This window comes from Syngnathus typhle, linkage group LG7 (assembly GCF_033458585.1).
Source record: "Syngnathus typhle isolate RoL2023-S1 ecotype Sweden linkage group LG7, RoL_Styp_1.0, whole genome shotgun sequence".
Classification (NCBI taxonomy): Eukaryota; Metazoa; Chordata; class Actinopteri; order Syngnathiformes; family Syngnathidae; genus Syngnathus; species Syngnathus typhle.
The window spans coordinates 17423591-17637652 of NC_083744.1; the positions used below are offsets into that span (position 1 = coordinate 17423591).

General features: G+C 43.8%; 17 protein-coding genes and 2 long non-coding RNA genes across 29 annotated transcripts; 9 read left to right on the forward strand and 10 right to left on the reverse strand.

The window, feature by feature from the left end:
- Positions 1–36712: 36712 nt before the first annotated feature.
- Positions 36713–38045, reverse strand: foxb1a (forkhead box B1a). The gene has a single exon (XM_061283879.1). The coding sequence runs from the start codon at positions 37733–37735 to the stop codon at positions 36791–36793; it is 945 nt and encodes a 314-aa protein (XP_061139863.1). The 5' UTR covers positions 37736–38045; the 3' UTR covers positions 36713–36790.
- A 22172-nt stretch (positions 38046–60217) lies between these two features.
- Positions 60218–66519, forward strand: bnip2 (BCL2 interacting protein 2). Of its 3 annotated transcripts, none has more exons than XM_061282777.1 (11): positions 60218–60570; positions 61644–61739; positions 61807–61877; positions 62262–62426; positions 63245–63427; positions 63514–63616; positions 63691–63822; positions 63893–63979; positions 64051–64149; positions 64741–64776; positions 65498–66519. In XM_061282777.1, exons 1-11 carry the CDS (start codon positions 60218–60220, stop codon positions 65553–65555), a joined length of 1383 nt encoding a protein of 460 aa, XP_061138761.1. In that variant the 3' UTR covers positions 65556–66519. The 3 variants fall into 3 exon arrangements, with proteins under 3 accessions (XP_061138761.1, XP_061138760.1, XP_061138762.1); XM_061282776.1 differs by having other exon boundaries at positions 61807–61876; positions 62252–62426; XM_061282778.1 differs by lacking the exon at positions 64741–64776 and having other exon boundaries at positions 61807–61876; positions 62252–62426.
- A 520-nt stretch (positions 66520–67039) lies between these two features.
- Positions 67040–68336, reverse strand: gcnt3 (glucosaminyl (N-acetyl) transferase 3, mucin type). The gene has a single exon (XM_061282779.1). It carries the CDS (start codon positions 68334–68336, stop codon positions 67065–67067), a length of 1272 nt encoding a protein of 423 aa, XP_061138763.1. The 3' UTR covers positions 67040–67064.
- A 1174-nt stretch (positions 68337–69510) lies between these two features.
- On the reverse strand, positions 69511–79834 carry LOC133156796 (proprotein convertase subtilisin/kexin type 5). 2 transcript variants are annotated; one of them, XM_061282774.1, is made up of 16 exons: positions 79591–79834; positions 78571–78777; positions 78329–78397; positions 78033–78075; positions 76310–76455; positions 75823–76017; positions 74886–74972; positions 74619–74817; positions 74318–74541; positions 73760–74002; positions 73445–73690; positions 72466–72661; positions 72188–72393; positions 72025–72125; positions 71228–71399; positions 69511–71157 (listed from the first exon to the last, which is right to left on the reverse strand). In XM_061282774.1, exons 1-16 carry the CDS (start codon positions 79766–79768, stop codon positions 70775–70777), a joined length of 2895 nt encoding a protein of 964 aa, XP_061138758.1. In that variant the 5' UTR covers positions 79769–79834; the 3' UTR covers positions 69511–70774. The 2 variants fall into 2 exon arrangements, with proteins under 2 accessions (XP_061138758.1, XP_061138759.1); XM_061282775.1 differs by having other exon boundaries at positions 72466–72657; positions 73441–73690.
- A 1196-nt stretch (positions 79835–81030) lies between these two features.
- On the forward strand, positions 81031–103129 carry otud7a (OTU deubiquitinase 7A). 2 transcript variants are annotated; one of them, XM_061283759.1, is made up of 13 exons: positions 81031–81194; positions 85468–85577; positions 87336–87493; positions 90172–90357; positions 90430–90648; positions 90726–90827; positions 91300–91427; positions 91721–91833; positions 92924–93051; positions 93124–93273; positions 98789–98903; positions 99910–99994; positions 100161–103129. In XM_061283759.1, the coding sequence occupies exons 3-13, from the start codon at positions 87409–87411 to the stop codon at positions 101709–101711; spliced, it is 2862 nt and encodes a 953-aa protein (XP_061139743.1). In that variant the 5' UTR covers positions 81031–81194; positions 85468–85577; positions 87336–87408; the 3' UTR covers positions 101712–103129. The 2 variants fall into 2 exon arrangements, with proteins under 2 accessions (XP_061139743.1, XP_061139744.1); XM_061283760.1 differs by lacking the exon at positions 81031–81194 and adding an exon at positions 85263–85413.
- A 3125-nt stretch (positions 103130–106254) lies between these two features.
- klf13 (Kruppel like factor 13) lies at positions 106255–123212 on the reverse strand. The gene is made up of 2 exons (XM_061283660.1): positions 122400–123212; positions 106255–112197 (listed from the first exon to the last, which is right to left on the reverse strand). Exons 1-2 carry the CDS (start codon positions 122818–122820, stop codon positions 111851–111853), a joined length of 768 nt encoding a protein of 255 aa, XP_061139644.1. The 5' UTR covers positions 122821–123212; the 3' UTR covers positions 106255–111850.
- On the forward strand, positions 112328–120256 carry LOC133157267 (uncharacterized). The gene is made up of 3 exons (XR_009714978.1): positions 112328–112401; positions 112523–113094; positions 118957–120256. It is a non-coding gene; the product is annotated as an uncharacterized LOC133157267 (long non-coding RNA).
- Positions 120267–126473, forward strand: LOC133157268 (uncharacterized). Its single transcript, XR_009714979.1, has 3 exons — positions 120267–121103; positions 121194–121272; positions 124004–126473. It is a non-coding gene; the product is annotated as an uncharacterized LOC133157268 (long non-coding RNA).
- Positions 126474–130666: 4193 nt separating this feature from the next.
- On the forward strand, positions 130667–150722 carry LOC133157261 (transient receptor potential cation channel subfamily M member 1). The gene is made up of 28 exons (XM_061283658.1): positions 130667–131885; positions 133006–133136; positions 137420–137496; positions 137687–137882; positions 137951–138164; positions 138477–138601; positions 138670–138841; positions 139103–139277; positions 139578–139701; positions 140730–140802; positions 140893–140993; positions 141093–141266; positions 141341–141475; positions 141560–141610; positions 141721–141861; positions 141939–141968; positions 142039–142331; positions 143204–143432; positions 143500–143631; positions 143828–143956; positions 144090–144218; positions 144301–144552; positions 144621–144795; positions 145557–145577; positions 145658–145802; positions 146037–146242; positions 146330–146462; positions 146588–150722. The coding sequence occupies exons 2-28, from the start codon at positions 133065–133067 to the stop codon at positions 147894–147896; spliced, it is 5013 nt and encodes a 1670-aa protein (XP_061139642.1). The 5' UTR covers positions 130667–131885; positions 133006–133064; the 3' UTR covers positions 147897–150722.
- LOC133157265 (ras-related protein Rab-8B-like) lies at positions 148882–151039 on the reverse strand. The gene is made up of 8 exons (XM_061283661.1): positions 150797–151039; positions 150398–150458; positions 150267–150327; positions 150112–150189; positions 149891–149980; positions 149720–149785; positions 149561–149611; positions 148882–149498 (listed from the first exon to the last, which is right to left on the reverse strand). Exons 1-8 carry the CDS (start codon positions 150918–150920, stop codon positions 149406–149408), a joined length of 624 nt encoding a protein of 207 aa, XP_061139645.1. The 5' UTR covers positions 150921–151039; the 3' UTR covers positions 148882–149405.
- Positions 151040–151353: 314 nt separating this feature from the next.
- On the forward strand, positions 151354–152677 carry rps27l (ribosomal protein S27 like). The gene is made up of 4 exons (XM_061283663.1): positions 151354–151452; positions 152123–152231; positions 152304–152414; positions 152493–152677. The coding sequence occupies exons 1-4, from the start codon at positions 151447–151449 to the stop codon at positions 152519–152521; spliced, it is 255 nt and encodes an 84-aa protein (XP_061139647.1). The 5' UTR covers positions 151354–151446; the 3' UTR covers positions 152522–152677.
- Positions 152673–156258, reverse strand: dnaja (DnaJ heat shock protein family (Hsp40) member A). The gene is made up of 8 exons (XM_061283659.1): positions 156113–156258; positions 155601–155741; positions 154767–154941; positions 154602–154706; positions 154303–154530; positions 153988–154218; positions 153824–153924; positions 152673–153643 (listed from the first exon to the last, which is right to left on the reverse strand). The coding sequence occupies exons 2-8, from the start codon at positions 155730–155732 to the stop codon at positions 153428–153430; spliced, it is 1188 nt and encodes a 395-aa protein (XP_061139643.1). The 5' UTR covers positions 155733–155741; positions 156113–156258; the 3' UTR covers positions 152673–153427.
- Positions 156259–156678: 420 nt separating this feature from the next.
- Positions 156679–169766, forward strand: cib2 (calcium and integrin binding family member 2). 3 transcript variants are annotated; one of them, XM_061282389.1, is made up of 10 exons: positions 156679–156880; positions 162798–163616; positions 164411–164463; positions 164528–164609; positions 165284–165511; positions 166442–166476; positions 167259–167370; positions 168132–168279; positions 168366–168561; positions 169066–169766. In XM_061282389.1, exons 5-10 carry the CDS (start codon positions 165461–165463, stop codon positions 169085–169087), a joined length of 564 nt encoding a protein of 187 aa, XP_061138373.1. In that variant the 5' UTR covers positions 156679–156880; positions 162798–163616; positions 164411–164463; positions 164528–164609; positions 165284–165460; the 3' UTR covers positions 169088–169766. The 3 variants fall into 3 exon arrangements, with proteins under 3 accessions (XP_061138373.1, XP_061138371.1, XP_061138374.1); XM_061282387.1 differs by having other exon boundaries at positions 162798–162909; XM_061282390.1 differs by lacking the exon at positions 156679–156880 and having other exon boundaries at positions 162787–162909.
- Positions 157538–160294, reverse strand: idh3a (isocitrate dehydrogenase (NAD(+)) 3 catalytic subunit alpha). Of its 2 annotated transcripts, XM_061282383.1 has the most exons (12): positions 160097–160294; positions 159705–159770; positions 159380–159433; positions 159216–159299; positions 159018–159132; positions 158714–158901; positions 158484–158617; positions 158305–158407; positions 158167–158231; positions 157997–158081; positions 157767–157919; positions 157538–157694 (listed from the first exon to the last, which is right to left on the reverse strand). In XM_061282383.1, exons 1-12 carry the CDS (start codon positions 160121–160123, stop codon positions 157614–157616), a joined length of 1155 nt encoding a protein of 384 aa, XP_061138367.1. In that variant the 5' UTR covers positions 160124–160294; the 3' UTR covers positions 157538–157613. The 2 variants fall into 2 exon arrangements, with proteins under 2 accessions (XP_061138367.1, XP_061138368.1); XM_061282384.1 differs by lacking the exon at positions 159705–159770 and having other exon boundaries at positions 160097–160279.
- Positions 160838–164044, reverse strand: lrrc61 (leucine rich repeat containing 61). Its single transcript, XM_061282386.1, has 9 exons — positions 163689–164044; positions 162779–162874; positions 162560–162706; positions 162297–162357; positions 161964–162049; positions 161825–161890; positions 161674–161742; positions 161406–161531; positions 160838–161330 (listed from the first exon to the last, which is right to left on the reverse strand). Exons 1-9 carry the CDS (start codon positions 163720–163722, stop codon positions 161224–161226), a joined length of 792 nt encoding a protein of 263 aa, XP_061138370.1. The 5' UTR covers positions 163723–164044; the 3' UTR covers positions 160838–161223.
- A 506-nt stretch (positions 169767–170272) lies between the features above and the next one.
- On the reverse strand, positions 170273–172787 carry LOC133156572 (hematopoietic SH2 domain-containing protein-like). The gene is made up of 7 exons (XM_061282385.1): positions 172578–172787; positions 172440–172495; positions 172165–172307; positions 171847–171936; positions 171563–171728; positions 171397–171492; positions 170273–171243 (listed from the first exon to the last, which is right to left on the reverse strand). The coding sequence occupies exons 1-7, from the start codon at positions 172618–172620 to the stop codon at positions 170716–170718; spliced, it is 1122 nt and encodes a 373-aa protein (XP_061138369.1). The 5' UTR covers positions 172621–172787; the 3' UTR covers positions 170273–170715.
- Positions 172788–173383: 596 nt separating this feature from the next.
- On the forward strand, positions 173384–181765 carry tbc1d2b (TBC1 domain family, member 2B). Of its 3 annotated transcripts, XM_061282381.1 has the most exons (13): positions 173386–173797; positions 174707–174857; positions 175661–175832; positions 176924–177078; positions 177166–177395; positions 177463–177885; positions 178394–178504; positions 178603–178799; positions 178944–179441; positions 179718–179835; positions 179951–180136; positions 180215–180336; positions 180498–181765. In XM_061282381.1, the coding sequence occupies exons 1-13, from the start codon at positions 173462–173464 to the stop codon at positions 180691–180693; spliced, it is 2895 nt and encodes a 964-aa protein (XP_061138365.1). In that variant the 5' UTR covers positions 173386–173461; the 3' UTR covers positions 180694–181765. The 3 variants fall into 3 exon arrangements, with proteins under 3 accessions (XP_061138364.1, XP_061138365.1, XP_061138366.1); XM_061282380.1 differs by having other exon boundaries at positions 173384–173797; positions 176924–177395; XM_061282382.1 differs by lacking the exon at positions 173386–173797 and adding an exon at positions 173838–174128 and having other exon boundaries at positions 176924–177395.
- A 48-nt stretch (positions 181766–181813) lies between these two features.
- Positions 181814–192028, forward strand: dapk2b (death-associated protein kinase 2b). 2 transcript variants are annotated; one of them, XM_061283680.1, is made up of 12 exons: positions 181814–181969; positions 182295–182427; positions 185949–186170; positions 187017–187155; positions 187893–188022; positions 188099–188147; positions 188218–188244; positions 188318–188470; positions 188660–188705; positions 190802–190891; positions 190973–191053; positions 191125–192028. In XM_061283680.1, exons 2-12 carry the CDS (start codon positions 182351–182353, stop codon positions 191206–191208), a joined length of 1098 nt encoding a protein of 365 aa, XP_061139664.1. In that variant the 5' UTR covers positions 181814–181969; positions 182295–182350; the 3' UTR covers positions 191209–192028. The 2 variants fall into 2 exon arrangements, with proteins under 2 accessions (XP_061139664.1, XP_061139663.1); XM_061283679.1 differs by lacking the exons at positions 190802–190891; positions 190973–191053; positions 191125–192028 and adding an exon at positions 189124–190661.
- Positions 192029–197223: 5195 nt separating this feature from the next.
- Positions 197224–205298, reverse strand: LOC133157036 (circadian-associated transcriptional repressor). Its single transcript, XM_061283263.1, has 6 exons — positions 205139–205298; positions 203113–203461; positions 202350–202425; positions 201850–201928; positions 199462–199588; positions 197224–198708 (listed from the first exon to the last, which is right to left on the reverse strand). Exons 2-6 carry the CDS (start codon positions 203419–203421, stop codon positions 198319–198321), a joined length of 981 nt encoding a protein of 326 aa, XP_061139247.1. The 5' UTR covers positions 203422–203461; positions 205139–205298; the 3' UTR covers positions 197224–198318.
- Between the last annotated feature and the right edge of the window lie 8764 nt (positions 205299–214062).

Genomic DNA, 214062 nt, shown 5'->3' on the forward strand with positions numbered 1-214062 from the left:
TTCCACAACTTCCCACTTACCAAAAATTCCAAATTTGAAATTCAACCGAATTCTCCAAAATTTCGTTTTTCTACTCTAATTTCTACATTTTTCAACCGATTCAACCCATTCCAACTTTCAGCTGTTCATCTTTTGCCTACCTATTCCACAACTTCCCACTTACCAAATATTTCCAACTTTCAGTTTTGAAATTCACCACAAATTCTCCAAATATTCTACATTTCTCAAGTAATTCAACACGTTTCAACATCGTTCGGCAGCATTCCCCGAAAAAGTTATTCATACATTTCGCCTTCACACGCAATTTCTCCAGAAATTGCAAAATTCTAGTTGTGTGAAGGCGAAGGCCTTCACACATATGTTATTCTACACCATTCTCTATTATTATTATTATTCTCTTTTATTCTCCACACTTTTTTGACACGTTTCATCTTCCACATAATTCATCCGATTCACTCCATTCCACTTTTCACGTATTCCAAATATTCACGCGACGAGCGCTTGTATTTTTCTCGTTCCGAAAATTTTCCGATTCCGCAAAATTCCCAAAATTCCGACGAATTTTTCCCCATTCATTCTTAATGGCACATTCGACATTTCACATTTACGTCGTTCCAATTTGAAATTCACATCATTCAGCACATTCTAATCACATTCGGAAGGATTCTCGACATTCCCAAAATTCCCAAATTCGAAAATTTCACGTTTTCACGTTAAAAATTCCGACAAATTTTCACAAAATTTCGTTTTTCACCTCTAACTTCTACATTTTTCAACCGATTCAACTCGTTCCAACTTTCAACTGTTCATCTTTTGCCTACCTATTCCACAACGTCCCACTTACCAAAAACTTCACATCTTTTATTTTGAAATTCAACCAAAATTCTCTAAAATTTCGTTTTTCTACTCTAATTTCTACATTTTTCAACCGATTCAACCCATTCCAACTTTCAACTGTTCATTATTTTTCTACTGATTCCACAACTTCCCACTTACCAAAAGCTTCAAATCTTTTATTTTGAAATTCACACCCAATTCCTTTTCCCTTCTCATTTCTACATTTTTCAACCGATTCAACCCATTCCAACTTTCAACTGTTCATCATTTTTCTACCTATTCCACAACTTCCCACTTACCAAAAACTTCACATCTTTTATTTTGAAATTCACACCCAATTCCTTTTTCCCTTCTCATTTCTACATTTTTCAACCGATTCAACCCATTCCAACTTTCAACTGTTCATCATTTTTCTACCTATTCCACAACTTCCCACTTACCAAAAACTTCACATCTTTTATTTTGAAATTCACACCCAATTCCCTTTTCCCTTCTCATTTCTACATTTTTCAACCGATTCAACCCATTCCAACTTTCAACTGTTCATCATTTTTCGACCTATTCCACAACTTCCCAAAACCTTCACATCTTTTATTTTGAAATTCACACCCAATTCCTTTTTCCCTTCTCATTTCTACATTTTTCAACCGATTCAACCCATTCCAACTTTCAACTGTTCATCATTTTTCGACCTATTCCACAACTTCCCACTTACCAAAAACTTCACATCTTTTATTTTGAAATTCGCCACAAATTCTCCAAATATTCTACATTTCTCAAGTAATTCAACACGTTTCAACATCGTTCGGCAGCATTCCCCGAAGAAGTTATTCATACATTTCGCCTTCACACGCAATTTCTCCAGAAATTGCAAAATTCTAGTTATTATATTTTATTCTCCTCACTTTTTTGTCCCGTTTCATCGTCCACATAATTCATCCGATTCACTCCATTCCACTTTTCACGTATTCCAAATATTCAGGAAAGGGTGGCTTCCATTTTTCTCATTCCGAATATTTTCCGATTCCGCAAAATTCCCCAAATTCCGACAAATTTTTCCCCATTCATTCTTAATGGCACATTCGACATTTCACATTTACGTCGTTCCAATTTGAAATTCACATCATTCAGCACATTCTAATCACATTCGGAAGGATTCTCGACATTCCCAAAATTCCCAAATTCGAAAATTTCACGTTTTCACGTTAAAAATTCCGACAAATTTTCACAAAATTTCGTTTTTCACCTCTAACTTCTACATTTTTCAACCGATTCAACTCGTTCCAACTTTCAACTGTTCATCTTTTGCCTACCTATTCCACAACGTCCCACTTACCAAAAACTTCACATCTTTTATTTTGAAATTCAACCAAAATTCTCTAAAATTTCGTTTTTCTACTCTAATTTCTACATTTTTCAACCCATTCAACCCATTCCAACTTTCAACTGTTCATTATTTTTCTACCGATTCCACAACTTCCCACTTACCAAAAGCTTCACATCTTTTATTTTGAAATTCACACCCAATTCCTTTTCCCTTCTCATTTCTACATTTTTCAACCGATTCAATCCATTCCAACTTTCAACTGTTCATCATTTTTCTACCTATTCCACAACTTCCCACTTACCAAAAACTTCACATCTTTTATTTTGAAATTCACACCCAATTTCCTTTTCCCTTCTCATTTCTACATTTTTCAACCGATTCAACCCATTCCAACTTTCAACTGTTCATCATTTTTCTACCTATTCCACAACTTCCCACTTACCAAAAACTTCACATCTTTTATTTTGAAATTCAACCAAAATTCTCTCAAATTCCGGTTTTGTACTCTAATTTCTACATTTTTCAACCGATTCAACCCATTCCAACTTTCAACTGTTCATCATTTTTCTACCTATTCCACAACTTCCCAAAAACTTCACATCTTTTATTTTGAAATTCACACCCAATTCCTTTTTCCCTTCTCATTTCTACATTTTTCAACCGATTCAACCCTTTCCAACTTTCAACTGTTCATCATTGTGTGAAGGCGAAGGCCTTCACACATATGTTATTCTACACCATTCTCTATTATTGTGTGAAGGCGAAGGCCTTCACACATATGTTATTCTACACCATTCTCTATTATTATTATTATTCTCTTTTATTCTCCACACTTTTTTGACACGTTTCATCTTCCACATAATTCATCCGATTCACTCCATTCCACTTTTCACGTATTCCAAATATTCACGCGACGAGCGCTTGTATTTTTCTCGTTCCGAAAATTTTCCGATTCCGCAAAATTCCCAAAATTCCGACGAATTTTTCCCCATTCATTCTTAATGGCACATTCGACATTTCACATTTACGTCGTTCCAATTTGAAATTCACATCATTCAGCACATTCTAATCACATTCGGAAGGATTCTCGACATTCCCAAAATTCCCAAATTCGAAAATTTCACGTTTTCACGTTAAAAATTCCGACAAATTTTCACAAAATTTCGTTTTTCACCTCTAACTTCTACATTTTTCAACCGATTCAACTCGTTCCAACTTTCAACTGTTCATCTTTTGCCTACCTATTCCACAACGTCCCACTTACCAAAAACTTCACATCTTTTATTTTGAAATTCAACCAAAATTCTCTAAAATTTCGTTTTTCTACTCTAATTTCTACATTTTTCAACCGATTCAACCCATTCCAACTTTCAACTGTTCATTATTTTTCTACTGATTCCACAACTTCCCACTTACCAAAAGCTTCAAATCTTTTATTTTGAAATTCACACCCAATTCCTTTTCCCTTCTCATTTCTACATTTTTCAACCGATTCAACCCATTCCAACTTTCAACTGTTCATCATTTTTCTACCTATTCCACAACTTCCCACTTACCAAAAACTTCACATCTTTTATTTTGAAATTCACACCCAATTCCTTTTTCCCTTCTCATTTCTACATTTTTCAACCGATTCAACCCATTCCAACTTTCAACTGTTCATCATTTTTCTACCTATTCCACAACTTCCCACTTACCAAAAACTTCACATCTTTTATTTTGAAATTCACACCCAATTCCCTTTTCCCTTCTCATTTCTACATTTTTCAACCGATTCAACCCATTCCAACTTTCAACTGTTCATCATTTTTCGACCTATTCCACAACTTCCCAAAACCTTCACATCTTTTATTTTGAAATTCACACCCAATTCCTTTTTCCCTTCTCATTTCTACATTTTTCAACCGATTCAACCCATTCCAACTTTCAACTGTTCATCATTTTTCGACCTATTCCACAACTTCCCACTTACCAAAAACTTCACATCTTTTATTTTGAAATTCGCCACAAATTCTCCAAATATTCTACATTTCTCAAGTAATTCAACACGTTTCAACATCGTTCGGCAGCATTCCCCGAAGAAGTTATTCATACATTTCGCCTTCACACGCAATTTCTCCAGAAATTGCAAAATTCTAGTTATTATATTTTATTCTCCTCACTTTTTTGTCCCGTTTCATCGTCCACATAATTCATCCGATTCACTCCATTCCACTTTTCACGTATTCCAAATATTCAGGAAAGGGTGGCTTCCATTTTTCTCATTCCGAATATTTTCCGATTCCGCAAAATTCCCCAAATTCCGACAAATTTTTCCCCATTCATTCTTAATGGCACATTCGACATTTCACATTTACGTCGTTCCAATTTGAAATTCACATCATTCAGCACATTCTAATCACATTCGGAAGGATTCTCGACATTCCCAAAATTCCCAAATTCGAAAATTTCACGTTTTCACGTTAAAAATTCCGACAAATTTTCACAAAATTTCGTTTTTCACCTCTAACTTCTACATTTTTCAACCGATTCAACTCGTTCCAACTTTCAACTGTTCATCTTTTGCCTACCTATTCCACAACGTCCCACTTACCAAAAACTTCACATCTTTTATTTTGAAATTCAACCAAAATTCTCTAAAATTTCGTTTTTCTACTCTAATTTCTACATTTTTCAACCCATTCAACCCATTCCAACTTTCAACTGTTCATTATTTTTCTACCGATTCCACAACTTCCCACTTACCAAAAGCTTCACATCTTTTATTTTGAAATTCACACCCAATTCCTTTTCCCTTCTCATTTCTACATTTTTCAACCGATTCAATCCATTCCAACTTTCAACTGTTCATCATTTTTCTACCTATTCCACAACTTCCCACTTACCAAAAACTTCACATCTTTTATTTTGAAATTCACACCCAATTTCCTTTTCCCTTCTCATTTCTACATTTTTCAACCGATTCAACCCATTCCAACTTTCAACTGTTCATCATTTTTCTACCTATTCCACAACTTCCCACTTACCAAAAACTTCACATCTTTTATTTTGAAATTCAACCAAAATTCTCTCAAATTCCGGTTTTGTACTCTAATTTCTACATTTTTCAACCGATTCAACCCATTCCAACTTTCAACTGTTCATCATTTTTCTACCTATTCCACAACTTCCCAAAAACTTCACATCTTTTATTTTGAAATTCACACCCAATTCCTTTTTCCCTTCTCATTTCTACATTTTTCAACCGATTCAACCCTTTCCAACTTTCAACTGTTCATCATTGTGTGAAGGCGAAGGCCTTCACACATATGTTATTCTACACCATTCTCTATTATTGTGTGAAGGCGAAGGCCTTCACACATATGTTATTCTACACCATTCTCTATTATTATTATTATTCTCTTTTATTCTCCACACTTTTTTGACACGTTTCATCTTCCACATAATTCATCCGATTCACTCCATTCCACTTTTCACGTATTCCAAATATTCACGCGACGAGCGCTTGTATTTTTCTCGTTCCGAAAATTTTCCGATTCCGCAAAATTCCCAAAATTCCGACAAATTTTTCCCCATTCATTCTTAATGGCACATTCGACATTTCACATTTACGTCGTTCCAATTTGAAATTCACATCATTCAGCACATTCTAATCACATTCGGAAGGATTCTCGACATTCCCAAAATTCCCAAATTCGAAAATTTCACGTTTTCACGTTAAAAATTCCGACAAATTTTCAAAAAATTTCGTTTTTCACCTCTAACTTCTACATTTTTCAACCGATTCAACTCGTTCCAACTTTCAACTGTTCATCTTTTGCCTACCTATTCCACAACGTCCCACTTACCAAAAACTTCACATCTTTTATTTTGAAATTCAACCAAAATTCTCTAAAATTTCGTTTTTCTACTCTAATTTCTACATTTTTCAACCGATTCAACCCATTCCAACTTTCAACTGTTCATTATTTTTCTACTGATTCCACAACTTCCCACTTACCAAAAGCTTCACATCTTTTATTTTGAAATTCACACCCAATTCCTTTTCCCTTCTCATTTCTACATTTTTCAACCGATTCAACCCATTCCAACTTTCAACTGTTCATCATTTTTCTACCTATTCCACAACTTCCCACTTACCAAAAACTTCACATCTTTTATTTTGAAATTCACACCCAATTTCCTTTTCCCTTCTCATTTCTACATTTTTCAACCGATTCAACCCATTCCAACTTTCAACTGTTCACTATTTTTCTACCGATTCCACAACTTCCCACTTACCAAAAGCTTCACGTCTTTTATTTTGAAATTCACACCCAATTCCTTTTCCCTTCTCATTTCTACATTTTTCAACCGATTCAACCCATTCCAACTTTCAACTGTTCATCATTTTTCTAACTATTCCACAACTTCCCACTTACCAAAAACTTCACATCTTTTATTTTGAAATTCACACCCAATTTCCTTTCCCCTTCTCATTTCTACATTTTTCAACCGATTCAACCCATTCCAACTTTCAACTGTTCATTATTTTTCTACCGATTCCACAACTTCCCACTTACCAAAAGCTTCACGTCTTTTATTTTGAAATTCACACCCAATTCCTTTTCCCTTCTCATTTCTACATTTTTCAACCGATTCAACCCATTCCAACTTTCAACTGTTCATCATTTTTCTACCTATTCCACAACTTCCCACTTACCAAAAACTTCACATCTTTTATTTTGAAATTCACACCCAATTTCCTTTTCCCTTCTCATTTCTACATTTTTCAACCGATTCAACCCATTCCAACTTTCAACTGTTCATCATTTTTCTACCTATTCCACAACTTCCCACTTACCAAAAACTTCACATCTTTTATTTTGAAATTCAAACAAAATTCTCTCAAATTCCGTTTTTGTACTCTAATTTCTACATTTTTCAACCGATTCAACCCATTCCAACTTTCAACTGTTCATCATTTTTCTACCTATTCCACAACTTCCCAAATACTTCACATCTTTTATTTTGAAATTCACACCCAATTCCTTTTTCCCTTCTCATTTCTACATTTTTCAACCGATTCAACCCATTCCAACTTTCAACTGTTCATCATTTTTCTACCTATTCCACAACTTCCCACTTACCAAAAACTTCACATCTTTTATTTTGAAATTCACACCCAATTCCCTTTTCCCTTCTCATTTCTACATTTTTCAACCGATTCAACCCATTCCAACTTTCAACTGTTCATCATTTTTCTACCTATTCCACAACTTCCCACTTACCAAAAACTTCACATCTTTTATTTTGAAATTCACACTCAATTCCCTTTTCCCTTCTCCTTTCTACATTTTTCAACCGATTCAACCCATTCCAACTTTCAACTGTTCATCATTTTTCTACCGATTCCACAACTTCCCACTTACCAAAAACTTCACATCTTTTATTTTGAAATTCACACCCAATTCCCTTTTCCCTTCTCATTTCTACATTTTTCAACCGATTCAACCCATTCCAACTTTCAACTGTTCATCATTTTTCTACCTATTCCACAACTTCCCACTTACCAAAAACTTCACATCTTTTATTTTGAAATTCACACCCAATTCCCTTTTCCCTTCTCATTTCTACATTTTTCAACCGATTCAACCCATTCCAACTTTCAACTGTTCATCATTTTTCGACCTATTCCACAACTTCCCAAAACCTTCACATCTTTTATTTTGAAATTCACACCCAATTCCTTTTTCCCTTCTCATTTCTACATTTTTCAACCGATTCAACCCATTCCAACTTTCAACTGTTCATCATTTTTCTACCTATTCCACAACTTCCCACTTACCAAAAACTTCACATCTTTTATTTTGAAATTCACCACAAATTCTCCAAATATTCTACATTTCTCAAGTAATTCAACACGTTTCAACATCGTTCGGCAGCATTCCCCGAAGAAGTTATTCATACATTTCGCCTTCACACGCAATTTCTCCAGAAATTGCAAAATTCTAGTTTTGTAATAATACTGATGAGAACATTAGCCCTTTGTGATGCTTTATGTTTATAGGCAGTAGAGAAATAAAATATAGCATAAAGTAAGCTAAAACTGTATTTTCCAGGGAGGGGAGAGAGGGGGAATTTATGCGGCAATATGCTTGACAGATTAATCACTCCATCATAAAGAGGAAAGTACCGCCATATTTCCTCCTTTTTTATATGGATGTACAACATGCTGTTCTGCTCAAGGCCGGCCCGTGGGGACCGGCGGCGGACCCGAGGGGAAGTCGCTTCTCAATTGAAACCGGCCAATTTACTGTCCCAAACACTGACACTTCATCATTCGGACGACTTTAACCCCATGAATGTCAAACAGCCAGCGTGCTGGGAAGGCGGCGGCGGCGGCACGCATTTCCATAACAACCGCAGCTTGGCTAAAAGAGAAAAAAGAAAAAAAAGGGAAGAATCATAAGCACATTTCTAAGTGATCATCAAATGTGTCGTTTTATAAAAGCTATTTCTATTGCCGTCCTCATCTGAACAAATGGAAGGTCCTGGACTGAATTGGGTTCAACCAGAGGTTCCACTGTACAAATGAATTTTATGAAATAAAAACGATGCCATCTGCTGGGTGCCACCTTCACTTTGATGCCATTCAATGGCCATTTAGCAATTCGCCAGCTGGCTGCATCCTCCCAAATTCTTGTCCCAGTTAAGAGCGAACATGTGGAAGGAAGCCTCCCCTCCGTCACCTCGGAGACAGAACCCAGCCGGGCGGCGCTCGCGGCATCCAGCGCCATTAAAGTTTCACAGTACAGCTGGAAGAGCTGCTGCCGGCCCGGCCCGCCAGACGTAGGGAAGGTTTGACTTTGTGCTTGTGATTAATTCATCCCACAGTTTACAGGAGGGACACTTTTAAAAAAAAAAAAAAAAGAAGAGATTTGGCGCCCCTCTTACGCTGACACCAACAGAATCAGTGGGACACACACACACACACACACCCACACCAAAGGGTGTTTAATTATATAGTAGGAGACCACTAAGGTCTTCTTTTAATTGTGTGCATCTGTTTGTGTGTGTTAGCCTGCAGCTCTGCGTAGGTCTTAGGCCTCGTCTAAATGAGAAGTCCTACAGGCGAAGCTGGAAGACGTGTCTCCCTCAACGCGAGCGCAGAGAGCCGGTTTGATTAATATTTTCTTAATTATCATTATTTAATCCGGCCCGCATCGACGCGCGGCCTTTTGTCTCAGAGCCGAGAAAGATGCCGGCTCGTTAGCGAGATGCTGCGTATGGTAAATAAGAAGCTTGTGGCCTGAGGGGGGTCGGCAGCGCATTGAAGGACAACTCCCCTCCTGAAGGATGCTGCAGACCACAGAATCGCGGATGCTGCGCCTCTGGCACCGTCAAGGCCCGCTTCCTTTTATGAGGCTCAAGCAGCAGACGAGACAGCTGTGATCCGACCGACCGGCCGGCCGGGCGATCAGTCAGTCAGCCAGCCTCCCTCCTTCCTTTGTAGGGGAGCGCCACGCTTGCAATACACAGCACCCCGCCCGGCCGTCAGTCTGTCGGCAGGCAGATTGCAAAGTTTGACATCAAGCGACAAAGTTGGTGAAGTTCAACTCCAAAAAAAGACTTTTCAGAATGATGGAAGGTGCATTGATCAGTCGATTGCGTTGAGGCTTTGTGGCCCTCAGCCAGACGCACGGATGCTAATTTTCTATGAAGTGCTTGTAATGGCGTGTGTGTGTGTGTGTGAGCGATGCAGTGACGAAGCTAATATGCAAAGAAGTACAAGACGAGGGGCAGGAAGCCCTCTTCATCAGCGTGGCATCTTCCCATTTATTTACATCCCGCCTAATAAGATACGCGCTGTGCTGCTAGGTAAGACAGAAAGATGTTAGGTAATTAAACTGCTTTGCTTTCCCGTTCATCCATTATCCAAACTCACGCCTGCATACATAATGTAATAATATCAAATAAGGCACAAATGGATGAGGTGGCCATTCCGGCGTGTTTTAGCGCCGGCGCCGAGTCGTAAATCTACAAGGGGGGGGGGGGGTTTGCGCCGGAGACAAAACGCACACAAAGTGTTGTGATGAATATAGGAAGGAGCAAAATGTGTGTATCGACAGATGATGTATACCACTCTTTACATAATGCGTCCGTCCGTCCGTCCGTGCGAGAGCGCCGGTGAGTGTTCATCACAAGGCGCTCAGAAGACGCCACAGGCTCCCGATTTCTAATCCGTGTTGTCACGTTGCTTAATCCTGCCGAGTGAAGGCCAGCCTCGGCCCCGGTGTCCTTGTCACATTGGCCGCTGGACCCCACGCACACTTAGACACATAGCACACACGCGTTCCGTGCCTCGCCTTCATGCAAGAGATTGAAATCGGGCGGGCAGACACTCGAGCATGAACCAAATGTCAGCGGCGAGCCACGAGGAGGAGGAGAGGAGCCCGTGATAATTATCACGCAGGTTCACGTACACGGCGAGCATCAAGTCGTTTCCCGGTCCCGCCCCCCCGGGATACGCTGAGACCAGACCATTTCAACAAGTAGGAACTGCATGATGGATTTGGATGGTGTTCGCATCTTCTCACCATTGAAGGATACCTTCTCAGGTACAACACTGTCCACACCACGAAGAAAACATACAAGAAGCACCCGCCTGATCCTGTGGGCTTGCCGGACGTATTGCCATTCGACTACTTTCCTCGCGCAACATGTTTCCCATGTGACACGCAACCTTTTGAGATTTCCTCTCCTGTCTGTTTGCTTCGTGTTAATTAACCCCGAGGCCCCATCCAAGCATCAATTGCGGACAGTGGCCCAGAAGCCAAGCGACCGCGGAGAAGACGGCATATGGCGGTGTCCTTGTTATTCCCTTTTATGTATTTTGAAAATCACGTCATTCGATGTGGACCAAGCCACAATCTATAAAAAAATGAGGGGTTTTCAGAATGTAACCTTTAACCTTCTGTCATATCCTTGAGCTAAATATACAGCCCAGAAAGCACATTGCTTCTTTTTTTTTTCCAGTTTTTGTTGTGGAGAGGCTACAAGGTTGAAAGCCACGAGTCAAAAAGAGCGGAAATCATCATGATGAAAGAATCGCTGCAGCACCACCAGAGGCTTTATTCTCCGTGTTCTCGGGGCAATCTATCTGACGTTCGTCTAAAGCACATAAAGACAAAGACGGGAAGTGTGATTAGCCACGGCGTAGCTAGCTAGCGCTCCCTCCAGGATATACGTCTTGAGGTGGGTGAGGCTTGATCAAAGCTGCGCCCAAAGACACGACGAGACTGAAGCAGCACTTTCTCACTGGCTATTTCTGCCTGAAGACATGAGAGTCTTCCGATGGGGAAATTGTGTTCCAGACATATTTCCCTCTTCTCGACGCATGCGCCAGAAACTTACGACACCAAAGGTTCAGTCCAACAATTGGGTGGGAGACTGCACAAAAACTTTTCGGTTTCAAAGCTGTGCTGGTTTCAAAAGGCGAAATTGATGACGAAAAAATATAAAAATATTTTTTTACAAGAATATAAAATAAAAAATAATATATATATTTTTTTTATAAATTAAAAATTGTTTGTAACAAATATCAGGGGGGAAATACAGTATGTTCAGTCTAAAAATGTATTGTTATTTCTTGTTTTATTATTTTAATACAATTTACTATTATTATTATTTGAGCATTAGATCTAAAGATGTCAGGGCATGTTACTAGCGTAAAATTCAGGACAGGGGGGGTGTTGCTTTTTCAAGTAACCCTCTTTGAACTGTTGCCATTAGACAGACGTTCCAAAAGCCCTCAGCTCAGCTCAGCACACACGAGCAGACTGAAGAACAGCTTTTGACCCAAAGCTGTGGCTGCTCTGGCCCGCGCCAAAAGAACGCAAGATTGAATAAATATGATGCAACACATACACAATCTGCCATAAGATCGAAGCAAATACGTTGTAATCTGCTGATTTGCAAATCAGACCACTTTACATTTGGGACAACTTACTCTCCTTTTATGTAGTGACGTTGTTTTTGATTTGCATCATGGCATTTATTTATGACTATTATTTATTTATGACTACTATGAACTCAATCTTTTTTTTTCTTTTCAGAATGGCACACAAATGTATTCCAAATGATTGCAGTTACATCTTTTGTCTGTGAAGGTCGGTGATTGCTCTCTCAACCTTTCAACATGTGACAAGCGTCTCTCGTAGCTACATTCGCTCGGCATTATGGGCTGCATTTGCAAGAACGACACCCGGCCTGGTAATTGCGGCGGCTGGTCATTAAAGACCACCATTTTGATTGTTGGAATGACAGCTCATTTGGATTTCATCGCTTTGCGGGAACTTTCTCAACTGAGCTCGACTCATGTTGCGTACCGTTAGCTTACCACCATAACATGTTGGCTGTGGCTAGCAAGTAGGAAGTCATCAGTGTGCTTTTTTTTCTAACAGCACACACTTCTGTGCTGGCCTCTAAACTAACTGTACTGACAATTTATTTCAAAGAGGGGAGGAGGGAAAAAAAAAAAAAAAAAAATCCTCTCCTCCGCGACGAAGAACTTTACTCAAGGATAGGAAGCACATCATTATAACGGGGAAGAAATATTCAAAAGCGGGATATGAAAGAGTGAGGAGTTACTTGCCTTTGGCTACTCCGACTCGCTTCAAAAGCATCTGAAGCCGCCCCCCCCCCCCCCCCCTCAAGACCCTTACTCTCTCTTGTTGTTTCACTTTATTTGCCGGCTCACATTCAGGGGAGTCTTCCATTAAATAATCAATCACACAGAATGTGTGCGCGGAGGTTATGGCAGCATAAACACAAACGCCTTGCACCTTCTTCTCCCGCCCTCTTGTGTCTATTTGACACCTCACCCTTCCATCAGACTTGTCCTCCTCATGTGACTGTGACCTAATTACACACAACTATGAAGGCCGGGGGGGAGCGTAAGTGCAGGTATGAAGGTAATTACCTGGTTTTGCCTCGCTCTCCCTTGCTCCTCTTTTGTCTCTCATCATGGGTGACACGGGGCAGCGGGCTGTCAGATTAGAGGAGGACATGAACACATTACTCCCTTCTCCCTCATGGATAATGGAACAAGGTTTGCATTTGAATGATAAACAAAATGACTTGAAGACAGTGGGGAGATCACACACACACAGACACACACACTTCATGCAAAGCTGTATTATGCAAAACGAGGGCCGAGGATTTTGGGGCGTCCCGTGCACACGTCTGCGTATCTCCGAGGCATGTTGGGACAATTACGAGACGACGCGAGGAACTCTACCTTGCTAATGCGATGCAGCACGATGCGCGTTTCTCTTTTATCACAGCCGTGCGACTTTCATCTGCAAAGTTCTACACCCAGTCGTGTGTTCTTCACATCAGCATCGACTCGCAAACGGAGGCCCCTTTAATCACGCCCTGGAAAACAACAAAGCATCGTGAGGTTTATGTCCGGAGGCTTTCACAAGTCTTGACCTTGTCACAACAGTCAAATCAAATCATGGAACACAAACTATTGAAGCGTGTAAAAGGTGAAAAAAGTCAATATATTTGGAAGACTATTTCGGCAGCGCATAGCTGCAGTGCTGTTTATTTTCATTTAGCAAGACTTTCAATTGAAAACAAACTCAAGTTATTTTAGTTGACTTTGCTGCCAATAAACAGCTGGGGGGGAATGTTGTTCCGCACTGACGCTCCAAACTGAAAGAGGCACTTCAAGTCTCCCCAAAAAACTACAACGGCGCGGCTCACGCAACACCGCCACGCTTGAAGAGTGACTCTTCAGAAGTGCGTGCGTGCGTCTAAAAAGGGAGCATTGAACATATATTGGTTAACATCCTTTGAGTGCAACTACAATTAACGTGTGAAGTGACGCTCCAATCGCACTTTGTGCCATCCACCTGCCAATCACCGTGTTTGCAGAGCTGGATCACAGCGTTGTGCGCGTGCGCGTGTAGCGCACGAGCGTTGCGTTAACTGGTCGTTTGAATACGTCGAACAACCAACCCGTGCTGTGCGTAACTCCCAAATAGTAAGAAAAGAAAAAGAAAAGGCAACGAATAAGGTATGGAGAGGGTTGAAAGTCACACCTGGGCTGTTTACTTGCAAAGTGCGGGTGGATGCTCACTTCATCGTGTCTTCAAAATAAGCACGCATTTGTTTGGAAACAAGTGGAGCTGAACGAATCACTACGGCGAGTGAGGAGGGACAAATCTCAATAACCTACTTCATAAAAGCATTTGTGGCGATTCCACTGCAAATTTAAAAAAAAAACAAATACCTCGCCTTACGAGCATAATTTGCTTGCTGATATACTAACTAACTAATTATCAACTTAAATTTACTCATTGAAATTAATTTATATGCTATCGTAATCTATCGCCTGCCCCCTATACTTGCTTAGTAGTACTGTATTGTATAAACAAAAATACAACGTATGGAAGGAGAATTTAAATAAATTGTTTTTAAAAATGTAGCGTCCTTACTGTATGTACTGTAGTATTTGTGCATTGTGTGGTATCAGTCAGTCCAAAAAAAATAACCCTCCAGAAATGACAAGGCATTTTTAAATAAATTGGGCCCCACCAATTCTACCTGTCAGCAAGTGACCATGAACAAGAAACAGAGCAATTGTGTTTACCTACATTGCTGAATCTGCTAAATATTGAATTTTAGCTGAGAAGCTTTGAAAATAAATCAAGCATGTTTGCGCGCCTTAATACGGTGCCGCTTCAAGATAAATTGGAGGCAAATAGAGCACATGAGACGTTCTTCTGGTAAGCGGCCTTTCAATAAGGTAAATGTGGTCCCACTTCCTCCTCATTTGACAAACTGAGCCGTTTTCAAGATGCCCATTCCGAAATAAATGTCTTTGTGCACACATAGCGGCATTAGCTTCCTCATTTTGACTCTCCCGGCTGTAAAATTCCGCCCGAGCGCTCTGTTTAATTGACTTTCAATTTCCTCCACAGCTAAACCTCGCGTCTTGTTCTACAGGGATGGTGAACGGTTCACGTCGGCGCGGTTCTGCGGCGATTCGATCATCCAGAGAGCTGCCAATCTAGACATTTCGGAAAGTCGCCCGGAAGGCGCGCAAAATCCCTCGTCAGGACCCCGGCGTCATCTTTTTATCAATGTTGACCAGATAGACTCGTCATGTCGCCGCATCAGGGGAGCTTTTCCGGTCCCTTTTCTGTCACGTCTCGGGTCAGGGGATCCACCTTGAGAATTGTGACAAAGGAAATACTCGGAAGGTATGTAACAAGGAATGAGCGGAACCTGCGGATGAGTTGGAACTTCTCGAGAGATCCAAAGCTCCGGCTGACGGGGCGTGGCACCGAGGCCAAGCTCAAAGCGGACAAATTGATGTCGCTGAACAGTTTGTCAAAGTGACTCACTGGCGCGCAATTGGTGTTGACATGGTTTCAATTATTTCCAGGCAGCATTAAGGAGGCGCGGCTTAAAAAGATAAAACACGGGCTTTTATCTATAGGCCACTTTGCTAATGAGATGGATTAAAAGACGCTCTGCGAAGGGAATTCATTTGCACGTGAATGGCAGTTTGGAGGCAAAACGTGCGCGGCAGATGACTCAAACCCCCCGAGGGCGCTCCACGGTTAGTTTGGCACAATTTAGAAATTACACAAGTCGTTTACTAAATAACAGACTGAACTGCATTCTTTGGCGCTGGAGTCAAGTGACAGGACTTTCAAACGGGTTGAAAATAGGTTAGTCTCTCCAACGAGGCCTCCCGGTAGGAAAGGCTCACTGCAGTACGGTCATTTATAATTCATGATGTGGCTCGTCCCCTAAGTTAATTTTGCCCGGGGCTCTGTTTATTTCTGCTTTGTACTTTGTTTAAAGTGAGTTGTTGACAACTCTCGCACATGTCAAACTATCACCGCTAATAATTGCTTAAGGAGATGGAACTTTTGCAAATGTTGGTTCCACCAGAGGTACATTCGGCTCGCCCCGCGCACAACTTCTTCAGATGAATTTTTGATTCATCGCCGACTCGCTCTCGACAAAAAAAGTCCTCTGTAATTCAAAGCCGTCGCTGTAAGAGAAATGTTGAAAAAGAATAATGTAGCGCGCTCTCCATAACATCCTAGTTTTCATGTGGAAGAGGAAACGTCTCCCTCCCTCCCTCCCGCTGCCGCCTCCCTACCCCGTTTCTTTTTTCTTTCCCTCCGACTTTCTTCTTCTTTTTGCCTCGCATATTGACCAAAGATCGACTGCGCTGCTGGATGATGACAGTCCCACTTGCCGGATTGACAGTATACATTGTCGGAGAGCCGACGGCCTCGGGCGCTACCACTACGGGTCAACCGCCTTCCTTTCTCCGAGCCCAAAGTGACATTCTCTCAATACGAGCAGTCACTTGATTAGTGCCAATTATCCAGGCTGTCACTTTCCCTGGTGAGCGCCGCCCAGGATGCACCCCCCCGCGCTTCCCGTCTACGGCGGCGGCGGACGCGCGCTAAAAGTCTGCGCTCGTCGCTGTAGGCTGTGGGAATCATTTTGAATGCAGAGACGAGGAAGGAGGGATGGGAGGGGAGGGGTGGCGGGGAATGAAAGACACGCGGGAAGCAAGTTGGGAGTTTGACAGTGTGATAGCATTGACTTCCGAGACGGTTACAAGGGGAGTGTCGGTTCCCCCGCAAAGACGTGCGTCTCCCCGGGGCTGCGGCGGCTTCCATAAGTCAATCAGTCAGCAGCTTGATAGTCAGCTGTGCACCGTCGACACGACCCAACTGGGTTACCGACATTCACTACGTTGGTTTTAGGCAAAAAAAAACAACAACTCTGCGACAGTAACAGCGAGAATATAATTAACGTGGCGGAAAATAAATATGGGCCTCTTTCGCAATCCGAAAGGACGCCCGTAAATCTTTGACGCCCGTGAATCAAACATGTGCTAGCAGCTGGTGGAGAGCCTAAATAAACACAGCAAACAAAGGCAGGGCCTCCTTAACGTGTGTCGGGGCTTAAGACATGGAAAAGATGGTCATTAGAAGATTAAAAACTCACAATGATTTGACAGTCTAACCGACAAACCTTCTTTTCAACCCGATTCGATGTTGAATCGATTATTCTATCGATTAATCATAAAATCATTCTATTTGCATGAAAGTGCATTAAGAAAAACACATTTTTCTCTCATTGCTGTTTACTAACCCATTATTTGAGTGTATTTTGTTTTATTTAGTCATTAAAAAAAACAACTACACAATTGTTAAGCAATATCATATGTAAGAGAGAGTGATGGTCATTTTTTTTTTTCAAAGTAAATGCAGACATTTGCAAATATCTTATTTAGATTAAAAACCAAAGATAAATTATTCTCTGATTAATATTGTGCTTGTGGAATAAAAACTAGAACTCGGTGCCTGTCATGTTTGGCGCTTCAGCTGCGATCCGGAAGTGGCGTCAAAGCACGCTACTGAACAATAATGCCAGCTGACGAAGAAGATACGAGTTTTGACATTTTGAGAACACAAATTCAATTATCGCCGATTTTGTACACGTTAGCAGAGCCCGAAAGCGTCGTCGTCACCTGTTTGCAGGTGCAGCCACAGATTTTCTCCAGCTACTGCAACATTTTTCCCTCCCCCCCCCCATGTTGGCTCCCAAAACACAAGCTCCGTGTTATTGAGGCACTCTTTAAACAGTGCTGCGGTGTATTTGCTGATCTATTTCTCGCAGCTTTCATGTCGTTACTGTGCCTCTTGTAAGTTTGCTGCATTGTGCGGCGGCTTGCCGAGCTCCTTACAACGGCAGAGGTTATCCTCAGTGTGGATGACTGCAGGGGAGTAAACACTATTGGAGCGCGAGTGAATATTTTGTGTGAGAGGACATTAATTATTCATGGCCGCCTCATTGTGTATGATGATGTGTCAGGATGTTTGCCAATAAACAACAATATTCCTTGTAGGATTGACGCGCGACGAAAAGTTGCCGAGCGACTTCGTCGCGCTGTGGAGAAAAGTCTGACGGATGCAGTTGGAGTGGGTACTTATTTATGGAAATATCAATATTGTATTAGAATGCTGTGTCCTCTCCACTCAGTAAAAACAACACAGGCACTGCTGCTATTTGAATTTTACACTGCGAGACATTCAAACGCAGTCAACCACTGCAGTGTCATCAAAGTCCATTTCGGAAGTTTGAAAAGTCCACTGCGGATATTTGCCGGAAAAGAACCACACGCTCCCAGATGGAGACTCTAGCCAAGCGACGTATGGCCCAAGTGCACGCTGATAAGCTCCGCGTGTCCACGGGGGGATTTTGTTTCCCTTTCATGGCGCCCCCGCCACCCGTCTCCCTGCGCCGCCCCGGGGAATACAGCAGCAGCGCGGGCAGGAGTGCAGCAGGCCGCACGCCGGGCGTTATAATTGCTATCTCCTCCTCGTGCAACACAGTGAACCAACCACGGAGCGCGGTGATTAAATGCGAAGAAAAAAAAAAAAAACTCGATCACAGTTTTTACCTCGCAGGCAAAACAGCAGGGTCCTTTGGGATGGGGTCATCACGGCTCCCTCTGTGATCTGTGGGTGGGGGTGGGCACGCTGTTCACTGTTAGGTGCAGACAATCCAAATCAGTCAAATATTCGCGTACAATGGTAAAATATTGAGCACGTATTTGAGTACTTGAGCGGCAACGGTTAAGTCTCGGCATGAATTTGCAAACTCGTACGTCGGGTTGGAATTTGCCGCTAGCAAATGTATGCGTTAGGAATGGAGAAACGTTATATAAAGGCTATCACACTTTAATTGTCCTACAACCCAATCCTCCATAGTTGAATAATTTTTGAATAACCATCCAAGTATGAATAACCATCCAAGTAACCAACAAAAGAATAGTCGAGTAGCTAACAAGGCTAATCGCAGTGACCTTTCAACAACCGCCATTTTTTCTACCGGATGGCTAGAAATAAGCAAGCAAGATAAAAAATCTTCCAAATGAGAAAACGAACCCAAAACAGAAGAATCGACGATTAATTGAGTTTGTTAACTGTCGATTTGGAGACTACCGTAATTTTCGGACTATAAGTCTCGTTTTTTTTATAGTTTGGGTGGGGGGGCGACTTATACTCAGGAGCGACTTATATACATATATATGTTTTTTTTTTCACTTTTTGGGGCATTTTATGGCTGGTGCGACTTATAGTCCGAAAATTACGGTAGTCGGGTAATCGGATCACCCCGTAGGACAGCTACTACGGATAGTAGCTGCCATTGCTGGTAAAAAAAAACAACAATAGTGAGCGAGAAGCAAGTTGAACGAAGCAGACACAAAGCAGTGGTCCCCGCGCTCATCTCGTCGCCAAATAGCAAATCGGAAAAATACCAAATTGCCCGCAGAAAGCGATGAAAACACCCTTTGCGGCTGAGGCAATTAGTGAAGAAGAGCTGAGGAAGAACAATAAAGTGCTTCATTTCACGCTGCGACACAATTACTTTGGATTTAATCACAGTCCTATTAGACCGTTCCTTCCTGATTAAGCACAGCCGCTTCGAACGCTCACTCCATCAGCGGCAAACCTGATTCCAACTTGTCCGTGACCGTCGAGGTGCAGATAATTCACCTGCCGCCATAAAGGCAATCGGACCAAGGTTTTACACCGAGTTATTGTCCTTGGACACACGGAGCCCGGACGCCGTCGCGTCGGGTTAATGGCTTTGTTAATTTCCAGACATTAACAACCGCTCGCCTGTCCCCAATGAACATGTCACACAAGGCCGGGCGGGCCCTGGCATTGTTAAACGGGCCGCTAAGTAGATTGATTCCTCGCACGCTAAGCGCCGGGCGGCGACGTCGGCGAGCGGGTTAATTAAACATTTACACACAAACAGCCCAACAATCTATTGTGCGCGGCTAATTTATGACATCAATATGCACTTTCATCAGGATTTTTCACAGGCATATGTCGGCCCGCTCCGTGCTAATTGGCACCATGCCGCTTTAACGGCGCCGCTGTTCTTTTTTTTCCCCTCCTTTTTTTGGAGCTGGCTGCGTTCAAGCATAATAGGGACATAGCGGTCCCACCAGAGTGCACATGCAGACTTAAGCACCTGCACCCACACCTCCACCTCCGCTCACTTTCATCTCAGGCGCAGGAACGCTTTGGCGCCTTCCCCCGCACGGCACGGCACATCAATGCGATTTGTACACAACGGTCCACGCTTGAGATTCCCTCGTAAGGTTTGGTGTACGAGCGCCAAATTCTTTCGCAAAACTCCCGGGGTCACCGGAGCGGGAAAAGTTCTCGTTGTTATCGCTTACTTTGTGAGAATTTCGACATTTGCCAGCGCAGAAAAACAAAATGGAATCGAGGCCAGAGGCGCCGACGTTCTCCATCTTTCATGTATCCTCGGCTGACGGGACGGCGACGAGGGAGCGATCAATCACCTCTCTCCGATTTAATTTGTTAACAGTGGGAAAACGGCACCTTGTCTCGTCGCCGGTCGTCACGGCGATGGAGCGTGAGGCTGATGAATCCCAATCATGGCTCCAGATGCCGGGCCTCATTAACTACGGATGTGTTTGCTCACAGCTTGGCCTTAATACCTCCAGTAGGCTCCAGCAATGCATGTTGTTTTCCTCGCCTTCCTTTCAAGTTGGCTCCCAATCCGCAAACACACACACACACACACTGGCAAGTCTTTCATACGCTCGCCAAGCGTGCGCAGGCCCTGGGTAAGATTCCTTCGGGCTGGATGTGTATCCACAACAGCGTCTCTTCCCTCCGACATATGTGTGCGTGGGTAAACAACCCAGTTGAGCCTAAAACAATGCGAGTCCCAGATGACTGCAATTATTTATGAAATCAAACACAATTCAGCTCGTCGCCAAGTGGGACGGCTCTCTGACATCACTCGACAAATCACCGCTCTTTATTGCAAACACGCCACTTATCACGATAAATAGCTGCGCCGTTAAGTCCGAAAAATACGTTTCAACATTGTAAAGTGGATCATGTGTAAAACGATGGCGAGCCGATTGCTCCTCGGGCGCTAAGGCTCACCCCCCCCCCCCCCCCCCGGGGTGGTGACTAAATTATTCAAGCTGAGCTGGTAGCGCTTGTGACCGTAGCGAGACAATGTCAGGACATCAGGCGTGCTCTCGGGGTATTGGCCCGCGAGCGAGCAGCTGCTGTACGTGCCACGCACATTTTGAAGGGAGGTGGGAAACGTCCAAAGCATGCAACATGGTGGTCCTCCACGACTGGATTGGCCCGAAAGTGTTGCTTTAGTCAAAATGTATTGGGCAGGACAAGCAGATGCTATTCTTTTATTGGCCTGCGGGGGCATAATAGATCACCAAGCCAAATTGGATAAATAAATGTGACGTTTGGTATATTTTTTATATATATATATTTCTTAATATTAATTTTTTTTTTTATTTGGCAGATGGGCATTTTTCAATGTCACTTTTAGAATATTTTTCAAATGAAAAAGTGCATCGACCAAGTAACGCTTTCTAATTTGACTCAACTGCTTTGAGAATAATAATAAATATAAAAAGGAAATACCGTTTTTTTCCACGTATAATGCGCAAAATTTAACTAATTTATTGTCCTAAAATCTGGGGTGCGCATTATACATGGGTACAAAAAAATAAATAAATCCGGATATGATACCGAGGCCGCCATTACAGATGCGCTTTCTTCTCTGCTGTTCACTTCAAACACAATGCTCTCGTATCAGACGCTTGCTCGATCACCTGCTCGTATGCTCTCACAATGTACCCTACACAAATCCGAAACATTTCTTCGCTATTGAGTTTGCTAGCGCATGCGCAGTGATACTGACCGGCAGAATAACATCCGGTTGTTCCCAAAGATGATCTTTTTTCTGAAATCATTTTACGTTCACCGACTTAAGTAGGAGTCAAAATTTGGGTGCGTATTATACATAGGTACAGGCTTTTTTCCAGCATCATCATGCCATTTTTAGGGTGCGTATTATACATGGGGGCGCATTATACATGGAAAAAAACGGTAAGTGAATAATGAACAACCAATTCCAAAATTGGCAAAGCCATTATTACAGCTTGTTGTGGATGAATACACACATAAGTTGTACATTACGAGCCCCGTTGGTGTGAGTTGAATTCAAATGTATTTCAAATGTGAAATTCTGCAAAAACACACCACGTCGCATTTCCGGCGCAGGGATTCTGAGCTCATAAATCACCAGCCGATGATAAATATGTGAGGGCGACTAAATTAAATGGTACTTAGCCTTGTGAGGTACGACGTAATCGATCTGGAGGTCTACAGAAACAAAGAGGTGGCCGTCCTTTCTTCTCCAGCCAGCGGTTGTAAGCCCCCCGATGATGAGCCTTGGCACAAAGGAAAGCAAAGATCATAACAAGAGCTAGTGGAAATGGATCTCATTAGCCGCCTCTTCCCATCGCTTCCCGCAGCCCTCGGTGGGAATTTGGAGAGGCAGGGCTGCCTGCGCGCTCCCTCAGCTCTTGTCAAAAATCTTCTTAATTATGATTAATTACACAGCCGTAAAGATTTCCTCTACAAATAAGAAGAGCCTCTTACTAAACACTACATTATTCATTCATTATAGGGCCGTTTGCTGCAAACTGTAATTCCTGCTGAGAAGGCGAAGCTCGTGACAAGAAGCCATGCTTTTTTTTTTTTTTTTCCGCTTGAAAGGGAGAGAAAAAACACATTTGGGAGCAAAGCGGAGACTCCTCTGCATAGCGGAGCCTTTCCCTCAGAGGCCTCGATTGTTATGGATGCTGTTTATGGCGCTGCTATGACAAGTGTGAAGGGCACGGCGTGGTGAAAGATGCACGGCTGCCTGGTCCGCTCTGCTCGCTGGCTGTCTGAATAGGATATAGGATTGTAAATGACCCCGCATCATGGCACGGGCTCACGATAGCAATTTTTCCTTTTTATCCCCGTGATGACTTTTTTGACACAAAGTGACAAATACCGCTCCAGAGCCTAAATGTCTGTAAATTCATTGGATTTGTGTGTGCGTGAGTGCATGCGTTGTAGCGGGGGAAGAGGAGGAGGAGGAGGAATTGGGGGGTGCTCTCAAACGCTTCTGATACAGGAGCAGATCAAATTATTTCGTCTGTCTCACATTGGAAGTTGCTCCCAAGTTTGCGGAAAGTCGTCGGAGGGAAAACAGCGAGTCAAACGGCGCCAGTGAGTGACAAGAGGCAGACTAATGATAAGCTTTATAAGTTTTGATCGTTTTTTACGGCCTTCTCGCGAGCGCCGCCGCCGCCGCCGCCGAGCTGCAAAGAGAACAATGTGCCTTTGAGACGCGCACCCACCCGGCTTGCTAGGCAGGCAGCCGCGCGCGTCCTTCCGCCTTCCTCCCGCACATGCTTTACTGCCGACGATAAAGCATTTTAGTGCAAAATAAATTGGGATCGTATTGAAACGCTGGCACTATATATGTCACGGAAGACATACAGTTATTTTTTAGCAAAGCTGGGGGCATAGTTTATCATCATGCGGCTGCCTAGGTGGGTCCGTTCCACATCATTGGCTCCTCTTGCTTAGTTAGATTGTGAAGGTCAGAGTTCTCAAGCCGTTTATGGCTGTTTAACTTTGGAGAATTATCACATGGCCGTGGCTTGGCTTGATATACTGCACTGCTCCAACCCACCTCAGCATTGTTCAGTCCAAAGCCATTATTTGGACCCAGAGGACGCAAAGGGGATGGCCTCACAATGTGATATTTGCACGCATGGCCCGATTGCAAAATAAAATCCACGCTTTTTTTTTGTTGTTGAGAAAATCGACACCACGAGAGGGCAAATTTAAATGTTTTATATTTTGCACTTAATTATTAAAAGTGATGGAATTGGCCAGAGGTATACACACATGCACAAAGAGAGACGTCAGTATATGGGAGGGAGTGCCTGAAGCAATATTGGAGGGGGGCAGGGGGGGGTTCTTTGCTCAAGGGCACCGCAGTCGTACTTGGGAAGCAAACTGGCAACTCTCCAGCAACCAGTCCCAATTTCCATATTTTGGTCTGAAGCAAGATCCCCCCCCCCCCCCTTCCCCGAGGCCCAGCTACTGCCATCGGTTATTCTGAAATATTGAACTGTATGCAAAACGGAAAACAACGTTAACATGGTGTCACTTATGCTCGCCTTTGTGAAGATCCTTGACAGCCATTTAGCGCTTGCAGTCGGTTCAGTCTTTAATGCCGCTACCGTTTGTAAAATTAGCAACGAGGTACAAAGTGTTATCTGGACCCAAGGTTCTCTACTCTGGACACTTCCCAAAATAAAACCGCAAATGTAAACTTTAAGGGTGAGAACATGTTCTCCCATTTTGCTGTAAAACTATTTGGTGTTAATTACATCACTGCGTTTGAAAACTTTCCAAACATAATTAGCCCTCCCGAAGTTAATGGAATTGTGTATGGTAGCGCACGACGGTGGAAATTAGCATAAGAAAGGATTTGAAAGTTCTCCACTTGAAACCTTGAGGGGGAGAAGGCTTCTCCCTGAAACGGCAAGGTGACATTTTATTTCAAACTGTTGGCTGTTAATTGATGCTCTGCTGATTAAAGCGGATTTTATGGAGACGACCAGGGGGGCTGCGTTTGCAGGCATGGATTGCAGCAGAGTTACGAGGCCCCACGTCTTCACTCGGGTTGCATCAGAGAGCCGCGTTCTTGCGGAAAAGAAAAAAGGCGCAAAGTTGGCGAGGACAAAAAGCTGCCGCTCGGAATAATCATTTGAATGGCAGTTGAAGAACTAATATTTGAACTGCGGCGCTAACTAAATGAGCGGGCGTGCTGTACCACTACACTGGCGACATGGAAATGATGACGTTAAATCCTTTGTGAACAATCCATATCATTAATCACCAGCGTGTATTTGTTTGAGCAAAGCAGACTCATAATTCAAACGCGCCTGGTGATTTATTGATGGGAGTGTGCAATTGATAAAATGCCAGGAAGGAGCAATCTTTTAAAGCACCTCATACGAAAAAAAAAAAAAAAACTTTGTCAGAATAACCAACACAATCTGCATAATTTACATTACGTACTTAGAAGTGTACATCTCAGCCTTAAAGAAGTTTGTTTTCTCCTGTTTGTGCCTATTAGCAACAAATTAATGAATCCGCCATGCAAATCCTCATTAAGCCACCAGCTATATATTAATACACTGTTCTTTTTGTTTCCCAGAATACAAAAAGGAAGTACAACGGATGTTTCCACAATATAATTGTGTCGCTACCCCCGCACATATTTTTATTTCTTTCTTTTTCCCACCACCCCCCCGATGCAGTTTGTCTAATTTATTGATCTGCCACTAGGGGGCGAGGAGTTCCTCCCAGGGCTTCTTAGCACGGCAGCAATAATACGGAGCCATAAAGTACTGATGAGGTGGCTCAGTGAATATTTATGAAGGGTCCTGCATTGGATTGGATCTCAGTGGGCTTTATAGCCCGTGTATAACGACACATCCCAGAGCACCAATCATATCATTACCAACTTGAGTGTTCAATTCAACTCCATTTCCCTGCGCCTTTCTGATCCTCCATCCATCAATGGTGTGAAAAAGCCCAGCTCCTCCATTTAATATTGTTTGTTTTGTTGTTTGTCAACACAACAGAAGGAGATGTGCTTTTTCTAAAGCTCAGTGTTAAAGAGGCACCCCCGAGAAGAATCCACACAGCGTTGCCGTGGAAACAATTGATGTGCAAATGCTTTCATTTAAATATTTTTTAAGAGGATCAGCGCAGATTACGCCAAAGTTTGACAGAGATAATTCGACGGCTTGTGTAGCAGCTTTGTTCGGGGAGACCATCATTCAAGGCACGTCAGACCACCTTCACAAGCCACATAGACTTTTTAATGAAGTTTACTTTGAGGAAACGGGCCAAAGCTCGTACTCGGTTGCCGTACGAAGGAAATTGACGACGAGAGCCCGTTTAATATTTGAAGTCCCGCGAGGCTTGTGCTTTGCCGCTTCCTGGTGAAAAGGGAAAAAGTTTGAGTTAACACGCTCGCTAATTCCATTTAACTACTCGCCGAAAAGAAAAGGAGGGGAAAAAGAAAAAAAAAAAAAGTGCCAACCAGCCATTATGGTGGCATCCATCCAGCGGATATATTTGCTCTTTTTCCTGCATTATAGATAAATGCACCATGGAGACCCCCCAGTATTTGGGACAAGGGAGAGGAGCTTAAATATTTATGCCTAAGCCTCTGGAGCCCCACTATTAGCAGTAAAATGTTTTACTTTCTGGGCCTGTCACTCTGCTCGGGCTGCCATTAAGAACGACGCTGACAGGGACCTCCGGGTCAAACAACAAAAGAGCCCCATGTGAGACCCAAATTACTTCTGTGTCATTGGTGGACAATATTTTCTCTCCGCAGCATTCCTTTGTCTGTTAACGCCGTGACCCCGTCCGCTGCGGATGGAAAGATTTGTTTGTCTACAACGCCGGGCTATGGAGATGAGGAGAAGTTCACGGACAATGTTCCCGTTGGACCCCCCCCGCTGGCGGCGAAGCTCCCCTCCCTCCGTTTTGTTGGGCTTTGTGGAAAAAGTTGATCAAAACAGCTTGTAAATGGAGACGGCCGGTTGGAAATGAACATGTTGGGGTGGAGCAGTGAAGCGGGAAATCCAAATATACAAGACCTCAAAGAGAGAAAAGAGGTGGATGGAGGGAGGAGTGTTATTTCCCAAAACTGCAGCTCAACTTTTTGCTTTCATAGTCATCAAGACAACTTTTTTTTCGTCATCGTCTCTCAGTTATGAATGCATAAAAAATGTATCATATACTGATAACATTTTCGCGACCGCTCTAAATATTGCAAATAAAATACTGTAATTTGCATGCCAGGCCACTAGTTGGCAATGTGACTTCAATATTTCACTTTAAAAATATTCCTTTAACTTCATATTCCATTCGCAAAATAAAAGATATAATAAAAATAAAATCAAAGATAAATAAAAAAAATGATAAAAATAAAAGCAAAGATAAATAAACAAATATATAACAAAAATAAATGATATAAATAAAAAGATACAATTAAAAAAAGTTAGAAATACATAATGGATACTAGCAGTTCCAAGACATGCAAAACGTTCAATAGAATTTTGAAAATAGAATACACACGTTAAAATCAATTCAAATAACTTTGTCATCAACAATGAAACTCTACTGGACACGCAAACATACACTTTACTTGGCACACACACTAATCACACAAGTTCACATGACCTACTCGTGCGTGGCGTCACCCAAAAATCCAACAGTAGAAGCCTCACATTCAGAGCGCTAAAGAGTTACATTGCAAACACCAAGACTGGCAAAGAAATAGGCAGGCAGGGGGAGCTTCAAATCCCCTCTCACCCCTAAGTGGGTGGTCCTCTCTTTTTTTTACTGTGAGTAACCGTGCAGTCGCCAGGCATTTGCACGGAGGTTTTGGAGGAGGACCGGCTCTCCAGACGCAACATTCAGCATCCCCGGCCGGAGCCATACATCCACACAGAATGAGATTCATGCTACACTGACTTTATTTAAGCCAGCAGTCCCGGCAGCGGCGGCGCTAAATGACAGCCGGTCCTGGGCTCCCTTTTCTCTGGATTAAAGGATGATTCAAGAGAGCTCGACAGAAAAGGCCCAAGAAAGAATTCATTCAGGGAGAAAGAAGTTGATCTGAAAAAGTAACTGAGACTCGCCAAAGTGTTTTGAACACACTGTGAACATGTGCATTGACAGAGAAAGACACCGTCGCCCCCCCCTGCAAAGTTTTTTACTCAGCCTTTCCCAATTTTAGAGCCTTCACATATTAAATATTGGTCGTAACTATTTCCTCCTATCAACGTAACTATTGCGCAATTGTTGTGCTCGTTCAACGACAACAAAAAAAAAGACGCGCGCAAATAATTGTACATTTACGTCTTTGAAATGACAACAATGACAAGCATGCACGTCGTTTGAAAAGCGAGGCGCCATTAGTGTCATAGCCGCTATTTGAGTAAGCGCCGGGGCCAGGGAATGCAAATTCCGCCTCCGAGCCAAGCGCGGGAACTGTTGAAGTTGCCCCCGCATGTCATACATTTCAATGATTTCAAAGAGAGCCCCAATTAAAAGCTACAAACACGTCTTTGGAATGCGAAGTAACGCAATTAAAAGTTCTCGGCCAGTGTATTAGAGGAATAAGTTGTGAATTAGCACCGGCAATACACAAGGTTGCGTTCACCGGCCAAAGCCTTTCACTCCGTTTAAGAAGCCGAGGGCTTTTTGAAGTCGCCCGCTCTTCTTTCTTTCTCCTAGAAAAGAAGATTGAGTCGGCCTAATCTGCTCCTTGTACATTTGAATGTCCTCTGCAAAGAGCTCATCCCGGTGGTGGCTTGATAAAGGCCCAGGTGCAAAGACAGTGGCCATGCCTAACTTTGTCTCTGTGGGGGCTGTAAATCATGGGGGGGGGGGGTTGAAGCCCAGCCTTTGAAGAGTCAAGCCTGCTTTCCCTGCTGATTTGTGGCCCGCGAGGGCAAGCCCCTTCCAGCGAGCGCGAGAGGGCGTAGCGGGAGGCGGCCTCATAACTCGCTCATATGCCGCATTGAGGACCCTCCATCACGCCGCACGCACAACACGCAAAGAGGAGCGCGACTCCTGACTGTCAGGGGTCAAGTGGGAGAAAAACTTGTTGACATGCCTTCCATTTGGTCACAGTGGAAATGTCAATAAAGTTGTTTAACCGGCTCCCGTGGGGAAAATAGATTCGGCCGGCAAATACGTTGCTTTGGTTTGGTGAACTGTGTTTTTATTTGATCATTTTGTATTTTTTTTTTTTATGAACCTTATAAACACATTTGAGTTGATATATTTAAGGATGCATGGTTTGATTTGGTGAAGTGTGTTTTTATTTGATCATTTTGTATATTTTTTTATGAACCTTATAAACACATTTGATTTGATATATTTAAGGATAGATGGTTGCGGTTTAGATTTCTATGCAATAAATAATGAGACTACTGTTACTTGCCAGTTCCACAATTATTTGAAGAGCCATCATCGCTCAATTTAATCAGCATAATCGCTCATCGGTATTAATCTACTATTTGTTTTGGTTAGTTCGGATTCATTTTACAAAAGCAGATTTTTTTACGCCGGGTTTTATATTGCAATAATCGATCAATGAATCGACAACCTTTTGGATCATTGAGTAATCGTTTCGACGCTAATTGAAAATTCCTAAATCCTCGGAAAATCTGCCTTGCGACAGCAAATATTCTCAGATTTCTGTAAAAACTATTAATTTAATCATGAATACATTACTGAAATGATGTTTAGCTACAATCGTATTTCTACTTAATATCAATTACGGCTATATTTCAAAACCCTCAATTTACTCGCCTGGAGAATCTCATTCCTCCTGTCATGAAATAAATCTTAAAAAGCATTCCATTTAAATAACATCGCGTGACAACAAGCCCGGGTCCAAAGTCTCACACTCTTCCTTTTCGATTGTCTACTCCGGCGCAATCCAATGACGTCGAAGAAAAGGAAATTAGCCGAGCGTTGCGCGCTCTCTTTGACAAACAGAGTCATTAAAGGTTGGCCGACCAAAGCTCAGAGCGTCACGCAAGCCTGCATTGCCTTGTTTGTTATTTAGATCCTTATTTACACTTGTTTGTCAGCGACAGGCTGGAAGCACAGCAGTGGCTTCCTCCACGGGCCCGATAACAATAAGCGGCCAACGAGGCATTTGCCCTGGGCCCTGCCCCGTCCCTCCGTCCCTCCGTCCGTCCGTCCGTCCGTCTTCAGGAGAGCGAGGAGAGGGGGTTAACCGCAACGTGAATCACACTCGCCACCGCCGAAGGCGATTTGATTTCAGGGCCCCAATTTGCACACTTTCAAGTTATTATTGTCAAACAGCCTCAAAGGCAAACGTCGTTTTCTACTTTGCAGAGATGGTTGGGTTGCAGATGATTCCTAAAGTTCTGCTTTTGGCTCTTACATTGCGTTTCATCATCCTGTGCGAACAAAATGAAAAAGTAGAAAGGAGTGACTGATTTTTTTTTAACACCTCATCAAAAAAATATATATATATTCAAAAAAAATTTTTTTTAAGGAGCAACTTTTGTGAACCAATACCTCAAACTATTGGATGATTATTTTTGTTGCTGTTTTTCAAGACGCAAAGACAGTACCTTGAAAGTATAAAGTACTACATCCCCCCATCGTAATCGAGATTAGCAACAAGTGCACCGTAGCATCGAGGTGCTGCACAAAAATAACAGTTGTGTTATCTGAAGCCTGTGTGGGTGTATGCACCCATTGTAGCCATTTTTTTTTTTGTCTGGTGACTTCCTGAGAAGACAAGCAGCATGTACGGAGGTATCAGCAGCTGCATACGACGTGTCTCTGATCCGGGCAGCTATTGACTTCCTGAGATTTGAATTAATTACTTGCTTCACAAGAGAAACTGGATTGCCCAGGGAACCCCCTAAGAAGTCCACTCATTCTAAGAAAACTGCCCCATGGACTTGCAGATGGTTTCACTGAGATGTGCTTTCCCATAGAGAACAATTACACCGGGGGATTGTGGCACCGGCATCAACCTGCTGCACGCGGTCTCCATTCTGAATTTCTCAAAACAGCCATAGGGGAGGTTTGTGACTTAACATAAATTAGACCACCAGGGAACGGGACAATGTGAAGTGGCTGGGGGAAAGGCGAAATTGCACATAAACGTGCCGTGCTCACTGCAACTACTGTGCAGGAAATAGAGACTTATGTTGGTTCATTGGAACTAGCAGCTAAATGCTAACTGGCTGGGAAATTTAATACCATACAGTTGAAGAGCCTTTGTTTGAATAAATCAAGAGATGGCAACTTTTGAAAGAAATTTTTGAGCAGATGATTGGCAGTATAATGAGTCTGATGGATTGATTCAGGTAAAGTTGAGAAGGCTGAATCGGCTTTGCTACAAGCTGAGAGAATCGTAAATTACTCAGAAGTATCACTTTACCGCAGTACTCCCTTATTATGTTGACACTGCTCAGACAAGGACGTTTCGGACGCACAACATGCAAAGATGGTTCTTCAATAAATGTCTCGACCTCAGCAGTGTCTTTTTCTGAATTGTTTTTCTTTTTTAATTAGCATTTTGGATGTTTGTTTACTTTTTTCCCCAGAAACTAAAAAGGCAAATAATCGGGTAAAGTTTTGCATTGTTACAATCGATCGGACGGACAGCGTGTCGGCGAGGAGGACCAAAGCCACAATGCCGGTCATTAATGAAGTGTCGAAACAATTACAGCGGAGACTGAAAAGGGATTAAAGTTGCCGTAGCGTTTGTATTGCGCTTGCTTTCAATTGGCCGGGGTCTTGTGTTGGGGTCTTGTTAGTGCCAGCGGCGCCGGTTCTTCCAAGTAAAGAGCACACTTGAGCTGTGATGAAGGATTCCGGAACGCAGAGTTTACCGGTGGCTGCTAATTAACCCCGCATTGTGCTGGCTAACAAAGACACAAAGGAACAAAGAGGAATTTCAATGCGAGAGATCATCCCAATCACAATGAGCGCAGCGCTTGGATCATGCACTTAATCGGGATTTTCACACCAGCCATGACGACGTGAGATTGGATCAAAGACAGATGAAGTCCAATTAACAAAACAATGTCGCCTTGTTGTGCAATAACAAACAGCCATCTGGGACGCTTCTCAATCAAGTGTTTGGAGTGAAGAGGCGAGAGAAACTTTGACAAGATGTCGGCGGACAGTAGGGGGAAAAAAGGATCTCCAAAGAGGAAACGGACTCTGATCTGGGCTGCCGCTTCTTCTGTCCCACCGGCTGAATGGCAATTACCGTCGACTTCCTATCCAGCGCAGCACCCGCCCGCCCAAGTTACCCCGAGGGGTGAAACGGGAGCTGTCAAAACTCACACCTCATTGCTCCAACTACTGCCCCACGGGGGCTATCGCTGCGCAACTCCCGCTAATCAGCTCCTACGCAGTAACTGGCCCCGAGTGGATGAAGCCCCGCCCCCCTCCGACCTTTCACCTCTGCACACCTTTGAAGTCCAGCGCAAGTGTTAGTTTACGGCCCTAGGATAAGATCCTAAGAAGCGGTGAAGAATTAGCTTCTTGTCGCACGTTTGAAAGGGGAAACAACGACGTGATGGAATCCACAGAATCTGCTACAGTTGTAACACGTCGTAGCTAAAGCAGTTGAGAAGGAAAAACACTGTCGTGGCAAATCTCTTAAGTACCTTCATTAACGCCGCTTGTTTGTCCCAACTGGCTTCTCGCACTCGAGTTCTGCACCAACAAGCATTTGGTCAGCGCCGACAGCAAGTACGCCCTTCGCGACCTCGAATGACATCTGCGAAGCTAGCTTGAATGGCGTTCGCGGCGCTAACGAACGAAACGGCGGAAGGCTTGCGAAAGACACGTCTGATGTTGTAGCTGGAGGTTGTCGAGGCTGGAGGCTGAAGTTTGACGACGCCGTTCTATTAGTTTTGTCTCACCTTGTCTCGACCCGCAGGCGAGGCGGTAACAGGAGGCGTGACAAAAATCCACGCATGGAATCAAAACGGGAGGACGGGCGGGGGAGCGCGGATGGCCTTGTGAACTCGTCGTATTTCACCGGAGTTTGCTTGTATTGTTAAAAGTTGACCCCCGGTTAAGGGTTTTCTAAACTTTTTAACCTGCAGTCTACACCTCCGTTCATCAGTAGAGTAAAATTTAGGATTTTTTTCTCGTCCTCAATTTGTGTCAGAAAAAAACTTTTCTTTACCTTAAGTATCGGTGGCTGGTATCGGCAGCCTCTACATACACAATACCTCAAAACTATTGCCGGTATTGTCTATTTGTACTCGTCCATTGCTATTAAAATGAGGAATAATTAAAAATATAAAAATTAATTTTAAAAAAAAGATGTTAGAATATATGGAATTTATTCATATAGCGAAATTTTAGATCCTCTTAACCCAGGCCAAAATGAATCTTTTTAGTTCTCTAAAACTGTGAAATCTAACATGTTCTGAAGATGGAGGAAGTGTGCAAGACACCAAACCCAGTTAAAAATGAGAATATCCACCAAGTCCGAATCTCTCATGACGAACACTGAGGAATAATTAAAAATATAAAAATAAATTTAAAAAAATGTTAAAATATATGGAGTTTATATATTTATATAGCGAAATTTTAGATCCTCTTAACCCAGGCCAAAACGACTCTTTTTAGTTCTCTAAAACTGTGAAATCATCGATTAACATGTTCTGAAGATGGAGGAAGTGTGCAAGACACCAAACCCAGTTAGAAATGACAATATCCACCAAGTCCGAATCTCTCATGACGTCGTCCGCTGTCTGCTGCTGCAGTGGACTTTTGCCACCCGCTGCCATAATTTGTTTCACAGTCACCAGCCAGCAGCATGAATCACATGTTGACACTCTAATTTCATGCACACACGGGTGTTTGGCTGAGCCAGCCTCGGAAAGGAACCCTGCCCTGCCCTGCCCTGCCTCTCCAGCTTCACCTGCCCTTCGCTCTCCCTCACTGCCATGTCACGTATTTCGTAAAAAAAAAAAACATGTAGTCAGTCGCATACAGAGGCAAAGTGGCTGCTCCATTCTATCTATCTATCTATCATAAACCACTAAACCTGTTTACACGGCTTCAAGGGAAAATATTTGGTTAAGTAAAAAAAAAAAAGCTTGCAAGAAATTAAAACAGCCAGCAGGCATGTTTAAAAATGTCAAAGTCCTGCCCAAACTTGACACATTAGTGTTTAGTGTCCATCTGTGATGACTTTTGCCCCCCCCCCCCCGCCCCCCACTGACAGCCCGCTAACCCGCTGCTGTCGGTGGATGTCCTCATTCTGTCAGCGTCAAGCGTGAACTATTTTTCAACTCTGGTGACCAGCAGGTAAATATAAACATGTATGTTGAAGGGAGAGGGAGGACTGGCAAATCCCCCTTTTGAAACAATTGTGACATTTTTCCTTTTGGCGTGAGCATAAATCCACAAGATAAACCCATAAACAAATAAGTTGTTTGCGAGAGCCAGACAACGGGCAGGTTTTACCAAACACTCACATCCTCTTGACAAATAGCCAAACAATAAACACATAGTAAATAACAACAGCCCCGTCTGTATCGGTTCCCCCGTACTTGAGGTTAAGTTGAGTTTATTGCAGAGGCCACCGCCCGTGTGCATTAAGCAAATCATAAATTATACATGCTAATTACCTTGGGCCTCCACTTTAATGAATTATTTTAATTAAACGACAACGCCGGGGTTTTTGCATGCGGTCTATATTTCATCCCACGCTGGAGATGACCTTCGTCGTTGTCTAAGTGGAACATAGTGGAGCAACAAGGACAATGCCAACAACACTGGTGGGGGATTATCAAATTAAAAGTTGCGGCAAGAGTTGATTTTTGCTTTTGCACACGGTAAAGGATGTGAGAAAGGGAGAAATGGGTCAAAGCCATTTTGGTCTGGATGTGCCTATTTAATTCATTTTGATCAAAGTAATTCTAATGAAATTGAACTGCATTTTTTTCCTCCTTCTCACCTGGTTCTTCACAATTTACATTACTGAAATAAAATGTTCTCCATATTTTTATTCTCCAAGATTTTTTTTTTTAATGTCAAAACTTTGAACATGTAGCCACTATTTTATTTCTTCCTAATAAATATAAAATGGAAACACAAACTTGCTGTTTTAATTAAATCGTTTTCTTTTTGCTAAATATATAATGAAAATAAAAACTGTTTTAATTCAAAATATACACAAATCCTTCGAGTACAAAAAAGTTATATTTCTAAAAAAAAAAATGTACGTTAGATAATGTTATTGCATTCACTAATTGTTATGAGATATTTATTATTATTATTATTCGTATTATTATTATTTCAAAAATAAAAGCTTGTAAGGTATTGTCCCAGTTCCAGCATTAGCAATCAATCAGGACCTAATGTTGCCCACACAACACAAAAGTGAGAAGAAAAAAAACTGACACTGTTGTACAAACAGTCCATGGGGGAGGGGGTAGATTTAAATTCCAAAAGGGTCTCGCAAGCTCGTTTCCTAGTTCCCCAGTCAGCAATGTGTTTGTGAAAAAAATCTGTCTTTTTGTCTTGCTGCAAAAGGCTAAATCTACATTGGTGGCCCAGTTGAAGTTTGCTATTCTTTGCACTTTCAATCCGACTGAATGAAGCAGAATGAAGTGGCCCGATCGCCTTTATTTGATCTAGTCCATTGCACAAAGTGACGGAATGTATTTGTTTAATGCACCACGATGGACTGACGATCCCCGAGTTCATTTAAAATAACGCAGAAAAAAAATCGAATTTAATAAATAAAAGGAGATCGTGTTGCGTTCAATTTAAAAATAAAATGCGCACAAGTGTAATTGAAGAAAAAAAATGTGCGTGCATCATTTCCGCGAAATGTCACATTAGCGGGTGTTAAACGTGCTGCAAATGCGGAGCGCAGATTGCGCGTTTAAATGTTTGTTGTTAGCGTTTTTATTTTTTTAGCGCCGCGCAGCTTGATGAATGAGCACACTTGTCTGCGCTGTGGCCATGCCATGGCCGCACCGTGCATTCTAATGGAGAGCACAAATCATGCCTGTCTGCGGCTTCGAGGGGGAAAAAAAAAAATAAAAAAGTCTCCCACTCCCAAATCATACAGGTTGCGATCTCAATAATAGCAATTATTACTCTGTAAAAATAATTATTATTAATATTAAGCAGGAAAATTGTTCGTTTCAACCCGTGACTATCAATTGAATACAACGACAGTAATAATAATAATAATAACAAACATTTTGATTGTTTACGTCACTTTTAATGAGAAAATATTTGGATGACCTTTTTTTTTTCCAATTCGTTGCAGAATGTTTGCACACTTCAAAAGCACGCATGCTGGCAAAACATAAAGAAGGGAAATAATAATAACAAGAACGTTAACACTTTTTTTTTTTTGTTTGGAATGCATGCTTCACTTTTAAAAGAAAACGTACAAATTTACAGCAACTGATCCACGTGGTCACCACAGCCTTTTTTAAATTAAATGCTTCACAGAACACTTTTTTTTTTCTTCTGGAAAATAGATTTCTAAAACGTAGAACTAAAAAGTGCATTTTACAACATATCCGTTTCAGTTATTTGCAATATTCACATCTTGCATTTTTGAGCACGTCACGTAGACTTTTCGATATTGGAATGGTTTTCTCTTTTTTTTTTTTTTAAAACAGGGAAATCGAACCTATTTGGTGTACCCTGGCCCATCACTATTTTTTATTTATTTATTTTTTAGAGGAAAGCGCCAGTGTCATCTCAGCCGCACAGAAAAGTGTGCAAAAGTTTTGCGAGTATAAAACGGAAACGTCCTCATGAGGGGCCTTACAAAAACTCCGGCGTCAACGCGTTAATGAGAACTTTTCAAATAATTTATACTTTCTTGAAGAGCAATAAGAGATTCTGTGCTGATTTTTTTCTGTTTTTCAGGACACGGTTTAAAGCGACACATTCAACATATACTACACGAGTGGATCCATAAACAACTCGCCTTGAGTCCGACGTATAGACATATAAACTTTGGGTTCGCTACCAGCAGTTCGTTTTGTCTGACGGGTGGCGAGGGTCCATTTGGTCAGTGCACGGCCACCGACTGGAGCGTGGCCGGGCTGGTGAGCGTCTCGCTGGGGGTGGCGGGGCTGCTTTGGCTGGTGGCAGTCTGTGGGGAGGTCGGGCTCAGGGACTGCGGCGAGTTGGACAGGAAAGCGGGCAGGTGGTGCGGGAGCGCCGAGAAGCCGGCCATGGAGGTGGGCGTGGGCTTGATGGGCACCGGGATGGCCGGTAGAGTCTGCGCCCCGTGACACAGCGACTTGATGGGCACACCGTAGGCGCTGTAGTCGCTCGGCGCCATGGAGATGGGCGCCGCCGTGTCCATCACGCCGCTGTTGTACATGTGCGGCCAGGCCGTGGTGAGCTGGTTGTGCAGCGGGTAGCCGGCCGACATGGACTGCATGGTGGAGAAGGCCAAGCTCCCGGGGACCTTATACTCTCTGGCGATGATGTTCTCGATTGCGAACGGGTGCTTGAAGGTGGAGGTCTGGGACACGCCCAGGTTGTAGGTGGACATCTGGGGCAGGTGCGTGCCGGTGGCCGCCTGCAGCGCGCTCAGCCGCAGCTTGGCCTGCTGCTGGAGGTAGTGGGCGGCGTCGGACTGCTTGCTGGGGGCCAGGTGGTCGGAAGCGCCCAGCACCTTGAAGCGTTTGCGACGTCTCAAGAAACTGCCGTTTTCGAACATGTCCCCGCAGCTGGGGTGCAGCGCCCAGAAGCTGCCTTTGCCCGGCTGGTCGGGGCGCCGGGGGATTTTGATGAAGCAGTCGTTGAAGGACAAGTTGTGCCTCAGCGAGTTCTGCCACCGCTGCGTATTTTCTCGGTAGTAAGGGAAGCGATCCATGATGAACTTGTAGATTTCACTCAACGGGAGCATCTTCTCCGGGCAGCTCTGGATGGCCATGGCCGTCAGTGAGATGTACGAATACGGCGGCTTCTGGTCGCTGTACGTGTTTCTCCCCGGACGAGGCATCCTTCGACGTAGTTTTCAACCCCCGCCCCCGAAAAAAAACACGCGCGCAAAAAAAAAAAAAAAACAAGTAGTCACCCTTAATTCCTTGGTGCGAGTTTCTTCATGCAGGACTTGTTTTCCCAGCCTGTGCGCCGACACATCGAAGGCTTTGCTTGGACGTCTTTTCTCGGCTATAGTCCCGCTAGAGGAGCTCACAAGACTTCATCGGGGCGTCCCGGACTAAGTGGATGATGCCTCCATGGCCCTCCTCGAACCATCTGATAGTTTTATGTAGTGACATGAGCAGAAAAGACCCCCGCCGAGGCGCTTCCATTAATGTGCCACCTCTTTGCTATCACATGACAATTGCCATGGGAGGAGGAGGAGGTGGTGGAGAGGGGGCAGGAGGCGGAGGCAGGGAGGGAGGGAGGGAGGAAGGCATAATCTGGTTTCATTTACACCTATTTACATGGATACCTTGGGCCAATGGAAATCATTTCCATTTGAAGACAGAAAAAAGGGTGAAAAGGCTCGGCAGCCGGAATTGAACTGCGATGGCACTCGGTGTGTGGAGGTATGCGCGTTTACGCTTGATACAAATATTTCACATAAAATTGCAATTGTATTTTTACGAGCGGAAATGAGCGCGTCTTGTTTATTAAAAATGCGTATTCATGGTTATTTTAATTGTGCGATATGAAATAAATACATGTAAAAAATAAATAAAAAATCCCAACATTAAAATAACGGTTTTATTTTCTTAACGGATTAACACATTGCTCCATATGCGCAGTAAACATGTTGTAGGAAGTGGACGGTATGAAAACATTCCAACACAATGCAAACAATGCTGTTCAAACTCCAACTTCATGAGGCAATCAGCCCCTTTGTGTTTATGGAAAGCAGACTGAGGAGTACTTCAGGAATGCAAATAAACCCTTGAAGATGGTGTGGTGGAAAACTGTATAAAATATCCATAAGTCAATTATATGAATGTGAAACCCAAATGGGAAGCCTATTTTGAACGACTGCTATTCAAGCTTTTTTTTCTTTTTTCTTCCCTGGCCATGCAGGGCCACCTTTCCGCTTGGAGGGTTCGCAATGGCGAAGACCACACACACGCACACGCAGATTTGCTCATAATTTATGCTAATTCCAAAAGCTCACCCTCCCTCCCCACCGCCGCCACCCCAATAAATCCACAATGCGCCCCATCACCAGTCTGACGGATTACAGAAAAGAATCGCATTGCGGGGGACATTTTGGGCAAAAAAGAAAAAGACAAGAAAAAAAAAAGAGAAGCAGAAGCTGCCCATGGAGCATCTTCTCAGCTCAAAGATCATTTTGGGGGTGAAATATAATAAAATAAAATGTTTTGATAATTTTGCAAGACGGTGCAGATAGGCCTACTTAAAAAAAATATTTCTAACAACGCGTGTTTTTTTTTTTCTTTCAGGGGGAGACCCTTCCCCTGCAGAGTGGCTTTTAACACCTGTCAGTTCCTATTAATGTTCAGCCCAAAAGGTTTTGTGCAAAAGGAAGTGCGGATAATGACAACACATCGCCATGGATAAACAACTTTTGACACCCATTCATTCGTGCATTAACCAAAACTATAAAAGGAAGGCTTTTATTGTGTTTAATTCGCGCGCGTAAAAGTCAATCACATCATCTGGAATTTACGCTCATTTTCTTCTACAAATGTTGTAAATGCCACGTGTGCTTTAACGCGCCGCGCCGTTCTTCTTCTGACATCATTCATCTTCGCCTATTTTATTTGTTATGTGCAGTTAAAAAAAAAAAAAAAAGCGCCATGAGGATTTATTTTTTTATTATTATTTTGTTCATGTCACGCACGACATGTGCGCTTCCATGTTGATGAGGTATCAGTCCAGTGCGCACAGTGAAAATACCACCATGACTCGGAGTGTGAATGGGCTCTCTTAGCTGCACCCAAACTCGCGAGTTCAAGCAGCAGTAGATCAAGTCTGCACTATGTTTGGTCATTTGTAGAAAAAGCCGAACAAAGGTTGGGATAAGCCAAATTGCATTGCACTTGTGAACCGTGCCTCAGTCTGAAGTATCCTTTAGAAGCAATAGGGAAGGGGGGGGGGGGGGGGGTACACCCAAGAACAATTTTGTGCGAGGTTTAAAAAAAAAAAAAAAAAAAAAAAAAAAGGGAGGCAAAACAAAGGGCACTCTCTGCAACATCTTAAAGTAGAGTAGTGAGGCGTGACATTCCCAGGGTGACCAGACACAATAGCCGAGGTCACGGGGATGAAAAAGAGAATCAAACAGCCACTTTCACACGTCTGCCCTCCTCCGCTGCGCTCCCCCCCAGCCCGAACACAATAGGAAACAAATGTTGTTAAAAGAGGATCGATGCCATTCATCCTAAAGCAGCGAATGATAGCCAAACAATATTGTCACACACGGAGGCCGCTTGAGATATGCTGCCACCCAGAGCCACGCAGGGGTGGGAGGGAAAAGGGCATTTTTCAACGTTTCATACCTCAGTAAACATTCATAAATGCAATAGTTTCCGGGAGTGCCCATTTGGAGGTGATGCGTTAATTTTTTGAGGACATTTTTACCCAATGTATTGTTTTTCTTAATGCAAAATCACGTGTTAAACGTGCAGCATCCTCATCCATTTATTTTAATCGTGTTTGTATATATTGTTAAACCGTGCTCGATATAAATGTTTGATTGTTGCAAAACCACAATTTACAAAAAAAAAAAAAAAAAGCTAGATTAAAAAGACATTTTTTGTTCGCAGGACAGAGGATTTCAAAAGATTGATCACGGCTTGTGCATTAGTGTGAGAACGAGCAAGCGAAAACAATTTCCAAGTCAACCAATAGGTCCGCGCCTCTAATTAAGTCCGCGGTGATTTCAGCCCGCCCCCCCTGGAGATGTTTTACGGTGCAATTAAGGACGCTCTGATGGCAAGGTATGAATATTCAGCAGAATGACAATTAATTAGCAGGCGGAGGGTCCTCGTAAGGAGCTCCTCAATGCCAAAATTAGCTCATGTGACGGGACACCCGCGCGCGCGCGCGCTTCAAGGCCATCCTCCTTACCGGCTAAATATATGCGGCAGCGGCGGGCGGGCGTGGAGCGCTGCATGCGTGGAAGTCACATCTGGACAAATGCGACGTTTTGTGCACGTTTTCCTTTTTTTTTTTTTTTTCATTTGTGATCAAACAGGGCATATATAGCGTAAAGTGTTCCGTGCCACTCCATTAGTTGTTTTGTGCGCGTCAGAGGGAGTACCTGGAAAAAGACCTCGGGGCTTTCGGAGCATATGCTCGGATTATGCTTAATGGTCTAATTACATAAATTAGGCATTCATTATACGCTACATCATCTGTAACAGATATCTCAATTGCGCGGAGGCGGGAACGTCTAATTCAATTTGTACTAGAGCGTTTTCGTCCGATTCAATGTTTGGAAAGAAAGAGGCAGTTATTTATCGTGTGTCTTTGGGGGGATTTTTTTTTTTTATTATATTGTAATATTTTTAAAATGGTTAACAAAAGAACATACAAGGAAAGACATGCATTTGAAGTAGCAGTTTCACTTTATGGCCATGAGATGGTGACAACCGCGAGTGTTTAACGTATTTATTGATGTATGCATCTCGCCGCCATTTATTCTGACAGTCAGATTATTTATACCTTTGTGGATGTCATTTGGAATAATTGCGTTACTTTATAGCTAGATGATGATCAAAATATATTTTCCGCCAATGCAAATTGTATAAATAAAGTCGGATTGTATTGTGCAAACATATTGCCATTGTGAACATGATCAGCTATCTAAAGGTGTGTGTGTATGTGTGTGTGTGTGTGTTGAACCTCTCCTAGATCATTGACTCCATATGGTGAGAAACAGCAGGACTGATGAGCGCACTACCTGAGGTCCATGTTTGTGCTGCCGACTGGAACCAAAACAGAGACCCCCCGCGCGCCCCTCAACCCAGCGCGCCATTCATTACAGACAAGACAGCAGCGCTCGCTCGCTCGCCCCGCTCATTTCATCATTTCGCTTTTTTTTTCCCCCTAGCTTATTCTGACACGCGCTTGCCTAACAACAAATCATCCTATTAAACTACACATGATAGTTCTCCGCTGACAGATAAGAGAAGAGAGGCGAAAGCGAGGAGATGTAAAGGGGGGGGGGAGGAAGAACGGAATAACAAGATGACACAGTCCATTTCAATGCGGCGAAGGAAACGCAGGAGGCCCTCATTAATATAGCCAACGCGTTTCATAACGCTCGGCGATAATTATCAGGCTTCCCGTCGCTGGAAATGAGCGAATAATGCAACGAGGAGCCACGTTTCGATCATAATATATTAACAATAATCTCAACAGGAGAGTGAACTTTCACCGTGAAGCAGCCGGGCTATTATGCACAGGGAGGGAAAAAAAAAAGATATGAATTAAGCTCAGTCACAAAGCGTTAGATTTGGCAGAAGATAAAAATTAGATGGAGGGCTTTGAGCTGCACAGAGGAAGGGGATCACGGGATGAAATAATATTAATGGAAGGATAAAGACGACGGGAAAGCGGAACTACTGTGGGGAAACATCAAACGTGACATAAGACGTGAGGCGCACTAAATGGATTGATATGGTGGGTCACTTACAGTTTGACCTGTGGGGGTCAAAGTTGTGGGTTTAACCTCCAACCCCTCTTCTCTGTTGCACTCACTTTTCTATTATCTCTTCATCACTGTTATTAATGCTGGCAGAAAGCAGGTTACCACTTGACCTGTTTACCCGGAATTAAGCCAAAGCTTTTTTTTAAAACATTTTTTATTGACACTGGCGTTCATTAGGCCGCTTCTGCGACGCCACAAACAAGTCACTCCTTTGGGGGTTAAACACATCAGGCAATTTTTTTTCTTTCTTTTTTTTTTTTATTGTGTTGCGGCTCGTGTTCATCCAGACCTTGGCAGTGATCGGAACACACTTAACCAACTGGGACCAAATGAGGGGCAATTTCCTTTCCGTCTTTCATCTTATACATGTGGGAAATAGATCGTCTCCAAGGACGGCTAACCAAGCCAAAGACCAGAACAACACAATACATAATAATAATAACAATATGAAAGGTGTTTGCGACGCTAGTAAACAAAAACACACGTCTGATGATGGAGACACCCACGGGGAAGGTTAACGCTCTATATTTTTTATTTCAAGTCTCCAAATTGTTTTGAAAAAGTTTGCAATTTATGTGCGGACATCCAGTTGGCTAAGTGAAAGCTGCTAGCAAGATTTGAGCGTAGTCTCACTTTGTTGAAGTGTGCTTTTTCGATTGTAGTAACGCTACACTGGTAATTACAATAAAATACTTGGAGTACAAAACGCCACAAAAAGTCTCATGAGAAACAAATTGATCATGTTTGAAGTTCCTTTTCAAGGATAGCATCAGTTCATCAACGAGCGCCAACAGTGACTAATAACCTCTCTCTTATTGATACGTTTTAATTTGGGCTGTGAAATATGCTGCTGTAAGACTCAAACAAGAACCATGTATCAAAAAAAAAAAAAAAGGCTTTGGCGACAAACGCAATAAGCATCGTCGCGCCAATACGCTGTAAACTCCTCCGGCATGCTTGACCAGCTCTGCTGAGAGCGCTAATATGCATGACACATTTCCAGGCACTAATTCATTTGTTTAGTAATAGAGGGGGGGAGCTAACCTGAGCCGCCGTGAGGAAAACATAAAGGTCCTGTTAATCCACAACTAATCAAAAAGTGTGCAGGAAACAAGGATTTTGTTATATTAATTAAATCCGGGCTTGAATATTCGTACGGCGAGAGGAAAAGCCGGACACGTCGGGCGCATTACTATTCGGCAATGTCGGAGTGGAGATGCAACCCCGTTCTTCAAGCAGCCGAGGAGAGCGTGGCGAATGGCGAGAAAAGAATACGTATTTATGTTTCTGAAATCTTGTTGATAAAGGCCACTTGAAGCGGGCATTGGCTGTCGGGGATTTTGTCATCCAAGGCTAGTGGCAACACGGCAAATGAACTGTGATGTTGATTAGTAGAGGCCCTTAAGAGGCCACACTTGAAAATAATGCTGTTGACTCGGACCTGTTCGGGAACAAGTACTTCAGCGCTACCGGAGCATTTGAATTAGAGCCAGGGAACAATACACGTGGGTCGCGCGGCACGCACACAAAAGAATGTAATTACATTTCTGTCAAACAGATTTGATCTGCGGGGTTCGGGTTATTATAATGGAATGATGGGGACGAATCCGATGAAATGTCAAGTAGCGCCCCCCCCCGTATCGAGAAGCGGCGCTATCGGTCGCAGAGACGGAGATATTAACATTCTGATCATTTTGGGAAATGTTTGGTTCGCCTCGCTAAACCATTACTATTATAGTCCCAAATAATTAACTTTGGGTAAAACAGTCTGTTGGCGTGACAACAAGCAGGATGACTTACTTTGTGGAAGTGTCACAGTGAAGATGGAAAAAAAAAATAATAATAAAAAAATTTGGGTGAGTTCCAAAAGTAATACCTTTGCAATGAAACTCACATCAGAATCAATTAGTTGTTTTATTGATCGTTAATAAAGATTTACACTGGCTGCTGATTAATCTAGTTACTTCGTAACTACCACAACCAGAAGACTCACATTAAAGGGGAAATCAAGTCAATATTTTTCTCGACAATAATCGGTATAATGCGACGCCGTTAGTCTAAATATAACATTCTAATTAATATTGTGCTTGCGGAATACGAATTAAGCAGCAAAATCTACCCGCCGTAACGTAATGACGTCGCGGTTACTCAAGGCTCAGTTAACGACCAATCACGGCTCAGCATGTGAACATCACATGACCAAATTACAGCTACTGGTACTGGAGAGTTGTTAAAGGTTCATGCAAAATCATAATTCCAATCATTTCACAAACACAAGACAAAACCAAATTCTCATCCATCCGTCTCCACTTTGAGATCATTATCTTGCTGTACAAACGTCGTCCTCTCAAGGACACGTTTTGATGAGAAGATCTCAGTCCAGATTATTCGAAACAGTCGTAGAAAAAAGGACTTTCGAGTGCCTGTCATCGTTGAACAGCTGTAACCCGATTTCTTTCTTTCAGGGATGAAAGCACGGGTCCGCAGCGCCTCAGACTCAAATCACACGTCAAGACTTCAGGCCTCAAGGCTTAAGAGGCCACTTGGATTCTTAACATTCACTATTCCAGAACACTTTTCTTTCCCAACCCTCCAAGCCGTTTATGAAGAGTGAGGACAAATGGATTCATTTTCTTGTCTTTATAAATCAAACTTGCCAAACGTCGTCATTTTCTCTAGATCTTGTTGATTTGATACTCGCATACTGATCCGTACAGTCAAAAAAATATACCGTAATTTTCGGACTATAAGTCGCACCGGAGTATAAATCGCACCAGCCATAAAATACCCAAACTATGAAAAAAAAAAAACGCGATTTATAGTCCGAAAAATCGTTTTTTCTCCCCGTATAGGTCCAAAATGTTTCAATATTGCTCTCATCTCAGCATTGTTATTCAATCATTACCCTGTTTATGTCCTCATCCCAGTGACAGACTTTAACGGGCGCTAAACCAACTCAGGTAATATGGTCTAATAAATGGACACCAATAAAAAGCATTTAATCGTGAGTGTCAACGTGATTAATTGCGCACTAAAATCCACGAGACCTCCCAGTCATCGGGGGCAGTGAAAAGGCATTTTGCATCTCAGCATAACCGCTACGGAGACGAGCCGTTATCCGCGGAATGGGATGAAGAGCAAATTAATAATTAGCCATGTAATTTCTCCTCAGGAATTACTGCGCCGCAAACTGGCTGGCGAATTTAATTATTAGCACCCTTTTTGTTTCCATGTCCCTCTCATTACTGTCAGGATTGATGTAACGTAAACTTCATTAAAAATTAAAGCGGGAGTCTTAATTATGAGGCTACACTGACTGAAGTTAGAATTAGCCAACTCAGTGATGTGCAAATGAGAGCATTATTTAAGAAACACGCTGGAAGTAGTTATGCTAATTCCAAGAGTTCACAGTAGCAGACCTTTTCACTTGCACTTGCATATTCATTAAACACACTATGCAAATTTAATGTAGCAGTCGTCGTAATGCCTTGTTAATTTATTCAGATTTATCGAGTACGACTTGTAAAAAAGTACAAATTTAATTACGCTATCTCCTTGGAAGTTAAGGGATATGGCCAAGGTTCCAAACTGTGTAAATCAGGAGTCTGGAGATAACGCCAATGAAAGGACACTGCTGTTAATAGCCAAGCAAGCGAGACATGATGATTTACCAAAAAAAAAAAAAAAAAAGCACATAAAGCTGTAACATGGACATTGCCGCCATAATATAATGCAACAGGCACTTCCTGTTCATTAAATAAAGGTGGGATTAATTAATTAATTTATTTATTTATTTGGCCCAGTGCAGCCAAATAATTTTGCTAGTTTGAAGTGGTGTGGTCAGTTTTCAGTGACTGCACACAACATTACAAGACTGAATGGGAGGAAAAAAAAAAACACCATCGCAAGAAGCCTAATCATTGTGGCGCTGAAAACAACTCGTCTTGCAGGTTGTTGTCAGAGGGCCACGCAGCTTTGACCGGAGCGTCACACACACACACACACACACACACACACCACTCCGGGAGATAATTACATTGACTGGTTGTCTGTTAGTCTTGTCTGTTCATCCTCCCTTGGGATGTGTGCTTGGCGCCGTGTGTGTGACCGACCGACCGACCGCACGCCATAATGGTCTGCGGGACAGCACTGAAATCACCCTTAACTGCTTCTCTTAATAAAAATTAAAAGGGCTAACACAGCAACCGAATAAATACAAAATGCTTTTTTAAATACGCTCTGCGCCGTGGAGCTGTTCAGGGTTATATTTATTTTCCCAGACACCCCCGCACGTTTTATTGCACACTCCATATGTGGAAAATGCACTCGGAAGCAGCAAAATGGAAGTGCCTGGAAAGATTGCAGATGTACCATAAACACCTCTGAGTTGATTACATAAATATTGCATTACTCAATTATTTATGTGTTATTAATTAAAAAACATTTACTTAAAAAGGAAAATATTTGCAAGTACCCTACCGGGCCCTTCTGCTTAATACATTGAAGCATGCCTCATTTGCATAAACATATATTATCATGTTCACGCTTTAATTTGCATACTCGGGAGTCGTAAATAGAATGCGTGCACGCGTACAAGTATGTAACGTTTCAAGATGGTCGTCGCATTCAGCTAATTTCCTCCTGAAAAAAAAAGAAGAATTCAACACGCTGTGAAAAATTAATGACCGAATAAGAAATGTGTTAATTGCACACAGGTTTAATAATACGAAGGACATTTCGCTGAGAGTGAATGTCACGACAATGGCCGTACGCGCGTGTTAAATTGGCAGCATCCATCAGAGGCAGGTGTCATTACAGAGAAGCTTGTGGGTTTTCTCGTACAAGCAAGCTATTAGAAGAACCCCTGCTGTTTTCCCATATTATTCTGACAAATGTCAAAATTAAAACGCGGCCCCTATTCAACCCTATTGAACCTCCGACTAGCAGATGACTTAATATCCATCCGTTATCATCTTCAGAGGAATCATTTCCATTTTTCCTCACTAAGAGTGACAGATGTGAAGCCTCCCATTGACCATAATTAATCTGTGTTTAGAATGAACCGGCCGCACAGTCGAGGAGGCGTATCGCCCAGGGTCTGAGGGGCCCGGAAGAGAGTCAGTCGGCGCCGTCTGGCCCCGGCGCTTCTCGCTGTAATTATCCCATTGCCGTGAATAAATGGGACAAGGGGGATCAGAGGGATGCTTTGATAGAGATGAGATTAGTTTAATCAAGTTCACTGCTTGGGCTAGGCCACCGAATCTCATCATCCCTCCCTCTCAAATCACCAGACCCTCACCCCACCCCACCCGACCGACCGACGCTCCCTTTACACGCCGCCGCATTAGCTGGAAGAATTTATGACATCGTTAGTTTTAAGCGCCGCCTCGGTTAGGACAATGCACGCTTCAAAGAAGAGACGTAGTTGGTGGAGTCCATACAACATAAGGCGAAATACGGGCGGAAATTTCTGGGAAAGTTAGCGAGTCTGGACTGCAAAGAGTAAAAGTGTTGCCAGAGTTTGGGATATAGCCTGAGATCAAATTAGAACTTTGGTCAAATCACACTTCAATTCATTTTAATTGGCATTTATTTATGCATTTATTTATTGATTTCTCTTTAATTGCTTCTTATTGGCGTTTGGTCATGTCAAATTTGCAAGCTGAGCCGTGATTGGCCGGAGTAACGGTGATGTCATTTTCAGTTGACAGCAAGTTGCAAAATGGCCGCTTTCTGAGATGGATAAAAACAGTATGCTGCTTAATTCATATTCCACAAATGCAATTTGAATCCAACTAGCGTGTTTAGCTTAGCGGGGGCACAGAGTACATATTATTGGAAAGGAAATTGTTGACTTAACTTGAGCTTTAACTTTAGCCAATTGTGTCATGGCACTACTCGACAGCTCTGCGGGCAGACAATACCGCTATTGCAGCATAATTTGCAAGTCATTTATCAAAAAAAAAAGAAAGACATTGGATTAATTAAGCCTGGGGACTAAATTAGCCTCCCTCCTCGCTCATCAAGGTGTACCCTTGGTTTCGGTTTGGAGGAGGGGGTTGGGGGCTTCATGCTGGTGATGAGGCAGTAGGGAGTTGCTAATGCTAGCATGTACATACTCGGAAGATTTCTTTTTTTTTTTTCCGCCCAACTGAGGTTCGCGCGATTCTTGAAAGCTTTTTGATTGACCAATCGAAATAAAAACTGCCAATAATATAAATTTGAGTCGTTTCTCATCACTGATTCCTTAATTATTATTTTTTTAATTAGATATTTTCATCATGATCTGACACACACATATGCTCTTACCGTGTCCTGGGTTCATTAGTCGGGAGAATCTTATCCCTGACTGGAGAGGGTCACGCGTTTGATGAATGGAGCGAGTTGCATGTAGCTCCAGGCGAGGATTCCACACCTCAAGAGGTACAGACGACCCAACTCTGTTTAGTGCAAAGAACCTGAAGGAAGACGGGGAGGGGGGAAAGAGGGACAGCGAGAAAGCGAGGGATGAATTTGGATTACCCAGGAGTTCTGCCTCCCGCGAGTCCCGCATCGGAGAGACATTAGGAATCTAATGTGCTATTATTCTCCATCACCCCCCCTAAGCTTAAAACATCTGTCCTTGGGGTGTCTCTGATAATAGACATGGGCTTTCGGACCCTTGGCTGAGACAAGATAGCGGCTTCTACGAGGGCCCTTGACGTCCCGCCGACTTAATCCGCCGGTACTTCCACAAAATTGACATTGCCTAGAGAGTAAAGCAATCAGCCGACGCGGCGCGGCGCAGCATTCTTATTTCTCCCGCGAAAGGGAAGAGCTGACCTTTAGGAGGTCTGGCAAAGAATTTAATTTCTTTCAACAACTTTCATAAGGAATTTGCTTGCCATTTGAGTTGCTCAAAGTGTTGCAGATGAATCAGGTCAAAATGAGGTTTCATGTCATTTCTTACATGAGCCACGATGTCGAAAAGATTCTTTCATTTGAGAAAATTGGGATTTTGAAAGGCATCACACTGAAAAACATTTGCTTTTCTAGGAGATTCATTTTATTCGAGAAAAAAGTTATGTTCGATAAAGACAAAGCACAAGAATATTTGGCGTATGGTTTTGGTCTTTTCCTAGGATTTGTTGACAACAACAAACACGGCCAATCTAGTTAACCTTTTGGCTTTCAGGACCAAGGGCTGGTAAATTCCACAGTGATGACACTTTGATCCCACCATAAACGAAACGTCTGTTTTCACTGATCTCCGTCTGATCCAGTGCATTGCTTTGTCATTTCGCCCAGCAGATCAAATATGAGGTGACATTTTGGAAAAAAACAACCAGTGGGAACATTTTCAGAGTCCGTTTGGCTTTTTTTTTTTTTTTAAATGATGTAAATTATTAAAACTGGATTATTTTTGTTTTTTTTTATTTCTTTCACACATTGGGATAATTGTTCTCGCATGACCGTGAATAGAATATTCATGATATTCATATTTAACATGAAAGATCAGTTAATGGAGGCCTAGTATTTGATGTTGTATTTCTACTAAGTGAATTAAATCTAGTCAAAGAGCACCGATATTTGTCTTAAAGGCTTTCGTGCCCCCGAGGTCTCATTATTAATGTGTCCCCTTAAATGAAAAGAATATATCTTGATTCATTAATTATTGATGAGTGCAGTGGAGGAGGGGGGCGGGGCTTACTCCAGGCACTGATTAATTGAAGTGAAATAATAATTCAACGTTGCAAAAGACAGGATAACGACAAGTCCGCCGTGCCAGTGTTCCCAATAGATTCGTCACGGAGAGCGGATGAGACCGCCCGGACAGTTCTGACTGACGGGAGCAGATGGCCAAACTTGTGCCTTTCCACTCGCTCGTGAGCAATTAAAAGTTTGAGGCTGTTTTTCCTCTCCCTTCCCCCGACTGTACAGATTGCAAACATGACAAAGGGTCAAATATCTGCAAGGGGAAAAGGAGTGGAACAACTGTTCCAGCGAGACGCTTTGGTGCGCAAACAGGCGAGCGAGCGAGTAGTCACCTGCGAAGAGGACGACGGCAAAGTGAATAATTAGTGCAATAATTACCCGGCTGAAAAAGAATCTGCAAGATGGCCTCCCTTGCATTGCCGTCAAGAATAACAGGTGTTGCAAGTGCCCGGGAGGGACAGAGATTAAAGATAGTTTTCCTTCAGGCGAAACTCTTCTGTATTTTATCCTGTCACCCAAAGCGTGGGTCGCGTGGGGGGGCCCCCCGTTTTCCTCCGGCTTGGCAGTTTCGGGAGCGCTGGGCTTTTTTGACAAGATGAACGAATGTTGTTTAATCTGGGCCGTCCTTGAGCTACCCGGACACGGCGTGCCCACATAACCGCCAGCTACAGTAATGCTCATTACCGGCGGCCGCCTGCTTTTCTTTGTGCAGACAAAATATGGACACAGCGAAAAGCAAACTTATTTTGAGGTCGGCCCTTTGCTGTCATACTGTTTACAAATTCCAAATTTTAAATAAGCATGGAGGATATTTCCTGTGATTTTTTTTTTTTTTTTGTCAACATTAAAATTTTGGTCATCGTTAAAAAAGATAAAAAAAACGACACAATGGTTTACTTTTTAGGAATAACAGCAATAATGGACTTCTTTTTGTTAGCCTAGCCTAGCGGCTGTATATACGTATGTTCTGTTTTGACAAAAGCAACGAGGCAAATAAGCCTAGGGCTGTTTGTTCTCGTAAGAATTACTTAAGACTTGTCAAGATGCCACAACTCGTGCTTGGGTTCCCGGGCTCTTCCTCTGTTTGTTTTTTTCTCTCCAGACTTCCTGTGTGTGTTTTTTTTTTTTTTTAAATGGCTACAGCAGGTGGAACGGCTCTTGGACTCCAAGAGTTAAAATATTTGTTCTCCAGCCTAAGTGGTGTGTCTTTCTAAATGATTATTGTGTTTGAGTGCAACTGAGCGCTGCGGCCAGACATTGTCGTAATACAAAAAGATTGCCTTCCACGCAAAGCTATTTATTCCCATTTCCATTTGGGTAAAACGAGAATATGTCTATGCAAAATCAAGATGAATGTGCAGTTGGAACAGACAGATACTCGCCGCATGACATCCTGCACTTTATCTTTTGGGGTGCCCTGTTGTCTTATAATGTTGCATCGTTAGTTTCCCTGACAATGATTTAGCTTTAAGGCGACTACCCCATTGACCTGTGCTGTGTTTAAATGTAACCTTCTTTTTAGTCCGAGCCATCGTTTGTCACTGGTGAGCGGTCAAATACACACAAATTGAACACAAGCCTGCCATCCTCAATGACAGCATGACATAGGGTCGGGGAACGGGGGAAAATCACTTGCATGTCTTACATTTACATGGTCTGGGGAAGGTTAGCAAGTCGTTCCTGAAAGGTAACCGCCTCTAATTTCTTTGGGGATGGTGGGACCTTGGATCGGCTGCCAAGCCCGTGTTCCAGGTCAGGAGCCCCTGAATGTTAACTAAGACCCGCAGGAGCAGGTCAGCAGGCAGGCCAAGGGACCGAAGGAAAGGCTTTGCCCGGCCGGCTCGTATGGTGGCGGCCGGCAATCGGTGCGGAAAGTCGCCATCCATCTTTGGCACAATGCTAATGAGCCATGTTGTGGAAGGGGTCTGTGGTTAAGAGAGCTATCCAGGTGGTGCCTCCCTGTGGCTGAGCACAGCAGCACCCTGCTTCTCGATTTCTTTTAAAGGTGACTAATGTTTTGAATACGTGTCACACCTTTGGCCATTTTCTTTAACGTGTTTTATGACGCATTAAATACGTGCGGTACGGTATTCGATTAATCGCGAAATATTTTTGATCGTCGAATGGTTTGGATATCTTTTTTTTTTATTCAAAATTGTCCAATACTCAAAATATCAAATGGTCAATAGTATATTGTGCAATGTCGGCAGTGCTCCATGAAAGCAGAGAGGTTATCTTAATTTATTTTATTATTTTTTTAATTATTAATGAGCAACATTTTTGACTATTTCCGGACCATACCAGTACCTGAATCTTAAAGTATATTTGGAAGTTTGTTTTAAAATAACTTTATGGATACTAAAATCTTTTTCTAAAAATCGGATTCATCGGACAAAATAATCGACAGATTAATTGCTAATAATCCTACGTTATAACCCTTCTATATTACATGGTTCCACAAATTTACTTCTAATCATAATTTTGGCTGCCAGAATAAAAAAAAAAAAAAAAAAAAACAGCTCAAAATTGAAACCTGTCTTCAAAAGTTTGCATTTTCACTCTCCAAATGCCCATAGTCATTTGAATACACGACCAAAACCTCACGTTTTGGACCATAGAAAGCCCTCAAATATATTAAGATAAAAACTATACCTGCACATCCATTATTGAGAAATAAAAAGAAAATGAAATAAATCCTCAAATGAATCGGCACCACATACAGTTTTGCAATATAGTAAATACAATATTTACAGTACAGAGCGTTTCTCTTCTGCTTTCACAACATGTTCAAACCATTTATTCAGTATTTTACATCAGGTCATTTTTCAGGAACATAGCCCATAAAAGGTCCAAATTTAAAAGACAGCGCACCATCATATTCTTGATCAATGTGTCTGATGTTATCTTCTCTAATTGGCTTTCCAATGAAATGGCCAATTAAAAAGGGCTCCGTTGCTTTGTTAATAAAGCAGTGACTCGAGGGAACATTTGGCTGCCGGTTAATTATGCAGCATTCGCCGAGTCGCTTTTGGCCGCCGCGCGGCGTACGGCGAGACGACACGGCTGTTATTGTGCTCTGCTTCCCTTTCCGTATTTGGAGAACAGAAAAGAGCGAGCGTGTGTTTTTGTTGCTGTCGCCACATGCAAAGTCTCAGTTGGTTGTTTGAGCAGGTAATACAAGCTCACTGCTGATATGAAAGGTATTTTTTATTTTATTTTTATTTTTTTTAAACGCGTGTGTCAACAGGAGTACATTTGTAGCGTTGATTTTTTTTGGAGGGGGGAACTTGAGTTCATCTTGAATAACATCTCAATACTATTAGTGGTGCCGGTAAAATTCATTAAAAACATTTTTTTTTTAATAGCATGTCTCTATGAGAACACAGAGACTTTCCAAAAACGATTCTTCCACTCGTCGACACTGCTCTTTACATTAACGCCGAACGAGATCAGTCTCCCCCTTTGCCATAATAAAAAATATTGGCTTTTAACAGCGACATTAAAGCATACGGGAGCTCAAGGCCATGTCGACATTGTGTAAAAGCCAAAAGACATCGGTCGGGTGTGCGGATTCCCACGGCAAAAACAACGACGGCTTTGCGTGAGAGTATGAGCAAATACTTATCGTTTGTGTGACATAAAAGGAAGCTCGGTGGAATGATAAAATATTGAAACGTCTGCGGAACATAAATGCGAATTCTCCCTACGTCTGTCTCCTGCTAATTGAGTTGCTACCAAGAATGTTAGCACTCTGGAGAATAATTTGTCAGTGCAAAACATGGAATGGACCAATTTATTGGTTGCTGCAGGCTGTGCAGTTCCAACAGTCTTTGATCAACCTTTTTAGGTCAGTAACTCTCGAAATACAGAGGAAAGAATTACATGGCGGGGAAAAAATGATTTCATCTTCTTTAAAAAAAGGACGAGGAAGTATTTTTGTAGTTACGCTCTAGCGATGATGCCGGATTAATTCTTTTTGAAGGCTTGGAGCCAGAGTAGGGAAATAACAGCTTTGGTATTTATTGTTTTGCGCGGATGGGAAACTTAAACATTTAACATGAAAAAAAATGACAGAAAGAGTAATTGTAAGTTTTGCTTTTGTCTCATCACTCTGGAGACGCTCGGCTCGCGCTGACAGTTCCACTGTCAATTAAAAGAAGCCTTTCAGATGCTTACGTTGGCAGAGGCATTGATCAATCTTTGATTTTCAACCCTGATGACTTGACAGACGTACAAAACATTGTTGTTTGATGGCAAACGTCAAGATGGAGTTTTTTGTCTCAACACCGCACACAGTCCTGACAAATCGTCTCGTCCTTAAGGTGAACTTGTTGTTGAAGCCAACCGAACGCTGAATGGTGTTTGTCTCGCTTCGAATCAAGATGCCTTTTGTCATTTAATGATAACGAACTATGATTTTAAATCAGAATGAAGAGTTTGCTTGAGCTCTGAGACACAGCTCGTACAAAAGTCACTAGTCATCGGCCATTACAAACCTGACCCACTTGCAAAAATCGCTCTTATACGGTAGCCGGCCTACCTATCGAGGCGCTACAAACATGGTGTCGTGTTAAAACGGTTACGAGCGGATGACAACGGCCCCGCGTCTGAACTATCCCGCCCGGTGCCTTCGTCTTGTTAAGCAGATTTAAACAAGCCGATGCTGACGACCGCGGCGCCTCCCATTCATTTCACCGACAAACGGCTGCGGACGGCAATTATGCAGGCAGTAAAAGGAAATACTCAGGGATACATTTTAAAAAATGCTGAAGAGGTTCAATTAACGGAGACAAGGTAGCGGAGTGAGCTAAGGCTTAGCGTATGCTTTCAAATGTGCTGCCTCGACACAAGCCGCCCACATTTGCTTTGCCCGACTGTGCCGACGTTAATCTAAGCGAATGCTTGTTTTATCGGGTTTTTGAGATTCGGCGTCTCTTAAGAAATGCGTAAACCCAAATAAAAACATGTTTAATTAAAAAAAGAATTAACCACAGAGCTTTTTTTTTTCTCTTTAAAACACATCTAGCGAAAAACCCCTGGTGGCGTATCAAACCGAGAAACTACGAGCAAACGGATGTAATAAACTAAAGCGTATTTGCTCGGAATATGTCAACAGCACGTAACAACGACGTGCCGCGATTGGATTTATGCTCAAAACATTTCATCGAGGCCCTCAAGATGAGATACGAGCTTGCGCGGCGGCACGTCACGTCGCCGTGGCTGGCGTCTCGGAGGACCTTTAATTTCAGACGGGAAAGTGTGTTCCTTCGCTACGAGGTTAAAGTGTGGCTGACAAGTGAGGAAAATCACGGCTGAATGCATTAATTAGCTCGACCTAAAAGCATATTTATCAAAGGCTAAGCCACATGGGGATGATCCCGGGAAGGATCTGGTTACAGACGGGACAGGTTAATAGAATAAAAGGCCTTGAATGGAATGTGTGCTTCCACATAAAATATCAACCTGATCTCACGTGTAAACGAATCATTAGGACAAAACGATTGGATGTGATGGCAAGCTGCTGACGCCGATGACCTTCGTTTGCTTCTTACGTTGGCTCGGATTAAAATGTCAACGCCCAGGACTTAACTTGAAATGAAACAATATTTGCTCGGAGTGAAAAGCGGACAGAAAGGACCCCGAAATCTGAGGGCTTTGTGATTTGGGAAAATAATCGGATTTCACTCAATATTGCCATTGCAGTTTAGCATGTTTTGATAAATTTTTTATCGAATTATAATTTACAGTAAAGAATCACAATTGATCCTTATTTTCTACTTCTGTTTCTTGCCTGGTAACAGAAAAAAATAATTAATTAAGAAAAATCTTGGAATTAATGGAGAACCAGCAACTACACGATATATTTTACTTGAAAGAATGCTCTAATAGCTTTGTTTGATTGTCAAATACAATTATTCTGCAAATGACTCCAACAATCATCAAACAAAAAATAAAACACCCTCATCTGTTTTTGTCCATTTTGTGCCAGTAACTCACATGAGCAGAGGTCACGACCTTTGCAATTGAAAAATCAGCCTTCCACCCCGATAATTGTTCAGCTCCATCTCCAAATACTCTGACTGAACGGCCTAACTGGTGTCAATCACGATTGAATATGGAAGAGGGCGGCGTGGTCTATCGTCCCAGCCGGCGATGAAGGATGGCCCTTCAGTCGGCGAGCGAAACGGACGGACGCTGATTGAAGGAGCTTCTCTTTACGCCGGAGCCATGGGATTGTTAACGGGATGTGATAGCTGGCGTCGACCGAGCTGAGCGGGGAAATAAAGCTGTTGGGAAAGGGGTGCTCTGCCATCACTCACACGGGTAACGACGTCTGTCTGCCTCTGAAGTAAGTAATGGTCCGCCCACAGGTTAGCGAGCGGGACACAAAGTTGAACTTGGATCAGCGAGCGAGGGTCACGGCTATCTTTTAAATGCATTTCATAACGATTCAAATATATTGCAAATTATGAAGGTTCGTGAAGTTTCTTTGAGGGTTCAAATTTAAAGTTCTGCAGTTCTTTCGGCTCCAGTAATGACGTAGCCGGGAAGCCGCGAAGCGAAAACTCTTAAAATATCCCTTGGGTCCTAATAAAATGGATTTATTAGCGCACACGTGTAAAGCTGCAAAATAAAGGATTTTCTTGTAAGAACAAGAGAGGTAAGAGCGTGTTGAGAGGACACATTCAAATATCAAGCTCCACTCAATTCTCTTTAGCGGGATAATTAATCAGTTGAGTGTGCGCATGGAGTCTCAGAGGCATATTTGAGATAATTGTTCTCATTGACTTGATGAATTATTTGTTTGCTGATTAATTCTGTTCACATTTGGAAAACAAATGATTGCGCGCCCCTACAAAGCACATTTATTTGTTTCTTGATTTCTTGTGACGGGAGGTGAAAGTCACAAATTGCTGCTATACATTCGAATGCGGCGGGGAAAAAAAAAAAAAAAGGCTCATGAGGAATAAACGCCGGACGTGTTCGGAAAATGCCTTCTTTTTTCCCCCGCTAGCATGAGGTCAATGAAACACGAGCGCCTACGCTAATGTTCGCATAATGCTAAGGTCAGCCCTCGGTTACAGACGCTCCGCCCTGGTGTGACTGGCGTTGGGAAAAGCGTCCTCCTCAAGGCGACTGCAGTTTCTATCGATGCTGTTTTAAATGTTTGCCTCATTTGTTTCCTTTAAATATTTCATTTACCTTAAAATATTCATTTAACTTTGCCTTTCAATTTTTTACCACTCCCCCACCCAGCTATCTCCTCGTCTTCTTTTTAGGCCTCTACAATCATAAATAATTATTCATCTACCCCGAAAGATCACATAAAAGATGCACATGAATCTTTTTTTGTCTTTTCTCATTAGTGATAGACTTGGAGTTGCCTAAATACTTCCCGCTACCGTATTTATGGAAATGGGTTGGAGAATCTTCCTAATGACTACTTTGGTTTCGCCGTCCACCTCGGATTTTGCCGTTCCTTCCTCTTTTCAACATGAAAAGATGGGGGAGGTAAGCAGTGAAGGATTTGCATACAGCTCTGGAGTTCTCACATTATTTTTTATTTTTTTTTAAACTGGGGACTAGTCCCATCCTGCACCTGACTGTTTCACTTTATTATTCAAACCGACTGGAACACTTAAGCGAAGTCACATGTGCAGCTCTTGCAATTAAGTGCATTTTTAATGAATAAGGATAGGAGCAATATTAAAAGTGGATGATTCTATGGGGCAATCATTTATTGTTATTATCATTATTTTGCTAGACATAATATAATTCCTCAAATAGTGGCCTCCCTTTAATGGGCAACATGCCCAAATGAATATCTTGCTCGATCATTCACACGAATAAATAAATAAATGCTGCACCACAAATAGACATTTCCTTTTGTCACCTTAAAGAAAAAAAAAAAAACAGGTGGTGCACTTTGGTGGCTGAAATTACCTTTTGTCTGACATGACGTCTTGAAAGCAGAAATTGGTGCAGTGGGCAGTCAAGAGGATGCTGGCGCAAAGAGATTGCTTTCCCAAAAGATGCCTGGTCGACTCTGTAGATGAGTCAATAAGGAGTTACATTACATTGAAAATACAGAAACATTATTATTTTTATTATTACTATTATTGATGATGATGATGAATAAAATTACATATTCTTTAGCATATTTTCCTATAGGCAAATTCCATTTTTAGTTCTATGAGCATTATCAAATTTTTCACATTGGTACCCTCATGTGGCAGCATCGCATTTGTACAACCTTTAAGGTATATTATAAATTATTATAGTCTTATTTGTCAGTTGTTTTTCAAATATTGTACTATTTATTATTGTCATAAAGATTCATTTGTCTAAAAAAAGTGGCCTGGTACTCTTTGTAGTTGAATAAACATGAAAGAAGAGGGCAAGCATCATGTTGGCGGATTATGAAAAAAAATAAGATCATGGCATGCTAAAAAAAAAAAAAAAAAAAGAAAATCTTATCCAAGATTGTATGAGCAAATGATATGTTGAGTGCTCCATGTGTCATGGCTACAGCCTGACAAAAAGATTTATCCGAGATAAAATGGAAACATTTGTCTTCATTTGCAAGGTAATTGTGCCACGACTCATTAGCAAGCAGCACCACAGCGGATGAGAAGCATAAACTTGAAATTTGACTGGATTATCCTTTTGTGATGAGGCCTAATGATCCAACAGGGTAAATAGCAATGTGCTAATTGGAAATTACACCGGATGATCCCATGCACACACTGAAACCAGGAATTCACCTGAAATGCGCATTGCGTGAAACACATCCATCCAATAATATTTCAAAGGCATAAATTGAAATCATGTCATTTACAAAGTAGTCCCCAGAAAAGGTTAGATTCTATTTAAAAATGTTTCCGTCAAATGAAAATCCAAAGGTAAGACGTCTGCGTTTAAGTGTGTATCTGCCGCCACCTAGAGGACAAAGTTAGCCATTGACTCAGAACAAAACTGAACCACACCTGGGGACATGAACTGATAACTAATCACGATTGCAAATTGAAATAAGGGAACTCAACATCTGTTATTTAAATATATGAATCACTGAAAGCTCAAACGTAATGCCAGTAAGTGATTAGATATTTCATTCAAAACCGCCAGGGGAAACTAATCACAGTTTATTTACAGTACATTACCTATTCATATCGGCAGTATCTAGTGGTAGTATAATTTATTTTTCCGTTAAGAATTTCTTCAAGGTTTCACTTAATCATGTAATAATTTAGCAGTAACACAATATCGCGATATTTTGTTGACAGTCGCGAGTTTTTACCAACCTTCAAAAGCAATGGACAGCGGCTTCAGCTTGCGGTCATCCCCGCCATTAAAGTTGGTTACGGCTAGCTCCCCCTGTTAGTAATGTTAGCAAACAGCGAGTAAAGTTTGTTGGCACGCTACTAGTAAATTTGCAAACCAACTTCCAGTTAAGTCTTGTTGATAAATGACGGGTGTGGCCGCAAAATGCAGGTGTGCCATTTGAAGGGGGTGGTGAACACCTAGCGCTACAAATCAACCTTCACTGGTCGTTGTTATAGTTTGGGTAGAAATGTCGATACCAATTTGCTAATAATTTAGGGTTGGTTAAACCAAACGTAACAGTTGTAAATTGTGACGTGGCATTTCGATAGACGCGACCAATACCCACCAGCCACGGAGAAGCTGCCATTTATTTTTCGCGGTCACATTACGTCATCTGCGTCGACAGTACGTCATTACTTACGTTACGTACGCTGGGTGGCTTGGAGGGGAAGGAAGGAAGGAAGGAAGGGAGCAAGGAAGGAAACTGGCTGTGCGGGCTGACTCACGGCACACTGTAGCCCGAGAAAAGCTAGAACTCCTTCCATGAAATCTTTCAGTGGATCATCGAGAAGTTCGGGGAACCATTTCTGCACTCGATACGACGTTCGCCATTGTTGATTTAAGAAGCTATGTAGTGAGTTTGTATCTTGTTGTCATCGACAACGAAGCGAGCTACTCCGGTTGCTAAAGCTATCACGCTAACATTTCAACTTCCGAAGAAGTTGTGTCACATTCGGGGGTCTGCTTGAGAGTTATTACGCAACAAACCGGTGTTTCTTCTCGCACCGTAGCACCGGGTGTTGGTAGGCGGACGTCATGGCTTCAGATGAGATAGAAAGCGAGGCGACTTTGAAGGGTGTGAGTGACACAAACTTGAACAATAGTCGCCCAGATTTTGCCACAGCCAGGCAGACTCAAAAGAGTCTTGGGAACAGACCCACGTCCAGTCCTTCGTCTTCTGGGGTGTCGGGAGAAGTAGACGAGGAGGAGCTGGACGAGCTCCAGCACAGCACGGCGTCCACAGTGGAAAATGGCGAGGAGGCACTTGAAGAGAGTTCAACCAAAACAAGCAGCGGTTCGCAGGAAAGGACGATCCCAGATAATGAACACAACCTTGGTGTTCCGGTGAACCTTCCTCGGCCGTGCTCTGCAGATGGACCCAGTGGAAGGTATTTTGTGACGTGTACAGGCTGCTAACACGCGCAATCGGCTACAAAAGCTGTATAAATAGTTTTACCAGTGCACTTGGGCATTAATGGTGTGATCGTAAGACTTATTTTTGCAATGGAGTGTTGTTGTTTTTTTCCATGTTAGGTTCCGGAATCTAAATGTAGTTTGACAAGCCGTAAATTGCGCATACCTTGGCTCCAGTAATTGTGCTGCGATTCCTTTTTAAATGGCAGCCATACAGACAAAGACTTTGACAACTTTGATTTAAACTGCTCGGTAACATTGCCATCAGCATTGAAGTTGACTCATTTCAACAACACCCATTTCAAAGTGAGTGATATGTGCTCAACTAAAACATCAGCAATGTTTCATCATCTCAACCCGCCCGTCCTCTCATGGACCAGTACACATTCTTGTGTAGCACTCCAAGCTAAACATAAATACCCTCAGTATTGTCAATTACCGAATGCCCGGCATGCTAATGCGTCTGGCTTCGCAAGTGGCAGTCATGGATGCGATTATTGCATCAAAGGCAGCACTGTGTGGCAAACGTACAGAGGATCAGCATTAGCGAGAGGGATTGTGGTTTCCCGCAACTGAGCCTTAAACACCAGCGTGAAAGCTTTTCAATGATCTGACTAGGTGGCAAGGAGTAAACCGTAACAGTTGGAGAGACTTCATGATGGTGCAAAGATTAGGGAACGATAGCGTGTCATGGACCCGGCAGTATTATGATGGCTCACTTTCGGATCTGAAATGAATCGGAAATCATCTCTAAGCTGTCTGCAACAAGATCTCATCAAGGCTCGCTCCTCGTGAGTCTCTGCCATATTTCGCAATATCGTAATTATGGGATGCAACTCACAATTACGGTTAATCGAGCAGTTCTCGATTTGATATCTGGTTGTGTCAGTGTGCGAGGTGTTGATTACACTATCAACAATTTCTGCTTTTTCTGTACACACAGTTTGAAGCAAACTAAAATGGCTTCTCTGTCTTTGCTCGTATTGAACATATTTGCGTTTTAACGGTGACATTTGTTGTTGTTTGTTTTCTTCCCCCCCACCCCCAGCCTGGAGCGCCAGGAATCGGTTGCCACGACAGAGGCTCGATTAAGGATGGAGGGAGTCGAGCTTAAGGAAGAGTGGCAGGACGAGGACTTTCCACGGTAGTATGACGAGCGCCCACACGCAGCCGGAAAAAAAATACTTAAGCGATTACGTTCTGCCCGTTAGGCCTCTACCTGAGGAGGAGGAGGAGCTTGAAGAGGAGTTGTTTGCAGGAGCGTCTGAAGAGGGCGATCCAGGTAAACAAAAGCTTTTGTTGCTGCACCACATAATGAAAGAACAGGAAGCTGCAGCGTTTATTGAGAGGCAATACAAGGGATTATAAGAAATGTTTCGTGATGATCAATTTTTTTAATGCAATGTTGTCTAGATTAGAATTCCATTTTTCTGGCTCCCAATTGATTATTAAAGCGCTACTTAATTGTTGCGCCACGCCGTGTTCTGAGTTGTGGGTGTGGACGATGACACAAAGCAAAATGAACTCATCAAAATGTCAATTGTGTTCATTAAACTCGGTGAACTTTGGCTGGGCCAAAGAAATGTTTTATTTCCTGTTCTCAAGAAATCCTCACAGACTTGATCACGCTCATCATTCTCCACGTTTCTCACCACCGGCTTTCTAGTGAACCACGGGAAGAAGAAAAAGAAGCTGACGGCTCCCGATATCAGCCTCACACTCGACCGCAGCGACGGTTCCATTCTTTCCGATGAGTTGGATGAAAGTACGGAGCTGGACTTGGACGGCATGGACACGCCTTCCGACAACAGTAATGAGTTTGAATGGGAAGGTAAACGGACCTTTGACGTCACTATTTCCAACGCGCTGCTCGGTCAACTTTGCCGTATTTTCTCGTCATTGGTCCCCCACCTTTGGTTCAGTCGGGAACTACAGTGGAGTTAAAATATGCTGTGTTGTTTTTGTCTTTCCACACTGCTGCCTTCCGCTTTTTCACGTGGAAGGATTGTTTCCATTGCCGGCCTTGAAACAGGCCACAGGCCAGCGACAGGTTTCTCGCTCGTGGTAAGGTTCCTCGGAGAGTCCCCGGACCCCACCAATTTATGGTCAATCAAACCTTGCTGTTCAGATTATGTTGTGTCATCACTTTTCTCTCCCAAAAAAAAAGAAATCACAAGCACTTCCGTTGAATTTTTTTGGTGCATGACTTTGCCTTTCTTCCAATTGCATTTGAAGAAGTCCATGTAATGCATGTATACATTTCATCCTAAATATTGTCAATTGTTTTTAATAGTAATTCAGACGTGCAAGGTATACAACAGCCTGACTTTTCGGAAAGTCATTCTGGAGGTTTGAAAGCGTACTGCGCAGCCGGCGGAATATCTGCGATATCCGTAAATCGTTTCACCGTGATTCTCCACGTAATTGATTCTTTGCTTTCCCCACCACTTTCATTTGTCACTGTGACTTGCAAGGATCATCCACTCGTTAATGTCCAAAAAAAATAAAACGGGAGAGATTTGTTTTGCAATTCAGATGCACCTCGGCGATCCCGATTGATTAGTCTATCGATCAAATGATGATTCATTCCAACCTCGAGGGAATACGAAACGCGCGCTAACCACCCGATGCCACCTACTTTCCTCTCAGACGATCTCCCCAAGCCCAAAACTACCGAGCTACTAGAAAAGGGCGTGGAGTCGGTCCATCAGTTCTCGGCCTCGGAGGAGAGGGACGAGGGCCGGCGCTGGAGGGTGTTTCGCATCGGAGACCAGGACCACCGAGTGGACATGACGGCCATTGATCCTTACAAGCGCGTTATTAGCCACGGAGGTCAGTCGCTTGAGCCGTGCCCCAAGTCGATTCCAGCTCAAACCCAAATTGAGATTCCTGAGAATCGACATGTTTTTCCTCTTCAGGTTACTACGGCGACGGCTTGAATGCCATCATTGTGTTCGCCGTGTGCTTCATGCCCGAGAGCAGTCAGCCAAATTACAGATACATCATGGACAATTTGTTCAAGTGAGTATTTTGTTTGCAAACATTTTCCGAGCGTCGTCGCTCACGCTACGAAAACGCTACGAAAACGCTCGCAGGTACGTCATCGGCACGCTGGAGCTCCTGGTGGCCGAGAACTATATGATTGTGTATCTCAACGGCGCCACGTCGCGGAAAAAAATGCCAACCGTCGGCTGGCTCCGGAAATGTTATCAGCAGATCGATAGAAGGTAAGCGGCACTTTAATTTAAAAAAAAAAAAAAAAACATTTTCAGTATGGCTTCCGTTCCTGTGTTGCAGGTTAAGGAAGAATTTAAAATCGTTGATCATCGTCCATCCCTCTTGGTTCATTCGCACCCTGCTGGCACTCACGAAACCTTTCATTAGGTAACGGCCAATGTTGACAAAAGCGCACCTCTTTTGGAAAATGCTTCAACTTCATTTTCTTATTTTGACAGCTCCAAATTTAGTCAAAAACTCCAGTTTGTCTACAGCCTGACGGAGCTCGCAGCGCTAGTCCCGATGGAGTACGTGTCCATTCCAGAGTGTATCAAGCTGTAAGTACTCGCACGTATTCTTCCTTTTCCTCCTGCGTGTTTGAAACAAGCCATGCGCTGTGTCTTCCTGTCTCAAGCAAGAGATTCTTTGACCCACCGTGAAAATCGAATACTTTTCCAGACGCAATATCGGCGGAAAAAGTCCACATTTATACAACGACATTAGTGAGTGGGAATCAGTTGTGGTCGAGAGGTTGCCTTTCCGGAAAATGGTTTTAGCCAAAGTCGATCAGGTGATTGTGAATACACAAGAACCACTTTTTTTATATTTGGGTCTTTTAAGGACACTATAAGTGGACCCAAAATCTCCACATTGAAAAGACGCAATTTGTTTGAATAAAGCATCAAATTTTTATTTTGGTTTCCTCAGTAATGATGATCAAACACAAATCACAAAATGTAAAGGCGTTTTCAAATATCGGGACGCAGTATTGACAAATGCTGCCAAAACTGCAGTCTTGTTTTATGCCTTACGATCGTTGCAACAATTTCGATCATATACATTTGCTAATTTCAATGTATGGTTGTTGTCTTTTTTTTTTCCCCCCCCCTCTCTCCTCCTAAATCGTCATTTCCATTCCCCTTCCAAAGGTTTGACGAAGAAAAAAATAAGAAAAGCTGTAAAAGGTATCACGTGTTTTTCAACTCGGATTTGGTTGCCTTTCACAAAAACTAACAACTATAAGTTGCACCCCCAGCACCCCCCCCCACACCCCCATAATGAATAGAATAATTTCGATTTGTATCTCAAACCAATAACATGTCGTTCATCACTTTGAAAATGTGTTTTATTCCAAACATCTCTGTGGCACTACCAAGAAGTTTGTTTTCATTGAAAAATTTACAATGGGACTTTTTTTTTTTTTTTTTTTTAAATATTTGGTGGGTTCGACCTTGTTGGCTTAATGGAAGCGGGTGTAGTCACCAAGAAGTAGTTGGACACGGTCACCGTGGTTACACGATAACTGGGCGTTCTCATGGTGCACTGAGTGGAGGCCTCACAACTTGTTTGCATGACTCACCGCAAAACCTAACGGTCACAAGCCTCGTTCTTGCTTACATCCGCACGTTGATTTCCTCTGCACAGTTTTGCCGTGAAGGCTCCTCATTTTTTTTTTTTTTTTTTGATTTTGGTTGGAAGGGATGTTTGAGGACAACTCATTTTGAAACCCAACTTGACCGAAAATGTTGCACACTCCTGATGAACATGAAGGGGAAAAAAAAGAACGAGTGAAAACACGCAATTTGACAGTCAACAAACAAAAAAGGACAAAAAGCTTGCACAGAACAGGAAAGACCGAACAATGCATTATTTTGATTTTTCTGCCTGTCTGTTCTATATGCGCAGGATCGACCAGGAAGCGCAGGGCAAAGTGGAGATGGCCGCCGCCGCCCTTCCCCAGTGATCCCGCCAAAATGCCAAGGACGATGAAGAATGTTGGAATCGCTGCCACTCTTTGTTTGCGCGTGTTTGTGTTTTGGGGGTGATGTGACTGGAAAAGTTTTGCATCGGGAAAAGTGCCTTGTTGAAGCGACGCTGCCTCTTAACATTGTGGAACATTTTACGAGTTGCGTGACTTTAAGCAGCTTGCCCTTTCGTGCTGTCCAAGAGGTTGATAGGACTTGTTTTGTTTTAATTTACCGCCGCCGTACCGTGTGCAAACGGTTTTCTCTACTTACTGTTGTATCTACTCGCTATTTAAGGCACTCTGTTACATTTGAATCAACGATCGCTGCATGTACTGCTTTATTACGTTGAAATATATATTTATATTCAAAAAGAGGTGACAAAATGAGAGAAAGTAATATATTTTTATTGTTGCTCTGATTTTAAAAGTGCATTTTAGGTCTCTGACCCCACCCAACTCCTTTACAGGCTTTTTGCACATTTTGATTCAACTGGGAAAAGCCCACCCTCACTTTGCCGGCCAACAAATATGCAACTTCTGTGGACACCATTTTCTCTATGCCATTAGTCAAAAGTTTTATTTTTCTATTTACATAAATTGCCAAACGTTGCCGTTGACGTAGGAACATAGCACGTAGGTAATTTTCAATTTGACCACTAGGCGGCACTGTAATCCATAAATGACTGTACAGCGTTGACAGCAAAAAAAAGAAAATCAAGGCTTTACATAGAAAATGGGTCACATGACTGCCTGTGTTTTCAGAATGGTCCATGTAATATTTTCTGAGAAAACCTGGGGATAATGTTCGTGGGTGTATCGGACAATGTAACGGTTTATTCCATGGACGTTAATTAAATTTGAAAAAAAACAACAAAAAAGCCACTGATTGTGTAATCTGACTAATGAGATGCACTGTACACATATTACTAAACCCATTAAACTAAATGGTCAGAGACAAAAACTAGAGCCTCCACGTGGTTATTATTTAGATATGATTTGATTAATTCACCTACTGATGAAGCAGCAAATTAGATTGATGTTGGATTTAACCCTCCCCTTAGTCTTAATTTTATGTAACATATTAAAAAAGCCCAAGAGCAAATAATAACACCAAATTTCGTGGCGCATTGATGATACTTCTATGTGATAACGGGAAAAAATCTCATTAATTTCAAACTAACACATTTAACATATACAACACAATATACATTTATAGTAATAATGAACGTACGTTAAAAAATAATCCTGTAGCCATTGCTCTCTGTAGGTGTAAAAAAAAAAAAGAAAATCTGAATTTGCGAGAATTTTACATTCACTAATCATCAGCAAAAATAGAAAACTAGACTGATTTTGAAATAGTTTTGACTCACTTTCAGATTAACACAGTCTATCGACCAACAGTCCAATTACACACCAAATAAATACGGTACAAAATTAATCCGCGAAACTGCGAAACTGAAATGAACAATGATAGTGGTTAACTCAATGTCAAATGATGCCAAATACTTACTGAACTCCATAACCTAAAGCTTTAAAATACAAAATAGACTCCAAGCATCTAATAGCAATGTCGTCCACCATTGGATCAAACTTATTAGCGAGGAGGTGATGTTGTCTTAAGATCCACGCCAGGTCTCCGCTTCCATACACGCAAACCGCTCTTCTATTCTCCCCTTTGCATGGCTCATAAGGAGCCCCTTTCCTCACGTCCCCTGCCAAATAACTCCATTTGACCATGCGGGCTATGGCATGCATGTCCGACGTGTCGTATTTGGCGTTTGCGGGTATCGATCCGGGCACGGAGGGCATTCGCTGCAAGGTGGCCCACAAATGCTCGTCGGGGCTGTACGTGTCCTTCTCCCACTCCAGTAACGCGTGAACTTCCAGGTCCTGCATCACGTGTTCCACAAAGGCCCTACTGACCACAAAGTACGCATTCCCAGTGAACATTGGACTCTGAATGGGAGGTGGGCTTTTCTTCACGTCGGTTCTGACGATGGAGTCGGTGATGTTAAAGTGATACTGCCAACGTTGCTTCTTGTAGTCATTCGTGGCTTCTGTTTCCATGCTGTTCCTCCCGTTGAGGAGCTTCAAAGCTCGCACCATCTCTCGGTTGGTCTTAATTGGAAAGTCCGTCCCGCATGTGTTGAGCAGGTACCTCCACCGAACCCGGGATCCCAATAAACCTTCCATGCAGTTCAAATCGGCCTGTACTCGCGACCATGAGGCGTAAACCACATTTTCTAATTTCTTAGCTACGAATACGTTCTCAAAGCAGGAGACGATGGCTTCCACGGCTTTATGGAAGTCCGCAGTGGATTTCCGGTCCACGTGGACGCAGTAGATGTTCTGAGGCATGTAAATGGCACGCAGGAGCCGCTCGAACATTTCAATCTGTTCGTGGATCACCATTGAGTACGCGATGGGGAAATCCTTCTCTTCTTCACTCAGAGGAACCATAAAGAAGCCTCTCCGTGTTATATAAGCTTGACAATCTTGGGTCGCGTTCAGGTAGAAGTCCTCAGATAGCAGAACTTGCCTCCTCCTGGACGATAAAAGGACTTGTAAGTCGTTTTCGCGACCCGCCACGTCTCCCGTGATGATCGCAGAGCAGGCAGGCAGGTCAGTCTTGATTTGCTGCGGTATGGTCGGATCAAGGTCCGTTTTCCATCGGACGAGCAAAACAAACACACCCAAAAGGATGAAGGAAAAGATCCTCGGAAGCCATGGGCCTTTTAAGAACTTGGCCAAAATCCTTTTCTTGTTGGAAATCTTCATTGCCGCTTGCCTTTGCAATCGAAAAACCTTTAGGAGAGGTCACCATGTGTTTATCACCTGATAAGAAATTTCTACGACCGATCTCACAGTTTACACAAGGAAAGTAACCACCTTGAAATTGTTAATGTGTAACAACTATCTTTCCAAACTCATTAGACCTGCGATGATTTTGACCCGTACATCCCACCAGCGAGTATTCACTGGAGCTGTCACGATTCGTCCCCGGTTCCTTTGTGATATTCAAAGTCAAAGTCAAAGTCAGCTTTATTGTCAATCTCTAAAGCTGTTGTGATGTATGTTACCGTGGTTTCTGTTCACGACAGTTCACTGACAGCAAAACATCGAGAAAAAAAAAGGCACTTTGTATTCCCTTAGGTGTCAACGTTTTACTGACGTGTCAACGTTTTACTCCCGTGTCAATGTTTTACTCCCATATGCCTTCATCCATGACAGTATCAAAATGCAGGCACTTTGTACGAGAAAGTCCAAATCCCCCGCTCTGAAACATCTTTAATCAATTGGAAACGATTGTATTGGTTTCTTGCTTTGCTTGTGAATTGTTGTTAGGTAGCGATGTGCGGAAAAACGATCATGTACTCATTCAAACGTTGAGCCGCTCTGTCTTGACGGATATCATTAAAAATAAATATGCTTCTGTTGGATTTTGTCAACAATTTAGGGAGAGCGCTATCTGCGCCTCATGGCAAAAGCCATTGCCAATCACCTGTTATCCAATTTACCGTATTTCCCGGACTATAAGGCGCACCTAAAAACCTAGGATTTTCTCAAAAGCCGACAGTGCGCCTCATAGTCCGGTGCGCCTTATATATGGACCAAATTCCTAAATTGAAACTGGCCCGAAGCATTGTGTCATGAAATCAATCATAAGTGGCCCGCTGAAGACTATGAATCATGAATCAAAAAGACTATGGATCATTATTTTGTGATTATAAAGTCATTTGTTACGTCTGAAGTTGAAATAAAAAAGATCAAATGGAGAATGATTTGATTTGGATTTGATTGGATTGATTTGGCCATTCATTGAAGGTGCGCCTTATAGTCCGGTGCGCCTTATAGTCCGGAAAATACGGTACTCACTGCGTGCTCGTTTGATTTCTTCAGATTTAGGAAAATGCTAAGACACTGAAGCAGAAATGAGACTTACACAGGTTGGTTGAGTTCAATTACAATTCTTGTTAAGAAAGCTCTGCTTTCAGGAAAGTACAATACAGCGCTGGGCCTTTCAAGAGCAGAAAGTCTCCATTCCGAAAAGGCAACATTCAAGGTTCTTTGGTCAGCTTATATTCAGTTGCACATGCCGGTTTGCTGGGTGAGGAGTCTTTGGGGTGGGGCAAGATCGCCGTGGTTATGGGCGATTCGGTGAGTGTGTGGGGGCTGCCGTCTTCCATCCCGTCTTTCGGCCTTGGCGATGATCTTTGGCCCAGTCCTTGGGTGACTCCCTCTGGCACCTGCTGGTTTTTATCTCCAAGTGACCTTCCTGTAAACATTCTCCCCCATTCTTGCACCTACACTGTCGCACCTCATTTCTTTCATCATTCTTTCAGTTTTGCCATTTTGTACGGAATGATGTGAGCTTTTGGCTGTGACATCATTCATCTATTAATGTTCCCTAACTATGCAAAGTTTGTTCTTTTGATACTCCATGTCTTTGCTTACGTCATTTTATTCTTAGTTGAATCATGCTTCCAACCATATCTTTTCTTTGTTAGGCAAAATATTTCCCTCTGTCCAGAACGTTCAGTAGTCATCGAAAACTGGCATTAGTCAAAACATAAGATACAATCAAGTACTGAACATTTTTAGACGACTTGGGCAGTGTCCGTGATTTAGAGAATCATCAGGCATGCATTAAAGGGTCATTAAGCTATTCAGGCAATATATCCCAAAACATTTGTTATTTCAAAGTGCTCAGAAATATATATCAGATCATAAAGTTATAAAAACCTTTGTCATTACCACCTATCAAAAATGTCTAGTTATGTCTTCTTTATTGATTTGGTGTGTAGGTATAATTATATGCTTAAAATGTTTCTTTTATTGATTTAATATGTGAATATACTTTTCTGTTTATGTGCTTTATTCAATGACGTTTGAGCATATCTGTTTTTGTCGCTCGGCAGGACTTTTTGTATTTCGACCCCATTCCTTCACGTCTCTTCGATATCAGCAAATCGTTTTTCTAATATAAAATGAAAGTTGTGAAACTGCACTAGACCACCTAATATTAACAAGATAACTTAAAGCGCAACAAATACAAAATGTCACAATTACTTTCCCACTGCTTGAGCGTCATTCAAACAACACAAAGTGACATCGCCAACTAGTGGCCAGGCATACACATTACAGTGTTTTGATGTCATTTTTTTGCAGGTCTACGTATGCGACCATTGTCCTAAATGGTTTTTGGTGGGTCTTTACTAGGACTGGTTGAGACAAGTACTCTCATCTACATTCTGATCGGCGTTGGCATCATGCTCGTGGATAAAACTGTAACGACGGTACACGGAGCCGCCTCGACTGGTGTACACCACGTCCACCTCGTCGCCGCTGTCCGGTTCGGGGACGCCGTGAGGCATGTTGGGGCCGCCGCTCAGTCTCTCGTAACTCCGCTTCCAGCAAAGCCTCCTCCCGGTTCGGGCCTTCAACAAGGCGAAGGCGAGCAGAGCCAAAACCAGCGCCGCCAGCAGGGCGACAGGCGCGGCGGCGGCGGTCGACGCGTGATTGAGGACGCTCGAAGACATGTTGTTGTCTGTTACCGGCTCGTCCATTGACTTGGGTTCGGGGGCCTCCACGCACAGACCTACCAAGAAGTAAGCGACCCGATCAAAACGCACACTCGAGAGCGATATCACAAAGTGTGTGTGGTGAACCTGAGCGGCTGTCGCAGACGCAGCAATCCGTGCGGTTCCCCCCCGCCTGGCAGCAGCGGGCACAGCGGCTCTCCACGGCGTGAAGGCCGGAATCTCGGTGACAGGTCAGGCAGTGGTCAGGTCTGGGCCCGCTGCAATGCTTGCACGAGCGGTCACATCCCGCGCAGGTGGCCTACGGCGGCGGCCATTGCAGAAAAGGTGCTTTTTAATTCCAAACGTGCTTTCTAATTAGCATATGCAGCGATCCCTCGTTTATCGAGGATAATTGGTTCCAAAAAACACCCGCGATTAGCGAAATCCGCAAAGTACGGTCACCAACAAGAAGTACTGGGCAGGCTAACGAGTTAGCGGAAAGATGCTAATTCGCGATCGTGCTAACACGCGAAAACAGTAATGTAAACGAACATTTGGAGCAATACTGTATTGTCCGAAAGGTTAGACGCGTGTTTCCTCAATTTAGAAGTTTTATTTTGACTTTTAAATGTTTTTGAATTTTGAAAAAAAAATCCGCGATGTAGCGAAGCCGCGATAAACGAAACGCAAAGTAGCGAGGGATCACTGTATTCGTTTCAAGGCGGACATTTTTCTGTCAACCAATTTGTTTGCTGATTTTTTTTTCCCCAGTCCTACGAAATAATTTTTGGGATAGATGAAAGGTGTTTCTATTCATTTCAATAGGGAAAGTTCATTTGAGTTTGGAGTCGCAAGCAGGAACAAATTAGCCGCTAATCAAACACAGATGAGGAACGACGACAATATCGTGCCATAAAACCGTCAACATTGTGTTTGCTGCAAACCTTTTCAGTGAAGTATTTCCCCTCCTCGCAGCGTGGATAGCAGACTTTGTCCTTTAGCGTGCTGCCATTGTCGCACGTCACACAGCTCTGAGGTGAGGCGTCTGACAAAAACAAACATCGTTTGCTAACAAAATGGCGGCCTTTGTTGTCGCTTGACGGTCACCTGCGCAGGTGTGGCAACTGATGTGGCACTGCAGGCACACGTCGTCCAGTCGGTAGAAACGCTGAGGGCAGCGCTCCACGCACAGCTTGGTGCCTCGCACCTCCAGGAGGGGAGGCAGGCAGGCCCGGCAGGATTCGGGCCCGGGACCTGAGCACATCTCACACGAGTGGTGGCATTTCTCACAACGGGAGCCCGCTTGGTAGTACCTGCGGGAAGAGGAACAAGAGATGATATCTCGATACAAAGTCAGCATTAGGAGATGCCGTCGGGCCCGGTACCCTGTGGGACAATGGCGGACACAGAGATGAAGGAGGCGCAGGGATCTCGGGGAACACGTGAGGCAGTCTCTGGGCGAGGACCCCGTGCAGGTGGCGCACACGTGATCGCACGGCAAACACAAGCCCAGCTGGGTTCCGTCCGCCTCCTGCGCGCTGGTGTACGTACCGACAGGACATTCGCTCACGCAGGTCCTGTCTGTAAAACAACCCGCAGACACGCCTGGCTTTATTCTCCTCTCAAGGACAATCAATGACATTGTCCCTTTCTATTTTTTATTGTGGCCATGAAACAATCACATTATTGCACCGCTTGATATACTTTGCACATTTATTTATTTAGAATATATTTTACGACGCAAAATTGACTTTTTATTGAGTCGGATTGGCCCACCTATAGTATAAAATAAAAAAGGAGAAAATAAAAAATTAGACTACCGTATTTTCCGGACTATAAGGCGCACCGGACTATAAGGCGCACCTTCAATTAATGGCCTATTTTAAGACTTTGTCCTTATATAAGGCGCATCATGTCAGATTTTTAATCCAAATCAAATCATTCTCCATTTTATCATTACTATTTCAACTTCAGGCGCAACAAATTAACTTATAATCACAAAATAAGGATCCATAGTCGTTTTGATTCATGATTCATAGTCTTCAGCGGGCCACTTATGATTGATTTCATGACACAATGCTTCGGGCCAGTTTAGATTTAGGAATTTAGTCCATATATAAGGCGCACCGGACTATAAGGCGCACTGTCGGCTTTTGAGAAAATTTTAGGTTTTTAGGTGCGCCTTACAGTCCGGAAAATACGGTATTTTTTTTTTTTTTTTTAAATAAACTAAATAAATCTCTTGTTATCCGCCCATTTCTCAAAATGCGTCTTCAATATGTATGTATGTCCAATATGTCAGTAAAAGATGAGGTGCTTTAAAGCACTTCTGATGAGAAGAGATGAACACCGATGGAAACTCACTGTGCAGGTATCGGGGGACAGCGCACGTCAGGCATTCATCTCTGCCGAGCCCCTCGCAGGAGTAGCAGTGGCGGTGGCAGCCCATACAGGTGAACTGGTCGTCGTGCAGGAAGGTCCTCGGCGGGCAGTCGCTATCACCGGTCACGCCGCACAGCAAAGTGTTGGGATCCAGGACCAGGCCTCGTTCACATTGGGTGCACTGGTCGGGGTCTGGACCGGAGCAGCTCACACACGTCTGGTGGCACTCTGCGCATCCGACAAACACGCTCAGGAAACTATGCGAGCATAGTTTTGGATTAGTGGTGTCGATTTCACCTTGGCACTCCGTGGCTGCAGCTTCATAGTAGGTGCCGGTCGGGCACTCTTTTGAGCATGCGCCCTTATAAAGTTTGGGACTGAACGTGGAGCAGGTCTCGCAGTCATCCGCCAAAGGCCCAGAACAGCTGGCACAGGTCGGGTGGCACAGACCGCAACGCCCCTCCTCCATGTCCTCGTAGTAGCCCGTGGGACAATTGGCCTTACAGGCGCCGTTCAGCATCAGATACAAGAAGCTGCACTCTGGAGGGAGATGGAAAAGCAACGGTAGCCTTTTCTGAAATATTTCAACTACCGTAATTTTCGGACTATAAGTCGCACCAGCCATAAAATGCCCAAAAAAGTGAAAAAAAAACCATATATATGTATATAAGTCGCTCCTGAGTATAAGTCGCCCCCCCACCCAAGCTATGAAAAAAACCCGCGACTTATAGTCCGAAAATTACGGTAAACTATTTATCATCTAAATGATTGAATATATGATATTTTGCATATATTTGAAAAAAATATAACATATTTAAAATAAGATATAAAAACAATTCAAAAATGTCTACTCACTGAAGCAGGTCCTGTCATCCGAGCAAATATCGCAATGAGGGGGGCAGCGCCTGCAGGTGGCGTCATCTGCAGGGTAAGCGCCCAGTGAACAGTTGAGGCCGCACACGCCGCCCTCCAAGTAGTGGCCGTCTGCACACGACAGACACTTTGTACTGGCCCCTTCACATGTCAGGCAGGAATGGTCGCAGGCGCTGCACCATCCCTCTGCTGTCTCCCAGTAACCTCTGCAAACAAAGTCAAGCCATCCCACACTCCATTGCATTTCTCACCATTCACACACAACGACGACAGTGCAGCTTACTCCGGGCAATTTGACCAGCACCTCCCCTGGTGGAGAAAAAGCTTCAAGCCACCTTTGGAACAGTCCACGCAGTTATCGCTCGAGCCCACGCAGGCCTCGCAGTTTGGCGAGCAGTTTTCGCACAGCTGAGTGGCCGAGTTAGCGTAGGAGCCGGGGGGACAGTGCGTCACGCAAGAACTTTCCTGGTCCAGGAAATAGTCTGTGACATCACAAGGCAGTGAGTTGTTTCACGTGGGAATTTGACTGGGCGGCTGGAGGTATTTGTACCTTTAAAACACGAAGAGCAATCCAGCGCCCGTGGGCCGAAGCAGGTCTTGCAGGAGACATCACATGTGTGACATTTACTGGACTCGGCTAGAATGAAAACACACACACACACGAATCACATGAAAGCAGGCTGTGATATTATTGCAGCACTAAAGAATTACCGTATTTTCCGGACTATAAGGCGCACCGGACTATAAGGCGCACCTTCAATGGATGGCCCATTTTAAAACTTAATCCTTATATAAGGCGCACCGGACTATAAGGCGCACCATTAATGCATCATGTCAGATTTTTAATCCAAATCAAATCATTCTCCATTTTAGCTTTTTTATTTCAACTTCAGATGCAACAAATGACTTTATAATCACATAATAATGATCCATAGTCTTTTTGATTCATGATTCATAGTCAGCAGGCCACTTATGCTTGATTTTATGACACAATGCTTCGGGCCAGTTTGAATTTAGGAATTTAGTCCATATATAAGGCGCACTGGACTATAAGGCGCACTGTCGGCTTTTGAAAAGATTTTAGGTTTGGAGGTGCGCCTTATAGTCCGGAAAATACGGTAAATGCTTGCCTGAGTCCATTTTGAAACAAACAAATCCAATTTTGCTCACTCAAGATGATTCATGAACACGTCAACAATTTCAAAGAAGTATCCATTTAACAATATTGTTCAGCATGCAGTTGTTTAGAATGGAGATGTTTTTTGCTTTGTAGCCAAATGATATAACTGGTGGCAAAGATCGCCATGCTTTCTGAAAATGCTTGACTAAATCGCCTCTTGACTGAGCGCTAGCGATTTGCGGAGGTGTGCCGTGACCCCAAAGGAGAGGATTCAAAGGTGTGTCAGCTCTAAGCATCCACTCTGCTCAAGTATGGGGGAATGAAGCTGTCAAAATTAGCCACATTCAAGATTGCAAATTAGCCTCACCGTCAAAGTAGTGCCCCAGTGGACAGTTTGCCAAAGGACACTGCCCGTGAAGAGGAGCGTTACCCGAGAGACAGAGGTCACAGTCCGTTGACCGAGGCCCATGGCATGATTGGCAGGAGCTGTGGCAAGGCTCACAGCGCCACCCGGTGGTGTCGCGGAAGGTTTGTTGGGGGCACTGTTTCACACATTCGCCTCCTGTCATTGGCAGAGAAGTAAAAAGTCTTGACAAGTGATCCATCTCAAGATCATCTGAAGACTATATGTGAAAAATAGTGGGTAGAAAAAGTCTACACACCCCTGTTAAAAGGCCCGTTTTTCAAATCTTTGATTTGTTTGATTTGCACATTTGCACACAAGCGCATGATTTGCAATTCAAATGAAGACAAACGACATACCGACAAACGACTCCCGCAAATTGGGTGTAAAAACACTCGGAGTGCAACTGCTGACCCGGGAGCATAATAAAGAAATGATCAAAGCGCGGTACCATTTAGGAAGTAATCTGGCTGGCAAGCGAGGCAGCGTGCATCACTTGTGCAGTCTGTGCACGGCACGGGGCAGGGCAGACACGCACCCCTGCCCGGCTCCTCATACGTGCTCTGGGGGCAGTGCTTCCGACAGCGGTGCCTGAAACTGTCAAAGGAAAAAGTTAATAAACAACCCGAGCGGAATGCCAATCCCAATATTTACCCTTATTAAATCATACAGCACAACCCAGCTTGGCTAATAATTATTGACAAAACTCAACTTGGCTTTTTTTTATGCCAATATGTTGAGCTATTGTGACATTTGAAATGGGCCTTTCAAAGTGTCACAATAGAAGAAGATGAATGTTGATACAGTCGGGTCCCGCCCCTTGAAATGACACGAGGAATGATAAAGCATCCACCGCACCCGCCGCCGTTCTACGGCTTCATACAAAAACACAATGCCGACCGATTTTCCTCATACATATTCTCCTTCCTCTTAATACAGAAAGTTAATTAGCATTTATTTGCAGCTCAGAGCCACGGGGAATCATTAACCTGTCTTGCGTATCCCCTGAGGGCCGTTGTGACTTATTAAACAGGAGCCAAATGTCCTGCAAAAGTAAAGACGTGCAGCAAAGATGTCACACGGCAAATCCACGGGGTGGCTTTTGCCACCTTCCCTAATGAGAGTCCAACCCAGGCTGTAATCTCCGTGGTGTTGCCGTGGCGGCGCTGGGATGCATTGGCTTTTTGAGAAGGAGCAGCTGGAGGCGCCACATCGTATCAATCAAGTCACGCACAATAGCATCTGCCGCAGATCTCCGCAAACGCACCACTTGAGAAACTGCGGGATGTTTGAGGATCCCTCTGTGCAAATATTAGAATCTCCATTCCGCCAGGGCACATCGAGATTACCCGAGCAACAACACCCCCTCCCCTTTTTTCTTTTATTGATGTCTAAGTGAAGTAAAACATGGTGCAGATGCACCATCATGTTAACCTTCAGGATATGAAGCAAACCTGCTGAGTGTTGTCAAAGTCAATTCTTATTTCCTTCGAGAGGAAGCTAAATGTCAATAAATACCAAACATCCATCAAGGTTTTTTGTTTTGTTTTTCAAAGTGAGGCTACTCCTGCAGACAGACTCATTATTTTCCCATTAGTGCCACAAAAGGAGAAATATATGGTTATGGACTCAACTCAACTTTTTTTTTTTTTATTGAGTACTTTAAAAAACAAAACCTCAGTTGACATTCACAAGCTGTGTAAAAGTTAGCATTTAAAAGTTTTTTTTTTTTAAAATATTCCCCTTTAAGAGCAAATGGGCAACTTGAGTGCCTGGTCAACTATCAAGTTGGAAATCCAACAATCTTTTCGCACTCTTTGCATACGCCTACACTTATTTGTTTGAAGTACAACCCACCTCCGAGCGCCACTCCGGCTCAGGTAACAGAATCTCGATGTAACCTGACTCATACAATGCCAGAAAAAGGCTCAGAAGCAAACAATAAGAGGTCTGTTTGAGTTCTCCAAACTGTGATCCATGCCAAGGGTCGGTTTACCGCTCCGAGTGAAACTCCGTCGACACCAAAGTCACATTCTTATTCAAGCATCTTGTTTGACTGTAACACTTTTTGAATCAAACGTCAAATAATCTGATGTTTACGTCTCGTCAAGGTGAGCGCGGGAAGTAAATGTCACTCATTGCCAGATAAAATGAATGGAAGATTAAAAACTTACAGGAAGTAACCTTGAGAGCAACTGCTGCAAACCTCAGGGTCTTCTGTTAAAAAAAAAAACAACACATCAAAATAAATAAAAAAAAAAGATTACCAATGACAAATGAAACTACCGTAATTTTCGGACTATAAATCGCACCGGAGTATAAATCGCACCAGGCATAAAATGCCCAAAAAAGTGAAAAAAACAACAACATATATATGTATATAAGTCGCTCCTGAGTATAAGTCGCCCCCCCACCCAAACTATGAAAAAAAACGCGACTTATAGTCCGAAAATTACGGTAATACAACTACCTGTTGAGCATGTTTTGCAGCCCATCTCACAGTCAATGCAATCTCCTGTATCGGGATCTTGTACTTGTCCTGGAAGACAGAGCCACATCAATCTGACATTTGGTGACATTTTCTGCAATTACATTTTATCTCTATCTGGATTCTGTCCTTTGTATCACATTTAAGCAACAGTGCGTCTGATACCGAGTTCTTGCCGTTGTTCTCGGATTTATCAACAGCAAAAGATCTGGTGTCCTGTTTACCTAGATCACACGCGAGTGCCGTTTGGCACAGCCCGTTGTGGAGTTTGTAGCGTTCGCGACATTTGGCGCAAACGTTGCCATCTGTGCACAGTTCACAATTGGCTATGCAGGGCAGGCAAGCATAGCGACCCCTGTCAGGATACAGTCCGCGCGGGCAGTGCGTCCGACAACGACCTTGGTGGAGGAAACGTTCCTGCCCATTTTCATCTGAAGGAAGAAAACAAAAACAAAGAAAGCTTCTAATGCATTTGCTTTTTCAGGAAGGAGCTATTTCTGACTCGCATCCATTTGACATACTGCTTATTAGGGTTAGGGTTAGCGAAAAGGTATCTGATTTTGGTAACATTGTGGGCCTGGTTGTGACCCTTGAGGCATCCCTTGATTATTATCTGTAAAAGTGGAGTGGCCACAAGCTGCACTTGCTTTTTTGAAACTCCTCCACCGCCCAACATGCATGCACACACACACGTGACAGCTCCAAAACAATGACTTTTCATGCTATTTGAAATACAACATCAAAGCTGCTGTGTAATACTGCAAGACAGTGCACTGATTTACAGACAGCGGTTGCAAAACACACAAACGTGTGCCCATGCCACAAGTGTGTGTCCATGTATGCGTGTGGTAGGGAGGGTAAACCCGGTGAACCGTGCAAGTAATTTGAGCCAAAGGGGATATTTTCTCCTTTCCCTCGGATTAACAAAGAGCCCATTCTAACACGATCGGATTACACCAAAGACGTAGGAGAAAAATGATCACACCGACATTTTTTTTAACTATGTCAACAGTCCCTCTGTGAGTGGAGTTGCTAGAAAAAACACCCGTGGTTGTTTTAATAAGGTTAAATGTTAAACTACAAATCACTTTAGTATGCATTCATTTAATACAAATACTATCCATTAAATGCAAACTACAAAAACACTTTGATTCTCTATTGAATCGATAGAAAATATTAAATTTAATCACGCAGTCAAAAGTGTATGATTTTCAATGTTCCAAGCATGATATCCGTTCACTCACCCACTCCACAGGTTGTGCACTCAAAAAGCTCATGACCTAAACACTCGGAGCAGGTGGGATGGCAGAGGACACACTGAGTCTTCAGCACAAACTGTCCTCTCGGGCAGGATGCCGGAGCTCTGCAGCCGACGAGAGCGACCAAGACGAGCGGGATCGCACCCAACGCGAGGGACCTCATGGCTGGGGCTGCGGCGACTGCAAAGTGAAGAGGAGGCAGCTGCGCCGCGACTGACTCGCACCGACGCAGTGTCCGTCCGTGCATGCAAGCGAGTCAAGCACCCGGACTCAGCACCAGCCCACTCATGTCCTAACTTGCTCGACCAGTTCACTGGAAAGTGGACAAATTGTCAGTGTGCAGGAGAAGATTGCATAGCCAGAATGAGATGGATAGATAGATAGATAGATAGATAGATAGATAGATAGATAGATAGATAGATAGATAGATAGATAGATAGATAGATAGATAGATAGATAGATAGATAGATAGATAGATAGATAGATAGATAGATAGATAGATAGATAGATAGATAGATAGATAGATAGATAGATAGATAGATAGATAGATAGATAGATAGATAGATAGATAGATAGATAGATAGATAGATAGATAGATAGATAGATAGATAGATAGATAGATAGATAGATAGATAGATAGATAGATAGATAGATAGATAGATAGATAGATAGATAGATAGATAGATAGAATTTCCAAAGTATGCATTCAATCTACTATGCGCGTGTTGTAATAATCTGACCTAGATTTATTCCAAAGTAAAATCTAGGTCGCACTCGGTTTGTTGAGATTTACGGATGTAAATTAGAGGGATTCTGTGCTTTACCCTGCTGTGGCTATTTATTTATTTATTTATTTATTTATTTATTTACGAAACCCGATAGCAACTCGAGTAAAACAATTGTTAAAGGGAGGTAGTTTATACCTTAACTAAAACAAACTGGAGTGATTTTGCCTAAAAAAAGATGGTACAAGAACAAAGAAATTGGTTTATCACGTTCTCCGTGGTGTGGAGAAGGATTACTTGCCTACGGCGTTTAGGTTTAATAACTAAAAACACTTTAAATATATGTAAATGTATCACAAGCTCGGTAATTTAGTTGGGAATGGTCCAAAGAAGATTTATTTATTTATTTATTTATTTATTTATTTATTTATTTATTTATTTATTTATTTATTTATTTATTTATTTATTTATTTATTTATTTATTTATTTATTTATTTATTTATTTATTTATTTATTTATTTATTTATTTATTTATCTATTTATTTATTTATTTATTTATGACTCAGGCGCTGCAGCGGCCTCTTGTGGCGTTTCAGGGCCTCACTCGCAGGAGCGCGCGCGTGCCCGCCTGCCCGATGCGTGCGTGCTCCCGACACCTTCAGCCTACGTCACGCGTCGGTCGGAGGGGGCGTGTCTTATCTTCACTGCAGCGGAGGAAAATGACATGGGGATGAGCGAGCGGGCGCGAGAGAGAAAGACACCAAGAGGCGGGAGGGAGACGGACGGCCAGCCAGGAATGAACGGTTCGCCAAGAGGTCTGGACGGAAAACATTACGATGGGGACCATTGATTGACGGCAGAACGGTAAGAAACACTCGAGTTTTCGGGGTGTGTGGGGGGGGGGGGGTCTCTCAGCGCGACAGGCCCCGCTGGTTGAGTGTCGAACACAATAGGTTAGCACTGCGGACAGGTGCACCTGTCTTCATGATGCGCGTCGAACTTTAGCAACGCTTTAGCTTTTATTTGGACGCTAACAATCCGAGGCCAGACATCACGACGTCGTGATACAACCGGCGGCGAAGAGTTAAACACTGTCAACATGGATGTGAGGCTATGTGCTTAGTCGCGAATAGCTTTGACGTACACGTGACAGCCAGCCGGTAATTTGGGATGGTGGCTGGCCCGTTTTATAACCAGTTGACAATTAGCTCACTCAACCTGTCTACGGAATATGAATGGCACTTTTCTTTTTTTCTGGGACAGACTGTTCAATATCAAATCTGTATCATATATGCTTTACGAGTGCAACATAGTGGCTTTAATGTGCTTCGGGTGTGATCTACTTCGTTAAGATCCTGGTTTATGGCGTCTCCCGTCAATGAATACCTTCAGGTATGACGAAGCCACTATTTTGTTTGTGTGTATGCGAGCCTGTGTGTGTTCCATTTTTTTTGTCCATCGCTCGAGTGGGCCAAACAGTCCAATGAACAACCTCTTATTTCTATTGTTTACAACCTATCAATCCCCCTCTAACATGTTTTCTTGAAGAGAAGCTCAAAGCCAAGGCCAGCTTGTGGGTGCCGGGCTAAGCCGTACCACGCCATCTCCTACAGGAGAAGAGAGGTCACTTGGCACCCGATCAGTTACGACTGTGAATTGTGTTCCTGTCAGTGACATTTAGCTACACAAAATCAGAACAGAGATGACGCTCGGTATTGAAGTCCGCCGGGCTTTCATGTCGCTCACGGCGGCGTTCGGACAATGCCCGGTGACATTCCTTTACAAACATCCTTGCCAAGTGAATATCATTACCTTAGAAAATAATTCCCCCATTATAATTTATTAAAAAAAAAAGAAGAAGAACAAGGAAGCTTTGGTTCCCATAATAAAAAAAACACCTGACCACTGTGGTTTTCTGCCAGGACCAAAATCTGCAAAGTTTAGTTCTTCAGAAATAAGTCAAGAGCCTCATGTAATCACGGTCCAATCACCGTCCCTTCTTTAAAGTGGACTTTGTTCTTTCGACATCCCTACAGGTGGTGAGGCCATGCATGTCAAGTGTCTTCTTTCACACAGGGAGGTCATCTAGAGGCCGCTGAGTGGCTCTCTTCACAATGTTAGGCAGCCTGTTTATAAGATGGAAGTACAAACATTTGTGTGTGTGTGTGTGTGTGCGCTCCCAGGCTTCCCCAACACTATCACCACACAGTGGGATATTTTTAACCAACAAGATCTGTAGAAGCCAAAACTGTAAGTAAATAATGCACCTTTTTAAGTGTGGCCGACTGACAAAACAGTTTTCATGAGGGCAGTCGGTGAATGGGGTCAGCAAGCAGCTTCGTGTTTTTAAGGTCCAATCCAAGATGATACAGAAGATGATTTTCTTTCCTATTCATTCATGCCAAGTTCTGTTTGCATTCCAAACGTATGAAATGATCTAAAAATCCAGGGAGCACTTTAAAAAGTCCAACTTGTCTGATGATAATGTGGATTTAAATGGATATCTTGCTGTTTTAACAAGATAAGACTGCTTCACCAGTGCTTCCTGTGTGGCTTTGACATTTTGATGAATTCATAACGTGATATTTATCATGGAGTAGTGTCCTGGCAGACTCCTGAGCCTCATTAAAGGCGCATCTCCGCGCTATATAGACGTCGACCTGTGCTATTATTATGTATGGCTGTTAATGCTTTATGGTGTTTTAATGAACATAACACGTGCGATGATGATGATCGACGGGGATTTTTACGTCTGCCAAAGCAAACAGAGCATGGTCGCACCGGAGACCTTTCGGTGGCTCAATTCAGATTCATGAAAAGCCACAGAAGGTCATTTTGCTTCACTCTCAAAAGGAGGTCAGACCTCCTTTTCCTCGGCAAAAAAAAAAACTTCCTGGAAACTCTCCGTTTTGTCACTCACTTTCTTTCGACTGAAGCAGGCTCAAATCAATTGTTCAGCTGTTGCTCATTCTCGATCTTAAAACAAAGGCGCTGCTCTCTGCGGCTGTCTTCATCGGATGCTTATCGGACAAATGAATGACGTATTGATGAGTCAAGGCCCCGACGATGCACTTTTTCAATCCGCCGTTAATACTGCGCCAACTTGTCTCCGTCAAGAGCCGAAGCAAAGAAGGAAATGACTTTTAGTCCGAACCGCCTTTTCATATTGTCGCTACGTTGACGTCCAAGAACAATCACGATCATGTATTATTTCCCACATTTCCTTTCAGAGCACCTTCTTTAAGAAACAAAGGACGAGCTGGCCCCAGTTGTGCAGAAGTGACATTGGGTTGGAAAGGGCCCAGTCCTGAAAGCAGCTTTGGGTCTCCGTGATAGCAGAGCTGGAGGGGCTGACATTTAAAAGGGGGGGGTTATGATCTCCTTCTGTGGCGCTCCGCAACCGCAGTTTTTGTTTTTGCTCCGATGTTACGCACGCGGCCGAGCCCAGCGTTTGAGTTCCATCGGAACATACCTCAAATACTCGTGTTCCGACAACAAGTCCGCGTGCGCTCGCTCTTGCTGCGCTGGCAGTGTGCAGCGTGGCAATGAGATGGAAAGTGACATTATTGCCTCCTGCAGCATTTCTCACCCAGCATGTGTAGCACGGGGAGTCTAGACTTTGTAAAGCAGGGGGCATCCGTGTCACATCTGTGTAATGATATTTGCAAATGCATCAAAATGACCACGGCTTCCTGGCTGCTGCGTTTGCAGAGGAACACCCCTCCTGGCCCGGAGCCGATAAGCAGCTAAGCTAGCCGTCTGCACGCTCATTTCCCCCTCGCAGCAACATTTTTTGCATTTCAAGAAGATCATGGGGATGAATAAAGCGTTTTATCGAATCCAGCGAACGCAGTATTATTCAAAAAACGTTGCCGATTTGAAGATGTAGTCTAACTAGAAGGTGTTACCGCCAGCCTACATGTACGGCACATGTATGTTCCTATCGTGGAAGCGAAGGCCCAGTTTACCTCCCACCTGCCGCATCTCTGCGTCGCACGTGGGTGACTATTCCCTCACATATTGGACACGTATAAGCGGGACGTGTGCAAAAACAGCATCTCCATGTAACATGTCAGTTGCTGAGTTTGCTGTTTTTTTTATTTGTACCTGCTACGTGCAAGTTGCAACGTTAACGTTAGCAATGAAGATATGATGTCATGCTGTTACCCAAGTGTGGGGCTCCTCAGCTCCAAGCGCTAGTTGGCTGCTAGGTCCGATATTTGCCACGCTGTTTCGAAATAAAGCACTTGTATTGCGAAAACGCTGGCGTGGAAGTAGAATATAGATTGCAATCATTTGGTTGGAGCACTTTATGTTGGTATAAAATCTTCATGTTGGGATGACGACTTCGTTTTTATTTAATTGAGGATTCCTATAACGTGTAAAAAAAAAAAAGTGGAATGTTTTTGAAATGCCATCCAACTCGCTGTGCCACGGATTGATTTTGAAAATATAACAAGCATGGTGTAACGTGACTCATTTCTCACAACATTAAGTCATTTATTGAGTTGAAGGCCGAAACTTCCAACTCCAGAACAAACTCGCGCCTCTTTCGGAATCCAAATATAAAAACATGTGTAACCTTAGCGTTCACAATGAATGATGCACGATGGCTATTTTTGGATTCGATATGAGAACTATGACACCAACTCTTCCGACACTTGCCAAAAATCTTGAGGTTGAAGTGAGGTGTTGCTGCCCAAGTTTAAAATCTCCCAGCAACGTTCCGAAAAAGCCAGCTGCTTTAGTATTTGCCTTGAAATAAAAAAAAAAGACATTTTTGGAACAGTTGACTTACATTAGCACCCATCCAGTCTTTGCTTTTTTGCAACATCAGCACGTTGCCACATTGTTGTCTATAAGCAAAGATGCTAAGGCTCGGTTTGCACTTATTTCACACATGCGTCTGCATTTTATCCATTTTGCCATTTTGACGCTGTCACTGTCTGTGAGCGGAATGGCTCTTTTCGGAATGTCAACTCCCCGTTCAATATTACTCAAATGACGCTAAGTAGAAGAAATCTCATGATCTGACTCACATCCAAGTAATGCGTTTGGTGTCTTCAAACTGGACTCAATCACGGTACGTTCTTCAGTTTCAGCGGATGACTTTTTCTAATACCGCGTGTGTTTTCAGGGTTTTCCGCATCCCCGCTGTCTTCCTCTCCTCCACTTGTGAAGCCATGGACTAGAGCTCCGTCTGGTCATGTGATGGCGTCGCAAACAACCCCGGCATCAATACAGAAAGTAAGTTGGGGAATGGAAAAGGAACGCAAGCAGCACAGACAGACAAATATTGTTGAGCGTTGATAGATTTCATAACAAAGCAAAAAATGAATGTATTGATCCCATCTGCCTTGTTCCCATCAAGTAGAAAAATCACGTGAAGCTCTTCTGTCAGGTGAACTTTGACACGCTTGATGCCACATTAGTCGGTAAGATGGAGAAGTAGTTACTCTTCATGTATTATTGACAGGCCACTGCATTAGGTACATCTGCCCAACCTATTTATTATTTATCAGAAGCGTTATAATTCCCTTTCCAGTTCCCGTAGCACTTTTACATGCCGCGTTTCTTCCGAGTTGAATTTGTCGACATTTCAGGTCCTACTTGTGAATTTAACACGGAGGACGTATTGCGATTCGTCTGCGGTTCATTTTGTAATGTTTGACGAGCAAAAAAGTTTCAAAATGACTGGGCTCCCACTCACTTATTTTCATGTCAGATAGAAACCACGGCTGTTTGTGAGTCACTGTTACCACCCACGTGTGGAGCATGAATGTACTTAAAGGAAAAGATGAGGTCACGTGGAGTAACTTACTCATTCGGTGGCGCTCAACACTCCTCCTAAATAGCGACATTGTTATCCATGTCAGACTGTTAAGAGTTCCTTGCCACAAGATCAAATAGGATTTAAAATTCTGCATTTACAATTTTTTTCATCCATTTGTATTTCCACAGGTGAAACAAAGCATTCTGATTATTGCTGCGTTTGTCTAATTTGAATTTAGCAGAAAAATCCATCCATTTTTATTCGTCGCAGCGGCGGCCATTTTGATACTTGATTTCCACTGAAAATGACATCAGGGCTTCGGTGATGATCAATCGCCGCTCAGCTCGCTCACGTCGCGTGACCGAACCCTGAAAAGGGGCAAATACCAGGCTGACGATAACTAGGTCAGCCAAACCGTTGTGCATCATATTTGCCAGTTGTTAAAAATGCATTGTGATGAAAAGCACAACACAAGTCGAGCAGCTCTTGAGAGCCGAGAAAACGTTCTACGGCCAAAATGCTTCTGTTCCGGTGGCTTATAAATGTCACGTTGCGCTGTTCCATGCAGGCAGCCCGCGAGTGAGAACCGAACAGTTGTCGATGCCGGCGGGGGGGGTGGCATCTCCAGTTGGCTTCAGCTCTTCTCGGGTCAGAGCAACAGACCTTAGCAGCCTCTGTTCTCCACACAGAGGTCGGCTATTGATGCTCTCAACCTGTGGGTGTTTGTTTCTTTGCTGCCGTTGCTCGGGGCTGCCCACTGACCCAACCAACCCGAGGAATGAAAGTTATGCATGAACTCATCCATTCCGCGGAAAGAGGGAGCGAACGCATCTCACGAGTGTTGTTTGTGACCCAGACTATCGAGCGCGAGGAATTAGCGGCTGTGTTTCTTGGACGTAAATGCTGTGCTAGTAAACAGTAGCACCGATGTGGCTTGAGATACTCAATTACAGCCACGGAGGCAGGAAGAGAGTTAGCATTGTTGCGCTTACAGGCAGCCCGCCAAAAAGGCTTCGGAAACTGGCAGGTGTGTCCGGAATACGACCTCTGGCTGCGGCGGCTCTGTTGATATTACATCTGGCGCGGCGGCTCGCTCTTTTGTTATGACTGCGTGGACGACGGCGATGAGGAGGAGCTCCGCTTCAACTCTGTTGACCTCGGCTCAAGTCCCGTTTTCAACCGGACTGCTTGTTTTTCTTGAGCTTTTGTCGTTTTTCTGTGTCTTTTGTCAGATGAGAACGTGAAGGAAGGCTGGCGTCCACCAAGGCCTCCGCTGCACCGTGGGCAGCGCACACACATGATCACATGACTCTGGACATGGACGCGGTCCTGTCAGACTTTGTTCGGTCCACGGGGGCAGAACCGGGTCTGGCAAGAGACCTGCTGGAAGGTAAGCGGCGGGCGACTGTTGCTCCGAAAAAGGGATGGGTGGCGTGTTTGATCATCGGCTCCTCGATGCGGGGCTGGGTTCCGCGATTAGGAGTCGGGGGAGCAGAAAGGAAACAAAAGGGAGGGCAGGCCCTCACGAGCGGGAGCCGGCTGGCTGATTTAGAAGTGGCCGTGACGCTTTTACGAGAGCGTTCCCAAGAGACAGCTTTGTGTCCATTCACTGGCTCTCATTGAGGAACGCCGTGCTACTGGCATGTAAGCTTAACTCACTTAGCGACATTGAACAAAACAAAAGCAAACACCCCCGGTGCAAAAGTTCACAAGCCAGCAGAATGACGGTCCGTGGTTAGAATGATTGGAGCCGGTGGCCTGTTGTAAACAGAAATGAAAGATGTTCAAGATCAGACATAATTACCGTAAATTCCGGACTATAAGCCGCGACCTTTTTCCAAAATTTTGAACCCTGCGGCTTATAGTCAGGTGCGGCTTATATAAGGATTTTTTTTTCGTGATGACTTGATCACTTTTATACACTGCGGTATCTTGAAGAAAAAAACAACAAGAAAAATACTATTTTGAAACACTACTATGGCTGCTGCTTATTCTGGCTGTGTTGCTTGTGACTATTATGAGCTTTAGTAGGAATGCCCGCTAGGTGACTTGCGTCAAAGGGCTCTAAACCCTTCGTCGCAGGCAATGTTTAGAAAGACATGTTAAAGTATGTTATTAAAACTTTAAAAAGGCTTTCTGTGAACGGTCTTTCTTTGTAAAAAAAATGCATGTGCACGTGCGGCTTATAGTCCGGTGCGGCTTATATAAGAAAAAAACTAAAATATCCCCCAATTTTAGCTGGTGCGGTTTATAGTCCGGTGCGGCTTATAGTCCGGAATTTACGGTAGTGTTTTATGGAAATGTAGCTATGTTGCCGTTTTAGTGCTCTTTTGTTTTCCACCTTTCGCAGAGCAACATCAAAACATGAAATGATTGGAAATATTTTCTTTTCCCAGACACCAGCGACGGTGTAATGGGTAGATTACATAACCGGTGATTAGTCGGCCAGTAAAATAGTCATTTGTGGCATCCCTAGATGCACAACACAGTCATATTAGTTCTGCCCAATCTGTCTCATTTTCTCAACATTTATTTTTTTTTACTCCAGTTTGAATCCAACCTGACCACCAAATATAATCCATCACCATTTTTAAAACACGCTCGCGCTTAAATATGCTCTTAGTGCTGGATTGTAAGTAAATCCTTCAAAGCTGGCATTCCTCAATGCATGATGGTAACCCATGTTCATCATTTTAGCTCGGCTTCTTTTTTTTTTTTTTTTGCTGACGACGGACATTTTAAATGAAGGAGAGAACATTGAGAGCTCGTATGAAAGCATTTAGCGACCATGCATTAGCCGCCATACTGCCGGGGCCTTTCGTTGCCAGCGTGGGTTTTGATCACCTCTGAGAGACGCTCGCTAAATCCGCTTTGCATTGATCTGACTTGCTAGAGCGGTGCCAGGTTTCATGTTCAGTTAGTGGAGAAGCATCATGTCTGGACATCGGGAGGAAATGGCACAGCTTCCTCTTGAAGGAGTCCATTAACTGGCCCACAAACACGCTCCCGTTACAAAACCAGCCGGGAGACTGAATATCTTCAGTATTATCCCAGCCGATCATTTTCTCATTATCGGAAACATCCCTATATTTGATTCTACCTTACTAGTTTCCTTTTCGGCGGTGTTTCCAAAACTAAACGCGTTCAGCTGCACTTTAGATGAATGTGCCGGAGCAGACTGGGCGTTAAGAGCTCTCGCTGCCTACTTCCTGTGAGAAAGGACTCCACCAGAGTGATAAGCCAGAGGCCAGCCAAACAAAGCCAAGGACCTGACAGCGAAACAATGAGTTTACACATTGCTCTTTAATCTGAGGCCAAGCTACAGTCCACTCATAATTGCCTTCCATTGTCATCCGAAGAAATATTGATTTTTGACTTTAATACGCGTTCAATAAAGCGTTTTGCACGCATACGCACACTTCCTTCGCAGGGAGACTTTACAAGAGTGTGTCTGCTCATGTTCCTCCTACGCATCAGGATATTGCTGTCACGCTGCTAACGGATCTGTCTCACCATCATCACCGGTCTGACACTACCCAACCTCGACCTTTGACCTATTACGTTGGTTTTGCTTTATGTGGGCTACTTTTGACGTCAGCTTTGTCATTAAAATAAAATGAAATCCAGTGTCAGGGTTTTCCAGATTATCTTGATCGTATGATTATGTTGGAATGTAACCTGTAATAAATAACCCAGCTAGATTAGTTTTATGCTTATGTTGGAATTTAACCTGTAATAATTAACCTAGCTTGTCCCATCCTCGTAAAACACCCCCTCCGATGCTTTGATTAGAGGTCAAGGGCTTTCCCTCCATCCAGTCCACTCTCACCCCCACCTTGATAAAAATGCTCTTGCAAGAGGCCAGAGTCAGACCTCATCCGATCATCGCTGTATGCACAGCGACGAATGACTCTCCACCTGCAGGTGTTTAAAAGGGCATACTGTCTCCCGTGTGGTTCTTGCAAAATAAGTTAGAGTGAGCACCACTCTAACATCCAGAAAAAGGCCAGCTCATCACTTTGTCTGTTTGTATGTTTGTTCTTCATCTGGATGTCCTGCGCCTGACAGGTAAAAACTGGGACCTCAGCGCTGCTCTGAATGATTACGAGGAGCTCAGGCAGGTCCACACTGCCAACCTGCCGCAGGTCTTCAACGAGGGCCGCTACTACAAACAGCCAGAGGCGCGTGACACACCGACCCATGTCAGCAAGATCGACAGGTCGTGTGCGCAGAAGCAGGAGGACAATGGACAAGGTAAGATCATCCTTGTGAAAATCAAATATGAAATATATCGTCCATTCACATCTGTCCCCCCCCCAACGCTAGAAAAGCGTCTGTCCCGTGGAATCTCACACGCCAGCTCGGCCATTGTCTCCCTGGCGCGGCTACAAGTGGCCAACGAGTGTACCAACGAGCAGTTCCCTCTTGAGATGCCCATCTACACATTCCAGCTGCCAGACCTCAGCGTTTACAGCGAGGACTTCAGGACTTTCATAGAGAGAGACCTGATAGAGCAGTCCACCATGATGGCTCTGGAGCAAGCTGGTCAGTGTGTGTGTGTACGCTTTATTTGGGTAAAAGTATCATTTTTACTTTTTCAAATCATCTTGTTTTTTGCACAGGTCGTCTGAACTGGTGGTCCACCATGTGCACCAGCTGTAAGAAGCTTCTTCCTCTGGCCACCACTGGAGATGGGAACTGCCTCCTCCATGCTGCTTCTTTAGGTAAGCGTCACACATTCAACTTTGTCTCGGATGTTTCAGGAGCGCATTTTCGAACTGCAAGCGAGGAGTGGCACATCGCATTTGTCTGCAATTTCAGGGTTGTCCCCGTTAAAGTGTTTTTTCTAGTTTGCTAGTGTCAGACCACATTTTGGAAGACATGACAGGAAACACAGTTGGGTAAAATAGATCAGAGCCCGTGTCATTGGAGTGGATTCACTCATTTGAAAATTTTATATGTCGGGTAGGAGCTAAATTTAACCCGGGACGATTTGAAACAATACCGTTTGTTTGTATATTTACACTTTAAACTCTTCATATTGGCAATTAAAAAGCGGGATATCACGTAAATATGAACGCTTACTCCTAAAACTGCACCGTTGTGCAAGTTAATGGATATCGATCCATGATGTTCCCAGACACACAGTTGTGCCGTCACATTGTCCACATGAATAAATAATGATGTCTCCTCCAGGGATGTGGGGTTTCCACGATAGAGACCTGATGCTAAGGAAGTCCCTGTACAGCATGATGAAGAGCGGAGCAGAGAGAGACGCCCTGAAAAGGAGGTGGAGGTGGCAGCAAACCCAACAGAACAAGGAGGTTAGTACATGGTAGTCTCTCCATCCATCCATCCACAACACTTGAGACACTTGAATTAGGTTCATATGAGCAAGAAAATTCATTCCATACCTTAATTAACTCATTTTTGCCAGAGCCCACATTTTGCCTTTCATGAGCTTCAGCGGCCGGGGTCGCACACTGTCCGTTTCTTTTTTTTTTTTTTTTTTTGTCAGGCACTTGGGTAGCAACAGGTTCAGCAAACAGAGACACAGAATGATAAAAGGCTCCGTGTGGGCAGGCTTGAGCTGATCAGAGTTGCGTTGCTTGTGCAGTCCGGCCTGGTGTACACTGAGGAGGAGTGGGAGCGGGAGTGGAACGAGCTGCTCAAGTTGGCCTCCAGTGAGCCTCGAACTCACCTCAGCAAAAACGGCAACACGAGCGGAGGGTAAGCCGTGTGCTCCAAATGCAACTTGCCTAACGTACGTTTGAAGAGTGTGTTTGGATTAGAACATGGTGAGCTGTCCCAAAAATATAATAGGAGACTACGATTTTTTGGGTGGTGGCCCCTCATGAGTAAGTTGACGCGGTTGTCATCATTTTTTACTGCAGATTGCTTTTTTAGACTTAGACTTTAGACTTAGACAGACTTTATTGTCATTTTGTAAACACTTGGTGCACACAAAACGAAATTTCCTTGCATACGGCTCTCCACAATGAAATGAAATTTTGCAATAGTTATTAAAATTTGGGTTTTTGTGTTTCTATAAATATTCAATCTAGTACAGCTGGAGCATGCTTAGAAAGCTTTCACATTGTGTTTCGTGGCAGAAAAGGAACAACCACTTTGAGTCCTTCCTTGAAGTCAATCAAAGCTCACGTCAGACTACGCCATCTAGTGGCGTCTTTTTGCCCCTTTCCAGCCTGGTCCCTCCAACTCAGCTGAGGCTTCCCTGTTGCATAAACGCCTGCTTATCAAAGCAGATCGGAAACAAACCATGTTCCTCCTACGCATGGAGAAACCTACTTTTCCTCATTTCTGTTCTTACAAGGACGTTTGAGTTCAAATGTTTTTTTAGCTGTTTTTCCATCACCGACAACCTCTCCTTTTCAACTCCCTCATTGACTTCATTAGCTGTGGTGTTTTTTTTTAACCTGTCATCCAGCTCGGCTGTACCAGCGTAATCACGTTTGGAACGCTTGCTGGTCCCGGTGTGAGATGAGCCCCTGAATGGGTTGAGTGGGATTCCCATATTAAGAGGCTCTTCATTAGAGTTAATTGGGCTGCGTAGGCTGTTAGTGTGCCCAACAACTTAATTGTTGCACATTTTCTTGTTCCCTGGTGGTTGCAAGGCTGAGCGCTTGCTTTTCCTCTCTTTCATTGCAACACGTGCAGAGCATAAACAGATGAGCCCATTGTTAACAGGTGGCAGACGAAATAGACGGAAGGGATGAAATCATGTCAATCTAATCTCACCGCTATTTCAGTACCAACTCAGCAAACGCTCAATAATTTGCAAGGGTGTTTGCAACCGCAGGGTGGATAACGCTGAAGATCCGGTTTATGAGAGTCTGGAGGAGTTCCATGTGTTTGTGCTGGCCCACGTGCTGCGCAGGCCCATTGTCGTGGTGGCCGACACGATGCTAAGAGACTCGGGAGGAGAAGGTGAGGCCAAATTTGGTCTCCGTCATCTCAACAAATGTCCCGTCGACGCTTAACTTTCCTTCTGACTTGCAGCGTTTGCGCCAATCCCCTTCGGAGGTCTCTACTTACCGCTGGAGGTTCCTCCGAGCCGATGTCATTGCTCCCCGCTTGTGTTGGCTTACGATCAGGCGCACTTTTCCGCCCTGGTGTCCATGGAGCAGAGAGACCAGCAGCGAGAGCAAGGTAAACGTTGTCGCATGTTCTTTGGAAAAACGGCAGCAGCACCTTCTGTGAAATGAAGCAGGTTTTCGGACTTTTTGCGGTCTGCCTGTCCTGCTGGAGGAGAATAATTTATGAATTAGCAGAAGAGCTATGTGTGGTCCATTATTAAAAGATGCCAGTTGGCAGCTGGAACCTAGCGATGGACAGAAGAATCCCGTAATGTATGTACCACAAATACTAAGTAAGGAAAGCCTTAATAAATCAATGTGGCCATTTTTTGGGATTTCTTAGAACTTTGTTAATCACGTATAGTACATTGCCAGACAATTTGATCATTTGAATGATAAATGTACTTTTTGCTCAAACAGTATCAGACCAATTTACACACAGAAGCAAGTTTGATACTAAGTAGCAGCTCAATTTTTTATTTTTTTTAAATTGTTAACTCAATTGGGCGTCTCTGGGGGCGATTACCGCATCTTGAAGATCGATTGTACTCGACTCTGCGAGTAGGTAGTTTAACTTCAAATGGCATTCGAGTGCGCTTTTCCTTTTTGCGTGTTCTAATTTTATACAATGCACCAATTTCTTATTGTGTTAATAATATAATGTTTTTCGTCATCGTAAATCAAAAAAAATCATATACCGTAATTTTCGGACTATAAGTCACGTTTTTTTTCATAGTTTGGGTAGGGGGGCGACTTATACTCAGGAGCGACTTATATACATATATATGTTGGGGTTTTTTTCACTTTTTTGGGCATTTTATGGCTGGTGCGACTTACACTCCGGTGCGATTTATACTCCGAAAATTACGGTAATTCAAAACAAATGTACCTTCCTTTTTTTTGGGGGGGACTGACTGACTTTTTTTATATACTTTAGCCGGTCCTGCGACTTATTCAACAACTTGTATATTAAAAATAGAGTTCTGACTGGCGCCTAAAATTCCCACCCCCTCGTTACAACCCTTGACACATCGGAAAATGTGGCTATCTAACACATGATAATCATGCGCTAAAAGTTAGCATTGTCATTTGGGTGCTATCTTGAGTTTCCCCGTTTCCCATTCAGCTGTCAGCGCTCCCACTCAGCACTGAGAATGCATCGTTTATTCTTGAGGTCACAATAACCCTCGCATTGACAAATAGAGTGGATCTCCTTGACAACCAGCCTTGGTAGTCACGGCACTCGTGTGTGTGTGTGTGTGTGTGTGTGTGTCTGACTCAGTGGGTGGAACTCGCTTGTCATTTCAGTGGGCAGCCGGCCAGATCCTTCCCTCTGTCTCTCGTAAGCAACTAACAACTTCTCCATCTCGCTGCTGAGTAAGATCCTATTCTCAGCAAAGGAACAGCAAACTAGTGATTAAGTCAGAAAATGACCGCTAGCAGGCAGACATGATTACAAAGCTGCTAGCGTAGCCCTTCACTGCCAGCAGCACTTCAAAATGCAGCCAAATCCTCACACCCGTACTTTTTCTTCCCCCCTCGAGATGGGGAATTCTCTGTTCTGACCGCTAGATGGCGCACAGGTCCACAGAAGCCTCTGTAACGCAACACTTCCGCCCGCACTATTTCTCTTTAGTACACAGAGTTCTGAACAGGGAACATTTCATCTGCAGTGTCTTCCCAGGATGTTATGAAAACACTTTTGACTGGGTTCGTGCGAGGAATGGCAATGCCGCCCACTGTTTTGCGAGACGGAAGACGTGCGTTGGTTTATATGCCTGATGTAAATAGAGGTAGTCAAACGTTGCTAGATTGGCTCGTTTCTGGCCGGATGCCGGATGCCGGCCATACGTGAAGTCATCCGAGGAAAAGGTCCAAATGAAAAGCCCCCCACTGCCAATTAGGGCAGAGCAAACTCTTAACCACATCACCACATATGGGCAGGGTCCTCAAGCCCGCCGGGGCGGGGGGGCAACAAACCCAGACTCTCTCCCGACAGGCAGACCTCTGTGTGGATGTTTCAGGTGGAGACTCGCTCTTAGTTTCCTATAGCGCATCGGAGGGGCTATTGGTGGTCGCGTGTGTGTTCAGGTGCTCCGGGGCTGTCTTGAAAATACTGGCTCTTTCTTCAGCCGTCTGGATGAAGGATTAAAGCGGGGTAGCTCCCGGTAACTTGATTCTAAAATGCGCAGACACTTCCTGCTTCTGGTCCCGTTGAGGTTGCCTGCACCCCTACCAAAACGTAAAGCTTGTTTCAAGGTTGTTGGTTTTTTTTAAACGCTTTATTACAGTCAAGTTTTGTTCCGAATGAGGTTATCGCAATCCGTTCCGTCCCCTTCAGCGCCACTTGCTGCGACTTTTCATCAGCCCACTCCTGTGGTCAAAGTGGCCCACTGGAAAAGTCTATTTCCAGCCCTGCTTCGAAAGCCATTACTGGTTTTCTTTGGCAGCCTCGCAGCAGCCCCCTCCAGCTCTTATTTGTATGAAGTAAAAGGCCGTCTTTTACACAAAAAGACCACCTACATAACAAGCAGCCACCCCTGGCTAGCTTTCACCACCTTCTATCTAGTAAACATCCATAAGTGTTCTACTCGCCAGGCCGTCCGCTTAATCGAATCAACATGGCAATCTGAAGTCGACGTTATTTGTTGCGGTTTCATCTGCTGCTACGAATGGAATTAAAGCGCTCGGCTGTTAAAAATCCACAGCGAGAAAGCTGAGGTTGTCTTAAAATGGACAACTGCTGTTTACTCTGCGGATGGACTGGGACTTTTAAATTTGCAGCTGTGCAGTGACCAAAGTCAGGAATCGCACTTCTCCAGACAGAACAAATTGTTCTTGAACAGAGGAAACATTGGCTCGGTGTTGCAAAACTGCAATGAGTGACTTTGTCCTCTGCGGGGACTAAGAGAGGCCAGACCATCCACTCACTGCTTGAGCTGCTGAGTTTGCATTAGCTGCAAAATAAAAAAATAAAAGAAAACACAGTTCTGCCTTCCCAACAGCTGTGTGCCTGCAGAAAACACCCATATTTCCTCTTACCGGATATTTGAAGCAAAGTGAGCAAGGTGAACAAGGTTATGTCTTGTACACGGACGGCCCAGATCCAGCGAGGCCTATGATGTCATCCCAGCAAAGAGTCACTCAAGGACTGCAAAACAGGAGTGCCGGCAGGGATAGTAAATACATTACAGCACCGAGCTTCGTTGGCAATCTCGGAATCTGGACGTCGTCCAAGTGGCAGCAATACCTCGCGCAGCATTTTTGGAAAGGCGAGGACAGCTGTGCTTGTGCTGCGGGAGCCGGGACACCACCTGACGAGAGAGCGCCTCTGCCTGATGCATGACCTCTTGTTGGATTTCTCAGTGCACGCTGTGTATTTCTATGAACAAGTGCCTCTCATCACACTGTGCTAGAGCGTGCATTAGTCATGCCTTGTTGAGCTCACAGGCGTGACTCGTATTGTGCAAAGGCGACCTTTGACATCTGCACTTTCTATTATTATTGATATTGCAGTCAATTTATAGCCCATTGCGTGTTATTTGTCCTCGACCGACCCGCGGTTGGTGAAAATCCGTGACACAGAGCGATTGTGTTGAAAGACACAACTGTTGTTACTTTGCTGTTGGCCTCTGTGCGCTAGCATGAATTTGAAAACTTGGACGATGGAGCGCAGAGACGGTTAGCTTAGCGCTAGCTAGCTGGTACAATAGAACATGGATGGATTCAAAACTTGAGAAAAAAAAAACACCCGAGGTTTTGGCCATTGCATAGCAAGAGTTTTATTTTCAAATTATTTCTGGCAGAGCTAATTAAGGGCGCTAAACAAACGACTTAAATACGTTGACACTTTAGTCAGCGTTTCGCTAAAGGGACGCACGTGTTAGCATTGCGGCCGCTGATGTCGCATCATATTTAGTGATTGTGTCAAATGTGCCAAATGGAGAGGAGAGTGCATTTTTTTTTATTTGAGGAGCTTGCCACTATGCTGTCAACTCGCCAACTTTCAGTAGCCCAAGCAGGAGTTTCACTCGCGTCCACACCCACGTTTTGCACGTGCAGTAGTGAGACGCAGGAAGCGAGGGTGGGTGTCTGTTTTCTGTTCTGTGTCTCGTGATTAGTGCCGAGGTCCTCTTCCTGTCTATGAGCATTTGATGGTATCAGCGAAGGATGAATGAAATCATCTGGTCACACGCCGCTGTGTCTGAAAGCATTCAATTATGAAACCAAATCAACCCCCATCAGTTTTCAAACCACTCACTGCGGCGTCTTTTTCCACCCACTGGTCCAATTTCATCTGAGGTGACCAATATTCAGACACTTTATTACAGGGGTCCCCAAACTTTTTCCTGTGAGGGCCACATAACTTTTCCCTTCTCTGATGGGGGGCCGGTGTCAGTTTGTAACAGAAAAAGTGTGACGATCGTAGGGGAGCTTAAAAAATTGATTGTTTTCCAGAAAGCCACACAACCAAATAACGGTTATTTAATAACCCTTTCCAGGTTCTTTACAGAGAAAGTCAGGAAACAAATAATAACACTATTAATGAAATAAATAATAACTAAATAACCCTCTCTGAGTTCTTCACAGAAAAAACAGGAAATAAATAATAACTAAGTAACTTTCTCTGGGTTCTTCATAGAAAAAAAAGCCATGGAACATTAAATTTCTGTTGTGCCATGCACAATCTTAACAGATAAAAGTTCAGCTCAGTTGTCCGAGCAGAATCTCTCTGACACATATGAGCAGTCTCTTAAAGTTCTTGTGTTCCTTCCTTATAATCCTTTTGTAGGTTCCAGTAGGCTTGTAGACACCGCTGTCTTTTTTGTTAAAGTTTGCTAGTGCGTCATAGTCTGGAGTAAAATTTGTTGTGGCAATTCTTAGGCGAGATCCGAGGTGTTGGTCCGTTTACCTCGATCTGTGACGGGTTGATGTTGACGTTCATGTGGCTGAACGTCACGTCGCGTACGTCGAGCCAAATTGGCCACTCTCTTTTGAACGCTCGGCACTGTGTCCACCTTGCTTTTCCTTGGGCGACTCATTTTAATGGAAGGATTCCAGGGGAAGGTTTGTGGGTGGCTTTAGTGCAAAACTGCATCTGAAAGCTCAGCGCGCGAATTACAAGAATGCTGTCGTCACAGCCCACGCTCTAAATTCGGGACTGATACAAATAGAGCGCGAGTGCGCCATGTCCGTACACGCACTTGTGAGTGTGCACCGAGCTTTCTGACACGGCTTCCGGTAGTAAATGAGCAGGCGAGCGCTTCCCCATCTACTGGGGAAACGCAGTCATTGCAGGCAAAATGACCCAAAAAAAAAGTTTAATAATACAATTTGTTCAGGGTTGGCGGGCCGGATTAAACGGTCCCGACGGCCGTATCCGGCCCGCGGGCCGTAGTTTGGTGACCACTGCTTTATTAGGTACACCTGCCAGATCCAACTCAAGAGCTGTATCAAACTTTGTTGTTGTTTTTTTTTGACAGGAAATAATCCAAGTTTGACCCTGGCAATATTTTGTGTGTTGAATCCTGTTTTATAGACGATTCTCAAATGTACGTGAAAAGTCAACTATTTGCAATCTCTTTCAGCTGTAATCCCCCTGACGGACTCGGAGCACAAGCTGCTGGCGCTGCACTTTGCCATGGACCCTGGCCGGGACTGGGACTGGGGCAGGGACGACAATGATAACACCAAGCTGGCCAAGTGAGTCTCATTGTGGGCGTGAAGTGCTTTCAAAGGATTTCCCGTGCTAAGTTTGAGTTTGTCTGCGAGGGGGTTTGGATTTCATTTGGGGCTCCGACTCGGGTCACTTCAAAGCGCGAGCGCACAGAGAACAAATTGTGAGCGCCGTCAGTCATCCTGAGGCTTTCCCAGGCTGAAACGGCAACGCCCGCTCTGATTTAGTGAAGGAGTTTATGTAAGGTTTTCTGTTTCACATTCCAGCCAGTCCAGGGGTTAGGTTTATCCTCCAAAATGCTGCAATATGGGAGGGAACCATGCCGATAGAAAAATGTACACATGCAGGCTAGCCTCTAATCTGTTTGGCCGCCGAAACAATTTTCCCATAACTGTGAAGCGTAGTCATCCGAAGCCGAGACTTAACATTTTTTGCTCTGTCTTAACTTTAATTATAAAGGCCAAATAAGCGACGGAGATTCACGTCCCAGATGGACGTCAAACCTTAATCTTCTCAAGTGTCACCCAAGTGCAAAAAGAATGAACCACTGAAGCACGTAGCAAGAGTCTGCCAACCTTGAATGCGAGTCCCTCACTTCTACTTGAGTTTATTCTTCTCATTTATTCTTCTCATTTTGCCTCCGTCTTCCATTCGCATCCACTTTTGAGGAAAGCCCTTTCATTGAAAGTGTTAATATATTTTTTTTCCCCCATTCAACACTTGAACTGAGCACGATGAGTACTCACCTCAACGCTGCGCTTTCTTTCACACACCGAGCGGCGTCGGATGCTTTGATGCCATCAACGGTGTGAGAAATCAAATACGTAATAAAACAGCAATTACTTTCAACACAACAGCGCGTGAGAAGTGTGCGTCAAACACATTTATATCTCCGGTATTCCCTAAGCATTGGCGCTATCGCAGCTTTGCTACTACCTCTGCATTATCATTGATGTATTCTAATAATATTTAATACTATGCAAAAGTGTCACATGACTACTAATGCCTGACCTCACACATCTTTTGCTGCAGTCACATCTTGTCACTGGAGGCCAAACTGAGCCTGTTGCACAACTACATGAATGTAACCTGGATCCGAATTCCATCCGAAACAAGGGTATGTTCTTTTTGAACCGCTGAGTCTTCTCCAATCCAGGTTGGAGTCAACGTCCCGCTAGGAATGACCGCTCTAGAAAAACGGAATGTTCTGTTGATGTTGCAAAGTTCTGAGAATTATGAAATGTGAACATTTCAGCAGTGTTCTTTTTCCTTCATCTCTGTAGGCTCCCCTGGCTCAGCCCGAGTCTCCCACCGCTTCCGCGGGTGAGGACGTGCAGTCCCTGGCTGAGTCCATCGAATCCGACCGCGAGTCTGTTGGCAGCAACTCCAACGTCAACGTGGGTAAGGGCGGCAAGGACAAGGACAAAGAGAAGCTGCATCGCAAAGACAAAGACAAGAACCGGGCCGATTCTGTAGCCAACAAGCTGGGGAGCTTCAGCAAAACACTGGGCATCAAGCTGAAGAAAAACATGGGGGGTCTTGGGGGTCTGGTGCACGGCAAAATGAACAAATCCAACTCTGCCTCGGGACGAAGCGGGGAGAACGGAGTGGAAAAAACAAAAAAGTCCAAGACAACCAAAGGGAATAAAGATGAGTCGGGCCACTCGGCCAGCTCCACTTCCTCTGAGAAGGCCACGAGCCCCTCCCCTACAGATAGAGACAAGCCCTCAAGCTCCTCCCCCACCGACAGAACGGACAGCACAGGGAGGGTCTCGGGCGACAAGAGCCTGGACAATTGGAAATACAGCACGGACGTCAAGCTGAGCCTCAACATCCTGCGGGCCGCCATGCAGGGCGAGCGCAAGTTCATCTTCGCCGGCCTCCTCCTCACCAGCCACCGGCACCAGTTCCACGAGGAGATGATCAGCTACTACCTGACCAGCGCCCAGGAGCGTTTCAGCCAGGAGCAGGAGCAGAAGAGGAAGGAGGCCGAGAAGAAGCCCGCGGCTGGCGGCGACGCGGTCGCCAAGAAGCCGGAGAGCGAGAGCGTCTTCCAGAGGGAGAGGTCGGACAGCTCGCCCCCAGAGAGCTGCTCCCCTGTCCTGCCGCAACGCGCCTACACCCCGCAGCCCCCCGTGGCGCTCAAGGCGCAAGGCAGGAACAGTCCCATCCCCGCCGCCCCTCACGTCACCTTCCCGGTCCCTCCACTCACCCCGCCCACCGCCGCCTCCCACCGCCTCGCCCACTCCGCCGCGCCTTACTCCTCCCCCAGTTTTGGTGCTAAGAGATTCGGGCCCGTCCCCGTGTCGGCCCACTACAGCCATACCCCTCCCATCCAGAGGCACAGCGTGATCCACCTCCAAGATGTCAACTCGCGGTCCCCCGTCTTACGAGAAGCCTACAAGCCGGCGCCGGTGAGCGCCCTGAAGACGTGCGCCACCTACCCGCAGCAGAACCGCACGCTGTCGTCGCAGAGCTACAGCCCGGCTCGCCTGTCGGGCGTGCGGACCGCCAACACCCTGGAAACGCTGGCGTACAACATGCCCGCCGAACACAAGTCCCACACCTACACCAACGGATTCAACGCGGGCGACATTCAAGACTGCCTGGAGTTCGCCGACGGCGACGACAACTCGTCCCACGCCTGGCTCAACCAAGACAAAACCAAAGGGCGCGCTTCGGGAAGCCCTATGTACTGCTTTCAGCAACGGCGCTGCAAGAGGGACAACTGCTCCTTCTACGGCAGGCCCGAAACGGACCACTACTGCTCCTACTGCTACAGGGAGGAGCTCAAGCGCAGGGAGAGGGAGAGCAAAGCGCAGAGGCCCGCATAGCCATGGAGAACGACGCTACCTGCACTTTGCATCCACCACAACACCATGGAGAATGCGACCCCCCCACACACACCCCGCCCCGCCCCCGTTCCCTTGTTAGTCAAGATGAGGGAAGCGGAAATCCATACGGTGAGCACCTTTGGCCAGATGTTATTCATTTTGTTTTTTTAAATTTCATCTTTTACTTGTTTTAGAGTAAAAGTCACCCCTCGCGCTCTTTGCAGCGTCGCAAAGACGAAGCTTCTTAATTTCTCATCGTCGAAAAGATTTCGATCTCACGTTGGCCGGAGCGTTTCGAGCGAAGCGGTTCGAACGCAATACCTCGGCCGGGTAGCTCGTATTCTTCGAGTTGTTTTGCAATCAAAAGAAAGTGAAGGGGAGATTGGTATCAGCCTCGGAAGCAATAAATCGGTGATCTCCTGCTCCACTCTCCCCTAATTTTGTCTATGCACCAATAATATATAGATACTGTAGGGTAACTGTGTCTTGTAAATTGTCCGATTTGTCACGCCGAGCTCCCGGGAGCAAATTTCAACCACAGGAATTCAAACGTGCACGCGATATGGCTTAACGTTGGATCGACCTCATCGAGTAAGTGTACCTTTTGTCCTGCAAAAGATTCACGACGCGATGGGTCAAAAGTGGCTTTTTTTTTCTTTTTGAAAAGGAATTTCCTGTGCCAAACACTGAACAATGGAGCGCTCCTCAAAATATGCAGTGTTCACAGTGTGTCCCTCTGAGCTGCCTGTCTAATACTGCTAATTGGTAAGTGTCTTAGATGAGAAGAATCGTGGGTAGTACGAACAAGAGCCGATGCGTATTTGTCCAAAGTGTGATTACGTGTCCGCCCCTGTAGGCCCGCCCACCCGTCTGTCTCTCTCTCACGCGCGATGCAGTCGTGCTTTGTATCACTCCGTGGTGACAACGTGCGTCTTTCACGTTTTCGAGAAGCACCTGCTGCTATAAGAGCACCTCAAGCCTTTGTGATCATCAGTGCTTTAACCAATCGGTGGGTTTGGGGGAGGAGGGGCAAAAAAAAAAAAAAAAACAGGTACAACCCAGGCCTCCAAGTGCTTTCTGCTCATTGAACATGACGACTGTAACGAAGCCGTGTTTGTGTTGCCGTTTGTTTCTGGTGATGCTGTTTGCCCATCACGTTACCTACCATGCTGTCCTTAACAAAATTGTGTGTCCTGGCCAAGGATGTCAACTGCGGTTCGCTTCTGTCTCTACTGTCGCTCCTCTTCGTTTCTACGTGACCCCCTCCCCCCTACCCCTCCCTTCATGGACTCCCACCATGTTAAGACTGTAAGATATGATTTTGTATTCCTTTAAGACTTTTACACTACTTTAAATTATTGATTTGCACATTAGGTACAGATGTATATATAAACAAAATAATAGTTTATTGTTACAAACATTGCGTCTGTGTCTTTATTTTCCTAAGTTAGTGTGTTTGTTTGCGGTCATAGGACCAAGACCCCTTAATTCAATATTCAAGTACCGCAAATTGTCTTCAGAACTGTGCATGATGTGCTTAATTTTTTTGGATCCAGTACAGTACATTTATTAGCTACAGTTCAGTTGTATTTAATTTGTGCATACAGTCAGGTGTTTTCAATGAATCATTTTAAATTGTTTTTAAACATTTATTCAGATACACAATTCATATTCCATTTTTATATGTACCGTATTTTCCGGACTATAAGGCGCACCTAAAAACCTAAAATTTTCTCAAAAGCTGACAGTGCGCCTTATACTCCAGTGCGCCTTATATATGGACCAAATTCTTACATTTAAACTGGCCCGAAGTATTGTGTGAAGAAATCAACCATAAGTGGCCCGCTGAAGACTATGAATCATGACTCAAAAAGACTATGGATCATTATTTTGTGATTATAAAGTAATTTGTTGCGTCTGAAGTTGAAATAAAAAAGATAAAATGGAGAATGATTTGGATTAAAAATCTGACATGATGCATTAATGGTGCGCCTTATAGTCCGGTGCGCCTTATATAAGGACAAAGTTTTAAAGTGGGCCATTCATTGAAGGTGCGCCTTATAGTCCGGTGCGCCTTATAGTCCGGAAAATACGGTAATGTACTTTGAAACTTTATTTGAGTCGTTTTTAGGAAGTACCAGGAGCCTCTAGGTGACGTACTTGAATACTCAGACTATGCGACTGTATCAGAGATGGTTGTACTTGGAGAGAGTTTTGTTTTTCAGATATGACCAACATGTTGCCTAGTTCCATCAAAAGAGAAAAAGTACCACAAAGCAAATGAAGAGACTCGTCTCCTGACCCGTCACCTTTCATGATGTTTTGATTATTATACAAAGTATTTTTAAAAAAAATAGTTGACTGCATTTGACCTTTTTCCACACTTGTATGACAGTGCAATCAATGTATGAAGTGGAGTCTCCATCAACAAGCCAACCTCCAAAGGGTGAGTAGTTTTGGATTGGTTCAGATCCACACTTCATAGACGAGTCATGGAATGTAACTTTCGTGTCATGTCACATGCACACACTCGGTGCTGCTTGTGTAACTTACATCATCTCTATCAAACTAGTAGGTCGTCCCACGCCGCCCTCTCCCCCTCCTCTTTTCGCCGCCTGTACAGCACGGCCCCCTTTCAAACAGGATGCACTATATGGGCCCCCGCCCACTCCCCTTGGCCGGCAACGACCTCACACAGTCAAACATGGCTGCCTCTCTCTCATCGCCCTCTGTGACCTTCTTGAGAGCTAAGCCTTCCACTGAGCTGGTGCCAGCCACCAAAATCTAAGCTCGACCCACCGTGCCCTGTGCTGGGTGGCCTCCGCTTTACCATGCCGGGAGACACACACGCATAAAAGTCATATCCACTGTATGTAACAACTATCTCCATTCACACACATTTCACCTTGACTGCACTTGCTGACAATGCAAGCAGCAATAGGTGTGTGTGAGTGAAGAAATCCATCAGTGTAAGCCCCTCCCCTCCCCCCACATCCACATCCTGTCTCCAATCACACACACACTACAGAAAGTGTGTCATCACCAGGGAGGGCCCACACGTGACTGGAAAAGACCCTCTGAGAATGGGACACACACACACACACACATATATATATATAAGCACTTCTCGCTCTCTTCTCCCTCGCACGCTTTTTAATATGGTGTGTTTTTTTTTATCTATCATGGTTTGCACGCTTGACTGGCCCGCTGCGGGATAACTGCAGATTCATGACAAGAAATGTTCACTCGACTCAGCATTACGTACAATCTGATGAGATCTGATGCAAAGAACGCCGCAATCATACTCTGTTTTGATTGGTTGACACTGTCGGGAAGCATTCCCCTATTTGTTTCTTATTGCGGCTGGAAGAAAGTATCAATGAAATGAAATTAGAATCTTCATTGTCCGTCCATGTGAAAGTCAGTAGAAATGGTGGGTTGTCCGGCCGTGCCAAGTCTGGCAGCTTGTGTGCCTCCAACCTGCCTGGAGACAAGCAGGGTGAAGACCAGAATCATTGAGCAGAATTCTAAAATGTTTGCACTTCCTTCCTGTCTTGTGCTGCATTGCTGAGTTGACAAGAAAGAGGGTGTCGTGTCTTTCCAAGATGTTTTTTTTATTTTATATATAAATATATGTGTGTGTAGCCTCTTTGTTGCTATGCCAGTCTAATCTGCCCTGGATCATCAGAACAGGGCCAAACTTCTTAATGCTAATTCCATCTAGAAAAAAAATCATGCTCCATAATCTCTTTGGTTGGGCAGACCATAGAAACTTTGCATAGATGCACACTGCTCGGAAAGCTGACAATATGTAACCAACACAAAAAGGAAGGAAGAGTCCACAGCAATGTGGCGCCCCGCCCATTGTTGATACCCCGTCGTTACAGTAAATATTAGCGGGGGTGAAATACGGGAACAAGGTGTACTTCCTGTTGCAACAATAATACAGGCCTGTGTGAGAAACAAGCTTGTCAAAGCCCATTAGGTCCCCGCCCTGCTTTGCTGTCATTCTCAAAGGGTGCTTGAATCAATGAAATCCAATCCTCAATGAGACACGGGAGGCCACGTCTAATAGTGCGACGGCCAAAGTGGTCGAGAGTGACAAAAGGAACACGGACGTAAAACCAGCCGGACGCAAAATAAATTCAAAGTGATATGAACACGCATATTTAATTTAACGTCCTTGTTATGAAATAGGCAGCGGCATTTGAGCAAAGAGGAAGCTGCCTGGTAGCTGACCTGTGTAGAATATTTTACAATAGAGGAAGTACACAATGTGTACCGCTCCTTTAGTCCAATAACAGTTTATGTGATAAATGTTAGGGTCCCTTTTAAGGTTAAGTCAAAATAGGAAAAGGTGAGTCATTAAAAAACTATTTGACTTTAAAGTAAGTGGTTCAGCGAGGGTTAGCATCAGGCAGGGGCGGAGCTACACTCTGGTGTTTATACAATCTTGTCTGTTGTGACTTCCTTACAATCCGTCGACCGTTCAATTCATGGTTCAGCCTGACTTGTGGCAAAAAAAAAAAAAAGTCAAAACAAGTTAGAGCTGCATATTTTATGAATTTATTTCCAAATGTAAACTTCACTATTCCATGCATACGAGTTATGACAACATACATGATTCAACAATCTTGTTATTTTTCATTTTTGCATAGGACATTGTCACAATATATCGTCTAACATGTAAAAAATAATGCCATAGAAAGGTACAGCAGAGCAGCTAAGACCAGCACATTACATTACATGTGGTTGGAATCCCAGGTACTGTACAACTGTAATACTTGTTGAGTGTAGTGATTTTGGTTTGCTGAAAGGGGGGGGGGGGACACAACACACAAAAATAAAGACACCTGAAAGTTAACTGTGAGGTCATAGAAGAATGTACTGGCCGTAGCTGAGTCGAGAGTTATTTACACGTTACATTAGAGCCGTGCCGGCCCAGAGAGGGGATGGGAGGGGCGCGGCATCTCGGAGTCACGACAACAGGCAACTGATGGTGATGAACAGAGGAGAAACGCACATGAGGTATCAAGAGAGCGACATTGCACTGACGACAAACAGGGGAGAGGCGAAAAAAAGCGCACACCACCTGCACTAAACTCCTTCGAAGAGGCCATCGAGAAAACCACCCGTTGCAGCGCACGTAACTCTTTGATGCTCATTTCAAGGGATGAGAATCAAAGAAGGTCCATTAGCAAGCCCGGCCTCGGCCGAACTCAATTCCTGCCACATTCATATTTCCCTTCATAGCCTTTGGTTAACAACTTCACACCCAAGAATCACACTGTCCCTCAAACAAAGCCCTCACTAACTAGTCTTAAAGGTATCCCACCCCAAAAAAAAAAATTAGCGGGAAGACATGTTTGACTCTTGAATGTTCGTTTTAATTGGCTCCACGCAAGGCCCCGAAGGGGAAGTACGAGGAGCTAGGACACCTGGGAAACAATGAGGATCGTACCTTGAGCACGAATGTGGAAAAACCTCTCAGTCATTTGTCTCCCTCGCTAGAAAACCAAACAAACACTCTCAATCCTTTGGAATGGTCGGGCTTCGTCTATTAGCATTAAAATATGGACACCCGCGTCGTCGCTAATTTTTCCCCTAAAAAAAACGTAATTCAAGAATTTAGGGTTGGGTTATTAATTTTTTTTGCTATTCACTTAAATAGCACAGGTCCACCGTACGTCATTTAATTGTGTTACATACAGAAACCAAAAGATCACATTAAATAAGAATTTAAAAAAAAAAAAGCAAGCTACACAACCAAATGGTTTGAAAGCAGAAAATATTCCACCTAGTATATCAAATATGCACAAATCCTGTACATGACGTAAAAGCAGTTTAAAAAAAAAAAAAACTGTACAATGTGTGACACTAGCTATTTACCCTTGGATGTTTTGGCACACAGTTGCATCCATCAACCCTGTACTTTGACATCAGTCCAGAATATTACAACACGTTGTCGCTTTAAATATGCTTAGTTCATCAGTCAATCCAATCGAATGCATTTTTTTTTTTTTACAATAGGCAGTCAACTATTAAGCAGTACAATGTGATTAGGAACCTCATAGGTTAAAGTCCTTTTTTTTTAAGATCGTTTTTCAATGCTGACATCATCCCGCATGTTTAAACCAGCACATACAATGCGTGTGTGGCTCATTTTGCAATTTTGAATCAAAAGCATGAGAAGGACCCTGACATGTTGTGATTTTTTTTTTTTTTTTTTACATATATAAAACAAACACAACCGGTTGTTTATTTACAGAATAAGAAGCCTGAAGCAGAAAATAAACAATCCATTGTTTATTTGTGCTATTTGTCGAGCAGAAGCTACACCGGGTGTTTGGAAAGAAACAACAAAAAAAGCAAAATATTTTTTCAAAGAGGTATGATCCTGAAAACTATACACACCACCAAAAGAAAGCAATCATACAAATTAAGAGTAAATACGGATTGGTGCTACACACATGGGCAAAAAAATAAAATAAAAAAAATCAAAAGCTGTTTGGAGATGGTTTTCTAGCTTTTATCTTTAACATGATTTTCCCATAATAGACCGACTGAGGGCAACACACCTGTAATGTTAGAGGACAACTTGGTTAAAAATGTCAACAAGGTATTGTATTTATTCATAATTATTTTTATTATTTTTAAGATTTACCTTTTTTTTTTTAAAAAAAAATAAAACCTGTGCAACCACAATTCCAAAGCAATGTCTTAGTCTCATTGCTTCATTTTTATTTTCTATTTATTATTTTTTGTCATCAGGTCATTTCGTTTCTATGACCACTGTGGATTATTATTTTATTTTTTCTGTTGAAGACAATTTAGTCCACGTGTGTAACGCTCAGGGTCACATCACAAGGAAAACAACTCTGAAGAAGAAAATGAGTCATTCCATGTGAAATGAATATACATAGAGGTCAGGAAGTTTCATCTACTAACTGTCGCCCACCAGTTGAACATTCCCTGTTCGTGGGAACGTGGAGGAATCATGGAGGACAAGCCCACATGGAAACAAATGCTCGTCACCCTGACATCAACAGCACTCTGGTGAGTGGATGGCTGTTTTATTTTATTTTTTTAGCATAACATACACATCCGCTATCAATGACCTGAAAACGATGGAAACACAAACAAAAACACCCCCACCCTGAAAAGAATATACAAAATGGTGTTCAATGGCCTTTCTCTGTTGAATGATTCAAGTAGTTTTTGGTACAGTGAGAACATGGATGGATGGAAGGATGGATGGGGACATTTCCTCTTTCACATGTCATCATGTATTAAGTCCAGTTTCTTTTCTCTCTCTCTCTCTCTCTCTTAGGGGCGTTTCATTTCAGCCTCAGGGAGCCCAAATTGTGACTCGGGCAGGATGTTGTGCAGAGGCAGGTGGGCCTTGAGAAGGAGGGAGGGAGCGAGGGAGGGAGGCGTTTGCTGGACACTGACCAGCAGTGAGAACAAACCATGCCACCCATGCTGTATACGTCCCATGGAACCTGAGGTCATTGTGCGGTTTATGGATTAAGAAAAGCATGCAAACCTGCACATAAAAACTGCTCAGCAGCCGTTAAGAAAATTGAAAACATTATTATCCTCAGTGGTTTCTCTTACTAAAAGTGACGGGAATGGATCGAAGGAGATTTGTCTCCAGGGGGATGTGGCAAAAGATGCTGCTTTGAAAAGAAAGATGGCCGCCAGGGCGGGGGCGAGTCGGGGGAGACAAGGCCCGCCATTCATGAACGTACACCTGCCGGAGTTGTTAACATGCGCGTGGCACCGAGGGGGGGGGATGAAGCGCCGTTCGCCATGGCAACGGTCTGGATGGATGCGATGGGATCAAAGCAACGGCGCATTTGCAAGGAGGATGCAGGCGGACGCGATGGAAGTCGTTTTTTTAGCTCGACTTACATGCGCAACCGAGCACACGGGTCACGGCGCGACACCAAGATGATATTTTCATTTTTGCTTGGAGAGGTTAGAAAGCAGCTGTTTAACAGTATGAGCTTTGTCAAAAAGGGGACTCCAAGGAATACAGGAAAAGGTCCAGTTTCACTTCATTGGTCGGAAAATGATTATTTATTGGCTCCGAATAATTATTCATCAATCTTTGCACCATAAAAATATTCAAATGTTAAAGTCACTCATAAAATTGATCCGGCATGAACTTAATGTCCAACGTTTCCGTACTTTTTGCTGCACTCTAAGCAGTTCAAAAGTTTCGAGAAGTTGAATTAAGTTAACCATCGTGAAATTTCACACAGAAGCCAAATATTTCCGTCGCTAATTTTGAGTCTGCCTGGTGGTACCGTTGACCCCACCCCGCCCCTCCCCCAAGTTGGTACATTTGCATAAGCAGGAAACGAGGGCGTCTCCTCCTCTGCTCAAGTCGTGATAAACCTCTTCTCGTTTTATCAGGAGGCGCCTTCTCCCATCTGAACATTGCAGACAGCTCCACCCTCGAGTTCCTTTCAAGCTTGACAGCTTGACGGCACAGGTAGAGCCAGACGGGTGACATGACGTCGCTTGTGGGATATTTTGCAGGCCTCAAATCATCCCCGTGAACGACTTGGTCTTTGCTACCCGCCCTTCCCCCAATGTGCTACACATGATCGTCCCTTTGTGTCCATTTGTATTTAAACAGCTGCTTTGAAACGTATCTTTATAACCCAATTCTGGCAATAAATGTCCAGCGAGAGAATGGATGCCGCAGGAACAGGGTCGGTGTGTTTAAAAGTCGACATTTTTCCACGCCGCTGTTGTTCCTAAACGCCTCTGACATTCCCCATTCCCAAAAAGGTGCTATCAGATCGTCCGAAATTTGCCACCCGACGTCTCGTATTTAATTATCCGACTGCGGGACGTGTCAAAACGCACACGGGCAATATCTCCCTTCCTTCGCTCGGTTCCGTGTTAAAAGGCAAAGACGGATAAATGCCGGGGGGGCTTGTGTTACAGCTCTGATGTGTCGTTTTGTCTTAAAAGAGGCTTATGATGATGTTAGAAGGAAGTCAAGCTGGCTGACTGGCTGACGTAAAAGAGTGCAATGGCGTGTTGAGCGTAAGGCTGAAATATATACATGGGTCCATGTTTGTACGTCTACATATCTACAGATATAGTACATGTATAATTCTCCATATATAAATGCGTCTGTGTGTGGACTGACTGTTTCCCGACATTTGTTCAAGCTAACAAGGCCATCCCTGAGCAGGGCAAAAAAAAAAAATCCAACCACTGGTTGAACTTCCGAGTAAAGTGATGAGTAGATTGTGCATTTTGTGTGAAGTATCAAGAGTATTCAGAGAAACTGTCTTCTATCCTGAGGTGTGTGTGTTGTTGTTTTTAGCATCCGTGCACACACACACACACACACACACACACACACACACGCAATAATAAATGCCGGGTTGTTTTTCCTCAAACACTCGCTGGGTAGCTGAGCGGATTGGATTACTTTTACTCACGGTTAGGGTTCATGATTTTTGACCTAGCAGATTGGGTTGGCGATTGGGTGAAGAACTGAAGTTGAATTCAAAGGGATGTAACGATACTGGTGGCTAGCTGGCTCGGTGGCTAACACCGACATATTCTTTCTTCTGTTGTATCCTTTCATTCATAAGTATACCCCGATTGGGATTCAAATCTTGATCCAACTTAATCTTCAACCCAATGGCTTGGGTAATAATAACCCAGCAATGGCTATATCCATCTTGGACCTGACGCTGTGTTTGCGGTTTCACCCAATTTGGGTTACTTTGGACCCAACAATTTACAGTGTATGTGTGTGTGTGTATGGCCTTTCTCATCACCTGTTTGAAAAGAAAAAAAAACAAATATTTTGCTAAGACTCATCAGTTGTCTTTCTTCTAAGTCATGTCGAGTCGCTGCACACGGACAATTCGAAGAAAAGTCGAGACCATGGTCGAGAATGTGAATATTGCCATCTGGGAGAGGCATTAGCTTCTTATGGGATCGATCGCACACGTCATTGCTCGACAATAAGCAGTTCTGTACAGTATGGTACACCACAGCAAGCGCGGGATCAGCAAAGATGGGGGTCGCCGCTGACAAGTGTGCAACAACATCAGCGTTATCATGACAAGAACACGCTGGAGGCGGAAAGTGCGAAGTTCGGTTTAAGGCGAGCTGGCGGGACTGAGGGCGGGGCTCAGGGTGGGGCTGAGGGTGGGGCTGGAGGCGTCCGAGCGGCTGTAATCGCTGAGGGAGCCGGGGCGGGCGGCGTGGCCCGCCACTCCCCCGCCAACGCCGCCGCCACCGTGGGGCCTTTTAAGCATGCCGGGCTGGAAATCCGAGTGGCGCCGGGCGTGCTTCATCAGGTGGTCGCTTCGCATAAAGCGTTTGTCGCAAAGCGGGCAGCCGAACTTCTTTTCTCCCGTGTGGGTGCGGTAGTGGCGGGCTAGCTCGTCGGAGCGAGCGAACTTCTTACTGCAGTCGGGCCAGGTACAAGGGAACGGACGCTCTCCTGGACAGAACAGAAGCAGGACAGTCAGTCAACTGGGAGTCATCCATTGCATATAAACGTTTCCGTCAACAAGCATTCTGTTGCCCTGATTAAAATCATATCTCCCCCCCCCCCCCCCCACAGAGTTTCTCTCGTGATGATTTATCAGCTAAGGATTCAGCGCCACTTTCAAGCATTCCCTGCAGAGTGAGTCCGAACCACAAGGTAAGCAAAGCTGCATTGAATTTTGCTAGATGCACAGAATAATGTTGAGCTTGGTGAAAGAATTTCATTGTGAAATATTTCATTGTTTTTTGTTTTTTTTTACGCTGGGCTCTCCTTTCAGATATTGCTGTAGTCATGGTAACAAAAACCACACTCGCCATTGGACTGGCACCAAATGGAGTCGGTTCTACAATCTCTCAATTGCATTCCACGAAGCCAGTCCCTTCAACTCTGCACGTTTATTTATTCCAAGTGAACCACCACAAAATTGTCAGAGACTTTGATGTGTATTTTAAAGACCATCCAAAGACTTTTCATCAAAACATGGCCAGTCCTCACCGACAAGAAAGCTCATATTAATCAATCATTCAAAACTTTGAGATTAAACATAACATCATGAATAAATAGGATGGGAAAGTAAGCTTGCGAAACCGAGTGATTCATTTTGTTGATGAAAATTTGTCTTCGTGAAAAGAGGAATCGGAATCAATTCTGCCTCAAAGTCGTAGGACTGTGGTCATGTGGTAGGCGGATGACGTCATCCAGTTTGCGCTTATGATTGTCTGTCAAAAGTTTCGACATGTGATATAGACATGTTTGCACTTATTGCAGAAACCACAGTGACGCATGGCGGCAAACTTGTGGTCGAACATCTCATGAGCGTGATCGAAAACTCACAAGAGCATATCAAAGGTAGGCTGATTTCTTTTGCTTTTGTTTTGCAACAAAAAGGTGGAGCAGCCTGGCAATGTAAGAATGTTAAAGCCTTCTCTGCTACAATATAAAAAGCAATGACCCGGAATTTTGTTCCACAAAATCTCTTCATTTTGTAGTTTTTCCTCACGGCTGCACTGCTTCAAGTACCGTAATTTTCGGACTATAAGTCGCACCGGAGTATAAGTCGCACCAGCCGTAAAATGCCCAAAAAAGTGAAAAAAAAACCATATATATGTATATAAGTCGCTCCTGAGTATAAGTCGCCCCCCCCCCACCCAAACTATGAAAAAAAACGCGACTTATAGTCCGAAAATTACAGTATGTTTATGGAGACATTACTTTTGTCCAATCAGATTTCAGCGTCTGTGTCGTCACGTCAATGTAATCTGCCCAGAGCCTTCAAAACCAGTCGTACTGGCTGACGTCAATCAAAAGTCCCGACAAAGTGACAATAAATGTCTTCTAAATTTAACACACCACATACAAGAATGTTGTTGACAACCCTGCCAAATTTCAACGATGATGAAAAATCATCAGGTCGATAAAATGAGTCTTGAAAACCATCAAAGCCAGATTTACTTTTTAGTGTATTTTAACAATACGACTGTTTCTTCTTTCACCAATCGACATTTCAGGTACCCACAGTGAGTAACAGTAAGCATTCTGTCCTCTTGGTTGGTTCATTCAGATCCCACAGTAACAGGAAGCATTCTGTTCTCTGATTGGTTGGGTGGTCAAAGTAAACCAAGTTCGGCTAGCAAAACACATCAATACATTTAATAATCAGAATCTGGTTCAACGTTTTAAATGTTTGTCATTTTATTAGACAAATACTGTCTTGGTTGCATTATGATGACAGATTTCTCCCAATAGTTTTGGATAGTTTACCATCGGATGGCGAGAAATATTGAGGAATAGTTGGAATCTAAAAAGAGTTCTTTCAAAACCGCCGTTGAATTCTCCAGATGCGTTCACAATGGGTCCACCCCACCCTTTTTCCAGCTATCTGCCGCTCGGCGCATGGGAAAATTACACCCTCCCCCGTTTATCGGGCAATAAAATTGAGCTTTGACACAAATCTACTCAAAGCCAGATGGTACCATATATCTTGTGGTTTCCTTCTATTCTATAGAATGTGGAAACATTGTGTATGGAGCATGAAAGCAGCCTCGCCATGCTTTTTGCTTGACAACAAAGGCTCATATGTTCCTCTCGGTATTACAGGGCCCGTTTTTTTTTTTGACGTGACCTTTATTCCCCAGCGACGAAAAAGAAGTAAACGCGCTTGCATGTTCAAAGGTGCCGTGACAAAAGAGCGCGTACGAGCGGGCCCGCCAAATGCCTTCTTTGTTCTGCGGTTTCCCTCAAGGCCATAATGGAAAGAGTTGCCGCCTAGCATCAAGCTCTCCTCGTACGCCACTCGATACCAGCAAGAAGACGTTGGTACGCGTGTACGCCATCGCCCCCGCGATACTGCAACAAAACACGCAGACAGAGCGAGCAAGTCTAGACAGCCCGGTCTGTGTTCCTGACGCCTCACCTCAACTGTCGGCAGACCCACCGGGTCCTTCCTACTTTCTGCTCCCGCCGGCTCTGGGTTAATTTACGACCGTGTTTCCATTCAAATGTTTTATCACAGCCAATGCAAAGTGCCTGAGTGTCTCTTCTGGCTCGAATTCAAAGCTGTAAATAACCTGAGCCTCCAGAAACATACTAGTGTTACTTCTACGGCCCTCATCTCATTGATGAGCATCATGATGGTCTGATTTCATACCTTATTAGCAAGAGCAACAGCCGGCGTGGCCACCTGGCACTGCAAAAAAAAAAAAAATGTGTTCGTGACTACTAAAAGTGGAGCTTAAGCTCGCCATGCTGCTTAAGGCTCGGTAACCAGTGTAACAGATCCAACAGAATTAATATTTAACCAGACACCAGAGAGCCAGGCTGAGATGTCCCCAAGTCCTATACAGACAGCCGTGATGGGAATCATCAGGTATCCAGCGGCAACCCGCTGTGACCCTTGAAATTATTTAGAGCTCCGTCACTACTGGGGATTGATGGACACGTCGCCCCCCCTTTGTGGCCCTGGGATAAATTTAACAGCGGACTAAAAAGAATGCGATGCCCCAAATCGTAATGTGGGATTTTCACGAGAGGAACTTCCAGGAATACTTTAAGAGATTAAGGGAACAGCTACTTTGATCCTGTGTGGAAATAAGCCAATGGTCGGTCGGTCGGGTGCAGCCATTAGTCAGCGTCTTGTCTGTAAAGAATGCACAAGAGGAATTCCCTCGTTCCGATCCTCTGGAGCCCAAACGTGAGAATTTTCAAGGTGGTTTTGCATATCGTCGGTTGAAAAGAGCCGACCTCCGGTTCAACTCTTCCAAAAACGGAACTGAAACTGTTTGTTTGGCATCTTCGCATGTTCTAGTTCCTTAATTATTTCCTCCTTTCAAATATACACCCTACCTTAATTAATCAGCAGGTATCCATTGAGGAAGAAATGATAAAAACAACCTTAACAATCCAACAGCAAAGTTACGTCATCTTTTTTTGCAAATCGTTTTAATTGGACAATTCCCTGCTTGCTTTCAATAACTCTTGCTTGATTGCATTTCCATGTGGACTCATGCCATCAGCTTTAGGTCGGAAAAAAATCCATGACGCTACAGTACATGCATGCCAGCTTCCCTTAGCAGCACGCTTCCCTCACTTAGAATCGCAAACGGATTGGTTGTCCCATCCTTGGCTGGTTGCCACATCCAGGGTGTGGTTGGTCTTTCTCAGAAAGTGTCCGGGTTGGGCGTAGGGGGGGGTCAGCACTGAGGGAAGAATTGCCTAACGAACACACTGACCCAGTTACCAGGAAAGAGAGTGACTGCAACTGTACCTCGTGCTCCATGCAACGTGATTATGTCACAGGTACTGCAGTTATATAAACACTCACTCTGAGGTCACTAGGTCAGTAAGTAAACAGCTTATCTCTGACCACCCCTCCCACATCCTTGGTTCATTCACGCCTAAGACCATCGGTTTCTGTAGGAAGGGTTAAACCGGCGTCACGACCCGGCCTGGTCCCGGAGAAGGCGAGATGTAATCACTTCTTTGACGTGAGCAACCGTGCGACAACTCGGCTCGGTCACCTACTACAAACAAAACACTCCAGCGTATCAAATAGGAGCAGATAACATTCCTGCCGTGTCCTCGGGCATGAAAGCAACACATCTTGACCCTAACTTGAAAATACCTCTGCAAATCTCAGACACAAAAGAAAAGAACACAAGGTGCAGACAAAACGAGAGACTGGTTCTGGTGGTTGGACCTGGCACACTTCTGGTTCTATGACCTCTAACCAAACCGGGGCCTGCCTCTCTGCCAGCAGACAACCACCTCATGTAAAAACTGCTAGTATGCTGACGAGTACAAACAGTACTCCGAAGAATCCCAAAATCAGACAACCAAACCAACCGCGATTCTTCAGTCCCGTCTACTGTCTCCCACAAGCCTATCTTGTACCAGCGTGTGAAAAGGGCGGGGTCAGGTGGGTGCCACGGAAACTCAACTCAAGCTTCTCGGGAGAGGACTCTAAAAACATGGAGATCTTTTGTCGTTATTGAGCGAGACCATTGATTGGGCTTGCCAGCCCTTGTGGGCCTTATAGCTGTCAGGTTGTAGCTCCCAGCAGGAGGAGTACCCCTGTAATGCATTTCAATCAGACTCGCGCCTACTAACCGTAACGCTCTTCCCTCAATCCGCCGCACTGCACGGAAGATATTGACATTCAGTCTAGAGACGCGCGGCGGCGGCAGCGAGGTTGCGTATGACCCGTCCGATTCCTGCATACACTTAGCCGCCCGTGCATTACTTCATCCCCTTAACTCTTAAGGGAGCGGCGGGCGGGCGGGGATGGCTCGCCTCCATTGACCAGCTCATCAAATTTGCCTCAATTAGTTTGAGTGGGCACTCTCTTGCAACCTTGAGTGCACGTTGAAACAACCTGCAGTCTCCTTTATCTTTTCAATCCGAGTTAACTAAGGACACGCAACCAGTCGTAGTCGTGGTTATGCAGGTGCCCCATTACCCGTAAACCCGCAGGACAGACTGATGAAGTCCGACACTAGACGAGACACAAAACCTCGGAGGAGCCCAGAAGAAGAATAACAGAACCCCCGAGAGGCCTCAGCACTGCTCGATAAGACGAGATACAGACGGAGACAATGCTCGTCTGTTGCGGAAAGACGTTTGTTTGACGCCCTTTTAACCGACCGCGTAGACGCTGTTGTTTATAACGTAACGGCGCGATGGAGCCTAGAAATGCAAATATTCGTTTTGACTAAATATCTTTAAAAAAGCTGGTTTGGGGCAAGAGCACAACTGGCCGCCAGTCAATCACACAAAACACTTAGGGCTTCCCTGTTTGCTTCATTGACGGGTCCATTGAATTCTCCACACCTTGTGCTGAGGGCCACGTCTCAACGTGCCAAACAAACAGTCTGTGATTTACCACACGTCATGCATACCATAGTGAGCATCGGCAAGAAACGAAAGACTCCCTTTAGCTTCCTCTATAACAAGTCAGAACTCACGGATAGAACCTAATGATTGGCTAACAGGGGTGCCCTCTGCCTTAGAGGTCTCATCCCTTCAAACGCTAATCAGATTAGCCACACATGCAGCCCAATACAGTAAATGACCTACATCAATGGAGGGCATTGACAGTGAATATATACCACAGCTCCCCCCACCCCCACCCGACCGCACTCGGCGCTCACCGCCTTTTTGCCACAGCGCCGTTGCAAGAAATGTTTTGTTGGCTTTTTGAACAGCGTGCAGTGTTCCACAGGTCGGAATCTTCCTGCCACTGGTAATGAACACCAACTGGCAGGTCGTCTCCGCCACAACACAGCACGCTCCAGCACCTATTTTCTTATGCAGGCTGGAGGAGGGAGGGAGGGGCCGGCGGCCGGGGTGGGAAGAACAGAGCGGCTTTTATGGGAATGATCCCGTGCCACACTACCTAAAGAATACTGACATTTGTGGGCGATTGAAAGCAGCACGGCCGTGGATGTGAATGACAGAGGTCTTTCTGTGTTAGGAGTGGCCATCATGGCCGCTCCATCGCAGTTAAATCGGGTTTTATGCTTCAACATGAGCCAAGAAGTATCCCGTTAGCGCTAAAATGCCCATACTGGATGGAGGTTAGAATGGGAATGTGGCGCAAGCCTTGTGTGTCCTTTACAGTGCGGTAATACAGCACCGCGTGATTAGAACAGGCACGGCAGTGGCTTCCACTTTGGTGTTATTTACATCCCTGGCTTCAAGAGGATTAACTAATACCTTGTTTCCACTGGACACGTAACGTCCAGCTGCACGGACATCAAGCAAATATTGGATTCAGTTTGTTTAAGTTGATGGAATGACCACCAAGGTCAACGGTGGGTTAGTTGTTGTTGTAATCTGTAGGTTGGAATTAGTTACTGTATAACATAATCACAAAATCCAGCTCTGGATTTACAGGTCCAACAGTTGTGAGCTAAACTGAAGTCTACAACTGGTTGGAAAGGTGACTTGACTATAGCAATGCAACTTATTCCCTAAAAGCACAGATGCATGCGAAGTAGCAGATCAGTGGCCTAGTGGTAGAGTGTCCGCCCTGAGACTGGAAGGTTGTGGGTTCAAACCCCAGCCGGGTCATACCAAAGACTAAAAGAGATAAGGTGAGACCATTTCAAGATACATAGAATCTTGAAATGACCTCTAAAATGTGTGGGAGCCAACATTCCAAGTTAAAACCCAAATTTGAGACCGCTTAGTGAGAAATCGATCTGTCATTCGCAGTGAAAGGAAATACGACGCTTTGCTAAAATGGAACCCAGGAGCAGCAAATACAATGAAAGGGGCCTCAAACTTGAACCTTGTGGAACACCATACCACAGACGGACGGGTGAGTAACCCTCAAGTCTTTCGCTCATCGTGAGAATGTTTCAGGCCAATGTAGTCGACAAAATGACGATGGTGGGATATTTTTAGCGGCAGTGGAGATTATGTCACATGCAAAAAAAAAAACTATGCAGGCCGCATTCCTTAAAGCCTCATGTTTGCAGGAAACGAGAAACTGCTGATTTTCTCCCGACAACGCTAGGCAGAAATATCGGTCGGCTGAGAACGGCTGCTGGAAATCCTGCCAAGTGGCGGGTAGACACACTGACCTCTGGTGCCCGTGTAACACTTTGACTTAGGATGAGACCCAGACTCAAGCAAGTGTGGGAAAACCCCATCTCCACCCGGGCTACCTCATCCCAGCCACATGGGAATACTGTGCCCTCTTTGTCGCGACACAAGCAAAAATATCAAACCGCTGGAAGAGCTGCAGAACAAATCGTGGCTTTCTCTCGCTCCTTTTTCCCCGTGTGGAAATTGCCATCATTAAAAATGGCCCTTACTAATCGCCGCTTCACACGTGTGCAAAAATAGAGGGAGAGCATGAATAAGGGCAATGGATGTGTTCTGCTAGCGCCAGGTGCCGTCATTTATTTTGTCTGTATCAGAGGAGACCACAAAAGAGGCCCCAGACAAAACCTCAATCCAGCTGTAAAATATGCCATTAGGCGCTTTGTCTTGAAGATTTATTGACCCCGATTCCACCTCAGTGACGCCGAAAATTTTGAAGAGGTCCTATTTACTGTCAAGACGAGCCTTTTGTGAAGAGGTCCTATATACTTAGCGGGGGGGGGGGGGGCACAGAAGGCCCCGGCCTGTTGTTTTATGAAGACCTGGGGGGTCATGTCTCTTTTTGGAATACAGCCGGCTGCATGACATAATCAGAGTACAGTAATGAGACGTACTTTCAGTACACCGTGTGCTCGCCGCTAACCAAAAGACACCACAAGACGCTCACGGGAAAGCCGGTCTTTGTCATTTGGAATCGTGATGACTCGTTGCTCACATCATAACTCAAAGGTGAGATTGTTTTACAAGATCATATTAACCTGAGATTACGTTTCATGTTTGCTTTGTGCACGACAGGATGCCCCGCCTCCGATGCTGTCTGGTAACCTTGGATACCTCCCATCACAACCAGTTGCTGCTTTCAAATTAAATGCACTTAAAATCATTGTGACAGCCCCAAAAAAAAAAAAAAAAAGACATTTTAATTAAAAAATATATATATATTATATTATATTAATTAATTTAATTAATTAATTTAATTAATGTTAATTTTTATATATTATATTTTTATATTTTTCTAAATTTTTAGCATACACGGCCTTTCCTAAAGGGTAACAAAAACACCGTTAAATCTTGCTCCTTGAAAATGAATTGCAACTTGCTTCATTTATTTAATGATAGTTTTTCAAGTCCACGAGCGCACGAGTCGTGTGGATGGAGTTTGAGCTCCTCTCCCGTTGCCAACTCGCATAAACAAAGACCGCAATGACGGCATTTACACAAGTAGGAACGTCTGGTACTTGGCTCTCTTTGTTGGGAGCCTATAAAAGTGTTCCCCCCGCTCTGCAATTACAAGCCGGAGCTGCCGATCGGCGCTCTCTTCGCTCGACTAGTCGGATCTGGAGGGAAGCACAGCACAGCACAGCCGGAGTCTGGCTGTATGAAAAGCACTGCAAGGTTGGCTGAGGCAGCTCGGCTGAACTCAGATGACCCACATTCTGTGGCCGTCCAATGGAAGGAGCGCAAAGGCTTGTTATTCTCACAGATTATGAGACAGCCGCGCGCCAATTGCAAGTTACGCCAAACACAACGTTTGCTTGAAGGAAGAAGAAGCTGAGATATATTCATGTGGTCAAACCGTTTGAGCACCATTGCCACCCCAAAAATTCTTTCCTGTCTTTTGCCTTGTAGACAGAATCCAGCAAAGTGTGACATTGCCGTGTTGCCGTGATCAAATGATTTGATGCATGAAAGGAGACATCTGGTGGGATGTTAAATCAAGACAGCCACATTTTAAACACAACAAGGCGGGAAATGTGAGTCTCACTTTTTCCTTCTTTTTTTTTCTCCCTCCACGTGTGCATGTTCTGGATGTACGGCACTGACCCTAAATTTTTCTCTTTTAGCATTAGCCATAAAGCAAGACAAAGACTGTTTGTATAATAGCACAAAGAACTCTTTGCAGAGGATAAAGAATATATGACAGTAAGTTTTGTGATATTGTCTTTCTATATTTTGTGTTTGAATATCACAAGGCCGCCACAACGATGGCGTTTTTTATTTTAGCATCAAGCTAGCGGGGGCAAAGTTGTCGACTTGTTTCAAGGTTTAATTCCCTTTGTTTCATGTTTAGTTTGACAGTAAGTAGGCAACATGACAGTGCATGACAACCTTTCTCTCGGAAATATCTGGGTCGCACGTTTCCTAAAAGCATGTGAGTGTTGATCACATCCCAAGCAATAGAAGTGATCAGCCATGATGCCATTCTTGTGCTGGTCAACAACGAATGTGATGGTTGCAAAGGCCATTTCATCTTGATTGAAATGAGCCTTTCTTTCCTTTCAACACAATCACCTTTGTGAGACCTGAGCGCGTGGCTCTTGTATGTGCTGCAGAGGGGCTGGCTGCATGTGCAAAGGAAAAAGGGAAGGGAAGGGCTGGGAGAAGCTGCAGAGAGGAGAGGAGAGGAGGCGAGGCTCCTCCGTCTGGTCTGGTCTGGGCTCAGCTAGTAGAGTCTGTTGCTGGCCAGATCAGCTGGCAGCCTGTCTAGCGGGGGTGTGGCACATCACAACAAAGAGCTTTGGGCAGACACAGTTCTTATCAACCCCCTCAATTTGGACCCGCATCTCCATCCATTTGAGCAGCCCTCCCTCCTTGCTGTGGCTTATCCACAGGAATGCAAAGCAAACCCATGAGAAGGTCATGGGTTGTACGTGCGCAACTTTTAGCATGCTTCCGTCATCATTTAGCCCGGAGACGTCATTGAAGTTGTTGTCGTCATTGTTGAGAGAGTAAGAAGAGGAAGAAAACAAGGGCCGGAAGTCTGCATTGTGTGTGCATTGGCGCTGCAGCTCGCTCGAGCGAGGGGAGGGCTGCGAGTGGAGGAGAGCGAGCTGGGAGACGCGAGTGGGAGTGGCACTATTTTCGGCTCCCACCCTCCGCGCAAACGAAAGGAAAGTTCACCCAAGTTGAAGGGAACAATGCGAGCAAGCCAAAGGCGGGCGGCCGTGCGCACACAATGAATGGCAAGCAGGTGAAATGAAATGCGCAATGCGTTGCATGCAAGCACGCACGTTTTGCGCGCAAGTCCAACGAGCGCACGTGCAACTGACCTGTGTGCGTCCTCAAGTGCGCCTTGAGGTGCGACGATTTGCCATAAACTTTTTCACAACCCGAATAGTGGCATTTGTGCTTCTTCTGCGGGGACTCGGGCTCGTTGCGACCTCTCGATCTTTTGCCCCTTTGTTTGAGCGACGGATCCGAGATGGTGATGGTAGGTGTGGCACCGTTTGCATCCTCCGTCAGGCCGCCCTGGCTCTCCTCCTTGCTCCTCGCCTGCTCGCCGTTGGGAGTCTGCTGGTTAAAATCCGCCAGGATCCTGGCCACCACGTATAGGGACGAGTTGTCCTTCACCACCGGTTCTTTGGCGTCCTCCGTTGGGGAAGGCGACGGGCTGTCCGGCTTCATCTCCCGGTTGTGGACGACCGCGCGGCTGGACATCGAGACAAGGCACTCCGCTGCGAAGTGATCCATGACGTCTTTCAAACAACCCCCCCACTATGACATCCAAAAAAGAAAACGATGGCGTGGGGTTTCGTGGGGGGAGAAAAGAACTTGTTCCGTGGTTCCCTTTGTGTGGCGGATAGAAGGAGGTGGATCTCATCAGAGAGACTTTACGCTCTTCCTACCCGGCTTTCCGAGTCTCGTCAGCAATAACATCCTGCGTGACGATCGCAAGCGCGCACAAGTCTTCACCCCCCCTCCCCGAGTGAAGGAGATGAGAAGAAAAAGGGGCAAGTCTTTGTTCAGTGCGGCAACTCTTGAAAGTTGCACGCGTCCACTCGTCCCATGGTTGCTTCAGACGCTCTCCAGCACATAGTGAGAGTGTCTCGGAGCGCCTGTCCCTGCAGCCTGTATCCATGCTGGGGGCGTGTCCTGCACCGGCACCGCGCTGCTGCAGCGTCACCGCGCCAAGCTCTCATTGGGCGCAGCGTGGCCCCAAAAGACTCCGACACGCAGACACTTTCAAAGTCTCGCCACAGGTTGCCACTGCTGCCTTCGGATGCGCGCGGCACCTTTTGGACCTTGACAAATTGACAAATGGGATTAGCGCGTCTGTCTGCAAAGCACTTTTGGGGTTCGAGTCTCGGCTCCGGCCTTGCTCGGCTTCCTCTCAAACTGTGTTAGGTTCGTTGAAGACTAATTAGTTAATAGGGTCGTCTCGCGAGAATTGGAGTGGAGTGTGCAATTGCCTGCAGGGCGACCAATTGCTTCTCTCCTCTTTAAAAGTCATTTTAGGCCAATCTCTAAATTGTCCAGAGATGCAAAGATGAGAGTTTGTCTTTACCCACTGAGCTTGAGTTTGGACAATCACAAATTCAAACCAACAATTAAAGAGGACCAGAATTTTCTTTGCTCTAATATGTTCTCTGCAGCCCAATTAGTCAAAACACAATGTTTTGTTTGTGGCATATGACATAAATGGGTCAAATGTTTGTAGTCATTTCAGAAGGCGGCCATTTTGCTACTTGCTGTCAACTGAAAATGACATCACAGTTGCCAGGTCTCAGCTCGCAACCAATCACGGCTCAGTTTTCTGAAGCTGAGCCCCGATTGGTTGTGATGACGGCGCTTCGGAAAAGTGGAGTGAGATGTGATGGGTTTTTTCTTCTTCTTCTTCTTCTACCTCCACAAACCTTTCTCTGAGAAACTCCAGGGTCTCTGCCAGTTGACATGCAGCCAGACAAGCACAGGCAAAGTCTTCTTCAGATCATCCTCAGGGAGCACACAAGTGGCACACTGTGGGGAGGGCTGTGAGATCTTCATTGTCATCATTGGACCTTTTTCTTTTTTTATCTAGCTCACTTTATAGGCTTAACTTTACGTGTCGTTTTTGCTCAGGCCACCGGATGTGGAAATTAGATGCCACCTGACAGGAAAGCAAATTGAATGACAGACTTATCAAACATGTTTTCATTTCACGATGTCTCAATGGAGTGACCTTTAGAAGAATGTTCTTTTCATGCTTATTTGGTCAGAAAAAGAAGATTGAGGCTTTTGGAATAAGAGCAGAAGTATTAGAGCGGCTTCTCTGCTGCAGCTGATGCACTCCTGTGAGAATGAATGCACACTTTCAGTACGGTGCACAAAAGCAGCGCTCTAGAATGTTCTCAGTGTTCAGCCCGAGCAAGGCGACGTGCCATTCAGAGGGCCATCTGGATGTATTATTTGACATATTCTTTGCTCGCCCAAAAAAACACGACGTTCTCGCGTTTCGTGTGCGACTTCTTCTCGAGGAGAGGGTCTATTTCCTCTTTCTCAGGGCGTTGTGTGAGTTGTGGCGAAATATGCGAGTGTTAATCAACTCCCGGGCATACGGCTACCAAAAGAGTAAGGAAATCAGCTGCAGCTTCGAAAACCACAAGTTTTTTTTTTTATGATTGCAAATCCTGAAGTAGATGTTTTTTTTCTTAAACTCCGACAACGTGATGGCTCCGGGGACCTTTTGTACTCTGAGATAGCTTGTGTAGTGTCTAGCATTGACATCCAGTTCCAGGGCAAATTGGCCATTTCACATTGTTTGTAGTAGGAGAGAAAAGCACAGCCTGACCACTTTGACAGTCAATCTGGCTGTCATGCCAAGGTCAGAGTGGCAAGGGAAATAAAACGAAAAGCATGAAAAGTCACAAGCAGATTTAATCCCTTATAGCTGTATTCTTCTTTTTGGCAGGTGGTCAGTGCTGTAACCTCCGGCTTATTTCCAGGGATTGATTTTCATGTCTGGGTACCAAATTCAGAAAAACACCAGTATTGTCGAGGTCAGGGATAGAAAACTTAAATCGTGGAAGGGTTGGCATGGAAGGCAATTACGAAACACAGTTAGTGTTAGCGCAAAACCTTCAGGCTCCTACTATCAGGAAAAGCCTCCGAAAAAAATCTTCATTTGATCAGAGGCACTTTAAAAGAGGGGCAGGTGTGCGCTGACAGGGGTGTGTAGACTTTTTATGTAAGTCAAACCGACAAATACTAGCTTTTCAGAAACAAGCTTCCACTAGCATTAGCGACTTTGTACTTCAAGAATAAAGGCTCTCATCATTTTCCTCAGTGAAAAAAAATGTACGTCACCAAGTATAAAAAAAAATCAAATAGAAAAATTCCTCGCTGGTGGTGCAGCTTTTACGATATCCATTTCTCTTCTTTATATGTTTGTGATACGTCAAAGATAACAAATGTTAGCATTCATCTGTAAACACGCTACTGTTTTAGCTAGGCTTCTTCAAAACCATCTTTAACAAAAACAGCTAACGGCTCACTCCGGTGTACAGTGACTTTATTTAAATGGAGATATTTTCTTCCTCTATTCATTAACTAACTGCTTTCCGTGATCTCTAAATCATTAACTGACCTTCTGTTTGCATTTTGTTTTATCTGAAGTTGCCCTAGCTGTCACAAGTAGCAGAGCTAATATAGACGTAACGGGCTGTTTTCACCCAGCGTGCTATTATCAGGCAAGACAGTATTTTTTTTTTCCACGTCAGAGGAAAGCTGACACAGCAAAAAGAAACGAGAAGAAGTTACTGACGGAATGAAACTATAATCTCGGTACTTATTTGTCCCATTGTCTCTCTTCTGTTGCTGAATGACACACCATCAACGGTTCTTATGACTAATGATGACAAAGCAGGCTGCTATTTCACCTGTGTAGAAAACAAAAGAGGATTAGTCAGAAGATAAATTTAAATGCGACGTTGAATTTGGAGCCCGGCGTATTTTGATCTCTCGCTGGGTTACAGGTGACAACATATTGATAGTGAGAAACAAACTGTGGGCGGGAGGTGCAGCCGTCGGTCGGTCGGTCGCGTGAGGAGCTTCGGTGAGTCACAAACTCCATGTTATTGCCAGCAGTCTAGCAAGATCTACTGGTTACGAAAAGCCCCGAAATGATTTCGCACTTATCAGCAACTCCTGCTCACGTAACTTGCCTGGCAAACAAAGATGACTGACTGAGACAACAACAGAAGTCAAGCTACAAGTACAAACAAGGCACAATGCACATTGTACTTAATTTAGATCTCTTGCCCACAAGAAAATAGAGATGAGGGTTTATCACTCTAAAATGTTCAGGCAGAACTGGCCTACACATTGCCGTCAGTCGTAGTCAAAGGGCGGAGGCTAAAAGAAGGTCACTGCATCGGTTGGCACGCTGGTGGGAGGCGTCCATCTAAGATGGAGTTCACTGTGGTCGTCATCCTCCTTCTGCCGCGCCTCCAGGCTGTCCACGTTCGACCGCACAACAGAGGCAGCCTTTTTCACCCCTATGTTAATCCTGCCCGCCCGCCTCCCCCGCCTTAATGCCTCCCCGGCACGCCACCACAAAGAACAAAGATTCTCTCGCTGAGAGAATGTTGCATAAACGGATAGCAAAGCGGCCAGACGAGCGCTCTGTCGCTACGCGCAAAGTTATGTCGGCGAACCCGAGCCGCCGTCCACGTCACTCCGCTGACCCGAGGATGACGGCCAACCTCGAGCGTGTGCGCTGGTTTTTGTTCCCTCTCATGGCGGCATGTTGGCTTTGTCCACGCAACACAATGCAGCTCAAAAGAGCAAAGTGAAGCGGACACATTTTTGCTTTTGCGCCCATTTACTGGTCAGCGGTGACCTTATTCACGATGCATTGATCAGTGCACTGGGCGCGGAGGGATGAGCCTCGCAGGCACTGGCTATTCAGATGCTTGCATGAACACGTGATGCTGATGCCATCGGCCTTTGGGGCATCCTTTCAACAGAGGCACTTAACGTAGAGCATCCATTTTTGACTACTTGGGAGACTTGACAGAGCACGGTGTCGCCTATTGCAGCTAATACCGTAATTTTCGGACTATAAGTCAGGTTTTTTTTTCATAGTTTGGGTGAGGGGGCGACTTATACTCAGGAGCGACTTATATACATATATATGGGTTTTTTTCACTTTTTTGGGCATTTTATGGCTGGTGCGACTTATACTCCGGTGCGACTTATAGTCCGAAGATTACGGTATTTAACCACGTCTTCAACATATAATGTAATGATGTCACGTTGTGTCATGATGTTCATGTGGCTCTGTTCCTTCAGGGGTGTAAATTGGATCTTCTGAATGTTTCAGAAACCGGACCATAACCCAAATATTGACCGCATGCAAATGTGACTTCAATTACATTTAGACAAAAAACTGTTGGAAAAATAGCTTTTACAATCCCAATCCAGGATAAAAAATAATATCCAACTAATATTCATCCATCTTAAATTCTTAAGGTTAATAAAATTGAAGGCAAGTTGGGTATTTTAGTTAGAAACACAAAGTTGAGGCAGATGATTTGCCTTTGCGGACCACGCAAAATGATGCATATCTGGCCCCCGGCCGGGCCTTGAGTTTGAAACCAGAATTGGCTGCTGTTATTTCCTGTCAACGTTCCAACAAACAGACTTGCTTTGTTGTGTGTCAATGAACATTCTTGCCACAAAAACACAAACAATTCATATTTGAAAGTTGTTCTCACTCCAACGATTGTTTTGACACCCAAGAAAAACACATTGTGTCGCTTTTCCCTTTTTGCATCCTGCGGCATGTGTTTTCCTAGCTGACGAGACTATTTACTAAGCAGTTGGAGCTAACTCCAAAAGTCTTTTGCAATTCCAAAAGGTTCCGTCACCACGTCAGGGTGCTCCCAAAGTCACTGGGTTCAAAAGTGGGCGTGGCTACCCACAGCACTCGTGCTCAAGGCGGAAGTATTTGCACGAGAAGTCAACATTAGCGAAATCCGCAATATAAAAAAAAATGTCGGGTCTGGTGGTGTTGGGTATCGTAACGCGCTTTTTTATCCTCGAATGACCTCGCAGTGACGAGGCGAGAACATCCCGTTCGTGAGTTATTAATAGCTCGCTTTGCGTCACCCAACTGCCGCGCTGCTACACACGCAACGGAGCCGCTAACAGTGCCAGCCCCCCCCACCAAAAAAGAAAACAACCACTTATAAAACAGCCAGTCGACGTCCTTCAGCTGCCACTGGTGAGGGACAAAGCTAAACGTTACAAGAGCCTTTTCCTTTCAAAGTTGAGGAGATGCAACACGACAAACTTGCTTGGAGGTGGGCCGCTATAAATAACCTGCAAAAACAAATTGGTGTCAATATTTACAAACAGTCTCGCTGCTTCTGCTGTGGCCCCACCACGCAGGCAGGTCCACCCAGGGAGAAGAAGAAGAAGCAGGGTGGTGGCTGTGTTGTGATTCAGTAATCCCTTCCATGCTTCACCACACCTGCAGCTTCAAGTCCAAAAGGCCACACTCGGATGACGTAACGGGATGTTCCTCGTCAGCCAAAAGGAACGTCCAGCGGGATGGCGGACACGTTTCATGAGGTGTTTCAACGGCAAACCATTCCATGACATGACCTAACGTATGAATTGACATTTTGAAAGAGGAACCGAGTGCAATTTCGGGATCACCCTCAGCAGTTTCCCGGCCCAAAGTCGACTGACTTCCTGGATATGTGCGGCAACTGACACAGATTTAGGGGATTTTGATTTTGGAGGAGATTCATGTGTCTGGAGCTCAAGTGCAGATCAAGTAATTTGTATTGAAGCTTTAAGATCTTCAAACCTGTAGATCATATTTCTGGATTTGATTGATGCTAGCTTACGTTAGCTATAGCTAACTTGCTGTATTTGCGCCACGCTGATGATTATCTTTCCGCCATTTGCTCGCTCTTCAAACGCCATCTGTGTTTGGGATCATCTATAGTAATTAGCAATGCAAGCAAGATAATGACAATGCTGCTGAGTTCAGCAAGATTAGACAGGTGCTTGTCGACTTGCTTTGACTCGGGCTTTACGGCCCGCGACGCCGCCGCCGGCAATCAGCCGAGGGGGAGATTGGAGAGACGACGACCCGTGCTTCTGCTCTGCCTTGTGAAGGACTTTGTGTTAAACTGGATTATGTGGAAATGTGATTTATAAATATTTTCATTATGTCGTCGAATCGTCTTCAATGCGGCTCCTCGGAGATAAGCTATAATAAGAAGACGAGGCGGAAACGAAGCTTCGTCTAAATTGAAATGCGACAAATTCACGGTCGCGCGTTACACGATAAGAGCGCGATGACGTCATCGCCTTTATTTCGATGGAGCGCCACGTGTTGACGTTGTCGAATCGAATGGATCAAAAGTCAGCTTCTTGGCTTCTCTGAAATCAAAACCGAACTGGTCAAACGAGTTGGTTGAAGAAGAAAATGTGTGTTGACCGTAATAAGGAGCGTGTCTCTTATCTAATTGAACAACTCCGCGTGCAGTTGGGGTGCGGCAATAAGACTTATGAGCGTCGTGGTAGGAAATTTGCGGTTGATGTTAAGTCTTCCCCCAGGCTGATAAGCAGTAACTCACGTCAGGAAGTCGTCTCAAAGGTCACGCCGGTGCTTCTATTGAATTTGAAGCCAATCTGACAACATTTCTATCAACGACTGATTTGTTGCTTGAATCTTGTTTGGATGTTGTCAATGAGAAGCAGCTGGAGCTTCTTTGCATGTCAGATAATACTAATAAGCCTTTCTTGGAAACATCACTGGATTATTTTTGAGCCACTCTGGCAGATGTCCGTGACAAAAATGGTCGGGTTCAGAACAATAATCTGGCACACGGCAGTTTGGTATTATACGGATTCTTTTTTTTTTTCTCCCTCAGAAGATTCGAGCAGTCAAGATGTGGCTCCCATAGCGGCTAATGTGCTCCAGCAGTGCTTGACTCGGAGTTCAAGTCTTCCTTTGATCAAGTCGCCATCCCTATAAATGTCCGTCCGTCCCGCATCTGTTTTTGTGGCCTTGCTGGACGAGGAGCCGCAAGTGGAAGTTTACGCAGCTGAGCGCACGGCTTCCTCCCCCCCCCCAAGTCAGAAGATCTCGCTCACCGCTCCCTGGGAACGGCTTATGGGCTTTCCGTTTCGACTAGAACCAGACTCTGCAATCACAAACAAGACTTTTAAGCGGCCGGTGGTTTTATAACACCTTCTGCCGGACATATGGACTCCCTATTGACCTTTACGTGGCCCCGCGGGTCAACATTGGAAGGGCCCCCCTATATCAGCATGTGTTCTCAGAAGAGTCGAATAGAAATGTGCAGCCAGATGGAACTTTGTGGAATTCACCATTTGGATAGGTGTTGCAGGAGCCGTTCGGAATGGCGCCGTCCCATCAAGCCGTCCGCAGGGTGTGTGCAGCAGCCTGCTCTGATCTCCAGGAAGTCGTTAGCCACGGGTCGCGCTCGGCTCGGCTCGGCCACGCCTCGTTTCTGCCTACTTCCCTAAAAGTCGTTTGTGCTGACGGAGCGACCGCTCCTACGAGAGTACCCAGTACTCGTTTTTCAACAGCACCCCTCCCCCCCCTTACCCCTGACCCTGTTCTGGCCATCACTGAGCTCAAATTGTGGCTTCCTTCAACATGCATGCAAGCAGCTTTTAGTCGTCTTGACCTAGATGACTCGTTCATAACACATGCACCGCTCTCTACGAAATCAAGGGAACATGTCTTAACACGACTTACTCGGAGCAAACCGCAATTCCTCGGCCTCAAAGTCCAGCCGTGTGTTTAGTCTGTTGTGAGAAATGAGACGTCAGCAGACTCACGCCATCAACTGTTCTTTTCTTCATCTCTCTCCTTTCATCCCCGTAATCGTGCTTTTAACTTATTTATCTAACCGTGTACATGCTTTGTGCCCGCTGTTTGCTTTCGCTCGCCGCACTGAGGGACTAAACACACCCAAGTGTGTCTCAGGTGTGTATTTGTGTGTAGTCTGTTTGCTAAGCAACCGGCGTGTTGTCGAGATGAGCAAAGCCCAAAACACGCCGCTTGTATCGTGTCGTCCGTGCAGGTCAGTGCAGATTTTCACGAGCAGCAGGATCAAGCCTTCGTTTAGTCGTTTTTTTTGTTGTTTTTAAAGTCCGACTGTTCATTTAAAAGAAGCAGGTGGAAAAAAAAATTGCTTCTCCTTCCAAAGGGTTCAGGTCCAAATTGTTTGTGTCAGTGTGTGATTTCTTGGTGGTTTTGGCTGTCCTCATGGACAAAACACAACATTAGCTAAATTATATTCATCACAGAGGAGGAAAAGGATCATCAAACTTCCTCTGTGACCTCGTGGTTAGAACAAAGGGGTTGTGTGAGTGTTGAGAGCGCCATCGTGTGGTCACAGTTCAGGTTATTGACCTTTCAGATAATTGAGATATTGAAAGAAAAAATCTTCTATTGTTATTAAATAATGCTAATGATAAATTCATGAAAGGGTGAATGTTGTCCGTCTGGTTTTATTCCTCATCTCCTCTGAAGTGTTAAATAATCTCGTCCAAATTCAAAGCCACTAACGGACATCAAAGCTCTTTAATGTTTGCTTACGCAGGGGATCGAGGTATTATCTAGCCATTGTTTGTGTGTGTGTGAGACAGACCGACAGACAGACAGGACGGACATGGCTGTGTTGAAGTACTTTTTGTTGTTTCATTGAAAATGAAGTTCTCTCTCTCTCTAATTGGGATACGACCACCGGAGGAATGTGGGTGACACTCTTCTTTTTCCAAATCAGGTAACATTTTTAACTGCCTACGTGTGTGATGTCGAATGTTTTTTTTTACTTCAATCCTGCAAATGTTATATTTGCGTGACATACAAAATACTTCCACTGCAAAGGGGATTTGGTTTTATGTGTAGTCTCAAAGCAGAACTGATTCAATTTGCGTTTATTCAACTTGGAACAGTATGAATTAACTAGAATATATATATTTTTAATGTTGGCTAACAAGGTTGGTAGTACACAAAACATGAGGCATTAAATTTTGAAGGGAAATCGCAGCAGTTTCAGCTAGCATCCAGTAGAGGGAGGTGTTGGATAATGGAGTGGCAATGTCTTTCAATTGTCATTTGAAAGTCGTGGCTGTCTTTATTAGCAAAAACAAAGACATACTACGTGACGTCATTAGATCAGCAGGAGGTACAGTAAATACGCTACGCGAGAGGAGCAAAATTAATGGTGGATATACTTGAAATTTAGGAACTCCTTGGTTATGCGCATTATGACCACTAGGGGCGGTATATACAGATGGACGACTTTTTTTTTAATTTTATTTTTTTTAAATATCAGTAAAACAGACTTTTAGTTGTTTTCACAAGTTTACATATCCTGACAAAATTTCTCGACTTTTTTGAACAGCACGACCATTCAACAAAACAGTCAAATAATGAGATGATCCACGTCCAGTCATCAGTTTTGCTTCTTGTATGGTCTTTACCTCCCTTTGTGACATAATCAGAGACTGAACGTTTCCATAAAGATGACAAAGAACAATTCAGCTCAATGTGTCCTTGCTGGTGTTTCCATTTCGAAGACACCGGGACAACCTTTCCCCCCCTCGGCCTGCTAAGTTTAGCTTCGCAGCTTGCATGGTCGCACTAAGCCTTTTTTGGTGTGCCAAAGTAGATTTACCTTCAATAACCATTTAATAAAGCTCTATCCATTAGACTGCCGGCTGCATTAATCCTGATTACGGGATGCGCGGCAGAGGAAAAGGGTCTATGTGTCAAGTATGCCGTCGAGTGATTTATATCCCCGGTCGGGATGTGCGTCTTGTCAGTCGGCGCTGAGCAGAGGGAGCGGAGAAGAAGCGCTCAGCCATGTGGCAACTTTTGACTACAGCTTGATTTCACAGTGGCTTCCTGGTGCTGATGTCGGCCTTGACCTCTTACGGCTGCTTCCAGTATCTTCAACATGGACCCCAAGGGCCCCAGTGGCACCTTCAAGAGATCCTCCCTGAAACGCAGCACGTCAGGCTCGCAGAAGGTAGGGAACTGTCAATCGATGCCTTTTACGGTCAATCCGGAAAGGTTTTAGTTTGACCGAGATGAAATGAACGTTCTAGCACATGCCGCATCAAAGTCCACGCAGCCGTCCGACATGTTGTGGGCCGCAACCCCCTGCAAGCAAAACGTTAAGCGAAGCTGAGCGAGCTTCAGGGAAGAGCTGCTCGCCGCTTTAATCCGACATAATGGCCCACTATGGCAAGCACGGAAGATTACAGTCCTGTGATATGTTTTGGGAAAGTCTGCTTTCATGTGATTACCACTATTTATACCTTCTTGAAAACAGCCAGTGCGCTTTGTGATTTGGGATATGAAATAATGCTCCCGCTTCCGACCGGGGTGTTTTCCAGGATTATAGAGCTCAAGCATCTAGTTTGAGAAATATGGCTGAATATCACCAAAAATTTCCACAGTTGTTCATACATCTGCCAAATCTTTAGTGGGTTTTATTTATTTTTTTATTTTGCTGTTCACACCACAGCTCTTTATCCTCTAAAAATTTAGCTGGGCTGAGTATTAAAACCTGAGCAATTTACTTATGAATTTAAAAATGAGGTCATCCACAAAAGGAAAAAAATATTACTTTCATCTCAAGTTTGACTTATTTTGTGTATAATAATATCATTTAATTAATTCTCAAAATAGAACAATGAATTCTTTAATTGATTTATTTTGCACTCATGTCTTAACAAACACGCTCCGTTTCATAAGATCAGATGTGAGTCAGCACAAAGCGGCCCGGCTCATCTGTTTGCCCTTTCGCCCAGGAAAGGAACACGAGCTTCAAGGCTCAGCTGTTGCAAAACAAATCAACTCATATCATCCATAGCCTCAAGTGAGAGCAGAGCGCCACTGAGCTGTCTTCAATTTCCCATTCCATATTTTAATGTAAGAGCACAAGTCATTTGAAATGCGCCACAATTGCCCATTGTATTGATGAGATCACATGACTGCGTCAGCAGAGAGCTGATGCCTTTAGGCCAGAGGTCAGCATCAGGACTCATAAAAAAATGTTGGCAATTCATTTTTAATGTTTTAAAAAAAGGAACATTTCTATCTGAACACAATTCAAAAATGTTCACAGAATATTCAAAAGTGGGCAAATTATTTCTCCTATTTTGCCTAATTGTAAAATATTTCAAATGTCGCTTAAATGAAAAATACATTTCCCTTTTGAATATATGCCAATTATTAATCCTTAAATCAGCTTCTTCATCCATTTTCCATACATAAATTTGCAATATAATCTTTGTCTCTTTTGATTTAAAAAAAAAAATCAGGATGCCAATTTAACAAGTTGTCTCTCAACAGGTTAAAAGGCGGCGACTCCCTCTTTGGCCCCAACATTCCTCGGGGCCAAAGAGGGAGTAGCCGCTTAAAAACGTCTTATGACTGCGTCAACTGGCGAGGCTAATCAGTGACATGTTGCTCATGTGATAGCTAACTGGATTTTCAAACCCGATGTGACAATCGAGTACATTTACAGCGAGTGAAAACAGCTCGTTTCACAGTTAACGCAAACTTGTTTACCACGAGATCCAGCCCGTAGCTCGTGGGGCAAATCTCTCCTCCCCCAAACGCCGTGAAAGACGGCTTTTTGTCGGGCCTTGGTGGGATCCGGTGTGGTTCTGAAGGTTTCCTTGCCTTCACGCTGCATCAAACTCCAACCACGTTGTCGTTAAGCGGCCAAGTCAAGCAATTAGTGGCTTTTATCTCCAACCCTGGTGACATGACATTCCACATAGGACCCCCAAATCCTTTATGACCAATTTCATTCTTCTTTCACTCCATTCTTAGTCCACAAGTTGTTCACACGCAAAAAGCAACAACGTAAAATAGAGAGGAAGCTCCTTAATATTTATTTTTCCTCAGTATTTGGGATTCTGGGTTACGTGGAATTGGCACTGCAGTGGAACAAATTGGCTGTGATCTTTCTCGCTAAGCTGCGGCTGGGTCAGGAGACCTGCCCGGCCCATGTGACTGCAGCACACAAAGGCAAGTTGAAGAGAATATTGCATGGTGGACACAGAAAATATTGAAAACAAATTTCTTTGTAGTTTTATCTTAAAACAGTTCAATTGCTTTTTGCCCACAGTCAACAAATACTCCAAAAAAAAGAAGCCTGGTTCTGAAAGTTTTTGATTTCTAAAGTGCTCCTAAAAATGTGTGAAATTTCAATCCGTCCACAAAGAGCCATTGTTTCCCAACGGTTTGTTTGAAATGAATGTTGTTTATCGTGCCGAGGCTTGTCTTAATTCCTGTTAATTTTCCCCGTGTGACGCCATGTGATCTGGGCCAATCTCCAAATCTTGAAGGTTTTTCGTTAAGCGCTCGGAGGCAGCTCGAGCGAGGCAGCTGCTTGGACTTTTCATTCGGTGTCCTTAATGACTTTAAGTGCGTCACGTCGGCCAAAGCCTGTAGAAAATGCTTTTTGTTTTCCTTTCCAATAATTAATAGGGCCCCCCCCCCCCCCTCCTGATCACGTTTAGTTAGGGGCATCCATTTGTCATTTCAGTCCCCCCCCCAAAAAAAAAACTCCATTTCATGTAAGGAATGTTTGAAACTATCTCCGACTTTCTGCTTCTTAACTTCCAGCTCAGCTCCTCCTTAAGCAAGGCCTTGAAGAGCTTTTAATTGTCAGCCCATTCTTATTTGAACGCCATCATTTGTCAAAACAATCCGCTCCGAAACAAGCAAATATGTCCGCTGTTGTTTGGCGTGATCTATTCCGCCACCCCAACAAGGTGAAAAAATCGAAATGAAGCGCAATTACGATTGAATGAACTTGCCCTCAGCAGGAGAGCAGTCGAGGCGCCCTCTGAAAGAATGCCCGAATCCAATTCTCTCAATTATGCAAATTTGGGTTGAAATAAGTAGCTGGAAATGATGGGGGAAAGGGGGGCCGCGGGGGGGGGGGGTCTTGTTTTCAAATGAAAAGTCCCGTCGTGGCGCACAAACAAGCGTCTTCTACCGCATGGGTGCGAGGGCAAACACATCAAAAAAAGTTTTGAACAAATTTGGAGATTAGGGGCCGCTTATCAAAGTACATTTATTGTGCCTTGTTCAAATACCCTGTGGGCATGGGGAAGGGAAGGGAAGGGGGTCATGGGACTCCCAAAAGGATTACCTTGAACTGGAGTCATGAGACTGGGCCGAACAAAGAGCCCGCTCACATGCTCATCATATTAGCCGGCCCTCATAAAGTGAACGAGCGTCATGTCCTGTCCGGGATTCAGTCAGACTGCAGCCTCGGCAGCGGCGGCAACACTCCGGCTCCAGCTCGCTTCTCAGATGCGACACTTGAAGCTTTTATGTAAGTGGAAAGACTGCCATGATTTCAAATTTTATTTGGTTGTGAATTTTTTTTATTTAGATCTGACCTGATGGCGAGAAAGTGATTTTTTTTGGTGGGTGAGCAACAGGTTTAGTTATTGATTCATTTACAAAAAATGATTACTTTTTGTTTGTCTTAATTGTTTTTGCGCTAATAGAAATGAATTACAATGTTTTAATTAAAAACAAAATTGGTAAAAAAAATTCTTAAAAAAACCTCCAAGGCTCGACCGTTGCAATCTATTAATTTAATTATTAATATTCTAAGGCTCGACCGTTGCAATCTATTAATTTAATTATTAATATTCCAATATTCAATGAGAATAAAGGAGTGGGGGTTTCAAAATACTAGTCAGCATAAAACTTCAATTCAATTCAATTTATGGCTGTAGTGTAAATTCTGACTATAGGTCTATTTATAGAACTGTAAAGAAGTGATTATTCTGCCAGTGTACTCCGCCCGAGTCCTTTTTCTGGGATGAAAGCAAAGAAGAGTAGCAGCACTCTTGTGATTCCAAATCACAAGGCATCGGCAGGAATTCATTCGTTGTGCCTTTCAGTCACACTCACATGATCTTAAAAGTTCAACTGAGAGGGAAAAGAAAAAAACAATTTAGGATGGAACGACTGTAGTAGCTAATGAAGTTCTTTTTTTTTTTTTTTTTTTTTTACTGGTTTTGCTGCTGCTTCTGCCAACGCTTTTCCTGGTCCTGGAAAGCGGAGCTCCCACTGCTCCACTTTTAATTACTCATTCACGCTCGACAATGGCACAATTTGGTTTTTCTTTTTTGCTTGGCTCAGGTTATTTTCGGCTCTGAATTGGAAAGGCATCAGAGGAGAGGCAGTTTTCGGATTCAATTTATGGCTGATTGCTTTTGTGCTGTGACAAAGGCTTGTTTTTTTTTGGTCTATTTTTTTTTTTTTTCTTAGGCGCAGCGAGTTTGGATTGAGAGGACGTTTCTGAAAAGAGAATGCATTCACATCTTTCCCACCAAGGACACCACCAGGTAATAGTGCTTTTCAAAATACGCAGTTTGCAATTAAAAAACACTTTTGGTGGAATTAAAAAATCAATTATTACATTTTGGTGACATTCTTCACATTTTTCTTTATGGCCAATTATGCCCTAATGACCTAGACCAAACAAAATTTTTCCCATCTGACCGATCTTGAATCTTGTCACACGTTCCCGTTTAGATGTTCATGCGGTCAGCTGACAACGCAGCATGTGGCCATCCCGCCCGGCGCCAACTCTCTGGAGGAGGCCCACCAGCTCGTGCAGATCGACACCCCCAAAGACAAATGGAGCGTGATCAAACACACCAGGACCTACCCGACGGATTCCTACGGCGTGATCGAGTTCCAGGGCGGAGGCTTCATCAACAAGGCCATGGTGAGAAGAACCGGCTTTTACGAGAGTCGGGATTCCCGCCGCTCAAATTCCCGTCCTCTCCGCGACAGTACATCCGAGTGTCCTACGACACCAAAGCGGACAACCTGCTCCATTTGATGGTCAAGGACTGGCAGTTGGAGCTGCCCACCTTACTCATCTCGGTGCACGGAGGCCTGCAGAACTTTGACCTTCAGCCCAAACTCAAGCAGGTTTTCGGCAAAGGTCTGATTAAAGCCGCCGTCACCACGGGCGCTTGGATCTTCACGGGCGGGGTCAACACAGGTGAGGCCGATGGTGACAGCCGTTTACTGGTCACTTAACAAATAACTATTAGTGCCATTAGAAGATTAGCCCTGCACTCAACTGTTATTATATAATGCTGCTGCAATTTCCTGCCTGGGAGGGGGAGGCGGGGTAGGGGGGGGGGGGGGGGACACTACAATTAAGAGCTTTGAGTGCACATCCAACCATTTCACGTTCACTGAGGTGCACTCAGAGAAATGACCCGCTTTTTCTAAATGGCTCCAAATATTTCCATTTATTAAAACTGGAATTCCGGCAAGAGAAAAATAGCAGCTTTTGTGTTTTTGATAGGTGTGATCCGTCATGTGGGCGACGCCTTAAAGGACCATTCCTCCAAGTCACGAGGAAAAGTGTGCGCCATAGGAATCGCCCCCTGGGGCATCCTGGAGAACAAAGAAGACCTCATTGGGAAAGACGTGAGCATCCAAAAGCGGAATCCATCCAACGAAAAGGAGACTTGATTCATGAGATCTTCTCCTTTCAGGTGACCAGACCCTACCAGACCATGGCTAACCCGCTGAGCAAGCTGGCCGTGCTCAACAACAGCCACTCGCACTTCATCCTGACGGACAACGGCACCTGCGGCAAGTACGGCTCGGAGGTCAAGCTGCGCCGCCTGCTGGAGAAGCACATCTCCTTGCAGAAGATCAACACCCGTAAGTGATGGCGGACACATCTCGGGTCATCTTCTCACCACCACGCGTTGGATACGGAGAGCCTCCTCTGTGACCCATGGGCTTCCCTTTGTCATCCTATGCCTGGAGCTCGGATAAGGCAGGGACAGCAAAGGGATGCTCAGCTGTCACCACAGACTTCGCTTGTCCGCTCGCTCTCCTTTCGTTGTGTGTGTCCTCGCATCGAAATCCCACTCGCTGTGTTCCTATCTTCTACGTTTGAGAAAATGGTGTGTTTTACAGGTCTGGGCCAGGGTGTCCCACTAGTGTGTCTGATAGTAGAAGGAGGTCCGAACGTGATCTCCATCGCTCTGGAGAGTCTGCGAGACGAGCCTCCGATCCCGGTGGTGGTGTGCGACGGCAGTGGCCGCGCCTCTGACATTATTTCCTTTGCACATAAGTTCTCCGAGGATGGAGGGTGAGTATTTACTGTACATGGAGGGCCGTCACAGTTATTGGAAAAATGACCCCAAAAAATATTGGAAATTATCAAATCGGGACCAACGATATCATTATAAAAAAAAAATTAAAAAAACAGCCAGCACCAAAGACACTTTGCTGCTGTAAGTGAATCATCTTTATATATTGGGACATTACGAAAATAAATGTTATAATAAAAGTTAAATAGCACATGATTGAAATCAAGGGAAAGTTGTGGCAAGGCGAAATCTGGCCTGCCGGCTTTTCGATGACCTCCAACTTGAAGCTCCTCCCCCAGGCTGGTTAACGACGACGTGCGAGACCAACTGCTGGTGACCATTCAGAAGACGTTCAACTACAGCAAGAGTCAGTCGCAGCAAATCCTGCTCATGGTGATGGAATGTATGAAGAAGAGGGAACTGGTGAGTAAGGTGACCCGCGATGTCGTTTAAATTGTACCTCAATAAACATGGATGTCAAGCACCGGGTCTCCATGCTCATTCATCCGCTCATCCGTGTTTTTTTTTTCTTTTTTCCAATTAACATATTGAATCAACCTAATCCCCACCACCTGCTTGTCATTTCTCCTCGCCGTGCTCATGCGTGACACGTGAAATAATCCGCATCATCCTCATGCATCATGCCAAAGGTTGCAAAGTGGCGACCCGGCCAGCGCTGTGAAGAAAGTGTGCACACACACGGAGAGCGCTTTTAATCCCAAAAATGTTCTTCCAACGTGTCAATGAAGCGCCGGTGATGTGATTAGTTCAATCTGCACGCTCCGTCCATTTGCTCGGGAAAGATAGTCTACTTTAGCCTCATCCAGTCACAGTAAGCATGCACTTCAAAACAGATGGAAGATCCATCGCCATAATCCTTACTCTGGTTCCTCTTAGCCCAGAGTGCCATCGTATTAGACCACCTAATGCCCTCACAAACCCAGATAAGCAATTTAAACAGACTTTTTTAGATTGTTACCACAGCCAGCTCTTTCTCTTCATAATGTTTTATGTCATGTGACCCAAATTAGAAATTGAGCTTTTTAAGTCTCATGACCTACAGGTAATTGTCTGTCTGGTGTCAAAGCATCATCTGTTCATCCTAAAATGCATCCCTGGTGAGCAGCTGGCAAAAAAAAAGACCATGTGTGTGATTCTATTTTTTTTGTCTTGTGGGGCAAAGGTCAAGTGCAGGCCGAAGAGTTGTTTGTCACCGCAAAGCTCCCGTTAATTCTAAATGAAGACAGCGCAGCATGTCTGCCTCACAGCTAAGAGCTTCTGAGATTTAATCTCCTCTGGATATTCTGAAAAGTCTCTCTTCTGTATCAAAATCCTCCAAATAAACATTTCTGGGAATGCTCCACCACTTTGCAACCCAAATTGCATTTTCATCGAATCTTTCCGTCCTTTTCATTTTTTTTCCCAAATGATCTTTGCTTCTTCACAAATAGATCACTGTTTTTCGGATGGGTTCCGAAGGTCAGCAAGATATCGAAATGGCCATTCTTACAGCTTTGTTAAAAGGTACCGTTAAAGATCGACGCATCGAGTGTTGCCGCGTGGTTCCTTTTATTTTCTTTCATGCGTCGCCCGTTTTTTTTTGGCTCACGTCAGGCACCAACGCTTCGGCGGCCGACCAGCTCAGTTTGGCTCTGGCCTGGAACCGAGTGGACATTGCTCGCAATCACATCTTTGTTTACGGACATAATTTACCTGTGAGTGATGCGAGGTTCAAAATACATTAATTTGTTTCCAGCACAAATCCAATTTTAAAGTTGTACTGACAAATATTTCAAATATTCTTGTGCGGTCAGCCCGCCGGCGCCATTGCCAACACAACGGCGCTGGCCCCGGTCCAGGAGAAGCAGAAAAGCCCCGCCAGTGCCCCTCGCAATAAAACCAGGGCCAAGAAAGGAAAGGGCAAAGGAAAAGCAAAACCTGAACCTCCAGAGGAAACAGATCCGCGCAAGTTGGAGCTCATGCGTTGGGTAAAATGGGACTTCAGTCACTTCAGATTTTTAGATTTGTAAATATGAACAATATACTTTTTTTTTTTTGGCAGGTGAATTCTCTGGAGCAGGCCATGATGGATGCGTTGGTGTTGGATAGAGTTGACTTTGTCAAGCTGCTTCTGGAAAATGGTGTGAATATTCACCACTTCCTCACCATTCCAAGACTGGAGGAGTTGTACAATACGGTGAAACTTTTATTTTAAACGGCTAAGCCGGTATAATTGTGACTGTAGTTTGGATAAAAATAAATGGACTTTTTTTTTATTTAGAAACTTGGCCCTGCAAATACTCTGCATGCTGTAGTTAGGGACGTCAAAAAGGTAATTTTGATGAATGTTTTTTTTTTTAATCATAAAAGGTTATTTTTATTGTTTAGTATTTTTGGTGCTAAAGTTGATTTCATCCACTTGATCTCTTTTTTTCTCTGCAGGGAAATCTCCCTCCAGATTACCAAATCACCTTGATTGACATTGGCCTGGTGCTGGAGTACCTCATGGGTGGAGCTTACAGAAGTAATTACACCAGAAAGGCTTTCCGAAACCTCTACAATACTCTCTATGGACTTAAAAGGGTGCGTATGAAAATTAAAACCGGTGTTTGACAGATTGATAACAATGGTCGTCTTTTTTTTTTCTTTTTTTTTCTCAGCCCAAAGCGCTCAAGCTTCTCGGGATGGAGGTGAGTGAGGCACCCATTTGCTGGCAAGTGACGTCATCCAGTGAAAACAAAATGTCTTTTTATGTGTTAGGACGACGAACCTCGAACGAAAGGCAAGAAAAAGGCTAAAAAGAAAAAGGAGGAAGAAGTGGACATTGACGTCGATGACCCGGAGGTGTGTCGCTTCCAGTATCCCTTCCACGAGTTGATGTTGTGGGCAGTACTGATGAAGCGCCAGAAGATGTCGCTCTTTCTTTGGCAACGAGGGGAGGAGACCATGGCCAAGGCACTGGTGGCCTGCAAACTCTTCAAGGCCATGGCACACGAGTGCTCTGAGAGTGAGCTCGTGGACGACATCTCCCAAGACCTGGAGAACAACTCAAAGTTAGTGTCATCATTTGATTTTTAATCTCATATCCTGCTTCATGAATGGTTTTTTTTTTCTTCTGTGAAACATTCAGCCTGTCATAATGACTCAAGATATATACTACGGTATTATTTATTTTGTCCATTACCTCACATAAAACATATACCGTAAATTCCGGACTATAAGCCGCGACTTTTTTCCAAAATGTTGAACCCTGCGGCTTATAGTCAGGTGCGGCTTATATAAGGATTTCTTTCGTGATTTTTGTGATGACTTGATCACTTTTATACACTGCGGTATCTTGAAGAAAAAAAACAACAACAAAAATACTATTTTGAAACACTACTATGGCTGCTGCTTATTCTGGCTGTGTTGCTCGTGACTATTATGAGCTTTAGTAGGAATGCACGCTAGGTGACCTGCGTCAAAGGGCTCTAAACCCTTCGTCACAGGCAGTGTTTAGAAAGACATGTTAAAGTATGTTATTAAAACTTTCCTTGTAAAAAGACGCGTGTGCACGTGCGGCTTATAGTCCGGTGCGGCTTATATAAGAAAAAAACTAAAATATCCCCCAATCTTAGCTGGTGCGGTTTATAGTCCGGTGCGGCTTATAGTCCGGAATTTACGGTAATTCAACATTGCTAATAAAAATGGATTGCTAATACAAAATGCTAAATGATTTCACATCTATTTTATAAAACTCTAATTTCAGTCTGCAAGCTCAATTGCTAACAAAAAATACAAACTTTTTTTCTCTGCAAACCTGGATTGATTTCTAATCACTTGTGCACCAACAAGAATCCAAATTACAATCGCTCATAGTGTAAACAAAACATCCATGTTGCTACGCTAACGCCGAAAGGCCGTTTTTGATCGTTCTCCTGTGTAGAGAATTTGGCCAACTGGCCTACGAGCTGCTGGACCAGTCGTACAAGCACGACGAGCAGGTGGCCATGAAGCTGCTGACCTACGAGCTGGTGAACTGGAGCAACTCGACCTGTCTGAAGTTGGCGGTGGCCGCCAAGCAGCGAGACTTCATCGCCCACACGTGCAGCCAGATGTTGCTCACGGACATGTGGATGGGCTGCCTGAGGATCGGCAAGAACCCGGGCCTCAAGGTACAGCTGACCAAATAAAGCAAATATGAAACTCTAATCTCACCTGATGTGGTTTTCAAATCATTAGGTCATTTTGGGAATCATTTTTCCTCCGCTGATTCTTCTGCTGGATTTCCGTATCGGGGATGACGCATCCTACAATGCGCCCGGAGGCAAAGAAGAAAGAAAAGAGAAAGAGGATGACACCAAATCCAGCAAGGTTCATCTCCAAATTATTGTGTTTCATTCTTTCTGCTGTCTAATACGGCACAGCAGCTGCTTTAAATCTCATAAATGTGTATCATGATAGTAAAAGATATTCTTTTATTAAAATGATACTATTTTTTTTTTGAGGTCACTGTTTCTATTTAGGGGAAACTTAGTAAAGTCAAGTGTGTTGTTTTTGTGCATTTTAGGAGCCCAATGACGCCGTTTCCCGGAAGGGGGATGAAGAGGAAGGCAATGCCAACGTCCGCAAAATCCCCATTGGCAAACGATTATTTGAGTTTTATGATGCACCTTTCACGAAATTTTGGTTCAACACAGTAAGTTGTGATCTGAAACATTTGTAAATTTAATTTAGGTTCACAGAAAGCCAAAATGCTGCAAAACGAATTTGCGCATTTGTTGATGAGTTTTTTTTTAACCATTTTCTTTTGTGCTATTTTTTTTTATTAGATATGCTATCTGGGCTACCTGATGTTATACAACTACATTATTTTGGTCAAGATGGAACGATGGCCATCCTTACAAGAGTGGACTGTCATCGCTTACATCCTTACACTCGGCAGTGAAAAAATCAGACAGGTAAACTCCATCGAGTCCGAGTGCCATCTTGAAAGATTTCGTCAAAAATGGATTTAGCCCATTGTTGCCATTCCTTCTGAAGATCTTGATGTCAGAGCCCGGTAAGCTGAAACAGAAGATCAGCGTGTGGCTGGAGGAGTACTGGAACATCACGGACCTGGCGGCCATCTGCACCTTCCTCCTGGGCCTGATGTTGAGGCTCCAGCACGAACCCTACATGGGCTACGGGAGAGTCATCTACTGCATCGACATCATCTTCTGGTACATCCGCGTCCTGGACATCTTCGGCGTCAACAAATACCTGGGACCCTACGTGATGATGATCGGAAAGATGGTACGTCCGTCGAACGCGGCAAAGTCACGGCGGCTCCGTTTTGCGACATGCGTTTGCCTTTCTTGCAGATGATCGATATGATGTATTTTGTGGTCATCATGCTGGTGGTGCTCATGAGCTTCGGGGTGGCCCGCCAAGCCATCCTGCACCCCGACGAGGAGCCCACGTGGCGCTTGGCTCGGAATATTTTCTATATGCCCTACTGGATGATCTATGGAGAGGTTTTTGCCGACTCGATAGACCGTAAGACTAGAATTCATAGTAAGATTCTGTTTCCTGATTCTGGGCAGATGATCACAGATTCATGTGTATGCTGTGAGTGTTGTGATGGGTTGTCGATTCTTGACGGTGGCGATCGAGGGCTTTTCAGAAGGCCGAGTTTTACCTCGTTTCGATATTACTGTAATTTTCGGACTATAAGTCGCGTTTTTTTTTCATAGTTTGGGTGGGGGGGCGACTTATACTCAGGAGCGACTTATATACATATATATGTTTTTTTTTCACTTTTTTGGGCGTTTTATGGCTGGTGCGACTTATACTCCGCTGCGATTTATAGTCCGAAAATTACGGTAATACTCATTTTGTTGCTGCTAGTGCGTTTAATTTCTTGAGGTAGCGGCGGTGAAAATGATAAGAAATGACTTGTGTATATAGCGAATCTATTTTTAACACGAATTTCATTGAATGAATTGAACCACTAAAACGAATGTATTTTTCCATTCCAAATTGTCATTTGTTTCAATTGATAAGATCGGTATCATTTCACAAACATGATCATCTGCCTCAAGTTTTTTGTTTTTCATGCCTCTTCTGTCAGGGTGAAGACAGTCGTTGATGAAATGATATTTTAAAACGTACAATTATGGGGGCTCTGCTAAATTCAACAACGGTCCACTCTCACTTGGAGAGGAGCTTGATCATGACAGAAGGATGATGATGTGTAAAATGATCACCGATCGCTTTATTAAACGTCTTTGATGGCTCTGCTTTTTTTCCCTCTTTAGTCTATGCAATGGAAATCAACCGTGAGTCGTCATCCGGACAAATTTCAATCGATTCTAATAAGATGGCAAGTACTAACGGTCCGGCTCTTTTGTCCCCACAGCTCCGTGTGGTGAACATTTATACGATGAAGACGGGAAGAAGTTGCCGCCGTGCATCCCCGGCGCCTGGCTCACACCTGCTATCATGGCCTGCTACCTTCTCGTGGCCAATATTCTCCTGGTCAACCTGCTCATTGCTGTCTTCAAGTAAATACACTTCAAAATGATCTACAAATATATATGTAAATATTCTCTATATTGTAGTCTGACCAACTCAAAACTTACACTAAGCTAGCTAGCTAGCTAGCTAGCTATCCAGAGTAGCTTGCTATCTAAAAATGAATGGTAAAAGCTTTATAACACTAAATTGTCTGTGTGCCCCCAAACCTTTGACACTATATATCTTTCAACAAATTGTACTCGTGTGTGATCTTTCCACAGCAACACCTTCTTTGAGGTCAAGTCCATCTCCAACCAGGTGTGGAAGTTTCAGCGCTATCAGTTAATCATGACGTTCCACGACCGTCCCATCCTGCCCCCGCCGCTCATCATCTTCAGCCACCTCTACATCCTCTGCAGCCGGCTCTTTCGACGTTGCGCCAGGAAGAAGCAAGACGGAGAACTGGACGAGAAGGACCGCGGCCTCAGTCAGTGCACACGTGTCACTCGCTTGTTCCACAAAATACTTTTGGCAGCTATAATCGTTTTAATTGTGCAAATTACTTTTGTCAAAGAACTAAGATTGAATCCAGAGGAGCTGAAGAACCTGTACGAGTTTGAGGAACAGTGCGTGGAGGAATACTTTCGGGAAAAGGAAGACGAGCAGCAGTCCTCGAGCGACGAACGCATTAAGGTTACCTCGGAAAGGTGAGGCCATGTTTCGCAATTACAGCGAAACGTGTTCCCATCCCCCCAAAAAGTCAAATTGCATCTTGCGATGCCAATTTCGATTTGATGAACACATCGCTCATAATCCCTCTGGTGCTCCTCAGAGTTGAGAACATGTCCATGCGTCTGGAAGAGGTCAACGAGAGGGAGAACACCATGAAAGCCTCCCTGCAAACGGTGGATCTCCGCCTGGCCCAACTGGAGGAGATCCACGGTCGAATGGCCATGGCCTTGGAGAAGCTGGCCGGGTTGGATAAGCTAGAGCTGACCAGGACTCATTCTCGCACTTCGTCGGCGTGCGATCCCTCCTCTCTGGTTCGCCAGGGTAGCATCAACAGCGCTGACGGTTACAGCCTCTACCGCTTCCACATGGACATGGAGGAGTTTGCCAGCAAGCAGAAGGACACAGAGGAACCGGCGAAAAGTGGCCTGGAAAGACAGAAGAGTCAAGCTTCCAGCACGACCGCGCTGAACGTCAAGGAGGGCGCTCAGACCTTAGAAGTCGTCGGCGGCCTGAGTAGAAGCAGACCGGGCTCTTGCGTGGACATCCTCATATCGCCTTGCGAACCCAAGCAGGTGTCTGCGGCCTCGAGCAGCGAAACTTTAACCAACAAGGAGATACTCGGAAGCTCGCAGCTGTTGGATCGAATCGCCGACAAGAACAGACTCAAACCGTCCTCCCCGCCCAAACGGACCAAATCCCTGAGACACTATCCGGCCGAAGAACCCGCCTGTTCTCCTCTGACAAAGAGGAGGAGCATGAGCACCATCATCATCAGCCCACCTGATGAAACCGAGGAGCCCGCCAAAAAGGCCCAACTGCCTCCCACGACTTCCTCCTCCCCAAAAAGGACCAAATCGTTACGCCACGTCCCCGCCGAGACCCCGAACGAAACGTCCCCGGTTACAAAGCGGAGGGCGATGAGCAGCATTATTTACAGTCCGGCCGAGGCGCTGGATGACGAGCTTCACGCTCAGGACTATACGTCCTTCGTGGAGCAAGCCGCCAAAACTCCCAACGAGTGGCCCGCCGACCTGGAGTACACTCTGCACGCCAGCCCGGTCGGTCACATGCCGAAAGTGTCAACGGTCAGAAGAACCATCCAGCAGTTTCAGAGCACCACTGCCGGCGTGGAGCTGAAAGAAATAGACGGGATCCGTCCGGTTCCCGTTGAAAGCGAAGGAACGACGGACGAGCAGATCAAGACGAGGGTGAAGAGAAACATGTCCGACGGCGCTCAGTATCTGAGCGTCGCCGAGGATAGGTTCCTGGACTCGCACAGGTCTCTCAGCTGGAACGCCAAGGATCGCAAAGCTAAAAGCAAGAGAGCATCCAGTAGTGAGAGGGAATCCGTGAAGGAGTGCGGAGGAGCCACGCACAAGATGGAGGATGGCGCTCGTGAAAAGGAATGACATCGGAAAAGTCGGGAAACAATTCATCAAACCACAACTATGAGGTCAACGAGGAGAACAAGAAGAGCACAATTATTAGAAGAAAGTCCGAAATAGGACTAAATCACTTTTTCGTGTATGGAGGAAAGATGTCCCTGTTTCTGAAAACACCCAAACAAGCTTTCCTCAAGTCTTTTAATATGGAAAAAAAAAAGCTTCTGAATGTCAACATATATATATATTGCACCATGACATGTGCTCAACAATCACTTCCAGAAGCATCTTCTCTTCAGGTAGTGCTTCATATTACAACATGCAAATACTGACAATGGCATCACAACAATGGAGTCGCTGGCTCTCATCACAGGAAGTGGAACTCTTCAATTTTGTCAGTGATTCATTCATAAAGTTAAAAAACAAACACATTGTCTAGTCAGTCTAACGCCTTCAGGTTTGGGTCATTTTCATATTTGATTACCGTTTTTTTCCGTGTATAATGCGCAAAATTTAACTAATTTATTGTCCTAAAATCTGGGGTGCGCATTATACATGGGTACAAAAAAACAACAGCATTTTTTAAAATCCGGATGTCATACGGAGGCCGCCATTACAGATGCGCTTTCTTCTCTGCTGTTCACTTCAAAACACTGAAATAATTTTACGTTCACGGACTTAAGTAGGAGTCAAAATTTGGGTGCGTACTATACATGGGTACAGGCTTTTTTCCAGCATCAACATGCCATTTTCAGGGTGCGTATTATACATGGGGGCGCATTATACATGGGAAAAAACGGTAATAATGGTAATACAATGAGTATTTTACTGATTATTTGAATGGTTGACAGTTTCCATTCAAGTCGTAATTGTTTCCAAAATCTTATTCAAGCTTTCAGTCCCCCCCCAAAAAAGTGTATATTGTTTATTGCTTCTACATTCCACATGGGCTTCAGTCTTTGTCACTCTTGTAGCAATTAATACACCAGAGGAAGCCATTTTGCAATCGTGCAGACAGCAAAATACATTTCTGGTTAACTTATGAATACCTCAAATGTTATATTCATAACTTACTGAAATGTTTTTAAGCGTGACAAATGCAACATGAAATTTTTTTTCGCAAGTGTTTTTACCACGGACGATCAAATTGTATGAAAATGACCCATAGACATCGATTACTTACACACACAAATACAATCATTGCTGGGACTTGATATGTATGTCGCACAGCATCCTCGAGGTCAAAAAAGTAGTGCTACAAAGTGAAACGGGTTAAGTCTTTGTTATTGTACACGTATGTAAGAACACAAGTTGAATAACTGAGGTAAAGGCAAAACAGAAAACGGACTCCTCGGCTAGAAACAAGCCATGGCCTACCGTTCTAGGTTCAGGCCCCCGGTTCCGTGTCTTCGATCGGGACGAGCCCTCGTGCGGGGGAGGCAGTCGGCTGGCGCTGAGGGTGAGAAGCCCCTCCCCCTCCAAAGTCACATTGAGAAGCAATGAGCCCTCTCGAAAAGAGCAAGGTCACAGCATGCTCTAGATGAGCGAACACTTGAGGAATTTGATCCTCTTGGATTTTTTCTCGGTGATCTTGATCGCTTTTCCCGACCCTCCAGCAACACTGTCAGTCTATTAAGAAAACAATAAGTCATATTTGTGTCGACCAAAAGTTTCATGTCCAAAGCACTTACTGTCTTTGAGCTCAGATTGTGCAGAATGTCTCTTCCCATGGTATAAAAGGCCTGATTTAAAAAACAAAAAAAATACGATTCATTGCCTCAGTTTTCTAAACAAGGCACAAATATGACCATCTTCCTCCACCATAGTCAAGATTCTAAAAGTTGACCTACCTCTTCTACATTTAGACTTGTCTTTGCGCTGGTTTCCAGGAACTTGACACCATAATCAATAGCCAGCTAAAGAGGAAAAACAACATGGCGGTGATTTGATTACCATGCATATTGAATGTATTTGAGTTCCTGTTAATGAGATGCTGTTGGCCGAGTTGGAGACTCACTCACTTTTTCACCCCTGTCTTTAGACACCTGCCGCCTGTCACTCATGTCACATTTGTTACCCAGGACCATCTTCTCCACGTCCGATGAGGCGTGCTGCGAGTGGGAAAGTTGAAGGCCAAATGAATCACATTTCTTAACGACGTGCTTCCCTACTGTTATTACCTATAATTCAATTTGAATGTTGCCCCAGACATTGAGGAAATACAAATTCATCCACAGCTCACCTCTTCAATATTCCTGATCCAGTTTTTAATGTTTTCAAACGACTTCTCGTTGGAGATGTCGTAGACCAGCATGATTCCCTGAGAGGAGGACAATGACAAATCATTGTTCCTTCGTCCAGCTTCTCAACATTCCAGCACAGTGAGTGAACACTTACCATGGCTCCTTTGTAGTAAGCTGTCGTGATGGTGCGAAAGCGTTCTTGGCCTGCAGTGTCCCTGAGTGAAAACAAAAGATCTGCATCCATATTTTTTTTCCAATAAAAAAAACAAAACAAATGACACTTACCATATTTGAAGTTTGACCCTCTTTCCGTCCAGCTCAATTGTTCTGATTTTGAAGTCTATTCCTGCAGTAAAATGAACAGACATGTCAGAAAACTGCAGGAGTGGAGCTTCCTTATTTTCTTTTGGATGCATATTGTTTCTAATGTGGAACATCTCAGCTCATTTAACTAACACGTTTACTCGATCCATGTGAAATGTGGGCTTGTTTGATGGATAGCTCATTAGGATGACCCATTGTCTTTTTCGCATGCAATCAATCTCTGCCCTTTGCATACAAATACGTACCCGATGTTGTGTTATTACATACTTATGAACCTCTAATATGTGTTATTACATATGTAACCCGTGCTTTATTATTATGATGATGATTGTAAGTGACAGGCTAGTGCGGTCGACTCACCTATGGTGGATATGAAGGTGGTATTAAAGGAGTCTTCGCTGAAGCGAAAGAGAAGGCACGTCTTGCCCACCCCGCTGTCGCCAATGAGCAACAGTTTAAAGAGGTAATCGTACGTCTTCGCCATTGCGCGAAGGAAACGCGACGAGATTTGGGTCAATAATTGGGAATGCTGGGCCGGGAGGGATCCCCTGTCTTTTGGGTCCTCAGCTGTCCTAGGCGCTCTGGCGGCTGGCCAATGCAGAGATGAGTGACGTAATGCTGCGCGCTGCATTTTGGGTGGTGTAGTTTTAATTACCAAACCGCTATTGTTTTGATTTTTTCTTTCTTTCTCCCACTAAACACACGCGTTGTTTGCTTGGAAGTCTAATTAAAAAAAAAAAAAAAAAAATCAATACTATATATATATTTTAAGTTTCGCTTTCATACAATTTTAAGCATTTCTATGTATTAAATAAACCTACTCGAGCAATCATGTCTCTTATAAATTAATGATTAAACTACTTGAAGTATTCATGGGCTTTTATTATCTATTTCTTATCAGATTCTAAGCACTTTGCTTTTATTTTTCGTAATAGCAGCTCGGTGGTAATCCCAGTTCTTCCCAGTTGATATCTACAAGCACCAAGTAGAAGAAGAAGAAGCGCAGCGAGATGCCTGTAAGTTAAAAAACTCTTTATTGTTTCCTTTATTTTCCAAAACACAACGTTTGTGTCATAAAGTCACACAGGAAACGAATGGTGGGAGCCGTTTTGAATAACATTGTGCTGCTGTACGGAGTGAGAGCAAGCACATGGTGTGCCCGTGGAGTGTTTATTGCTAGCCCCGCTTTAGCTTGGCGACACGCGGGGGACGTCTAATTGCTGGAAAGCCAGCAGCGCTTGAGGGACTTCTCACGAGGTCCAGACATTAGCCTGCGTCCCAATTTTCTTCACAACGACCATTGCTCAATTTCAGCGTTAAAAATAGCAAAAATGATCGTTAAGTCGATTGGAATTGATGTCGATTGAAGAGTTATTGCTGTCTTGTTTGAAGCTTCAGACGTGCTTCGGTTGTTTACGACAAGATCTTTTGAGTCCTGTTTGGATTTTCATAACGTTACTGTTTACAGAGCAATTGAAATCTTTTTAGCACCTATAAATAAAGACGATCAATTTATTTTTTTCTACTTTTCTAACGTATGACTTAGACTTGTTCGTCGTGACATACCAAAATATGCCATACTTTTTTTTTTTAACAATCGAACCATGTCGAATCTTTACCGCTATGTGCTGATCTGTATCATATTTTTACATGTTAAAAAAAGATACACCCTATTATGTCTTTCAGTTGGCTAAAGACCTCCTTCACCCCTCTCTTGAATATGAAAGGAGACAACACAAAAAGAAAAGACTTGTTCAGAGTCCAAACTCCTATTTTATGGATGTCAAGTGTCCAGGTATTCTCAGCAGAAGTGACTTTTTTTTTTTCCCAGTAGCAAAGAAAGGCATTCATGTGTGTGCATTTGCAGGATGCTACAAGATCACGACCGTGTTCAGCCATGCACAGACGGTGGTTCTTTGTGTGGGATGCTCCACAGTGTTGTGTCAGCCTAAAGGAGGAAAAGCCAGACTCACAGAAGGTGAACTTCAGCAAATGTCATAAAATAGTGTCTGTATCTGACTGAGGCTTAACTCCAAAAAAATCTTCTGCTTTCCAGGCTGTTCTTTCAGGAGGAAGCAGCATTAAAAGGAAACATTCATTCTAAAATGCCCATTATGAAATCCCTGGTTCAGATGTCACTATGCAGATGGATACAAATCATCTTTGTGATTTTATAAGGTTGCTATAAAATATGCCTTTAATACAATTTACTAGTCAATAAAAAAAGTGGCAACAATTGAAGCACACAGGAAATTTATTGATAAAAGTTTTTGAGGAGCTATGACTGAAATGACCTTCACGGAAAGCATACAAAGTAGTCTTTTAAACTTCTTAATACATCTGTTGGGGTATTAACATAAAGAGAAGACCAGCAACAGGTACATAATGTTTTTTTTACCAATCACAAACCTTGCATAACCATATCTAAAGAATGTTAAATAAAGCAATGTTTTCACCAAGTGGTACAGTTCAGTACATATTCATTTGTGTCAAAGGTGATTAAAATCAGCTTTTTGAAATGGATATTAACACTTTGCTTTTCAGCCATAGGTGCAATATATATTATATTGTTAAAAAAAAATGTAGTGACCTTAGAAACCGTTTTTGATGTGAACAACACCTCTGATGAAATTTTTGATTGACCGTTACATTTGCAGCGCCGTTCATCAACAATTCAAATTACGAGTGACAGCAAAACTAGATACAACAATTTAGGAGCTTTGGTCAACTAGCTCAGAGTGCGCGATGGACCTTAAAAAGGTGATTATGAACGAGATGGGATTCATTTTCATTTGTGTAAAAAAAAAAAAAAAACAGATCAGTCTTTCCTGAACTAAACTGTGCCACTTGGGTGTCAAGTTATGTTTCCAACTCAGTGGTTCTTAGAACAAAGTAAAAATTTGGGCTGGGTGCTTAATCAGCACAAAAGTTGGAACACACTAACTAAAGAACCTCAGCCCAGGTGATTCACTTTGCCCACAGAGTGGCAGACTACTGCGTCTGACACTGCACGCCACCTCTGGGAGCCTCCTCGTCTTCGTCGTAAGCTTCTCTGCTGTAGTTCCGCTGCTGCGTTCGCTCGTCCACCTCGCAGAGCTCAACCTCCTCCGTGTCGTCGGTGATCAACACGTCCTCCCTGGGGGGAAGCAGCCTTTCCAGCTGGAACATCAGATGTTCCGGGAGCCAGTGTTTTTCAGGAAACTCCACCTGTGCAGTAGATGTAAGTACACAATGTTTTAAAATAATAACCACGATTCAAATTGTAAGTAAGAGCATTCCTTGACATCGGGTAATGGTTGCTTGTATTTAAAATAACTTTGAAGTTGGGTCACAGGTTCTTCATCAAAACAAACAAAAAAACCCATTTGTTTGTTCTTACAATCTTACCTGGAACTGGATGAAGAGTTGTCCCTTCTCGTAAGGGCTCCTGTACACTGGCATTCCTTCGTTTTGGATCACCTTTGTGTCGTTGTTCTTTATAACTTCACCTTCAATCGGGCAAACGGAAACACTTAATGGCCACCGTCACGGTCCACACGTGTAGCGCTTACCTGGTTGCGAGGTGATGACGAGCGTTCGGTCGTCCAGGGTGTTGATGGCCTTCTTGAAGCCGCACAAGGCCTCCACCAGTTTGATGCTCATGGTCATGGTGAGGTTATCGTCGCTTCGTTTGAAAAGGCTATGCTCCTTCTGGTCCAGCACGATGATGACGTCACCGGGCTCCAGGTCAGGCTCCTGGTCTCCTTCGCCGTGAAATGTGATCTTCTGACCGTCTCTCATGCCTGCGGTAAAAACATCATCCGCTTGTTTCTCAACAAATCATGGAAGAAGACAGACCGCTTGCTCGAATGCAATATGTAGTGTACCTTTGTCAATGTGAACTTCCAGGATTTTCTTCTTACGCTCCACTTTGTGCCCATTGCAATTCTTGCAGCGGTCCTTTGAGCTGAACGATTCGCCCTGCCCGTGACAATCTCCGCACATGCTCTGAATCTGCTGAATCATGCCCGGTCCTATCTGCTGCACCTTGATCTGCACTCCTCTTCCTTTACAGCTGGAGCATTTCTCCAAGGTACCTTTCTTCCCACCATAACCTGAATGCAAAGAAAATAGACATGGGGAGAAATGGAAATACAGAAGGACGTATTCCAAGAGGACTGCGTACCTTCGCACTTTTCACATATGACGTTCTTCTGGAGTGCCAGCTTCCTCGTGCAGCCATTGTACATGTCCTCCAGGGAAACGCTTAACTGGTGGACAATGTTCTTCCCTACAAAGTCATCAGTTTGAGTTGACATTTGGAGGTCAGTTTCTTTTTAAGACCTCTTACCTCTCCTCTCTCTCTGCATCCTTCCCCCGCCCCCAAAGAACATGTTGAAAATGTCCATGGGGGACGACGCTCCGCCCATACCGCCTTCTTTAATTGCTTGCTCGCCGCCTTGGTCGTAGAGATCTCTCTTTTTGGAATCCGAAAGCACATCATATGCTTGCGATATAAGCTTGAACTGCCGACCAAAAAAAAAAAATTTTTTTAGCCAATCCCAACATTTGAATGTCGCCTCACTTCATGCTTCAAGCCTCTGACCAAAGCCACACCCATCACTACCGTGCACGAATACTGAACAAACATTGACTGTGTAAAACAAACTCATCTTAGCCACTGTGCCAACATTGTCTTATTTATGACAGATGGCTGCATAACACTATATTTTACCGATTTGGCAACGTGTGTTTTGGAACGTACAATCGCAATTTAAAAAAAAAAATCCAAAAAGGCTGACTTACTGCATTCCTGACAAGTGATCAATAACACTCCTTGTGTTTCTGCATTCTTTCATAGGCTATTGTCACATCACAAATATATTAATATAAATTATCTAATATAAACCACTGGTTAAGATGAGATATGGAACATTTTTGAGGGGTTCTATTATCCACATCTGGGCTTGGTCCCGAATGACTTTCTCAAATTGCATAACCTCTTGTCATTGCATCACGTGTTATTCCAAACTAGATCATAGAGCTAACAGGTCTGTCCATACGGTACCAACAAAGAGAAGCTACCAGATCATTCCATAGGGTGTAAAATTAGAAGGGGCCATTCCCAACAAGTCGTAAATGGCCACAGAGATTATCCAAAAGTCTATATTTAGCTTCAGCTCACCTTCTCGCCCTCATTGGGGTTCTTGTCCGGGTGATATTTTAACGCCAGTTTTCTGTAAGCTTTTTTAATTTCCTCCGCAGACGCTTTGGGTCCAACACCAAGGAGATCGTAGTAGCCAGTTTCGCGAACCATTATGACAGCCTTCAAGAAATTGGTAAAAAAAAATAATGTCAGCAACAAAATGAGCTCTAAGTGGTCGCCATGCTGACCAGTCAACACAGTTGACGCTAGCAACCAACCCGTTTGAGAACATAAAGCGCTTTAACACAAACAAACGAAAAGGAACATACACCACATTAATAACAGGACGCCGCACGGTTATTACATAGCATAATAACAAAATTGATAGATTGGACCTTGTCGTACTCTGTTAATCTCTAAAAGCAATTCGGTGCTTATAAATTATCACGTGCGTTAGCCCGTACTGTGTATGACACTGTGCTAACAGAAAATGCGACGTAATAACTTCGAGAAATAGCTGTAAAGCGTTTAACATCGCTAGTCCAACTTACTTGTGGTATTATTGTCTCCTACGAAATGACTGTGGTGTCAGTCTGAAGTGAAAACGGTTTCTAGAAGATGGCTGGTTCTTATAACGGCTCTTCAGCGTGGAACTTTCTGGAGAGATCGAGCTGAATGGGCCGGATGCTGTCGAATACGGAAGCACAGAAGGGGCAAAAAAATCGAAATCATCCATGGATATTTTTTTTTTTTTTTTTAGGTACAAGCAAGACAACATCACACTCGAGTTTCAAAAAAATTTCCACTCAATCTTTGTTTTTGGGAGGCAACTAAGTATATCGTTACTCAAAATACTTTATAGTTTTCTGGACTTGATTTATGGGCTATTCTTGTCATTTCAGACAAAAATGCAATTGATGTATAAGTGAAAGATGTGTAAAAATCAGACAAATGATTGATGAATAAAACCAAAATCAGCTCAAATAGTTGAATGGGATGCAGAAATGATTTTTAATCATCATCCAGCGACGGTCAATTAATTATGACGCTGTAGCAGGCACCCGTTGATGACGTAACGCTCCTACCGCGTCTCACAGCAAACATTTCAGCTATGAGAGCGAAGCGTTCATAGTTTTTTTTTTTTTTTTTTAGTTTTTAAACTATTTAAAGTGACTGAATTGGGGGGGAAAGTAATTGCTACCAAGGAGGAAACACGAGCAACCTCATGACAACCTTTTTTTGACAGTTGACGTGGAGCGGCTAATGCTAACGCAAACACCGCGTCTTCAACAAAGCTCCTTTGGCAACGAAAAGTCACCGTAAGTTGGTTTTTTATGTTTGTCGTTGTTAACTCTGCTAATATATCTGGTCGTTAATGTTACGTTGTATTGTTTATTAGTAAAGCCACCACATAGGGTGCTGCTAGTTCGTTTTCCAAATACTTTCACTGCAGAGCTTCTCTTGTTGAAAGCTTACATTGACTGTACATGATGTTGCTTGAGTTGTCCTCTTTGCAGCAATAAAATAGTTGTTAAAAATAAAGGACACTTTTTATCTTCTTGTTCAGATCTTTACTTCAATCAAATTACATACAAACATATCGATAAGAGTTGATAAATATCGGCATCGATAAGGAGTATCAATATCGACATCGATTAAATCCTAACGATATGCATCCCTAAATATAATACATTCAGAATATGCAGGAAAAAATAAATAAATTAAGATTTCCATATGACCTAAAGTCAATCTTATATAATAATGATTAATTTTCACATTAAGAAAAATAACTTGTGACTTTAAGTATAGTAGTATATCTATATGATATAAACCACAGCAGTTATACACACGCCAATATCATCATCATCATACTTGGTCTCCTTCATACTCCTCTTAAGCGCAATAAAATACATACTGAGTACAAAGTATTTGTAACTGAAGAAACTGTTAGCTGCAAATAAAGAAGACACCCAGGATTACGAATCCTGAGACCGTTTTAATTGGGTTTTGGTTTCAAATGGGAGCATAAAGAGGCACACTAAATTCGTTCCTTTACAGATCTCGCACTCGTTGACATATGGCCTCTGTGAATTCGGAGCACTTTGACTTCCCTCCGAGGTCTCCGGTGAGCACCTAGAACAAAGCCAAGAAAGGCACGTTACAAGCCGACACAATGACAAACCTGCGCGCTAGGACGACGCTTACCTTTTTGTCCCGAATGGTGTCGTAACAGGCGGTCTCGATCTTCTTTGCGTGGTCGTGCAGGCCCATGTGGCGCAGCATCATAACCGCGCTTAGCAGCAAAGCGGTGGGGTTGGCCATGTCCTTTCCTGCTATATCGGGGGCCGTTCCATGAACCTGAATAAATCATTAAAAATGAACTCATCAAAGTCGCATTTAAAACAAACAAATAAGTAGAACGCAAGTCAACCTACAGACTCAAAAATGGCAACACCATTGGCGCCAATGTTTCCACTAGGGGTCACTCCGAGTCCTCCAATAAGTCCAGCACAAAGATCACTGAAGGTAAACAGTAATACATCACATTAAGCAATTTAATATATATATTGTAGAGTGACACATTAGTAATTGTTTATCTTATTACCTCAGGATGTCGCCATACAAATTTGGCATCACCAGAATGTCAAACTGTGTAGGGTCCTGCACCATCTGTAAATTGGGTATAAACAATCAATGTGGTGGGTCAAAAAGAAAAGAAAAATACCATTTTGAGAGGACTTACGTTGAGGCACACGGTATCCAAGTACATCTCAGTAAATTTAATATCCTTATTCCTTTCAGCGGCCTCTCTGCACTTTCGGAGGAAGAGCCCATCCGACATGCGCCTGGTATTATAAGAGAGTACAAGTCGATTAAGAAAACGAGCTATGCAAATTAAACCTACAGTCATTTGCATCTTACATGATGTTAGCCTTATGAACCGCAGTGACACTGGTCCTGTTATTGTTTCTCGCATATTCAAACGCGTACTCGGCAATGCGTTGGCTGGCTTGCTCCGTGATGAGTTTAATACTCTGCACAACTCCTTCGACAATCTGCAAGTAGGCGTATACACACGGCGTCTTTAAAATAAACAACAAACATGAAGACGGTGTCAGTCGGACAAAGTGAATCATGTCGAAGCTATTCACCACATGTTCAATCCCACTGTATTCCCCCTCTGTGTTCTCTCGGATGGTGACGAGGTTCACATCGGTGTAGGGCGTCTTGTAGCCGTCGATGGAAACACAAGGGCGCACGTTGGAGTAGAGGTCAAAGGTTTTCCTCAAGAGAAGATTCATCGAGGGATGACCCGCAGCAATTGGCGTCTTCAAAGGACCTGGTGACGAAAATGATTTGGCCTGATTCGGACCTGAAGCTATCTGATGCCAGTGTAAATTCTGACTAATTGATTGGATTTTAGATATCAGGTTATCATAATGAATGTTATTTTACCCTTCAGACCCATTTTGTTCCTATCCATCGATTCTTTAGCATCTGGAGGAATCACCCATTTCCCCCCAGGACCTTTAATGGCTGTAACGTTCCTCTCCTCCCACTGAATAGGGGCCTGTAAGAAAACACATTATATATCGGAATAATCATAGGACTTTTAGATTGTTACTTTTAATCAGGCGATTCTTCAGGACTAACCTGAGCTGCGTCAAATATCTTCATGACAGCAGCGGAGATTTCTGGTCCGATTCCATCACCGGGGATCAAAGTCACCGTTTGCATCTGAAATGCAGGTCGAAAAGAAAGTTTGACAGATTGCAACATTCAAATACTGCCATCCTACAGGGGAGTGCCATACGTACCCCACGGGAGAATGTCTTGCTCTCTTTTCTCAAGGCTCCTGCCACATGCTGGGCCTGTCGAGCAAAACATACATGTATAAATATTCAAATTCCACTCGGTGTCAGAGGTAATCCCTAAAAATTGTGTGTATTATTGTGCTTCTTATAACAACAAATGCACACGTTCACACGTATCAAAAATACAAAGGGAAATTCCTGCCCACGATTGTGTCAAGAGCTTGAAAATGATATTGACATTCAAATCAAACGGGAAGCTAAGCTAGTCGGTCGATTTCGCCTTCAAATAAGTAATGTTCTGCGTAATACAAAACTAAGATTAACTTACTTCCTTTGCCTTGATTTTATCCTGGCCACTGATCGATAAACTCCATTTTCTGAGTAGCTTAACAATCTGGAAGTGAGGAACATTACATGGACAGTTGGAGCCTCGATGCGGAAGTAATTCGGAAATTAGCCGTCACGTGGTTCTCGGAGTATATGTGACCTTATAATAATGCCAATGACGCAAATTTAAGGTTTAAATGTGTTTAAAATGTGATTTGGGGTTGCTATAGTAACCCACAGCAAGGGCGTGCCTGACAAAGAGACAAAGTGGCCAGTTAAACGTCTATCCCGAAAATTTGAGACCATGACAACAAATAAAGGACACTAATGTGTAATCGGGGGTTGAAGGTTAATAGACTAATTATTCGATATTTGGGGAATACCCGTACTCACCGCTGACCTCCACGCATTCCCCGCCATGCTTAGCTAGTAGCAAGTAGCCACCAAGGTCGCTGCGTCGCAGAAGAAGCGCAGACAAAATGGTCAAGTTGCGACTCCGAGAGGATAGCAGTTTTGATTTACTTTTCAAAATAAAATCTGACACCTTTACAGGTGCAGTCGCAACAATTAGTCACGAAGTCAAAGTACGTGTTATTTCATCTACGTCTATAGTCATGTTATTGTTGCGGATGGTAAGTTACTTTGCTTAGAAGAACGACACGATTTTGTAAAATATTTCATTACTTCCTGTTTTACCTGGCACAAGGCGGAAGTGAATCTGTCACATTAAAAGAAACCGTGCCAAATCTAATGATATAAAATCACGGTTTCCCAAACAAACTGTGAAAATCAATTATGACGAGTACAGTAATAATATAGCCCAAGTAAATCTCGATATTACTCGTATGCATTAGTTCTATTTCCCTTTATCTTCCCTTAAAAATGTATAGGACAATGTATATTATACTGCTCAAGTGCAGTACTGTATATCAATAAAAGTGGAATTAATTAAAAAAAATGATAGGGATCAAAATGATGGGAATGTTGCTTATGATGCATTTTTAGCAAACGCGTGCAGTAGTTTCTGTATGGATGAGAACCACCAGCAGATGGCGTAAAACGCTATTTCAAAAAGAAAAAGTCTGGTTTGATATCTGCATTGTCATTATAAAGCATTGCACGCTTCAGCGCAAGTATTGTCAATACTCTTTATTGTATAAAACAAGTATAAACAGATGGAACATTCAATCACATTTTGCTACGGGTTAAAAAAAAAAATACAGCAATTGGAGGCTCCCAAAATGGAAAAAGCTCTTAACTTGAAATATCTAGGCATTTTAGCAGCATATGTCTCGGCATTAATGCAGGCTATGAAACGGCACTAAATGTAAAGACATCTCCCGTCCAAACTGGTTGAGCATACAATGCAGTATCCTCCAGAAGCCAATGCATAGGGTGCAATAACATTATGAAACACCACAAGCGGCGCGTACTTTCGGACAATATCTGTCTTGTGCTCAAACTACTGCACGGGCATTTTTAAATAAATACATGCTCTAGTACACACAAATAGGCCCGGTTCAGATGGCGTACTGCTTGGGTTGCTTCTTCAGGCTCATCGATCTTTCACTTTGGGAAATTGCATGAGTTGCTCTGTTGTTCAGGAGTCTGCATTCATGGAGAATATCTGGAGAATAATACACGTCTCCTTTGAGTTATATTTCACATCGCAACTGTTTTGGTTCGATGCAGAAACGTTTACCGTTAAACTGTTTGTAGGCTTCTTCAACAATGGCGTTGTTGGATCGTTTTATTTCCCAGAAAGTCTCCTCCACCCATGGCTTGCAATCGTGATGTTCAACAAGTTGGCCATTCTTGTAAAGGCCGGCTTAACATTACAAATAGGAGGGGAAAAGACATCCATTCGGACTAATAATATTTCAAGATGAATAAAAAGGTCATCGTTCAACACCTAGCTGTCAAAAGGGTGCGCAACCAAATGCAACTTTGCAACGGATGACCGTACACACCTTTAATGGTGTCATCAATGTCTTTGCATAGCTGATACAAGTCGCTCCCACGTCCAACGACTCTCTCACCTACAATTAAAAAAAAAAAAAAAAGAGCAAACATGTCACACTTGTAGTACTAATGGAATATACAAATGTATACAGCTCTTACCATCTAGCACCTTGACAGTGGGGAACATGTCAAGAATTAAGGTTCTATATGACACGTTTCTGCACACTGGAATTGGAGATTGGATGAGTTTACTCGGTTGCTTTCTTATTTGCTTGCAGAGAAAGTGATTAGAATTCACCTGGATTTGAATAATTGTAGGTGTTGTCGTTGAGACGGATACTTTCTAGTTTCCTTAAAGGCTGAAGGCAGAGAAGGTTATCAATACTGTTGAAAAAAACAAAAACAATAAGTTATTTACCACGCCCTCTGAAACATAAAGCACTTTAGACAATACTTTCTATGCTAAAAAAAAAAGGCCTCAATCTATTTGAATTAAAAATAATAGTACATTTTAAAATATTAAAGAGGTACCATAAATTCAAATGTAAAGCAATGCCAAACTATAAATGATCATATAAAATAATTTAAAATATATATTCAATGGGGATAATGAGTGATGGCGTTGCCATACCTGGAGATAATATTACCAGCAAGGTTTAAATTCTGTAGATTTTCACAAGTGTGCAAAGGTTCTGAAAACAGATGGACATGAACAATTTCTTTCAAATACAGTGGAACCACCAAGGTCAAACATAAATCACAATTTGATTGAAATAATGGAGCATTAAACATTTAAAATTCTTAATTAAACAATTTTTGGGGCACTGGAATTTTGAGGTAAGACTGTAGGAGCATTAGACAATAAACAAAATGTAATCACTCCCGAATACTTACCTAAATTGGAAATCCTATTAGCAGACAAATTGAGAACAGAAAGCAGCCGGAGAGACGACAACGGAGCTAAATTGACAATATTATTTCCTGACAGGTCCAGTCTCTCCAAATTCATACACTCTCCTATGCACCCAAGATCATGTATTCCTATCAAGACACAAAACAATTCATCAACCGCAAGTAAACATGTCAATAAAAAAAAAAATCATGCAATCTTACCTAAACCTCTGAATTTCAGAAACAGTATGGACTCCAAATCAAACTCGCCCGAGTGCGACTTGAGCAGCACAGCCGTGATCTTCTCCACTTCTGCCTCTGTGAGAAACAAACAGGGGACTGCAGCAGATACAGTAACACAACACACACACACTAATGCAACACATCCACATGCACATCAATTGTGAGTCAGCACTGCAGGAAGAGAACACTGCAAGCACTGAGTGTCCACTCAACTTAAAGAGGGGGCGAGTGGATAAGTCAAGCCATCATCTGTAAATAGCATATTTTCTCCAAATGAGCCTGCCTCATCTGGCAGCACACTTTAGTCCCTATTTTCCATTTAAAAGGCTGTAGGTTTACAGACTGAATGAAGATTATGTCTGGACTGAGCTCCATTTAGGCAGAATTCTGAAGAACTCTTCAACATGACTATTTTATGACCCCCCTCACTAAGAATGCACTTTAATCCTAAAAGGATCAGCAGGTTAACTGATCATGTGACAGCTTCTATTTTCAACCTCGGCATTTTCAGTTCCCTTCACCGAAAACGGGTTCGATGCTGCCATGATGGTGTGAAATGCAACAAATAATGCCAACTTAATCTACGTGCCAGTGTTTTGGTTCCGTTATGATTTGTTCCCAGTTCGAACCCGGATATAAAGTGTTTAGCATTTAGCCTGATGACTAGCAGTCATTAAGTGCTAGCATATTTAAGCGGCTCGGTTAAACAGCACGGAGAGTGTCATTCACGCGGATCCAGAGTGGGAGGGTTATTCAAATCAAAAATGCTAATTGCTCTTCTGAGAAGAACACTCACCAATGTTACGTAACCAACCGGGTTGGTGATTCCTACTAGCCCACTAGCCGCCGCTAACATGGCGGCGTAGCAACAAGCTACGTAACAACTTACCTTGCTCTTTCATATTCTCTCGCTTCGAGTCCATCCTGGCTAACTTTACCGATTTCAAAAAGTTACATGTGCTGATATCGAAACGAGCGGATTAATCGTAGCAGAGTGCAGATAAAACTGGTATTTTGGAGGGGGAGCGTGAAATTGGCATGTGTCCTGCTGTGTAGGTCGGATTAGTGTTGCTGGGCTACGGGGGGCTGCGGACCGTGGGAGTCCTGTTGCTGACCGACCCGGCCGGCCGGTGTGACAGTAGCTCATTCGGGTTTCTGGGGGTCGTTGATACATGTGTGCAACAGGTTCCATCACAACTGTGACCCATAAGACACACCACGTTGTACACAAGACAGTGGAGCCAAAGGAGTTACTCGACTTACGACGAACTCTCATTTGCAATGGCGACGTAAATCGAAACGTGGTTTTCAAACTGTCGATTGTGCTATAAAGATTCTGTATGGCGTGGACAACTATTACCATTACCAGTGTGTAACTGGCAGATAATATTTGATTTTGTGACGAGAAATCGCTAATCTGACACTAATAAACAGCATTTACTCTCAACTGGAATAGAATTTGTGTCAAATAAAGCCTTTTAAAAAATGAAACCAATTAGCCTTAATGCTGCATTTTAACTTTTAGGCGCAGTGCTGTTTAAAAAAAAAAACACATTTTAAGTGAAAGGAAAACAAGATTCAAAATGTTGACATTATCCTCCTGGCTTCCAGGCAATCTTGGATGACAATGACCGTCCTAATCAGTCACCAAAGGATCAGGAAAAGTATGTCAATACTGTGATAGTCTTCTGTATTTCATCCCACCTGAAATGTCTGTATGGATTTCAGAAAACTGGCTGCAACTTTGGAGATGTGCATCGGAAATGTCGCTCGAGGCCGAAGTGCCTTCTTGCAAATTCGAGACAATTCGGTGAGGTCATCTGACATTGCACAACATTCCCTGAGATGCACTCAAGACTCTAATAAATATGTATAGGCTCTATTTATAAATGAAAATAATGGGACCTTTGGACTTGTGGCCATACGAGATGGGCAGTATCTACGAATCTAGCATCCAACCTGCTGTAATCAAATCAGTGCTGATTTTGTAATGACTTAAAAAAAACGGAATGCGTAACAACATTAACATATTTGCTTGTCTCAGTCGGGTTTTTCAAGGACCCATTATTTTGAATGTTTAACTTACTCAGCATTTATTAATGACCCAGAATAAATACTCATTTTCCTCTATGCGTGGTTTACACATTTATACATCAAGTGAATAAAAAAAAAAAAAAAATACATCCAGTCATTTTTTTTCCACCGGTGAGTAATTGCTTCAGGAAAAACCAGCAGTATCAGTGCACACATAAATCCACATTGTAGCCCAGTAATTAAGACAGCTCTCACCGGCAAATCATAAGTCACCACCGTTTGATTATTTATTTATCTGACATCCCATTGGCCGGAGTGCTTTCCCGTGGGCAGCGGAGCCGAGGCAAAAGCAGCCTGTAGACCTTGTCACCGCACTACGGCGCACTCATCTTTTTTGCTGTTTATTTCTCATTCTTTATATTTTTTTTCTCCCCCTCCTCTTCAATGCAGCCTCTACATTTTGCAGCCATGGCTCCCACGGTCACCGATGACACTCCATGAAAGAGAGACACTGCAGCATCGCCGACGGAGACGCTCACTGCACGGCCCCTAAATGTATTGGACTGTGCAAAGGCTGTGGACCCTCTGTCTCGTCAATGCATATAAGCCACAAATGACTTGATAAACATGGGAAACAAGCAGACTATTTTTACAGATGAACAGCTTGATGCCTACCAGGTGAGCGAGCATGTGCTTTCCTTCATTATCTTGCACTTTTATTTCAAGTAAAGGCACAATAAGTCTCGGTAATTATGATATGACATAATGAGCTGTTCTATAGCCTCCGATAGAAAAGTATTTGGAAGTAACTGGAAAATAATTTGTAATCTTCAATCTTATTGTTCATGGACAATTTGGGTTAGACTCGAGATTTACCCTATGACTGATTCGAAGCGTCATCTATCGCCCCTCGACGTGCGGAGGTGTCGCCCCCCCCACCCGAGAGCAGATCAGGCCAACGGACTGAGAAACGTCCTCGATAATCGAACACGTGCTCCTTAATAATTGATGCCAAGCCAGCGTGATATGCTGTGAAACTCTACTCTCTGGAGACAGTTTGGTCCTCGAGAGCTTCTCTTCTTACTTCAGCTACCTTTTAAGTCCCTCAGTGGCACACAGTTTCATTATAATATTAGCATAGACAAAAAGGGGAGTTTGTTACTCGTGGGACAGAGGAAGTCATGTTTGAATGGTATTTAATGTGTTCAATAAATCTTGAATTGATTTAAATACAAATTTTACAATAGGCTTACGCATTTTTTAAAAAAAAAAAAATTCTCCCAGAACTGGCTGCAGCACTGCTACCCGCACTCACACCTCAGACAGACAGAACAAATGTTCCGTAAATGAAGGCGCCCGCCGGTACGGCTGTCGCGCAGTGTTACGCAATTCCGTTGCTGGACACTCCTCCAGACGGCTGCAGAAAACATCCGATCGTCTTTCCTCGTTGTTGCATGTGTGATAACATAAAGTGGAAAGGTGACACATTGATTTGAAATTTTTTGGGCTGATTTGGCTTTAGGGAAATCATTTTTTTGAAGAGCTTGTTAATTGCATTCCGAGCTTTGTGTATTCACCACCTTGTTGTTGTGTTTATTCGCATTGCAGGATTGTACTTTTTTCACTCGCAAAGAAATCTTACGGTAAGTGAAGTTTCCAATTTGATTCAAATGCTTTGCTCAGATAGAAACGGAAAAAGATCTAGAACGTTCTGTCCTGCGTATCACAGAGTTTCAGCCTTCGAAGATTCAACAATGAATTATTGGGTGGCCCCATTTTCCCGACCTGTTGAAAGCCGTAAATTAGAGAAAATGCCAAAATTGTGGAGAGATGATGCTCATGAGTCAGCATGCGGATGATTCATTTCAAACGCAGCATAATCAAAGTGCTGAAAGATTCTTGAATCCCATCTTTAACGGAATGACATCATCTCCCTCAGCGATACCGAATTGACTTTCATCCCAAGGCCGGCGTCGGGGTGGGTACAATCAGCCGAGGGCGCGCCGGGGTCTCGCGCTTTACGACCTTCATAAAACACTCCTGCTATCTGCCCACCGTGGCAGCGCTTCCAGCACGGCCATGTTAGACTGCAGAAACGGGATATCACTGATTGTCACGAGGTCGCCGCTTCCAGCCCTTTGGCCGTATGCTGTAACCTCTGCATGGTATAGCTCACGCCCATATTTCATTTTCATCAAACGCCGGTTCAATTGAAAGAATCAAGCGCTGGTCAATCTAGCGTCGCTAATGCAGTCAAGTGGAAGTTCAAAGGTCGACTGCAATCGGGTCACTGGTCAACTTTGTTCATGTTTTTGCCCTGTGGGGAAAAATAGAAATGATCGTTGGTAGAGTCAAGAATTCCATCATAAAATCTGGAGCCGCTTCTTCTTCAAAGTCCTGACTAAACTTTCTGTATTTCCTCTAGGTTGCATGGTCGATACCACGAATTGGCCCCTCATCTTGTACCAATGGACTACACAAAAGATCCTGATTGTAAATTACCTTTAGCCTTGATAGTCAACATGCCAGAGTTAAAGGTAAAAACATACTCTTCCCCCAAAAAAAGAAAAAAATCATCTGTCTCAGTCCTTTTTTGTGAGTGGGAGAATCTCGTCTCTGTTGAATGCATTAGTCTAAATTACGGTGTCAAACTCAAGGTCCAGGGGCCATTTACGGCCCGCCGCATCATTTTATGTGGCCCAGGACAAATTGTGCGTCAACTTCATGTGTCAATACTAAAATTACAATTGTCTTTACTTTTAAGAAAACAGTGAAATTGCTCACCATTTTTATTACCATTCATCTTTTTCAAATATTTGAGCAATTTCTACTAGTCTCTGATTTCAAAACTAGTTCTTAATCAGTTTGTTTTGTAGCCTATTCTGGATATAGTATAAAGCGTTGACTGTCGTCCAAATAAAATTACTGCAAGCAAAATGAATTTGACGCCCCAGCTCCAAACGGATGGCCAAAGGCGTCACCTCAGCCGACCACCGATCGATGCCTCTGCTTTTCGGAAAAGCCGAATTGATTTTTAATCATCACTCATCCGAGTGTACGACTAACCACATTGGGTGAACTCATGGACGTTAATGTGCCATGAAGTGCCCCGTTCCAGCCTCCGTTTTTCAACACTAATGGTCGTATTACATAACAGACATGAGCCCCAAATCCCGGTATCCTTAAAAAAAAAAAAAATTGTGTTCCTCTGCCTATGATTGTTCTAAATGGGCTGAACTGCAGGCACGTATTTGCTTGTCATTGCATTAATTCTTGTAAATGTTGTTATTATCTGAAGGAAAATCCATTCCGTAACAGGATTGTCGAGTCTTTCTCAGAGGATGGGATGGGGAATCTCAGCTTCAATGAATTTGTGGATATGTTCTCGGTCCTCAGCGAAATGGCTCCGCGGGAACTGAAGGCCATATACGCTTTCAAAATATACGGTAAAGGCTCCTGTATCACATTTTTTTTTTGTTGATACGGTCTGAGGATGTGAATAATCATCAGCGCCTTCTTTGTCGCCGGGTAGATTTCAATGTGGATAATTACCTTTGTAAAGAGGACCTGGAAAAAACTCTGAACAAGCTGACAAAGGAGGAGTTGACTCCGGAGGAGGTGCAGCTGGTGTGCGAGAAGGCCATCGAAGAGGCCGATTTGGACGGAGACAATAAACTCTCCTTTGCTGATTTTGAAAATATGATATCAAGGGCTCCTGATTTTTTAAGGTAATTATCTTCACTCCCTGCATGTGTCGGATCTCGGGGTCTCTGTTGTGCAAAGTGGAGTGATGGGGAAATGAAGCTTCAAATTTGTTTCATGAATCAGTTGTTTGTTTTTGTTTTTTGACTCCACGAGTTTTGGGCTGAATTGTACACTGTCACATTTATAATGGTTTAAAAATAGAATTGGTTCATGAAGCAAAGTTGAAGCTTCATTTTCCCATCACTAGCCAGATGTGGGTTGAATTTCCCCTTGAGGGATCACAATTAGAAAAATAACCCAAATTGTATTTAAAAAAAAATCTTTGTGCCACTTTGGAGGTAGCGATTTCTAAAAATGTCGGTTGAATTCCCAGTCAGCTGTCCGACAGGAAATGACCTGGCACTGATTCCTTTTAATCAAACGATCGATGCTAACGATGTGCTTCTCCTAAATTACGAAGGGTTAATCATGTTTGGACTCCCACAAATACCAAGCCTGTACTGTCTCCCATGTTGTGCCTTGCTTAGTACTTTCCACATACGAATCTGAGAGGGCTCCACGGTCAAGTCGAGCACAGTGCCTGTCCGTCCGCTACTCCGAATCATCCCGTCCGTCTTGTCCAGCTTCCGCTGCCCCTCGCCTCCGCGACGTGTGCCCGGGTAGAGCGCAACACACACACACACACTGGGGTGGAGTGGAATTCTCAGGATGCTGGATGTCGTAACAGTCATTCAATCGCCACCGACGAAAGGGCTCGGCCCGGGTTGCTCCGTTGAATGAACGAACGAACTCGATGCAGACGGCAAGCGATGGATTTTGGGGGCCTTTACGGCCCATCCGCTAATGCATAAAAAGTGAATCTACCTACTGTATATTATTGCACATGACATCCACCTCGCTCTCGGTCTTTCTAGATATCGCGTATCTATTGGATGACTGTGCAGCAGATCAGCGAGGGCATCAACGAGCGACAGTATATGCACTATTTGTAAAAATGCATGGTCCACTTCTGGCTCTTTTGCGGCGTATCGCTTCTTTCATGTTATGCTCGTGGAACTGTAACATAATGACAATCGTATTTTAATTTCCTCCAGCTGATTGAAGGGCTAGCTTTCCATATTCTGCCTTGGCCATTACCATGAGGTGTTCCTTACAGCCCTTTTTTTGAAGAGACATTTTTCAAGTTTTACATGGATTGCATTATTGGGAATAAATGTCTTCTCTGTCAGGTTTGATTGGGTTGATTTTGTGACCGAGGTAGAATCCTGCACAATGCGGTCATTAAAAAAAAAAAAGCAGCTGACTCAGCATTCACATGCATGAGTACATCCTGCGTTGATCTCAGCAGGACCGCCGCCCTCGCCGCACGGGTTTGCGTTGAACACTTTGGAGCGTGATACAGGTTGTTGTTATCTGGAGTGTACGCACTCCGCCCAATGTTCTTGCCCTGCATCTGCCGTTAAGATGGAGTGTCAACCTCAAGAGGGAGTGCCGAGATTGCAAAATAAAAGCTGAGCTGGATAATTGGTGCTGAGTCTGGCGCAGAAAGGTCAGTTACGGCGTGGAAACTCGTGCTCCATTAGAAGGGAGTGCATTGTGTATCGTGACAAATGCGCTTTTTCGCTTTTAAAAAAGGCAAACTGTGTCCGGTCACACGCTCACAATCAAACGTGATTCAATGTGAGGATTGTCCAAACAATTCTGTTACTGTGCACGAGACTGACAACTATAAACTTAAATTGGTGAGCTTTTATTTTGTTTTTAACCCAGCAAGGCATAAAAAAAAAGCAATAATTTCATTTCATTTCACAGCTTCAGTACAATATAAATGTCATCCATTACAAAACTAGTAGTAAATGTGGAAAAACAAATATATTCTACTAATAAAACCCCAACACTGCTATTAGTGGCACTATCAGGAAAATTCACATCTTGATTTCATCCAAACTCCATGACGTAGCGCATTTTTAATGCTTTATTTAGGGTGTAATTACACCGCCGACCACTAGATGGAGACGATACATTTATATTCAGTTGGTATAAACAAAGAATGAATTTCAGCACTGCCTATTTTATTTTTTTTTATAAAAAGGATTGAACGTCATCCTCTGCCATCCTGCTTTGTACGCCGACAGGAAGCGACGGTCGTAGGTTTATTTGATGAAGATGACGCCGTACTACTTACCCCACAACAAACGATTGAGATCCTCCACCGACTCATACACGCTGCTTTCACGTTCCCACGCGTTCCCTATGCCAGGGACGATCTCGTAGATGTCATCGTCAGAAACTTCTGCGTGTATCCCGGCATAAACCAAGTTACTGTGACCTTCCGGAAGATGCAATTTGGTTTCTTTGCATTCAGTGTGAGGGCTGCCGGGCATACCGGCCAGAAAATAACCAGGATCGTCGTTCAGGTACTCAATAGCGTGACCGCTTTGAGATCCTCTCGGTCCAGAATCTGCCCAGCAAAGCAAAGAGTATTCCGGTGCAGATAGGGGACGACACTTCCTGGAGTTGTGATCCAGCGTGGTGGTGGTTCTTCTTGCGGTAGCGCCGGGCAAGCTTTCCTTATGTATTTGTTGCTGGCTTGCATGAAGATCTCTGGTTGGTTTCTTTTTGAGCTTAGCGTACAGCATCCTGTTTGGGTCACTCGGTTCAATATTGTCATGGTGTCTGACCCTCCTTGGGAGTGGTGGCACTTCCTGTTTTGGACAACATTTGAAAATAAATCCGGTTTGCCGAGATTGGTTCTTAAGGCTCCACGTAGCTCCGTTTGATTTTGATTTGTGTGTCTTTAGCAGAAAACGGACACAGAAAAGTGTGAGCACGCACTTTTTCCCGATGACCACACCTACCTCAACTGTTCTTTTACTTTTCGCCTGCTCAGAGTTTCTCTCCACTTTGCTATGCGACACATGCCGAATGACGTCGTACGTCCTGTCCGCAGGTGCCTGCAGAATTCCCCAGATTAGACTTTTTGATATGTAACCGAATTCGAAATGAAGATGAGTTGTGTCTCACCTCAAAGCGCGATGATATGAGATATTCTCCAAACGGCTCAATGGGGTTCCTCGAATAATGGCGGATTAGCTCCGGGACTGTGTGGTGTTCCTCAGCGGCTCCACGGACGACAAAACGTCCTGTGTCGCTTTGGTTTATCACCAAGTGTCGACAGCGATCGCGGCCTCTGTAACGGCGGTAACGTGTTCATGTTACACGAACGGCAAACGTTTGGCGTCAAAACAAATTATGGCTTCATCTGACATCATCAAAATACGTAAAAAAAAAAATTCCAACAACCTCACCTATAAGAAAGAACATATCCGATGGCTTTGTCACTGATACGGATGAGGAAACAACCTTCTTCCTTTTTTTTGAGGATTTCTTCCGCATCCCTGTAGGCAGAAACGAAAAACTTGAAGCTAAATAAAAATCCTGAATTAGATTCTTGAGTTAGCTTTTGTGGCTAAAAGCTGCGGAATAAATGTATTTCATCCATCGTAGCCTCGAACCAGACGTCGACCAAGTGAGAACTGAAACCATGGAAGATTTTTTCTTTTATCGAATAAAAAAAAAAGTATAAAAATGCAGTTTCAATGACAGAATTGAATTTAATCTCTTACTCTCTGCCGATGAAACCCGCAAACCAAGCGGGGAAGCAGCCATTTTGAGCGATGTGCGACGCACAAGTCTCCAAGAACCATTTTGAAGACAGTTCAATGAGTTTCCGATGGCAAAGCGATTGGGACGCCATGGGTTCAGTGTTCTATGAAGACATAAAGACAAGTGATGCTCTTTTTCCGCTCTTACTCTTCAAAGACTTTATGACTAAAATACTCTATTGTCATCATTTTGCTCCTTTGTTGTCAATTCTTTTGACTTTCAAAATGGTTCTAACCTTGAAACCAAACCTCCAACAGGTCCTTAGCGACTTCAACCATGATCTGCCACTTCCTGGAACAAACAATACAAAACATTAACAATTAGGGTTTTACCACAAAATAATTTTAGACCCCAATGGAAAACCTTACTGTACCTTTCTCTGCTGTTAGCTTTGCGCGATTTGAATGCGATGTCATCTCATCAACCGTCTCTTGAGTTCATTTGGAGAGTCTGTGACCTTTCATCAGAACTGTGATTTGACAGTGACTTTAACTCTATTTTTTTCCCCCCGTCCCCTGTGCAAAGCTGTTGCAGAACGGAACGACCCTCATTTGCATCACATGCAATGTGTCATGCCTGGTGAGAAACGGAAAGTAAGAAAAAAATGGTGTGTGGTTTTTACACGTACGTTGCTTTGCAAGGGGAGAGCTTAGTCCTCAAAGTGGACTGTTGTTTCCTGTGGCAATAACAAACTAAATGTTCACGTGCAAGTGTGAAAACGGAAATCATTTGTGTGGAAAAAAAAAAAAAAGTTCATGTCGTGTTAATAAAAACGACATATTGTCATCAATAGTGGTTGTCTGGTAAAAAGTCTGACTCACGCTGAGTGGAATCATGATGATCTGCTCCATCTTCAACCATCTTAACTTAAATGATGCACTTGTATGGTATGAAGTAGTCATTTATGGTAAATATAACACTATATTCGGTCCATGACTTGATCTCAGCATCTTTAGACTGACGTGTCTCAGATGTGACTCTTATAGTTCTTCTCTCGCACTTCTTCCATGTCACCATAACCCAAATAGTGTTCTAATAATCATTTCATAATTGTTACGTATATCGGTGAATTTGAGACATATTTTAGACACGTTAATCATGATAAACAGCACCATCTAGCGGCCAGTCAGTCACTTCCACATTCCCCGAAATACACTACAACTCCCACGATGCTTTGCGACGGAGACGGCCAGTCATGCGGGTGGAAACAAGAGTGGGCACCCGCGACGCTGCACGAAGAAGAAACTTCGAAGAAAGATGCACGAAGACGAGGATGGCGGTGAGCCCAGCTCCGGCCCAGCTCCTCGGCTCGAAGCCTCCGCCAAGGCAGCCGACGTGGAGTCCACCAAGGAGCAGACGTCCAAGCTCTGCGGCTTCTTGAGCAAACTGTCCGGCAAGGGGCCCTTGAGGGGGTACAAGGCGAGGTGGTTCGTTTACGATCCCAGGAAATGTTATCTGTATTATTTCAAGAGTCCCCAGGACGCTTTGCCTCTTGGACACATTGAAATCGGCGATGCATGCTTCAGCTACGACGTGGAAGCCGAAGAGGGACACTTTCAGATCAGCACGGCCGGGAAGGAGTTTTTACTTAAGGCAAGTGTGCCCCAACTTGTTGAGAGGTGCAAGCCACTCTTTCCCTTTTCAGATTTGCACCATTGACACACCCATTTTCACTATTCTGTGTCGTCACGTAGTGGTTTTTGTAGCTCTTGTGATAAAAAAAAATCTACTCGCTATATTTGCCTGATTTAATCACTTTATTACAATTTTGGAACCCTTTGGAATGTTCTGGATAAATCGCTCATGTCTGAATGAATTTTGGACCATTGGTCTGGACAAAACCGTTGGAGTTCAGCTAACTTTGTGGAATGTCTGGGGTGAAGAGCCTCTCTGGGTCATGCCACAACATCTCATTTGGGTTGAGGTCAGCAGAATTGAAGAAATTCCAAAGGCTTGACTTACTTTCCTCCCTCTGTAAGATAAATACGGACTGCCTGGGAAGGTTAAAGGTTATGGCAGCTTATCGGTCATCTTCAAGTGTCATGTGATTGCTCTCACGTGATCCTGGTGACACTTGCTTTTGAACAGATGGGAAAAATAATCAATGGCAAAAACAATGCGTGGCTGCAGCTTCTGTGCTTGAATGAAAACTGGAATTCAATGAAGGGTTCAAAATAAATCGACTTGAATCAGGCGAAACACAACTTAGGATGATTGTTTTGATCACACAATATGTTTATAAATAAATATGCCCTAGCTTAAAACAAAATGGATTTTGCTATTGTCAGCAAATGTATTCCTAAATATTTCCTGCTTTGATTTAGTATAAAGATTTGTGGTTATATAAGGAATTGAAAGGTTTGGGTAATGCAGGTGTTTCAGAACTTTTGTCTGACTTGCGTTATGCCATTATATTTAAGTTTAATTCTGAAATGTTCCCAAGGCAAATTGATTTGGTGCAGGTGGGCGTCCATCTTGAGTGTTTGTCATTGCATCCTGCAGGCCCCCAGCAAGCAGGTGATGCACTTCTGGCTGCAGCAGCTCCAACAGAAGCGCTGGGAATTCAGCAACACGCGAGGCTGTGGACAGAGGGACAGCTGGAGCTCTCCCACCTTAGCCCACCCTGTCAGTGGACTTGTTGCCAAAGACAATGGTGTGAGAAACTGGATTCTTATTATTATCTCATTATCTATTGCTGACATCCATTTTGATTTAAAGGCTTTAATGAATCATTTTCAGCTTTAAAAGTCCTTGGTGTTTGTTTTTTTTCTCTTGTGTTATTTGATGATATGTGTGTGTGTGTGGGGGGGGGGGGGGGGGGGTTAGATAAGAACCACGAGGTCAGTCAAACATTCAATGAAGTCTGCCTCCAAATCCTTTCAAATGTTAAACATTCAAAGTTGTTAGCTAGGATGACCGTAATTTTCGGACTATAAGTCGCACCGGAGTATAAGTCGCACCAGCCATAAAATGCCCAAAAAAGTGAAAAAAAAAACATATATATGTATATAAGTCGCTCCTGAGTATAAGTCGCCTCCCCACCCAAACTATGAAAAAAAACCACGACTTATAGTCCAAAAATTACGGTATTTTTGGACACTACTAATGAAAGCACACAAATTAATTGGCATGTTTTTAATGTTTTTTTGTAAGGTAATGTTATGACTTAAGGTCCACAATATTTGCATGTTACAAATTAGCATCACACATCCACATTGCATTTTTTTATTGATTGATCAGTTCCGCAGTTGCCGCGTCGCCCTTGTTGTTAATTGATCGTGGCACTTGTTGGCTGAAAAAAGCAACATCATGTGTGCGATCAAATCGGTTCAGAAACCCTGCACCATGAAATTGGTACACTTTAGTGCAGTATGTGCAAAAAAAAAAAAAATGCTCACAATTGGCCTGTTGAGAATGGGGTTAAGATAACATATCTATTTTTATGGCTGATTGTAGATGCATTCCTGTTTGAGAAGCTCAGCGACAGCATGGAGCAGGTCCGCAATGACTTTGCCATGGAGTCGGAGACGGAAGGCGGCGGAACGGTCGGGATCCAATCACCCAGAGGGACGTCCGCTTCCACAAATACCCTCAATTTCTCGCTGAAGAACTTTGGTACAGAGCTCAGGTCGGTCCATTTTGTACAGTGTTTCCTCGCTATATTGCATTTCAGCAAATTCCAGCAACCGATTAATCGGTCAATGAATTCAGGATATTTATAATGGATAAAATAGTTCCTTGGCGCTTTCCGATATAAGATATTTATCAGTTTCACATCAGTTTGTTCTTTAGTATTTATTTAACTTCACAACAGATCAGAAAATCGGCCGTTTTATTTTTTCCTCTTTGGGTGAGGGTTTTTGAATGTCATATTTGTGTTTTGTTGAAATGTATTCATGTGGGAAAAACAGAGCAGATTTAAAAATTGCTCATATTAGCCAATTAATTACCGTAAATTACGGACTATAAACCGCACCGGACTATAAGCCGCACCAGCTAAAATTGGGGGATATTAATTTTTTTTTTTTTCATATATAAGCCGCACCGGACTATAAGCCGCACGTGCACACGCATTTTTTTACAAAGAAAGACCGTTCACAGAAAGCCTTTTTAAAGTTTTTATAAGCCGCACCTGACTATAAACCGCAGGGTTCAAAGTTTTGGAAAAAAGTCGCGGTTTATAGTCCGGAATTTACGGTAGTCAGTCAATCCCTATTTCGTTATTTAGTTAACGGCTTAGCATATAGGTAAATAAAGCCACATGAATTCATTTAATAAAAAGCTGGGAAAACCGTTTTTGGTGTTCCAATGCATGTGCAATATTTTTTAGAAAGTCAGTTTTAAAATATGTGAATGTCTCCATGCCTAATCTGGTCACACAGTTTCAATACAACACGTCCCCGCGAAACAGGCAAAACAAGTTTGCTTTGGGGAGCAAAGACAATGCCCCCTCACCTCTTAGGTGGATTGCAATAGAGGAAATTGTTACACGCGCTTGCTGTTATCGGACACAGGCGTGAAGAGTTCCCCTTCTGTGGCAAACATGATTCAACGCTAAAATGACTTGCAAGTTGTGTCATCACACAAACTCATCCTTCACCACGTATCTAAGAACCGCCTGTCAAATCTTTATTCAATCAAATGTCTGTGTGTTTTTTTTTTTTTTTTTGTCGAGTGAGTCAGGCAGAAATCTCTGCTGACTAGTTTGCGTCCCTTCAGGAACTCCATGTCATATCTGCGGCCGGGTCGGGGAGGCGACAGCAAACGGAGCGTCTTTTACACGGGCAACAATAGCAGCGCAGACGAATGGGAGCTGGTGGAAGCTCCTCCCAAAGACTTCCCCGAACACAAACATCACCCGGAAGTTCACAGACGTACGTTCCGTCCCCCTCATACCTCACTACGATACTGCTCTTTTCCATCAAGCCGATTCTTTTTTTGGACCAAATCTCGTCTCACAGATTCCTTTGGATCGGCGTTTGACTTTGTGCGCAACTCGTCCAGGACCAAGAAGCCTCTCCTCCGAGACATGATGGGCCCCGGGAAGTTTGGCCGCAGCGCCGAGAGCTCCCCGGTGGAGTTTAACGGCAAATCTTTGGACTTGCAACTTCGCCTCCAAAGCCAGCAGGAAGAAGTGGGTCGAATGCAACAGGAACAAGCCAAGCTCAAGGAGGAGCTGGCCAGTCAGAAGGTAGAATTTGATGAAATCAACCTAACTGGACTTCCTTGACAATGATATAACATCTTCCTTCAACCAGGAGCTGGTGAGACTTTTGCAGCAGACCTTAAGAACATCCCAGAGCGATCGCCAACCAACGCACGTGCGGCCACCTCCGGATCCGTCATCCACCGACTCCGATCAGACTCACCGTCCGACGCTAAGCCCGGACGAGGTGGCACGTTTAGAGAGCCAGGTTGAGGAACGAGACGGACAGATCCAGTCCCTGTGTGGCCACATGGAACGTCTGGCCTTGGAGAAGGAGAGTCTCCAGCAAGAGCTGAAGGGTCTGAAAATCAAAGTAGGGGAGATTAATGACCAGCTGGGCATGCTGATGGAGACCATCCAGGCCAAAGACGAAGCCATCATAAAACTGTCGCAGCAGAGCTCTGAGCTGAGCGGGACCCCCAATGATGCTTCGCCACCTCTTGGGAAAGAACAACAAGAGGTGGACACCCTCAAGGTACCGCAGTCGGCACACTATTGCTGACATCCATTTGACACATTTATTTATTTATAGACTATTATTTTTCCAGTTACCGTATTTTCCGGACTATAAGGCGCACCGGACTATAAGGCGCACCTTCAATGAATGGCCCATTTTAAAACGTTGTCCTTATATAAGGCGCACCGGACTATAAGGCGCACCATTAATGCATCATGTCAGATTTTTATTCCAAATCAAATCATTCTCCATTTTATCTTTTTATTTCAACTTCAGACTCAACAAATGACTTTATAATCACAAAATAATGATCCATAGTCTTTTTGATTCATGATTCATAGTCTTCAGCGGGCCACTTATGATTGATATCATGACACAATGCTTCGGGCCAGTTTAAATTTAGGAATTTGAGCTTTTGAGAAAATTTAAGGTTTTTAGGTGCGCCTTATAGTCCGGAAAATACGGTACTTTTTTAAAATTTGTGAATGAAAGTCATTTCCAATGATGTCATGAATTTCTCTTTCAGGACAGTCTCCAAGGCTATAAAAGTCAAAACAAGTTCCTGAACAAAGAGATCCTGGAGCTGACAGTGCTACGCAGAAACGCAGAAAGTCGCGAGAAGGCATTGGAAGCAAAGGTATGGCACACTTCTGTGGGCGTGTTGCTACACAAACAAACGGGAAGTCTGAATCATTCTTAGGGGAAGTCCAATCTGCCTTTTTTTTTTTTGGGTAGTACACAGCACTGGAGGCCAAGCTGTGTCAGGTGGAGAGTAAGTATCTGGTGCTGCTGCAAGAGGTGAAGAACCCAGTGTGCTCCTCTTCGGAGCAGAGTCCCGCCCGGGAGGTCATCTCCAGATTGTTGGAGGACGCCCTCCAGTTGGAGAGCCCTGAGCAAGAAGAACACCCCGTCTTCAAACCAAACACTGTCAGGTAGCAACTACACCGATAGAATTGAAAATAGTCAGTGTCAGATTCACGACACACATGGTGAAATATTTCATCATTTGACTGGCTGGAGTCAAGCCCCGCCCCCGTTGGATTAACGCCACCTGTCCTTTTCGATGTCATTAACAGTGAATACGACGCATATGGCTTCAAGAACTTGCCCGAGGAGGAGGAGGAGGAAGAAGAGCGCCTCGACGCCAAAGTCAGAGCCTTGGAGCTCAAGTCCCTCTCCATGACGGATCAGGAGGTGTCCATCGGCGTCAAGTGGGAGAACCATCTGGCCGGAACCATGAACCGCAACTTGGTGCGCTCCCCCGAGCTCAAGTCGTTGATCCGCTGGGGTATTCCGCACGAGCATCGCTCCCACTTGTGGCGCTGGTGCGTCTCCGTCCACGTCAAGAAGTTCCGGGATACCCTGCCGGCTGATTATTATGAGACCTTACTGAACGTGGCCCAAGACAAGCCCAACCCTGCTTTGAAGCAGATCGAATTGGACTTATTGCGGACTTTACCCAACAACAAGCACTACTCTTCTCCCAGCGCCATCGGAATCCAGAAGCTCAGGAATGTTCTGGTGGCTTTCTCGTGGAGGAATCCTGACATCGGCTACTGCCAGGGACTAAACAGGTACTCGTTAAATGCTCCTCCGCTAGATGGCAGTAAATACATGTTAGTTGTGAGTCACTTGTTGAAGTTCATACAACAGACTAACGGTGGTAGGTGTCCGTATAGATGCCTGAAGAGGCAAAGGAGAAGTCTCTCACTTTGCCATGTGACACCATTTTTATGTACTTCCCGTATTTTCCAGCTGCCGAATATTTTTGGCCCTCTAGCCACCAATTGAAAAAAAATTACACCATTTTTATCTAACCTGTCATTTTTTTAATTTATTTTTTCCATCAGGCTGGCAGCTATTGCGTTGCTCTATCTGGACCAAGAAGATGCCTTTTGGAGCCTTATAGCCATTGTGGAAGTGTTCATGCCGAGGGATTACTACACCAAGACTCTGCTCGGCTCGCAGGTAAACAAACAAGTTTCATTCTTTTATATATATATATTATATGTAAAGTATATTTTATTAATTAATTCACTGTACTGTAGTTGTGTGCTTTAAAAAGTGCTGATTGTGGACGCAGGTGGACCAGCGCGTGTTCAAGGACCTGATGAGCGAGAAGTTGCCGCGTCTCCACGCCCACTTTGAGCAGCACAAGGTGGACTTCTCCCTCATCACCTTCAACTGGTTCCTGGTGGTGTTTGTGGACAGCGTGGTCAGCGACATCCTCTTCAAGATCTGGGACGCCTTCCTCTACGAAGGTCCTAAGGTCAGCTGGATTATGGGCAGAGCGTTTCTTCCAGAATCCCACGTGGCTTTTTATTCATTTGCCGGTTTTCCTCCGCAGATCGTCTTTCGCTTTGCCCTTGCTCTCTTCAAATATAAGGAAGAGGAATTTCTGAAGTTGCAGGATTCCACCACCATCTTCAAATATCTCCGATATTTCACTCGCACAATCCTTGATTCTAGGTAAGGAAATGTAAACATGCCTTGCCAGTTTCCTTTGACTTCCTTAACAATATTTGATATTAATATTAATGATATTGAATACATGGTAACTCAAATTTATGATAGTCAAAATCAATCGGTAATTTGAGGCGCCATTTTATTTCCTTTCGTTTCCCTTTCAGGAAGCTCATGAACATGGCTTTTGTGGACATGAACCCGTTCCCGATGAGGCAAATCCAGAACCGGCGTTCCTTCCATTTGGAGAAGGTTCGCTTGGAGCTGACCGAGCTGGAGGCCATCAGGCAGACCTTCCTGCGAGAGAGGGAGACGTCTCAGGACAGACGCAGCTTCCTCAGCGACGACGACGAGGATAACTAACGTGGCGCGGAACAAGAACGAACAATTTCCATTTAGCCGGACCAATCAACTTGTGGACCAAAATATCATAATCTATCAGTATTCCTTCCCCGTTTGATGTTTTACATTGGATGACTTGTCTTAAACTGGCCGTCCAAATCCGTTTGCTTCCATCTTGGATGTTAACATTTGACATGTCCATGTGTATCTCAATCAATTATGGAAAATGTCATTTTAGTGCAATTGAAGTCTTAAAATAAATTTCTTTGACATTGATTGAGATGCATCTGTTTATATCAAATGTTGAAAGACATTGTTATTCCACGTGCCACTTTGATTCATACCTAATTACCACTTCAATCACCATTTTGTTACAAGCTTAGCATATATTTTAATCAACTTGTACATTTTACTTTAGCGCAAAAAAGTCTTAATTTCACACAACCAAACATTTCCGCTTATTTGAGCTGCTTTTGTAGTTTCATTCCTTGTCCTCAAGGTGGCAGTATAGAGTGTGCGTTCTTGAACGCTGTTTTATTTGCCAGTTAAATCGTTGCCTTGTTTTTTCGTCTTCAGTCGAAAAAGTTGTTTTGTGGTTCGAGTTTTTTACTGGCCCCTCTTCCATTCCACTTTCTGGACATTGCTGTTAGCTTTGAAAGAAACAATTTTGGGTTTGGTCCTATTAAGGTGCCAACGTTTTTTCTTTTTCCTCACTTATTGTTTATAGCTTTTTGTATGTAAATGCTGTTGGATCCTTTTGCTGTCTTTTATTATTGTGCTGTATAGTAATGTCAAGCTTATATGCTATTTGTTTTGATTTAGTCTAAAAAAAAAAAAACAGTTAATGGAGAGCAGGACTCCTTAAACAGTTTGCAAGAAAGATGGAATGATGTGCGATAACATTGGCCAATTTATATAGAAAAAGCTCAATTCAAATTGTTTTTCTTTGTCGCTTTTTTTTTTTGCCAGCGTTGTATTGCACACTTGTGATTTATAGGGCACTTCCACATCACCTATCAGTGTTCTATCAGGTACGTCATAGTTTGTTATTCTTTTTAAAAATGCATTCATGAATAAAAACCTGAAAATATTGCCCTAACGCTGTCATGTTGGTGTTATTGATAGCACGTCTGTCTCTCATGGGCCCTTTTTCAGAAGGGGAGGGAGGGAGGCATCAATGGGAGGGCCTTGGAAGTCACACAAAAGTGTGATGCTTCTGCCATGGCGTGACACAAGACCAGACAACACAAGAGGCTGAGTGAGGACACCGCGGAGCAGCTTCTGCATCTCAAACAAGGTACTTACTCCTAATACGCTTCTGTCCTTTGTTTACAAAGAAAATATTGTCCCAAGTAGTAGCAGAACTCTGCCTAACTTGCCCTGATTATCCCCAAAGCTCCTTTTATTTCTCCTAATCCTGCAACATTCTCAACCCCTGAGCACTGTTACACAAACTACGCTTGGCATTCTGCGAACCGGATGCTCATTCAGTCCGAGATATTTCTTCCAAGATGACGTGAAAATAAGACCGGCTTTCAGATGGAATGCTTCTTGCAGCAAGCTGGGACATGCACCGCCAGAGACCAACAGTAGTCACTCCTTTAGTGTATGTGTGTGTGCAGGGTAGCCAAGTGGATTTAGCGGCACCCACACTGTGTGGAGGAGATCATCCATATCAATGAGGACACCTGGGATGGCACTTTTCAAGCAGCAGGCTGTGGAGGACTTCTATGACATCGGGGAGGAATTGGGAAGGTGAGTGCAGTCAACCTCTCCGGCCCTTGACGCACCCGTGCGTGCGTGCGTGTGATTGTGAAAGCAAAGTTGTGAAAAAGTGTGCATTACTCTGCATGTGAGAGCGTGACACAATGTGTGTGCGCATAAGGCCTGTAAAACCTGGGAGTGTTCCAGAGCAGGTCTTCAGGGCAAAACGGTAACAAGTCACGATTTGATGAGCTGTCTCACGTGAATGAGCCCCACCTCAGGGTGGAGGATCCTTGCGCTGAATGAGATTTGGGCAGAGCCGACGAGACGAGGGCACTTGGCAGCGAGCAGTCCCATGTGAGGAACCGGCGAGTCCATTTAGCACTGACAGAAATCTTCCCTGCTGACAGATGGACTGGGAGGGAGAGGAAAAGCCTCTCAACGTTGCACCAGGAGTTCAAATATTCCTTATGACCCGTCGTTTGCTGACTATTGTCACACCCCGACACACTGGACAAACTGGAAAGAAGCTTGGGAGTTGTTTGGCTACGCTAATAGTGCTCAAGTTTGTTAGTTTGCTACTTTTTGTTTTGCTTTTGTTGGCCCTTAGAGAACAGGTGCATTTGTATCCTTGTGTGGGATCTGGTTTTCTCCAGAAAACGTTGCTTTTACCGAGAACTCGTTGACACGTCGGGAAAACAAACGCGGCTGTGAGTTTTACGATATTTCACTCGCTGCATAGTTCCCGACCAAATAAAATAAGGCTGTTAAGTAAATCGCAGTCAAGAGAAATGTTTTTAGTCTTCAAGAAGTCTTTGCAGAGGTTGTGGCCTATGAGGCAATGTGAGGTCACTCGGGTTATGTTGAAGTGGGAGTTGGGGGGGTGGACGAGCAAAGGGTAAATAGAAAAGGGGATTTACACGATGCACGAGGGGGTCATCCAAAACACGTCGTCGGTTTAGGAGCTCTTCCTGCTGCATGAGGAATGTGTTTATCATTGAGGGAACTCCGTGTTGACCTTTTGCTCATTCCTGAGTTCAAGTTGGATAGAGGTCCTCCCATGATTGTCAGCAGAGTTTCAAAAGACACGCCTATCGGAGCACGCTTTGGTGACCTCTTACTCAAGCAGAACCATTTCTTTTCTAAAAAAAAAAAAAAAGTGCATGTTTGACAAAGTCAGTTTGTTAAGGCGTCTGAAATGTAGAACCTGTCAAAACTTGGTGATCATATCACATTGATGATGTCATCAGACACTATTTACTGAAAAAAAAGTAGGATTTAAAAAAGAATAATTAGACAGATCTACCCTCAAGTACCTATAATATAATATAATATAATATAATATAATATAATATAATATAATATAATATAATATAATATAATATAATATAATATAATATAATATAATATAATATAATATAATATAATATAATATAATATAATATAATATTATATAATATTATATATATATAATATATATATAATATATATATAATATATATATAATATATATATAATATATATATAATATATATATAATATATAATATATAATATATAATATATAATATATAATATATAATATATAATATATAATATATAATATATAATATATAATATATAATATATAATATATAATATATAATATATAATATATAATATATAATATATAATATAATATAATATAATAATGCAATGGTCATCCTCATAAGCCTGCCTACTGACTAAAAGCGTCCTCCATGATGTAGTCACACCTTGGAAATGCGCACCCATCTTTCATCATCCACCCATATTTGACTCATCCAGTTAGTGAGTCAACTCGCTCAATTCTGCATCCGTGTGCGTCGCATGAGCCGCGAGGTTGCTAGGCTCAGAATTGCACGGAACGATCGCGCCGGCGCCACTCGTCTGAGCATTCCTCCGACCTTGGCTGCGGTTAATGACCTTCAGCTGTCGCACGTGGAAAACCTGCCGCGAGACGCCACGTTCTATCCCGGCGGCCCGGCTTAGAGTTAAGACGGCCGGCACGCCCGGCTCGTCTGCGGCGTTTTTGTTCCCCTCCTTTATTTCTGTACAGATAAGACACCTTCCTCTTTTGCACTTCTGACGCACGCATGACATGACACTTTTTTGCAAGGATAATTCAACAAGTTCATGCATGTTCTTGTCTCCATATAGAATGGGGTCAACTTATCACTCAGGTCTCAAGGACGGAAAGGTCCCGTAAATAGAACAAGCTGAGGGAGTATTCCGGAATTCACACACTCTCCTCACACACTTAGAAGAAGAGTTGTTATCATCGACTGGATTCTTCATGCTGTCCTCTTCCTCGGCTCTTCCATCCAGCGATGGAATGTTATCTGTCTGTAGCCGTATCATGCTTTCAATAATGTGATGCGTAGAAATCAAATTAAAGGGCCTCTTAGGAAAGCCTTTTGGTGTAATTACACTGTCATCCAGTAGAAGGCAGCGCACAATTCGGTTTGACGCAAAATTTGAAAGAAGAAAGAAAACGAGGTATTCCGAAATCAGCTGAGCTTTTGCTGTAAACTTTTGAAAATTCATCCTGCTTTTTACGCTGACAGCAAGCGATGGTTGTAGGTTTATTTCATAACCCAAAGCATGACTGTATAGTGTGAGATCATAAATCACATAGTAGTTTGGAAAAAATAGGGTTTGTTTACTGTAAACACAACTGTGTTACACTCCAAAAATCATTCAACTGTCTCATGGCTGGTCTAACGTGTGATTAAACTACCGTAATTTTCGGACTATAAGTCGCACCGGAGTACAAATCGCACCAGCCATAAAATGCCCAAAAAAGTGAAAAAAACACATGTATATAAGTCACTCCTGAGTATAAGTCGCCCCCCACCCAAACTATGAAAAAAAAACGCGACTTATAGTCCGAAAATTACGGTATTACGGATAAACGGGTGTGTCTGAATTACAGCAAAGCACCGTCACCACACATGCCAAAGGAGTGAAGAAGAGGTCATGAGGTTAAAGCGCTGACCGGCAATGTGAAGAACTTTGTTGTCGTTTGGCTCTTTGCGCAGCTCGTCAGACATTCTTCTTCTATGTAGCAGTGAAGAGATGACAGGTGCAGAGCATGTTATTCTTAGCTCAGCAGATAATGAAGGCTAACAGTGGACACGGGAAGGATCACCTCTCACAAGCACACTTGGTATCATGGACAAGCTCAACACCTCCAAAGCCAGACCTCGTTATTTATCATTAAGTTGGATGAAAAACAGTGAAGGAACGTGAAGGACAAGCTTGATAAGGAACGTCATGATTCACTAAGAGATCATTCTCGCTGTGTTGTGAAATTTTTAGGATGACAATTCTCTGCTACTCGGCAGGAAATTTGCTCAAGAGGGAGGACAGCAACTTGCGGCTTGACGTGATTGTTCTCAAACAGGAAGTGATGGATCATAGCACAATATTTCACTCACAACTTCCTTCCAGACGTTAGCCTTCCCCAACCCGCTATATCCTGTTGACACTTGAGGATGGAATTCCTCTGGTGTTTCCACCAGATGTTTCAAACGAATGCTTTTGTTTCTCCAGCGGCCAATTTGCGGTGGTCAAGCGTTGCACGGAGAAGAGCACGGGCCTCGTATTCGCCGCCAAGTTCGTCAAGAAGCGGCAGAGTCGGGCCAGCAGACGCGGCGTGAAGCGCGAGGAGATCGAGAGGGAAGTGGACATCCTGCAACAGCTGCAACATCCTAACGTGGTGGCTCTTCACGACGTCTACGAGAACCGCACCGACGTGGTGCTCATCCTTGAGCTGTGAGTCCAAAACGCAACGGCGCAGCTGCTCGAAGTTTGATTTGGCTTGATGGAGCCAAGTCAAACTGTACTTTGGCATTTTCGGTTTGCCAAACGTTTGCTCAGTGAGTTTCTGCGTCCTTCTTTATTGTTTGCTCTCATTCCTGTACCCGAGCGGTTCTCACAGAATCAATAGTGCCGGTTCTGAATAGAGGCCGGGGCGCCTCGCCGCCGGAACGCGGAAGACCCCATTAGAAAGCGTGAATGCTCAGTTTAGCATCTGACTGCTTTTGTCAGCCACGTGACGTGACGGACGTGTTTTCAATGCGCCTTCGTTGGAGTCCTGCCAGGACCTCCTCATCAATTCTTCTTACCGTTTTTTTCCATGTATAATGCGCAAAATTTAACTAATTTATTGTCCTAAAATCTGGGGTGCGCATTATACATGGGTACAAAAAAAAAAAATTATTATTTTCGTTTGCTGTCACAATGTACCCAACACAAATCCGAAACATTTCTTTGCTATCGAGTTTGCTAGCGCATGCGCAGTGATACTGACCGGCAGAATAACATCCGGTTGTTCCCAAAGATGATCTTTTTTCTGAAATCATTTTACGGACTTAAGTAGGAGTCCAAATTTGGGTGCGTATTATACAGGGGTACAGGCTTTTTTCCAGCATCAACATGCCATTTTTAGGGTGCGTATTATACATGGGGGCGCATTATACATGGAAAAAAACGGTAATATAACATTGACAGCGTTGTTGCCGAAACAATCCCAGGCATTCGAATTGAGCGCATCTCCGTCCTGAGAACACTCGGATGGTTTCGGAGGGTTTGCCGCATGACTCGCTCTGTGCGTTACAGCGTTTCCGGCGGAGAGCTTTTCGACTTCCTGGCTCGTAAGGAGTCGCTTTGTGAAGAGGAGGCCACTCAGTTTATCAAGCAGATCCTGGACGGTGTCCAGTACCTCCACTCCAAGAGGATTGCGCATTTTGACCTCAAGGTACAACCTATTCATCATGTCACGTGACTTGAGGGAGGCAAGCTCGAGCTCATGTGAAATATGCTTGATGTAAGGCCTTGTCAGGCAGGCTATTGCAAACCGCACTTCCTTCCTGTTTTCCGAGGCAGATGTCCACACGGTCACGTAGAAACGCTGCTAGGTTATCAAATTTTTTCCCACCAGATTACACGCTGACAGTCATCGTCTTGTTTGATATGATTTAATTTGGTTGTTGGTATTCTGGGAGGTAAATTAAATTTTATATATATATATATATATATATATATATATATATATATATATATTTTTTTTTAATTTTATTTTTTGTAAATTTTATTTATATATATATATATATATATATGTGTGTACCGTAATTTTCGGACTATAAATCGCACCGGAGTATAAATCGCACCAGCCATAAAATGCCCAAAAAAGTGAAAAAAACATATATATGTATATAAGTCGCTCCTGAGTATAAGTCGCCCCCCCCCCACCCAAACTATGAAAAAAAAACGCGATTTATAGTCCGAAAATTACGGTATATATGATTGGATTGTTTTTTTTCTTATAAGGCCTTTAAATGGCTTCTCATCAATATCAAAGTAACCACTGTGTTGTTTTCCTTCATGCTTGCACGAAAGGCCCCTTTGAGAAGGTATTTGGTGTTGTCGCCATTTTGTGTGTATCGGAAAATCAAGTCCTGATAAATCTTCCAATTGTTTTTTGTTGTACTCTAGCCAGAAAATATAATGCTACTGGACAGGAACGTTCCCCTTCCCCGCATTAAAGTGATCGATTTTGGATTAGCGCACAAGATGGAAGCCGGAGCGGAGTTTAAAAATATTTTTGGAACTCCTGAATTTGTTGGTGAGTCTTTTTAGGATTTGGTAATGGTTGCTATAAATAGAAATTGTCGGCTGATGTGCTGCTGTTTGTTTTTCAGCTCCGGAGATTGTTAATTATGAGCCTCTGGGGTTGGAGGCTGATATGTGGTGAGTTTTGCAATTTTTTTTCTTTTTTTTTGGCAAGAATGTGACCTTCTTTTGTCCCGTCCTCTAATAGGAGCATTGGAGTCATCACGTACATACTGTAAGTTGAATAAAAAACTTTAAAGTGTCCAAAGGAGATAATCACAATTTCTCAGTTATTTTTTATTTTTTAGTTTGAGCGGCGCCTCACCTTTCCTGGGTGAGACAAAGCAGGAAACGTTAGGGAACATCTCAGCCATGAGCTACCAATTTGACGAGGAGTTCTTCAACAACACCAGTGAGCTGGCCAAGAGCTTCATCAGACAGCTGCTGGTGAAAGACACAAGGTACAACAACGCCCCCCCCCCCCCTCTCTCAACTTTTGAAGATCTTGTTCTTATTGCCTCACATATGTATGACACCTCCAGGAATTGAAACTGAACCCGTTTGGTTACGATGACCGTGATCCTGAGGGGGTTTGCGTCACTTGCGCTTGAGGATATTTACTCAGCTGCATTTTTTTTTTTTCGTTTTAGGAAACGAATGAACATACAAGAGGCGCTCAACCATCCGTGGATTAAGGTACTGTGCGTTGTGTTTTTATTGTGTTGTTGCACGTGTTTGTAAAGTAGCATGTTAATCCATCAAAAGGAAAAGGATGGGACCACTTTATTAGGAACACTTGCGCAATATCATGAACCAATGTGAGCGGTGTATCATAAATAATGTCTGCTTATTGAGGTGATCAAATATCTCAACCTTCTTCTTCTGACTTGGCTGCATATGGTAAACCCAAAAAAAAAAACGAGGCATGCTCTTGCTGTTTTTTTGTTGCGCAAATGTGCGTCACACGTAACCCGGCCGGCCGCCAATGCTCAACGGACGTCACACACTAATCCTACGGAATCACCTCCTACTGGGAATCACCACTGCGCGTGTTGTGGATCTCCAACTGAGAGCTAACCTCTGACTCAGTGTTCCTCCATCCTTGTGTCTGAAGTCCTTCGCCGCCCCGGATGCTGAGCAGAAAGCCGAGGAGTTGAAGACCAAACGTCTCAAGGAATACACCGTCCAGTCCCGTTCCAGCATGACCGCAAACAACTCCTACGCCAGCTTTGAACGATTTGCCCGCGTGGTGGAGGACATCGCTTTGATGGAGAGCGAGGTGACACAGGTGGCGGGGGCCCGCCGTACCTTGCGAGATGACCTGGAGGCTCTGCTCGACATTTATAACGACAAAGAAGCCTGGTACAAAGAGGAGAACGAAAGCACCAGGAGGCAACTCTCCCGAGTCCGCTACGAGTATCGCAAAGTGGAAGCCACCAGGAGGCTGTTGAGGGAAGACCTGTCGGGCGTGGGCGCCAACTTGGGAAGCATCAGCGAGAAGTACCAGGAGAGGGAAAATCAGATGGACGCGCTGAGGCAGGAGCTGAACTCGGAGCTGCAGTGGCTGCAGGAGGTGGTTAGCTCTTTGGATCCACAGGGAGCACACGAGAGCTGTCTGGACATAGCGCTGAAGGAGCTGCTGCATCAGGGGACCCCAAAACCCCTCACAGAGTCAAATTGATAAGAGGAGAGACTTTGGGGTGTGATGACTTTTGACATGGTTTTGGATACTTGACACATTGCTTGTGGAAGCAAGTTAGACTGAAGTCCCTGTAAAGTCAAAGTAAATTCTTCTAATGTGACATAAATTTGGATGATTGAAACAAAAATTGGCTTCAGAATGGTGAAAAATCAAATTGGACAGGGCTTAAATGGAGGCGCTAGCCACCAGCTAGCTTGTGAGCTAACGGGTCTTTTCCTAGTCAAAAATAATTAAGAATTCACTTTACAGGGTCTTTAAAAAGGATGCTTTTTCTTTGTATTTCTTTATATCTGACATTTGTTTTCGGATTAAGGTATTGTCAGTTCTTATGTCTTCTTCCACGTCAGACTGATTCAAGCATGTCCTTCTGGAACCTAATGGGGCCCATAAACAGGTCTTTCCAGCATAAACATGTCCAAAGTGCAAAGTGGAGAACATTGGTTTCATGCTCCCAGTACATTTGATTATTTTTCGCTCTGAGATGTGTTAAGCAAGCCCGATGGATTGGAGGCAGACTCTGATAGGTTTGAATTTTGGCAAGTGGAGGCTGTGAATGTTGTGTTATCCATTATTTATGGCTTCGCTGTGTTCTGAATGCCCGAGTGTAAAGCCAATCTTTCTAATGGAATTACACTTTTAATTTGTTTTTCATTCCATTTTTTTGATTTAGTTTGTAACTTGGCAAGCAATTAAGTTACCTTTGCCATGATGTTGATTTGTTGGTTTGCTTCCTTTTTCAAAAATCTCTTCTTAGTAGAAATATTACTTCTTTTATTTATGTATTTATGTATTTATTTATTTATTTATTTTGCAGAATATTTATTTCTTGGCTATATTTTGGAAAACTCCAAGCATATAAAAATGCATTTATCAGTTACAATGTGCACTTTTTTGACTTCTGTGAAAACATTCACAATTTTTAAATTCCCCAATTAAATAGTTTCATTGAATCACTTGGTGTTCATTGTATATTGCTCGCCCAAATTGATATGATATTCCATTTTATTTTTTACTAATCACACTTTAAAGTATGTGCATGGAATATTTTATTTTATTTTTTTTCTCATGTTGTCATTACTTTCCTCCGCAGCCTCACAATACAAGACAAGCGATGGTCAAGAGGTTGTCAATAGTCAACTTGGAGAACTTCAAGAGGCAATACGCCCGACGTAGGTGGAAGGTAAAACTAACCGCAGCTAACTATCACATTACTGAAAATAATAAATTCTTTAATTTCATGCTTCTTTTTTTTTTTTTACAGCTCTCATTCCGGATCGTTGCCCTGTGCAATCACTTAACTCGGATCATGAAGAAGGGCCACAAATTGCCAGCGGAGGACGGGGTAAGAATCACAATTAAAACTAATTTATTATTAGTGCGGGTGTGTTACCTCCCCCGTGTGTTTTCTATCAGAGGGATTGTGAAAGCGACAAGGAAGAAGAAATTGAAATCCTGAAGAGGCGGCCGAGGACCAGAAAGAGAAGCAGCACTTCCTGAAAGAAGCATCTTCAAACATAGATGTGTTCACGTTCCTGTTGTGAGACAGCTGTTACTCATCATCAAGAAGCAGCCTAGATGTTTCCGCCACATCATCTGCTGGCTGGCATGTTACGTAGCATTTTCAATGACTTTTTTTTTTTTTTTTCTTCTTGCTCTAGTAGGATTATTGTTCACAGGATGTGAAGAGGTCGTGTTGCTTCACTGATGTAGACAGCTTCCGCTAATAACACGTAGTCTTAAAAATCCTTCAGCTGCCGGGTGCTGACAGCCGGGTTCTCTTCTTATCGAGTGGGCCGCATGGAACTTGGTCCAAAATGTGGTTCCATTATTTCTTTACGGAGCCGTATTTGTTAACATATACAAGTTCAGAATGGACTTTGAATGCCTCATTATGAGGCAAATAAATCATTAGTCTCTTCACATGTAGGAAGACAATGATAGTTAAGAAATGTCTTTTTGGAACTGGCTAATGATGTTTTAACAATGAAATGTATTTTTACAGTATTGTTTTGTAAACGTTGAATATCAAAGTGTTTCAGCAAGCGATGATGGTTGGGATTATTAATTGCTTCAGTGGCTTATGAAAAATCGTGTGATATAACAGTGTATAAATAAAGTACATATGTAATATACTTCATACAGTACAAGCGCTTATGGAATCATTTGTTCCTGGTCAATGTAATGTATTTATGGTGTAAATATGAACATCAACCAAACGTCTTACTTGTTTTAAACACACGTTCTACTTTACTACATGTTTACTTTGATGCGCTGTTAGTTGAAACGGTGTTTAATAAACTCCTCAAACTTCCTGAAAGTGCATGTGATTTTTTTTCTTTTTCATGACAATATATCAAATATGTGAAAGCGTTCATTGGGCCAAGCGGTCACTTGCTCTCACAAGACTCATGTTGTTTGGGTGCAATCATTCTGAAAGTGATTAGAGCGATCATTGGAGCAGATCTGAATGAATGTCTGGCAGCAACGCAAAGTAGGCCACTGCAGCATGCCGACAGACATCCAGTTGCTCGGGGCCAAAATGTACAAGGAATGACACAATGTTCAATTTGACATTTAAATCATCACATGTGTCCGTCTTTCAAGAGTGAAGCAATGGCGGCCGAGAGGGTGTTTGGTCATTTGTCGTTCTCCCATGCAGACTAAAGAAGGCATGGAGAAGCTATGGACAATGTTGAAGGCAAACAAAATGAGGGACTGATAGCAATATTTTAATGAATTTAGTTGATTTTAACATGGAAATGACTTTTTATTCTAGCTCGGTTTTATTGAGGTTAAACATTTTTGAATGTATCACGTGGCCAGGTAGCTCTCGATAAATGAACCTATAACTGATTTTTTTTTTTTTAGATTTGTATTTATAAGGACCATTTGCATTATATTTTAATAAATTGGTTGAAAAAAGATAAATAAAGGAAATAGGACCTATGTTAGGGTGTGGTTAAAAGGAAACCAGCTGGCATGGAACAGGAAATGGGGAAACATTTTAAGGAGACACACCTTAATTAGACGAGGAAGGAGATAATATTCCATCTGTCATGGAGGTGTGTATTATGTTACATTGAATGAAATTAAATGTGTATTGTATAGAAAGGTCACAAAAACGACTGTCTGGGCGGAACACTTTCAATATAAAGTCAGCACAGCTCGCTAGCTAGCCATTAAGCCACGGTGTTTTGCTAATTCACGATACTTATTCTTGAACTGAATACAACAATAATTTTTTTAATATTTTGATTTTACTTTACATGTTTGCCTGTGGCGTGAGCTTGCTAGCATGTATGACTCATGCACAAACGTATCTGTCAATATGTTTCTAAAAATGGCTAACAATTTCTTTTTTTTTTTTTTATTCCTGTATGTTCCTCGTCTACATTTGGAAATCCTTTTCAATCCCCAAGTTTGAAAGTTTACCTGGTTACTTTGAACAACTAATACACAGAGACAACAACATAGGTAAGTTCCCTATTATTTTGGGTGGTCATAAATATAATTTTGTCACTTTTAACGGGAACCCATTGCAATAAAATTCTTCAAGAATGTTGTTGAAGACTTAACTGTTGTGACCTGACAAATAATTTCTTCAAAATTGTCTTGAATTAATCATTTCCACTCTGTATTGTTTTACTCGAGCTAGGACAGGCGGGGCATTTCGCACATCTACTTTTCAGTCAACTGGGCTTCCTTTGGGGAGTTTTCATGACCTCATGACCTTTTGTCTGACGTCCTCCCAGAACATCCTCGGGTTAAATGAAAACTCCAAATGGTTCATAGGTGTCACAGTGTGGACGTGTGTGAATGTTTGCCGCCCTGCCATGACCAGCAACCAATGCGGTGGAAACTCATTGCTTCTTCCAATAAAAAGTGATCACAGCTATAACTCACAAGATGGCGCCGCTGACTTAATATCCCTCAAGGCCTTGTTAACAAAGTACGGCCGCGCACTTACTGGCATGAGCTGAGATAAGCGAAAGCATTTAGCTCAGCTCGTATGTATGCATTCAGGCTATCTCGAGGCCGGCGACTGTAAATATTTAAGCCGTGCCTCACTGATACACGAGACGACGGCGGCATTGGAAGAGTGATCATTGCTGGAGAGTGAAGCCATGGGCTTTCCAGTCATGTCACAGACTCGCAGCTGGCGTGCCGGGATCAATTCTCTGGTTTACTCCAATAGCTTTTCGGGATGAGGGGATTCCAGAGGCGGAATCATCCACTGACTGGTGCGTTCACACAGACAAATAAGGCGAAACACTATACTGTACGTTGCGTATGAATCATCTTATGTGTCACTGCTTTGTCTAGAAGCTTAGCAGTGTTGTGTACATTAAAAATGTATTTGGGTGACACCTTTGGAATTTTTAGTTGCCGGCAAAAAAGAGAGGCACAGAAAAAAAGGTTTAATTTTTGTTTACAGTCATTAATTCAATATGAACACATCACTATTTCTGAGATTTAATACTGTGCTAAATGTTGAGTTATCTTGCATTCAGTAGTTACACAGCAGCAGTCAGTCGAGATGCACTTTTTGCTATTTGACAATAGCGCCATCTAGTGGTCTATGTGATACAGCAAAATATGTTGGATGAAGTTTTTTTGAGAAATAATTCATCTCAACTTTATTTGTAAAGGCTTTCACAACAGCAGCATAAAACGGATGATCACATTCAATTTTTTCATTGATGAACTTTTGACATGTATAGGATTGTCATTAATTAATCAACCTGGACTAAAATATGTCATTGTAATACTAATTGGAGATTTGGGACAAATCTAATAATTTTTGGGGGATATGACAAGACCAGGGTGGGATTCTACGCAATTTAACAGGAATGTAAGGGATAAATTGGAAATCGAAAGCCATCAACAAAAAGCTTTATCTCTTTCATCCAACAAGTCCTCTCTCCAAATAGACTCGTGTCACATGAATACATCATGTATGCTTGTGTCACCTATCGGGTAACCTCTTGGGGATTCCATCCAATCAAGAACGCAAAATGTCAACCATCTTATTGTGTCCGAGCGGCTCGTAAGATAATTTGACAGCGGAGGCCGCACGCCACTCCCCCAGACCTGTAGCGTCATTAATCATGTATAGCGGCCTCTCACTTTATCTGTGTGATCATTAGGCATACTTGAGCATGATCATCACTCTATGGAAAATTAGCTCCTGGAGGTCGCTTCCATTATTCATACCTCTACGCGAACAGGCTGTCGCCCTATTTTTGGTAATGAGCTTTAATGAAGTCGGGCCATATTTAGGTGCCGTGCTCTTAATATGTCACTGTAGTCTTTTTTTTTTTTTTTTTTTAATCCTTCAGTTATTTGATTAATACGACCTGTGTGTAATTAGTGGTAATATTCTCTCTGAGGTTGTTGCTGTGATATGATTGACTGACCAAGTTGTGTTCTGTAGAACATTGGTTCCAACAAGGCTTCAAAAAGCTCTATAACTAATCTTGTAGACAGCTTTAGCTTAAGGCCTCCAGTTATAATATCCATCGTGATTAATATAGAATGTGCATGTTTCATTTTCAACTTAGAAATATTTTTGGCATAAAAAAAAAAAACTGCTGGAGGTCCCATCAAGGCAGTTTGGGACATAACATGATCTCCCGTTTGTACCCGGTCCATTTTTGGGCTGGCGTCTGTAAATATTTGAGCCAGGTCCCACCGAGTCGGCTCCTTTTGTGACGGCCGGTCCCGCAGTGAAATGAAATGGCGTGCCTTCCAGTCAAGCGTGACACTATGGTCTGATCCAGCTCATGTAACAGGAGCTATTCTGTCCTCGCCGCCGGGGTCATTACATCACAGGCCCACTCAAGCTGGTCGCTCGCTGATGAGGTTCTGCTGACGTTCCCCTGCTCTTTCTCACGTCTTTGAATCCAAATATATTCCTATGTAAGATCCGCAGTCAATAACAATGCGTGTCGGTCTCATGTCAATTTTTGGGGAACTAAAATCAATGGTGAGCAGCAGACTGCTCGCCATGCACCCCGTATCAACGTGAAGACGAATATTCCCACCGCAATATCGCTGAGGGACAATATCGATTTGCCGCCGCCGATATACTGCGCGACAAACTTCTAAATAATAAATAAGATTCGCTATTGATCATCTCCCGTGCAAGCGGAGCTTTCATCCGATTTACCAATATCGAAGCGAGGTTTTGCAAACGGCCCGGAGCTGTTTAGCACGCCACTCGGAAAGCAAGACACGATTGTTAAGCTGCAAGGTGGCAGCTATTGGAAATGTAAATAGGCAGCTGCAGTACGCACAGAATGAATGTCGGCCTCCTCGATTCTGACTCGCAACCATTTCACACTCAGCTTGAGATCCAATCCAAATGACTGGATTGTTCAAGCTTTCATGATTCACCTCGTGCCTATGTTCCAGGGTCACTTGTGGCTTTTCCCGGAAAAGGACACTCCGGGAAACATTCTTCTTCAATGTGTCCGTGTTTTGTTTCGACCTGAGGCCCTATAAATTGTCTTTACATGCAACTGAAGTCCTTTTAAAGTGACATTTATGTTCTATGCCCTTTTGTTCTCTGCGGGTTTTTCGAACACGTCGGCCGGCGCAGCTGTATCACAACGCGTGATCTGTTCCATGGTGCCGTGAGACAGGTGGCTTTTTTGTTGATGCAGCTCTTCCTATCATTCAGGACCACTTCCTGTCTGCGAGGCGGAGCCGTGCCAGCTGTCCTTGGACGCATGCATGTGCCCCCAGACCGTTAGCCTCGCCCCCAGAGGCTGTCTCACCAGTGGCGGGGCGGGCGCAGTGCAGTCTGGGTAAGAAAAATAGCTTTTTGTATCCTCTCACTCTTTCTCATCTCAGAAAGACAAAGGAATTGGGATCATTTTTTTGTATTGCAATGTGACACTAAACCTTATCCATCTGTTGACTGGGTGTGTACATTTTTGTGATCTTTGTAGACGACATTAAGTATTGAGCTCTTTTCGCCTGTAGAGGGCAGTATTTCGTTTCAAATGTGGTACCAGCAAATATTGTGTTGTCATTTGTCAACCACACTATCCAATGTGATACAAGAATTGTATTAATCCTTTTATTTTATGAATATATTGACTTATTTGGAGTGGTGCCAAACTGCATTGCATCATACTGAAAATGGTTTCCAGGATTTTTATATTTAGCACAATGTTAGGGGCAAATGATCAACTGTAAGTATGATTTTCCAATTTTCATTTACTATAGCTATAACAATAGTTGACAAATTACTAGTAAAGTTACCATAAGTCGTGTTTTTTTTCATAGTTTGGACGGGTGGGGCGACTTGTACTCAGGAGCGACTTAAATACATAAATGTTCTTTTTTTCACTTTTCTGGGCATTTTATGGCTGGTGCGACTTATACTCCGGTGCGGCTTATAGTCCGAAAATTACGGTAATCAAATCCAATTTAAAATGCTTTAGGTATTAAAATGGAATTATTTGTAAAGCATGTTCATATGAGGTAGCCAATAAAAACAATCCGTTTGCGTTGAACAAATATATACACATTTATTTTGAAAGTATAAAATTCACACTATAAAGGCCACTTTTCAGAGTAAATGGCCAACATCTGTCGGTCTTACACAGGGAACCATCTTGTCCCTGCTACTGTCTGAGTTCTGTGGCAAAACATAAGAATTGTTCTACTCCACCACAGAAAGGGGTTGGCAAGAACTGAATAATTTACGCTTTCCAAAATGAATGAATGGCAGGAGAGTGACAATTCCTGATTTGTACAATCCAGCCAGCCTCCAAGCAGGAAACTTCTCTCGCTTTATTACACCGCAATGCGTGCAGGCACAGCTTGACATTACAGGCACTGTTTGCCTTCTACTGGGAGACTCAAAGTGGACATTCCTTACAATGGCACCACTAGAGGATCCCTGCGGTGGGAACGTCCCCGACCGAGCAGGGCGGCTCGTGCTTCGGAGCTCACTGTTTTTTTTTTTTTTTTGTCGGCGGATTCACTGCTGATCCGCTGAGGTGTCCGGAGAGGGCGAGCGACGCGTTCACATTCCTTCGCTCGGCCCGTCGACTGTGATGTGGCGCCCGCTGAGGTAGAAGAGTTGTACCAAAACAAACAAAAAAAAGACTTATTTTCAAAATATGAAAATGAGTAACAGTCACAGAAATAAACTTAACAGAGCAGAGTCGTGAGAAAGAGAAAATAATGTCACATTTTCAGCACAACATGAATGTAGATGGCTGCTGACTTCGTTCACCTCGCAGGCAAGTTGGCGCTTTCACAAACAATCAAACGGACCCGTCAGACCGACCGACAGTGGCACGCCGTTCCAGTTTGGGTCGAATTGCTCTCCTCCCCGCCCTCCGAAACGCTACCCAAGAGTGCAAATGACAAAACAACACCAAGTCATTGAAAAGGGGATCTTGTCGTGTCCGAGTGCGCGTTCCCTCACGTTTGTCCTCCACTCTAAAAAGTAAACTTGTCACGTCCCTTTTGAAGGCTCAGGTCTCCCCTGAAGGCTGGAATGGGTGAAGCGAGCTAGACTGGCCTCCCTGGTAGAGTAGTCAAGGCTTTTGCTGCAGGGTAAGCAGTCCTTCCCCCTCCCCGTGCGGACTAAGACCAGCTGCTGTCCGTCAAAGCCGACGACGTCTCCTTGCGGGCGATGATGCTTTCCGTCGACTTGAGGAGGCGCTCGAGACACGGCGCGTTGATTTTACCGGGCGGAGGCCCGCTGGGCACAGGGTCCGTGTTGGCCGAACGATCTGTGCTGGAGGACACGGCGCTGTCCTGCGTTAAGTCTCTCGAGGACGCCATGTGCCGGAGTACGCCCTGGCCTTGCTCCGCTGTTGCGGAGCAGATGGGGGACGTGTGGAGCCATTTCAGGTTGCTGGCCGAGTACGCTCCGGGAGGCGTGAGGTCGGTGACTCGCAAGGGTTTGGCGGCCAGCGGGGTATCGCTGATGGTGACAGGGCTCGCTCCTGCACTTGGCGTCACTGGGGAAAGCTGTTGAGAGAGAGGGGGGGGGGGGGGGGGAGACCAATATGTAGATTAGTTTCATCAAATCAGTGGTCTCGTTGGATAATATAGATTGTGTCCTATTGATTCTGCGCAAGTATGTTTGATGTAAAAGAGGAATTGAAAATATTGTGCCGAGTCATATCGCCCATCTATTTCGTCTAGACGTGAGAGACATGATGTGCATGTCTGGTCTCGAAAAAAAATTCTCATGGCCTTTATCTTTTGTTTTCTGATTTGGGCATATTTTGGGGGAACTCGATAAACAACCGTGAAATTTAGACACCTCAAAAACGGATGTGGAAATTCTGGAAAATTTTGAAAATACCCAAAAGTCAATTACCTGACGTAGCAAAGCTTATTTTTAGCTGCGCCAGTGTTATAATGTATCAATGTAGTAGTTACCCAAGAGAAGTGAGGCAACATGTAAAAAAACATGAGGGCGTGTTACACCTTGGCAATAGAAAGTCACGGAATGTTCTGACCTTTTCACATTCACTTCAGGACACACCTTGAAAATTACCTTTCTCCTGTGTGATTGTTCACAAGGAACACGAGACTGTGATACTGTATGTCTGTAAAAATAGCTTCCAATCCTCCCTTAACGGTCTTAGACCAGTGATTGAGTAATACGAGAATTTTAATCCCCATTTCCTCGTGTTGTCAAGCACATGTTCTCGACAGCGAGGCTTTCTAAAATGAATCAACTTTTTTTTTTTTTTGCCAATACCCGAACTGTACCTTCGGTTTCTTGGTAGGAACTGCTTCCTCTGCGTGGGTGACAGCCAGTTGATGGAGGGGGGTTATGTTGGGGAACCAACTTTTCAGCATTTGTTCCATTTTCAGAATTATACTGATGTATTTCTCCCTGGAAAAAAAGCACACACAAAAAAAAAAAAACAGAATAAGAAAAACTATATAGTAATTTACGAGCTATGGCTGCATGAGTCATCGGCCGAAAATCTTGCCAACCTCCGCGGTGAAATCTTATCTGTCTTTTAAGCTCACACAGGAAATATGCACTCTCAAAAGAGGCAAGTGAACAATTACACAAAATAGCCTGCGCTCCATGTGCGGGGAGGAAAATTCTCCTCGGTACATTTCTCACATGTTTGGCTCTCACACGTGGCCTCGTGTAGAACAGTTCCACTAGCCTCTAAATTTAAAGCACCAAAGCCGCCACGCTTTCCAACAGCGTCACCGTGTAAATAATGGTGACGCATTTCTCATCGGGGGCGGGCGGGCGGACGGAACGTGGCGACCCTTTCGTTTCCAGCCCGTCCAAAACCAGATGGTGGGCAGGGATTAGCCGGTGTCATATGATCGGGACCTTCTTTCCTTACTCCTTTCAAGGCATGTTAAATTCATGTGAAAGATTATCCGTAACAGTGACTGCTACAAAAGTCACTTTGATCCTCTCTGCCATTGTGCGGCTGTCGGAGCTGCCAGCTGGCAGCGCCGCAGAGGGCAGGAGGGGGGCAAGAAGGGATTTTGATCCACCTTCCAGACCCGACTGCCACACCCACTCTTTGTCTCGGCCATGACGGCGGCAGCTGGCCGCGAAAGGCGCCAATTAGCGTTAGCACGTTGCGCGCGGTATGGAAACGAAGCCGCTCTTTCATTCTTAGACTGTCCGATTAATTACATGTATTGTTTGCAGACCGCTGTTTCGGACTCTTAAAATGCAGTACGGTTTGTGTTTGGTAGCACCGACATATTTGAATGGAGATCACATAAGAGTTACATCGAAACATGCCTTTTTGAGAGCTTGTCATTGAATTATCTTGATGCTCATAAATGCACCTGACATATATATATATATATTATTTCTTTTCAATGTTTTTCGCTTGTCACATCTTGTCACAGCTGTCCACCCAAAAGCATGTATCTATTTTTATGTTCTTTTTAAATTCTCCTTGTCTTTGTTATTCAGACCAAAAAAAAAAAAAAAATCCAAAATTATTCCAAGATATCTGCTTTTCATTTGACTTTTTCCCCCCAGTCACATGTATTGTGTGTCTTGTCCTTTGTTGCACTGAGTCACAACATATGTCAGGCTGTTAGCATAGGCAATTTCCCAGAGGAATGTACTGCGGTTACTGTATCTCTTATGAAACTAAATACCGTAATTTTTGGACTATATGTCGCACCAGCCATAAAATGCCCCAAAAAAGTGAAAAAAAAAAAGACATATGTATATAAGTCGCTCCTGAGTATAAGTCGCCCCCACACCCAAACTATAAAAAAACGCGACTTATAGTCCGAAAATTACGGTAAGTACCAAAACAATACAATTGCCTTTCTTTGATATCGAAAACTGAACATTGCTATCTTTGTAAAGCCGGATTTCGGATAGACTCGTGCGTAAAAAGAAACCAGTCGGTAACAAATAGTCTAGTCCATGGTACGCACGTACAACAATAGCATTAAAGAATTCACTTTGCTTTCACAAGCGGTGATCTCGCACGCCATTATAGCATCTAATCAAGCCGAGTCTAGAGTGCCGCTCCCACACGGAGCCTTATTCATTTTTAACGAGATGCCCGATCGGCTGCAGCGAGACCCTGCAATCACTGCGGTAAATTTATCTTGAAAGTGGAGGGAGGGGTGAAGGTTATTATCCGCTGCGTGCCATGTGGACCAGCCATGTTGGATCTAAGGCTGCATGCATGGCAATCGCAGTTTCCAGAAGTGGAGCAATGTTAAGCTTTCAGATCTGTCAACATTTCTTTTGACTGCCAATGTGTACAGTGAACCCTGGGCTGTTTGCGGTTCTGCATTTGCAAATTCATTTTTTTTAACCTGTTCCGGCTTATTCATAAGAACACATCCATGTTTGCATCCCACATAATCCAGATTTTTATTTATCGTAAAATACTTTGTTTACTATAGTTTGCAAATCTGAATTCTACATACAGAAGGCCCGCCATGTCCTTAAAATCATGCTTGGCTGAGAACGGGGAGAACTTGACCCCATCACACACCTTTTTGGCTTGAGAACAGAAAGCCGGGTGGTCTCTTGGGTCCAAGCGCCCTTTGACTTCACAAATTCCCTCCAAATCCCACATGTGCCCTCCAAATTCTTATCGAAAGTTTTCTTAACAATAAAAAGTAGTTATGGACACATACCCTAAGTAGGGATTTTGCAGAACACCCAGGATCCTTTGGATTCTGTCCATGGCAACACTCTCTTGGAAACTGCTGAGTCCTGGAGAAGCAAAGTGTTGTCATACATGAGCGGAGTTGACGGCAGGATATAGGAAAGTGTGCGGTACAGATGTCTTATGTAAAACGTGCGGTGTGTTTATGTGATTAAAACCGGCTCCTCCTCTCTCTGTGGCCGCTCACATAAGATTTGGGGATCAGAAGTGAACACGCTGTCTTAACATGACGCCATCCTTCCCTTTTCTCTGCTTATCAGACCCATAATTAAGAGCGGCTTCTCGCCATGTAGAACGCTGTGTTCTCACTTTGCCCAGGCGTCCCGTTTAAAGTGATGGCCTTAGTCTGACATTGCTCAAAGTTCAAATATGTTCTACCCTCCCCACCCCATTTTGCCCCATATGGGGTATGTATTAATCATTAAAACATGTATACATTTGTATTTACACACAAATGAGGAGACTTACGTTCTCGGTATCTCCCTGAACGAAGGCCGTTCAAGATGGATGACAGAGGCTGAATGTAACATTGCAGCTCCATGCACTGAAAAAACAAGATCACATTTGTCTTTAGCCTTTTATACACAAAACAATTCCGTTCAATGCGGTTTGTGTTTCTATCAAATGACTTGAATTTGCTCGATATAATATTTGGAAAAAGGTAGACGCGCTGCAGTCGGTCAATAATTCAATGGAGAATCATCGCTGCCAATTGTAAGGCTGTTAAAAGCTCGAAAAGCATCTAATAAATCAAACAATCACGTCAGGAAGAGCGACGCCACGATGACGGATGGTCCTCATATTTTTCCTTTGTTTACTGCTCGCGTGGAGAAATAGAACACCGTGTTCCGATGATACGTCATTCTGTTGATGAAGGGGGCGTGGCCATAACCATCCAGCTTTTGCTAAACGGGATGTAAACACACGCAAGACCGGCACGAACCGTTCCTGTGTGTACTTAGGCACGCTCGACTATTTTGATAGTGGAATAAATTAATTCAAGCGAGGCTTTTAAACGGTTAAGTTCCTAGACGTGACTCAGCCCCCGTGTCTCCGCCCCCTTGTTTTGCGAAGAGGATTTATAGCAGAAACGATGACTAAGTCTGCTGACTCTGGTTAGTTGAGGTGGGTCTCCACCGCGCACCACGTCATTCATGAGGGACTTGTAAAAACGTCAGGTCAGAGGGCAGGGGGCCCATTTTGCCCGATGTGATTGACGGAAGGCGCTCACCTTTCGGGTGAAAAGTCGCCCCTTCTCAGACTGACTGGAAATAATCTGTCCTCCTTCATCCTCGGCGAAGCTGTGGCGTCGCTTGGTCTTCTCGCCTTGTTGTGTTTTACACAGTTCGGTGGCGTTCCTCCCCCATGTTTCTATGCAGCTGGAAGGACGCCCCCTTGTGGACGCCTCCTGGCTCCAGCGGCTGTCGGTGGAAGGAGAGGCCGACTGGTCGCGAGTCCTCTCCGACTCCTGCTCGCTGGTGCTGTCCTCCGTGTCGCTAGCGAGCCAGTCGATGGAGTTATCCGAATCTGTCGCAGACATCTTTGGCTGCTGGTTTTAACTACCATTCACCATCACTGACCTAAAAAAAAAAAAGAGAGTTCCTCATTAATATCACCCCAAAATTGTTGGACGTGAACTCTAAAATTGGAAAAGGCAATCCAACATCTCCACCTCGCATGGGCAGTTTGAGCAGATGGGGATGACCTGTTTGTTTAGCAGACTTAACACCTGAGCCCAGTGAACACAAAGACAAGTCTGGCAATGGTCCAAAAGACCTCGCGGCCGTCCCGTCCGTCCATGCATGCCGCAAATTTTCCAAATCATTGTCACGGTTACATCCCACTATCGCAAGCGGACAAAGCGGCGTGTTCTGACACATTCGGCTTTGGTCAGCAGGCCTCCGAGCTGCTTAGTCTGCACTCATTCATAAACATGGTTTGTTTTTTCAAGGGGGGGGGGGCTGCCACCATGGTGACCAGTGGCCCAGACGGCTGAACTGCACCCCTTCCCAACCCCATTAACACAAGAGTCCCTCGGATGTGGTGACAAAAAGGAGATCTGTTCGTCTCCAACGGGTAATTAGCAGATCTCGCACCGTGCAGGATTATTTTGGGCTAGGCTCGAATGCTTTTGCGCCTCACTTCCTGTGAAATTTGTTGGGGGGAAAAAAAGACGCCCTGCTTCTTTGTCCCCTCGGATCTTATCTCACAAGAACCCGGTTGGGTGGGGGTGACTGCAAGAGTAGACAAAACGGTAAAATGACCTGAGAAAATTGTTTGAGCTGCGGCCAGGTTGCTGCGCAACAGGGCAAACAGCTGCAATGGACAAGAGAGAGAGACAAATCAATTGATATTGAAGTTTAGCCAAAATAAAACCGGAAAAATCCAAGAGCACAGAGACATTTAATAACACCCGAGTAACGGGAATGGGTGCGGCGATTGACACATGCCCTTGTGTCAACGTGTTTGCCACCGCCTACGTCGTTTTAATCTCATTTAATCCAATAATGCTGCACTATAATCCTCAATGTCTGTACTATAAATTAGGGAGAACCAAAATGTGGGCAGTTAAGACTTTTGAAATGCCGCAATTAAACAAGACGACGGTGACATGACTGAACGTATAGTTTCCTTTAATAATAATTCATTTCTATAGCGCTTTTCAATCACCCAAAGACGCTTTACGATTTATCGATTTGGATCGGTTCTATTGGATGTTACAAAACACACACTTTACACACGTGGCAAATTGCACGTGTTAAAACGGATCGTTCAGTAAAAGCCAATACATATTTAAAAGGAAGTATTTCAGCTCTACATTCAGATAATATATGCATTCACCTGTGTAGGTGGGGCTCTCCAATTGAGATGCCCCCCACTTTAAACGCATAAAACGTACAAATGAGTTGTAAAGAAAAACAAATCGGTCCAACCTCGTTTTCTCACCAAAAAGCAAATAAAGTCAACGAGGTCCTATCGGCAGATGTTCAGACACAATGGACTTCCTCATCAATGGCACGCGTAAATTAGGCAACACGCACAAGGGAGATTATACAATGGAAAAAGCACACCAAAACGAACAATGAAAGAAATCGTTCTAGTCATACCAGCACACCACGTGTCCCGTTATTAATCCCACTACACCCGGCCGGCATTTGTGTGCTATGCGCCGAATGCCTCTACTATAGGATTTTCACTTCTTAATCATGAACATATTTTTTTCTTCAAAGTGTGCGCAATATAAAGTGGACACGTACCTTCTCACTGTGGAGCGGACGGGTCCTGTTTCTTTGTTCAGCACGCGTGTTCGGACCCGGAGCTGAGCAGACGTGCCGTGCCGTTCCGTGCCGTACGTGCTCGGAGCGAATGCGGAGATCTTACGACCCAACGAATAGCCCGTGTTGCTTCTCTCGAGACAACGTGTCTGCGGGGGCGTGGCCGCGCCTAACCGACTCGCCCATTTGCCCAAGCGGAAGGCCCGACTGACGAATGGGCTTGTTCGCGGCGAGTGGGAATCGCTCGATAGGCTAAAGCGGTTTACATATGTTAATGAGATGCAAATGAGACAAACACGTGAACACGCGGCTCGGTTTCGTTTCAGCTGGGCGAAAAGTCAACCTTTTTTTTTTTTTTTAATGCCAGGGGGCGGGGGGCATTCCAGAAGCGTTCTTCCTCGTTATGTCATCTGGACACCATGATGGCTGCCTTTTTTTGTGGTGCAGCCTTTTAAATGCACAGTCAGCAAGTTAAAGGACAACTAGTATTGGTTAGAGTTTGCACATTTGAATTTCATTAGATAAACCACCTCTTACAACTGCAGTAATTACCGTATTTTCCGGCCTATAAGGCGCACCGGACTATAAGGCGCACCTTCAATGAATGGCCCATTTTAAAACTTTATCCTTATATAAGGCGCACCGGACTATAAGGCGCACCATTAATGCATCATGTCAGATTTTTAATCCAAATCAAACCATTCTCCATTTTATCTTTTTTATTTCAACTTCAGATGCAACAAATTACTTTATAATCATAAAATAATGATCCATAGTCTTTTTGAGTCATGATTCATTGTCTTCAGCGGGCCACTTATGATTGATTTCATGACACAATGCTTTGGGCCAGTTTAAATTTAGGAATTGGGTCCATATATAAGGCGCACCGGACTATAAGGCGTACTGTTGGTTTTTGAGAAAATTTTAGGTTTTTAGGTGCGCCTTATAGGGCGGAAAATACGGTATTCAGTTATTACATTCCAAGGGACATATTGGAAATGTTACTTTTAATATAAAGTCATTAAAACAAATAAAACAGACCACTTTAAAAAAAGTTCCTGCTAACTTGCATAGTACTCATATTGGGAACAAAAAAAAAGAACAAAATCACACACTGTCAAAACAACTTTGCTATCTTTATGAACCGACTAAACAAATATGGAGTCAACAAAAAGGATAAATAATATGTAGTGTGCCTCTACTGCGCTGAATTTAAAGGCACCGATTTTATATTTGCCGGTATTAAGTCCGCTGTGTTCACTCCCCCAACGACGCAAACACCCTTTTCTAAATGCGCACATATATGAAAATCAAAATGTACGCCTTTGCTCAAAAGTCGGTAAATGCTGCAATAAACTGCAGTCCACCATAAAATACCGCTGGTGCCGTCTACGTTTACTTGTCGCACTCCACAAACCAGCAAGATGTCTGTTCATAACAAAGATACGGGAAAAAAACACTAATTCATCATTGTATTTATTTATTTATTTATTCATCCATCCATTACTTTTGACACAAGCTCGGCCTTGGCGGAGGATTGCGCGCCACTCGGTTGCACTTTATATTATGTGTTTACGAGCGACACCTTAATGTATCTGCCTACCCGGATAAGACCCCCCCCCCCCCCCTCTGTTGAGTCCAGACGAGCGTGCCGAGCCCGGAGGCACAAGTGAGTCATGAAGTCTGTCTCTGCAAACGTGATCACGTGCGCCTGAGATAACACAAAGTCAAACACCAGCCTCATGTCCTCCGTCTCCCATGTTTGGCGTAACCAAGCGAGTCGAAGAATGCGTCTTCCTTCACGCCGCATGTGATTTGGGTTACAAGTGAAAAGGAGTCTTTAGCGGCACATTAAATGCAGAACGACATCTGGCAAGAAGTCCTTTCGACAACATTTTTGCGGTCAAGCTGTTTATTTGATGGCGCTATCCAAAACCATGTTTGCAAGTTGTACTATTCCGCTTTGTTCAGCACAGTAGCTTAACCCTAGCCTTCCATTGTTAGCATTAAACTGTAATGCGTCTGCTTCCAGCTTGTGATTGAAAGTGTGGCCAAAGAATTAGGGAGGATTTTATCAGTCCATGATCTCCTCCCCGATGACGTCTTTAGGACTGACCCGCAGACGTCACTTTAAAGCAGAGCAGCCCTGCCGGCCACTCTTGCGGCTTTTTTAATTGTGCTGTGAGGTGCTTCCAAATGGTTTCCCGTCGTCGTGCCGTCCAAGTCCAGATAGCCTCCGCCGACCCCAGACTCGGTGACGACACGGACCTTCCGAGCAAACGCTCATTTCCCCTTTTTGTCTTCAAGAGGGCCTCCAAGCCACAGTAAATGCATCACAAAGCACAGGAAACAAGACATTTATTTTGGATCAAAGCATCAGTTCAAGCACATGCGAAACTCGTCAAGGAAAGGATAAAGAATAAAAGTCTTTGGACACTGCCGGACTCCCCATTGTATTTTACAATTTACAACGGGCGGTGCGTTGACTCCGAAATGACTCAGGAAAAGACTCTCTCAAGTTCTTGCTCATATAGCCACATTAAGGACAAAATAGTCCTTAGTCACCACAGAATAGGAACTTTGTTGTGTTTCCATGACAACACTTAAGAGTTATAAAAAGGTGGTGAGTCCCATAGTACCTGCTGGCACCCTTTTTGAAACGTACCTATGGACTGGAGTTCTTATTTATTCTCGCAGAGAACATGAAAAGCACCCTCTTTCGACGACAACGATTTATTTATCTTTTATTTCAAACTGATTGGCTTTGAGAAATCCTGGGCTTTTACCGCTTCATCGTGGCGTCCATTTTGATCGGAGTTGAAGTCAGCAAGTGTCAACTCTTGCCCTATCTCGCAGATGACTTTTCATTGCTGCCCCAGTATCGTTTTCTCAAATAGGGCTTGTTGCAAACGTAGCGCTCATTCACACCCCTGTATCGATCAATCAATCAATCAACCAATCCCCCTTTGAGGTTTTTTTTTTTTTTACTGGCACGTTCTGCCGTCAGGATTCAAAATGAGTCACGAGCCGAAATTTGCGGTGCGTCATTCCGTCACAGAGGATGACTTGTTCTGGCTCCCACAGTCGTCTGCTTTTATTAATATAATTTCATTTTCTCAATTAGTGGCGAAGACGTCTGTTTTGTCTTGGCGGGTGTGGAACATTTGCTACGTCACACCTTTCCTTTTGTCAACGAGGGTTTTTCTGCTCTGTGGCCATTTTGTGGCCGCGAGTCATATGAATGGGTAAAGAAAATACTTTTGCAAAAGCTTGCAGGCAGCTTCACCTGACCTGAACCTTGAATTTCCCCAATACACACCCTCAGGGTCACAACGTGCAGCTACTTGCCAGTGAGCTGCAAGAGGATACGGGTGAGAGTGTTTGGGTGCTGCTCTGTGTGTGTGTGTGTGTTGTTACCGGCAGCTGTCCACATGATGTTGATATGTGACTCAGCTCCATGATCCCTGGCTTAAGGTCGTACTCCGCACTTATCCTCAAGTGTCACTTTGCCACAATTTAAGTCCAAGTTTGGACTCGAGTCAACATTGAAATGGAGTAGAATGCAAATTTCCAATCGCAAAGGCTGACATTTTAGAAATAGAAAACTTCATTTCAGTGGGTGTGTCAGCTACTTGTGTATTTGATTTATTTATTGAGTGTATAGATAGGTTCATTTTCCAGGAAGATTTATTGAAGCCACACTTTTGTTGTTGGAGTGACAACCTTGAATATTGCAAGTGAAAGGATTCAAAGTAATCAAATGAGTTCATCTTATCTTCTGTGTTCAACAAATGTTTTTTTGTCTCTTTTACTCAGTCGGTCATCGTCTGACTGAAAGGGGGAAAAAAATCAGCTAATCCAAAGGCTCTTTTTTTGATAGTTAGCGGAAGTGTGTGCGGTATAAAAACTGGCATGCCTTGATTATTTGTGCTTTTTGGGAGCCTTGTTTACTGTACCCTTTGTACGCCGAATATAACGTGAACGAGAAGCTGATCGGTCGACGGTGGCCACACCCACAACGGCGCACGCATCTTGGAGCTGGGCCAAATGCTTACTTTTGTTTATATTAATTCATTCGTTTTTATTTGAGCGTAAGCCTAACCTCTGAGACCTTTGTGGTTAGTTTCCTCCTTGTGTTTATTAGTACACAAAAAGCAGACCTTGAAAGAAAACTCGTATATCAAATCCCAACGGCAATATAGAGTGTGGAAAAATTGTTTGGCCCCAGACCAGAGCAGCAAACTGAAATGTAAGCATAAACATGTGAGTGACGACAGTGTGGACCCGAGCCGCAGACACATGCTGCACGTACATGAGTCCACGCAGCCCGTCGGGTCCATTATAGCATGATTATGTAATGGTTTCGCTATTAAGATTGCCAGAGAAGGAAGAGTCCTCGCCATCTGCTTCAAGTCCCCGTGCTATCTTTTGTGAGAAGTCGTTCACATGTCTGTCTCTGCGTCACTCGAGCGTAAAACTTTCCCGCACTTGAGTCTTGTATGGAAAGCGCATGGCTCCGCAGAAGAAATGTGACGGGGTGGGATGAGTGGGCGGGGTGCTTGTAACGCAGCACTCGTGTGCCGGTGGCGGGTGGCCCGTGCGCCTCGGCCAATAGCAATAGTTTTGGCATGCTTGGGTAAAAGCCACAAGAGAAGCGACATGAGGTGCATTTTTGTGATTTTTTTTTTTAAAGGTTGGGCTTAGCAATGCTATCATGTTGCCCCCCCTCGCTCCCTCCCTCTCTCGTGGCTTCTCCTCGACCCAACTCAGTCACATGTGACTCACCCAAGAAGAAAAACTCTGAACCATTTTCCAGACAGTTCACATCGAGCCGCCCGCCCGGCAAGTGAAGCACTGACAAAAAATGTCCGAATGGGTGCCAGGGGCGCTCAAGCAACAGTAGGATAGTAGGACTCTGATGAAGGCGGAAGATTCCGCCGAAACATGTCAGGTAAATGAACCTAAAACAAATTTGTTTGATATAGAAGAACCAGAGAAGTAATTGAAAAAGAAAAAACAAGATGAACCTAGTACAACCAACAGTAGGATATTTATCTGCAGGACTGATCATTACATGTGACTGGGGTATATTTGAACTGGGTTATGTAAGGGTTCCAGGCTGCACTCTCTCCACGCACAGATGAGGAGCACGACGCATGATGCAGAGCGAGTCTCCACAGCACGTTAAATAATCCCCAAGGTGGGGCTGCAACATTAACCCATTTGCCTTTTCAACATTCTATTAAAAGCAAGCGGCCTTCTCGAATTATTTGCGATCGCCCGTGATGTAACATTTGGAGCCTATGTCGAAATATTTAAGTGTGAGCGATTATGTAACAGGATTTGCGATCGCTTTCACAAGTGCACTTCCCAAAAGCTCTCATTGGTTATGCCTGCGGTTGTCATCTTGTGGCAGCAAAAACAAATACCCAAAGCTTCTAATTCTATTTGAATTGGATGCAGGCAGATGATGGTTGCGAGCCACTGGAGTTTGCGGCCGGCTCCCTCGTGGCGACGGGAGGGATGAAATGGCTGATGACCAAATTGCTGTCCCCTGTAAAAAAACTGCCCACGCTCCCTCTGCTAACACTTTAATGGAATCACCAAGTGGGTGTGTGAGATCTCCGCTTGAACTGATGTGACAGTGATCAAGACTGTTTCATAGCAATTCATTTCATATGTGCATGTCTATTAATAGGCTCAAGATGTAATTGTGGTGAGCAAAACAAAAGGACAGCAAAATAGCAGCATTATGCTACCGTATTTTCCAGACTATAAGGCGCACCTTCAATGAACGGCCCATTTTAAAACTTAATCCTTATATAAGGCGCACCGGACTATAAGGCGCACCATTAATGCATCATGTCAGATTTTTTATCCAAATCAAATCATTCTCCATTTTATCTTTTTTATTTCAACTTCAGATGCAACAAATGACTTTATAATCACAAAATAATGATCCATTGTCTTTTTGATTCATGATTCATAGTCTTCAGCTGGCCACTTATGCTTGATTTCATGACACAATGCTTCGGGCCAGTTTGAATTTTGGAATTTAGTCCATATATAAGGCGCACTGGACTATAAGGCGCACTGTCGGCTTTCGAGAAGATTTTAGGTTTTTAGGTGCGCCTTATAGTCCGGAAAATACGGTACTTATAGTTGTCTACGAATTTTCAATGCGAATTATTAGAAAAAAGAAATTGAATGCAATTTTTTTTTTAACCAAAATGTAGGCCAAATGATTTTTTTTTCAATGTAAGACTAGATTTGAAATCAGCAGTAACGTCGCCTTTCTGTGCTGACGGTGTCACACGTGCGTGTTGTACGTGTCAACGATCCTTGAGAACTTTGAAAGAACTGTTTTGGTGGTTAGTGGCAGGACTGGTATGCAAAAATAGTTCCGTTTGGAGAGGTGGCTGTTAGTCAAACACCTCGCTAGCCAACTGTCGACCTTGTGAATCGAGTTGAGTCGGGCGAACGGCATTCAAACGGGTTAGATAAGATTCTACTCGACCACATTGGATCTGCCTGGATGTTTTCAGACTCTCTGTTTGGCTTTGTGTGCATATGCACCTGCCATTTCCAAGTCAGGCTGTGCTCTTTCTATTCTTCCCGTCCTCGCTGTCGTCCAGTGCTGACCTCACGCTCACCTTTATTCTCCAGTGAAGTAGCAGAGCACAGGAATCTCAAATTAAATAGAAACATTAAAGTCGTTTTCTCTTCCTCCTTTCTTGCGCGAACATGTGACTTTGGCCATGCCCCAGTTGGGAACGACCCGCCTCCTCACCAATAGCAGCCTCGGAGTTTTTTTTTTTTTCTTTCTTGTATGACGCTGCTCCAGTCAAACACTTGCATAACATTTGAAGGCAGCGTTCAAGCGGCTGTTTTGTTTGGACGCAATCCCAGCCTTTCAAAAAAAAAAAAAATATGCACCTGGCATCATTCTAGCGTTCTTGAGGTGGCTCATCACTTTGTTTTGTCTCAACTGTCCAAAAATCACTCGCAATCACTTAGGTCAAATAGTCTTGAAGTTGGACAAGTAAGATTTGGGGAGAAGACATTAGCGACATGTCCTTGATCCTTATGTGTAGTGAACATACAATCAGATTCCAAAAATTTTTTTATCTATGAATGTCTGAATTCCTGGTTGCATTTTTGACATGAAGGAAATCAGGTGTTGAGAGAAGTGAGAAGCGAGGACAACCTGCGTGCCAATACTTTTGGCAACATGCTTTTGGTTTGCCAAATTGAATCAGAGCGTCTTAGTGTTTATATGTTGTCCTTTTACGGATTGCAGCGGTTGACATTTTCGAATGGGGCACGAGACGGCCGCAGCTGTGACGTCCTCGCCACAGCGCTGAGATGAATTCATTGCGTCTGGGGACTCCATTAAGCAGCCAAGTGGGGACACGACGGAAGATTCTTTTCTAGTTTTTTTCCACCGTTTGCTCGAGTAATAACATAAAGCAAGGCCGAGTGCTTTGCGGGGTTAGATAAGGTGACTGTGGGTGGCTGAAGCAGCTTCTGCAGAACTCACAGGCGGGTCCCACCGACCGACCGTGGTTCTGACTTCCTGTTGCTGCTGCTATGTGTCCGCAGATCACCCCCGTTGCAACTCTTGCTTATTTTGGCATCCACGTGACGCCCCCACCCCCCCATCCATCCATCCGTCTCCATACAGGACACTAATCCCCTTCATGCTTCCTCACTAGCGGTTTCTTTTAAAAACATTCCCTTCACTCATTCTGACATGGATCATTTGTATGTGTCCTTATGAGACCTTCTTGTCATGGACGGACACATGCATGCAATCATCTACTTTCTTCCCCCACGCAACATTTAGTCGCTGTGTCGAATCGCTGCCCCTTTGAATTTCACCGATTTCTGCAACGAGGAACATTTTTTGGACTGTTCAACTTTTTGTCAGTCAGTATTTATTGAAGTTAATCCAACTCCTCACCCAAATTTTGTAGATGTTCAAAATCCAGGTTCTCCGCAAGGGCACTGTTTGTGTGTTTGTGTGAGTGTGTGTGTGTGTGTGTGTGTTTTCAGCCCCACCACTTCTCAAGAGACATTAACTAGGTCAAGCGCGAACAAATCAGCCAGCAACGTAAAGGGTGGTGATGACAGGGTGCGGGGGATTCGTTGGATTTCTGGTTCAAATCTCCTACTTAAGGGGGAGAAGAAAAAAAATGGTCACCTAATTGTGTCTCAAGTTTCCACGATGGCCCATTAACTCGCCACAAAGGTCTAAATCCACTATCCTGCGGGGAGCCGGTTTAGCAGTTTAATGGTCACACAGCTAATTATGTTTGAGGCAGCCACTCAAGGCCACTCAGCTGTTTATCCGCCACTAAATCTCCGCTCACTGCGAGCTCCAAGACTTTTCCAAATGATATGTTTTCTGTTCCCGTAAAGCGCCAAGCGCAAATGTTTTCGCATGTGACCCTACACGCCATTTCGTGCAGTTGGAACACACCCCGACCCGGCGAGGCCCCCGTCCTGTCCGTCCTCTGCGGTGTTTTCGTGCAGTCCGAATGACGGGAGATTGTGGATACAACTTCTTTGTTCCCTTTCAAAATCAATATTTGCCAGTGTGATGCAGTGGCTTCATTTCAGCATTGTAATTTTCAGGAGCATTTTATTTTATTTATCTGAGGGAGTTCCACAATGACATTTACATTTAATAAGGAGAATAGGTTTAATCCAAATGTTTCAGGCTAATTTACAGATCTGCTTTTCCACAAGGTCACTCGGTTCAGAGTGTCACAGATGGCTGAGCGGAGAAGTGGAGGGATCGGTACGTCTTGCAGTGTGGGAGGTGGGGTGGGGGGGGATTGGAACTAAGGAGGTCAATAAGTTTATTCGGTGTGTCGCATGAGTCTAAAAGCTGCCACTTAGCT

Coding starts and splice junctions, on each gene's coding strand:
- LOC133157265 (XM_061283661.1), bottom strand. CDS start 150,920: ATGGCGAAGACGTACGATTACCTCTTTAAACTGTTGCTCATTGGCGAC. Junction 149,981..150,111: donor GGATCAGGAATATTGAAGAG/GTGAGCTGTGGA, acceptor TCCCACTCGCAG/CACGCCTCATCGGACGTGGA. Junction 149,786..149,890: donor CTAAAGACAGGGGTGAAAAA/GTGAGTGAGTCT, acceptor TTTCCTCTTTAG/CTGGCTATTGATTATGGTGT.
- foxb1a (XM_061283879.1), bottom strand. CDS start 37,735: ATGCCTCGTCCGGGGAGAAACACGTACAGCGACCAGAAGCCGCCGTAT.
- bnip2 (XM_061282776.1), top strand. CDS start 60,218: ATGGCTTCAGATGAGATAGAAAGCGAGGCGACTTTGAAGGGTGTGAGT. Junction 62,427..63,244: donor TAATGAGTTTGAATGGGAAG/GTAAACGGACCT, acceptor CTTTCCTCTCAG/ACGATCTCCCCAAGCCCAAA. Junction 63,823..63,892: donor TATCAGCAGATCGATAGAAG/GTAAGCGGCACT, acceptor CCTGTGTTGCAG/GTTAAGGAAGAATTTAAAAT.
- idh3a (XM_061282383.1), bottom strand. CDS start 160,123: ATGGCGGGGAATGCGTGGAGGTCAGCG. Junction 158,408..158,483: donor GTTCATAAGGCTAACATCAT/GTAAGATGCAAA, acceptor TTATAATACCAG/GCGCATGTCGGATGGGCTCT. Junction 158,232..158,304: donor TGGATACCGTGTGCCTCAAC/GTAAGTCCTCTC, acceptor CCCAATTTACAG/ATGGTGCAGGACCCTACACA.
- lrrc61 (XM_061282386.1), bottom strand. CDS start 163,722: ATGGACTCGAAGCGAGAGAATATGAAAGAGCAAG. Junction 162,875..163,688: donor AGAGAATATGAAAGAGCAAG/GTAAGTTGTTAC, acceptor TGTTTCTCACAG/AGGCAGAAGTGGAGAAGATC. Junction 161,743..161,824: donor CACTGTCAAGGTGCTAGATG/GTAAGAGCTGTA, acceptor TTTTAATTGTAG/GTGAGAGAGTCGTTGGACGT.
- cib2 (XM_061282389.1), top strand. CDS start 165,461: ATGGGAAACAAGCAGACTATTTTTACAGATGAACAGCTTGATGCCTAC. Junction 165,512..166,441: donor AACAGCTTGATGCCTACCAG/GTGAGCGAGCAT, acceptor TTCGCATTGCAG/GATTGTACTTTTTTCACTCG. Junction 166,477..167,258: donor ACTCGCAAAGAAATCTTACG/GTAAGTGAAGTT, acceptor TATTTCCTCTAG/GTTGCATGGTCGATACCACG.
- rps27l (XM_061283663.1), top strand. Junction 152,232..152,303: donor TATGGATGTCAAGTGTCCAG/GTATTCTCAGCA, acceptor GTGCATTTGCAG/GATGCTACAAGATCACGACC. Junction 152,415..152,492: donor AAAAGCCAGACTCACAGAAG/GTGAACTTCAGC, acceptor TCTGCTTTCCAG/GCTGTTCTTTCAGGAGGAAG.
- LOC133156572 (XM_061282385.1), bottom strand. CDS start 172,620: ATGACATCGCATTCAAATCGCGCAAAGCTAACAGCAGAGAAAG. Junction 171,937..172,164: donor GCGGGTTTCATCGGCAGAGA/GTAAGAGATTAA, acceptor TTCTGCCTACAG/GGATGCGGAAGAAATCCTCA. Junction 171,493..171,562: donor TCATATCATCGCGCTTTGAG/GTGAGACACAAC, acceptor GGAATTCTGCAG/GCACCTGCGGACAGGACGTA.
- LOC133157036 (XM_061283263.1), bottom strand. CDS start 203,421: ATGTCTGCGACAGATTCGGATAACTCCATCGACTGGCTCGCTAGCGAC. Junction 202,426..203,112: donor GGCGACTTTTCACCCGAAAG/GTGAGCGCCTTC, acceptor TTGTTTTTTCAG/TGCATGGAGCTGCAATGTTA. Junction 198,709..199,461: donor TTCCTACCAAGAAACCGAAG/GTACAGTTCGGG, acceptor CTCTCTCAACAG/CTTTCCCCAGTGACGCCAAG.
- dnaja (XM_061283659.1), bottom strand. CDS start 155,732: ATGGTTCGCGAAACTGGCTACTACGATCTCCTTGGTGTTGGACCCAAA. Junction 154,531..154,601: donor CATATGTGAAAAGTGCGAAG/GTACGCAGTCCT, acceptor CTTTGCATTCAG/GTTATGGTGGGAAGAAAGGT. Junction 153,925..153,987: donor CGTCATCACCTCGCAACCAG/GTAAGCGCTACA, acceptor GCCCGATTGAAG/GTGAAGTTATAAAGAACAAC.
- LOC133157261 (XM_061283658.1), top strand. CDS start 133,065: ATGGACCCCAAGGGCCCCAGTGGCACCTTCAAGAGATCCTCCCTGAAA. Junction 138,842..139,102: donor CTTGCAGAAGATCAACACCC/GTAAGTGATGGC, acceptor TGTGTTTTACAG/GTCTGGGCCAGGGTGTCCCA. Junction 142,332..143,203: donor GACCTGGAGAACAACTCAAA/GTTAGTGTCATC, acceptor TCTCCTGTGTAG/AGAATTTGGCCAACTGGCCT.
- klf13 (XM_061283660.1), bottom strand. CDS start 122,820: ATGGATCACTTCGCAGCGGAGTGCCTTGTCTCGATGTCCAGCCGCGCG. Junction 112,198..122,399: donor GCACTTGAGGACGCACACAG/GTCAGTTGCACG, acceptor TGTTCTGTCCAG/GAGAGCGTCCGTTCCCTTGT.
- gcnt3 (XM_061282779.1), bottom strand. CDS start 68,336: ATGAAGATTTCCAACAAGAAAAGGATTTTGGCCAAGTTCTTAAAAGGC.
- LOC133156796 (XM_061282774.1), bottom strand. CDS start 79,768: ATGAGGTCCCTCGCGTTGGGTGCGATCCCGCTCGTCTTGGTCGCTCTC. Junction 78,778..79,590: donor GTGCACAACCTGTGGAGTGG/GTGAGTGAACGG, acceptor TTCTTCCTTCAG/ATGAAAATGGGCAGGAACGT. Junction 74,818..74,885: donor TTGCTCTTCGTGTTTTAAAG/GTACAAATACCT, acceptor GTGATGTCACAG/ACTATTTCCTGGACCAGGAA.
- otud7a (XM_061283759.1), top strand. CDS start 87,409: ATGACTCTGGACATGGACGCGGTCCTGTCAGACTTTGTTCGGTCCACG. Junction 93,274..98,788: donor AGACCAGCAGCGAGAGCAAG/GTAAACGTTGTC, acceptor AATCTCTTTCAG/CTGTAATCCCCCTGACGGAC. Junction 98,904..99,909: donor GATAACACCAAGCTGGCCAA/GTGAGTCTCATT, acceptor CTTTTGCTGCAG/TCACATCTTGTCACTGGAGG.
- tbc1d2b (XM_061282380.1), top strand. CDS start 173,462: ATGCACGAAGACGAGGATGGCGGTGAGCCCAGCTCCGGCCCAGCTCCT. Junction 174,858..175,660: donor ACTTGTTGCCAAAGACAATG/GTGTGAGAAACT, acceptor GGCTGATTGTAG/ATGCATTCCTGTTTGAGAAG. Junction 180,337..180,497: donor CGCACAATCCTTGATTCTAG/GTAAGGAAATGT, acceptor TTTCCCTTTCAG/GAAGCTCATGAACATGGCTT.
- dapk2b (XM_061283679.1), top strand. CDS start 182,351: ATGAGGACACCTGGGATGGCACTTTTCAAGCAGCAGGCTGTGGAGGAC. Junction 188,148..188,217: donor GGGTTGGAGGCTGATATGTG/GTGAGTTTTGCA, acceptor GTCCTCTAATAG/GAGCATTGGAGTCATCACGT. Junction 188,706..189,123: donor TCAACCATCCGTGGATTAAG/GTACTGTGCGTT, acceptor TTGTGTCTGAAG/TCCTTCGCCGCCCCGGATGC.